The sequence below is a fragment of the Tetranychus urticae genome, chromosome 2 (genome assembly GCF_039701765.1).
Source record: "Tetranychus urticae isolate SD_2017Ah chromosome 2, NJAU_TeUrti_SD_1.0, whole genome shotgun sequence".
Taxonomy (NCBI): Eukaryota; Metazoa; Arthropoda; class Arachnida; order Trombidiformes; family Tetranychidae; genus Tetranychus; species Tetranychus urticae.
This window is the reverse complement of record NC_142959.1, coordinates 25,787,726-26,067,628: the sequence shown is the minus strand read 5'-3', so window position 1 is coordinate 26,067,628 and position 279,903 is coordinate 25,787,726. Positions and strand designations below refer to the sequence as shown.

General features: G+C 32.2%; 41 protein-coding genes and 10 long non-coding RNA genes across 73 annotated transcripts in view; 26 read left to right on the top strand and 25 right to left on the bottom strand.

Annotated features, from left to right (window-relative positions):
- LOC107360597 (F-box-like/WD repeat-containing protein TBL1X) overlaps positions 1-1,285 on the top strand; it is a 2,665-nt gene extending 1,380 nt beyond the window's left edge. Inside the window, exons 2-3 of the mRNA XM_015927288.3 lie at positions 1-745; positions 822-1,285. The exon at positions 1-745 is cut by the window's left edge and continues 445 nt beyond it. Of these exons, the coding sequence (XP_015782774.2) occupies positions 1-745; positions 822-848 (772 nt within the window). The 3' untranslated portion in view covers positions 849-1,285. The remainder of the gene's footprint in view (positions 746-821) is intronic.
- A 471-nt stretch (positions 1,286-1,756) lies between these two features.
- On the top strand, positions 1,757-3,280 carry LOC107370713 (uncharacterized). Its single transcript, XR_001570688.3, has 3 exons — positions 1,757-1,922; positions 1,996-2,410; positions 2,592-3,280. It is a non-coding gene; the product is annotated as an uncharacterized LOC107370713 (long non-coding RNA).
- A 250-nt stretch (positions 3,281-3,530) lies between these two features.
- Positions 3,531-5,289, top strand: Uch-L5 (ubiquitin carboxy-terminal hydrolase L5). The gene is made up of 4 exons (XM_015938683.3): positions 3,531-3,749; positions 3,989-4,052; positions 4,121-4,805; positions 4,887-5,289. Exons 1-4 carry the CDS (start codon positions 3,677-3,679, stop codon positions 5,034-5,036), a joined length of 972 nt encoding a protein of 323 aa, XP_015794169.1. The 5' UTR covers positions 3,531-3,676; the 3' UTR covers positions 5,037-5,289.
- A 246-nt stretch (positions 5,290-5,535) lies between these two features.
- LOC107360719 (SH2 domain-containing protein 3C) lies at positions 5,536-8,488 on the bottom strand. The gene is made up of 3 exons (XM_015927437.3): positions 8,239-8,488; positions 6,501-8,165; positions 5,536-6,415 (listed from the first exon to the last, which is right to left on the bottom strand). Exons 2-3 carry the CDS (start codon positions 8,076-8,078, stop codon positions 6,119-6,121), a joined length of 1,875 nt encoding a protein of 624 aa, XP_015782923.1. The 5' UTR covers positions 8,079-8,165; positions 8,239-8,488; the 3' UTR covers positions 5,536-6,118.
- Positions 8,489-16,496: 8,008 nt separating this feature from the next.
- Tango9 (transport and golgi organization 9) lies at positions 16,497-20,874 on the top strand. Its single transcript, XM_015927076.3, has 3 exons — positions 16,497-16,950; positions 18,014-18,756; positions 19,867-20,874. Exons 1-3 carry the CDS (start codon positions 16,874-16,876, stop codon positions 20,184-20,186), a joined length of 1,140 nt encoding a protein of 379 aa, XP_015782562.1. The 5' UTR covers positions 16,497-16,873; the 3' UTR covers positions 20,187-20,874.
- Positions 20,875-21,292: 418 nt separating this feature from the next.
- On the bottom strand, positions 21,293-22,290 carry LOC107360423 (cuticle protein 14). The gene has a single exon (XM_089268045.1). It carries the CDS (start codon positions 22,288-22,290, stop codon positions 21,763-21,765), a length of 528 nt encoding a protein of 175 aa, XP_089124171.1. The 3' UTR covers positions 21,293-21,762.
- Positions 21,293-25,203, bottom strand: LOC107360421 (methyltransferase like 3). The gene is made up of 3 exons (XM_015927075.3): positions 24,850-25,203; positions 22,785-24,583; positions 21,293-22,605 (listed from the first exon to the last, which is right to left on the bottom strand). Exon 2 carries the CDS (start codon positions 24,390-24,392, stop codon positions 22,863-22,865), a length of 1,530 nt encoding a protein of 509 aa, XP_015782561.2. The 5' UTR covers positions 24,393-24,583; positions 24,850-25,203; the 3' UTR covers positions 21,293-22,605; positions 22,785-22,862.
- A 291-nt stretch (positions 25,204-25,494) lies between these two features.
- On the top strand, positions 25,495-32,364 carry LOC107360420 (C2 domain-containing protein 5). Of its 4 annotated transcripts, none has more exons than XM_015927074.3 (10): positions 25,495-25,680; positions 25,747-25,897; positions 25,966-26,537; positions 26,731-26,910; positions 28,325-28,781; positions 29,581-29,804; positions 29,903-30,431; positions 30,538-30,666; positions 30,783-31,886; positions 31,951-32,364. In XM_015927074.3, exons 2-10 carry the CDS (start codon positions 25,808-25,810, stop codon positions 32,029-32,031), a joined length of 3,366 nt encoding a protein of 1,121 aa, XP_015782560.2. In that variant the 5' UTR covers positions 25,495-25,680; positions 25,747-25,807; the 3' UTR covers positions 32,032-32,364. The 4 variants fall into 4 exon arrangements, with proteins under 4 accessions (XP_015782560.2, XP_089124169.1, XP_089124170.1 ...); XM_089268043.1 differs by having other exon boundaries at positions 27,464-28,781; XM_089268044.1 differs by having other exon boundaries at positions 25,495-25,897.
- A 238-nt stretch (positions 32,365-32,602) lies between these two features.
- LOC107360831 (small ribosomal subunit protein mS39) lies at positions 32,603-35,513 on the top strand. Its single transcript, XM_015927557.3, has 9 exons — positions 32,603-32,716; positions 32,879-32,981; positions 33,053-33,098; positions 33,163-34,099; positions 34,174-34,309; positions 34,386-34,730; positions 34,803-34,925; positions 35,005-35,163; positions 35,240-35,513. The coding sequence occupies exons 1-9, from the start codon at positions 32,686-32,688 to the stop codon at positions 35,394-35,396; spliced, it is 2,037 nt and encodes a 678-aa protein (XP_015783043.2). The 5' UTR covers positions 32,603-32,685; the 3' UTR covers positions 35,397-35,513.
- Positions 35,514-35,699: 186 nt separating this feature from the next.
- LOC107360883 (ATP synthase F(0) complex subunit g, mitochondrial) lies at positions 35,700-36,317 on the top strand. Its single transcript, XM_015927605.3, has 2 exons — positions 35,700-35,814; positions 35,975-36,317. Exons 1-2 carry the CDS (start codon positions 35,784-35,786, stop codon positions 36,241-36,243), a joined length of 300 nt encoding a protein of 99 aa, XP_015783091.1. The 5' UTR covers positions 35,700-35,783; the 3' UTR covers positions 36,244-36,317.
- Positions 36,318-40,336: 4,019 nt separating this feature from the next.
- LOC107360900 (uncharacterized) lies at positions 40,337-42,819 on the bottom strand. Its single transcript, XR_016198988.1, has 3 exons — positions 42,413-42,819; positions 41,651-41,917; positions 40,337-41,529 (listed from the first exon to the last, which is right to left on the bottom strand). It is a non-coding gene; the product is annotated as an uncharacterized LOC107360900 (long non-coding RNA).
- A 1,384-nt stretch (positions 42,820-44,203) lies between these two features.
- Positions 44,204-45,473, top strand: LOC107360287 (uncharacterized). Its single transcript, XR_001568272.3, has 3 exons — positions 44,204-44,481; positions 44,589-44,646; positions 44,777-45,473. It is a non-coding gene; the product is annotated as an uncharacterized LOC107360287 (long non-coding RNA).
- A 3,180-nt stretch (positions 45,474-48,653) lies between these two features.
- On the bottom strand, positions 48,654-53,151 carry Tsp (Thrombospondin). The gene is made up of 9 exons (XM_015927088.3): positions 52,955-53,151; positions 52,433-52,863; positions 52,059-52,379; positions 51,927-51,984; positions 51,561-51,847; positions 51,237-51,476; positions 51,068-51,172; positions 50,534-50,641; positions 48,654-50,251 (listed from the first exon to the last, which is right to left on the bottom strand). Exons 1-9 carry the CDS (start codon positions 53,025-53,027, stop codon positions 48,803-48,805), a joined length of 3,072 nt encoding a protein of 1,023 aa, XP_015782574.2. The 5' UTR covers positions 53,028-53,151; the 3' UTR covers positions 48,654-48,802.
- Positions 53,152-53,459: 308 nt separating this feature from the next.
- LOC107360435 (uncharacterized) lies at positions 53,460-73,715 on the bottom strand. 6 transcript variants are annotated; one of them, XM_015927093.3, is made up of 4 exons: positions 73,316-73,715; positions 69,296-69,341; positions 56,826-57,073; positions 53,460-55,209 (listed from the first exon to the last, which is right to left on the bottom strand). In XM_015927093.3, exons 1-4 carry the CDS (start codon positions 73,496-73,498, stop codon positions 54,073-54,075), a joined length of 1,614 nt encoding a protein of 537 aa, XP_015782579.2. In that variant the 5' UTR covers positions 73,499-73,715; the 3' UTR covers positions 53,460-54,072. The 6 variants fall into 6 exon arrangements, with proteins under 6 accessions (XP_015782579.2, XP_089124165.1, XP_015782578.2 ...); XM_089268039.1 differs by having other exon boundaries at positions 56,829-57,073; XM_015927092.3 differs by lacking the exons at positions 69,296-69,341; positions 73,316-73,715 and adding an exon at positions 58,182-58,689.
- Positions 57,746-59,129, top strand: LOC149094218 (uncharacterized). Its single transcript, XR_016198986.1, has 3 exons — positions 57,746-57,979; positions 58,132-58,810; positions 58,879-59,129. It is a non-coding gene; the product is annotated as an uncharacterized LOC149094218 (long non-coding RNA).
- Positions 64,832-68,262, top strand: LOC149094217 (uncharacterized). Its single transcript, XR_016198987.1, has 3 exons — positions 64,832-65,631; positions 65,746-67,000; positions 67,112-68,262. It is a non-coding gene; the product is annotated as an uncharacterized LOC149094217 (long non-coding RNA).
- LOC107360434 (ubiquitin carboxyl-terminal hydrolase 48) lies at positions 73,625-93,448 on the bottom strand. Its single transcript, XM_015927089.3, has 13 exons — positions 93,175-93,448; positions 92,914-93,085; positions 91,989-92,365; positions 91,416-91,524; positions 85,950-86,733; positions 82,683-82,795; positions 81,876-82,020; positions 79,687-79,847; positions 79,177-79,344; positions 77,184-77,309; positions 75,539-75,593; positions 75,348-75,374; positions 73,625-74,389 (listed from the first exon to the last, which is right to left on the bottom strand). The coding sequence occupies exons 1-13, from the start codon at positions 93,312-93,314 to the stop codon at positions 74,367-74,369; spliced, it is 2,400 nt and encodes a 799-aa protein (XP_015782575.2). The 5' UTR covers positions 93,315-93,448; the 3' UTR covers positions 73,625-74,366.
- Positions 93,449-102,971: 9,523 nt separating this feature from the next.
- On the top strand, positions 102,972-127,916 carry Obsc (Obscurin). The gene is made up of 32 exons (XM_089268037.1): positions 102,972-103,429; positions 104,178-105,061; positions 107,156-107,268; positions 109,278-109,448; positions 109,705-110,041; positions 110,115-110,207; positions 110,267-110,431; positions 111,224-111,364; positions 111,454-111,607; positions 111,680-111,949; positions 112,838-112,897; positions 113,113-113,349; positions 113,511-113,670; positions 113,978-114,153; positions 114,460-115,335; positions 115,415-117,994; positions 118,119-119,015; positions 119,089-119,965; positions 120,044-120,169; positions 120,249-120,424; positions 120,556-120,984; positions 121,090-121,220; positions 121,280-121,439; positions 121,521-121,805; positions 121,872-122,314; positions 122,393-122,872; positions 122,955-123,169; positions 124,233-124,377; positions 125,336-126,797; positions 126,870-127,095; positions 127,185-127,369; positions 127,446-127,916. Exons 1-31 carry the CDS (start codon positions 103,369-103,371, stop codon positions 127,366-127,368), a joined length of 12,714 nt encoding a protein of 4,237 aa, XP_089124163.1. The 5' UTR covers positions 102,972-103,368; the 3' UTR covers position 127,369; positions 127,446-127,916.
- On the bottom strand, positions 107,274-108,586 carry LOC107360372 (uncharacterized). The gene is made up of 2 exons (XM_015927011.3): positions 108,419-108,586; positions 107,274-108,347 (listed from the first exon to the last, which is right to left on the bottom strand). The coding sequence occupies exons 1-2, from the start codon at positions 108,522-108,524 to the stop codon at positions 107,413-107,415; spliced, it is 1,041 nt and encodes a 346-aa protein (XP_015782497.2). The 5' UTR covers positions 108,525-108,586; the 3' UTR covers positions 107,274-107,412.
- Positions 127,917-128,353: 437 nt separating the features above from the next.
- Positions 128,354-130,005, top strand: LOC107360373 (motile sperm domain-containing protein 2). Its single transcript, XM_015927012.3, has one exon. It carries the CDS (start codon positions 128,995-128,997, stop codon positions 129,871-129,873), a length of 879 nt encoding a protein of 292 aa, XP_015782498.2. The 5' UTR covers positions 128,354-128,994; the 3' UTR covers positions 129,874-130,005.
- Positions 130,006-130,875: 870 nt separating this feature from the next.
- coro (protein coronin) lies at positions 130,876-133,418 on the top strand. The gene has a single exon (XM_015927010.3). The coding sequence runs from the start codon at positions 131,437-131,439 to the stop codon at positions 132,913-132,915; it is 1,479 nt and encodes a 492-aa protein (XP_015782496.1). The 5' UTR covers positions 130,876-131,436; the 3' UTR covers positions 132,916-133,418.
- A 6,686-nt stretch (positions 133,419-140,104) lies between these two features.
- Positions 140,105-140,946, bottom strand: LOC107360276 (uncharacterized). The gene is made up of 2 exons (XM_015926900.3): positions 140,789-140,946; positions 140,105-140,649 (listed from the first exon to the last, which is right to left on the bottom strand). Exons 1-2 carry the CDS (start codon positions 140,895-140,897, stop codon positions 140,210-140,212), a joined length of 549 nt encoding a protein of 182 aa, XP_015782386.2. The 5' UTR covers positions 140,898-140,946; the 3' UTR covers positions 140,105-140,209.
- A 637-nt stretch (positions 140,947-141,583) lies between these two features.
- LOC107360650 (vacuolar protein sorting-associated protein 33A) lies at positions 141,584-144,001 on the top strand. The gene is made up of 3 exons (XM_015927354.3): positions 141,584-141,772; positions 141,865-143,521; positions 143,626-144,001. The coding sequence occupies exons 1-3, from the start codon at positions 141,677-141,679 to the stop codon at positions 143,724-143,726; spliced, it is 1,854 nt and encodes a 617-aa protein (XP_015782840.1). The 5' UTR covers positions 141,584-141,676; the 3' UTR covers positions 143,727-144,001.
- Positions 144,002-144,076: 75 nt separating this feature from the next.
- Positions 144,077-146,033, bottom strand: Taldo (transaldolase). Its single transcript, XM_015927355.3, has 2 exons — positions 145,802-146,033; positions 144,077-145,311 (listed from the first exon to the last, which is right to left on the bottom strand). Exon 2 carries the CDS (start codon positions 145,300-145,302, stop codon positions 144,334-144,336), a length of 969 nt encoding a protein of 322 aa, XP_015782841.2. The 5' UTR covers positions 145,303-145,311; positions 145,802-146,033; the 3' UTR covers positions 144,077-144,333.
- Positions 146,034-146,512: 479 nt separating this feature from the next.
- Positions 146,513-147,979, bottom strand: LOC107360774 (uncharacterized). Its single transcript, XM_015927496.3, has 3 exons — positions 147,749-147,979; positions 147,404-147,678; positions 146,513-147,311 (listed from the first exon to the last, which is right to left on the bottom strand). The coding sequence occupies exons 1-3, from the start codon at positions 147,793-147,795 to the stop codon at positions 146,719-146,721; spliced, it is 915 nt and encodes a 304-aa protein (XP_015782982.1). The 5' UTR covers positions 147,796-147,979; the 3' UTR covers positions 146,513-146,718.
- A 69-nt stretch (positions 147,980-148,048) lies between these two features.
- On the top strand, positions 148,049-149,625 carry LOC107360773 (CCA tRNA nucleotidyltransferase 1, mitochondrial). The gene has a single exon (XM_015927495.3). The coding sequence runs from the start codon at positions 148,184-148,186 to the stop codon at positions 149,501-149,503; it is 1,320 nt and encodes a 439-aa protein (XP_015782981.2). The 5' UTR covers positions 148,049-148,183; the 3' UTR covers positions 149,504-149,625.
- Positions 149,626-150,866: 1,241 nt separating this feature from the next.
- Positions 150,867-152,862, top strand: LOC107360806 (myeloid leukemia factor). Its single transcript, XM_015927527.3, has 3 exons — positions 150,867-150,995; positions 151,215-151,486; positions 151,975-152,862. Exons 1-3 carry the CDS (start codon positions 150,955-150,957, stop codon positions 152,574-152,576), a joined length of 915 nt encoding a protein of 304 aa, XP_015783013.2. The 5' UTR covers positions 150,867-150,954; the 3' UTR covers positions 152,577-152,862.
- A 1,294-nt stretch (positions 152,863-154,156) lies between these two features.
- On the top strand, positions 154,157-155,317 carry LOC149094216 (uncharacterized). Its single transcript, XM_089268034.1, has one exon. It carries the CDS (start codon positions 154,419-154,421, stop codon positions 155,103-155,105), a length of 687 nt encoding a protein of 228 aa, XP_089124160.1. The 5' UTR covers positions 154,157-154,418; the 3' UTR covers positions 155,106-155,317.
- Positions 155,318-155,847: 530 nt separating this feature from the next.
- On the bottom strand, positions 155,848-164,410 carry LOC107360636 (epithelial sodium channel subunit gamma-like). 4 transcript variants are annotated; one of them, XM_015927331.3, is made up of 9 exons: positions 163,631-164,410; positions 162,280-162,899; positions 161,755-161,879; positions 158,445-158,831; positions 157,945-158,023; positions 157,558-157,609; positions 156,634-156,677; positions 156,467-156,539; positions 155,848-156,377 (listed from the first exon to the last, which is right to left on the bottom strand). In XM_015927331.3, exons 1-9 carry the CDS (start codon positions 164,408-164,410, stop codon positions 156,180-156,182), a joined length of 2,358 nt encoding a protein of 785 aa, XP_015782817.2. In that variant the 3' UTR covers positions 155,848-156,179. The 4 variants fall into 4 exon arrangements, 3 of the variants coding, with proteins under 3 accessions (XP_015782817.2, XP_089124154.1, XP_089124153.1); XR_016198979.1 differs by lacking the exon at positions 155,848-156,377 and adding an exon at positions 157,291-157,460; XM_089268028.1 differs by lacking the exons at positions 155,848-156,377; positions 156,467-156,539 and having other exon boundaries at positions 157,967-158,023.
- LOC149094215 (uncharacterized) lies at positions 159,226-162,391 on the top strand. The gene is made up of 3 exons (XR_016198983.1): positions 159,226-159,368; positions 160,267-160,863; positions 162,254-162,391. It is a non-coding gene; the product is annotated as an uncharacterized LOC149094215 (long non-coding RNA).
- Positions 163,727-164,949, top strand: LOC149094214 (uncharacterized). The gene is made up of 2 exons (XR_016198985.1): positions 163,727-163,868; positions 163,936-164,949. It is a non-coding gene; the product is annotated as an uncharacterized LOC149094214 (long non-coding RNA).
- Positions 164,950-169,857: 4,908 nt separating this feature from the next.
- LOC107360760 (large ribosomal subunit protein eL19) lies at positions 169,858-170,816 on the bottom strand. Its single transcript, XM_015927482.3, has 2 exons — positions 170,740-170,816; positions 169,858-170,465 (listed from the first exon to the last, which is right to left on the bottom strand). The coding sequence occupies exons 1-2, from the start codon at positions 170,742-170,744 to the stop codon at positions 169,907-169,909; spliced, it is 564 nt and encodes a 187-aa protein (XP_015782968.2). The 5' UTR covers positions 170,745-170,816; the 3' UTR covers positions 169,858-169,906.
- Positions 170,817-171,344: 528 nt separating this feature from the next.
- On the top strand, positions 171,345-172,374 carry LOC107360559 (large ribosomal subunit protein eL19). Its single transcript, XM_015927239.3, has 2 exons — positions 171,345-171,421; positions 171,696-172,374. The coding sequence occupies exons 1-2, from the start codon at positions 171,417-171,419 to the stop codon at positions 172,252-172,254; spliced, it is 564 nt and encodes a 187-aa protein (XP_015782725.2). The 5' UTR covers positions 171,345-171,416; the 3' UTR covers positions 172,255-172,374.
- Positions 172,375-172,480: 106 nt separating this feature from the next.
- On the bottom strand, positions 172,481-182,322 carry LOC107360558 (aquaporin-9-like). The gene is made up of 5 exons (XM_015927238.3): positions 180,049-182,322; positions 179,551-179,671; positions 179,161-179,411; positions 174,209-174,423; positions 172,481-172,925 (listed from the first exon to the last, which is right to left on the bottom strand). Exons 1-5 carry the CDS (start codon positions 180,145-180,147, stop codon positions 172,724-172,726), a joined length of 888 nt encoding a protein of 295 aa, XP_015782724.1. The 5' UTR covers positions 180,148-182,322; the 3' UTR covers positions 172,481-172,723.
- On the top strand, positions 176,656-179,936 carry LOC107360560 (uncharacterized). 2 transcript variants are annotated; one of them, XR_016198982.1, is made up of 5 exons: positions 176,656-176,942; positions 177,292-177,372; positions 177,514-178,208; positions 178,473-179,008; positions 179,085-179,936. It is a non-coding gene; the product is annotated as an uncharacterized LOC107360560 (long non-coding RNA). The 2 variants fall into 2 exon arrangements; XR_016198981.1 differs by lacking the exon at positions 177,292-177,372 and having other exon boundaries at positions 176,676-176,942.
- Positions 182,323-182,981: 659 nt separating the features above from the next.
- Positions 182,982-185,651, bottom strand: LOC107360664 (G1/S-specific cyclin-D2). The gene is made up of 4 exons (XM_015927368.3): positions 185,167-185,651; positions 184,800-185,015; positions 184,125-184,287; positions 182,982-183,587 (listed from the first exon to the last, which is right to left on the bottom strand). The coding sequence occupies exons 1-4, from the start codon at positions 185,380-185,382 to the stop codon at positions 183,394-183,396; spliced, it is 789 nt and encodes a 262-aa protein (XP_015782854.1). The 5' UTR covers positions 185,383-185,651; the 3' UTR covers positions 182,982-183,393.
- Positions 185,652-186,337: 686 nt separating this feature from the next.
- LOC107360663 (WD repeat-containing protein 55 homolog) lies at positions 186,338-189,192 on the bottom strand. Its single transcript, XM_015927367.3, has 3 exons — positions 189,016-189,192; positions 188,165-188,563; positions 186,338-186,909 (listed from the first exon to the last, which is right to left on the bottom strand). The coding sequence occupies exons 1-3, from the start codon at positions 189,132-189,134 to the stop codon at positions 186,441-186,443; spliced, it is 987 nt and encodes a 328-aa protein (XP_015782853.2). The 5' UTR covers positions 189,135-189,192; the 3' UTR covers positions 186,338-186,440.
- A 128-nt stretch (positions 189,193-189,320) lies between these two features.
- LOC107360673 (uncharacterized) lies at positions 189,321-216,009 on the top strand. 4 transcript variants are annotated; one of them, XM_089268033.1, is made up of 8 exons: positions 189,487-189,616; positions 205,319-205,423; positions 213,824-215,033; positions 215,113-215,222; positions 215,276-215,347; positions 215,496-215,582; positions 215,666-215,790; positions 215,904-216,009. In XM_089268033.1, exons 5-7 carry the CDS (start codon positions 215,282-215,284, stop codon positions 215,723-215,725), a joined length of 213 nt encoding a protein of 70 aa, XP_089124159.1. In that variant the 5' UTR covers positions 189,487-189,616; positions 205,319-205,423; positions 213,824-215,033; positions 215,113-215,222; positions 215,276-215,281; the 3' UTR covers positions 215,726-215,790; positions 215,904-216,009. The 4 variants fall into 4 exon arrangements, with proteins under 4 accessions (XP_015782866.2, XP_089124159.1, XP_089124158.1 ...); XM_015927380.3 differs by lacking the exons at positions 205,319-205,423; positions 215,904-216,009 and having other exon boundaries at positions 189,321-189,616; positions 213,824-215,222; positions 215,666-215,860; XM_089268032.1 differs by lacking the exons at positions 189,487-189,616; positions 205,319-205,423 and having other exon boundaries at positions 213,899-215,222; positions 215,924-216,009.
- Positions 215,831-216,385, bottom strand: LOC149094213 (putative NADH dehydrogenase [ubiquinone] 1 alpha subcomplex subunit 12). Its single transcript, XM_089268035.1, has 2 exons — positions 216,167-216,385; positions 215,831-216,093 (listed from the first exon to the last, which is right to left on the bottom strand). The coding sequence occupies exons 1-2, from the start codon at positions 216,307-216,309 to the stop codon at positions 216,015-216,017; spliced, it is 222 nt and encodes a 73-aa protein (XP_089124161.1). The 5' UTR covers positions 216,310-216,385; the 3' UTR covers positions 215,831-216,014.
- A 722-nt stretch (positions 216,386-217,107) lies between these two features.
- Positions 217,108-218,133, bottom strand: LOC107360674 (ribosome production factor 2 homolog). Its single transcript, XM_015927383.3, has 4 exons — positions 217,982-218,133; positions 217,769-217,901; positions 217,666-217,709; positions 217,108-217,609 (listed from the first exon to the last, which is right to left on the bottom strand). Exons 1-4 carry the CDS (start codon positions 217,993-217,995, stop codon positions 217,210-217,212), a joined length of 591 nt encoding a protein of 196 aa, XP_015782869.2. The 5' UTR covers positions 217,996-218,133; the 3' UTR covers positions 217,108-217,209.
- Positions 218,134-220,911: 2,778 nt separating this feature from the next.
- LOC107360676 (putative NADH dehydrogenase [ubiquinone] 1 alpha subcomplex subunit 12) lies at positions 220,912-221,869 on the bottom strand. Its single transcript, XM_015927385.3, has 3 exons — positions 221,666-221,869; positions 221,296-221,577; positions 220,912-221,222 (listed from the first exon to the last, which is right to left on the bottom strand). The coding sequence occupies exons 1-3, from the start codon at positions 221,770-221,772 to the stop codon at positions 221,156-221,158; spliced, it is 456 nt and encodes a 151-aa protein (XP_015782871.1). The 5' UTR covers positions 221,773-221,869; the 3' UTR covers positions 220,912-221,155.
- Positions 221,870-222,030: 161 nt separating this feature from the next.
- snRNP-U1-C (small ribonucleoprotein particle U1 subunit C) lies at positions 222,031-222,723 on the bottom strand. Its single transcript, XM_015927165.3, has 2 exons — positions 222,510-222,723; positions 222,031-222,330 (listed from the first exon to the last, which is right to left on the bottom strand). Exons 1-2 carry the CDS (start codon positions 222,667-222,669, stop codon positions 222,134-222,136), a joined length of 357 nt encoding a protein of 118 aa, XP_015782651.1. The 5' UTR covers positions 222,670-222,723; the 3' UTR covers positions 222,031-222,133.
- A 381-nt stretch (positions 222,724-223,104) lies between these two features.
- LOC107360493 (ribosome production factor 2 homolog) lies at positions 223,105-224,392 on the bottom strand. The gene is made up of 4 exons (XM_015927163.3): positions 224,299-224,392; positions 224,097-224,229; positions 223,994-224,037; positions 223,105-223,937 (listed from the first exon to the last, which is right to left on the bottom strand). The coding sequence occupies exons 1-4, from the start codon at positions 224,310-224,312 to the stop codon at positions 223,256-223,258; spliced, it is 873 nt and encodes a 290-aa protein (XP_015782649.2). The 5' UTR covers positions 224,313-224,392; the 3' UTR covers positions 223,105-223,255.
- Positions 224,393-224,500: 108 nt separating this feature from the next.
- On the bottom strand, positions 224,501-225,396 carry LOC149094212 (uncharacterized). Its single transcript, XR_016198984.1, has 2 exons — positions 225,012-225,396; positions 224,501-224,908 (listed from the first exon to the last, which is right to left on the bottom strand). It is a non-coding gene; the product is annotated as an uncharacterized LOC149094212 (long non-coding RNA).
- Positions 225,397-225,558: 162 nt separating this feature from the next.
- On the top strand, positions 225,559-242,590 carry LOC107360490 (A disintegrin and metalloproteinase with thrombospondin motifs 15). 2 transcript variants are annotated; one of them, XM_089268026.1, is made up of 11 exons: positions 225,559-226,650; positions 226,981-227,379; positions 227,459-227,552; positions 238,565-238,758; positions 238,957-239,040; positions 239,290-239,543; positions 239,664-239,816; positions 239,911-240,564; positions 240,679-240,857; positions 240,955-241,847; positions 242,008-242,590. In XM_089268026.1, exons 1-11 carry the CDS (start codon positions 226,120-226,122, stop codon positions 242,170-242,172), a joined length of 3,600 nt encoding a protein of 1,199 aa, XP_089124152.1. In that variant the 5' UTR covers positions 225,559-226,119; the 3' UTR covers positions 242,173-242,590. The 2 variants fall into 2 exon arrangements, with proteins under 2 accessions (XP_089124152.1, XP_015782648.2); XM_015927162.3 differs by lacking the exons at positions 225,559-226,650; positions 226,981-227,379; positions 227,459-227,552 and adding exons at positions 232,532-233,612; positions 233,682-234,026; positions 234,102-234,195.
- Positions 242,565-243,553, bottom strand: LOC107360495 (uncharacterized). The gene is made up of 2 exons (XM_015927166.3): positions 243,116-243,553; positions 242,565-242,932 (listed from the first exon to the last, which is right to left on the bottom strand). Exons 1-2 carry the CDS (start codon positions 243,363-243,365, stop codon positions 242,835-242,837), a joined length of 348 nt encoding a protein of 115 aa, XP_015782652.2. The 5' UTR covers positions 243,366-243,553; the 3' UTR covers positions 242,565-242,834.
- An 890-nt stretch (positions 243,554-244,443) lies between these two features.
- Positions 244,444-250,218, bottom strand: LOC107360791 (carboxypeptidase D). Of its 3 annotated transcripts, none has more exons than XM_089268030.1 (10): positions 249,798-250,218; positions 249,658-249,729; positions 249,226-249,295; positions 248,679-248,955; positions 248,517-248,614; positions 248,247-248,419; positions 247,980-248,167; positions 247,715-247,900; positions 245,029-245,420; positions 244,444-244,952 (listed from the first exon to the last, which is right to left on the bottom strand). In XM_089268030.1, the coding sequence occupies exons 4-10, from the start codon at positions 248,878-248,880 to the stop codon at positions 244,770-244,772; spliced, it is 1,422 nt and encodes a 473-aa protein (XP_089124156.1). In that variant the 5' UTR covers positions 248,881-248,955; positions 249,226-249,295; positions 249,658-249,729; positions 249,798-250,218; the 3' UTR covers positions 244,444-244,769. The 3 variants fall into 3 exon arrangements, with proteins under 3 accessions (XP_089124156.1, XP_089124155.1, XP_025016335.2); XM_089268029.1 differs by having other exon boundaries at positions 249,641-249,729; positions 249,798-250,211; XM_025160567.2 differs by lacking the exons at positions 249,658-249,729; positions 249,798-250,218 and having other exon boundaries at positions 249,226-249,386.
- A 1,069-nt stretch (positions 250,219-251,287) lies between these two features.
- Positions 251,288-252,627, top strand: Xpac (DNA repair protein complementing XP-A cells homolog Xpac). The gene is made up of 2 exons (XM_015927607.3): positions 251,288-251,710; positions 251,862-252,627. Exons 1-2 carry the CDS (start codon positions 251,532-251,534, stop codon positions 252,295-252,297), a joined length of 615 nt encoding a protein of 204 aa, XP_015783093.2. The 5' UTR covers positions 251,288-251,531; the 3' UTR covers positions 252,298-252,627.
- Positions 252,628-253,296: 669 nt separating this feature from the next.
- LOC107360627 (transmembrane and coiled-coil domains protein 1) lies at positions 253,297-259,316 on the top strand. Of its 4 annotated transcripts, XR_016198980.1 has the most exons (6): positions 253,297-253,559; positions 253,804-254,810; positions 255,651-255,991; positions 256,392-256,718; positions 256,863-258,150; positions 258,767-259,316. XR_016198980.1 is itself a non-coding variant. In XM_015927319.3 (4 exons), exons 1-4 carry the CDS (start codon positions 253,475-253,477, stop codon positions 256,543-256,545), a joined length of 1,587 nt encoding a protein of 528 aa, XP_015782805.1. In that variant the 5' UTR covers positions 253,297-253,474; the 3' UTR covers positions 256,546-259,316. The 4 variants fall into 4 exon arrangements, 1 of the variants encoding a protein (XP_015782805.1); XR_001568340.3 differs by having other exon boundaries at positions 256,863-259,316; XR_003081999.2 differs by having other exon boundaries at positions 256,392-258,150.
- Positions 259,317-264,954: 5,638 nt separating this feature from the next.
- Positions 264,955-272,363, bottom strand: LOC107360575 (1-phosphatidylinositol 4,5-bisphosphate phosphodiesterase epsilon-1-like). The gene is made up of 3 exons (XM_015927260.3): positions 267,588-272,363; positions 267,323-267,481; positions 264,955-267,206 (listed from the first exon to the last, which is right to left on the bottom strand). The coding sequence occupies exons 1-3, from the start codon at positions 272,361-272,363 to the stop codon at positions 265,491-265,493; spliced, it is 6,651 nt and encodes a 2,216-aa protein (XP_015782746.2). The 3' UTR covers positions 264,955-265,490.
- Positions 270,819-274,228, top strand: LOC149094211 (uncharacterized). 2 transcript variants are annotated; one of them, XR_016199200.1, is made up of 5 exons: positions 270,819-270,959; positions 271,017-271,805; positions 272,027-273,290; positions 273,424-273,601; positions 273,741-274,228. It is a non-coding gene; the product is annotated as an uncharacterized LOC149094211 (long non-coding RNA). The 2 variants fall into 2 exon arrangements; XR_016199199.1 differs by having other exon boundaries at positions 273,399-273,601; positions 273,741-274,050.
- Positions 274,229-279,903: the final 5,675 nt, after the last annotated feature.

Genomic DNA, 279,903 nt, shown 5'->3' with positions numbered 1-279,903 from the left:
CCGAATATGGAATGTTGAGAATCAACTAGTTCATGAGCTAAATGGTCACAGGGCACCCGTTTTGTCTGTCAAGTGGAATGAGAAAGGAAGTTACCTTTTAACAGCTAGTGAGGATAAAACAACTATTGTTTGGAGTGCTACGACTGGTAAAGCCGTTCAATATTACAAATGTCATACTAAATCAGTATTAGAAATAGATTGGAGATCAAATTCATCATTTGCTTCTTGCTCCTCCGATAAAACCATTCAGATACTAAAAGTAGGAGAGCCTTACCCTACTAAAACATTCAAGGGTCATACAGAGGACGTAAATTCGATAAAATGGGATCCTCATAAAACTTTTTTGGCTTCTTGTTCAGACGATCAGACAGTAAAAATTTGGACAACTAAACAACCAAGCTTTGTTAAAAATTTTCGTGGGCATGAGGCTTCAATTTTCACCGTGAAATGGTCACCTACTACAGCTAACATAGCCAGTGGCTCTTTCGATCACACTGTCCGTTTATGGGAACTTGAAAGAGGGTTGTGTTTACATACTTTACATAAACACACCGAGCCTATTTATTCAATTGCATTCTCTCCTGATGGTAAACTTATAGCATCAGGAGCACACGACAGTCATGTATATATATGGTGTACTAACAGTGGTCAATTAGTTAATTCTTTTGAAGCAACTGATGGAGTTTTCGAAGTGTGCTGGAATAAAAGCGGTGATAAACTTGGAGTAGCAGAAAGTCGTGGAAATGTAAGTTTTTATATTATCTTTTATATTATCTTTAGTTCTCTTCAATTTATTTTCCCTGTTTTTATATCTTCATCAGGTTTACGTATTGGATATGCGAAGATGATGACAAGAATAATCCTTTTTTTCATTTTAGATCATCTTATTAGCTTCTGTGATAATTTGCTCAACAATTGTGTTTTTATTTAAGCCAAAGAGTTCAATCTTGCAATATTCTATATCAATAATTTGTATTAACGGAAAAAAATGTAAAATCTTAATCTGGTTGTCAGCACAGCTATCAAAACAATCTTCAAATTTTAAATGCTCATTCTTTTTGCACAACTTTTCAATTGTAAACAATATTTTTAATCGCTTTTTCAGCGCGGTTATTAAATTTTCTGTACGCATAAAACCAGTCATCATTCAAAGAGCATCATCCATACACAACAATGTAAATTCTTAAATATTATTTAAATAATTTTTCTACTTTTATTAATATACAAAATCCAAAGCAATTTGTAATATTTTATAACGACATTAAAACGAAATTACATCAATTTACATTTTTTTTTCTTTGATAAGTTCAACAATCAATTATCTGAAAATATCATTTCTAAAGGTGTATCTGATTTCGAGCCTATCTCATAGCTCGTAGGAATATCCTCAGATTTTCCAAGATTTAAATTTAAATTTACGTGCAATTTGAAGTGATTTTTAACACATCAAAACGATAACGGCACTCAAATAATTTACACTCGTCTCTTGCTTTCAAAAAGAATAGATTCACTGATGCTGAAATCATCGTCGAGTTGGAATACGAATATAAATAAGTCTATCATATGTAACTATCAACTTAAAACTATTATATTTCTAACCTTATCAAGCTGATACAATTTGCACGCTGAATTCAGCGTATAATTAATTTTTTTCTGTAATCTTTTAATTTTTAACGCATTTTGAATTTAGCAGACTTAAAAAATTTGTTGAATTGTTCCTCAATAGGTGGCTCTTTGCAATGTTTTGAAATAAAAATTGAAAGTTTCAAAATGAAGTTAAAATTTCTTGAGAATTTTTCCGAACTTATAAAAAAATTAACTAAATCTGTGTTTCATTAATCTTACTATTCAACCAATTAAGTAACTTTTATTTTTCGTACTTATGATTACTATGCTGGTTGATTATCTTTTAACAACTAATGGTAAGTAATTTGTTTTTGCAATATATTGTATTATTATTGTTAATATTCTAATCATGATTTTTCGTCTTCTTAGCTTTTTACTCAACAGATCAAGAATCAAAGTCACGAGTGTCGCTTTAAATGTACTTAAGTAGCTTTCTTTATACCATAAGTTACAAGATCAAATGCTACTAAAAATCATTATCGAATACATTTGATGCTCAAATGAGCAGTATTTTATCACAGCCACAACCAAAAATTGTTGACAATGACCTGATAACCTTTAAACTGTGCCTGTGCACCTGTTCAAACTTGCTCAATTTCAGCTGATTATTTCATCATCCAATGATCTGAATTCAGACTAATGCAGACAGCAGACTGTCTGCATTATTCTTGTTAGCTAATTTCAGACACCAAAAATGATTCAACTTGGAGCAAGCTGCTTGATATTAAGCACTCCGATCTCGAATTTTCATAATACCTGTCATTTGTCATTTTCGGATTATTACGTAAGTTAACCATTATTATAATTTTATGCAATTTTGAACAACTACCGTTCCTCATTTCCATATTAAAAGCATTATGGAAGTGATTTAAAGTTGTCCTAAAACAATAAAATTCACTTCACTTTCAGTATATTAAGTTTGTCAGCTGAAATTTTATGAATTTTAACATCTTCCTTCTTTTCAGGTTATCAGTGGATAAATAATGGCGATTATTAGGCAGAAAAAGTCAGCATGTACAATGCACTGAACAAATGTAATAACCGTCTCTGGTCAAATTAACAAACAAAAGGACTGCTTTCAACTCAATTTGGGAAGATTTTCATATTCATCTGCAGACAACGAAAATAAAATTCAATCCAAAGCATTACAATCTAAATCTTGATGGGAATCAAAAATCAAACTGTTCTTTGCACAAAAAAGTTCTATATGTTTTCAACGAACCTTTCATATTGATGGTTTTGCAATTAACAAACAGTCTCGCAGTTCAAAAATTTTTGACTTAAAGTTATATTTGTCCATTACAGTATAATAAAGAAGATCGTTAACAATTGACGTAGATTAAAATAAAATAAAGTTAAATATTTCAAGTGCAAACGGTCAACATGACAAACTGCTTCACAACCACAAAAAAATAATAGTGATTGACTCGAAAGAATACCAGACATTTCGATTCATATTTCGGTAGTTGAGTCATTTAGTCAATGTAGAGTTCACAATCAACTTTGATCAGATAGCTTAATTAGTAAGCTTGTTCATACCCATTGATGCTTTGGCTCCAATATTTGATCATGGCTGTGACTAGACTTTTTTTCAAACAAATTTTGTACAAAAGCGCATTTAGCATTTTAATAAAAAATAGCTTTATCTTATTCACATTAAGTCGATATTAATTTTACTAAACGGGCAAAACTGGGAACATAAAATTTTAGAAAATTATTAAGGAGATAATAATATAAAAATTTATTGATTTATTTCTGATGGAAAAAGATTTATAACAATTTATTTTTAGTTAAATCAGTTTTTAAATTACAATTTGTAAACATTCAGTTTTCTAGTTAAACGATAGATCGGTTTCTTCCGATATATTGCTGCTTAGCTCTTTTTTCCGAGATTAGTAATCACTTTTGATGAAAATTTTGCTCAGAAAATTATCTTATTGTTTCCTTAGCTTTTTAAATTGTTATTGATTGATCTAACCATCAATCTAAATTATAATTCTTTTCAGTCTTCCTTATTGAATGATCTGTTCTTCAATTTAACAATTTCATCATGGCATCTGCAGGAGATTGGTGTCTAATTGAAAGTGATCCAGGAGTTTTCACTGAACTAATAAGAAGCTTTGGTAAGTTAAATGCGACCCTTTCTTTGTTTAATCTTAAAAATTATTTCTGTAGAATGATCCTAAAATTTGAATGTTCACTCCATCCGAATTTGGAAATGTTTATTCTTAGCTTACTTCTATTTGTGTTTCATTTGGTTCTTTAACTCTAGATTTTTACCAACTGAACTCCACGCTGATTTGTAATTTCTGTTTGAATTTGAATGTTTGTTTTCATTAACTTATCTTATCTGTCATTTCAGGTGTTACCGGTATCCAAGTCGAAGAATTATGGAGTTTAAATGAGGATAATTTCGAACCACTCAAGTAATTAAAACATTAGTAGTAATATTTCTTCATGCAGATTACTGATACTATATCATTTATATTTACAGACCTATTCATGGACTTATTTTCTTATTTAAATGGTTACCTGGAGAGGAGCCTTCTGGTAGCATTGTACGAGACTCTAGATTGGAAAAAATGTTCTTTGCTAAACAAGTTATCAACAATGCATGTGCTACACAAGCTATTTTGAGTGTTCTACTAAATTGCAGTCACTCAGATGTTAGTCTGGGAGAAACTCTATCTGAATTTCGTGAGTTCAGCTCTTCATTCGATCCTGCTATGAAAGGACTTGCCTTAAGCAACTGTGACAAAATTCGGGAAGTTCATAATTCATTTGCTCGTCAACAAATGTTTGAATTTGACTTTAAATCATCATCAAAAGATGAAGATGTTTTTCACTTTGTGGCATATATACCATTTGAAGGAAGGCTGTATGAACTTGATGGTTTAAAAGATGGCCCAATCGATTTAGGTGTTATCCCTGAAGGATCTGAATGGACTGATGTTGCTAAACCTGTGATTGAAAAGCGAATTCAAAAGTATAGTGAGGGCGAGATACATTTCAATTTACTCGCACTTATTAGTGATCGAAAGATGCTTTATGATCGTCAACTGGAAGATCTTCATAAGCAGTTAGCGGAACCCAATGCTGATTCTGATACAATAAATATTAAAATTAGTCAGCTTAAGATACAAATTGAAGAGGAAGAAGTGAAAATGAGACGTTATAAGGTGATTATAATTTTTTGTTATTTATTTGTTCCACGCTTACGTTTTCTAATTTGAATATTTTTTTCTTGCTCATCATTGTAGATTGAAAACATCCGTCGAAAGCACAACTATTTGCCATTGATTGTTGAAGTACTAAAAGCTTTGGCTCAAGAAGGAAAATTAAGTAATCTAGTTACTAAAGCTAAAGAAAAAAGTAGTGCTACAAAGAAAATTAAAGAGGAAGCTAAATAAAGTTCTTCTGGATTTCTTTTTAAGAAATTTCGAGTTTGGAATTACAATTTTCTTTAAAATTTTGCAGTTTCTTCTGTTGGTTATCAACAATTTCTTGTAAACAATTGCTAATTTAAATGTTCAAAATTGCATTCATTAGTTTAAATTGTCCCTAAATGATTCCATCATGATGATGAATGGTTGCAAAAGAGATTCTTAAATTTTTTACTATGCAAAAGTTCATAAAAACTATTAATAGTATATTTGAATTTAATCGCTTGTTTTATAAATCATTCAATTTCTTGAACGTAATTCAGGAGTTTATAAACATTTTGATGAACAAATCGTCATAACGTCATTATAATAATACATTACTTACTTTAAAAATGCCTATTTATAATAGGCATCCGCGGAAGCATCAACAGGAACCAATAGATTAGAAGGTTCAGAAAAATCGTATTGATTCCGAAGTTTAAGATTTTCACAATTTATTCAATAATTCTAGTATGTGCGCATTTAATTATTTTAATAATGAATCATTTTATTGCTTGAGTTTAATGCAGAACATCTAGGAAACAAAACGTCGACTAGAAAAGAAAACTTGCGAAAAAAATTTTAGCTTGTAGCTATAATTACCATTTAAACTAATATTTATTTATAGTTATAATAGTAAACAATTGAGAATGGAAAATGTCAGTACTTTTCAATTTTCTCAGCATAAAAGATTGATTAAAATTTAGAGAAATTCGTGAAAAATGTCCAAGACAATAAGAAATGGATAGTTTAAATTACATGACTAACAAAACGAGTTACACTTAAATTAATGCAATAAAATATTGATAATAAACTTGTACAAATGCATTAAAAAGAGCATGGCTCTGAATTGATCTCAATTTTAGTAAAATCTGCTTAATATGTATAATTTAGCAGTAGGCAGTATTTTGATTATAAAACTTGTACTAGTTGAACAGTTAAAACATTGATTAGTCGATTATTCGTTGCGAATCTCTAAAAGCTCTTTGTCTATAAGTTATTTTGGATGCAGTGCCAATTTAAGTAGATAACGCAACTATGCGTTATTGTTTCTGCGGATTGTACTAGAGCTAATCAAATTCACATTTTTGAGATAAAAGATTCAATAATTGGTCAAATTTATCATAACGTTGAGTTGCATCAACATTGGATCCTTTGGTTCCCCACAAGAAACGCCGATGAAATTCGGTTCGAAACATGTCTACTAATAAATCTTCTAAGACAACGTCTTCGTACAAAATTTTGCGATTCCTTTTGAATAAAGAACATTGTGAAACAATTTGTCTACAATAGTCGAGGTGAAAATAAATTGTTTCAAGACCATAATCGGTGCCAATCTTTTCCACTTCCAGATCAAGGGACAAATTCTGTAAATTAGTAAACAAAAAAGGTAGCATTCAAACCATGGAGTAAAATTGAAAAATTCAGGCTTTAAGTTTTTTTGCAACTCACCTTAAAAGCATCTAGTGAATCAATTGAATTGGGTTCACCAGATTTAAGTAAAGATGAGTAACGGTGAATTATTTCAACGGAAGGCCAAATGTAAGGGAAGGTTGTATTTGGAGCAATTGGTTCTTTACATTCATTCATCCCTTTTAAAACAGGCTTCATTTTTGATTCAAAAGTGACAGCGCTTTGAGTATGTAATTGTCTTAACGCTAACCAAGTTCGCTTCAAACGGACAATCATAGGTAACAACAACGTTCGCATGATTATGGCAAAAGTCATTAGGTTACCTAGTCCAGTTTTACATTCGAAACCAATTTGTATCCATTTATCTAGGATGGCTGCTCGTTCCCTTTCAGACTGGCAAGTTAACACAGAAGTTGCTATAAAATATTGGAAACATTTGATTCTATCTAAAAAATCCTGCCTATATTTATCACCTTGGGGCAGAATAAGTAATTCAAGGCCAGATTTAACACCCATTCCAAGGTCACATGAATCTTCAACATGGTAGATAAACTCAAGATCAGATTGAGTAACATGATTTGCCAGTAAACGAGCTCCAGTATCAAGAAGTGTACTTCTGATCTTATTCATGGCACTACCATCTAACGGTTTATTATTTTTTGGTAATAAATAAGTATGAAAGTTGATTGGATTAATTCGTGAAGATGAATAATTTGCTGAAATGATGTAAGATGAATAATCCTCTTTACTACCAGCTGATCGACTATCAGAGTAATCGGAGAAATAAGCAAAATCCTCAGATTCTCGTTTTCTCATGTAATCTTGGTAGACTTCGGCATTGGCATAGACGGGTTCGTTTTTAGATATTTCACGTTCTTGACTGATTGTTGGACCATTTTGCAAACTTGGTTGATTCAATCTATCAGAATATGTCATCACTGACGGTGTAATTGAGCCTGATCTATTGGAAAAGGTTGAGGAAGATGATGATAATGTAGAGATAGAAGATGACGATAGAAACCCAGGGATTGATCTCATTATGGGTTTTTGATACCTGTTAAGGGATTCAATTGATGAACGTGAATCACTTCGAATAGGTAGTCGAGAATCAAGAGTCAGAGATGATAATTGTGCGATAGTTGACATAGTCAGCTGGTCTTCCATTGGTTGATCAATACTTTGGGTTCCTTGAGAGTCATTACTAAGAGGCACTGTTCGAGCAACTGGTATTGAAATGAGAGCTCCAGATGATAATGAAATAGGTTTACGATTACAAACGCTAAATGTTATTAATCCAGATACAGTGTCAAATGGTTCATCTTCAAAAGAGTATTGGATTCTATCTGGGAAACCGACAGCAAAAGGAGGAAGTACTTGTCGATTGATCACAAAATGAAAAATTGATCCATTCCAGCGACAAGTCAAAACATATTCACCCTGTTTGGTAGATGAATCACGAACTAGAAAGGAACCTTCATCAATGACCAAAGACTCAGCTGTGTCCCTTTCAATATTACCATGGTACCAAGCATGAGATCGAAGATCACTTGAATCAAGACTTAATTCCCATTCGAGAAGAGCTTTTGATGCATCTTTGTCAAGTTTATTGCTAAACATTGCGAGAATAGCAGTTCCTTCCAATTTTATTAAAATTCACTTCAAATAGATTCTACGGGAAAATATTTCATTAGATCGACACAGCTCCTGAAAATAAAACAATGTTCAACAAAAATGAGTAAAATATTAAATAAAAAAACAATTGAATGAGCTAAATTACCTGAAACCAAATCGAAAATTTCACGAAAATTGATAAAACTGGTGTTAAAAAATAACAAAGATGATGTGACTTTACTCCACGAGGATATTGGCAAGATGATAAAGATCATTCTTGCCCAAATGCTTCTGACTCCATAGATGGTTTTTAACCTTTCAAATTATCTGATTAACCATCAGTTGATTAGATCAGTGGTGTTGATCAATGTCCACAAACAGAAGAAGACAATCTTTACTCCTAATGTTTACCAATCGTACATCGATTATCGAAATAGTATAAACATCGATAAATCATATATATTTTGTCCAACTTTTAAATATTTTGTTTTCACAATTAACTATTTGAAAAAATAATGCCTTTACGCTGTTGAATTCACAACTTAAACTTAAGAGGAAATCAATTTAAGGTCACACTCGTTGACATACAGAGTCAGTAAATCATTGTAAACTTACCATTTGCCTTATGAATGTGATAGTAACATCATTCTCAGGCAAGGCATAAGATCATCGCAGCTTTCATTATTATTTGAGATCTAAGCTATCATTTAAGCTCTGAGTAAATAAATTGAAAGGTTAAACTATCGCCATATTTATAATATTTGCAATATATAAAGTCAATACAATTTTGGGTTGATACTAAAAAGACACAATACAATTGTCACATTATGCACAAATTGACACAAAAAATGGCTAAAAATTAATTTCTTTCAAATTTTGACTTTATTGTTTTGTAGGGACATGAAAACTGAGTCCACTAATGCTTTGAAAAAATTTGTCTGATCGCTAGTTTTCGAGAAAATCGAGGTCAAAGTTGAAACTTCGATCGCCTTTTGTGCAACTATGGAAGCAGATTTTTTAATGAAATTCATTTAGCAGATGTAACTTTTGATGGGCAACCAGAAAATGCACACATTTTGAGAAATAAAATTTTCTATTTTCTTAACAACAGATAAGTTCGATCTTTAGTTAACACGACCGCATTCTATAACCGTAATAATTAGAGAGCTGAAATTTATGATTGGTCAATAAAAATCGTCGGTACACTTCATGGATTGAATAATTTCTTCAATTCATCAACAGCTCTCTTGATTTAGCCCATTTACCGAAAAAGTTTGAACCTCAATATTTCGAGAATGGCATCGGCTACAACCATCATTCTTCGACCAAACTTTAGATTGCACTATTGAATATAACATAGCAAACCTACAAAACTTAAGGATTAGTCTATTATTTACCGTTAATATCATAGATCCTAGATAAAGACAAAAACCTTTTTCAATTCATTCCAACCATTAACCCAATTATCATATTTATACACAAATGGCAAAAACGGTTAAAAATAAATCTCTTAAAATTTTTTCCTCTGTTGGTTTGTAGAGACATAAAAACTGCGTCCATTTGTGCGATTGTAAAATTTGTCTGACCGATAGTTTTCGAGAAAATCGAGGTTAAAGTTAAAACTTCGATCGCCTTTTGTAAAATGAACATGAAATTCATTTTTCTGATGTAACTTTGCAAAACCAACAAAAAATGCACTTATTTTGTGAATTAAAAATCTCTATTTTCTTTGAAAGAGATCACTTCGATTTTGACCAATTGATCAACAGTTCTCTCGATTTCGACCATTTACCTTAAAACTTTGAACATCAATATTTCGTGAATGCAAATCTTTAACACATAAGAATTTGTGTGTAAGAAAACATTTAACTTCATAAATCAAGCTAAAATCTGACAAAAGTAGTAAAACAATACTAAAACTTATTTTGTAGGATTCTGTAATAATAGGACCTTGCAGGAATAATTTAAAATTTGATTATATTATTGCCCATAATGCAAACTATTATTCGGTCGAAGAATAATGGACGTAGGTTAACCCCTATATCAACAGAAAACATGTTTGGAATCGTTAACTCTTATGGTCACAGAAAACAATCGGTTCAACTGAAAAGCTCAATTACCCATTTTATTTTGAACAAAAAGTTTTAATTAGCGAAATAAGTACGTTTTGTAGTTGCTCATCTAACAATACATCAGTGCAATAAGTATCGGGAAAATACATGCTTCCATTATTGTACAAAAGGTGATCGAAGTTTCAACTTTCAATTCGATTTTCTCCAAAATTATCGATCAGAGACATCTTGAAATCGCATAAATGGCTTCAGTTCTGATCTCCCTACAAACGGACACAGGCTTAATTCGCGAGAAATCAATTTTTATCCGTTTTTCGCCCAATTTGTCTTTCAGTATTTGTGTAAACCATCAAACTTTATAAAGTAAGCTCAAACCTCAAATCTTTCTCATTTATGAACAAGTTTACACAAATGCTGAAATACAAATGGGAATAAGAGGGTAAAAATTGATTTCTTTCAAATTTAGGCTCTGGCTGTTTGTAGCCACATAAAAACGGAATCCATTTGTACGATTTATAAGTTTCTCTGATCAATGGCTTTCGAGAAAATCAAGGTCAAAGTTTAAACTTCGATTGCCTTTTGTGCAATAATGGAAGCAGATATTTTTATGATACTTGTTTTGGTGATGTATCTTTTAATGGCCAACCAAAAAATGTACTTATTTTGAGAAATAAAACTCTCGGTTCAAAATAAAACAGATAAGTTCGGTTTTTCTTTAAGGCGACTTTATTCTATGACGGAAAGTTTTAGCGAGTTCAAACATGTTATTGGTCGATAAAAGTTGTTGATACATATCATGGGTCGAATAACTTTTTCAATTATTCAACAGTTCTCTTAATATTGGCCATTTACCCAAAAACTTTAAATATCAATATTTCGAGAATGGCATCACCTACGTCCATTAATCTTTGACCAAACAATAGACTGCATTATGGGCTATAATATAATGTGGCTGAGTAGCGAAGAAATACGAGCTAATTCATCTAATAATGAATACTCTTCGAAAGATTTCTTCAGTATAACATTTGTGTTTGAGAAACCACTTAACTTTATTAATGAAGCTCAAATGGTCTAACATAAGTAAAACAATGTTACAACTTATTGTATTTTGTAAGATCTTTCGGTGACAGGAATCTTTTAGGAGTCATCTAATGCTTGAGTATATTATAGCTCATAATGCAGTTTATGTTTGGTCAAAGAATGAAGGATGTAGGTGATGCCATTCTCGAAATATTGATGTACAAAGTTTTTAGGTAAATGGCAGATATCACGAGAACTATTGTTAATTTGGAAAAGTTATTGCACCCATGATGTATACCAATAATTTTTATCGACCAATAACATGTTTCAGCTCGCTGAGACTTTTGGTCATTGAATGCTGTCGCTGTAAAGAAAAATCGCACTGATCTGTTTTATTTTGAACCGAGAGTTTTATTTCCCAAAATAAGCACATTTCATGGTAGACCATCAAAATATACATCAATGCAATGAAGTTTCATGAAAATATCTGCTTCCATTATTGTACAAAAGGCAATCGAAGTTTAAACTTTGACCTTGATTTTCTCGAAAGCCATTGATCAGAGAAACTTATAAATCGCACAAATGGGTTCTGTTCTTATGTGGCTACGAATAATCAGAGTCTAAATTTGAAATAAATCAATTTTTACCCTTTTATTCCCATTTGTATTTCAGCATTTGTGTAAACTTGTTCATAAATGAGAAAGATTTGAGGTTTGAGCTTACTTCATAAAGTTTAATGGTTTACACAAATACTGAAAGACAAATTGAGCGCAAAACGGATAGAAATGGATTTCTCGCAAATTTAACCTGTGTCCGTTTGCAGGGTTTGCTATCTGAATCCATGAGTGCGATTCAAAAGTTTCTCTCATCGACAGTTTTCGAGGAAATCGAACTCAAAGTTATAACTTCGATTGCCTTTTGTGCAATAATGGCAGCAGATTTTTTCATTAAACTTCATTTTTGTAATGTAATTTTTGATGGACAACCAGAAAATGCACATATTTCAAGAAGTAAAACTTTCGTTTCGAAATGAAACGGATAAGTGCGATTTTCAGTTAAACCGACTTCTTTCTATGACCGTAAAAGTTAGCGATTCGAAACATATTTTCTGTCGATAAAAGCTGTTGGTAAACATCATGACTCGAATACTTCTTTCAGTTTACCAACATCTCTCTCGATATTGGCCATTTACCTAAAAACTTTGAACATCAATATTTTGAGAATGGCATCATCTATGTCCATTATTCTTCCGTCAAACAATAGACTACATCATGGGCTGTAATATAATCAAATATTAAATTATTCCTAAAAGATTCCTATCATTAAAAGACCCTACAAATATGTTTTAGCATTGCTTTACTTCAATTGTCAGATTTTAGCTTGTTTTATCAAGTTAAATGTTTTCCTACACACAAATCTTATGTGTTAGAAGGATTTGCATTATAAAATGAATCAGCTCGGATTTTATACGATATTTAGTCATATTATTTCATAGTCCATTATGCAATCTAATGTCTGGTCAATGAATAATGGACGTAGGTTATGCCATTCTCGAAATATTAAGTTTCAAACTTTTTGGGTAAATGGCCAATATCGAGAGAATTGTTGATAAATTGAAAAAAAAATTCCATCTATGATATGTACCAATAAGTTTCATTTACAGATTATGAGTTTTAGCTCGCTGAGACGCTCATTGAATGCAGTCGTCAAAGTTTTTAGGTAAATGGTCAAAATCAAGAGAACCGTTAATGAATCGAAAAAAGTTTTCAAACCATAATCAACAATTTTTATTGACTGATATAAGGTTTCAGCTTTCTAAAACTTACGGTCATAAAATGCAGTCGGTTCAACTAAAAATCGAACTTCACTGTTTTAAACAAAAAAGAAATTTTTCATTCACAAAATAAGTGGCAAATCAATTTTTACCCGTTTTTGCTCATTTGCGTCAATTTGAGAATTAAGTGGCAATAGTGTTGATTGTTTCTTTTGAGTAACAACCGTTCTCAATCCTTCTGTTGTGTATGAATTGAAAAAAGTTTTGTCGTTTTCTAAGGTATGACTGGTAAAGTTTGACCATAATTTTTACAATCTTTCATGGCGGCTCAACGAGTCGACAGATTTGCACAAAATCAGACTTAATTTAACGGAAATTTTCTTGGCTTCCATTTGATATGCGTTTTAATCAGTTTTAACTCTCTATTTGTCCAGTATGGGTCTTAGTGATAGTGATAGTCCTAAATTAATATTTTTTTTTGTCAGCGACCGCACAGGGTAAAGTTTTTACGAATGATTAGAGCAATTGCAGCATAGTGATACCAACTCGAGGTCAGTCTACAGGGTTGGTGTAAGGGTCGGAAATCAAAAAACTGTAATAACTTCAATAAATGAGACCGTGAACCGACGTAGATGACACAACAAAGTTTTGAGCGTTTTAACGACTAAAGGAAGGACTAAACGGCTATCAACGATAATTGGCGGTCGCTGACAGCAAAATTCGACATTTCCTTGCCCTATTGCCAGGAATAATTAAAAAAGTCTGGTATTGAGGCCTGCGAAAAAATTCTAACACCCAAATCATGTACGCTTTACTGTCAAACTTTACCAGTCATACCTTAGGATCTTGTTTCAGTGTTTGATTCGGTATTAATGCCGCATAAAAATACTATTAACGATGCATTATGGACTAAACTTTTAGTTTCCTAAACTTGGATTTATTTTTTGCAGTTTAGGATTAGAAAATCAGAATTAAAAGAAAACTTAATCAACTAATTTCATGTCTTTTTCATAGACTATGTGCGCTGTCAAAGCTTTTTCGAGGGCTATTGAATAGTATCTGATGGTGTTACATGATTAACTAGTAGATTACAGGTTTCAACAATATTGCAAAGACAAAACTGTCTGGAAATATTAACTATGAGCCAAAATTTTGGTAAAATAAGTTACGATACTGCACATGATGAAATAAAATCTCCCAGACTGATTTTTAGACAAAAATCAATGTCTGCAACAAATTCAATTGTTACATCAACAAGTTATTTCTTTTTCTCACTTGCAACGTATTTTTTTAAAGATCATCAACAACTGAATCAGATACAACAATTGCACCAGTTATGTTTCTTGATGAATCAGATGAAACCGATCATGCTTACAATATCTTCAAGATCATTCAAGGCTTATCTTTTCAACAAGAAAATGCATGTAAATAAGAAGAAATGAGTTTTATTATTGCAGATCCACGAGATTTACTCCAATTTAGGAAGCCAATTTAGTGTTGCTTTTGTAAACAGAATGATAACAATTTCAACTGTGAAAACCAATTAAAATCACGATTAAACTACCAAACCTTGAACACATAATACTGTGATTTATTAATTGTGAGCCAAACAGCAAAACATGTTATCAACTGAGACACCATGAGGTTTATTTTGCCAACAAAAAACCAATCTATTAAAAGCTTAATATTTTGTTTTTGCTTTATCATTATGTCTAGGTAAGCGTTAAAGATTGAAAGGTTTTATTGGAATCGTCTCCTAATGATGATTAACTGCTTCAAAATCAGGGAAGACTCAGATATATTGAAGATGATTCAAGACTGGAAAAGTTGATTAAGTGTTAAACAGCTAACAGCTACAATTTCAATATTATATCAAGTCGTCTAAAGAACGTGAAATCTCATTGTTTGCAATCTTATGATATAAATACTTTACACTCAAGACTAATCAACAAGTTCACACTCAGCAAACTTGTTGATTGATTTTATTCTTTGAAACAATCAAATTTCTAAATTCTTACTAAATTCATTTCATTAAATTAAATCAGTGCTAAATGCGAGGCAATACAAAAAACAAAAAACAACTGCACTGGAATGTATATTTCACATTTACTTTCAATGAGCCCAGCCCGTGGCTTTCATTCAGATATTATTATCACAGTTGTATTAAATTAAAATACGTAAAACAGCTAATAGTGATTATCAGATTGTCGAGTTTAAAGTACGATTAATTTGATTGAAAGATAAACAATCCTAATTGAACTACTTTGCTACACAGTCCAACAGGCAGATAGGCATTTTGGTTTGAAGTAACATTTTAACCTATCAAAATTATGATCACAATTGATTGATTAGTTACACATTTGTGGTTTTATAATCAACCTAAATGGAGTTTCAAGTTAAAAAATAATTAACCAAAAAGGTTCAACAATTTACTAAACCTTAACATTTGGTTAAATTGAGCAAGGCTTGCTTTCAAGATTACCCATTTTATTTCTGGTTTTTGGGTTCACGGAAAGTGAAAACTGGTTAATCTCAACACTTAAATCCGTATAGCAGTTTAGTACGGAAAATATGTTCCCATTTTAATAAGGATTGAATCAGCAATGATTAATACTTTAATAAAAAAAGTGTTGATTGTTACAATTTAACCAATCTTTAAAAGTAACTACCTTGAAAGATTTGATCATTTGATTTGCCTTTTTTTGCTGGGCTAAGGAAATATCATTTTGTATTGTGTCAAATAATTAACTTGTTAATGCTTGACGGTCTGATATTAATTTGTTTAATCAGCATTAATCTAATTGGGTTTCGTCAAGTTATCAATTGACAACCTTTAACAGACTCTCATCTTAATCAAACATCCATACACATCCTTACCTGCCTTATTAACCCTCTAACCTAATCACTATGAAAGGTCTCCTAGAATCTCATGATTAACAGCAATTTAAGTCTACCCAATTAATCACTGATATTAACAATCAAAACGCCCATTACACATATTTAGATGATTCCTATCTCTGTGACTATCACCAGCTGATTAATCAAATTGAATCCACATGAAGCACAATTTTAAAGTTGAACCAGAAAATTTTAGGTTTATTTGTCAGATCTGTTCAAAACAAGAGTACCGGTTCATCAAGATACAACAATATACATGAAAATTTAAATAATTAATGAAATTTGCTAATTATAAACACAAGACAACTAGTAATTAGTAAAAAGATATCTTTATTTACATGAATCTGGTCAAACTTACACTTAGGGCGTTTATGTACAAGTTTACCGCATCGGTATATCGATATCTCTATCAGTATCTGTATCTTAACTCTAGGTTTTTTATTTCCATTTGATTGATCCAGTTAAATATCCGATTGTTGTTTCTAATTAATTTATATCAATCAATATCAACCAGTTTAAATGTAGTTTTTGAAACAACCAACTATCTAAGGATCAGATCATCCAGCTTTCATCATCTCTCACTTTGTGGCTCTTTGTTTTCCTCTCCTCTCCCTAAACAAGTCTCTCTCTCTTAACATCACTTTAAGTTAAAACATTTTGTTCTCTGGTAACATCATTTTTATCCAACAACCACGCTGTATAAATGAACTTGTCATCATCATCACCATTAATATTACTATCATCATCATCTTTAATTTTCACATTAGTTACACCAATAGTTGAAAAAATAATTGTAAATCATAGTTTATTCTTGTAATAGACATTTTAGTGAAGCTGACGGATAATATGTGTGTACATATGTAAAGTGTTTCTCCAACAACTTTCTGCTGCTGTTTCCTTTCACTTTTGCTTTGCTTTCTTTATCTTTTTCCCTGTTGTTCAACAGTATTTTTGTTTTACTTTTTAATTTAAATCTGTTCCTGCAAGCCATTTTTGTAATTAGTTGAGTATCACAAGGTGATTCAATTGTTAACACAATGGCGTTCACTGCATATCAAACTTTTCTAGCAGTGGTTATGGTTGTCACTGGTTCACTAAATACTCTTGCAACAAAGTAAGTTGAACAAAAAAAAGTCAATCTTCTACTTTTGGATTCAGGTTTACTCTTGTGTGTTTTGTGTGCCTTTTTCAAAGCCAAATGGCAAAATTATTGCAAACTTGGCTATTATAAATGAACCTTTTTCCTTTACATGTCCTGATCATGAATAATGAACGCCCACAGAATTTATTGCTAATAGTGTCAACTAATCATCATTAATAATCAAGCTACAAGTTTAAAGGAAAAGAAATGTGTTTACCTTTCAACTATTTCACTAATAGCTTCGATATAATTGTGATAATTTGCATTTTAAACTGTTACACATTTCAACAATAAAATTAGCTCAATGACTCTTAGTACTACCAAGCATGATACTAATGAACACACAACAGATGCATTAGTGGTTTGATAATATGGTGTGAGTTTAGATCAGTAATAAACTGATGATGTGGATTCGTTTTGTAGACATTTTTTCACCAAACTTGAAGCTGTAATAACATTTATGATCAATTTTGCAATTGAAATTATTTTCTCAATCAGTTAATCTGAAAATTAATCTGACACTGAAAACGATTCAATAATTTCCGGGCAATGAAAGCAAACATTCAATTAGTCGTCTACTAGATGTTGAAACCATATAGTTGAGAGTATCGCTTATGGACACTTGAAAATTACATGGTATAATAAGACCAATTGTGAGCTAAGAATTGAGTAAATGATAATGATTGAAATGATAATGGCTATAAGAAAAAGAGAAAAATGCAAAAAAAAGTCTTGAGAGGTTTTCGAGCTGTCGGGGTTAAAGAGGACTGAACCACTTGAAATGACTTCATGAGATAAACAGACATTGTTGAGACTCATATTTCATCAATTATGTTGACTTTAGTGAAGAAGTGAAAACTTTCACTGCAATTAACTGAGGCCTACTATTACAGCATGAAAAATAAACAGACGATAAAGAGCAAAAGTTCAAGATATGGAGAAGATAGATTTGAAGAAACGTTTCATTGCAAAATATTGCGATATGTTACACATTACATTATCTTAACTAATATACATTTTTTTTATTTTATCTTAGATGGGCTGATCGAAGTCATTCGCCTGGTCGAGATGGAGTTGACCGTGAATTTAACCATCCATATGTCCAAGCACTGGGAATGTTTCTCGGTGAACTTAGTTGTCTTCTTGGGTTTAAAATTCTTTACGTTTATTATACACGAAAGGATTACACCGAAGACCAATTGCCTCCGTCGATATCTGGAAACCGTAATTTTAGGAGATCCGTTTTTGCTTTACCTGCGTTATGTGATCTACTCGCTACTTCCACTATGTATGTTGGACTCAATTTAACGTACGCCTCGAGTTTCCAAATGTTGAGAGGTTCTTTAATAATTTTCACTGCCATCATGTCAGTCGTCTTTCTCAAGCGTAAACTCAAGCCCTATGAATACCTTGGTATTGCTTTTGTCATCTCTGGATTGACCATTGTTGGTGTTTCTGATATGCTTTCCTCTGGTACCTCTACAAAAAACACGGATCACATTATTATCGGTGATGTTCTCATCATTTTGGCTCAAATTGTTACCGCAGCTCAAATGGTGTTGGAGGAAAAATTTGTCAACTCTCAGCGTGTTTCACCTCTCCAGGTTGTTGGTTGGGAAGGTTTCTTTGGATTCACAACTATGGCCGTCTTATTAGTACCAATGTATTTCATTAAAGTTGGAAATGGTGTCTTTAATAACCCTGAAGGACAAATTGAAGATGCTATTGATGCCTGGTATCAAATTAAAAACAATTGGCAAGTTGCTTGTGGTTTCTCAGGTAATTATCATTTTGGTAACCAGAAAAAAACCAATTTTTGCATACGAGTTAACCAAATAATTCCTACCGATTTCATGTTTGATAAGCTTGATACAACAGCCATAAGATAATTTATCAAACTTGATAATTGAGTTTGTTCATTGATCGATCTGATTCTCAATTCAGACTCAACTCAATTTATGATTTGTTTTGATAACTGAAGCAGCTATAAAAAGACTCACTATTTCCTGGTTATTTTCAAATAACAATATGATACCAATTTTTACCTTTACTGTTTTTACAAGCCAATAGTTGCCATGAACTCGAAAAGATTCTCAACAATTAATTTAAATTTCACTAGAATTGCTTGATTGTTTGCACGTGAAGCAGCCTCATGGTTTTCACATGTTTCAATTAATCAACGAGCGGGTAAAGAAACTCAATTCTATAGCTTTAACTTTCCATTCAATTGAGCGATGAGCAATCCATGAACGATTATTTTTTTTCTGTTAAAGTCATTAAAGGAATCTTTCCATTTACCTTTGTTGGATTGAAGATTAAATTATAGTTTTTTTCAGCAAATTTTCCCCTTCTATTATTGAGCTTGATTTCACCAAAAGAAGTTGATTTATGTTAGAAAAATTAGTGGCTATTAATATTAACTTTGATCATAACTCTCTAATAGCCTAATGGTTGCTATTTGCAACTACATAAGAATCAATTAGATTAGATTAAATGGCAACTAAAAGTTCCCCTTCAACATCTTATGGCTAGACTTAATTTATTACTATTAAAGGGCAATCCGCTCAGTTCGATCGAAACAGACGGGAAAATGTAACGTAATTAAACAACTTTACTGATAAAACATTAAATATCAGGTCACTTAGATTAGGAAAATTAATCTTGGTGAATTGATATTAGCAAATGTTAAATATATTAAATAATTTGCCATTTATCTATCTAAACAAAGTAAATCGCACATCTCTCATGACATCAGGAAATTTGAGTAACGAGAATTGAAAATGATAAAATGTCTAAGATCAATGATTAGTTAAATTGATTGAATGGGAGTTAATTTGTTGTCTGACAAAAATTTTAATGTTAAATTGTTTCTTCTTTTTTCTATTACAGGAACAATAATCTCAATTGCTTTTTTCAATTTTGCTGGAGTCTCCGTAACCAAACAAATCTCTGCCACAACCCGAACCGTGTTAGATTCAATTCGAACCATTGTCATTAAAATTGCTGGTGTTGCCCTTGGTTGGGAAAAGGTTGATGGAATTCAATTAGGAGGATTTGCTTTATTATTAATTGGAATGTTCTTATACAATGATGTTCTCATTCGCCCAGCTTATCTTAAATTGAGAGGTCAACGAAATCGAACCAATTATGAAGAATCAGACAAGAATAACGAGGAAAACCGAGAATACACTGAGCCAATCATGCAATGATTTCCAACAATCAAGCAACTACAGATCCATTCTCAGCATAGAAACAAATTTATTTACATTGAAAATTGGAATAGGAATTAGAGACTTGAAAAGATACAAAGAAAGAGATGAATGATGAATACAAAGGATTCCATAATTCACTGAACTTTTTAAAGAAAGCCTTACACGTGATTTAATCGCCAATTACACCATAATCATTGAATCGAATCAACATTTTTATATCTTTAAATACCCTTGAAATTGTGAATGAAAGATGACAGTTTTATTGCCATTCCCAGTTAAACGAACCTTAAATGTTTTAACTTTTTTGTCTTGTTAGATCATCCTTCTCGAATTATTTTTCATTGTTAATTGCTAAGTCCAATCATTTATGAATATTTACATTAACTAAATTAACTATTAATGAATATCATGTAATATAATATGAAGTGAGGATAAATGGACACAAATCTATGTGAGCTTGCTAAAATTGATTGCCTTGGAAGTACTCTTACAATTTAATGATTTATGCCAATTCTTACTAATCATTCATTAAGCATATCCAATCTAATCAGAAGATTTTCATTTCTTTTTTCTATCACCAAATCTGTTCAACTGAACAATAATTTTAAATGCTATATTATTAATTGTGAAACTTATGAAACATTCAAGTAAAAACACAACAAAACACTGTCATTAATTTAAATAATTTTCTCAAATATCTATTTGAATTAATTGTTGCTACGTGAGTGGACTTAGTCTAATCAAATTACTGATTGATTTTTGGTTCCGCATTTTTTCAGCATACCTTCCTTTTTCCTTAATTGTTATCCCCAATTAAGGTGATCTTTACGATATCGTATAATTTAATAACGCTGTTGAGTAATCATGTGTGTTTATTTGAGTGGAACTGTGAGTTTTAATAAATTTGATTACAATTATCTATCAATACAAAACCCATTTGCTAAATTAAATTAGAAGAGAAGCGATTAATCAAATACCAAAATTATTTTGCTATTTGCGACAACAACAAAGAGTAATATAATCTAATTTTAAGTATGATTAAACTTTTCTTTTCGATTGACAGGTTTAACTTTGTAATTTTTTTAATCAATAAATTGTCAAAATTTTTATTTCTTTTAAATAACGATGTTTTTATTAGCATTAATAAGATTTAACATTTTAAACTTCATCTATTTCTATTTTACAGTCAAAATGATTGTATTTAATTATAATTATAAATAACCCTGTTGACTTGTTTTGGATCATCGTGCTTGGCGTCAACCATGCAAAGTGAGAGCGATATTGCTGTTTAAATCTAATGAAGCAAACAACCCCAAACAGGCGAATGAGAAAATTAATATTGATGGAGAACGGAAAGTGGAAAGATGTGTCCGTTCGAGTTGATGAATGTTCACAGGTGGAGAGCGATATCCGACCATTATTTTTCCATTTTTGAGTATAATCACAATCTCGATTAGCTTTCTTTGGGATAGGTTTAGAGGGAGAAGGATGATGATGATGGTGAGGAGCAAGACTGGGAAAAGTGAAAGGGTAAGAAGGAAGAGAGGGATGAAAGGAAAGTCAATTAATCAATTTAATGTTTAACCCATCCATCGTGTTTGGCTTCGGGTTTCCATGAGTCCTTTTGTTTCCATGAATCATGACCTTGTTCATGGTGAGGTACATGGCTTTGGTGTTCATATCCACCTTCCCAGGAACCTTCATGGTGACCTCCCTTGTGTCCTGAGGGAACATGGGTGTGACTGTGTCCATGAGGGTCAGCACCGTTGTAAATAGCATCAGCAGAGTCAACTGAGCCAACTGAGGGTTCGTTAGAGTCAAGCTTTACTCGGAAACCGCTTTTGTCAGCAACATAGTTGACAGTTCGCTGTCTACCATCGGCAAGTTTAAGTCCGTATGAACCGTGAACGTTTCCCCAGCCATCACCAGATTCTTCCCGGTAGTTAGCTGAACCCCATGGGTCGTTGATGTGGTAACCGAAATCATACTTTCCACTGGTATCTTGATGGCGATGGATTGTACTGTGTCCACCATCAGCGTGGTTGTTAGCACTAGCAATGGCAACGATGGCAAATAAAGCGATGGCAATGAATGATTTCATGATGAAATTGGTTGTTATTGTTGTTTTGATTTTTTACAAAATAATGTTAAAACTGTTTTTTTGTTGTTGTTGCTTTGACTGTTGATGTCGATTGAATGATGATTTTCGAAAGTTTTACTTCGTCTTTTATAGTTGACAAAAAAGACGCAAAATTGACTTTAAAATAAACATCGAGGGAGCTACCAGAATGGGTGAGATTATGAAAACGGTAGTGATGAAAAATGCGTGCTGATATTGTTGTAAAATTAACCCGAAGAGGCGTTAGCTTAGCCAAAATGTCTCCTCTAATAAGTGTAGTAATCACTTCGTTGAAACCTGTAAGTAATATTCAAATGAACACAATTATTAGCAATTAAGTTGTATAAGTTAGTACGAGAAAGATTAAGAAAGATTTAGAAATAAAGATAAATTAAGAGAGAAATAAGCGGTAGAGAGAGATAAAAGTGGCAAGAAAAAAATGTATCGAAATGATAACTTTAAAGTTCATTATTTACATTTTCATTCGAAATCAGCATATAAATTGGAAAACGTTCTTTGTCGCTGGTGAGCACCAAAGCTCAATACTCTTTAATTTATCTATTTATTTTATCACTTAAAGATTTTTTAAGCTCAGACACCCGATTAGGATAACGAACAGCGAAAGCAGTTAACAATTGTTCTTCATGTAAACAGACCCCAGGTAATTGATTACCAAGGGTAATCCAATTTGGTTGTAAGTTATGAGTACGACCGAAAAGTTCAATCTTCTTAGTTCCTGGAGAAAGTCGTTCAATTATACCATAAATTTCATCCGGCTTGTGACTAGTAGCTCGCACTTCTGCCACAATAACATCACAATCTAATTCACGGTTTAGATTTTCAGGTTCTCCTTTAACCCCAACTAAACAGTGTTCTTTACCGTGATTTAACCAATGTCCAGTTCGTCCAGTTCGAATAATTCTCTGTAGTTGATTAGTTTTAACCCAAATGATTTCATCACACCTTTCATAACCCCAAAGTTCAAGACATTCTCGGCCCAATTCCATGGCTCGTCCAGTCACCCAAAGGAACAGAAGTCCTTTGTCTTGTAAGCAAGGGATGTTCAGCTGTCTCATCTCTTCATCAGACATTGTTCCGTAAGGTAGATCCATGTGAATATCCCATGGAGGATCTGCCATAATGACATCAAATTTACCCAAAATCGATACGTCAAATGTTCTGAGATCACATTGAATCCATTGAGGATTTCGCAATGCATTGTTAAATCGTCGATCGGTTGCAATTTCTTCTTTACGCTCTTTTTTATTTCTAACAGTTCCTAAATCAACTTCATAGTGAACGTATTTACAGCTATCCATGTGAAAACAGGTATTCAGAAAAGAGCAATCGCCCAGAGATTCGTCGGTATGTTTTTGAATGATTTTTTTGAAATGAAGCTTGTCACAGGTTTGAGCAGAGGTAACTCTTTTGCAATCTTCTCTGGTTCCATGGGGACAAAATTCTTGAACTTGTCCACCTCCAACTGATTGAAATTTTTCTATCACCCATTTATCTTTGGCAGTTGGTTTACTGAGTAGATCTAGAATCTCTTTACTCATCTTTTTGTCTTCTCTTTCTTTAATAGACGATAATGATAACAAACTTTCCAAGTTTACTACCTCTTCAGTGTTAGACGTTTCTTCAGCTTTTACACGCTTTCTCCCGGAAGAATCACTTATCATAGGATCAGCTGAAGATCCAGAATTTGAAGCGGCTGAGTTGATTGTAGCATTGGTATTAGGTGCACTCGTAGTCGTACTGGTAATAGTACTGGTTGTGCTACCACTGCCACTAGGAAAACCTGTTTCATCGTTGGCATTGACTCCGAGGCAAGAGTATTTTCGCTTCATGGTTGAGGTTTTGAAGACTCTCATTTTAACTATACTAAGCTTGCTTAAAGTACCAATAGACAAAGGTTTGTCACATTTTGGACATTTGATAGACTCTGTGACACATTTTTCAGCACACTTGGAGCAGTAAATGCATCCACAATTATTCTTAACCGGATTTTCTGCTATCTTTTCACACAGAGGGCATATATAACTGAGTGTACCAGAATCATCATTTGCATTTTCTTTATCCATATTTTCTTATGCTTGCAATATTCCAGTATTTAATGCATATATTTCTGAGGTCTATTTACTCCAATTGTTTATGTGGTAAAGTTGATGACAGTGATGGCGATGATGATTGTGATAGTGGTAGAAATAAATATATGTTGATTGTGTCAAAAGGCGAAAGTTGATGGTTGGTGATGATTAAACATAAAGTAGAACTGGAATAAAACAAAAGAGACCAAGTAAGATACTGTAGAAAAAAGGTATTTAACGGTTTTATTGGCATAATAATGAAAATGAGCATTTACTAATTACATGTTTTAAACCTTATTAGTGAGCTAATTAGTTGAAATTTCGATAAAAAGCGTTTAGAAACCAACTTAAATACCGGAAAGAAAAGGCTCAATTCTCAAGATTACACTAACAAAACGCACAGCAACTGAATAGCTAAATACTTCAGTATTAAGACAAATATTCAACTTACCAATAGAAATATTCACAAAATTAAACAGCATAATTTGTGGCCCACTTGATAAAACAAGTTAATCTTTAAGATTAACCAAAAAGGAGCCCAATTAGGTATGACAAACTGTTTATATCGAGATAAAGCTACACTGAATGCATAAGCCTGATCCACATTGAAGACTATGAGTCACTTAGAGGTATGGAGTAACATAGGGTTAAGAGAGATAATGGAACATAGAAATTGAACAAATAAGGTGTCAAATTACATGATGGTTTTAAAAGGATTAAATTCAAAGCATAAGCAGTAGTAATTAATTAATTTGTTGATTTAAATTAAAGAGAAGTGAGCGGCAGAACACAAGTTGTTTAGGTTACCACATGAGATAAAAGACACTGTCTACACATGTGAAGATATCCTTGCAACTTGTTTTCTGAGAGACTCTCCATTAGTTTTGAGAAGGAGAACAACATAAGACGAAGGATGAAAGATGAAGTAATGATGCTTTTGTAAATTATTTTCAATCTTTGATTGCATTGGAACAATCATCTTCACATTATTATACTCATAATCATCATATCCATCAAAATCTCAAGTAACTGCAATTTAATCACTGTGATTCTATGATAGCCACCATGACAACAATTCTCTCAAAGCTCACCAGACTAAAATTAATTTTAATTTGACTGCCAAAATTGATTGACTAACGTGAAAAATTGTACTCATTGAATATTTGTTTACATTTTTTTAATTCTACTCTTCTTTTGTTCCTGCTCAACTCAACTCAATTAGGAAACAAATGTAAAAGATAGCCAAACGGAAACCCCTTTTCTAATGCTCAACCATCTAATGGTAAACATCTAATGGTGATCACTATTGGTATCTATCATCTTCTATTTCCATTGTTGTTATCTATAGAGTATGGCTGTTAACTGATTCTTTGACTTAATTGGCTTCACTGTCAACAATTTAATAAACAATGCCGGGTAAAGTTAAAGTGCGAATCATAGCAGGTCGTAACCTACCTGTTATGGATAAATCATCAGATACCTCGGATGCTTTCGTTGAGGTAAATATAGCATAGCTTTAGCCTTTTTCGGTTGTTATTTACTCCTTTGTTTCCTATTCTGATTCCAGGTCAAACTGGGGAATACAACGTACAAGACAGAGGTTTATCGTCACTCATTAAACCCTTGTTGGAACTCAGATTGCTTCAGATTCGAAGTTGACGATGAAGAACTTCAAGATGAACCACTGCAAATTCGCATAATGGATTATGATACATACTCTGCCAATGATGCCATTGGTAAGGTCTATATTGATTTGAATCCATTGCTTCATAAAGACTCAGTTCATGCAATGTGGGGCTGGTTTCCAATCTATGACACTATGCACGGTATTCGTGGGGAAGTTCATTGTGCGGTTAAAGTAGATCTTTTCTCGGATTCCAATCGTTATCGTCAATCATCTTGTGGGGTTCGCTTCTTCTACTCTCCTGGTGTACCCCATGGCTATGTTTGCTCAGCAATTCTTGGATTTGTTGAAGAATTGGTTGTTAATGACGATCCAGAATACCAATGGATTGACAAAATTCGTACACCAAGAGCCAGTAATGAAGCAAGGCAAACTCTTTTCTCTAAGTTATCTGGTGAGGTAAAAAGAAAAATTGGACTCAAAGCTCTTGAACTTGGTGGTAACTCAGTTGTTGGGTAATAATGCTTTTATTTCATTACTTTTGGTTCATTTTCTATTATTTAGAAATAATTCATCATCCACTATAATTATCTATTCTTTAGTCACGAAATAAGATAAATCATGCACATGTTTTCATTTTAAATCGATTGCAAATTTAATGAAAGGTTCATCATTTAAACTCTTACTTTTTACTTTTTTCTCTACCAGATATCAACAATATTTTGACCTTGAAGGCGAATCTGGCATCGTTGTCAGAGGAATTGGAACTGCTGTTGTTTTGTCCAAGGTTGATAATAATGCCGTATTACGACATGGACCGCACGGACGGAATTCTCATCTTGGTTTACCAACCCAAGCACAAACTCAATCATCAGCTTTAAACGAAGAGTATGCATAGATATTTCAATTATATAATAGCTTATGCTTTTATTTCATCTTAATCAAGTTTACTTTCGATATGCATCTTGATTTTCATGCAAAATTACTTTGATTATTTCCTTCATTTCTTTTCTCTATTCTTTCTTGGTTCTTTCTTATTTCATTGAGACTGTTTATTTTCAATTTGTTTTATTTTTATAATCGAATCCATTTCGCTCGCTTTTTGCTTTTAAATGATTTCTTGTCAATCTTTACCTTTTATCTGATTCTTGGATATTTCTTTCGTTCTTCTATCTATCCTCTCCCTTTATCTCTCTTTCTCTCTTTCTCTTTCCGCATTTGCTTTGCTATATTATATCTCTTTTGGTATCTTCTTGTCATTTCATTGTGATATCTTCCGTACGGTGCCATATCCGTTTGCCGGCTCCTCGTCGAAATCATTAATTAAATCACTTACTGCACTGAAACCCGCTTCCAATGTAATTGTGTCTGGCGTCTATTTGTTTCTCGCTTCCAATCTCTCTCTTTTCGCTTCTTAATTTTCTTAATACTGCTTATGAAGATCTTGTGAACCTACCGTGTCATCTCATCTCACTAGTAGCAAAACTCACCAAGACTCATTATCTGGAACTTGTTTATCTTGTGATTTCTCATTACGATTGACCTCTTCCCTTCAAATCCCATTCATCCCGATTGCATTCCTGTCAGACATTGAAATACCCTTTTATCCTAATCCATATTCCTACCCACTTGCTTCATCTCCATCATCTCAACAACCTTCCCGCTCTTCATCGCCTGTTTTCATTTTCACTTCTTCACCTAAACTATGTAATTGGTTTTGCAAATTGACCCGAGTCAATAAGAGTGGAGGTGGAAAAGGTGAAAGTGGAAACACCGGTGGAAGCATTAAAAAATGCTCTACTCCAACCCCTTCTTTAACAAATATCAGCACATCAGGTGGGTCAGTAAAAATTCCCAAATTACGGATAGGTTTATCGAAAGATGCTGAAACTGATGTTTTATCAGAGAAACGGCAGCGTCATTCATCTTCCTCTCGATCATTTTTACCCCCAAGTAAGCCAACTTTAAAACGAGTTGCTTCTCAACCAACAACTCCATCAAATTTCCACTTATCCACTAACCAATTAGCCACAACACCCTCCATTATATTACCTGCATCCTCCTCTAGTGATAGATATTTCACCTTCGAATCAACCCATCCTCTTGTATCACCTTCTCCACTAACTTCGCTTGCAACAACTAACATTGCTGCTACATCTTCTTCAAATGTCAATCATCCTTCCCGCTGGCTTTCATCGCACTGTAATGATTTTGAGGATTTAATTGAAATCGTAGATAAATTACCATCACCATCACTATTCTACTCAACTTCCTCATCTCATCAATTTTCAATATCACCCAGGTTACCATCATCTCTACCATCTTCCAATGCACCAGTGACCACCCCGATGATTAATCAGACAAACCATGGCTCGTCTATTAACATAATAACCAACAGCTATGCTACAATCCCTGGCGGTTATGCACCTAACACCAATAATGCCACTAAGGATTCAATGCCCGTACCCAAGTCCTTTTCACCTTCCTCTTCAGTTAATATTGTCAACTCGGATAACCAGCATTATCAACAAAACAATAACAATGAAGTTGAGCACATAGCTGGTGCTACCAATAACTCATCAACATTGGTAAACAATAAATATGGATCACCAAGCAAAGGACAATTCGGACGAGGGTCTTCTGATCCTGATCTCTCGACAACTCCAACCAAACCGAGTAGTAGTCATAGTAGTACTTGTGGTAGTATCGGTAAACCCAATATTAAATTCATGATTTCTCCGGAAAATCTTCATCTTCTTGTAAGTAATACCTAAATTGTTTCAAGCTTGCTTCATATTAGATCAAATTTTGTAACTTTATATGCATCAACAAAAAATAACTGTATTTTAGCTGTCAAACTCAAAACTGAAATGCTATACTTTGAGGTTCAAAAGCATCTAGTAATAAATGTAACCTAAAAATAGATAGAGTTCATTAGAGTTTACAAGTTTTTTTGCTCTTACTTAAATCTTGTAAATTAACTGTTCATTTAAGGTATTAATCATTTCTGATTCATTCCCTTTTATTAATAATTTGAATAATATTTTCAAACTTAAGATTATTTACTTTGGCTTATGTGTTTGTATGAACCAGGTTTTTGTTTCTTTTAATTGCTAAAACAATTTAAACCAGAAGAATTGGAGACTTAAAAAAGATTTTAAGCAATGCTTACGATAGTTATAAGAAATCGTTGGGACTTTTCGCTATTCAACCTAACCATTAACTATTGAGAATTGACGACTAATCAAAGATCAGAGAAAGCAAACAATAAGATTTGCTTGATAAACAGCTGTAATGCTCGTAATGTATCTAATTTTTTTTGTATAAATACAGGTTGTAACCTTAAAAGGTTGAACTTCCACGGCTTGTCTTTGAAAGGTGTATTAGAAGCATCAGTTTACATCTCAAAATAGATTTCAAAAGTTTTTCAGTTTTAGTTACAGCATTTGTTATGCAATTGAATCTAAAAATTCACTTGGCAACGTTGAATAAAACAATTGAACAATATATGATGAACAATGATAAATTTAACTGTAAATTTTTGATTGTTTTTTACAGGAATATCCATTTATTACTATGCGACAATTTCCTCCTGGATTCATTGCTAACATTGGTGGTACAGTTTCATCTCGCTCAGTCAAATTACTAGATCACATAAACTGTCCTGAGGATCCAGAGACTCGAGATGCTTGGTGGATGGAATTGAGAAAAGAGATTAGAAGTCACTGCCGAAGTTTGACTTGTAATGCAGTTTTAGGCTACTCGGAAGCAACTTATATTTGGTTTGTTAATCATTGTATTTATAATAGTATTTGATTATTTTTTGTGGATTTCTCTCGAAAATATAATTTAACTTTGTTCTCTGTTTTCCTGGTTACAGTGATAATGTTGTCATACTATCAGCAAGTGGAACAGCTGTTGTTTTATCTCGTGGTGGTGATCATGCCCAATTTATCAATTCGAATCGAAGTTCCACTCAGGATAAAGCGGGAAAAATTGACCCTGAAAACAACTCATCATCAACTAATCAATCCACAGGAACTTCAACAACAGCACCTACATCAACATCTTCAGCGACTCTTTCAGCCAATAAAGGAGAAGCAAACAAATCAACACGAAATCATTCAACTTCAGACTATCAACAATCACCTTCATTGCCACCATCTTTATCATCATCACCAAATTGTAGTATTTGTCACATACCTTACCCTGAATCAAGTGTACCGTTTCATTCATCTTTGTTAAATTGTAGAATTTGTAAGAAAGCCAAAGTTTCGGATGTTCTGTTCATGACTATTGAACCTCCAAATAACATCCCCATTGTGGGCCGAGGTTGTCTAATCCAAGCTCGAGTTTGCCGTAATAAGCGAGATAGTAAAGGGGAACAATGTGCCAAAGAGCTCAGTGATGTAAATAATCAGGCGACTTTTTCTTTTTTAATTAATTGAATCTCTTTTATTTTTTTGGATCCTTTACAATGATTAATAATTCATTTCTTTGTCTTTTGTCTTTCAGAGTCTTCCTTTTCTTGAGCATGAATTACATCGACAACTTTTAAGTAAAGTTAAAGTTAAAGGGATGAATGCAATATTCGGTCTAAAAGTACAAATATCATTTGGAGAGAACATGCTAATTGCTTTGGCTGTAAGTTTAATAATTTTTTCTTGTATCGCAATTAGGTTGACATTGAGCTCATTTCCAAAGTAATATATCATCTCTGACTTTTCTTTCATCCTTCTTCTTTTTCTCTTGATTTACAGACTGGAACTGCTGCTTATGTAGGTGCCTTACCTCCTCCCGATCCTCCACAAATATCATCTGGTAAAGGAGTGAAAACTACTGATTTGAACGCTATCCAGAAGTTAATTTTAGAAAGTATGTCCAGAAATCGTGAACATTATGGTTTAACAGACATTCCAGTAGAGGAACGTGAACCTTCGGAAGGAGAAGAAGAGCGAAACGGAACAAAAGCTTCAGACAGCGATAATGAAGCAGAATATGTTGACAATTATTTGAAAAAAGTTAAAGATCCGGTTCTTGATCAAGTTTTGGGAAGTAAAGATGGCTGTGTTGTCTTGGAGGTTGATGATACTGAAGATGCAGACATAATATCGCTGATGATTGACTCTGATGTACCCAAAGGATATGAGATTTGTAATACTGAAACTATGCCCGGTCTATCTGGCTGTTTTTCCGGCGTTTTACAAACCTTTGCTCAAGTTCATAGAGTCAAGCTGATAGCTATTAAACAATTTGGTCAACAGTTTGATTGGATAATCCAAGGACTTTTTGTAAAACTCCGTCGCCTTGTACCTTGTTGCCTGACTGATATTAAATTTCACGTTGATTTACCTGAACAAGATTTAGTACAAGTTACTGTTCTTGGTAGTGCTATTGGAATTGTCGGATCATCCTCTCTTGGTCCCATTGGAAAAGGAAACCTTTACTTACCTGCGTCATCAACATATCGAAGACGACGAACTCTTTCTGCAAATGATAGCTGTGATGAATTGTTATTCACAATGGATGAAGATCATGGTCCAAATCCAGATGAAATTGATGATATGAAAAAGGAAAATTTTATTCCTTCTGAAACAATATCTGAATCAAATGGAATTGAATTAACACCATTAAGTTATGTTCCTGGGTCTCATATTCAAAAATATTTAGGAAATTTAGATTTCTTTTTTATTCGTGAAACCACTAGTATTCGTGAAAGCGGCGGTCTTAACGGTTTTATTCATAGTTTTCTAAGCGAAGTATTTGCCATTGTTCGAGCTCATGTGGCAAGTCTAAGTGGTAACGCCATGGTTTCTCTTCATCTAACCCAATGTGTCCTCGTTCACAATCCGCACAAGAATCAGGTTTGTCTTCAACTTTGTGTAATTGCTATCAAATTGCTAACGGTTTTCTTTATTTTTCTATCAGGCCCAATGTTTAATTAATATTGCTGGAGACGTTGTTTCAATACAAAATTGCTCAACTAAACCAATTCCAGTAGGTCGATAGTAAACCATATGGATTAAAAAACTAACCAACGACTTTCAAACTATTTTAATCTTACACCAATCTTTGTAATTAAAAAACACTGTAAAGTTGAGAAGAAATGTTGATCTTAACTTAAAACAATATTAGCTAGTCGCATCGTTATAAATGAAGCTTTAAATGCAAATCTTTAATGGATGAAAAATATAGCCTTTACTCTGGGTAACAGACATTCTGAAAATATTATGTACTATGAATTTTCTTGCTGATAAAGTATGCAGATTACGAACAACACAAATACCAAATGTAACTAGGAATTAAATCATTAAATAATTAAATTGTTTATTAATTTGTTCATTGTTTAAGTTTTATCTTGATTTTAATCCTCTTAAAAACTTTTCTTGTATGCAGTTGCCTGAATGTAGCAATTTAAAATCAACTTTTGATATATTAAACAAAATTCTCGTGCCATTAACCAACAATTAGACCAAGTTTTAATCACAATTTAGGTAAAAACACTGCTTAATGACATGTCGATGGCTAATTTACTACTGCCCTCTATTGAGAGTTTGAGAAATCTGAATAAAAATAATATATTCAGCATGATGTTGACCTTTTCTCTGTAGTTAACTAATTGTAGTTTTAGTTTATTTGATTCAAATTGTTGCAATTGCTAGGATGAGTAAACTTGTTACTAAAATACCTCTATGTAAGTATAATACAAATATATTTTCTATATCAAGCAAAAGCTACAAAAGCTACTTATCTAAACAGATCCATGTTTTGATTTTAAAATCAATGCTTTCTGTTATTTTTAAGTTTAATGCATTACTCTGAAGCTAATTATTTATTTTATTTTTTCAAAAAATAGTGGTCAATCAGACTAAGCCGGTTGTTAATGTTGGTTTCAATCGTTTTATGCACCATGAAAAAGGCGAGTTGACTCAAATTAAAATACCAAAGCGAATACCGAGGTGAGTTCCTGAGGAAACTTGTGAGGATAATTGTTTTCAAAATTTTAACCTAATTGATTCATTTTTTCAAGGGATAAAACCGATATTCTGAAGGCACTTTCATCTACTGTTGGAACAGTTAGTATTATTTACTTTTCATCTTGTCGGTCTCATATTAATTCTATTTTTCTCTTGCTATTAGGATCCAACAGCTGCTCATTTTAAATTTATAGATGATCCATATTTGATACCAAATAATAGATACCACAAATTAGTCTATAGTCTATCAAAAGAATCTGGTCGTAAAGCAGCGAAATATTTTATGAAAGAATTCCCTCAATTTTTCATCCGGGATGAAGCTGAACCTAAAGTTGAAGCATTTCACTTCAAAGAATTGTATGACGAATCAATGGACTTGAACGAAGAGGATTTACTAACAGCCATAAAAAATCATCAAATCGACAATGCAATAACAGCATTTAAAGTTATCAAAGCTGCAGGAAATACAATAACTGATGCTACAAAAATAAGTCTACTTGAAATTGTTTGTTTTTTCAATAGTCTTGAAGCCCCAGATACAGATTTACGAGAAAAATTTGTTTCAGAAAGACCTGCAGACTCGATATGGGTTTCAGATTTTGCTTTTGAAGTTTTTGATTCGTTGTCAGTTAAAGATGGTAGAGCTTATAGTGTAATGATCGCTGGTCTTTGCAAACATTCAGCAATTGAAAGAGCTTTACAGCTTCATGATGCTGTTAAAGAGAATAATTTATCTCTCACTGTTGAGGGCTACAATGCTTTAATTCTTGCTGCTATTCGTGGTCAATCGTTTGAAAATAGATGGTCAATAATCACGCAAGTAATCAGCGAAATGAATAGCCATAAAATCCCACCCAATCTTGAAACTTTTGCTAATATTTTCGAAATCCTTGCACGATGCAAATCTACTGGTGAAGTTCGAGATAAGGCTAGAGGACTAATGGCAGAAATGAAGCGCTGTAACATCGAACCAAGTTTAAGTGTTTATAATAATTTACTAAGAATTTTCGCTAATGGAAATAATGCCCGTCCAAGAATAATAGAAGAAATCCTGAATGAACTGGGAAACAAAAAGCTTTCTATGCGCCACGAAAAGGATGGTAATTATAAAAACTTTATTGATAGCAAAATAAGTCAATTTTAAAAACTAAAGATTCTATCTTTCTTTCCACAGACTTTTTCTTCTCAAATGCCATGTCAATTTGCAATTCATTGTCCGATATTCAGCTTGCTTATAAATTACATTCATTGGTTTCATCTCATCAAAATTATTTGCTACTTGGTTCAACGGAGTTTGAATTCCGTTATTAGTAAGTGTTGTAAATATTTCTTTTAACATAACTTTGTTTACAAATTTGATTTCTAAAATAATTTTTCTATTCTTAGCAATAATCTATTCAAGCTTATAGTAAAGAGTGAATCAATCGATAAAACTATGGAAGCCTACTATAAATTTGTTCCTAATATTTATGTGCCCGATTCCTCAACCTTCATTGAGCTCATTGAAGCAATTGAACTATATCAAGCTGATCGTTACATACCTCAAATTTGCTCCGATTTTCTTCTTCTTGAATATTACATAGCACCGGAAAATATCACCAAATTTTTGAATATTCTTTCAAGAAAAGAGTACCCGAAAGAAATCCAAGAACACGTGAATAATACCGTGCTTGACATAATGCGTGTCATCCAGAGTAAAGCAAGCCAAAAGAATGCATCAGAACTAGCCAAGTAACTATCAATCTAAAAGTTTTTAAAAATCAGTTTTACTTTATTATATCTTGTTCAATATTTTCTTTTCAGTTTTGACGTGACCATATTTGATAATAGCTTGAAAATCTTATCAAATAACAAAGATTTAAACAAGATTAGGAATGTCTTGAGTCTGCTTAGACAATTGAAAAATTCAATTAATGGACCATTATCGTGAGTATTCCTATCATTTTAGTGTGTTTTTAAGCTAATGTTCAATTTAATTCAATTTATTTAATGCATATATTTTTAGACTCCAAACTATGAGGAATCTGGTTGATATGGCTATTGAACTCGAAAGTGGAAAAGACATTGTTGAAATAGTGAAAACTACTGTTGCCTTCGATGATGTTTCAGTTCTATCAAGAGTAGTTCATTTGTGCAAGAAGAACAATGCTTCACAAAATTTGCTGTAAGTTATTTCCCTGTCTCCATTTGATTGTTTTCGTTTTTAATTTATTCATTTATGTATCTCATTTGTTTTTCAGTGACCGTTTGGAAGAGATCATAACCAAGAATGGAATTGTTTTGCAAGACTATTCCGAGGAAAGTTCAGAAAGCTCCGAAAGCTCCGATAGCTCTGATAGCTCAAGTGAGAGCTCAGATGATGATAAAGCTCAAAGTGGAAAGTCGACAGAAAAATAATCATGATTGAATTGCAATCTTTAAAAATTAGAAGCTTTTTGTAAAAATTGTAGAGTTTATTAACAAAATAATTTAAAACTAAGTGTTCATTATAAAATAAAAATTCATAAAAATTAATACTTTTCGTACTTTAATTTCAAGTCTTTTAAGCTTCATAGCTTAATTGAGAAATCATTATTATCATTGCTTCGATTTAAATAAATATTTAATTTCAACTTTTCTGTTCTTGAAAATTGAAAATTCAATTTTCGAGCCTGCTCATCAGATACTGCCCTCTATTGAGCAAAAGAAAGCTCAAGTAAAAAAATACTACATCAGTTGACCTTCTCAAAGTTGCTGGTTGATTGTAATTTTTGATTGATTGTTTTAATTGTTTCATTTCTAAAGATGAGCAAACTTGCTGCTAAAATACCTCAATGTAAGTAGATTGAAACTAATTATAACCCATTGATTTTAATCAAATAATACCTCAATATATTTATGTGATGATTTGCAAACCAGCATTTCTATTTTTCTATCTTCTTATGAGCTTTCAGTGATGGTTTTGGTTTTCTAATATTTTCTTTTCTTAATTACAGTGGTCAACCAGGCTAAGCCTGTTGTCAATGCTAATCTCAATCGTTTCATGCACTATGCTAAGGTTGAATTGGCACCTCCTCACCCAGGAGAAATCCCTCAAATATTCAGAGATGCTGGAAAACTGATCAAAGGAGCTGCCACTGGAAGATGGGCTCGAGTTACTGTTAGAGAAGGATTAGTCAATGCTATTATCACAGCTGAAGTTATTTGTTGGTTTTTCGTAGGTGAAATCATTGGAAAACGATCCCTTATTGGATACAAAGTTTAATTTGTCAATTCAAGGATATGTAAAAGTGTATTCCATAGCTAAGTAATAAATCTACTTTAGAGATATCGTTAAAACATGGTCTTCTTCTTCTTCATACCACTCGGTTATACAGATCTGTCTAAATTCGTACATCGCTCCTGCAAAATTCCTTTATCTTTTCATAATTCAAGAAAAGAATTCTTCTCATTCGAGAGAATGATTAATTTTTTAATCTAATTACGAGATATTGTCTTTTTCTTCATACCACTCGTGAAACCGTCAACAATAGCTCTCCATTCAAAAATAATGTGTTATCCACTTGGGTCTAAATGAGCATTGAATGTCAAAAGATGGTCAAAAATTCAATTTTTAATTTCATCGATGTTTTCACTGGAACCTTATTTTAACTTTTGTTAAATGGACCTAGTACTAAATTTAAAATTCTGATCTTCCCTGAAACTGGCTGAGTTTTGAATTTTCCTAGCTCAATAGCTTTTCCTATTTCCCAACGCGAATGAACATTGAACTTATTTAAAGTTTTTGATTTAAAAATCTTAACATGCGGCTTGACCCACTTTGCAATTTATTCACAATATTTCTTTCTTCCGTCTCTATTGAATAGCTATTGAAAATGAGGTAAGGTCCTAGTTATGGGGACACTGGCGTGGCTTCAATAGGCATTTAAATTTTCCTCCAATCTAGTTGAATCTTGGGTTTCTGGTGAATCGACGATGTTTCCAATTTAATAATTATGATGTTAATTTTAAACACTCTAAAGGATTGATAAAATTAATACTATGATTAACACTGCTGTGAAACTAGCCAATTTGTTATAACCTCTCCACTGGTCATAATTATTAAATTGGAAACATCATCGATTCACCAGGAAACTAAGATTCAACCAGATTGGATGAAAATTTAAATGCCTATTGAAGCCACGCCAGTGTCCCCATAACTAGGACCTTACCGAAAATGATTTATTATGTTCAGAAAACCGAGTTAACCTTTTTTTCAAAATAACTGTTGTTTTAAGCAACAACTTAAATCCCTTTATTTTTGTTGCTCATGCAACTCCTTTCTTTCATAGGTCTTAACCTCCGAGGGAATGCCAGATTGATATTATCATTGATTAGCCTCATTACCCCCAAGTTTGTCTAAGATGCAAACAATAGACTCGTTTTTTATCAATTTATGTTAAAGAATAAAAATGTAATCAATTATCATGATTTTTTTTATAATTCTAGTAACTTTGACAAGGATGCAGTTAAAGTTAATAAAGAACCAAACATATACAAAGACAGTAAATTGACAAGATATTATGAGCCAAACGAACCTGACTGATAAAATTGAATGCTGAAAATCGACAAGATCTATTTTTAAAGACGAAAATGACAACGCCAAAGACTATGCTAATTGAAAAGAACAAGATGAAAAGAAAACATGGAATAATGGTAATGATTACAACGATGGTGATGATGGCGATGATGGAAATGAAGATGAGGATGGCGATGGTGATGATAATGATAGATCTGTGTCGTGAATGCAATGGAAAAAAGCTGATGATGAGGTGGAGAAGAAAAGAATGTAGAAATGATAATCGAGATGATAAAGAAAGGGAGAGAGACATAAGGAAAAGTGGATAAAGAAGGAGAAAGCCGACAAGAAGATCAATTGGAAGGCGAAAAAGGAGAGAAATCAAATGGAGGTTTGGTGAAGTTGGAATCACAAGAAATCAGAAGTAATCAGGATAAGAAAAAGGAAAGCAAAAGGAAGCTGATATAAAAGATGATGAGGGAAAAGGAGAAAAAAGGCAAAAAGCAACTGGAAAAGAAAGTAAACTCAGGGTAACGAGCATAGAGGAAGAAGCAAGTCAAAAAAAATAAAAGATGTGTTTATACTCTTTGGTTGTAAAGCAAAAGCAAGCAACTTGACTGTGATTCCCTAATCAATACACATACATCCACATCCACACACACACACATACACACACAGTTGTACACAGTTCGTATGAAACATCGACTATGTCATCAATCATTGTCAAATACTGGCAACAAGGGAGAGGCCAGAGGAGAAAGTCTCTCTTTTACGTTGCCTTTCTTTTCTCGATCTCACTCTTATCTTCTTTTCAAAAATGACTCTTTCATATTCCAGTGAAGAAGACAAGATGATGGTGATGATGATGAAGACGAAATCACAGGGATAAGGAGGAACAATTTGGAGGTGCAAAAAAAATTATAAGAACCAAAAGATGCATCTTTACATTCAACATTGATACTTAATTCGATTCTTTGGATCTTTTTTGTCCCATAACCCATCATTTCTATTCTTTTCTGATCCATTGGACAAAAAGTTATCATCTTCAAGATAATCATCCTCACCAGCATCATCTTATTCATCTTCATCTTCTTCTCCTAAAATCTTCTGTAACTTCCTTCTCAACATTTGGAAACATCAACCATGTTGTTTATTGGACATTATTCTTGATCATTCATCGGATATCCAACAAATTAGTTGCTCTCAATTGTTCAATCCATTCCTATCAATCTATTCACATCATCATTCATCTATTGCTTGTAACCATTTTCATACTCATATCTGATTTATATCGTCAGTTGAAAACCAAGAATAATTGTCACTCAAAACGTTACAGACCAATTACTTGAACTGATTACCTATGATGTATTAAGCATGGCGCTAATTGGTGGGTAATGTGTTAGAAAAGATTTTAATGTCTTAAAATATTAGTCTGATCATTGTAAATTCAGCGTTAATCAAGCTTCAATTAGCGGATAAGCAAATTCTGCTAGTGTCAAATGATCATTACGATGTCAATGAATAAATCAAGTTAACAATGTGTAACTTAACCCATCTCATTAATCTTTTGTGGTTTAATTATTTTTTTATTCTCGGATCCTCAGATGCTCCTTTAATTGGTAAACCTTAATCAAATCCTGATCATGTAAGCTTAATTTATAAAAGTTGATCGTTTTGCCTCCATTCACAAACATAAATATTACATAAAAATAATGGATACAAGACACAGTAAATGGGAAACCCCATTGGGCTCATCAATCTAATTGGGTAAATTTAGTTAACCCAGAGTTTAGGTAAAGCACCAAAAGGATGAGGATGATGATGATGATCAAGTAACATGTTGTTTTTGTATCAAGGAAAAGATGAGACAAGGTGATTTAAAGCGTTAATCAAGGTGAAAGGAAGATGAAGTAATAAGATGAATACAAAAACACACACAAAAAAACGACTAACTCAAGATTCCTGTATACTTACACGCTAAATAAAGATCAACATGGAAGATGGAAAATCATTGTAAATTCCATAATGAAGAGAGAGACAAAGAGATGATCAAAAAATGATGATGAAGATAAAGTTTGGCATAATATTATAACCACAAATTAAAGATGATCATCATTGGGTGGGTTAAGTTGCAAATAATAATTGTTATGTTGTATTGTTTAATCTTAGACCCACCAAGACACAGAGGCTCATGCTAATCCAACTTCCTCCCTCCACTCATCATTCATAATCATCTTCATATCACACAACTCAATTTCAATCCAAAGGGAGGTTAACATTTGCTTTTTCATGATTATCTTTCATCCTTTTGTCATTCAAGATCAATAGTTGATCACTTCTGAAGCTGAGCAAATATTTTTCACCATTTTTTTTGCGCGCCTCATTTTTAATCTCTTCATTAGTAACATTATTGTTATATATTAGCTCATCATCAGTCTTATTCATTATTAATCACTCTTTAATCCGAAAACATTCACATGAAAAAAAAAATAATTAAAACATTGAAGCTTTAATATTTGATAAGCAATCAGAAAATGTTTCAAGTGAAATCTGTTGCTTTGAAAAGCCTAATCTTTCAATGGAAACAATCCATCAATTGATTCACATTTTATACCAACAATATTTAGTTTTATTCAATATTAATCTTTTAATTTTTCCAATGGTTGATTAAATTGATTTTAAATGGATTGTGGACATTAATTATCCTGAATAATCAAGTCAAGTAATGAGCTAATTATTTTCAGTTCATTCAATTTGCGCGCTTTGTCTTTCATTCCTTATGTAATAATAGGTTCAATTGTAATTGACTTGAGTCATTTGCTGTTGTTTATTTCAAATTAAATTTTCAATTAACTTCTCAATCAAAAGTGTGACCTGATTTGCACTTTTACCTGATTAAAGTCATTACTGAGTTTATTTTTTTCATTTGTTTCAAAGGTAACAACGTTTTTTTATATATGAGACGCTGATTATATGATTAGTGATTGAGTTAGTTTGATTTTTTTCTGTACTTTACTCATAAACACCATCTAATTGTGACTGATTAGAAACAACGTCTTCTCATTCAATTCTTGGGATTGATTGAAGATGAGCAAGATTCAGTAGAAGTTCCTTTTATCTCTCTCTGAATCCTCATCATTTCCATTCTTCATTTGGTTTTTTTTGCATCCAACATTTGTGTAAATAAACCATTAGCTCGAATCAAGTTAATTTCAACTTTTTGTTCACCTTTTGTTTACAAGTTAACACATTTGATTTGACAAAATTTGGATCCAGCCTTAATCTGTGATTTAAGTGAAATCAGGTTTAACTTGAGTGGGTTCCGTCTTAATCTGGTTCATTGGCTTGATCTTGAAAGCTGTTTTTGATAACTGTTTGATGCTCCATGTTAAATATTGCAATAGCCAAATACAAAAATGAAAGCTAATTCTTAAATTATTTGCAAATGATTAATAATTTCCTGTCTGCTAATTAGCCTTTAAATTGCCTTCAAATTGTCAACTCGTTTGATGTTAATCAGTTAAACTGTTTAAGCCATTAGCCTCGTCAGCTGTCCAAAGGTCTGCAAATGATTCAAAGTAAACCAACAGCAAAAAATTCTGTAGATTTACCACATTTTCGCCTTTCAACAAGATTCTCATTGATTAAGTGTTGACGAATACATTAACCAATTGGTAAAATCATTTGAATGTAATACCAAAGACATGTTGAATTGATTAAGACTTGAATAAGACTTGAAAAGGAAGAGAGAAGTAGATGATGATGATGATGATGATGCTAAGACAGATTTAAATCAGAAGAGATCAAATGACATTTACAATTGATCTTCAATCGATCATATGAAAAGTCAAAGTTTTCCTTGAAGCAAATTTCAAGTCAAATCAGGACCAATTCATCGTAATGTACATCCCTTGACAATTTTTCAGCTTCAGTTTTTTTCCGTCTTCTGTATTCAAGTTTAACTCAAACAAGAATCAAAACCAATCCATGTAACTGAAATAGAGGGAAAAAACAAGTAAACAAAACGTCTAAAGTGACAAAACCAAGTCAAACCACAAATCTAATCCAAAATCTTATTCTCTCTGACATTCACTCAAATTTAAACTAATGTTACCAATCATTCGTTGATTCAACTGGTTCATGATATTCCAAAAAAACTCCAATCTTGATCATTTATAAAACCATTGTACATGAGCCAGAAGACAGAGAAGCTTGAATAATGGGTTATATTGGGTTTTATCGATTTATATCGGGTTAATTTCCATTCAGTTGGACAAGATTTCCATGTTGAGGTGCAAATTCCGAGTAATTATCTTTTCCAGCCTCCTTATAGTTACCAAAGTTGATCAAATGATTATTGATAATTATGATGGTGATTAGTCTGTTGATAATAAGTTTATAAAAATGAGTTAGATGGTTGAAGAAGCAAAAGTATTATACCCTGAAACAGAAACATTGGTTATTTGAAAATCAATCGGAATTGCACGGAAAATTAAGCTTGTGATGGATGAAGTAGAGTATAAGTGATTTCTTTCAAGAAACATGGTGGGTGGGTGAAGATAAGGGTGGATAAAAGAAAGGGAAAGAATGAGAAAAGATGAAGATAATGATGAAAAAGTTTTCGAGAAAGTCTAGTTGTTGTTTGTGTTGTTGCTCTGATTATTAAGTAAAAGTTGAGATTTTTAGTAGGGAAAAGCATCCTTTTTAGTTATATTTTGTTATTTATTTTTTTCTTCTTCATCCTCATCATCATCATCATCATATTTGGTCCTTTTTTGATGCTTGTGATATTTTCGATGATTTAGTTTATTTCATCTTGAAAAACTCCAAATGGTTATGATAAAAGTGATCGATGAGGATTAAATGTTAACTTAACTTGAGATCTTTTAGAGGATCCTTTTTTGTTAAGTAAAAAAAGATTGGTGATATTTAATATTTGTAAGGTTTACTTGATCCAAGGGATGTAACAATTTGCTGCTCTTTACAGATCCACATAATAAATGTACACATAAATAAACACGGAGATAGAACCGTAAATACACTGAAGATCCGTGCATAAGCAGGTAAATGTAGAGATGTAGATACACAAGACGCGTCTAGAGCCGATTAAAGGTTGATCTCAGCTTTTTGTCATCAGGTTTGATTGACCTGACACCGTAAGGTGATAACAAAGTGCACATAGGTGAAGGTCATAAAGAGTGTAAGTGTAAAAGAAAGGATACTTGGAATTAATAGAGTAGAAATAAATTGTCTAGAAAGTGAAAAGGCTTTATAATTTTTGATACAAAATTCAACAACAACAGCAAATCGTCTTGTAGTTACTGTTGCTTACCAATGTAGCGCATAAATTGGCGCGCTGATTGAATACAGATTAAATGTTGTTCATAGATGATTGATATCCTAGAAACTTTCCCTTTTCAAACATAATAGATGACTTACAATACAGATGGACTGCTTTTTAAACAGATAATTACTTTTAATTCATATTTAATCGATTTTACAATGAAAATATCGTCAAGAATAGGAACCTAATGTACCTAACAGTCTTCACCTTGTATCATATTTCTGATCAACCTGAATAACATCCATTACTAGATTTTTCCTAAGACTACTTTCATCACTATTATTGCCAGATTGTAATAGCTGAAAGGTTAACAAGTTGTGATTCAGGGACAATTCAGTTTGAACAATTATTTAGATTAAAATGTTTTCTCATCCAATCCTGATTTTTGATCTGATTTAGCTTTCGTTTTGATTTTGATGTTGACTGTGGAGTTAACTCTTGAAGCGACTTTTTTACTAATAATTATAACCTTTTTCACTGACATTATTTATTGTGTGATAACCTATCAACATTTAACACTTCTTGTATCTTATGACTCTTAACTATCAGTTAATTCAATCTATTCTGTTCAATTTGATTCAAGTTAATCATTCTTGCGTTTAAAAATAGACTGAAATAAGTGTAAGAAACACTTTTGAATGGATTTGTTCAGCATTTCTAGAGTAAAATTTACTCAAGCGAATCTATTTCCCACAATGAAGATGAAGGTGATGATTATGATGAGAGTAATAATAGTGAAGACTTTAAATAGCAGAATATCTTGACTTTGGTTCAAGACTGACCATTCAGATGTTAGTCAACGAAGACGGATTGAAATATTGGGTGGTGAACAGACTTGGCTGGTCATTTGAAACCACTTGAAGAGGACAGTTTTGTCAAATGAAATGGAGAAGAAAGAATGTCCAATATTTGTAATTTCTTTTGGATGTAATTATGTAAAATATGTATTTCTTGTAATGATTTTTGATAATTTTGTGAACATGCTGAGTGAAACATTTATTTCAGGATTGACCCTTGTATAGCTCAGTGACTTTAGGAACCCCCTGGTTAACCTTCCACACTAAGTTTGGTTAACTGAGTACAATATACAGAGTTACAGTAAATTACAAAAAATTTACATATTTTCACTTTATATTTATGCTAAACATTATCATTCTTTATTCTGTTTCATTTCGACTTTCAATTTTCATTATATCACCTTTAAACAGCTCCAACGTTTAGTTTGTTCAAGCCAGGAAGGATCAATAGGTTCCGTGTTCCAATCATATCCTCATTGAAGAGCCATGTTTGATCAGAATATATCAGAGGAACCTTGAATGAAAACAAGTCTAATAAATCAAAGCAATTTAATATTCATATTTATTCATCTTTTTATTGATGGTTAACAATATCTTTATGTAATGATTTGTAAAGAGCGCGATAAACCGTTCAATGGCGGTTAACAAGGGGTGAAACAAAACATTAAGATTCTCTTTTGGTTTGTGCAAGTAGTCGCTTTGTATTGTGGACATTATACTAATATTTGGAGTAAATTAAATATTTTAATTTGGTTTTGTGTTTAATTTACCTTTGTATAGCTTCAAGAATCAAATAATCTAAAGGTAAGTTTAGCGGTAAGACTTGGATAAAAGAAATGAAAAGGTTAAAAAAAGTGTTAATGCATATTAATGTATAGTCTGGTGTTTATCCTATTATTTTTACTCAACAGACAAGGATCATGAGGAAACAAAGAAAAGCATTGCTCAGAGGAAAATAACTATTCATAGGTAAGCTATTCAAAAATAATTTGCATAAGTGATTGATATCACATACCCAGAGACATTGAGTTTTTTTCATTTCACTAATTTTTGTCTTGTTTTCTTTCTTTTCTTTCTTACACATATCCCTATATCTTAGGAACACGTTTTTTCAATCACCATTTAACTTTTATAACTGGGTCAAATGATCGATCGCTCAAATGAAGTTAAAGTCAAGACAAGTTGGATCAATGGAAGTGCACCTCATGGTTAATCTCAAGTATTTTCAATGGAGTTAAGTTAAAGGCTATTAAACACCATTGCAAGCTATTTACACCATTCGGTGCAGTGTAAATAAAACACAAGACAACGCTGGATTGACCCTGTTTATTGTTATGCTACATTTTAAAGCCAATTTCAATGTAATGGTATTTCATGGTGGCGATAAATAATTTATCTGGTAATGAAAAACCGAAAGCAGTGTTCAAGTTAATTTCTGGACTCATAACGTTTAACATTGACCTGATAATATTTACATGTTACATGATGGATATACAAATACATGGATGAGCATATTGATTGATGTAATTTTCCTGACCTCTTGTATTTACTACTGGATGGGTGTACTTTGATACTTGACCAGAGGCTTTTTGTTGATAAATAATAGTCGGATAAACCTGTGAGTGATCTGATCTTACAAACAACAATCAGATCTTTTTCACGATGTTTCATGACTTACAGGTATAACAGGTTTTTATGATACACAATGGCAACGTAAAGGTCTGAATTGACTTACAACCGGAGTGCGTATTAATTTACTCATGGTATTAATAAATATAAAAGATTGACTTGTTGAACTTGAAGGAGCAAATGATTAATAACTTGGCCATCGGAAAAGTATCATTATGACCATTATATGGTTGTTAACAGAATGAAAAATGATTATTGGTTAAAGTGAGAAGATGATTTACACTTGACAAAGTATTTCATGGGATTCATCATCAATCAAACAATCAACTAAGTAGACAGTTAACTTATCAAGATAATTAAATGATCAAAGGATAAATAATGATTAGAAAACAATTTGATTGTTGATAAATTGATGACTTGTGTGAAACAAATTGCTGCTTCTGAGTTAAACCAAGAAAAAAAGGCAACACTTTCAAGGGAAAAGTATCTAATTACAGCTGGTCAACAGTTTTGATCTTAAACAATAGCTTGACTTGAGATTATTAAAGATTTGTAAAGTGAAAAGAGACAAAAAATCAAATTCAAATGTGTTAATAATTTGATTGAAGTTAATTTGTTTTTGATTAACTGTTTGATCATACAATTTTTTGCACCAACTTTTACCTCAACCCAAATCTATTGCTTTATTAGTATGTCAAATTCACACCAAATGGTTAATCATCAGCAATCTTGATCATCAAACTATATGGTTCAATAGACTTTAATTGAAATCCAAATTGGAATTAAATTGAAATAAAATTGTAATCCAAGGTAAGAAGAAGTGAAAAAAGGACGTAAAATTCAATCTCATCCAACCTAATATTTAACTGAATTAACCTGTAGCAGTGTATTATCAAAACAATTGAGTTTATCAGAATATAGATCAACTAATCCGATAATCAAATGAAAAAAGTTAAATCACAGTTCTTTGACATTAGATAATGAACAAACTTGATTAACTCACGGCGGACAATAAAAATAGTAGAGAAAGGTTAAAATGATTAAGCCTTTTTTATTTGTAAATCAACAGCCAACCTTACCAGTTAAGTGATTAAAAAATTGACAAATTACTTACAATTTGAACTGAATCAATTTGCAATCAACAATTGACAATTTTGGAACAAGAAAGGCTAAAAAAGGAGTCGAAACTTGGCCTGAAATGAAGGTAAACATTGAAAAGTAAAACCAATTTTTGGTCATTTTTCCTATTTCAGGCCTAACCGTTAAAGGCTGATTACAAGAGCAAGTAATTAACTCGTAATAATCAATAGATTATCCGATAGTTGGTTAACAATGGCAGTGAATAGGACAATGAAAAGATTGAGTCCAAAAGGATATTTCCTCTTCATTTTCATCTCAATCATCATCAGTTGAATTCATTTTTTTCCTCCTTACTCTTGTTATTTTCAATACTTTTCACCTTCATCATCACCATAATCATCTTCATGATGATGAACCAAATAATTTGCTCTTATATTATCTGTTTCTTAACTTTTCAGCAACAAGCAAAAAGACTCCCAATGATGATGAAAAAAAAGGTTTCCTTCTTTATCATCATCATCATCATCATCATCATCCATTCCTTTACCTTTTTTTGGATCGCCTTAATTGATGGTAAAAGGTAATCCATCAATTGAATGACAATCAAATAACACTGACAACATCATCATTATCATCTTGATCACCATCAACAACTACAACACAATCGTGCCTTCATTCAAACAGACCTCCGAGTTTCATCATTAACCTCACCTCCCAGTAGACTCTCCTTATTACCTTTGAATGATGATGATGATAACGATGATCAAAATCGTACTAATCAAGGCTCATTACTATTATTATTTCATTTGCATTTGATTCAATATATGAATAGATATCAGTTTCTCACTTTTACTTTACACTAAACCAAAAATGATATTCAGGCCTAACATCAAAGCCTCATTTGTTGACTGGCCAGATCAGCTTCCTTTAAGATTTGATAATAATTATGATGAATATTAGACTAAAATGATATTTCATTCAACAACAGTAAACTTATCATGTAACCTGAAGCATGGAGATTGGAAGATCGTGCGAAGATTACCTTTAACCATCTTTCTAGCTGACTGACCAAAACAAATAAAACATATCATCATTTCTGATCATGAAGAAGATGGAAGGAAAATGAAGAAAGAACAATTGTCTACAATGTAAGACTATTTGGACCATAGATTGTAAATAATGTTAATCATGTTTATCATGACTTGGCTCAGTGAATCTTCCATCCATGGGAATCAGTTTCACTTTGCTTTCTATATGATATTGCGCATCATTGAACCACCTCTGAGATCTTCTTTATCACCATCTCCTTATCGTCATCTTCATCTTCCTCCTACTCTCTGTCGTCATCATCGTCAGCATCATCTTCATCGCTTTCATCAACATCTTTTCCTTCTTTATCCTTTTCATTCTCAACTTAATGTTACCTTTCAATTGTACGGCAAAAAAAAACGACAACATCAAGAAGATCCTTTTTTTCCTCTTCCTTGCCTCTTTGCTTTCTTATTTTTCTTCTTCTTCTCAACATGATGATGATAATGATGATGATTGCTTTTAAGATACAATCATCATTTTCTATAGGTCTGTATTTATCCATGACAAATGTTGGATCTGTTCATAATCATAATCAGGGAACAATCGAACCTGACTTTACCCATTAAAAACGCATTTTTGTCAAATTGTTTTCATTTCAAAATTGACTAGCATTTCCTTGCTTGTATCACCCAATAGGTTATCGGATCATTTAACAGCTTTTTGTTTACCATTAGTTGTTGGTTAGTTTTGGTCATTAAAAGTAATTGTTGCACTATTTAGAGGTTAATTTATTGTTACAATCGTTTTCATTCACCTGACTCTTGTTTTTAAGGCCTTTAATCAGTATCTTCATTAAGTACCTTAATCTACTTGAATTGTATTGTCTTTCAAAGTTACAGCTACTTTAAAAGTCAATGTGATTTTTACACATGGTTTATAAGATTGATCATCTTGAATAATTTAACTTAATCATTGTGTTCTTTTGACTCTTACTCATTACACTAATTTGAAGTTGATTAATGTACAATTTTTATTAAAACAAAGATTAACTTTATTCCCGTGATTACAATCTAACCTTAAATTGAACTCAAGTCTTTAGGGTCTAATCTCTCAGCATTAAAGTCAGGTTAATATTTTTAGTTAACAATTACATGGTTAACTAGAACAGAAGTGAAGCTTGAAACACGAAATAACATCAATTGACTGTCAACATCTTAATCATTAGGAAAAATTAATTTCATTATGGAATAGTAATAATATTTTTAATAACACAGTTAAAGGGCCAATAAAAGATACAATGTAAATTGTTAATAACACCATCTAATAATAACTTTTGCATGGTTTGAATTTAATTTCACTATTAATAAGAGTTTATAGTCATGAATTACATTGGGATTAAATTTGATTCCTCATCATCATCATCATCGTCGTCGTCGGCGTCATTGTTGTTATTAATATTATCAGTTGACCAAACTCTACCACCGATCATCTTCATATCAGTTGGTTTGGTGAGATCGACAGAGACCATGTCTTTTGTCCTTTTAGGCAGTTGATTGTAAACCATTAAGGGGACTTGATCATTGCACCGATAAACCAAATCTGACCAAATTATTTTTTCTTGGGAGAAACAAAAAACACCTAATCGACCTCCTTTCAAACTGTCATCAAATAAATTTCCTGAATCTGCGACTAGTAAGTCTCCTTCATAAATCCTCAATCTGATGAGGCCAATTTTAGGTCGATGAATGAGAGACCATCGATAAGCTGTTTGCTCTTTCCAACCAACATTTCGCGGATCTTTCCACAATAAAGTTACCTGATTGGTGGTATTGCCAGTGTGCCACAATGAGTTTCGGAGTATTTTACCAGGACCAGTCGAGGAATGAACTAGTTTCAATTGGATTCCCGGTGAGGCAACAGCTCGGAAAGGCGTTGGTCTCCAATAAGTTTGAGCTGATTTTTTCCACATGACGGTATAAAAATTACGATTATCTTGGTAGCTAAAAATAAAGCCAATGTAATCGTCGTCAATGTTGGCCTCAACAAACATGGTTCCTTCAAAGTCTACTCCAGCAAATGCATGGTAGCCCACAGCTAAACCTGGATCAGAGTTGAGAGTTTGAACAATTTCAGCTCCTTGAGAATAAACAACCCAATGAGGATCAATCTGTGAATCACCTTCTGGATCTAATGGAATTGTTGCAAAAGATCGAAAATCTGTGACATAGATAAATTTGTTGTCTGGACAAACATCATCTGAATCAGGTATACCATCGCCGTCAGTGTCATTACGACAAGCATCCCCAACACCTGATCCTGGTATTGAATCACGTTGATCAGGATTGTACACTAATGGACAATTGTCTAATGAATTAGGCAATCCATCACCATCAATATCATTGTCACATATGTCCCCTAAACCATCCCTATCAGTGTCTAATTGGTCAGCATTTGAGATGGTTCTACAATTGTCTCGATTATCTTGAATCCCATCGGAGTCAATGTCTGATGTTGATTCACATGCATTACCAACCAGATCTCTATCATCATCTGATTGATCAGGATTGTGTAGATTAGGGCAGTTATCGCATGCATCACCATGACCATCACCGTCTCTATCTGATTGATCTGGGTTATGGACTGTTGGACAGTTATCAGCTAATCCAGTTATACCATCATTGTCAATATCATCGTCACAAACGTCACCCAATCCATCTAAATCTGAATCAAGTTGATTAGGATTTGATGCTGCTGGACAATTGTCACAAACGTCGCCGAAACTATCATTATCCAAATCTTTTTGATCTGGATTACCTTTAAGTGGACAATTATCCTTGAGGACAAAAAATGAATTTAAACATAAACAAGTTTCTCAATTGAAAACTCACACTTCAATTGTAAAGCCAGTCAATAGTAATTAATTCAACTTTAATTTGTGAGCTAAATATTAAATTAATAATAATTATATATTAGAGTCTAAATAAAACTGATTAAAAGAGCATAAATTATGGTAAAAAAGTTGAATTTAAAAACCAAATTGTATGTAAAAAAAACTTGAACTGGCTTGAATTGATAAAAAAACATCAAACGGTTAGATTAAATTTAGTCAACTTACAAGTTTGTTAATTACTCCGTCATTATCAGCATCTCCATCACATATATCACCTTTACCATCTGAATCGGCATCTTCTTGTCCATTATTAGGTATCAAAGGACAGTTATCCTGAAAAATTAATGAGAAAAAAAAACAATTTTTGTTACAGTCGTTACTCTCATATCACTATCCTAAATGTTTCATTGTCATAGTTACTAGCGCGACAGCTTTTTTTGCAAGATTTTCACGAAATTGAATTTAAATTATCAAAGTTTGGTTAATTTGATTATTAATCAAGGCCAAACTTAGTTAAAAAATCACAAAATGAATTAAGAATTGACATTTTGATAATAACGACTGCATTAAAAAAATCAAAACAACTGATATCTATTAAAATATCAACTAGTATCAGTATCTATCGGATTGGATAAAATAATAGATTCATTACTCATGGTTTTAACCAAAGAGTAAACTCTTTGGTTTTAACGCTAATCAATAAAATCTTAATTTTTCATAAACAGTATAATGGTCAATGATTAAGGTTAAAGAAGTTACCTGTTTACACCTTGTTGATTCACAAGGAAGCTTAATATCGGGCCAGCCATCCATGTCAGTATCGATACCGCAGTTATGACCATCTCCAGCCCATCCTGGTTCACACTGTTTCCATTTTAATTATGATAAATTACTTGATGATATTACCGTTTATCAGGCAATCACTTACCCTGCAAGAATATTTAGCCTCTGATCTGACTTTGTAACAAAAGGCATTTGAATGGCACGATGTAACTCCATCAGGACAAGTTTTTATGGACTCTGGAAAACAGCCTACAGACTGATTACCCTTAAAGCCTGGTAAACACTCGCCACAAATAACGCGATTTGCGGTCAAATAAATACAACGGGAATTAGGCTTACAGCCTCCATTTGAACCATTTTCACAAGGATTTACTATTGAACAGATCTAACGTGGTATAACGTGGTTGTGGTAATTACAATTTATAATAAATCATATTTGATTTACTAATCTTCATGTGAGTCTAATTACCTGTTTATTTTTGCGAGCAAAATCAATTCCAACCCCTTTAGCTGGATAACCTGGACGACCATTTGGACAAGGCCCACAAACATAGCCTGGCAATTGATTAGTACAATCAACACCAATTGCACAAGGACTGGCCAAAGCACACTCATCAATATCCTCACATTCAACACCATTGCCAGTAAAACCAGCAGGACAAGGACCACATTGGTAACCTCGAGGTGAGCTTGGCAAATCATTACAGTTAACTCCTGGGAAACAAGGATTATCCTTACAAGACCTTTTCTTGTCATCTAAAGTGTTAATTGTGTATTGATAAAATTTGTCAAAATAAGTTCACTCATCAATCAAGCTTTTGACTTTAAATTTTACCTGAACGACAAAGTGCACATTGCTCTAGACGTTGCCTTAAAGCTTTAGTTTCTTGAGTCTGTACAACGAAAGTTATTTACAATAGACGAGATTGAATAATAAGCAAAAAATTGGCTTTTATGTTTGATTTACCTGTTGATCAATGGATACAATTGCATCTTTTACAGTTTTATCCAATTGAATCAGAGTTTTGGTTAAAATGGCAAGGCCTCGATTGAAGGATGTCGTTGCTGTTGTTGATGTTGTAGCTGAAGATGAAGCTAATCTACATGTTGATGAACCTGATTCAATTGTCAAATCATCTGACCCGAAACAAGGTAATTTGGTTGAAGGAAGGCTCCGAGCAACAACATAGTAAGGTGATGCAGAAGCAGTTGGACAAGATTCACGATCCAAGACAGTAAATAGATCAATTCCTTTGTCAACTACAACTCTAACCTTTATCTCCTTCTCCTGAGTAAATCAACAATTAATACAAATAATTTGAAACTAAAAAAGCAACTTACCAAAGTGATTTGATTTTCCCCTGGAACAATATTATCAAATGGATTGATATTCAGTTCAATAAATCCAAAAGATTGACAGTCAACAAAGACCCAAGCCTTTAGTTTATCCTGATCCTTGTAACCTCTAGTTTCCAGTTGATCAAAGTAAATCAAAACCAATCTATGGTTTGATGTTCGATTAACAATTGGAACCGACAATTTCCAAGCATGTTGACTAATTGTTGGATAACCGGGACTCTTAATCGTTATCTTGAAGCTTGAATTGGCACGATCCAAACTAAAATCAATTACTTGTTCACCGTTTTGTAGTTGAAACAGATTTTGATTTTCAACCGATTTCAACTTCCATGCTGCAGGAGATCTAACATTTTTCAATGAGATTGAAAAATTATCTCTTGTATTGAATATCTTTTCAAATTGCTTTAAAAGATCTATTAATAAGAACCGTAATTGTAATCATTGAGATCATTGAAAAACATTAAACTCAGGACATTAATAGAAACTTGATTGGGATAAACTTACTTTCATCTTTAACTAATGTTGCCTTTACTAAGGTTGATGCAAGTAAAATTTTGAACAGTATTAAGATAATCATGATATAATTCACATTGAATGAGACAAATTGAATAATAAACAATTTTCAATTCACATTCCAATTTGAATGAGTGGCCTGACAAGTTAATTATTTTACCAGACCGAGTCATAATTAATCGTCAACTCTGTGAGTGGCAAAAAAACCCTTTCAAACATATGGTAAACTTAATTTCTGGTTTAACAGTTTACTATTTAACCATATTTCTATGTGTTTTTGATCTTCTGATTTATCCTCGTTTTTAGTTTTTCTGGTAATGAGTTTAACAAATCATTTGAGCCCATTAAATCACCAATTTAAAGCCAATAATATGGTTAATGGTTGAGTTTATATGATTTAGTAATTCAATGAAAATGAAGAGTTAACCTGATTGAGACTGTAAATGTTGATTTGACTTGGTGGGGATGCATATGATAATGGACAATGTATTGAAAGTAAATTGTTTAATTTGCATTTATTAGCAATAAATATTCAATCAGCCAGCAAATATTGAACATTAAGATGATGATTTAGTTGATGATGAGACAGGTTAAGGAGATGATTATATCAGTCTATTAAATGACGATGATAACTCGCAAATTAATGAAAATGATGTTCAAGAGATATTTCAATTTGTTGTAATACAGTTTGTAATGCTTGAGTCAAGCTAAGGAAAGATTCATTACAGGCTGACAAGCTTAACATATTAGCAATTAACACTAAATGAATGATGAGGGTGAAATTTTTAATTAGCAAACTAATAAAGAGATGAAAAAATTACAATCAACTACTTTGATTGACTCTTAATTAGATCCAATGTAGTATTGAAAACTATTTTTTTGAAAATAAACAAGTTGGGATGAAAAGAAAGCAAAGAAAACAATATTAGTAAAGATAGAAATTACATGAAGAGAGAAAGAAAGAGAAGAGAAGAAGAGAAGAGAGAGAGTGAAGATAATGATGAGGACTAAGATTTAACAGTGACAATTAAGATGATCACTTTAAGGACTTGTTTTGTTTATGAGTGTTATATTATTTTAAATGAAGAAACACAATGGATGCGTTCAGTTCATTTGGATATCAGGGAAGTACATATTGGGTGATGAATGTTCATTTCCTTGTCATAAAATGATTTATCTTTCAAAATCCTATGCTCTTGAGCTATCGATGCCGCACTATTGGGCATGGATGCATAATTACGGATCTGGTGTAATGCAATCAATTGATTAGGGAATGAGCTATAACCACTTGATTTTGCTTCCATGGATGATTTAATGTCCATACCATGAACTGGTCCAGAACCAGGTTTGGCAAAACCAAAGGTGTCATAAGGGAAGTAAGCTGCTGCTACAGCATTTTGATTATTATTATTTGAATTATTATTACTATTATTAGTGGAATTATTATTGGTACTATTGTTATTATTGTTATTGGCAGATGACGTTGAATGCCATCCGTAGTGACTTTCAGGAGCGCCACCATTACCAGGAGATCTTCCAATGAGACCAGCGGCCGCTGCTGCTGCTGCTGCGGCTGCGGCTGATGAAGGGACTGATGCTGCTGCGGATACAGGGACTGATGTTGCGGCTGATACGGGGACTGATGATGCGCCTGATGAAGGGACTGATGATGAAGTTGCTGAAGGGCCACCAGCAGCAACCGGTGAGGTTGAAGAGGATGAGGTTGATGAAGATCCGGATGAACGTTTTTCGGGACGATCAGCGTGTTTCTGCATGTGCTTGGCTAAATAAGTTTCTTGAGTATAACTTTTACCACAAAAATGACAAATATGCGTTTTCAGGTGTTTCGATTCTTTGTGTTTAGGTATGTGATCAAGAAGGGCTGCCTCATCGGTAAAACATTTATAACATGAGTTACATTTATAGGGTTTATCCGTTTGATGACATCGCGAATGAGATTGTAAATTTGAAAGCTGGGAAAATGCTTTGTTACAACCGGTGTGACGACATTTATAAGGTTTATCACCGGTATGAGTTCGAATATGTTGTTGAAGATGAGATAATTGGGTAAACTTTCGTTGACACATTTCACATCGATAAGGTTTAATGCCAAGATGGATTCGCGTGTGTTGTGAGAGGTATGATGAGTTTGCAAATGATTTGGAGCACTGGGAACATTTGTACGGTTTAGGTTCTCTCATATGTATTTGAGTGTGAAGCTGCATATCTGCTTTGGATCCGAATACCTGTTGAAAATAAAATATCTTTGTTACAACAATAGTGCTAGTTATTTATTTTGTGCAAAGGTTAAAATTGTTAAACTATTTGCTGAGAAACAAGTGTTCAAAAATTCAAATCCTATAGTGAACCTATCAAAGTAAGAGACTTTGTGGAAAGGATAATTGTATCATTACGATTCATTCAACTGATTGTGGGTAACCATTCAAGTGCTGTTAGGACAATGCTCCATGTAAATAAGGTAGTTGTGATTGTTGATGTAAAATGATGAAAGGTAGGAAAGGAAATGATGTAAGGAAAAGAAGAAGATGGAAGTGAAAAAAAACAAGAAAATAAGATAATTTAAATAATAAGCCTATCGAGGGAGTTGATTCTAATTGACGAATGATGATGATAATAGTGACAAATGATAATGATAATGATAATGGTAATGATAATGATGATTATTATCAAGTGAATGGTGAATCTTTAACGACATTAACCTGTTTAACATAAACAAATTTTTGTGGACAAGGTTACATCGACATCAGTCATCCATACCTTTGCATTCATTCAAGGGAAGGAGAAAGTTAAATAGCTTAAAATGACAACCTTGACCCTATACAAAGTCAACATATCTTATCCACTTCCGAAGATGTATTACTTTTCATCATCATCATCATCATCAAAAGCAGTATTTCCCTTTTCATTCACTACTTCAGTCATTCATTTTACCTTTCAAATTTAGTCTTTATATTTTTTATGTTGAGTTTAAAAATGATTGTTGAAGTTTTAGGAGTGTACAGTGTTGACCATCAGAGTGGTAAACTTTACTGTTTTTATCGTTGATCTATTTTGGTTAATTGGTATATTCAGTCGAGATGATTTACTCACATTTCATTCTTAACTTTTTTTACAACAGTCATGTTCATTCACACAAACTTACAATTTATCATCACAGGTTGTCAAGTGAAATACTCAGAAACTTAAAAGATTAGCCTGACAGTTGTCACCACTAAAGTGACCAAAGATAGGGAAACGTCATTCATAAACAGTTTTAGATAAAATCGTAAAGATAAATTGTACCGCAAAAAAATATTTAAACAATAATAATCAAGTCTGTCATCTGAAGTAAGCTTGTTTCCCAGCGAAATGAAAAATTACAGAAGGTAAAAAGTTGACCAAATGGTCAAATTGACTACTCATTAGTGAGATTCACAATTTTACGCATTACACCTCTCTTGATCAAGATAATTTGACCACTAGAGAACAATTTACTTTTGTTTTATATTTTTTTTCTTAGCAATCAGCTTCCGCTTACACGGGATACGAAAAGTAGAATAAGAAAACAAGATAAAGGTTTAAATTGTCAGACTCATTTCCTTGATGAAAACAATTATAAAAAAATTTCTCGTAGAGTGATATTCAATACTATCAAAGATCTAATTTTAGATTTATTGTTGCGTTAACTTTTCTGAACTTTCTCACTCCTTGAGATTCATTTAATCTTGTGAGAGTTTAAAATGGCGAGTGTAAAGGTTAAATATTATTTTGATCATTGATAAAGAATCTTATTCTTGGATGAGTGGAAATCGGAAGGGCGAGAAAAAAAAATAATTTAAGATATAGCGGATAAAATAACTTCTACCTGAGGACACATTTTGCACTGATACTTCCGACCTGTACCGTTGGTTGTGGGGTTATTGGGCATAGAGGTTTTCACCGGCTGAGGTACTACCAAGACAGACTGATGGGGTGGACCAGAGGTTGGACTTGAGTTGGCTACACTTCGATTTCCGTAGAGACTATGGTGTATTGTGGGTGATGTATCCAGTCCACTTGAACCTGATCGACTTTCTTCCACACTGTTGGGACCTGAATATGTTTGGTAATCTTGATTGGAAATGGAAAGATAAATCGATAAAAGGAGAATGAAATCATCGTTGTTAGATTGATGCTGGTTCAATGGTTGGTATGGTAAACAAACTACTAGGCAGTGAAAAAGTCATTCAGAAAGATTGATAAAAAACGTTGAGAAAATGAAATTATTGCAGTATTAAAATGGTAAACACTTGTTATAGTCAGTTAAATTAAACAATATTGTACACAAGAATCAAAATAAAAAGTAAATCAATTAAAAAATCAACTGTGAAATAAGTAAACACAGAAAATAACAAACAAAATGTATATAAAAAAGCAAAGGAAAAAGGAGGGAAAGATGTACAGTAAAGTGTTCACATTTGATCATGAAGTAATCAGATGAGGTATTGTTATCTCAAGCTGAATAAAGAACACACACTATTCAATAGTTGAGTTAACTTATAGTGGAAGGTAAAACAATAATAAAATCAGTTCAATTATCAGCAGTAGATTTAAATGAACATTGCAAAATCCATAGATGACAATCCAACAGATTGTGAAGGATAAAAAAAGATGGTTACATAACCAGATGAGAGCAAGCAGTTCGATAAATCGATATCAAACTTTCGATTTATCGAAACTCGTAAAAAACTCTATTCAATAAAAAGCAGAATCACTGATAAAAAATGCTTAATCTATTTTAATCCTTATTTCTTACAACTAATTAACCAATTGACAATTAAAGCCTTTGAATTTAATTGTGTCAAACAAATTCAATTATTTCAAGTCAAAAGATGACTCTGAAGAGTAACTATGTAACTAGACTTGGATTGGATCTTGAGTCATCATTCAACATTTACTGTTCATTATTTTGCTTTATAATTTCAATTTGTTTTTTCCCAATTTATAAATCTATTTTGGTTAAGATTTTTTTTAATGGTAAGATCCGTTTCTATCTACCTTTTACACTCTATTAATCAACTCAAGTTTTCGTATTTGAAATTATTTTTTTGGCTCTTCACATTCAAACTTTTTGTCCATTTACTTTCTCATTGTTTTCCCTCTTTTTCATTCTCGCACTTGGTTTTTAGGTAACACATTTTTTTTGGACAAATTCATCAAATGTTATTACCAATCTTACCATCGTTGCTATTGCCCAAAGATTTGAACTTGGGTTGGTGGAGAAAGTTTTTCAATTTAAACAGTGATATCACAGGAGTAGCTGCACTGGAATGATTGGCATTATTATTAGAGTGGACTGTTGATAGACTGTTAATTGAGGGTGATGACAGTGCCATAGAGGCTGCAACTCTATCATGGTTGATTCCATTGTCATAATGATGTGGATTATGGTGATGATGATTATTGTGATGATGACCATTGGATTGCCCATTTACATTCGAGTTATTACCATTGCTGCTGTTATTATTATTACTATTATTTTCATTATTGTTGCTGTTGTTGCCATTATTTGTGTTATTGTTATTTACTGAGTTATTATTGACTGAACAATGATGATTGGCTGAAGAATGACTTGTTGATGGAACTGGTAAACCAATTGAGCCAAATAAATTGATTGAGGAATCAGGTTCATGAGATACACTAAGAGAACCGTCTTTCATAAAGTCCATCATGATTTCATGAAGCATTCAAGATTCAATTTCGATTGCAATAAAAGTATATAAGGAAGTGGAGATAGAAAAAATTGATGAAAATGACAGCAATGGAATACAATGTTGCTTCCTATTAATTAAGTATTTGAATAATTAAGTAAGTATATACGATCCACGGGATTACTCAAATAGCAATTTAATCAGTTGACTTTTTTTTATCCACAGCCCAAATGGTTAACCGATGAGGATTAGATGTTAACAACAATCATGGAATCAAATGAAAACCAAGAAAATTGCGAATTAAGATCACAAGATCATGGGAACAAAACGACAATCCAATTGGTAATTCAATGGAATCAAAGTTACTTCAAAATTCATCGATGGACAGATACACTTTTAAAAATGGTAAACACTGTATAAATTATCATGATGTTACTCAATTAGATACTTTGTTATTACACTAGTTTTGGGTTTGATATTTTTGGTGAATGTAATGGCGTATTTTTACACTGTTTTTGTTATTGTTGATGATGAAGATGGTGAAATATATTAGGATCTAGAAAACAAAAGATGAGGATCACGATTCAGATAATAGTTACTAATGAGATTCTCTGAGAAGTAGAAAAAAACGAGTTCAACTTTTTTTGCAACCTAAAAAATCATTTACACACAAATCGAAATCTAAAAGTAACATAGTGAAAAAAATGATGAATTTTCTTTGTTTCTTTGTAACCCTTTCTCTAGCCTATCTGCATCTTCCTCTTTCTCTCGTTTCTCCTTCTTTCTCCTCCACTCTCTTTTTGCCTTTTCTTTGATTTCTTTCCTTCTCTGTCTTACTAACTCTCAACCATTTTTGTTGGACCCTCAAAATTGAATAGAAATAAGCTCCGCCTTGTAAGAATATAGATTTCCTATAGGCTGAAGGAGAGATGGATGAAGAGTGAAAGAGAAGAGAGAAGAGTAAGAGGAAGAAAGATGAAGAAAGACAGAGAGAAAGGGAGAGAAGTTTAAGTTAGAGGAAAATTGGTTGGAAGGATGAAGGAAGAAAAAGTAAATGGAAAAAGCGAATTGTGTAAAAGAATGAGATTTTTTTTCAAAAAAAGAAAGGGTTAATGAAAAAGATGGAGGCTGATGATGATGAGGAGGAAGATTGAAACTATGGATACATCAAGTTGTACTCTACTCTTTGTAGCTTTACAATGAAACCTAAAAATTAATCAGCCTTGGGCAATTAAGATGAAGAAAGAGAATCAAAATTATGAAAATTGATTGAGACAAAAGTGCATCAAGCAAATGAGAAAGAAAGAGAAATGAAAAATGAAATTGAAGCAAGAAGAAAGCAAAGGAAGAAGATGAGGATGAAGAAAAAAACTGGGGATGAAAAAGGATGTTAATGAAAAAAATATGAAAATAAAAATGGCTGATGTTAAAAAATGAAAGCGATGGTTGAACAAGAATAGTGAAAAATCAAGTGAATACTCATTGAGTTTGAATACAATGTGGACCCTAAGAAACCATTGATAACATAAGATGATGTAAAAATATATATCATAAGACTAACATAAGGAGGTATGAAAAGGGTTAAAGAGATTAGTGAAATGTTGGTTGAGTGTAAAAAAAAGAGTTAAACTGAAAAGAAAGTAGTAAAACCGGATGATGAAAATGATGAATTCAATTGAATACTGAATGGCCTTTGATGAAAAAACCTCTGTTATGTAATACAATCAGGATCAATAGGGAGTTAAGGGTTGGGTTGCAAGAGGTAAAGGGTTGATGTCTTAACGCGGTTCACCTTTCAACTCCTTGCCCTTGCCCTTGACAATCAAAAAGGTAAAAAAGGAGAGGGAGAAAGAAGGAAGAAAGAACAGTTAGGTTAAAAGGAAGATAAGAAGGAAACGAAAGAGTTAAGAAAGAGAGAGAGAGAAGGAGAGAGTAAATTGAAAAAAGGAAATTCAAGAAAATGTATTTATAAAAAAAAAGGTTGATTGAATCTAATTCAAGGTATATTATGATGATTGAAAACGCTAAATGATTTTAACCCTTTTTCCATATCAATTCAATGGTTTGCTGTGTCATTTAATAGATCGACAGATATATTAAATTAAATATAGTAACGGTAGTTTGATACCTGGGGCAGTGGGTCTAACATATTGGGTTAGAGAGACAAAGATTTCAAGACAACAACAACAACATCCTTAAATCCTTTCAGACTTTTTTTACCTTTTCTTCTGTGGCTGTTTTTTTTGATGTGATTCCCTCTTTTTTATATGTGAAATCACATCATATGTTATCCTACTAACCCTTTCAATGTTGCAAAAAAAGTACCAAGCCAAACCTTTTTTTTCATTCTTACTCTCTTCTTTTAAAACAAATCAACTTACCTGGATCATCTCGGATGAAAGTCCATCACTATGGTAATCAGGATGGAAATGAACACAACACAGTTTTTGATGGAAGGATGAAACAAACGCAAAAAAGGTAACTAGTTTAACTTATTTCTGTTTTCTTATTAAATCCAGTGATTAACCGAGCTTCTTTAAACTTTATTTTAGGACAAAATGATGGCGGGCAAGATGAAGACTTAGATACTGCGAGATCAATAGATCAAGGCGGAGCCTCTTTCGATTCAATTTTAAGGGTCCAACAAAAATGGTTGAGAGTTAGTTAGTAAGACAGAGAAAGTGGAGAAATCAAAGAAAAGGCAAAAAGAGAGTGTGAGGGAAAGAAGGAGAAACGAGAGAAAGAGGAAGATGCAGATAGGCTAGAGAAAGGGTTACAAAGAAACAAAGAAAATTCATTATTTTTTCACTGTTACTTTTACATTTCGATTTGTGTGTAAACGATTTTTTAGGTTTGCAAACAAAAGTCAACTCGTTTTTTCTACTTCTCAGAGAATCTCATTAGTAACTATTATCTGAATCGTGATCCTCATCTTTTGTCTTCTAGATCGTAATATATTTCACCTTCTTCATCATCAACAATAACAAAAACAGTGTAAAAATACGCCATTACATTCACCAAAACCAGTGTAATAACAAAGTATCTAATTGAGTAACATCATGATACAGTGTTTACCATTTTGAAAAGTGTATCTGTCCATCGATCAATTGTGAACGTTGAATTAACATTTGGATTGTCTTTTCTCATGATCTTGTGGTCTTTAGTTTCGCTTTTTCTTGGTTCTCATTCGATTCCATGATTGTTGTTAACATCTAATCATCATCGGTTAACCATTTGGACTGTGGATGCGAAAAGGTCAACTAATTGCTGTTTAAATAATCCTGTGGATCGCATACACTTACTTAATTAATTGGTAGCAACATTGTTTTCCACTGCTGTCATTTTCATCTTATCTACCCTTCCTTATTGAATCACTTGGGTTTTATACATTTATTGGAATCGCGATTGAAAACATTTGATTGGATCTTGAATGCTTCATGAAATCATGATGGACTTTATGAAAGACGGTTCTCTCAGTGTATCTCATGAACCTGATTCCTCAATCAATTTATTTGGCTCAATTGGTTTACCAGTTCCATCAACAAGTCATTCCTCAGCCAATCATCATTGTTCAGTCAATAATGACTCACGAGGGAAGTACCCGAGGTCATCCGAATAAAATTTAATAATTTTATCAGAAACCAATTAGGTTTTATGAGTGTTTAATTGTCTCGAAATCTCCCGGGTAGCAAATTAAAGATTAACGAGAAAAACGGAATTAAAATTCAATTTTTTACATGTAAAGTATGGTAAAGAGCATACAAAATAAAATGAAAGAAACAAAAAGCCTCATCGCAATGGGTTCATATTATTGCTTTCACATTGATCTATGCATAGCGATAGACAATAAATGGCGCTTTTCGACCCTTCTGTCCATTTGCTACTCAAAAGAAGACGAACTATATTGTTTTTCAATAAGACGAATTCAATGACACACTAATCATTGAAATCGGTTCGGATGACCTCGGGTACCCCCCTTGTCAGTAAATAACAATAACACAAATAATGGCAACAACAGCAGCAATAATGAAAATAATAGTAATAATAATAACCGTAGCAATGGTAATAACTCGAATGTAAATGGGCAATCCAATGGTCATCATCACAATAATCATCATCATCATAATCCACATCATTATGACAATGGAATCAACCATGATAGAGTTGCAGCCTCTATGGCACTGTCATCACCTTCAATTAACAGTCTATCAACGGTCCACTCCAAATCATGTGTACAACTTCAATACGCTAGTAGCCAGTCTTAAGTTAACAAAAAAGGTCCAGATTTAAGATAATTTTTAGGTGTCGCCATCTTAAGCATATACAATTTTCAGAGACACTTAACAATATAAACTATGCAAAATTAAATTTATATACCGAAGCTAGTCGATGGATGATCAAGTCACTGGCTTGAAGGTGAATAAGTGACTGGCTGCGACTGAGCTTGTACAGTCGGCACAGCCAAATTCAACTATTTCGACTGGCTAGCCAATCAAATTTATCAATATCAATAGTCTTGATAATCTTCATAAAATCTAGTCAAAATGAAATATTTCAACCGTTCATAGCTTTAGAACGAGTTAAGTTGCAGAAATGAAACGTATACTATTAGAGAATGGTAAATCAGTTCTCAGGAAAAAAAACATTAATTGTAGTTCTATCAAGAGTAATTCTGATCAAGGACAGGGTGTCTCAGAATACAGTTTAGTGATTCAAAATTTAAATTTCTTCACTCTTTCTAGTTTTCAACCCTTTCACATATCTAAACACACCGATACTCCGTTTTAGTGGAAAATTTTTGTCTGACCAAATGATTCCAGTCAACTCGTTCTGTTGTCAATCGACTCACTGAGTGACTTGAAACTGACTTCGGTATCTAATTAAATTCGAAAGGTACTTTAATTTCTTGTTAGATGGCGACTAAGAATAAAATCTGCGATTCTGTTAACTTAACCCTGACTACTAGTGTATATTTAACTGTTTACTTGATAGTTGAAGATAAACCGGTTACTATGGCTAAACCTTTTATCGTTACTTTGAAAAGTAATTATTTAACATCAAGTGCATTCTGTTATTCACACTTTGATTGCGTGAAACTCGTGCTGATATTAAATAATTAACATAAACGATGAATGAGAAAAATGTTGATATTGAGTTTTCATGACCCCATTGAAAAAATAGGAGTTACAATCAAATTACAATTGATTGTGTGAATTGATTAAGGTTGTTTCAATCCCGAAGAGTAGAAGTGAAAATTGAAAATTTTAGGTAAACAATTGAACCTAAATCAAAATGTAACAACCTTAAGCTTTTCAATCATGATGAGTTATCATTATTATTTGTCAATATAAGATAATCTAAGATGAGGCAAAATCAAGTTTATCCGATAATTCATAAAACAGGCAAATTCTCATTCTTTTAGTGTTGATTTGTATATTTGTATGAAGATGTTGAGAAAAGATTCACAAGTTATGAGCTTAAGTCAATTATTAATTATCAATATTTCAAATCAAATATTGAATCAGGTACATCAATACCAAGCTGAATCAAATAGCTGTTATAAATTAATCAGTTCAACTTGATTACTTGTCTTATTTAATCAAGGTTGACTGGTGGTTAAACATTTATTAAATATAAAATCATGAGAAAGATAAATTATGTTTCATTTCAAGTTACAAATAACCAACAATCTAAACATAATCATCTACAAATCAATACAAATATCAGGTTATGAGGAGAAATAATTTCAAACTATTGTTACCAGTTAATTGTGAACAAATGAACCATTTTCTGGTACAAAATTAAATTATCTGGCGGATTCAATTAATAAGTGAAACGCAAAAAGGGTTTACTCTGTTGGTCAACCTTGAAAGGTTCTTTCATGATGACGATGATACTGTTGATCATCAACATCATGAGGATGGAAGCCTGATCATCAACCACACCTCAAAGCTTAAAAAATTGAGAAGTGATAATCAAGGAAATGATCATAAATCAAGTTAAATGAAACAGGGTTTACACTTAAAAATACCGAGTCTAAACCAGTTGATCATTTCCTTGATTTCTCTCTCTCTCTCTCTCTCTCTTCATCTTCATCACCATCATCTTATGCTTTTCATCGTCTTGTTTACTTTAAATACTTTTCTTACCTTTTCTCTTCTTCTCTCAATATTCCCAGGTAATATAACATTGGACTCCCGTTTATTATCATTACATTGGCAATTTCAATTTTCATTCAATTCTATCACTCAACCTGACTGTGTTCACCCTGTTTCAACATTTCAACTTCATTATCATACTGTGAGATGAAACAAAAAGACTCTATTCAACAGTTGGATGATGAGAAAAGATGATAATGAAGAATCAGTAAAACGGATAAAACAATGGAAAGTAATGACGCTTACAATGCAAATTAACATTTTACCTTTTTTTTTGCATTCACTTGTTGGTGGTGGCACTAATTTGCAAGAAACAAAATGACAATCATTATGATGAATTCACCTTGCAAATTCCAATAATGGCATGAAATGCTGTTTTGTATCTATCAACTATCATGCGACGTTTGGGCAACACTTTCTTTGAGCAAACATACAAAATGCGATGTTGCCGTTTAAACACTGGTTAATACAATTAACGTTTAAATCAAGAGTTGTACCTGAGGCTAGAAAGCAATGGCTTGCCAAAAGGCTATCGCACATTAGTTGTCATGGACATACAATCCCGTTTAGTCCCATATTTTCATGGTGTTAATGATGGTAATCAAGAGATGAGAAGAGACTAAATTGTAATATAAAATTTCACGTGATAATTGGTCCTCATTAACGAGAAACAGAGTTTACCTCTTTTTACAATGAGAATTCAATCATAAATGGAGTTGTAGAAAATCAAGTTTCATGAAATGAAGTTGAACAAGAGCAAAGAAGAAGAAAAAGAAGAAGAAGAGAAGATGAAATAAAGTTTATGATACAGAAACGCAATGTAAGTATAAAGAATCAAATATTCAGTTTGACATTACAAATCTCGATAATCATGACAAATTGTCATTAACTAATGCTTATTTTTATTTTATTTCAATTTTTGACTTGTTTCTAGCAAAGGCAACAAAAATTTCAAGAGGATATAAAACATAAATAGGAAAAAAGTGAGACAAAACTACAGGAAGACTAAGGTTGGTGATTAAGATGAAGATGAGGTGACTGCATTTCATGCAATTGGAACAAATAACAAAATCAAAATGATTAAATAAATGCAGTCTAGCAAAGGGGTCAGTAAATTGAAATTTTCCAAAAAAGCTCAACATTTGGTTTAAATTTAATTTTACTGAAGACACACAAATATGGGACGATTGCCAGTAAAGGACAGTGAAAACAAAGGAAATTGTCAAAGCAAGTTAATTCGGTTTCTAGGACTTTTCATGTTCAGTAATTGCCATTATATCAGAAGTCCAAATCTAACCAGAGTCCAAAGAAAGAGGATGGAAGATGCAACTCAAAGGAAAATGAGAAAAATCGGAAAATGGCGGACAAATGAAGAAGATGGAGAAAAGTTTTTCCAAAATCATTGAAGCAATGGAGAAGCATTTTTTGCCAATATCTACCTTTGTTTCATTTCAAAGTTAGCCTTAAAGTAACTTCCTTTAGAAGAGATGATCAAGAAAAAAGGAGGTGGTAAAGATGGTGGTGGTGGAGGAGTAAGAGTAGGAGTTGTAGGAGGAGGAGGAGGATAAGTCAAAAGCGTACCAAAAAAGCGTTTCTTTGGGAAAGTCCAAGAGGATGATGGAAAGTGATAGTTTTGATATGACCAAGGTGTAAAAAGGAATCCAAAATTAACCTTATATTAGGAGTTGATTATGGCTACCAGAGGCTATTTACAGTGTGGGATCTTTCAAAAGCATAGAGCTGAGATGAAGGATGATATGAGTATGTTTGGATTGTTGATGAAAAACGGCGAAATGTTGAGGCAAAATATACGATCCGTGACGTTAAAGTAATAACAGGTTAGGAAAAGCCTTTTGTGTATCATTTTTCATTCGTGTCCCTCAATACTCAACTCAAGCTTCTATACGAATCACAAATACACACACAAACACACACAACTAAAAGAAAGGAAAAAAAACAATCAACGTTTTCAACAATCTTATGATATTTAACAAAAGGTTAGATATGATAGCTCAAGATGAGGATCATGATGGTGGTGGTGACGGTAAAGGAGGAGTTACAATGACAGCAACAAGTTACACTCAACGATCGTTGATACATTGGCAAAAATATTTTCTTATCCATATAAACACACTTTCCCTTTTTTCCTTTGTAACTTTACCTGAAAAGCGTAACATATAAAAAAGAAGGTAAATCTTGGTGTTTCTAATTCTTTCACCTTGCATCATTTTCATCATATTATCACCATTTTAAGTAAATATCTCGCCTTCTAATGCGTATTTTCCCTTCTCTCCCCACAGATTAAAGACTATCATTATCATTAAGTGAAAGTGAGATGCCGTTGCGGTTATTATTATCAAGACACCGGTTTAAAAACAACCTTGTGGAACGGATAAGAAACGGGAGAAACTACGTTCTTTCTTCAACTGTCCTGGCCTTACAAAGATAATAAAAAGTAAAGTCTACAGGGAAAAGCCAAGGATAGGAAACACCATTATATTTTTACATTACATTTATATAATAATGATAATGATAATAATAGCATCAACTTACCTAGTTCAGTTCATCATTTAAAAGATCATTTATTTAATTTAGTTTTCAGTGGATTGTATGTTAGAGGAAAGTGTAGAATCTTTCACTTTTTTTTCACCTTAACTCAACTCATTCAATTATTCTTGAACAACCAACAAGATCATTTTTTTACTTGACTCTCACCTTTACAAGCCTCTGAAGAAGTAGAGAGGAAAAACATTTCACCTTAAATCACCTTCTAATTGAGTTGAATTGAGTATAGTTATGGTTAAAAGAGTTCATGATTGTTAATGAATGAAAAATTGTCCCAAAGATATTACTATAACAACCAGCCAATTACAGGCTAAACTATCATTATCATTTCCATTATTTTTAAACTTCCACTGGATGATTAAGAATCATCAAATTATCATTATTATTATTATTATTTACACTTGTTTATTGGTGCTTATTTGGTGGCGAGAGTACAACTTGATTTAAACTGGTAAAGAAATGGTTTATGAGGCCCTCTTCAGATCATTATTATTATCAGATCATTTGAATTAAGGTTTTCTGAATGTCTGACAACAAATGTCTTCAATTGAATTGCTCCTTTTTTCCGCTAATTTTCAACCTTTTCAATCATAATCTTTGAATATCAATTTATCAACTTGAACTTGAAACTCTGCTACTGATTCAATTGATTTTCCAGCTTCAACGTCCAAATTAACTAACTTGATCAACGTCCTACATGATTAAATATGTTACAAGTTTAAAGAAAAGGGTATTTTTAAAATCCTTTTAATCAACTTCTAATCAAATGGTGAGGTTCAACCTTTTGAAATGCGTTAATTATTATTAGCTGAGTTTATTTTCAATCTGAAATCAAAATAAATTTAAGATGTCAACAAGCAAAAGAGTTTTCTGATTAATACAAAATTTATACATAAATTGTCAATGTCATTGGAAGCAAATTGAATTTACAACTTAACAAATCAAATAATTGATTAAATCAGAAGCAACTTGAAAAGCTGATGGACAAGTGCATGATATAAATGAGTGTTTAGGAAACAAGAAATTTTAATGATAACTGATGATTTAAATACGGTAAAAATGGGTAAATGAAATATGAATAACGACAAGTAGACAATGAAGTTAAATTGAAAATGAAAAGACAATGTAACATCAGAAAACAGTGAAAGTATTGTAAAAAGTTGAGGTTAACAATGGATCAAACAGCCTTTCATTATTTGGTTTGTTGATTGTAACAATTTAAATGAAATAATCATCAAAAGGAATCATGGAAACGATGTTAGAAGGTCAATTCACTTGGCTTAAGATGAAAGAAGAAGATCACTTTTTCACTTTTCACCATCATTCTAGGTGTGTGTGTTGTTTCATGCCAAAAAGATGTTGTTTGTTGAATAAGTGATACTCAAATCACCACAATAATCAACATTAAAACCATCAAAAGCTCAACAGTAGATGATAATTTAATGTTTACCTGATAATAACAATGATGAAAACCTTTTTTAAATACAAAAGCGATGAAAGGCAGGCAAAGTCAATTGAAAAACGACATTCAAACCTCTTTTTTGAGTGTATTTTTATACGTTATGTATTATGATCAAAAATATCATTTCATTGTGATTCACTCAATTCAAGACAATTAGATGAACAATCGAGATTCACCTTTGCCATTATAAGTTGAAAGTGTCAACTCTCAACAATTAACTCTCATTGTATGGGTTTTCATGCTTTGTTTGAATCCAAACGTTAATCCATTTTCAAAGATTTTATAAGAAGATTCGTTTTTTTGTTTTAACCCGTTTCATTGTTGTGATTAAAGTTGATCACAATCACAATATAAATATAGATTTTGGATATTTTTACAATCAAATTGATTGAAACCTTTTCACTTTCCCATAACCAAACAAAGATTTTGTTATGAATTGAATGTAATGTTGACTTACCTTTATTTATTGAATTATGCTGATTATCCTGTGAATTCATTTGTTTCTGGTTAAAGAAGGCAAGAAAATGATAATTAGATCAATTACAATTGAAATTTGGTTAAAGATGAAATCAAGTAAACTTTGCATTTATGTGATAGAAAAGGCATTTTGGAATAAATCTTCAAGGTTTCCTTTCATTTATAATGTAATTAACTGTTTTCCTATTGAATTAATCAACCTCGTTTTTTATCTTATATTGTAGTTGATTGTGTCTATTGAATGAGCTTTTAATTGTTGAATACAATTTGAAAAAGCAAGGTTAATTTCATGGTTACATTAGCTTAACAAGGTAAACCGAAATGACAATTGTTCAAATGAAACAACAAATCTTGCCAAATGAAAACCTGATTTTTGTTTCAACTTTTTTACAGGCAACAATAAAATTTCTCAAAATTGAAACCTTTTACAAATAAACATGATTAAACGACAATTAAAAGATGATCATTCAAAACATTTGGAAAACAATTAAACAAAATAAAACCAAGTAATCAAATTAAAGTGAAAGTTACAATTTTTATCCAAATCATCAAAAGGCAATAAAGAAACAAGTTTTCCCTCAATATTAAAGAAATGCAGAAACATAAGAATTCAAAATTATCGCTAATTATTGGTTAAATAACGCCATAAATGCAATAATTTTTACTCATTTAGATTATATTTTATTGTATCACGACATGGAAAAATCAGGCCACAAAATTATTGAAACGAAAAATCCCAGCGAATGAATTCATAAAAAGAAAATCCATTTTTCTCAATTTCCTTCTGAACTTTGCTTTTGATTTTTGTCTCAGCACTAAATATCAATCAATGTATCTGAGAATTGACGTCAAAATAATTAACTAACTGTTGAAAACTATCCAGAAGAATTGGATTTCCAAAGGAATCGCAGTTCAATCATTTGCAGGGCAATTGCAATGCTTTCGTCAATCTTCTCTCAATATGTTTTCCTATCATGAAATGAAAATGACTTTCAGTGAATCGTGTTTAATAAACCTTAAAAAGCTGATTTTTTCAGTTCAAAATTTTCTTTCAGTTTTTTCTCATATTTTTTGAATCAACCGAGATTAAATTTTCAATGAAATTCCTATGGAATCCTGATTTGTAACTTTACCAAAATTCAGTTTTTGTAACTTGGCTCATTGCTTGCAAATTGTATTGAATTATTGAATTTATCGATATTTGCTTTTCAAAGGTTTTTATGAGGTGAAAAAGCATGCACTAATCACTTTCGTTGTATCCTCACAGGTTAAGGGGTTCAATTGATGATCAATCAATACTTAAACAATCAATGTTAATAGACTTTGTTAATGATAGAAACATAAGTGGCACGTTTTAATAACTGTTAAGTTGCTAGTTAAGCTTAAATGTTTAAACATAATCAGTTGAATGACCAAGAATTAAATCCAAATGTATTGATTATGCATTCAATTGGGTGTAAAAAAGTGCAACCATAAATTGATAGGTTCATTGTAACAGTTATATAAAAAGCCGAGTAAATCTTGAAGGTAAACAAAAAAGTTAACATTGAAATGGAAAAGTTACGATTTAGTAAATCAAGTTAAATCAATAAACATAATGTCAATGAACAGGACAAAAATTATCATAATTATAATCAAATCACCAGTAAACTGACTAATATTTATATACCAAAAAAACCAAGACTAAAGTATTAAAAACATCAATAACAGTCAATCCAGTAGCCGATTAAGTCAACCTTGTAAGGCAAAAAAAGTAACATCTGAATGCAAGGCGTAAGAGGCGACTCATGTAAGATTTCAGCCAATTTCAGATTCATGATCATCGGGATTAAATATGGTTATTCGAGGAATCCCTGATCAAGATTAACTAAATCAACTAAACTGACCATTGAGTGTGACTAAACATAAGATTATGACAGTTAAAGATGCAAATCAAAATGCTTTTTCACCCCTTTTTGCCTCATCATATTTTCATGGCAATTTCAAAGCGATCATGATTCCATGTTTGGAAAATGTTGAATCAATTATTTCTCTTTTTCTTTGTTTCGCATTTTGATTAACTCTTTTTTTTGGCTATACAAATCAATGAGCTTGGCTTACAATTTATCTTGATTAGTGAATAGAAAAAGTGAGAAAAAAATTGTTTAATCATTTTTCTGGTGCATCATTAAGATTGTTAACATTGTTTCAACTCAATTCTTTCCTCATCAATCCTTAATTCATCTCATCAATATATAATTGTAATGGTTAATTTGAACATCATTAAACAATGTAATTTAAGGTTAAATGGTTCATGAACAAACAATTTTGTTAACCTTTGCTGTTAACTTACAGCCAACCAGAAAGAAAAGGCTTAAGATTTCGTCTTGAAAATCACTTAAAATCACAGTCTACCAACAATTAAGGGAAAACATTTTAATCAATATTTCTGCTAATTCCAATCTGATTGGACATTCATCATCTAAATGATCCCAAGTGAATTTAATCAACATTAATGTAATCAACTGTTAAATATAGCAGAATGTAATGTTGTCTCGTAAAATGGAATCTCAATTATGCTTTTGTATACATTGACAAGGTAACAAAGCGCCATTGGAGGAAAAATTTGGGTAAAAATGTCGAGATTAGGTAAACTCTTGAATTAACTTGTAATTTAATCATCTAATTAGTCTATTAATGTATCATATTTAAATGATTAGTAGTCAAAATTAGTAGGATTAGTTGTTAAGACAAGGGGAAAAGCAGGCAAATCTAATCAGACTTTTTTTCTTCCTTCCTTTTACCATTTCTTACCTAAAAGATATAATCAATTAAACTAATTTGCTATCTAATTTAGATTTTCAATTTGTAATCAAAATTTTGTCTCGCTATCTAAATCTTCAGGTTAATCTTGGGCTAATCTTGAATTTAGTCTTGAAATTTTTGTCTTTTAATCGCAACATTTGTAAATGTTAATCAAAGTTGGCTGAAACAAAAACTAATTGGTTAATGATTGTCCATAAATTACGGGAATGTTGTTAATCAACAATTTGAAAGGTTAAATTAATGTTAATAGTGTTTCAAATGACAATCACAAGTGATTGAAATTAGGCCAAGTAAATAGATGTTAAAGGTAAATCATCAAACTTATTGTATTGTAAATAGATAGTTGTAAAACCCTGGGAACCACAAAGATTTAAACCTCACAAAAAAAACGTTTAAAGTCAGTAAAGATGAGAAGAAGATGAAGAAGAGTCGGAAGATTTTTGTATTTTGTTGTTGATCACAGACACCATTTTGGGTTGTTAAAGGATACAATTTGAAAGTGAATTGTTGATGAAAGGCTTTTTCACATTTTTTGGTTAAAAGATAAACATCGCGACTAATGAAACGATTATGTGTTGTTGTGTTAACAAACGTTGTGTGTGTGTGTTTGACCTTTACAATGTACAATCTTCATTCATCCTGTCTCAATGACTAAGATGCGTCTATTATTGTCGCAAAAAGATGCGTCAAATTGGGGTTAAAAAAGAGGTTAAAGGTGATTTAATACTCGGAGTTTTTTCTGCATCCTTTTTACACGTCTCTTCATACTTCTTTCTGGTAAAAGTGTTTAAAAGGTAAAGACAAATTGGCCATTAAAAAGGACACTGACGAGTTACAAAGGAAAGGATCTGTTGACAATTTAAACTGTAATACATTAACGGTTCAACACAATGTAAAAGGTTACATTTGGCTATTCATTGAGTTGAATGAAAACGAGGTTAAACGGGAAAAGGTAAAGGTTAAGGCAAAGGATTTTAAAGATGGGTTAACATGAAAAGTGTTGCCCCGTTCAAGGCGACGTCTAAGATATCATTTTAAACGGTCTTTGGTAAGGTCTTGGGTGATGTTTAGGCAGAGTGATGGGTAAAGGGTCTGAAGCAGTTGAGTTTCATTGAATGCAAAGTTTACTGATTTGTTTCATGGTGTTGATCAAGTGACACGATCGACCATTTTGCACTTTTCAGTGGATACTTACTGGTAAGTAGATTGATAGAGATGGTGCTTTAATCATATCCCATAAAGCCATGGATGGATTAATTTGGTAATCCCGATAATTAGAGTATTTAACATGCTGTTGATAACCATCTAGGTTTTGAATGTAACCATGAGATTCATAAGAGTTACCGACAGTTGCTCCGTAAGTTTCATAGTTATCCATGGTTAAGTTAAGTTAGTTGTTGTGATTAAACAACGATTAAACAAAGATAAACAACGGTGAACAAAGGTAAACAAAGGTAAACAATTTACACCGATTTCATGATAAATGAACTTGATAAACTTGTTATATATTATATTATATATATATATTTATACGTTTTTAAAGGATACACTGAAACAAACAAAATGTGTATTAGTAGTGGCTTTAATAGTGTATCATGCAAACATACAAGTTGCATGATACACAACACATCAAGTGAGTTAGTGAGTAGAGAGAGGGAGAAAGAGAGAGGATGATAAGGGAAGAGAGGGGAAAAGGAAAGAAAGAGATTAAGAAACAAGATGAATGTAAGAGAAGAAAGAAAAGAAAGGGAAAAGAGAGGAAATTTTGAGCCCTTTAAACCACTCCTATTTGTGATTGGCTGGATGTGTAAGTATTTTATGCGCGCTTGCTCAGTCACTTGAGCTGGGACACTTGACGGGATGATGATGATGATGGTGTTGCTGGTGAATGCGATGGTGTTTTTGGTGCGGATTCCCTTCGAACGGTTATTCGCTGAGTAAAGTTAACTTGATGTTGTTGATGTTTTTTTAGCCTTTTAAGTTTTTTTTTGTGTTTCGTTTTTTGCCTTCTCCAGGTTTTTGTCCTTTTGTATTATACTTTAAATTGATTCAACGTCAGGCCAAAAATGAAAGTGATGTCGAGTTGGACTTTAAATAAGTAGCGATAAAAAAGTATAACAAGTTTAACATTAGTGGCTAATTGTTTGTTCAAATTAACAATAATCAACATCGATTCGATTCTTCATCATCTTCGTCTTTTCCATTTCCTTCTTGTCTCTCATTTTAATTGTTGCTCAGCAATTTCATCAATATTTTTGCAGTTGAGTTCCTAAAGAAAATGAAATAAAACCACAAAATTAGCGATTCAGTGAGAAGATTCAAATGATAAATTAAAATCAAATTGTCGCACCAAACGAGAATGAATCGAGTTTTACTTATAGCTCTAAAATTTGACTAAAAAAGTCGAGTTTTTAATTGCGAGTCTTTGGGAAATGAATTGATTGCTAAGATGATGCTTATTAACTGTCAGAATCAATGTGTAAGGAAATGATGATTTAAATTAAAAAGGTTGATGAGGCAATGGAAGACGAAAAAAATGTCAACATTGTAATGTGTAAAAAGTTAACTGTATCGTTGTTTGGTAACACAAAGGTTAGTATGTGATGAGGTGAAATGATGCTGATGATGTTGGATGATTAGAAAAAAAGAGTTTGATGAATATATGTAAGATGAAAGAAAGAGAATGAAGATGAGGATGAAAAGGGAAGAAAAAAAGGTGAGAGAAAAACAAAAACAAGGCAAACAAGAGTACAAAAAAGATAGACTTATAAACATCGGTAAAAAAAGTGTAACAAGGAAAAGTTGTAAGTGTTATATCAATGGCAAGTTGAAGATGAAAATGTTAATATAAATAAGTAAGAGTGAAAAAAGTTTCATCTAGTGTTTTAAATAGAAGTGAAAAAGTTCATTTTATCAAGATTCATCAGAGTATTGTTGTATATACCTTTTGATGTTCAAATGTTAATCTAATTTATTCTGATTATTATATTGATGTTTTCACTGAAACAAGGTAAACTTTTTTAAACTTCAACTACTAATTACCATTAAAATATAGTTGAGTAGCATTAATGTAATTTACAAATCAAAATGTTTTTTGCTTTTAAAGTAAATTTTGAATAGTTTTTTGCTTCACTGACAAACTGAACGGGTTAAAGGTAGCAACAGTTTGATCATAATTTTGATGACATTTCAATTGTTTCAATGGAAACAATCAAATTGAATCTTACCCTTGAATCCAGTTTCAGGAACAGGATCTGAAAAATGAATGAATAAAATGAATGATTAAAAATGGTTAAATTAAGATGATCAGTTAACTATAATTTTTAACCTCAATTTTGAGATTAAAAAAATGGTTTGAAATTCAATATTTCGATCTCATCAGTTGATTTAGTTGATTTGATTAATTCAGTTAATTTACCTTTGATATAATCTTCTTCCAAAAATGATGGATCAATACAACTTGGTTCATCAACCTGTTAATAAATAATGGTTACAGTTAATTAATTGAAGGATTTGGCAAATTTGATTGAAATGATGAGCTTTGCAAGTTTCAAGTTAAACATACAAATGTTAAGATTGTAAATGAAAGTGATTTTTTGGTCAATTGTTTGGGACATAAAACTACTTTGAACAACAATTGAGGAGAAAAGTTGATTAATTTTGGTTTAATCAATAGCATTCATGGTGACTGTACTTGCAATTAGGAAATGAGGAAAACATTGAGTTTTACCAAAATTATTTGATATGACATAATCATTAACGATATCAATATGTTACACTTTAATTACAGAGAGTAATCATCATGAAAGGGTTAATCAGAAGTGAGGAAAAAAAGGTGAAAGGCAAAAAAAGCATGATTTTTCTCATAAGAAAGGGATAAATAAGATGAATTAGTGAAAGGAAATTGAATTGTAAATGAAAGTGTTGAACAATATGTTGTCAATTGTGCGAGTATTGAAAAGTGTAATGATTAATTACATTGATTAATGATGATTAACACGAAAAGTGAATGGTGAAAGACAATTGAATGACGAGGGGAAAAAAGGCGAACCAAGAGAAAGAGCAAGTTTTGTGATGAAAATTGAAATAAATGGCGAAAATGTGTTGCCCTTTTGATGTTCAATGATAATCAGTGAACTAGGAAAGTCAATAATCAATGTAAAGGGTTAACTAGTTGCCTGAAGTGCCGTCCGTGAGATTTTACTTCATGTTTACAGGTAACCAGTACATAAGGTATTAAAATGTTATATAACTGTGAGTGTGTGAAAGGGTTAAGAATAGTATTTTTTTTCTAGGAAATCTTTTTTTTATGGTAAAGTCAGTGAAATATAATTTTGATGATGCGATGAAGAAAAAGGTAATAAAAAGATTTCAAGGTTAAGGTAAGATGCTGGTAGTCATTAGTTGCTCAAAGGGTAAGGTTAAGTTGAGGGTTGTTATGGGTGCAACGGAAGGTGAAGGGTGAAGGGTAACCCTGGAAGGGTTGCAAGTTGAAAGAAACTGTTTAAAGTGAAAGTTTCAAGTTTACAGGTAAAAGGCTAAAGAGAGAAGAAGGTAAGAAATGAATGAAAGCAAGCCTATATGAATAAACATAAAAAATGCTTTCAAATGGTTTGTCTGTGCAAAAAATTAAATCAAATGTAAGAAGAAGATGAAAGCGTTGAGGTGAAGGGCAAGGTAAAAAGGTTATGATAGGAAGACAGATGCGTGTTTTGTTACATAACCATATGTTATTATTGCCATTGCTTTGATCAAGTCAATTGATGATGCAAAGTAATGATTAAAAGGGTTGACAGGTTAAGATTGACCATAAAGGTGAGGTTAGTGAAAAGACAAAAAAAATGTTTCCCAGAAAATTGAGATTCATTGGTTTTTTTGCTCTTCATCAACTTCTTGATGCAACTGTTGTTCAGGTAAAACAATGGAATCATTGATATCTTTTGAGTTGATAATTACATGAAGACGGTTGAAAATTGTTGTTATTATTATGTAAAGTGGTTCATTGGTTTTATGAGGTTTGCTTGATTGAGCTCATCATTTTCAACTCATGGTTTATGACTTACCTTTAAATAAATTAGGCAATTGGGAACCACTTTGAGTTCACCGAGAGTCCGTTCATTTCCTTGTAAAGGCACTTCATCAAGAAATAATTCCTGATCAAAAGGAGCAACCTTAAACTCATGCATAATCTGTAAGAGATGAAAGGATTGAAAAATTAGTGAAAGTCTTTTTTTTGCATCTTCTGGTTGAAACAATTAGTTATTATTGTTGGCTTTTATTTGATGATTTGTATTGCCGGTTAATTGTTACATGTTAAAATGTTGATTCAAAAGGCTTTTGTGAAAGTGATTCTTATGAAAAGAGACAAAAACAGTGAATCAAAATGGAAACATTTTTAAACTGTTTTAAAGCAAAGTTTTGATGGGATTCCAATTGCAATTAAGTGAACAAAACAATCAAAGGTTAATCAACTTGTACAATCAAGAGCATGATTGTTTTAATTGTTGAGAGTTGCAAGTGATGGTGATCAGGTTCATTTTGATGTTGATTGTGATCATTGATCTGAAATTTGGGTTTCATCAGTTTCATCAAATGAAACAATTTTCATCAACAAACTTTACGTTATCATCAAGTTTAAATGGGAAAAACAAACAAATAACCAAACTGATCAATAATTAACGGTAACAAACAATTAAACAATTTCAAAAGGTAAACAATACCTTTTTAATTTGACCTTTGTTTACCTTCGATTCGCAAGTTGAACAATTGAAACTAAACTTTTCCCAATCAATCGAGATAAAATTCACACAAAATTCAATCGCAAAAATGTTCAACTTCATTGTAATAAAGTTGATTTCATGAAATAAACGAAACAAAAAAGAAGTAAACTTTTCCAATAACTTTCACATTCATCTGTGAATCAGTTCATTTAATAATGAAACTTCATTTAAATTACATCATCAATCTGATTAATATTCAAATTCAATGCTAAAACTATAAATTCAGATCTAAATCAAATCAAAATGATTTAAACAAAAGCAATTATCGAAAGATGGACAAACCAAAGAGCTTTAATTGTCAAAACAGAAACCTGAAACCGTTTATGATTTATACATTGATTGGAATCAGATATTTTAATAGTTAATTGAATTAACTTTCACTTTGATTGTGATTGGATCATCATTATCTTAATCATCTTGTCCAACATTATTTTAACACCCGAAATGGGTGCCACAAGTGGAAGATGATGACAAGGAAATTGTGATAAATGAAGATCGAGGGAGAAGTAAAAAGTTAAACACAAATTTTTGGTACATTTTATGATTCTTTTTTTCCTATTCACTTGACTATTTAACTTCCTTAACCAAATGGTTAATCAAGATAATTAACCATAAAATGAGATTAATAACAAGTGAAATAACAGTTTCTTACTCATACCTAATTCAGAAGTAGCTCATTAAGGATGAAGGATGCTCAACATCATTATCATCCTTCTGGTCCTGTGTATCCATTTTTATTTGTATCTTGATATGAGAAAAAAAGTCACAAAATTGTGGACACACGGATGATGATGATAAGAGGGAAGATGAAGATGAAACAAGAACTGGATATTTGAAACATTATAAGGTGTGAAAAGTGAAGAAGCTACAAAAGCTAATATAACATGTTTAAGTGTGTATCAATCAAAATACAAGATGCATTAGGTGATGATAATAAATGATGTTGGATGAATGATGAAAAAAAGGGAAAGACCATTTTTCAATTGAATTAAAACATTGAGAAAGGTTGAGATTCAATTTGAGTAATCATTCTTGCTATCACCATGAGATATTATCATGTAACTATTCAGTAAACCTAATTGAATACATAATATATAAAGAAATGAAATGTTAACAAATGAATGTAAAGCGCAAAAAAAGGTTAACATAATTAGCCAAACATTAGGTGTTAATAACATGTTTACTGTAATGTATTGTTAAAGGCTTTTGTGTTTAGTATAATCGGTTGACCACAAAAAGGAAAGGTTAATTGTTGGATTAATGTTGATTGAATTACCTCAATTTTAAGTGAAAGTAAGGTTTGCATTGAAGAGACGGTAAATTCACGTTCATCTCGATATTTTCTTATCCTTGAGCTTCGCCTAGGGGCTTTACCTTGAGCAGAAAGACTTTGAATAGACTGAGATTCACTTCCAGGCTGACTTTTCATCTTTTTACGAGTTGTCTGAAAATAATGATAAAAAAAACATAAATAATAACCATATTAATGATAATTATGAATAAATGAAATTAGACATTTATGCATTTAGATTTTCAAGGTACAGGTTTCAACTTCCGACAACCTGTTTAAATATTAAATTAAGGGAAAGGAGTAACTCAATGGTTTGTTTTAAACCATTTTACATTTACAATGAATGCAAATCAAGTGAAAATTAAGGTGTTATTAGTGTAATCAGGTTTAAGTTAGTCTTCGGTTTTTAATTAGATTATGTTAATGTGTTTTAAAGGTTGATTTGGTTGAGTTTCATTGTGATTTCAATTGTAACCTTTCTGGTTAATTACTTACACCGAGGAATGATGAATCACAGCTATCATCGTCGGCATCGGGTTCTTGTTGGTCATCTGTTTTTTTCTGAATCTTTCTTATATAGATTTTCTCATCTTTGAAATTTAACATTTTATCCATTTCCTTTTCAACTAGTTGATCAAAACAGGGTTCACAGGGATCTGAATGATGGATGAGAGAGATGATTGGAAAAGATTGAAAAAGATGTAAAAGAAGTGATGAAAAACAGGGAAGAGAGACAAAGTCATTTTTGGGTGAAAACGAGGAGAGAGAAAAAAAGGGTTTTTGGGGTAAGAAAATGATGATTATGAAGATGATGAATAAGGAGTTACAGGGAAATGGATGAAGGATGATTTAGGTATCATCATGAAGACAGCCACAAATGAGAGATTCATGTCTTGAAAAATACTGAACTAAGTTGTGATAAGTGAGAAGAAAATTGATGTTCAAAGAAATTAAGTGTCGCCATAATTTAAAATCTATAATTCACCAGGGATGATGAAGATTGTTTTTTTTTGTGTTCATCTTCTTGTTCATCGTTTTTTAGACTCTGCTTTATCCATTGTCTATCCTCATCACAAAGAGTCATCAACATGATACACAAAATAGTATTTACATAGACAAGATAATACACAATGAAGAGAGGGAAAGATTACAGGTTTGACCCGCGGGATGATAAGATGATGTTCAATTTGAAAGGGATGATGTGGTGATGATGAACAGGCAAGTGAACATAAAAAGAGTGATGAGAAGATGATTATAAAAAAGAGGAGGAAAAGTGTAATCGTATTGGAACGGGTAAAGATGAGCAAGAAAAGATGGAAATTAATTTTTGTGGATTTTCTGGATTTACTTATAAAAGGATAATGAAAATTTGTATTTAATGTAAACCATTGAAAAATGATTATTTAAATACTTGTAATGACAATAAAATTAAATTAACCATTTAACATTGGTAAATGATTTAACTTTGCCTGTAAACCCAATTATATAATAATAGCGATACTTGAACTGAATTGTTGATTGAAACTGTTCAAGTTAAATGGATTAGCAATTGAGTGTTGTTAATGTCTTTGGTCATCGATAACTGTTGACCAAAGGAAGGAAATGTTTTCAAGTTTGTCTTCTTCTTCTTGTTGTGACTTTCAACAAAAGAGATTAAGAAAAATTTTCATCTATTATTTGGTAACTAAAAAGTATCAATGGAAGCAGGGAAAGAGGATGATGAGGATGAGGATGGCAATGATGATGATGATGAGTTTGAAAAATTTTCTTATGAGATGGCTCATCAAAATGCCATTAGCGAGAGCATCACAGGCAAAATGTATCTTCTTTTGGTATCTTTTCACCATCTCTTGAGAAGGAGGAAGAAATGAAGGAAAAAGTAAATGATGATGGAAAAGGTGTAATCCCTTGAATACAAGTTATTACCTCGTACTGAAAGTTAAGATATTTATTTGTTTCAATCATTGAAACTCTTTTTTTTAATATACATTTATCTGAATAAGCTTGGAATAAAGTTGAATATTAAGAAGGTTAAAGAAAAAGCAATGAAAATTCAATATCTTGAGAGACTGTGAATGTTAACGATTAATGTCAATGGAAACAAATGTTGTGTGTGTTTGCGCTTGTTAATGATAATTTTGCTACTCACTAACTAATGCAATTTATTGGTGCAAACATTGACAATTGTAAATTTGACTGTTAATCGCTTTTTTGTACCTAATTTTCACTGACCCTGTAAAATGTACCCTGAATGAGTAAAAGTGAAAGGTAAAGTTTACTTGTGAGTTTACCTGAGGCTTGTGACTTTGCTTTTTTTATGCACATTTTGTGAATATGTTTGCAACATTTTGTTACAAACAAGGCTCCTTCAAGGGGTAATTAAGCGTGAGCAGAGGGCGAAAGATGATGATGATGATGGAAGAGGGAAAATAGATGAATAAGAAAAAAAGGTAAGAAGAAAAAAAAACGAAGTGATGATGATGAAGGAAGACAGAGAAAGTGTGTTGTGAATGGTTAAAGAAATGCAAAGCTATGTAAATAGTGAAAAAATATGGGAGAAACAAACAAGCAAAGTTAACCGAAAAAAAAATGTGGATTGATAATGAAGAATAAAAATGATGATAGAAATGATGGAAATGATGATGGAGATGATGATAGATATAATGAGGAAGGTGGAGACTTGCCTGAGGTACTTTTTGAATCACTATTTGACCAGTCTTGAAGCCAATTCTTGTTTATACATTCAAATGGTTCATCTTTAATAATCAGTTTCTTGTAAATAGATAACATTTCCTCTTGTTTTTCCCTGTTCTGGGCTAACCGTTGTTCCTGGAAGGTAAAATGATAACAATTAGATGATAGATTAGTGATGATGATGAGCATGAAAAAAATGGCAACAAAAGTGAACAAAAAAAGGTTTATCAATAAAGTATCAAAAGAGACAGAATGGGTGATTGTAAAGTTGTAGTCTTTTGATAGTCATGATGACCATGTTGACGGTGATGATAGTTATTCAGGGAAAGTAACAAAAAATGAATCTGATGAATATGAGGAAAAATTGACAGAGTGAAACTGAAAGATGGCGAGTAAAAATATTGATGGCTGCAAGATTTGAATGTTTCATCAAAAAGGTTATCATCAAAATTCTGGTCATTGGTTGGCATTATTATCAGTGTGTGGCCTTCAATATGAATGTAATTATGTCTTAACAAAATCCAGTCTTAAAAATGTAATTCAAAGTAACTATTTTTTTTTCCTGCGATGCATTTAGCTTTTCATTGTATGTTTCCAGTTTGTTTCAATCTTTTCAGGATTTACTTTCAATTTTTTGCCTTCTTCTTCTTCTTGTTTGCTGATTGCTTGTCTTTGCTTCAATAATGATAACTTGATCGCAGTCTTTAGGCCAACATCACCGTCAACAACATCTAATCATGTTGAAATGAATGAAACTCATTGATAACCAGATAATAATCAAGGTAATCGAAACCTACCCTTTCCTTCCTTTTGATTTCGAGGTGGTCTTCAAATATACTATTTTCTTCCACCACAATGGTTTGTAAATATTCCGGAATATCCCATTGAACTGAACTATCTGAAGGTAATTCTGTGAAAAAGAAGTTAATTTTTAGTAAACAAATATAATGCACTTGAATTATCGCTTATTTGAACAAACAAGCAATTTCAAGTTATGAAAATTGTTGCAAATGATAAGCATTTATTAGAGATATTTTCACCCTAACAAGGTTAACTGATTAATTGGCGATATTTGCTCACAAAGTGTTATGAATTTAAATGGGAAATTGAGTTTTATTAATCAAGTGAGAAATAGTTTTAAATGTAATTTTTCAATCACATTTGATGAAACTTTAGATAAGACGAGAACAACAAAAGAAAAGTAATTATCAGTTGGCTAAGTATATTTTTTTCTGATTCTTTTTCTCCCTGAAAGTGATGATGGATTTTGAAATAATATTAGGTTAGTTTTGTTGAATAAAGGCCAAAAAATAATTTTCACTTTTAAAGTTACAATGAATGTAGTGAGTTTTTTTGGTGAAATAACAAAAAGATGCAGCTAATGATGAAAATGAATGCTTTAAACTCATTGAAAATTGTCATTGTTGCTATTTAAATGGTTAAAATATCACAAATATGAGATATCATTCAACAAGAATCAACATTATTGTGACTGAAATGATGTCTTTACAAATGTTTAACAATCATAATGATAGCATGATTAACATCAATAAGACATTAACAGTTAAGAAATTGTAAATCTTTCAATTTTGTCCTTAAAAGACTGATGACTAAAATTCAACAGGCGGGTTAACAATTGCAAGTTCATTAAAGTACCAAAGAACTTGAAATTTTAAGATTTCTTCAGATTGAAATTTATAACTACAGTAAGCGATTCGGCTTTAAGGTGAAAATGCTAAGAGTTGACTAAATCATTGTTTGCACATCAATGGTCAGGTGAAAAGTGCGTTTGAGTAATTAGGGTTGAATGGACGAGAAGGAGATAAAGGATTGGAAAGATGAAAGGTGAGCAAGATGAAGGATCATTTTGGGTGCAGTAATCAATTGATCATCGATTGATCATCATGAATGAAAAGTATATTTTGTAGTGTACATTTGCACAGAGAGTCAACAGTTATTGGATTGATTGAGCGCAAAAAAAGTGTCACAATGAAAGAAACAACTTGTTTGTCATTTTTTTATATTATTTCACTTTTATGAAGATAAATTGACTTTAAAGGATAACTTGTGAATCTCACTTTCAATCTTTGAGTGACTGAAGGATGTTGATGACGAGTTGAAAAACATATTTATAGTGTTGAAATGATGAAAAAAATACTGGCTACCATTGGCACTACTGTTTAATGATAAAACCTTTTATATACAAAAAAAGGTTTAAAAGTGGTGAAAGAAGAGATTAAAGTAAAACTTGGATAACCTTTAATCGTAAGCATATTATTTGCTAAGAAAAATATCATTGAATAATCATTTTCAGGGTGAAATAACTTTTTTTGTTTACCATCAACATTATGGTTGAAAACAAATTGTGAATGGTTCAAGAATAGATTAAGAGTGAATCAATGAGTTTTGGATTGGGTTAAGATACCTTAAGACAAGAGATAAAACTGGGAATCTTGGCGAAATAATTTTGCACTAATTGTCAACCTGATTAAACTCAAGCAATTTAACTGTAATATAAACCTAGGTTAGGTTGAAAAAAAAGATAATTAGTTCAACATTGAGTTGAAAAAATGGTTAAGCTTAGGTATTGAGGTATAAAATGAAGATGCAGATGGAGACGATCAAGATGAGAATGATTATGATGATGGAGTGAAGATAATGCAGAGAAAGTTGTGAAGGCGCAGACCTCCTAAGTAGATAACTTATTGGGTAAATTTTGTTATTCAAGGTTCTTTATCTTCATCAGATGAAGGTCTCAGAAGGAGGGTTACCCTGGTTTCTTCCGGGAATCTTAAATACGATTCAGCCTTTAATATCAATTTGCCCTGAGTGTTATGGTAAATCTTTAAGTAGCTGTGGGAATCGGGCGTACACTTATTAAGTATAATGATAATAATAATGGTTACAATAAGGTAAGACTCAATGTTAATAATATTATTAGCAACAAAACTGATTCTGGGTATTCAGTGGAATCTATTTTACGATTCCTTTCATGTACCATTTACCATATTCATTACCTGTAACCCCTGTTGGACGCATTTGGACAAAGTTCACAAAAAGGTTATCGAAAGGTTACAGATTTGGTTAATCTGATCAGCTATTGATAGTAATTTTAAAATATTTATTGTTAGGATTGACAAAGGATTGACTTTACTCAATGTTTTTTTAGACTCAAAATGGATTTGCATTTAACATTATCAATGTTTACTTTTTGTTTTATGCAAAGAGAAGACTTTTTTTACTTTATTTTATTATAATCATCAATATCATCAATATCACTATTCAACTGATTTTTGGTGTTAGCAAAAAAAGTTGCTCAAAACAGATTCTTGACTAATTTCATGACTAAATAAGTCTCTAGGAGGTTCCTAATAAACTGTCAAAATAATGTGATAACCTGATCTTTTGAAGATCGCACTGGAAAAGGGAAAAAATGTTATAATCCATTTCTTTCCTGTTAACAAGTCTGTCTTTCATCTTGCTCTCTTCATTTACTATCCCTTTCATCGTCATCATCATCATCCTCGTCATCTTGCTAATAATCTCTTCTTTCTGGATCAATATGATGGATAATTCTTAAAGATCATGATGTAAGATAAATTAGGCAAGTGTAAATTAGCATATTCATCGATCTATGTAAAGCTGTTAATAATGTAAAATTGATTCTCCTTTTTTTATACTTTTTTATCGCATGAAATTGGGTGAAAACAAAATTGATTGTAACAGGTAAAGTCTGATGTTTTTTTTGTCCAAAAATCTATCATCTTCACTGCATTTGCTGAGTTGAAATGAGAAAATATTTTTTCCTTCCAGTCTATGAAAGCAACTTTTGATATTCACAACAATAATAGTCAATCAGTGAATAGCTGTAAATAGATTGGTAAATTAAATTGCATCAAATTAAAAAATTAGACTTGAAAAGAAGATGCTTTTTTTGCTGTTTCTCACTTTCAAATCTTTTTTAACCCAAAACAAGTAAAGTCTGAAAATTTGTGTAAATTCAACCAAATTAACGATAATGATTATCATGATTAAACTTGAAGAAGAAAGAGATTTCTGCTCACTTTTGTCATCAAGTACTGCATTTTTATAGACCAACATGTACGGCACCGATGAACCTTTACTGAATTTTGATATTTCTTTATCCGTCGATTTACTTGACGTTGTTGTGGTTGTTGTAGTTGCTGTAGCTGTTGTTGTTACTGGTGCTGGTTCTGGTGCTATTGTAACAGTTGGTGTTGATAGGGATTGAGATGAGGATGAAGTGGATGGTGAGAGTAAATTTGTTGATGAATTTTCAGCTAAAGGAGTTCCTATGGAGGGTAAACTTGATGATGTCGCTGATGATACTAAGGTTGACGATGATGAAGGAGACGATGAAGAGGATGATGAAGATGATGTGGTTGTTGTCGTTGTTGTCGTTGTTGTGGTCGTGCCTGTCGAGGTTTCCTTTGACCCATCTGCACATAGTTCAATTAAATTTCCTTCAGTTTTCTCAACAAATTCATCGTCAAATTTATACCAATCTCCAGTTTCTCGATCTTTAATGTGAGTCATGTAATGACCCGAGTGTGCTGATTGTCCTCTATGAACCAGAACGGCACATAAATGGTACTCTGTGCAACCAGTTACAGTTTCTTGAAAATATTTTCTCATGTCCAGGGTAAGAGGAAAATTAATTGATGAATTGAGCTTCCGTCTACAGTTTTTCTGGCGATCATAGATAAACCGGAGAAGTTGAAGATTGAGGTAAGGCGGACATTTTCGCAGCCTAATGGTTCTGATCACGTTCTGCTTGCTTTCACAGGTATTACAATAGTATTGGTTACTTCCTTCCAAGATTTCAGGCTTTCAGGTAAAAATGGTGAAAAAAGATGAAGAGAAAAAATTGAAAGGCAGAAAGAAAAGAAAGAGAAACAATAAATTAATGTTAGCCAAGAAAAGAGTGACGAAATAAACAGAACGGTTTCTTGATTTTTCATTTCAGATAAAAAACAATTCTTTAAAACAACTACAATCATCATGAGATTCATCATCGTTCTGAAGAGGTTCATTGCAAGTAAAAAAGCGACAATAATAAATGAAAATATGAACCAGAAAACCAGAGATTTTTTCACTTTTTGAAGAACGAATTAAAGTCTTAAATCATTAAAATCATTGATCAGGTTTTGAGCAAATTGTGATAAATTCATTACAAAATGTGTTACTAACATTTTGATATTAATGCTCTTTGGTCAGTTGACATGTTTTGGTCGAGAAATGGATAAAATCAACAGAATGGCCATTGAACCATTTGAAGGGTTTAATGATAATCTGTTTACTATCAATGTTGTTAAATTGTTGAAAAGAGTTTAGCTTTAAAATTGAGTTGCCAAAAACATTCAAGTTTATCATAAGTTAAATTACTTTTGATTGCTGGGTTTACTGGAAAAAGTTAAAATGTTTACAGAAATTAAGAAGATGATTAAATAAGATTCTGTATTGTATAAGATTATGTTGACCTGATCTGGTTATTGAGTAAAGGTAATGAGACTTTTTTTGCCTGTTGCTTGATTTGTGCAATTAAATTTAACCAGCAAAAGGAAAGAGAGAGAAAGGGCAGCAATTAATCAGTACAATGATTACAATCAAATGAGCAAAAATGAGTTCTACAAATTTTGCAATGAAAAAGTTGAGCAAAAGAGAAAAGATTATCAATTATAATGAAATAATGGTGATAATAAGATGTTGACCATTAGATTGTGAAAGTGTCATTCATTGAGTTCATTTTATTATTAAATTGTTGATTAAAAAAGAGAAATCATAATTTAGATTGAGAAAGTTTTCAATGAAATTTCAGTGCAACTTCATTCAACTGAATCTCAATTTTCAACTGAAAATCCGTTTTTTCACCTAAAATATATTTTAGACTCACATCACACTGACACATAACATACATCATAACTATGATTATCAGTTGACAATTTATTAATCGTCAATTGATTTTATATAATTGACTCAATTCAACTGTAATCTAAAGTTAGATGATATAAACACATCTTTCATTAATGATTTGCGAACCTGAAAAACATATTATTATCAAAAAAGGTGATGAAGGCAGCAAAAAAAGTTAAACCAACAACTGAATCATAATTTTTTACACACTTCGTCTCTTCACCTTTTCATGAAGATAATCATAAAAGCAATGAAATTTCATCAGAAGGTAAGACGAAAAAAAGTGTTAAATGAAAAGTTTGTGATTGAGAATGATAATTGAACAAAAAATGAATTAAGATGAAGTGAACAATAATATGAAATGAAATGAAAAAGGTGAGCAACAATGGGACTTAAAGACATCAAGTATAATCATAAGATTGGGTGGACATTTAATCGGTACAATAATTCAATAAATTAAATGTAATCAGAAAAGATGAGATTGAAAAGGAAACAGAAACATGGTCATATCTGGAACAAATCATCATACGAATGTGAATGTTAATCTTCACTTTCCTAAAATTTATCTTCTTCATCTTCATCAGTTATTATCTTCATTGGCCCTTCTTCCCACTGATCTAACCTTCAAGAACAATGTTCATCGACGATTCTATTGTTTACCAGATTCCCACGATTCAGATTGAAGGGGCAACATTCATGAATATAAATGATCAAGATGATGATGACCTTTGATTTGTTGTGTTTTAATGGTCATTAGATGTAAATATTCAAATGCTAATTGTTTCCCTTTTCAAGGTAACAATGTTTACCAATGAAAAAATCAATCAATTTGGTTAATCATTTTCATTTTAAATCAATGGATTAATTGGTTCATTTTGATGAAGCATCACTTTAACCCAAATTGTTAGGAGGAGACATTTTTACATTTGTTTTTGCTTTTCAAATCAAAAATAATTGTAATCAGTTTGTTAGTTAAGTCGTTAGTTTAACTCAGCATGCAGCATTTGTGAATCTTTTTTTTTACATGTGTATTTTCAATTGCATTTGACGTTAATTTTTACTCACTTTGCATTGCAATCAACAACTTTGTTCATCATCTAATACGTTAACCAAACAAGGTTTTGGTTAACATTTTCAGTTGTCCTGCTGTTAATAAAGTATATACAGTTAGAAGTTATTATTCAAAGTTGTACACCTTATTATGTATTCAGTGGCAAGGATAAGGTGATATCAAAGTAATTATAAGATGATCCATCTACTATTCAACAGTTTCTAGATAATCATCTTTCGTTAATTTATGATCAACATGATTAAAGATGATTATAATGAGTAGAGATGATAATGATACAGAATAGGAATTGCATTTGGTCAACAAATTGAGGCTTTTAATTCATCTTAAGAGATGAAAAGTAGAAAATAATTTCTAACTGTATTTCAATTATAAAATTGAATTATGAACATGAAAATTTTAACCAGATTTTAAATGTGATTAAAAAATGGTTGAATGTTAATAAGAGATAATCAAGTAATTTCTGGTAATTTCAAGATTGATCATGGTCGATAAAAGTGTTCATTGATGGTAAAGATTTTCAAATGTTTATAATTATTGATGGATTGAAGTTTGATATTAACGCAAGAAAAATTGATAACTTGAAAATAATCGTAAAGCAAAATGGGCGAAAGTTATCAAAATAAAATGATTAAAGTATGTTCTGGAGGTTTGATTTGTATCAATTTTTAATTTAATAACTGTCTAATAAAGTGATGAAATTAACCGGAATTTCTTGTAAATTGCAATTGAAAAAGAGTCAGAACGTGTTGTTTACTCTAAATGGATTGTACTGATGATGAGGTTTGATTATGATTTTTGATTAAGACTATGATGAAGCTAATGATGAGCAAGTTGATGATAGACTAGAAAGGGTTAAGCAATTGACATAGAGAGGCAAGAGTCAAGTGAATGATGCGTTTACAACGATTTTCAGTGTCGATAGCAGTTGAAAGATTGAAATGGTGCAATAAGGCGAAAAGATTCATCAAAATAAGGTGTCATTTACAGTTGAAGAAGATCATCCTTCTTCCTTGATTACCTTAAGGGCATGATTAAATCTGATATTGAATTCTTGAGGCTTCTCTTGTAATCTTCACTGAATCTGTCTCCTTGATTAACCTCCTAATTCCTTGTGTAAAGTGCCTAGCAACCATTATCCAAAATGTGAATTAGTTGAGTTTCTTTAGGTTAAGTGTTTCTTAATTTTTTTGCTTCTTCTTTTTCCATCATTTTGTTCATCCTGATTATTGAAGATGACTGATCAAATAGATACATGAGGATGAAAATTATATCAAGGACTACTGAATAAAATCTGTCCTTAATTGCTGAATCGGCTAAATGTCGTTCAATTTAATTTTTCTGGAAAAGAGTGGACAAAAATCTTGATTAAATTGTGACTATTTGGATGTTATTTTGTTAAGTAAATACTGTTGTAAAGCAATAACACAAATGTTTGCTGATTGTCATGGTTTGGATTACAAGTGGAAATTTTATCAATCAAATTTTCAGTAATGTTTCAAGTTGAAAATGAACCTTTTCAGGTTAATCAAGGTTTACTTATTTTTTTATCAACTATGGAGTTTAGTATATAAATCATCAGAAACTTGTGATAGATTGTTTCAAATTTTGGCAACTTTGATGTTAATTAATCAAACTAAACTAGAGCTTGAGCGACAATTTCAAACATGACAAGATTTCTGTTAAAAGTTAAGCTGAAAGATTGAGCAATTATGATCAGATTGCAATTGAAATTTACAATTAATCGGTTGTTGAGTGTGAAAGATTAACACTGACATTTAGAGGATGATAAACCATTACAGCAAATAATTATTAACCTTTTACTGGATGAAATTCAAACAAAAGACTCATCAGAACGTGAAATTTTGCTCAAATGAAACAAAAAAAGATTTGAATGTAAAATGGTGGAAATGACAAAAAAAACACTGAAAACATGTTATACCGACTTGAACACTGTTAGATTAACTATTCCAAATAATGGTTCATTTCATTCAACCTTAACAATTAACAAAAAGGTAATAAAAAAATCGATGAAAATCTATTCAATCAGTCTTTGTAAATTATGTGATTGAGTTAAGCTTGAAATTGAGACTCAAGACAACATAGAATTATCCTGATTTTCGGAAGTGAAAGGTCATGGATAACCGATGATAGTTAAACAATACAATTTGAGATTGGATTTCATGGCAAACTAAAATTTCCATAGCAATGCAGTATTATGAAGGCATCATTATTTCAACTGGATGAAAAATCGAAAAGATTCGTAAAGAATAACCTTAGTCGCTTTTATCATCTGGCATGAGACGAAATGACAATCAGATTCCTTGAATAAAAATTTGATTTCATCAACTGTTATTCAATCGTGTCGCATTGAGACTGTTTAGGGAACACAAATTTTGAAAAAGCTGACTTGTTTGGAATATCCATGAACGATGATTGGTCTTGGGTTAAACCGTTTGCTTGATGATTGTAAGTGTTAAAGTTGAAAGACTGAGTCAAATAATTAATTAAAAATCCAGCTATTTACCGAAAAAAATTCATCTAGACATTGATGAATATCTTTATGTCCTTTTATGTTAAGACTTAGTTCATAAAACTTTGATGATGAGGTGGTTTCCGTTCCGCAATTGCTACATCTGTGAAATAATGAGAAAAAATCATTAGCTAAAGCAAGAATTGAAATTAAATTGGCATAAATTATCATGATTATAAATACATAGTTGAAGACTGATGTTTAATGAAAATTTCAAGGAATAGACTAAAAGAGATTGAAAGCTATGGATCAAAGCAAATTATCGCATAGATATAATTTCGAGCAGAATTTGCGAGAGTTTGAATTTGATCAGATCCATTTAATGGGTAGCAATTATCGATAGAATAAAATTTATAAGGTGAGGTGAATGCTCTTAGAATTTGAAATCCATAAACTATTCTTGACAATATTTATGGAAACTGAAGGCAAGAAAATCTTCAAAAATGGTACCCAGAGTAGAAATAGAGTTCAACACTGGATTTCTTTGAAATTTTGTAGAATGTCCAAGTTTTGCCTTAGATTCATTAAAAATAATAGTCCAACACTGTATCTACGACCGGTACAGACCTTGTGACATATTCGTATTCTCCGCAGCATTGGGTTTGGACAATATTTTTCACTTTGACGTCCTTTTGAGTGGAGAGATCTTCTTCAAGTAGGGTTAAGAAAAGTTTACTAAATTCTTGGGCATCCTGTTGCTGTGACACATCAAGTTGCAGGCTATTTATAAATTGGGTTGGATCAACATAACGCCGGGCGCTAAATTGCAATCGGGCAAATATTAACTGTAACTGTCCAATGGGGGAAACAGGACTGAATTGTACACCCGAGGCGAGATCAGTAAGTGAAACTGCTCTATTCAATTGAGCAGATATTTCTTTTTCATCGTCTTCTGGTTTCCATTTGTAGATGGCTTCTCTTAAAAACGGATTGTGATACCAAATCTGTAAGATAGAAAAAAATTGGGTGAGAATCAAATAAACTATTGAATATTGATCATTTGACAAAGGAGAAACAAAATCACATGTTCAAGCCATGATGCGAAATATGAAAATAAAACAGAGTTGTCAAGATATTAGGTGAATAGCAAGATTCTAGGTAGCATTAAATTTAAGTAACTATTTCACTCTTAGACGAATCTAATTGAGACTACTATACATCACGCGCTAAAAGCTAATTATATGAAGCTTTTATAAACATCTTTGTCACAAATCTAACATCAACTATGAGTTGGAGAGAGGGTCTTGAGACTCCGGTAAATTTAGTTTGGAACCATTCAAGCTTCAGATCTAGATTGAGATGAGATTATCAGATATTCCGATAAATTTCTGAAATATCAAGATAAGCTTGTAATAAGATTGAGCCTTAGTAATTATCTGAGATGGAATAGCTCGAATCTGTTTTAGTAAAACAACTAAAATATAAACACTGGTGATGAAGCCGTCTCTGTGTCAAATTGTCATCATCTCGATGTAAAATAAAGTAGATGTACCTGTAAAAGGCTATTAACATAACAAGTAGCTCCAAGATTCTTTAAGCCAGCAAAGGACCCTGGTTCTCTCCTTTCTTCATCCTCTAAATTAATATTAGAGGCTTCCTTATTAATGGATGGACGATTCTCTGTCAAACCACTTATACATTTTGGGTTATTGTTGCAATTTCGCCTAAGAAAAAAGATATAAAATAGATTTCAGATAAAATTGTAAGGGTAAAAGTGAATAATTTTTTACACAAAAGCGATTAATTAACTTACTTGCAAAAATTAGGTTTAACAGAACATGATTTAAGTCTTAGTTGATATGCTTTCAAAATATGATCCCAAGTGATTGAATTTACATCCACCGTGGCAGCCCAATCGACTGTAGCTTTCTCATTTGTTTCAGATCTTGGCATATTATTGATACACTTAAATTAATAAACAATACACAAATTTAAAATAAAATAATTAAAAGACTAAAAAAACAGATAGACAGAATTAATAACATTTGGATTTGATTGACTTGGATCATTCAAATTAAGCTAAAGATGTCAGCCCCTTACATTTATCCAATAACAAAATAGCCCGCCTTTTTCAATTCGCTTTAAATCCATATGACTGTCAGGTTTTCGATATCGTTTGTTTTCTTTCGCTATCTCTGTTTTTTTCACATCTAGAACTTAAATTTACCTTTCAAAAGCTTTAATTTGGATATTTTTTCATCATCGACTTCTCAATTCAACTAACTCATGTGCTCAACAGGAGATAAATCCACTAACATTCACCAAAATTCAATCTGTGAATCGCACTTATAAATTGAACTGAAAGTTACTGATTCCTATGTTTATCTGCAATCATCTGTATTATGTTTTCAATGCCACCTTACATCATAACTCAATCTCTAATTCTTGATAGATTAACCTCTAATTTTCCTTGTTATTCTTTAAATCAAACTCTATTTTTCTATCAACCGAGAAGCTTCTCCTCCAATCCCTTCAAACAGTTAAACATAGACATTTGGCATCCAAAATTAACCATTGTCCAGTGTGATTATGATTTGCTGGAAACTCCACCAAGAGATACAAAGCACAGAAGGGCAATTAAATATTAAATGACAAATAAATCAAGCAATTTACAGCTAATTATTGACCTTCCTAGCTGGCTGAGATATAAAGTAAAACATGAAAATTAATATCAGCCGGTCATCTAAGGGATCAACCTTTTCCACCTCATCGTCACCCATTTTGGTCACTTTTCTCATCAAATTATTCCCATCTTTCCCCATATTTATCGTATTGTCCACCATTTTCAAATATGATCAGTATGAACTTCTCGGTTATCAAAAGCTAAGCTTCAGTAATGAAAAAATATGCGTAAAGTGCCTTTAAAAAGGAGCCGGTGGTGGAAATGTGGTGGCGGTGGAAGAGCCGGTCATCTAACTCTCGTAGAGTTTTCAATTACAATTTCTATTTATATTTTATGTTCTGAGGTACAAAAAGATAACGAATGAACTCTTGAATACTGTTAAATGTCTAATTGAAATGAGTTGACTACCAGTTTTCACCAGTCAATTGAATGCGTTACCAAAATATTGTTTCAATTTGTAAACAAACAGAGTAACAATAACCAGCTAAAGCTAAATCATGCCTTTTTAATTTAGCTGAAATGTAACTGTTTGTTTGTTTAACTTTGGTTATTGAACCCTCGGTTTACTCAGTCTTCATCAATTGGATATATTTCCCTGAAAATACTTTCAAATAAGCAAATTTACAAGTTGCTCCAACATCAGCAGTTATTATTTCCAGTTTATATAATATTTTTGTAGTTAACAGATTTCTTTACCAATTATAATTACATAATAGCAAATGTTCAGTCCTTGATGCAGTTGAACATCCTGAACTTGAATCAAATGTTAATGATATTTACACCACTACCAAGGCAGCCATTAGTCCAAGATCGATCCATAATCGAGTCCATTAGTGCTATTTAAACGTTTCTCCAACCGAAGGCTTTCGAGAAGTGCTCAAAATTGAAACAATTTATGTTCAATTATGTAAACAGATTTTCTGCTGAAACTTATGCAAATTTTGATGAGGTGTTTTCTAAAAAGCCACAATTAACACAAATTTACACAATCGGAACAAAAATAGGTGAAAATTGATTTCTTTCAAATTAAAACTAAACTGGTTTCTAGGGACATAAAAATTGATTCCATTATTGCGATAAAAACTTTCCAAGATGGACATATTTGGAGAGAAAAGAGCCAAAGTTAGAAACTTCGATCTCATTTTGTACAATAATGGAAGCAGGTTTTTTCATGATATTCATTTATGTGATGTAAACTTCGATGGTCAACCATAAAATGTACTTATTTTAGGAAATAAAACTTTCTTTTCAAAAAAATTTCGATAAGTGCGATTTTTCTTTAAAGCGACTGCATTCAATGACCGAATGTGTTAGCGAAGGGAAACTCATAATCTGTAAATAAAACTTGTTGGTATACATCATGGGTGCAATAACTTTTTCAATTTATCAATAGTTCTCTCGATATGGGCCATTCCTTTAAAAAGTTTGAAACTTAATATTTCGAGAATGGCATAACCTACGTCCACTATTCTTTGACTAAACATTACATTTTGTTACAGTCTACCATATAACTAAATTTGAGATCATTTAAAAAATTACAGAAAAAGTTATAATAATTGATTACTTAGGTTGTAGATTAGAAACTCGATTAACAAATGTAAAGAGTTAGTTGCGGTGCGTTGAAAGAATGTTCATTACTGAATGATTAGTTCAGATTTCATTCAGTATTAAGGGCTATAATATTATAACCTATAATATAACCCATTGTTTGGTCAAAGAATGATGGACATAGGCGATGCCATTCTCGAAATATTGATGTACAAAGTTTTCAGGTAAATGGCAAATATCACGAGAGCTATTGTTAATTTGGAAAAGTTATTGCACCCATGATGTATACCAATAAGTTTTATCGACCAATAACATGTTTCAGCTCGCTGAGACTTTTGGTCATTGAATGCTGTCGCTTTAAAGAAAAATCGAACTGATCTGTTTTATTTTGAACCGAGAGTTTTATTTCCCAAAATAAGCACATTTCATGGTAGATCATCAAAATATACAACAGTGCAATGAAGTTTCATGAAAATATCTGCTTCCATTATTGTACAAAAGACAATCGAAGTTTCAACTTTAAACTTGATTTTCTGAAGCCATTGATCGGAGAAACTTTTGAATCGCACTAATGGGTTCTGTTCTTATGTGGCTACAAATAACCAAAGTCTAAATTTGAAATAAATCGACTTTTTCCCTTTTATTTCCATTAGTATTTCAGAATTTGTGTAAACTTGTGCATAAAGGAGAAAGAATTAAGATTTGAGCTTACTTTGTAAAGTTTATTGGTTTACACAAATACTGAAAGACAAATTGAGATCAAAACGGATAAAAATTAATTTCTCACAAATTTAACCTGCTTACGTTTGCAGGGACATGCTAACTGCATCCATTTGTGCAATTCAAAAGTTTCTCTGATTGACAGTTTTCGAGAAAATCGAACTCAAAGTTATAACTTCGATTGCCTTTTGTGCAACAATGGCAGCAGATTTTTTCATGAAAATTCATTTTTGTAATGTAATTTTTGATGGACAACCAGAAAATGCATTTATTTCAAGAAGTAAAACTTTCGCTTCGAAATAAAACGGATAAGTTCGATTTTCAGTTAAATCGACTTCTTTCTATGACCGTAAAAGTTAGCTATTCGAAACATATTTTCTGTCGATAAAAGCTGTTGGCAAACATCATGACTTGAATACTTCTTTCAGTTTATCAACATCTCTCTCGATATTGGCCATTTACCTAAAAACTTTGACCATCAATATTTCGAGAATGGCATCATCTCCATCATGTCCATGATTCTTTTGTCAAACAATAGACTACATTATGGGCTGTAATATAATCAAATATTAAATTATTCCTAAAAGATTCCTGTCATTAAAAGATCCTACAAAATAAGTTTTAGCACTGTTTTACCCATTTGTCAGCTTTTAGCTTGTTTTATCAAGTTAAATGTTTTCCTACACACAAATCTTATGTGTTAGAAGGATTAGCATTATAAAATGAATCAGCTCTGATTTTATACGATATCATGTCATACTATTTCATAGTCCATTATGCAATCTAATGTCTGGTCAAAGAATAATGGACGTAGGTTATGCCATTCTCGAAATATTAAGTTTCAAACTTTTTAGGTAAATGGCCAATATCGAGAGAACTATTGATAAATTGTAAAAGTTAATGCACCTATGATATGTACCAACAAATTTTATTTACAGATCCTGAGTTTCATCATTCAGTAATGAACATTCTTTCAACGCACCGCAACTAACTCTTTACATTTGTTAATCGAGTTTCTAATCTACAACCTAAGTAATCAATTATTATAACTTTTTCTGTAATTTTTTAAATGATCTCAAATTTAGTTATATGGTAGACTGTAACAAAATGTAATGTTTAGTCAAAGAATAGTGGACGTAGGTTATGCCATTCTCGAAATATTAAGTTTCAAACTTTTTAAAGGAATGGCCCATATCGAGAGAACTATTGATAAATTGAAAAAGTTATTGCACCCATGATGTATACCAACAAGTTTTATTTACAGATTATGAGTTTCCCTTCGCTAACACTTTCGGTCATTGGATGCAGTCACTTTAAAGAAAAATCGCACTTATCGATTTTATTTTGAACCGAAAGTTGTATTGGCTAAAATAAGTAAATTTTATGGTTGACCATCGAAGTTTACATCACCAAAATGAATATCATGAGAAAAACTGCTTCCATTATTGCACAAAAGGCAATCGAAGTTTCTAACTTTGAACTCGTTTCTCCCGAAAACTGTCCATCTTAGAAACTTATAAATCGCGATAATGGACTCAGTTTTTATGTCCTTAGAAATCAGTAGAGTCTAAATTTGAATGAAATCATTTTTGGTCCGTTTATGTTTCGTTTGTGTAAATTTGTTTCAATTGTGGCTTTTTAGTAGCAGCCCATCAAAACTTACATAAGTTAGATGACTTTCATCAAAATATCTGTTTACATAATTGAACATGCGGCGAGTGATGTTTCAATTTTGACCACTTCTCGAAAGCCTTCGGTTGGATAAACGTTTAAATAACACTTATGGACTCGTTTTTTATGCTTCATAATTTATACTTTACTCATTAATCAACTGCAAAACTGTTGCTAATTTCCTAGTCAAATAATCAAATAAGGTCAGTCATCATTCTCGTGTTTGATTCGATGAGCCCACCAAGTCACAACTCCTAACTCGAAAGTCAAAGCACTGCTAATTTATACAGTGTTCAAGCTCCTGTAAGATTTGCAGTTGCATAAATGATATTCAAAATTGAAACTTGGATTATATAAGTATCACGAGTTATCGAGCATAACAAATCCGTTATTTCCATCCTAAGAGTCAATCTGTCAATCTCTTTGAGATTTATCACTTTACTGAATACATTTTTACCTTTTTCTAGTTTCTTGTGGCTTAATTTACTCAGAATAATGAGTTTTGGATACAAAGGCAATGCTTTGTATTTCATATTGTATTTCATTGTTATTCTGAATAATTGATGCAGTGGTGATAAAGCAATTAGCGTTCATCAACACAACTCTTGCTCAGAAAGAAAGTGTTTAAAACGAGCAAATAGTTTGAAATACTGTTTTAATATAGCCACTGATTATTCAGTTTGATTAAGATTGAATGGTGTTCCAGCAAACGCGAACCTGTCTTAAGCCAAACTGGTAGGGTTAATTGTTATATCAACCTTTTGTGTTCATTGTTACTTTAAGTGATTATACAAGAATGTCTCATGAATTTCATAACTCATTTTCATGTTAATGTTTCCATTTTACTCGAAACTCTCGTTCTCATCTTAGCTGTTTGCTCATTCGGATTTATCACTGCTCATGGAATCACCAAAAGAAAAGAAAGAGATTTGATTAAGATCTATTAGCTTTTTGCAAAGCTTGATTTTTGGCTGCTTGGATGGTAATCAAATTTTGCCTCTTTGAGGCTTTGGAAACAAATTAAAGTATAAATTGTTGAGTGTTTCTGGATAGACCAAGAAGGAAAGACTCAGTTATACCAGGAAGACATACAGGAATAAAAGACCAACGAAAGATGATGATGATGAAGACAAAGTGGATAAAGTAATTTTACGATGATTTAACAAGGAATGTACTATCATCCAGACACATCGCTTTGGATAAAGATACACTTTGCTTATCAAGCATCTTTGGTCTGTGTGTTGGCAATATCAATGAACCAAGTTGATCAAGATGACGCTTTTGTTCATCGTGAAACCGCCTGACAAGTTCGGAGTTGATTTCGATATTCCTCAGTCTGCTGTCAAAACAGTTAAAGGTATTGAAATGTAAATAAACAAATCCAATCTCATTCTCAGGTTAAAATGTTACAAAATATTCTCAAGATAGTACAGTTGTTACTAAAAAGACATAATTAACACAATCATTACATTTATGCTAAATTTATACAAATACAAGCTTGTACTGCAAGAAAAATGGCCAACAACGGGTAAAAATTGCTTTCTGTCAAATTATGACTCTGTTGGTTTGTGGAGAGATGAAAACTAAGTCCACTCATGCAATTTGAAAATTTCTCTGATCAATAGTTTTCGAGAAAATAGGGTTCAAAGTTGAAACTTCGATCGCGTTTTGTGCAAGAATGGAAGCAGATTATTTCTTGCTACTTATTTTGGTGATGTAATTTTTGAAGTGCAACCATAAAATGCACGAAATTTACGAAGTAAAACTGTCATTTCGAAATAAAACAGATCAGTTCGATTTTCAGTTAAAGCGACCGCATTCTGTATTTGTGTAAGTTAGAGAGCTGAAAATTATTATCTGTCACTGAAAGTTGCCGATACACAAAATGGTTTGAGTACTTTTCTCAATTTATCAACAGTTCTCTTAATATTGGCCATTTACCTAAAAAGTTTGAAACTAAATATTTCGAGAATGGCATAACCCATGTCCATTATTCTTTGACCAGACATTAGATTGCTTTATGGGCTATAATAAAATATGAATGAATATCGAATAAAATCGAATCTGATTCAATTAATATCGAAAATCCTTCTTGCACATAAGGTTTGTGTTAAAAAAAGTATTTTATTTATAAACCAAGCTAAAATCTGGTAACATAAATGTTAATAATAAACAACACTACAACTTTTTTGTATGATCTTTTAATGATAGTAATCTTTTCGGAACAATTCAATATTTGATTATATTACAGACCATAATGTAGTCTATTGTTTGACGGAAGAATACTAGACGCAGGTGATGTCATTCTCGAAATATTGATGGTCAAAGTTTTTAGGTAAATGGCCAAAATCAAGAGAGATGTTGGTAAACTGAAAGAGGTATTCGAGTCATGATGTTTGCCAACAGCTTTTATCCACAGAAAATATGTTTCGCATAGCTAACATTGACGGTCATAGAAAGAAGTCGGTTTAACTGAAAATCGCACTTATCCGTTTTATTACGAAACTAAAGTTTCTTTTCTTGAAATAAGTGCATTTTCTGGTTGTTCATAAAAAATTACATTACAAAAATGAAGTTTCATGAAAAAATCTGCTGCCATTGTTGCACAAATCAGTTATAACTTCGAGTTAGATTTTCTCGAAAACTGTCAATCGAAGAAACTTTTAAATCGCACACATGGATGCAGTTAGACTGTCCCAGCAATCGAACACAGGTTAAATTTGTAAGGAATCCATTTTTATCCGTTTTGCGTTCAATTTGTCTTTCAGTTTTTGTGTAAACCATTTAACTTTATAAAGTAAGCTCAAATCTCAATTCTTTCTCATTTATGCACAAGTTTACACAAATACTGAAATACAAATGGGAATAAAAGGTTAAAAATTGATTTCTTTTAAATTTAGACTTTGGTTGTTTGTAGCCACATAAAAACGGAACCCATTTGTGCGATTTAAAAGTTTCTCTGATCAATGGCATTCGAAAAAATCAAGATCAAAGGTCAAACTTCGATTGTCTTTTGTACAATAATGGAAGCAGTCTTTTTCATGTTACTCATATTTGTGATATATATTTTGATGTTTAACCATAAAATGCCGTTATTTTAGGAAATAAAACTCTCGGTTCGTAATAAAACAGATCAGTTCGATTTCTCTTTAAAGCGACCGCATTCTGTAACCATGTTTTAAGAAGAGCTGAAACTTAGCTTCTGTCGCTAAAAGTTGTCGATAAACATTATGGATTGATTATTTTTTTCAATTAATCAGCAGTTCTCTTAAAATTGGCCGTTTATCTAATAACTTTGAACATGAATATTTCGCGAATGGCATTACCTACGTCCATCATTCTTCGACCAAAGATAGATTGCTTTATGTGTTATAATATATTCAAATATTAAATTATTCCTAAAAGATTGCCATTGTTTAATGATCACACAAAATAAATTTTAGCATTTTTTACTTCTGTTAGATTTGAGCTTGATTTATCAAGTTAAATGTTTTCTTAAACATAGATCTTATACATTAGAAGGATTTTCATCATAAAATGAATCAGATTGGCTTTTATTCGATATTCAGTCATATTATTTTATAGCTTATATTACAATCTAGTGTTCGGTCAAAGAATAATGGACGTAGGTAATCCCATTCTCGAAATATTTAGTCTCAAACATTTTAGGTGAATGGTCAATATTAAGAGAACTATTGATAAATTGAAAAATTTATTCAACGCATTTTGTGTACCAATAACTTTTATCGATCAATTACATGTTTCAGCTCGCTAGTTCTTGCAATTACAGAATGCGGTCGCTTTATCTGAAAATCGTTCTGATCTGTTTTACAGAAAACAGAAAAATTTATTTCTCCGTATAAGTACGTTTTGTGGTTAGTCACCTAACAATACATCAGTGCAATAAATATTATGAAAATATCTGCTTCCATTATTGTACAAAAGGCGATCGAAGTTTCAACTTTGAATTCGATTTTCTCGAAAACTATCGATCAGAGACATCTTCAAATCGCATGAATGGCTTCAATTCTCATGTCCCTACAAACTAACAGAATCTAAATTGCAAAGAAATCCATTTTTACCCGTTTATTCCCATTTGTGCATAATGCGTCTTTTTAGTAACAACCATTTCTACTTATTTATTGACAAGTTTATGCATGAAACTCTCGCCATGTTATTTCAATTCTGGACGATTCTAGAATAGATTTCGTAGCTTTTTGATCTCATAGCGATTCGACTAACACTGATACTAATGATTCTGATAAAAACACTGGGAATGACCAGAAAATAATTAGAGTAAAAAGGCTAAAGTAAAAGGTAAAATGGAGTAAAATGAAGTCAGTAATGATAGCAAGTGTAAAGCAAAGATACAAGACAACTGTTTGGCTCTAACAGAGTTGACGATGAGGATGATGGTAGTGGAGAAGATGATGAAGATAGTGATGATGAAAAGTATTCCAATGTTAAGAGCATAGAGTAAAATATTTGTCACCGCGAAATTGTACCAAATTTAACGAAGCTCACTCTCAAAATAGTTATTCGTCTTTCTCCTCTTCTCTCTTCTCTTTTTAGCATATCTTCCTCTCTCTCTCTCTCAACAAAAGATACGTGTTACGTGAAGAGAGTGCGTTTAACATTATCATTTCATAGGCATCTTGGTGGTTTGTTTTTTAATGTTTGGGTTGTTACGCAGCATCTAAACAACAGCTTTATTAACCAACCTTCTTGCAATCTTGTTAACCAAAGTTTCAGCCTTTCACTTCCATAAACAGCATCTCATGTAGACGCAAGTTACCCACCTCATCTTCATCATCATCAGCCTCTTTGGATCTTTATCATCATTTTCCTTCATCATCATCGGTAAACTTGGAATCCTCTGTCTGTTCATCTGTGTAAGTTGAATAGAGTGAAAACATCCAAATCTTTTCATGTTATTTTCAATGTTTACCAGAAAATAGTTAAAGCACCAGATTTTATTTTTTATTTATTTTTAGTTAATCAACAACAATCTAATGATGCTCATTGAAAGTCTACCTTGCTAGTATCAATCATCTTCAACATCATCATCTCCATCAAATAATTGATAATTGTTTTATAATTTTAACCTTTTTTTGTTTTTTGCGCGATTTTCCATCTTCGACTCAAGCATCTACTCTAAACAACTTACTGATATTCAAGGATAATTAAACGCCTTTATCTCATCAACAAGTTCTAGTCAATTTGATAACTTTAGCCTGTTATATAATATTTAATGTTTAGTGTCAAATCGGTTAATAATCTGTGATTTACTTCATCCGTCATTTGGTAGTGACCATCATTTCATTCAAGCTACAAACCCAAACATGTCACAATAGGATTATCCAACCAGGATTATTACCTTAAACCATGTCCTATTCACGGTCATCTTATCGAGCCACTTCTACATCTTATCGGTTATCGAGTGAAGGTAAAGTCCATTTTACAATACTAATAGAGTTATTCGGGAAGCTTGATCAATACGCTTCTCTTGTAGGAATTGCTCTCAGTTTTTTGTCATTTTTGGATGAAAATAAATTTTAAAAGAGGTTGATTTATTGATTGAAAGTGAAGCTTTGAATTTGATTCATTGGGGAAAATATTGTTTTTCATTCAATCGAGTTGACGTCGAGTGAAACCCAATAAAATTGGTGATATTTAGGTATATATTTAATGTTGATAAGCCTAATTGATAACAAGTGTTCGGTTTTATTAGCAATAACAAAATTTTTGGCTTAGCTTTCAAGGACTTGAAATGATTTTAAAACTAACCTAGTTTATGATTTCCGAAAATACAATTTGACTTAATGATCAGAGAAATGATAACTTGCTTCTCACATACTTAATATATTTGATATTTAAGAGAAATGTTTAACCATCTGTATCAATTGTTGACATTTGTTTACTAAATCAACCTTTTTTTTGCAATGAAAGTTTCATTTTCAATAATTTGGTTGAATGGTTAAATAAAACAATAGATGGCTGTACTTAGGGTTGCAATCTTTTATCTGGCTTTTTTAGGGGGAAAGATTATTTAAAATTAAAATAACGTTAAAATTATTGAAAAGGTTAATCTATTGAGGAAATATTTTTCGTTTGATTTTGAGACAAATTCCACGTTTTTATTCTTGTTGCCTGATTTCGTTCTTTTAATTATAATTCTTGTTTTATCTTTGCAGGTGGAAGTGGTGGTGGTGATGAAGGCTTTACAAGCTCTTATAAATCCACTTCTCGAACAGGGACAGGAACAGGAGCTGCATCTGGATCTCGTTTGACTCGCTTAGATTCTGATGATGTTGGCCTTTCATCGACTCGTCGAAATATTCGACCCAGAGAAGATTCATTCGAGTCAACTGCATCTTCTCGAATCTCTGGTCGTTTATATGATCGTAAAGACTCTAATGATGAATTTTCTGCCTCCAAACGAATCTCTAGTCGTGCTGGTAGCCGATCAGAGGAATCAGGTGGATATACAAGGAAATACTCTCGAGGTTTAAGTGGTGACCTCGATGTTGGCGCAGGTGAATCATACTTGTCCACACGGAAAACTTCAAGATCACATGGAATCGAAGATAGCTCAAGTGATTTTGTCATTTCTAAAAAATCTGCCCGTGACTACGGTGAAGAAAGTTCAACTACAACACGTAAATATTCTAGTCGTATTTATGCTTTAGACGATGATCTTGACATTGGTGGTGGAGCTATGTCCACAACTGCTTCTAGATCTACTCGTTTATCAACATCTCGAATGTCAGAAGATGAAAACTATGGTATAACTAAACGTGGCTTCAGTCGATTAGGTTCAACTGATGATGATGGTCTTACCAGTGGATTAACAGTTGGTGGATCAAGGTTCAAAAGATCAGAAAGTCAAGAGTCATCATCTTTACTTAATCGCCAATCATCTAATGTTTCAGAAGATGGAAGTTTCAAATCTAGTAGCCTTAAACGGTCTCTGGACAAAGTAGATTCATACAAATCGTACAAAATATCAGCTACAGATGAAGATAGACCGGTATCACCAAATTTAAGGTTGAAATCACGATCATCGACCATCAATGAGGTAAACTTAATTACTTGTTGATCATGATAATTTGCCTTGTTTTTGAAACACAGCCACTGGTGTTTTCCTGGTTATTTTAATTAGCCTGTGAGGGAGCAAACTAAAAACAAAACTAGCAAGTAAAATGACGCCATTAGTGCAAATGCGTATGACAATCATTATGTTTCAAATTGCATTCATACTTGAGAATAGAAACGAGAAAAAATAGAGAATGATGAAGATGGAAAGAAGAAGAAGATAAAATGAGCTAAGGAAGAAACATAGAGAGGCTTAAGTCTTGTTGAGTGAATGGTGGGTAAGAACTCATTTTTAACTGTTTGCTATGTTGGGCTAATTTGCGTTAAAAATAGTCTTCCAACGTAAACTTTTCCCAACCTTTTAATACTTCGAATAAGATTCTCTTTTGTAATTCCTTTGTTATTCTCATCTTTCCCAGGTTATCAGCCATAAAGTCTTTTCATCTTCCTCATATCTTAACCTCTACATTTACCTAAATTGTACAATTGATGCAAGCCTGAATAATTACTAGAGGTCATTTTTCGGTGACACAGCATGAGGTGTAATTTATAATTGTCCAATAAGCTCTTCATACAAAATTTGATCTCATTTTTGTGTGAAAAAAAGATCAAATTCTTGGCAGTTTTACTGAAAAAGAAACCAAAAAAACATGAAATTAGTCATTTCTTTTCGTATTTATCTTACAAGAATTAGATTATTAGTGCAAGTTTGCGAACGATTCACTTCAAATCTTAACTAAGACAGGTCTGTTTATTTTCCCCATCAGCCTTTTTCTTCTCAATTCTGAATCCAGTGTTTTCCTGTCTCTTTTATCTCTGCTCCCTGAACACTCTTCAGAAAGTAAAAAATTTTCAATACTAATATTAATACATGTAATATTTTCAAGTCAAACTTTTCATGGTGTCTCCATGTTTGCCTATCGTTCCTCCTTCAATCCCTCAACATCATTTTTAGTGTCTTTCTCACTTCATTTTTTGATTTCATACTTGGCATCAATTAGGTTAAGGTTCTTTGGGTAAAAAGCATATTCAAAGCTTCACGATAATTCTAATTCAAATCCTTTTGCTCAATCTGTTAAACCAAAGACGAAAATCTTGAACAAATTGAATTATAAATATCCAAAGGCAAATATGCATAACTTCATCATAAATTAATGCTTGCTTCTCATTTCTTTCAATCTTCCCTTGAATGAATACCTTTGAATTTAATTTCAGAAAATTTCGTAAGCTCAGGTCAGATGTTGGCAAAGGTTTCATCTTTTTGAATTCAAGTTTTTTTTAAATTTTCGTACTTCAGGAACCCAATTTTATTGAATTTACCGACCTTCACAGCGTAACTTGAAACGCAACAAGTGAAGTTGCATTGAGCACTAAAATATTTCTGGTTTAATTTAGTAGAGAAATAATTTTAGGTAAATTCAAGGGTTAATTAAATTGTAAATAACCTTGATATACATCCAAATAATTTGAGGTTTATCAAGCATCACCGGTTGAATCAAATCATAATCAAAATAATGAAAGATGTTATAATTTTTACCTTTTTTACTTGCTTTTAAGCCAATCTTTGCGAGTCTAGTCTGTCAATTACAATCAACACCTCTAACATTTACGAAATCAATTTTAACACTTAGTTAAAACAATTGCTAGAGTAAGCATGTCAACGAACTTGAGAATAGTTCAATGAAACATTTATGGGCAACCTCGAAGGAAGTATAATATTGCATGAAAATTGATGCCAATTCTTAGCAGCCAATTAACATTGACAATCAGGAAGAGTAAGTTAAAAAGGATAGATTGCTGAATCATTTAAATTGTAACTTTTGTAAACCAATTGAGTGATTAACATGTATTGGTAAATATGTTTGAATTGAATTAACAAGATGCCGTAAACAATCTATTACATGTTAAAAATATACATGTACAGTCAATTAAAAACCACGTTAATAACCCTCTACATTGACATATATTTCATGGAAGGAAAATGAATATCAGTAACCTTGCAAATTGCTCTGAATAAGCAAAATAGTGTCGTTTTTTAGGTACAATTTATTAACAATTTATTGGTCTATTCTTATAGGAAAATGTTTACGTTGCTGTATTGGATTACAGTCCACCTAAATCGGCTCAAGATGAGATTGAATTGAAGGAGGGTCAAGAAGTTATCGTCTTAAATAAGGATAAACCCCACAAGTAAGTTTCTAGTGTTTATCAAATATATTTATTATAATTCTTTTGAATTGATACAATTTTTTTCTTTCAATTCACAATCATCAACTGAGAGTTACAATTGTAAATTTAATATAAATTGATTGGATATGTTGCGTTCGATTTTCTTTATAAAAAATTGTTCACTTTTCCTGGCGATGTTTTTTTCACGTTATGGTGAACTCCGAGAGCTTTGGCAAGTTCAGAATGAAACTCGAATTGTGGTTCCTCGATTTCTCTCTCATTTCCGTGTATTTCTGGAATGTAAACGGGTTGTGGCATGTAATCATAATCTTGACGAGCTTTCCTAAAATCACCGTGACTTGCCGTCAAATTGGCCAAAGCTTCGAGTAGAGAGGCAGGAGGTGTTGGAGCTGGTTTTTGAGTTGTAGTTGGTACTTGTGTAGTAGTTGGCAATTGGGTGGTTTTTTCCACTATTTTTGGTGCTTTGGTTACTCTCTGGGTTGGCATCTCTGGAATGGATCCGATTGTGCTACTTGATTCAATAGATTCTGTCTTGTTTTCATGAACTCGTGGTTTTCTTGGTTGGCGGACCGTATTCACTGATTCAACAGCCAGTGTTGTTTCCTCGGATTTCATGGTTGTGACTTGAGGATCTATTGTTATTTCCCTAATTTCATCGTCAAGTGTTTCTGGTTTCAAGGTAGTAATTGGCTGCGTACTTGGATACCAAGTGTTAGTAATCAGTTTAATGGTCCTCAAAGTTGTGGGGATTGATGACATAGTTGTGATTTCTGCTGGTGAATCATTAACGAGCGTCACTTCATCTTCAACAGTGGAAGATAAATTCCTTAACTCAACATTGTGGTCTACAATTTCTTCGTCTGGTAAAGCACTGGCGTTATGAAAGTTATCCAATGGATCGATTTCTGAAGGATTAAGACGAATTTCATCCGTATCGTTGAAAGCATTTGTTTCATTGTCAAATACTGGAATATCCGAATCAATTAATGGTAGAGGATCAGATAATGATGACACTAGTTCAGATGTTCCATTATTTCTAGAAGAACCAGACCTTAACCATGCCAATGTTGTAGAAGGTCCTAAAATTCAAAATTGAAGACTCGTTAATATTTTCCAATTGAAGTTAATAAGCAATTTTAATATTTCTTACCTTTCATTATCCAAGTTACTGGGGTCATCAATGTATCCATTAGTGAAGCCTGGGATCCAGAAAGTAGGACACAAAGCACGAAAATTGAGACTGAGACTTTCATCATGGAAGAAAAATTGAGATATAATGGCACTATGAAAGATTTGAACTTTACTTCACTAGGAGTTGGTCATGAATGAGATGTGGCTGACGATGGACAAAGCTTTTAAACTTCAACCTGGACCCATAGGAATGAACCACATAATCTTATTATGTTAAGCCTCAGGCTAAAACTCTCCCGGCTTTAATGGTTTCAAACTTGCTGGACAAGACCAACATGGATCGAATTGACCCTAAGTCTCTTTTTTTCTTAAAGGTCTTTTATTTTTCTCAAAACTTGACCCTAAATGGAAAGCGATAAAATTTGTTATTTCAAAGTAATTGCGAAATTCAACCAATTCCTGGACTCATACAATAAATTAACCGACTTGGACCCTGCAATCAATACTTTTAACGAGCTTAAACACGAACGGACCAATCGGCTGTTTTTCCATGATATTTACAAAGAAATATCATGCGCATTTCTCATATTTAACGCAATTTTAAATCCATTTTTCAAACCTCAGACCAACGGATTATCCACCTTCATTTTGTTACATTCTTTGTAGGATTATTGTTGAATCCATCATCTTTTGAAAATTTAAATAGCAGAAAAACTTAAATGTCAATGAGAAAAATCAGGATAGAGATTGTTGGAGCATTTAATATGTATTATATTTTCATTTGATTGAAACTCTCAGTTTATTGATGATCTTTTTTTTATTTCATTATGGACCATTTTACATATAAAACTAATTTATTTTTTCTTATTTTCTTCTAGATGGAAAGTCCAAACAAAGCCATGTAAACAGAATCGTATTTCTGAAGAAGGGTTTGTTCCTTCTTGTTATTTGGAACAAAAAACTCCGTATGATCCAAGTCAACCCGTTATTGACGATGAACCTTTGGAAGAAGTTGATCCTAAAATTGAAGAAGCCAAAAGGAAAAGAAAGTAATGATTGACAATGTTTATTCAAATTTTCTTGACATTCTAGTTGCTTTAATATTCATAATATTTAGCTTCAACCACTAAAAATATTTGATTCTATTAATAATACAATTTATAAACTAATTCAAATTTAATTCTATTTTAATTCTAACTAACTTCCTCCTCTTCATTATCGTCTTTTTTTGTTAATGACCTTGTTTCTATTTTAAAATATTGACTTATTTTCAACCCTTTTCATCTCTCTTCTCTGAAATTTAAGGAATGTGTTGAAGGAATTAGTCGAGACTGAAGAAGATTTCAATCGTGATATGCAATTCATTGCAAATACCTATCTTAAACACATGGACAGTTCAATTATGCCGAAGGAATTGAGAGATCAAAAAAGTCAACTATTCGGTTGTTTCAAGGAAATTGCTGATTTTCATAATGATGTTCTCATGAAGGGAATTCAATACTATGCCGCTGAAGATCCATCCAAAGTGGGCAACACTTTCCTTCGATTGGAGAGAGATTTTGACCAACACGTTCGCTACTGTCAAGATTTGAACACTGCTCAAACTTTACTAGAATCTGGTCCTCTTAAAGATTATTTTGATGTACGTAAAGCGTTTACCTGTCTTAAGAAATAATTAATTATTTTAATCTAATTAACCGATTCAACCATTACAGAACTATAGCAGCAAAATTAAGGATGATAAACGTCTGGCCGATCATCTTAAATTACCAGTCCAGCGGATAAATGACTACCAATTATTACTTAAGGTAATTTAAAATCACTGGTCTTGGATTGCATTTTGATTTATTTTTCTCTGTCTTTTTAGGAATTGATTAAATATTCAAGTAGATTAGGTGAAGACAGTGGTGATCTCTGTAAAGCTCTTGAATTAATGCAAGTTATACCTCAACGAGGAACTGATCTCCAATTTATCAACAATATGATTGGTTACAAAGGCAATCTTCATAAATCTGGTCGTCTCCTGAAACATGTATTGCGAGCAAAATTAAGTTACAATTTCACCTTATTCTCCTAATCGGACTATTTGTAGGACAATTTACACATTTTATTCTCGCCAAAAGCTAGCAATGCGCTGATATCCGATTCAGCTATTAAAATAGCTTCTTTAGATTATTCCAACACAATCAATCTTCAACCAATATAATCCATTAACGCAGTTTTCGCTTAAAAATTGCTTATTCGCAGACTCACCATCACTCATTACAATTACGTCGGACTACAATTGAAATGGCATCAAATTTTCATTGTTCAGTTTGTCTCTAACTTTTCATCCGGTTTTGAACTTAAACCTCTTTTAATATTACCTTAAATTCATTCTCACCCTTTCCTGAAATTTAAGATTTGTTTTAGATTTTCTTTTTTCCTTTGTGTGACATTCGTTAATCATAGTCTGTTTGGTTTTGCACTCTTTTTTTCTTACCATTGTTGTTATTTGACAGTTTAATTGTCCTTGATTTATCATGATTTGTGTCGATAATCATGCCAATTCCAATTTAATTTCGGCGTAATTGTGATAAGCAATCAATCCTTGAAGAGTATCAATCTACAAATAGTCCGGTTTTTATTCACCTCAATCCTGATTCCTATCTTTATCCCTCCCTGTAAAGCAATTAATTTGTTATAATTCAATAACCAATGCTATTAAATCCCTAATTTAAACTCCTCTAAAACACCTAAAACCCATTCTATAATCCAATTCAGAGTAAATCAGTGTATCGTCTATACTTTTATCCACCCAACCTAACCTACTCAACGTAAACAGGACTGGTTTCAAGTCATCCAAAGTGAAACTACCGATCCAGTTGAAAGATACGTATTCTTATTTACTCGTCAATTAATAGTGACTGATGTCGTTAATTTAGCCAAAGATCGTCAAGGATACATTGTCAAAAGCATAACAAAGGTACCAGATTTTACAAAAATTTTGAACTGAATTATATCAACATTTTACAATTTAATCAATTCATTTTACAAAATTATCTTTTTTCTTAGTTGGAGGATATAAACTTTGAAGATGTTGATGATCTCACCTTAAATGTTCAACATAAGGACCCAGGAGTCAAAGGTTTTCCATTTAAACTGCAAGCCAAAACACCAGAAATCATTAAATCGTGGAAACAAGAAATCCAAGATGTTCGAAAATTAAGTACGTTAGATTAACAAGTTTCTCATCTAGCTGTTTAAATTGTTGGATTAACATTAAATTTTATCTATTTAGCTATTGAAGAGTTAGCTGATATACCAGAACCTGAGATAACAGAGGTAACTGATGTTGAAGATCTTAAGGTTGATGATATTTCAGTCAAAGGTACCGCAACCTCACCAGAACCCTCAAGTGAAGTTTCAACCATTCGACAATTAAGTGAATCTGTAGCAACTAGTGATATTGACACTAAACTTGGCGTAGCTGAAGATTTACACACAAACGATGGAAGTAATACAGTTATAACGGAAAGCCTTCGATCAGGATCAATCACCGATATTGAAGGTACATAGAAGCTTCAACATTTTCACCTTAGAAAACAAAATCCCATTTAGAGTACTTTTGCAACCAAATACTAATTTCTAATAGTACTCTTCTCACAACCTTTTAAAAACATTATCCTCCTCATCAACCATTTTAAATCTTTGAATCCCAAGAAATTTTGTAAATGAACCTGATACCGATCCAGCAACCTCTTTTATGGCCGTTTTTGAACCTGTTGGTATAAACCAAAGTACAGTTTAATGTTTGTTTATCAACTAACCCAAAGACTAAACTGATAAGTGAATCTCCTGCTTGAATATAACTAACGCTGAAATATTTTATGAACTCTTTAACGGTAAGATTAACTGATAACAATTGCATGATATTTCAGTGCATGGCTTAAACTAGTGGATAACAAAACCAAATTATGACCAAATTAAGAAGAAACAATAAAAATTGGAAATTGGCAAAACAAATGGCTTCGAGTACTTAAGGCCTAGTCTAGTAGCTATTAACTATCGCAGTTTTAGTAATGGAAAAAATATGCGCTCAGATATTATTCCGCTTTCATTATCGCTCCTATTGATCAAATCCATTATCCAGTGCTACATTTAGCAGCGAAGCAAATTATCAGATTTTTAACAATCAAGACTTGAAAGTTAACAAGAATCATCAAGTGCAAACCTTTTTAAAGTTGACATGATAATTTCATCTCATTTCCCATGCGAAACCTCAAAATTAAAGTTGATAAATCAAATAGGCAATCATATGTAAGATCGCGGTCATAATTGGGTTTTCCGTTATCCATTCTCTTCTCTCTTCTTTCCTCCCAAATTCCTATGGCTATCTTCATCTCTTCAATTGTAGAGTTTGCTTCTGCTTCAGAGGATGATTCTTTATATTTCTCAGCTTGTGATTTAGACGCCAAGCCAGTCTTCCGACAGCCTCTAAAGCCGGTCACCCAAAACGGTTAGTTTATTATTTTTTTGCTTTCAAAGTTTCAATAAATGTTCATAAACTGTTTCACCTTTATCTTTTTTATCATTTGCTTGTTTTATTATATTGGCTGATATTGTGATATTTTCATGTTGTCTCGACTTCAAATTCAATTGCTTGTACACATATTATCTCTACCTGCTTGATTCAATGATGGCGCTATTATAACCATTTGTGATGACCATTAGTTGGAGAGAAGGCTGTTCTCGAATGTCAAGTTAAATCGGCTTTACCATTGAATGTTACCTGGTTAAAAGATAATGCAAGATTAAAAGAATCGGAAAATGTTCAGAGTATAGCCTACAGTGATAAGTTTATTTTAACCATTGATGGAGTTACCAATGAAGATTCTGGTCTTTACACTGTCATTGCTTCCAATGAAAAGGGTAAAACGTCATCAAGTGCTGCTTTAAATGTTAAACAAGGTTAGCATGGGTAAACGATACAATATTTATACTACCAACTGATAGTTTAAATTGTAGCAATTAGATGGAAAATATTATTTTATAATATTTAACCAAAACCAAATTTTACTGGACTTTTGTTTCATTCATTTCATATTTCAATTTTCTGATGTTGATCTTAGATCCATTGAAACCAGACTCTAGGCCAACTACTCCTGGAGGCTCAGTTTTACCTCACCCACCGAAGTTCAAGGTTAAACTCGCGGACACCGAGTTATTAGAAGGAACGACAGTTCGATTTGAGATGATTGTTCGAGGAATGCCTCTTCCACAGGTTACATTGTAAGGCAATCAGAATTAGTAGATTACTAAACAAAACTATCTCAATAACAATAGACATCAGTCTTTACCATTAGTTTTATTTCCTCACTAAAACATAGATTATAAATAACTAATTTAATCAAATCATAATTTAGACTCTCTTTTAACAATTTAGATCCTTTAACATTAGCTAATAACAATTGTCTTAATAACCCATTTAGTCCATTTTATCAATTTACATTGCTTTTTCTCTTCTGTTTCTTTCTATTTTCAATTCATATTTTCATTCGTTTACTTCGCCAATCAACAATTACTATTAAAATGTTAGTTTTAAAGATGAAAAACCTCTTGAAACAAATGATCGTGTCAGAATAATTTATGAAAACAAAGAAGTTTTTGAATTATTTATCGACCACGTTAAGCCTGAAGACGCTGGTTTGTATAAAGCATTTGCCATCAATAGCCTTGGTGAAGACTCGACCAGTGGAAGAGTTACAATTTCAAGTAGGTACTTTATTAGGAAACAATTAACCTTGTTTAATAACAATTAACTTTCCTTAATAATTGCCTAATTCTGTTACTTGTCTGTTTAATTATTAAGTTTATCATTATTTTCACTACTAGAAATAATATCAAATTGTTTCTTGTATTATCATTCTGGTCCCAATCGTTTCCATCAAAGTGTAACCTTGAACTTATTTAAAGATTCTTTATCTGAATTAACTGAACATTTCCTAAAATTTTGATTTTGTTTTACTGTTTTTCGCATATGATTTTATCGACTAATTTTGAATTTCTTTCTTCATCTAGAACACAAAGACGTTTTCAAAGGATTGGAAGATGATCATTCCCTGGCTGAACCAGAAAGTGATGTTTCTCGAGCTGACTCGCGACCTAGAACACCGGCTTTCCGTTGGTTTAAAGATGGCCAAGAGTTTGAGGCTAGTGAAAGGTTTCAATGTACATTTGATGATGAAGAAGACACAATTGCCCTTATCTTTCAACATGTTACACCTGATGATGCTGGATTGTACACTTGTGTTGCTAGTACTTCGAGTGGTAAAATTTCGTGCTCTGCTGAACTTTCTGTTCAAGGTGAAGTGCGTAAGTTGCTTCGTGAACCAGAAAAACCGGCGATAAAAGTTCCGTTATCTGATGTTGAAGTAAACGAAGGAGCATCTGCCATGTTGGAAGCCAAAATTACTGGCTATCCTAAGCCAAAAATTACCTGGATGAAAGATGATGTTGAAATTAAAATTGATGAAAGGTACAAATTTTTGTATGAAGATGAAGAAAGTTATACCTTAGTTATTAAAGGAGTAAGGCGTGATGATGCCTCTAAATACCGTCTTAAAGCATCCAATGATCTTGGTGAAGTTGAAACACAAGGCTTATTAACAGTCAACAGTGCTCCAAAGGTTAAACGGGAACTAAAAGATCAAGCTGTCATGGCTGATGTACCAATGAAACTTGATGTTGTTGTTGAAGGTACTCCAGCTCCTGTTGCTAAATGGCTTAAAGATGGTCAACCAATTAAAGCTGATGATCGAATTAAAATGATTGATCAAGAAGAATCACACTCTTTGGTTATTACCCCAGTAAAACTTGAAGATGCTGGTAATTATACTTGCGTTGTCTCCAATTCTTGTGGCCAACAAACAACACAATCGGTTGTAACAGTTAATTGTGAGTTTAATTCATTCATTTCTGTTTGAATTCCGTTCTCTAATCGACTCAATCATCACTTTTCTTTTCTTTTTTCCAGCACCACCTAAATTTCAACTCGGTTTGAAAGATACTGAAGCGAAAGAGGGAGATACAATTGAATTTAAAGCTAAGATACTCGGTAATCCAGAACCAGAGGTTACGCTATTGAAAGATGGTAAAAAATTGGATCGTCAAATTTCGATTGAAAAAGAGAGTGAAGTTTATCGTTTCAAAATTAGACAAGCAACACTTGAAGATTCTGGCGTTTATCGCTGTGTTGCTAGTAATCAATATGGACAAGAGACGAGTGAGGGTTCACTCACTATCGTTAAAAAACCAACCTTTGATAAAAGATTAGAGGATGTTGAGTGTAAAGAAGGAGACACTAATATTGATCTGAAAGTAAAAATAAGTGGCAGTCCAAGGCCTAAAATTCGTTGGCTTTTCGAAGAAGAAGAGATTAGTCGATCTTCCAAACGAACTGAGATCATTGAAGAAGAAGAGGGTGTCTTTATTTTGAGGATAAAAGAAGCTTCCCTCGAAACTGCTGGTAAATACACTATAATTGCTACTAATAGTGAAGGTGAAGTTCGAAGCAGTGGTATCGTGGATGTTAAAAAAGACGATACTAAATCTACACAGAAACCCAGTTTTGGACAGAAACTGAAGGATTTAGAGGCTTTGGAGACCGACCTTGACGTTACCTTTAAAGCTTCTATCAATGAACCAGATAAAACAAAAGTAACGTCTATTCGATGGTACCTTGACGATATCGAGATAACTGAATCTGATCGTAGATTTAAAATAGTTTCCGATGAACCTATTGGAACATATCGGCTTATTATTAAAAGACCTGACGAATCTATAGAAGGGCGCTACAAATTGACTGTTGAAAATCCTTATGGTTATGATGAAACGAGTGCTTCTTTCACCATTTTAAGGGAACCCAAATTTTTAAAGAAATTACGAGATAAAGATATCGATGTTAATGACAAATTAACTTTAACGGTGAAAGTTGATGGTGTTCCTGAGCCCAAATTGACATGGTTCAAGGATGACCAAGAAGTTACCAAAATCTCTGACAAAGTAGTTCTCGGTAAAATTGACGATGCTTACAGTTTGGTCATTGATTCAGCTCAATCAGTCGATGAAGGCGTCTACAAATGTACAGCTGTAAATAAAGTTGGCCAAGATTCAACATCAGCACGGATCACAATTTTAAGTCCGCCTCAATTTACTAAAGGATTGAGTGATACTTCAGCTTCTGTTGGAGGTGATTTAATCCTTGAAGTTCAAGTAACTGGCGCAGATAAAGTTGAATGGTATAAAGATGGTTTGAAAATGTGTGAAGCTACTCCTGAAGCTGATGGTATCACTTATAAATTGCCGTTGAAACCAGTTAAAATGGATGATGCTGGAGACTACAAAGCTGTCGCCAGAAATGCTTTTGGTCGAGTTGACTCTGGAACTGGTCATCTAACTGTTATTGGAGAAACCAGAGAAGCTCCTAAGTTCATTAAACCGTTAGCTGATGCCACAGTTGACGCTGGATGCGATGTTACATTCACAGTTAAAGTTGTCGGCTCACCAAAACCTAAAATTACTTGGTTAATTAATGACAAAGAAATTTCAAAATCTGAACGAATAGTATCCAAAGAGTTAGATGATAACACTTATACTCTTACAATTAAAGATGCCCAGTTAGGTGATCAAGCAGTTTATTCTGTTTCTGCTGTAAATGATTCTGGTGAAGCTCAAGATCAAGCTTCGTTAGCTGTCAAAGTTGCGGTTGAAAAGCCCAAAATCGCTGGATTAAAAGATATCGAAGTTGAGCGTGGATCAAGTGCAACTTTATCCTGTACCATTACTGGTAGTCCTAAGCCAGAAGTAACTTGGTTTAAAGATAATAAACAATTAAGTTCAAATGATGAATTTGAAATTGTTACTGATTCTGATACAAAATACAGTATCGTTGTCAAGAAGGCTTCTGAAACAACTCAAGGTACTTACATAGTTAAGGCTAAAAATAGCGCTGGTTCAAGTGAAGCAGACGTCAAGTTGACTATCATTGCAGAACCTCCAAAGTTTATCAAAAAGTTGTCAGATTGTTCTGGCTCACTTGGATCAGAGATAACATTGGAAGCTGAAGTTACGGGATTTCCACATCCTGTTGTTTCATGGTTGAAAAATGGGTCTGAGTTGATTGAATCAGCTGAAGCATTTGTTGCTCAAATTGGTACCTTAAATAAATTGTCTCTCAAAGGCCTAAAAAATTCTGATGAAGGTACATATACATGTAAAGCTGAAAATAAGGCGGGTGAAGCAAGCTCATCCGCAAAGGTAACCATTGATAAAGTGAATTTAGTCAAAGGATTGCCTGACAATTTAAATGCAAAGGAAGGTGAAACATTGAAATTAGAAGCCAAGTTGTCTGGTAAACCTGAAAGTCAACCAATCAAATGGTTAAAAGATGGCAAAGAAATTCCTTCTGATGGAAGATTCCAAACTAAAGTACTTCCTGATGGAACTGTAACATTAACTATTAATGATGCTCGTCCTGAAGACAGTGGAGTATATCAATTAGTTGCCGGTGAAGGACCAAATGAAATCAACTCTCAAAGTAAAGTCGCAGTCACTCGTAAGTAATCTATTTGAATTGCAATTATTTTCTAATCCATCTTTATCAAAATTGAAAATTTTTCTGTAATTTCTTTGCTTTATTTTGTTTAATTTTATTTAATATTGAATTTTTTCTTATTTAGCCACAGAAATTAAAAAACCAGATATTGAACCTAAATTCATTGAAGATCTTCACGATGCTCGAACCAAAGAAGGATCACCTCTTAAAATGGAAGCCAAAGTCAGTGGAAATCCTAAACCAGAAATTACCTGGTTTAAAGATGAGGAACCCATTTCTCCTAGTCCACATTACGGTTTCATCAGTGAACCTGATGGAACTATTGGATTGATGATTGATCACTGTACTTTAGATGATTCTGGTGATTACAAGGCCGTTGCCGCAAACAGTGCAGGAGAATCAACAACTTCAGCACGAATAACTGTTGAAAAGCCATCAAGCAAGCCTAGCTTTAGCGGTGAATTAATACCTGTCGAAATAGTTGAAGGTCAACCTCTAATTTTGAACGCAAAGGTAGATGGACATCCAGCACCAAGTGTTAAATGGTTGAAAGATGGGGAAGAGATAAAACCCGATTCCCGAATTTCTCTAACACAAAATCCTGACGGAACAGTCACTCTAGCAATAAATAAAGCCTCACCTGATGACGAGGGTAAATATACTGTTGCTGCTGCCAATGATGAGGGTCGAGTAAGATCAAGTGCCCCAGTAACCGTTCGTCGTTTATCTCGCTCTCTTTCTAAACCATCATTTGATGAGCCTCTTAAGCCAACTACTCTAAAATCTGGTGAACCAGCAACGATTTCAGTAGCTGTTTCTGGTGAACCAACGCCAGAAGTAAAATGGTTAAAGGATGGTCAAGAAATCGAACCAGATGGAAGACATCATTTTGTGGAGAAACCTCCCAATACAAAGAGTTTGATTATTGATGATGTTAAACCTGAAGATGCTGGAAATTATTCAGTTGTCGCTGGAAATAATCAAGGAGAAGATAAAACTTCAGCACCCATCAAAGTTAACCGTAAGTACTTTCGTGATTATAAATCTCTATCCATTTTTTTCACTCAACTTTTTTTAATTCTTCTATCAACCAGAATCTCCACGATTTGTTAAACCTTTGGATGGAAGTATTGAAGCCGTTGACGGATTTCCGATTAAATTAGAAGTAAAAACCGAGGGTGAACCAAAACCTGAATTAACTTGGTTTAAAGATGGAAAATCTATTATTCCAGACGGTGATCGTCTTCGAATAATCAATGAACCCGATGGTGTTTCATCTCTGATAATTGCTAAAACATTACCCAGTGATAAAGGGCACTATTCGTGTTCTGCGACCAATCCTCTTGGCTCAAATAAAACGGAAGGTGATGTAGATGTGAGTCCAATTAAGAAAAGTGATGAAGCTGAATCAATGCCTCGTTTAATTAAAAGCTTGTCCGATTGTGAAGCTGATGAGGGCAAATCAATGAAATTTGAAGCCATTGTTGACGGTAATCCAATTACTGAAATAAAATGGTTCCGTAATGGTGAACCATTAATCTCAGGGTCTAATGTTGTTCCCTACTTTGATGGTAAACATGTTGGTCTGGAAATAAGAAATTGTGGTCCACTTGATCAAGGTGAATATGAAGTTAAAATAATCAACCGATTAGGACAAGTTTCCTCTAAAAGCCAAGGGATAGTTAAATCTCGAGGTCCGCCCAAATTTACTCAGAAACTATCTGATTCAACATTTGGTACAAAATCACCAATATCTCTTAGTTGTCGGGTTACTGGCAATCCCGAACCTGATATTTCATGGTATCTCAATGGTAACCTAATTGAGCCTGGATTGAAATATCAAATGAAAAGAGATTCAGGACTATTAAATTTAACTATAAACAATCCGTCAGCAAGTGACGCTGGTGTTATTGAATGCCGAGCAAATAATCTTTTGGGTTCTGATTCAACTCGCTGCTCAATTAAAATTAGGTAAAAAGGAGTTTTTCAATTTCTATCCTTTTTGATTATCACATTTGTATTTTAAATTTATCATCATTGTTTTTTCAGTGATCGATCGTCTAAAGAAGAACCAGCAGCATTTATCAAGCGATTCAATGATTATGAATGCGTTGAAGGACAAAGTGCCAAATTCACAGCATGTATTGTGGGTAATCCTAAGCCAGAACTTAAATGGTGAGTTGAAGAAATAATCTAATTTTTCATGTCTTGTTTTGTAAATTTTTTGTTATTAATGTTCGATAATTCATTACAGGTTCAAGGATGGAATTGATTTTGAACCCACTTCTCGACATTTAATTGACGTTGAATCCAATGGAATTGTTAGACTAACAATTAGAAATATTGAGCCCAGTGATGTTGGAGAGTACAAATTGTTTATTTCTAATTCTCACGGCAATGACTCTTCTTCAGCTAAACTTTCGCTTGATAGTAAGTTTTCAATTCTCATTTCTATTATCAATTCATTCTATTCCCTATTCTATTCTAAGTCTTTTATGGTAATCAATAATTTTTTAGAATGAGATCTTAATTAAATTGAGCTTTTCGTTACTTTTTTCTAGACATGGATAAAAAGTATCGTCGTCGTAGCATGGATGTTGGTAAAGAGTTAAGTAAACGAAGCGGACTTCCATCAGCATTACTAGACAAGCCAAGAATTCTTAGAATGTGGGATACTGGAATATCACTTGGATGGAAACCAGCTATTCCTTCTTATTCAGGAATTCCAGTAACATATACTCTTGATTGGTGTAAACATCCTTACAATGATTCTGACTGGAAGCCATATCGAACTGGAATGCGTGATAACCGCTGCGATATACCATGTTTGGAACCTGGTCAAGATTATAGTTTCCGAGTACGAGTTGAAAATAAACATGGAATCTCTGATCCATCTCCAGTTCTTACTGCTTTCAGAAGCAAATTATTGACTCCTCATGATGCTAAACCCAAAGATTACGAGATTGAAAGGCCACCGATGGATAAAACTGGTATGTCACTGGTTAAATCTCAAATTTTTTGTGCATTCAATCAAGTAAACCCAAAAAAACCTAATAGAATTTTCAATTGTTGCAATTTTTATCATTCTTTATTAGCTTGTCCTCCTCGTTGGTTGAGAAAAGAGGATGAAGAAATGTATGGTATTCGTGGTCGTCCAGTTACCATTGAATTTTGGGTTTATGGTTACCCAGAACCTGAAATAAAATGGTTCTTTAATGATATTGAGGTAAGTGTTCATTACCATTGTTTGAAACTGTTTATTAACATTTCTTTTTTTGTAAAAAGATTCAAATTGGTTCGGGTAATTATGATGTTATGAAAGATCGGAATGGAAAGGTTTGTTTATTCATTAATCGAATGACAGAAAGAGCAGTTGGTACTTATTCTTGTCACGCAAAGAATGAACATGGCGATGCTTGGAAGAAAATTAAATTATTAGAAGCAGGTAAAGTTTGTTTTTACCTTATTACGACTTCAATTTCAAAAAATTTCCTTTAATTAATTTTTTAATTGTTTATTATTGTAGAGCCACCATCATTCACTTTGAGGCTTAAAGAGACAACAGGAATGGCATATAAATCAATTAGATTGGAATGCAAAGTTACAGGATTACCTATGCCAACACTTAAGTGGTTCAAAGATTGGTTACCAATTTCTGATTCTGATCGAACGAAAATTCTATGGGAAGATTCTGAAAATAAATCAACTATGTTCATAAGTTCTGCCATTTCACGAGATGCTGGTCTGTATTCAGTCACGGCGACCAACATTGTTGGCTCGGCATCATGTTCAGCTAATTTAGCGATTGAAGGTAAACGTAAACTTATATTACATTTCACTCAGCTTGGAATTAACTAATCATTTTTTTACAAAACAGACGATGAAATCATATTCAATTGGGCCAATTATATACCAAGAGTCATTCGGCCTCGAAAGAAAGCACTGGAAGATTATTATGATCTCGGTGATGAACTTGGTCGGGGAACTCAAGGAGTTACTTATCATGCAGTTGAAAGAGCCAGTGGCAACAATTATGCCATCAAAATGATGCATGGTAAAGAGGATGTGAAACCTTTCATGGATCGAGAATTGGATATGATGAATCAATTTTTCCATCCAAGATTAATTCGTCTCTGGGACGCTTTTGATCACAAAGAATCTTTAGCTTTAATCACTGATTTATGTGGAGGAGGTGAACTTCTTGAAGCAATTGTTGGAAGAGGTTCCTTAACAGAGAAAGAAGTAGCCAATTATATCCGTCAAGTTTTAGAGGGATTAAACCATATGCATGGTCGCGATATCGGACATTTTGGATTAACGGTATAGAATCAGTATTATAGTCAAAATCTCAATCATTTTCTTTACAATCTTTTTTTAATTGTTGTTTACTTTTTAAAGATCGGTGACATATTGTTAGAACGAATTGGAGGAGAAGATTTAAAGGTTGGAGATTTCAGTCTATCTCGTCGTCTTATACCTGGTAAATCGTACATCCTTGAATATGGACATCCAGAATTTGTTGCTCCTGAGATTGTAAATAAACAACCAATATCTCTAGCTGCTGACCTTTGGAGTGTCGGTGTTTTAACTTATATCCTTTTAACCGGTATATCACCATTTTTGGGTGATAATGATCGTGAAACTTTGAGTCGATTGAAAGAGGGTAAAATAAGCTTCTCTCATGAGGCCTTCATCCATGTTTCAGAAGATGCCAAAGACTTCCTCTCTAAATTGTTAATTATTGATCCAACCAAAAGAATGGATGTGAAGAAAGCTCTTGAACATCGATGGATCTCCGGAGACTCAATTAAACACCGAGAAGATAAATTGCCTTGTATAGAAAGTTTGTCAGATTATCTTAAAAGATGGCGAAGCTGGGTTAGTATATGCCTCCAAATTTTCAATTTTGTCATCTTTTTTGCTTCGACTGTAACTTTTTTTTCTTCTTTTCCATTTATAGTACAAAAATGCTTCATGTCGAAAATATTTCCGCCGTAATCCACTCGAGTACTGCTTCACTCATCCAAGTAAAATGATTTACCCTCCTAATGAACCTTACAAGCAACCAGAGACTCCAACTATTGAACACAAACCTAAATTCAAGCCAGGCGAAGTTGATGACTCAGTTTCACCTAGACCTGGTTATGAATCAGCAAACTTTACATCTGAAAGCCAGTAAGTGTTAACCAATAGATAAACCAGGTTAAATGTTCATACGATTGAATAAATAACTTCATTGCGATTTTTGATTAGCCTTAATTTAGAAAAAAATATCTCGATCATTTCATTTTACCAATTAAAGTGATCATCTTCTAATCATCTCGTTTGGGAAAATACAGTGTGATAAGATTGCCACGTAGCCGCTTCTACCTAATTTAAATTCTAACTATTTTATAACTATATTAATTAACAGGTTGTAATTGATATTTGATCATATCATTTAATAGCCGAGACAGAGAGAACCTTCAATCAAAACAAAATTCAATCAAAAGCTATACGTTTAAAATGACACGATAATTACAAACTTATGTTTGAATCCAATCCTACAGCTAACAATAACATTCCTTTTATTGAGCTCAATTTAAACGTAACAACTTGATTAACCTTAAACATTCACTTTCTGTTGATTAACCAATCGTACAATTAATACAATGGTTCACAAATTGCCAATCAAGGAAACGAAAGTCATTCAATACGGGATTAACATTAGATATAGCTAAATATTACATATACATTCAACTGACAGGAAAATTGACAATCCATTTAGTCATTATCCAAAACTTGATTTGCTCAAAAGATTGAATTTTGATATGCCAATTACTGGTAAATTGATTAAAAAATAATTAGTTTAATAAGCGTTATAAACAAAAAGTATTACAAATTATCAATTACAACGCAAACCAAAATATTATTATATTGAATTAACCAACAATTATATCTTCTTCGATATTTTAGTCAAAAAATTAAGGAGAGTCTAAAAACCAAATAATGTATAATCAATAAAATATTAGCTTGTAAACATTAAATATAAATTAAAGCAATGAATACATTAAATAACCCGAAATCTTGATAATCACATTCCCAGTCGAGTATTTTCAACATAAATTTAACTTGCGATGAAGTTGTCCTTTGAATCGTATCCATTTAATCATTAAATTGTTGCTCCGTGCAATTATTGTCACTCTGTATTTCACACATTTTGTCTCTTTTCTTTGTCTCTCCACAATCAACCATAAAGATATCAATCTGGACCAGATACATATTTATTACCTCATCGTGATGTCGATTTCCCACTTCGTATTCGAGAATACCTTCGAGTTGGTGCAAGTCGAAGTCCAAGTTTGGCAAATAACCTTCGTTCAGCCCATTGGGGTGACACCAATGTAAGATACAAGTGTTTCCTATTAACTGGTTTCCGTTACTTGCTTCGTAGAGAAACCTTTTTATGCCTTTCCTTCATCTGTTCCCTGGCTCTTTTAATGTTAATTGTGTGCGAAGTATTGATTAACCTCGAAACCCAATCACAACCACCATCACAGTGTATTGCTGAGTTTGTAATTCCCCGTTGATTGTGATTAGCTAAAATTACGCCCAACAATTAGCAATTTTCGCTGTCAGAGTACAATTGTTTGTTTGTCTACCGTTCACGAATTAGATTCACAGCACCATTCAACAAGACAAACAAATTTGATTTTAGTCAATTATTCTTAAACACTTAAATAAACCATCCAATTTTAATCACAATCAAGGTATCATTGCGATTTTAAATCACCATTAGTTGAATCTTATAAACTGTATAATTTTATTTTTCATTGTTTAAATTGTCTCTCTGTAGTTGATTAGTTACCGTCCTATCATTATAAATTGTCAAATCATTATTTTAGATTATTATTTCGATGTTAAATTTAATTTCTAGTTTTTATCGATCAAATAAAAGTTTATTTATGTAAATTTTTATTCTGTTTATTCTCGCGTCAATCTTTGGACATTTTAACAATTAGGCAATTTTTTGGTTTTTAATACAAAAAATTGCGTATAAATCCATTGGAATCGTTATGGTTATGTTCATGAAACATGGTTAATCAACTTCGCAAACAATCAGCACAATTTGCTTATCTTTTTGACCTTGAAATTATTCAAATTAGATTTAGATCATTAACTGACCTTGAACCTTTCTAATTACTCTATTAATTATATCCATTAACCCTTGCCAATAACTAAAAATTAACTGTGTGCACTAAATGTTTTGTAGTCAACGCTGCTTACCTTAATATCCCGCTTTTTCTTCGGGACCCGGTTTTTTCTTCTTTCTCTTTCTTCGAATTTTCGAAATGGTTTTAGCTTGGAATTGGTCAACGTCCTTCTCCTCAGGTTGCTGTCCGTGAAAGGCGTAAATTTGTTGAAGTAATGGACGAAGAAATTGAAGACGAACGCAAAGGACTGGACACTCGAACCGTTCCAATGAGATTGCAACATGAGATAGGAACTCATAGTTATGCTTATGGACAAGTACACCAGTTGAAGCAAGAAGCCGCTCTACATTTAGGCCGAGATGTTTCACTGAGAATGACTCCTCCATTTTTCCGTGAAAAGATAAAAGATGTTGTAGTTACTGAGGGCTCAATCGGTTTATTCAGTTGTTTTGCTGTCGGTGAACCAAAGCCTACTTACACTTGGTTCCGTAATGATGGTATTATGATTGAATCACATCGAATCAGTGTGAAACAGCTTTCATCAGGCCGAGTAGAGTTGACTATTAATCCTGTTCATGCCTATGATGTTGGTTGCTACAAAGTTGTTGCTCGAAATGAACACGGTGCAGTCTTTTGCAGAGCACGACTGCGAATCGGAACACCACCCGAAAAACCTGATCCTCCCGAAGTACGAGATACATCGTCAACTGAAGCCTATTTGGTTTGGTCTCAACCTAAAGGACTGGGAAATTCGTGGATTACGTGTTATTCACTAGAATACTCGAAACATACAAGTAATGAATGGAACCTGTTGGGCGACAAGTTATCTCAAGAGTTTTATCTTGTCAGAGACTTGGATCCTGGAACCAACTATGTTTTTAGAGTTAAAGCTAAAAACAAGTTTGGTTGGTCCGAGATTTCAAATGAATCTGAGCCTGCAACAACAGCACCTAGTGGATCGGATGTTCGTATTTCAATACCTCGAAGTTTCAAGGAAAAAATGTTGATTGGTGAGGTTGGTGAAGCTAAATGGGAAGAGCCCATTGCTCCAGATCTCGATTATTCACGCGAAAAAGCACCAATTGAAATGAAACAAGGCGTTGAATATAATTCACTGTATCATACTTCATCTGATATAATTGCAAGAGGTCACTTCTCGGCCATTATAAAAGGTGCTTGTAAAGAGAGCGAAAAACCATTGGCTTTGAAGATCTGCCTGGTTGAAAATCAAGCTTCCTCTGGCATTATGAACGAGTATGAAATGTTAAAATCACTTTGTCATGAAAGAATAGTCAACCTTCACTCAGCTACCTGTGGGTCTGATCTCATCGCTTTGGGAATGGAAAGACTTTCTGGTGTCGATGTACTCACTTATTTGTCCCAATCAACAGTCTACAGTGAAGATTGTGTCACCCGAATCATTCAACAAGTCCTCGATGGCATTGAATATCTTCATTTCCGAGGAATTTGTATTCTTGAATTACAGCCGGATAATGTAGTCTTGATTAATAATCGTTTCCCAAATGTTAAGCTAATTGACTTTGCCAATGTACGTCATGTTCCTCCAAATGGCACCAAAGTCACAATTAAAGGATCACCCGAATATTTAGGTAAATTCAGGAGTTTATTGTACTTTTATCTCAATCACTAATATCTGTTATTTTGCTTCTTTCTGCTTTTAGCTCCAGAGATAATAAAACGCGAAGAAGTGTCAACAGCAACGGACATTTGGTGTGTTGGTATATTAGCTTATATCTTACTGAGCGGAGCATCGCCTTTCAAAGGAGAAACAGAAGAGGAAACGATTGAAAATGTTTCATATGTTAGATATCATTTTGATCATTTGTATAAAGAGGTTACCCAAGAAGCAATTCGATTCCTTATGTTAGTCTTTAAACGATCTCCAACGTAAGTATTTTACTGATTGCTACACAAACTGTTAGATCATTTATTATATATTAAAATGATTATTAACTTGATATTTTTATTTTAACCAGAAAACGACCTACCATTGAAGAATGTTCAGACCATAAATGGTTGATGCCAAATGAATATGCAGTCAGAAAACGTGAATCAACTCTTTTCTCATCCAACAAATTGGCTCAGTTTACGGAAAACTTTCACTCAGATAAATCATGTTCGACTCCTGATAAATTGCTCAAAATGTTGGGTCTCTCATAAGGTAATGAAATTTTGAAAACCAAACTCGATTTTTGTCAATAATTAATGTTTTCCGTTTCTTCTGATTTTCTCATTAGATAACCATTTTCAGTAAAGTTTGGCTAAAAGATGAAGCAAGTTTGCGGTACCCATCATTGTACCTGCTATTTGTGGGCGAAGGATTTTAATCACAAAAATCAATCATCAATAATGTAGCAGGAAAAACTCAGGAACCAAAATATTGTTGGCGCCCTTGTTAACAATTGTCATGTTTTGTTTTTCATGTTGTTTTTTTCTCGGAATCTGTAAAGCTTGAAAAAAATGTTCAGTCTTTTTACCAAAAGCAACCAAAATCTTAATGTTTCTCGGTTTTCCTTTTGTTTTTTTGTTCACTTACAAGTTATTTTTGCAAACTTTTTGCGTGCAAATAATCCATTCTGTCTGAACAATTAACAGTGCTCATTGTGATCTGCCCCTAAAATTAAAATCAAATTGACAGACAAATTGTAAACTAACAAAAGGACAAATGAAAATCAAATTGCAATATAAGCAAATAATCTTCACCTTTACTTATTCTGTTTCATTCCCGATGTTGACAAATTGTCACCAAATGATCCGGCTTATAATTATCATCCAAGTCTCTATTAAAATGTAGATTTCAAAGACAACCGATGAACTAAATTAAAGTAACCAATTCAAATAAACAATTTACACTAGCAATTTAAATTGAGACACCAGTCAACAATCAAGAAAGCTTTTAAGATTGTTTATGTCGATTTAAATGATTTAGAATGTTATGAAAAAAAATTCTCGTGACAATCAAGGACAATGTCATCTACCTTGATTTAAAATGACATCATTTAAATTCTGGTAATAATCTTTGCGGTAATTAGTATCATTATGGATCACAACCACAATTGGCTTCATCGCTACACGAATTTGCGTGATTAATGTTGGCTTACCTCTTCTCATTCATTCATTACGTCTCAAATTATAACTTAATTAGCTGGTCCAGTCAAGTTGGAGGAGTTGAAGAGTTGAAAGAGGATTGCCAAAAGATTGAAAGTTAATTTAGAGGAGGCTCAATATAATAAGCTTAACTCTATTTGAATTCCCAAAATTCAAGTTCATTATCATCTAAATAGCCTCAAGTTAAAGCTTTCACTTTTCAAAATTAGATCGTTCTAGATCAATTCAGGCCAAGATTTTAACAATTTTTTTGTTGTTAGTTCACCACCAGTTCTTGTTGAAACATCAATTTCTCACTATTTCCAACCGCTCTACCTATTTTTATAAACAGTGACTATCCATATCTTTACCCAACTCTAATTCAATCAAGTTTGAATTGAAAAAAAATAAATTTCCAGATAAACCTGAAGGAGAATAAGCTTAGGAATTTTCCAATTCCTGTTTAACCTAAGGGAAAATTTATTCAAATAGATCTCGTTGATTTGGGAAACCAAGAAAAACACATTTCTTGTTTTGTTTTTCATCGCCTTGACCACTTGTTTTGTACATTTGATCTTCATTTTTACGTTCATTTCAAAACTTGTGACTCTCGACTCAACTTGACTAATCTAAATTGTGTGCTACTACAATCATCAACCCATTGTTGCTCATTGCATCTGATTTTTTCATTTCATCAAAATGAGATTCAGAAAGTTTATCAAAGTAGAACCTGAATCAATTGTAAAAGTACGTGAAGCTGTTTTAGCTGCTCATGAATCAGATAAGGAATCGTTTGATGACAATGATATCAAGAAAATGGTTTCTTCCGACTGGACGTGTTTTCGTTTTTTGGCCTTTGTTAATGGTGATGTTGACGGTGCTACAAACGCTTTAATCGATTCACTTAAATGGAGGAAGAGTAAAAATTTCAACTCATTTACAACTCACTATCCATATCCAGACTTGTTTTTCCGCATGGGAACTGTGTTCACCTATGAACCTGATAAATGGGGCCATCAAACACTCTATGTAAGGGTTAAATATTTACGTAAAATTGGTGAGCTTAAACCTCTTCTCAGTGATTTGGTTGATTACATTTTATGGAAAACTGATGAAGCTTCAGGTGAATCTGGTTGGATTTTGATTATGGACTTTGATGGAGCTGGTTTAGTCAATGCTGACATAGACACTCTCAGTAAAATGATATCAACACTTAAAACTCATTTTCCATGTGGATTGGATTTCATTCTGGTTGTGGATTTACCCTGGATTTTAAAAGGTTTCTGGGCTTTGGTTAAAACCTGGGTTGGCTCATCAGATAGTTTGATTAAATTTGTTTCGCGAAAAAGTATTTCTGATTATTTTGAACCTTCAAATGTTCCTGATTTTATGGGTGGAAACTGTAAATTGCCTTATTGTGGTGATCATGTCGTTAAATCACTGGGAATCTCTGATAAATGTCCTGATTTGTTCTCGTATTGCCATGATACTCTTAAATTGTCTGATCGTCGTTGCTCTGAAATAGAGTCTATTTATCAACCGTATTTAGATCAATCAATGCAAAAAATAATTGAATAAATGAGTAACCATTTCTCATTATCAATTCACCATCTAAACGTTCATTAATTAAATCAGTTAGATTGTTCTTGATCTTGTACCCTCATTAATAAAAACCCTGACACTCAAAAATTGTCAAATTGTATTCCTTAAGCCAAAGTTAATTCATTGATTGATGAAAGTTTAATGTTTTTTAATGCTTATTTTTAAACGAAACCTTGACTTGATTAGCTTCTGTCAGTTCACAATTCAATTGATTCTCTGCGTAAAAACCTTTTTTTTCATTCTTTTCCGTAAACTTAATCAAATAAGTGAAACAATTTAAGCAATCCAAGCAATATTAAGTTAACATAACCTTGTCTAACAAGTAAACAAAGCAGATATCAAATGAATAATAGGTTATAAATAAACTCTTTTATTCGCTTTGCTAATTGTCAATAGCTTTGAATTGTTAAAAGATTGATACAAGAACGGTGAAATATTCACAACACAGAGTTTTAATCAGGAAGATGAATATAATTGAAGTAATTGTAGTACAGTAATTGTAATTGTTAAGAGAGGAAGAGAGGACAGTGTTTATCAATTGAGATTAGAGCTGAGATGGTTGAGTATAACCAAAGGAGGGCAGAAAAAGATCGAGTACTAGATCGATCTTGTGCTCGATATTTTAATGTCTTTAACTCCGAAGATCGAGCTTGAGTCATCTATCCTGTTCTCTCTAGTATAACCAGTAACCATCAAATTCCACCCCCATGGTTAACCAAGTAATCGGTGGTTACTGAGGCAGCTCAATGCCATCTGATTATAAATAGGATAACTTCATAAGGAGTAAAATTGTTGAAATAGATGAGCGCCTCTAGTGATAGATCAAATAACTTTCATCATAACAAACTCGGCATCGATAAGATGACAGGATCCGCGATTTTCAAGCTCGATCTTGGGTCGAAACCAATTAAAAGATCGAGCATAAGATGGGCTGAGAATGATAAGATCGATCTTTTATTTTTTGATTTCCCATGCAACTGTTGACTCAAATGATTGAATGAAAACCAGAATCATCAAAAATCTTTCAATTTTTGAGTTAATTTTGTACTTTTTAGGCCGACAATCTTTCTCGAGTGCTCGAATCTGTAAAAATTCAAGCTGAATAAGATCGAGGGTTCATTTTCGCAGCTCTCAAGATCGATCTATCGAGTAGTCGATCTTTTTCTGCCCTCTTTAACATCGATTCCTCTTTCTCTTGCTCTTTCTAAAATGATACGGTTACCATTAACCGGTTACTCGTTTTACTAACCGGTTAGTGGTAACCATCTCAGGTCTAGAGAGCGGTATTATTCCCGAACTAGGCGAAGTAAGCACAATAAAAGTAGATTTTGTGTATGAATGAAAGGCTCTTTATGCTCTTTCATCTCTTCTTTTTTCATCTCTTCCATTGCTCCCTTCTCTCTTCAATCCTCCATTTCATATTATTTTCATAATTTTTACCCATCGGTACATTTTTCAGTGTTTGATATTGACTCTTCAGTCAAAGTGAATTTCCTCCCCTTCTCTATTTTTCTCTCTTTATTTTTTCTTGTGTAAGACATGTCTTTCCGTATTGTCCGGCGTTCCAAGTTCCGACATGTCTATGGACAAGCTTTGAAACGAGAACAGTGCTATGATAATATAAGGATTACCAAAAATTCATGGGATTCACTTTTCTGTGCGGTTAATCCAAAGTTTATAGCAATTGTCATCGAAGCTGCTGGTGGAGGAGCTTTCCTGGTTTTGCCATTGAGTAAAACTGGGCGTGTTGATGTGAATTCGCCTCTCGTTTCAGGCCACAAAGGCACAGTTTTGGACATTGCTTGGTGTCCTTTTAATGACAATGTAATTGCTAGTGGATCAGAAGATTGCATTGTCAGAGTTTGGCATATTCCTGATGGTGGTCTCACAAAATCTCTAACAGAACCTATTGTTGAATTGGTTGGACACCAAAGGAGAGTAGGTCTTGTTTCATGGCACCCGACAGCCAACAATGTTCTTCTCTCAGCTGGTGCTGATTGTCGTATAATCATATGGAATGTTGGAACCGGAGAAATTTTATCATCAATTGATCATCCTGATCTTATTTTCCATTGTTCATGGAGTTGGGATGGAAGTCGATTATGTACAACTTGTAAAGATAAAAAAATACGAATCTATGATCCTAGAACAGGAGAAATGGAGCAAGAAGCTGATGGTCACGAAGGTGCTAAACCTCAAAGAGCAATGTACTTAAAAAACAATCTTATTTTCACCACCGGATTTTCAAGAATGAGTGAACGACAATATTCTTTGAGAAGTGAATCCGCCCTCGGTGAACCAATTGTACTCGAAGTTCTGGACACAAGTAACGGAGTTCTTTTCCCAATCTACGATCCGGATATCAATATGGTTTATTTATGCGCCAAAGGTGATAGCAATATAAGATATTTTGAGATAACCGAAGAACCACCATTTGTCCATTACATAAGCACCTATCAGTCCACGGAACCTCAACGAGGTGTCGGCTCAATGCCTAAACGAGGTTGTGATATTTTAAATTGTGAAATTGCCAGATTTTATAAACTACACTCAAAAGGATTTGTAGAAGTCATTAGCTTCACAGTGCCTCGGAAATCGGATCTTTTCCAAGGAGACATTTTCCCTGATACTCAAGCTGCAGAGCCAGCCATGACGGCAGAAGAATGGATTAGCGGGGTTGACAGAGAACCTATTCTGATGTCCCTAAAAGACGGAATAACTCAACCTAAAAAAGCAGAATTTAAAGCTCCTCCAAAGAAGCCCAATATTCTGGATAAAAATCCGGCAAAGAAAATTACACCATCAGGTTCCAAAGAGGCAACACCTTCACCGCCTGGATCTCCGTTACCTGCTAATGCTAATCGATTAGAAGAGTTAATGAGCGAATTAAAAAAGATGAAAACTGTTATTCTCAAACATGAAGTCAGAATCCGTGATCTTGAGGAAAAATTTTCAGTTGACGCAAATGCCAATAATATTGCCAACAATGGCGAAACTTTGCTCCCTGATGAAGTCTAGAAGGAAGATTTATCGAAGAAAGCTCAACCTCCACCAAGATCTTCACATCTGAGTACCTAAAAATAGACTCTATTGCTCTCGCTCTCTATCCTCCTCCCTCTCCATCTTTCTCTGTCATATCTATTCTCATCATATCTGCTCTGAAAAAAACAAGAAAGCTAAGGAAAAAAGCCAAGGAAATGACACAAAATGTCACAATTTGACCGGTTTACTCATCGTTTTTAATTATTAATTATTAGTCTGACTCTTGATTGATTTTACCACTATTGTAACCTGTGATCGTTTATTTTATTTCTGATGATAATGATAGTAAAACAACAAAAATAACACAAATCGTAATATTAAATATAATAATGATATTCATTATAAATGAAACTGAACTATGCTATAATAGACTCAAGGCAAAACAAAAGCACAAATCCAAAGCCAGTGTAAACCTTCCAAGTCAATTTTCAATGGTCATTCACAAATAAATATGAATAAACACTCAATTTTTTCAATAATCTCCGACTAATCTACCAATTCATTTTTCTGTGACAATATTTCACTTATACTGAACACTTACACTTCTGATTCTTCTTTCTTTTGACTCGACATGATAATTAGACAATCTGGGTTTGATTTACGCTAATAGTTCATCCAAACTCGAATCTATTCCATATTCACTAATGAGTCTTTCATCAAGTTTATGTTTAATCTGTTTAAAGTTTTAAATCTCAGACTAAGCTTGATTTGGCTAATATTAGATACTTCTTGTATAATAAATGATTACATAGAAGGTTGACTGTTAAGTCTATTAAAGATTATTGAAGCCTAACTATGTATATTTAATAATATCATTGCGGTAAATTTACCTGCTCTAAGCCTCGAGGTTAAAGCAGAAAGTGAGGTTAAAAATAAATCATCTTTGCGGCTGTAAAGGCTTAAAAGATTAACAACTTTGTAAGTTAAACAGCTTGTAAAACTAACTAAATTTGGTTCTGTGGTTAATAAATCTAGTAATCTATTGGTGACTCTAAAAGACTCTAGTAATTGAGACGGGATAGACTAAAATAATCTACTGATTTAAACTCAGTTAATTCACCTAATTGTTTAAAATATATAATAGTATCTAGTCTCGCATGGTAGACCCAAAAGCTGAATCAAATAAAATTGAAATTATGCAAACTTGTCAATTAACTTATATGGAGTTAAAATTAACAGGCTATAAAATAAGTTAATTTGATATTTATAATAGCTGAATTATCAAGTGAAATTGATAATCAAGCTGGAAATGATTAAAAAAGGCGGATTACTAGGTTATCATAATTTAGTTGAAATGAAACACTTTTCAAGCCAGGATGTGCAAAGTTCATTGTAAACGATAAGATAAACCATTTTAAATTCAAGCCAAATTAGGTTTGATATTTTGTGAATCCTATGAATAAGTAAAAGTCAAGTTGATTATGATTTCATTGATCTGATTTGCGCTTCAATGTTTCAACTCGATATTTAGAAGAGTTTTTATCGTCAAATCATCATGATTATAATTTATATTTGGTAAAGAAATAGTTTAAGTCAATGACTGTAAGTTGATTCTTGCAATGAGTGTTAGTGATTTGACAATTCAAAGCCTTTTCTTTTTCTTTTGGGATTGAGTTGAAATTGGCCAAATCCTGATATTAATATTGGACATTTACTGAGGTACGGTTAAACATCGAATAGAAATATTGTCAGATGTTATTCATTGATTCATGTATTTGATTAAAGGTTTCATCAGATATTCGATGTGCAGTTGACTTTCAATTGAAAAACACTGAAATATTTGTAGGAATGAAATAAAGGAGTAGAAATGTTTTGGGTCGCAATCCGTTGTTACTTGTTTACCTTGTCTCGATACATTAACATTAACCATTAACTTGAAATGGTAATTGATTATCAAATCAAACAAAAATATGTGAGATAATCATGATAAGTATAAATAATGTTTCATAAAGATGATGAGATGGTGAATAATAATATAATTATGTTATTTGTTGTTGTTTTTTTGCTTCCCGTCAGGACAATTATGGAAGTGGAAGCGACACAAAATGGTAGGATTTCCGATAGGTGTTCACCTGATTGTAGTTGAATAAAATCATTATCATGAAAACGGAAAGAACTATGAATCTTGCCTGGAAAGATAGTAATGGTGATGATTATGATATTAATAGTTGGCATCAGGAGATTTGCAGGCGAGTCATATGAAATAATGGTTGACTAAAATTATTGAAAACTTGAGGATCGCAATCAACAAGTCATCGAAAAATCATTAACTTATGCATTTGTAAATTAAATCGATTATAAATCAAATATTGAATCCATTCTTTAATACATTAGTATATTTTACTTGCAATGATTTCAAAACATTATTAACCAGATCATTAATTGCTAACCAGGATTTAAGGTTAACCATTTTCAATTGAAAGCCAAATTGGGTTTGATATTTTGTGAGTCCTTTAACCAGAGTAAAGATGATTATGGCTTCATTGATCTGAGTTTTGAGTTAATGGTTTGTTTGCCAGTAAATCAGTAAACGCGATATTTGAAATATTGATTATGAATTTTTTATCGTCAAATCATCATGATTGGAGTTTATGTTTGTTGAAGGAAAAGGTCTAAATCATTGACTGGAGACAACACAAAGCTAGGAGGCTTTAGGTTTAACCGAAGAGAAATGTATTATTGAATTAAAATTGAAACATTTATGAGAATGAGCAAATATTGGTTGAAATGGTTTGAAACCACTTATACTTATTACATTGTCACAATTGTATCATTTTTAATAACATTAACCATTTGCTTAAAATGCTTGTGGTTTAAATGTTATGGCTAATAAAATCAGACAAATAATCATGATAGACGTGAATAATGGTTTTAAAAAATGGGTGAATGAAAAGATAATTATGAAAATAAAACTTTGGGTTTCCGATAGGTGTTCAACTGATTGTAATTAACTCAAACATAATCATGAAAAGGAAGAGTAAGATGAATCTTGCAGAAATTATTATGAAGACGATTATGATATTATTGTTGTCATAAGAAAATTTGAAGGCGAGTGATTAAATGAATAATTGATTCATCAATGGTTTTTTCATCACGCAATGAGTCTTCTTCAATAGCGTAATTACTTTTATTGAAAATGGCTATCAATATATACCATGAATATGGTCTTTAGCAAGTCTTTTTAATAGAGTTGGAAATTATCCATCGGAATAAAATAATAACAATTTGTTAGACAGTTAGGAACGAAGTAGGAAAGGAATCAAGAATTGACTGGACTTATAAGATCAGAGAGCAGCTTATAAGAAGAAACAGAAACGCTTGGATTGAAATTGATTGATGAGAAATGCAATAGTCTTTAATTCCTGTAATTATGGCTACTGTTTGTTCACAGTTGTCTAAATTCAAATAATAACTGTTGATTACCAATTGATTAGACATGCATCACAGTTATCACATGAAACAAGGAAATTACTGAAATCCATTATCATCATCAACTGTGAGTTATCCAGATTCTTTGTTATGTTTGTATATGTGGTGTATGTGATCCTTGATCAATCACAATTCACGATTATCCTCATCAGCATCACGTTCAATTAACTTGAACCAAGTAACTAAATTTATTAGTAACTAATGTTTACAAGGAAATGTACGGTAAATAAATGTCAACAATTAAAGGGCAATATCCTCTGGAATATCCATTGCAACTGCTAATGTAAATCATTTTCTTAAACAGCTTCTCCATTAACTCATAAGTTAAATTGACTAATTGTTATAGTTTGAATCAAACTCAATAAATGATGGTAAAAATCATTTGAACGGAGATTAGCCATTTCTGTAAACATCAATTCAACCGATGACACAAATGGGTAAAAACGGGTAAAAATTGATTTCTTTCAAATTTAGACTCTGATGGTTTTTAGAGACATAAGAACTGAGTCAATTATTGCGATTCAAAAGTTTCTCTGATCTACAGCTTTCGAGAAAATCGAGTTTGAAGCTGAAACTTCGATCGCTTTCTGTACAATAATGGAAACCTATTTTTCCATGAAACTCGTTAAACTGATGTAACCTTTGATAATCAACCAGAAAATGTACTTATTTTGAGAAATGCATTTTTCTGTTTCTTTAAAACAGATCAAGTTCGATTTTCAGTTAAACCGGCCGTTTTCTGTGACCGCAAGAGTTAGCAAGCTGAAACTTACTATTCGTCAATAAAAATTGTTGGTACACATCATGGAATGAATAATATTTTGAACTTTATAATAGTTCTCTTGATTTTGACCATTTACCTAAAAAACTTTGAACATCAATATTTTGTGAATGGCATCATTCTTTGATCAAACATTAGATTATACTATGGGTTATAATATGATATGACTGAATAAAATCTGACCTAATTCATATAATAATGAATATCCCTCTAACGCATAAGATTTGTGTTGATAAACCTTTTAACTGCATAAATGAAGCTCAAATCGTGTAACATAAGTAAAACAATGCTACAACTTTTTTTAGGATCTTTGGCTAGTAGAGATCTTTTAAGAATGATTTTTTAATTGATTATTTTATAGCCCATAATGCAATCTACTGTTTGGTCAAAGAATAATGGACGTATGTTATGCCATTCTCGAAATATTGATGTAAAAATTTTTTAGATAAATGGCCAATATTAAGAAAACTATCGGTAAATTGAAGAAGTTATTCGATCCATGCCGTTCACCAACAAATTTAAGCGACAAATTACAAGTTTCACTTCTCTAACTCTAACCGTCAAAGAATGCAGTCGCTTTAAATTAAAATCGTACTGATTTATTGTGAAAAGCACACAAATAACACAATTGTCTCATTTATGCACAAGTTTACACAAATACTGAAAGACAAATGGGCAAAAACGGGTAAAAATTGATTTCTTGCAAACTTAGACTCTAGATTTAGATGTTAGTTTATAGAGACATAAAAGCTGAGTTCATTTGTGTCATTTAAATGTCTCTCTGATCGATAATTTTCAAGAAAATGGAGGTCAAAGTTGAAACTTCGATTGCCTTTTGTGCAATAATGGAAGCAGATATTTTCATGATATTCATTTCGGTAAGGTAACTTTTGATGGCCAACCATAAAATGTCTTTATTTTGGTAAATAAAACTTTCGGTTCAAAATAAAACAGATTAGTTCGATTTTTCTTTAAAGTGACTTTATTCTATGACCGAAAGTGTTAGCGAGCTGAAACATGTTATTGGTCGATAAAAATCGTCGACACACATCATGGGTTGAATAACTTTTTCAATTTATCAACCGTTCTCTTAATATTGACCATTTACCTAAAAAGTTTGAACATCAATATTTCGAGAACGGAATCATCTAAGTCCATCATTCTTTGATCAAACAATAGATTGCATTATGAGTTATAATATACCAGCACTTAATACTGACTAAAATCTGAAATATTCATCCAATAATGAATATTCTTTCAACACACCGTAGCTAACTCTTTACCTTTGTTGATCAAGTTTCAAATCTGACAACTCAAGTAATGAATTGTCATAACTTTTTCTGTAGTTTCTTGAATGATCTCAAATTCAGCCTTATGATAGACTGTAACAAAATGTAATGTTTGGTCAAAAAATGATGGATGTAAGTGATATCGTTCTCGAAATATTGAGGTTCAAAGTTTTTAAGTAAATGAGACAATATTAAGAGAACTATCGGTAAATTGAAAAATTTATTCTATCCATAATGTAGTGCAACAATTTCCCTATAAGAATGACAAGTTTCAGCTCGCTAACACTTTTGGTCTTAGAATAAAGTCGCTCTAAAGAAAAATCGAACTGATCTGTTTTATTTTGAACCGAAAGTTTTATTTACCAAAATAAAGACATTTTATGGTTGGCCATCAAAAGTTACCTTACCGAAATGAATATCATGAAAAAACATGCTTCCATTATTGCACAAAAGGCGTTCGAAGTTTCAACTTTGGCCTCGATTTTCTCGAAAACTATCTATCGGATGAATTATTTAATGCCACCAATAGATTCAGTTTAAATGTCCCTACAAATTCACCAAGTTTCAACTCTTTAATGAATTGTTTGAGCCTTTGGCAGCATTCTGTGCCTTTGCATTTACAGATTTAACCAGAAAATTGGTTTATTTACCAACAAATGGGTTGAGATGAGTTTGTTTTGTTGAATAACATGTTGCTCGTATATTTACAACCCCAGAAATCATGACTCAAATGCATTAATGAAAATTTATCGAATTGATTTGACTTATTAGTTAGTATAGAATTAAATTTGTGCAAGAATGATGATTGTGGGTGATGCCATTCTCGAAATATTGAGTCTCAAATTTCTAAGTCCAATGACCAAAATCAGGAAAACTGTTGAAAAATTCAAAAAAGTATTCAATCTATGATTTGAGCATAGCGTTTTTATGGACAAGTTTCAAGTTTCAGCTTGCTAACTCTTACGGTCGCAGAAAGTGATCGGTTTGACTGAAAATCGGGCTAATCTATTTTACAGAAAAAGTTAAGTTCTATTTCTCAAAATAAGACTATTTTCTGGTTGATCATCAATATTTACATCAGTGAAATGCAGTTTCATGAAAAAATCTGCTTCCATTATTGTACAAAAAGCGATCGAGGTTTCAACTTTGACCTCGATTATCTCGAAAACTATTGATCAGACAAAATTTTAAATCGCAATAATTGACTCAGTTCTCAAGTCCCTACAAGCCAACAGAGTCTAAATCGCAAGAATTTAATTTTTACCCATTTTTGCCCATTTTTGTCACTTGTGTCTAAATGTTACAATCATGTTAATTGTGTCTTTTTATTAACAACCACACAAGATGGCAGGATTTTAATCAAAGTTAAATTACTGAAACCTAACCCTGACACTCAAAAATTGTCAAATAAAATTGTATTCCTTCAGCCAAAGTTAATTCATTGATTGATGAAAGTTTAATGTTTTTTAATGCTTATTTTTAAACGAAACCTTGACTTGATTAGCTTCTGTCAGTTCACAATTCAATTGATTCTCTGCGTAAAAACCGTTTTTTTTCATTCTTTTCCGTAAACTTAATCAAATAAGTGAAACAATTCAAGCAATCCAAGCAATATTAAGTTAACATAACCTTGTCTAACAAGTAAACAAAGCAGATATCAAATGAATAATAGGTTATAAATAAACTCCTTTATTCGCTAATTGTCAATAGCTTTGAGTTGTTCAAAAATAAAATCAAGAATTGATGAAATTACAACAATACAGAGTTTTAATCATGAAGATAGAATGCGATTTGATTTAATCGTCAAGAGAGGGCAGCGTTTATCAATTGAGATTTTCCAGACACTTGGTGATTTAGGTTCACCGTTAGCCCAATATTCAACCCAATGTTGACAGTTACATTTTAGTAAATTATAATATACTGGTTTGTTTTTGAACATCATTAAACTTTCTCGAGATGTGTTGACAGCGCCGGTTCGCCCCAAGGAACCAGGACCTTCATTGAAACACCAAGACTCTTGATTTCGCGATACATATTTATCCCGAGTATCCTCTACAATGTAACCTCTGCTCTGTCGTTTATTGGCAACAATATGTATCATACTGTTTGGTCCAGTTGCCAAAAGGTTATGGTATGGAAGCAAAAAGTAGTGTCGACAACTAATCATGTCACCGGCCTCCATTTTAAGATCTCCGATGTATGTTAAACATTCTAAAGATAGCAAATTAGATCGTTAATTGTCAGTTAATAAGTTACTGGATACTCTTCTCTCTCTCTCTTGTTATCTTTATTAAATTTACCAGCACAAACACAATACTGGCGACTACGAAAATATAATAATTGAACTTACTTTTAAAGATACACTTTTGTCTTGGCTTGCTCAGTGATAATGGGAAACAATTAGAAATGATTACCAAACAAATCAACAATGTGCATAAATCGTTTTGTTTTGGAAACATTTTCAGATTTTCTGGTCAAAATTTGATGCCTGTTACAAGGTTGAAGACTGTGAATTATGTGATCTTGAAACATGGAAAAGTAAATTGCTTAGATTAATCAAACTATTATCTAAGTCTCTAGCATTCAATTGGATGAAAAAGGAGCTGATTTAGCCTCAATTACACATATTATCAGCTATAAGAAATTTTGAGCTCAAGTGCTCATTTTATTTACTCATCTTTTATCTGGTACCAATTCCTTACTTGGAACTATGAAATTAAAAACTGCCATTTTCATGAGTTTATTTGATACAGGGTCTAAGTTAATTCAGGTGGCTCTTGATTTATACAGTCAATTGCTGTCAAACTAAATGATAGCTTTAATATCTTATTTCAATATTTTCTTATTGAGATTATGATCTTAATTTTTACGCGTAAGCTTCTGACTTTGCATAAAATGAGTCAATTTAACTTATTAATCAACGTGAAAGAAATTATCGACAAGCAGTGATATTAAACCACATGATTGTTGGTTTATAAATTGTAGACAATTTAGTATTAAAAACCTCAAGTTGATTATGGTAATCATTTAAAATTTTGAAATCTAAATTTTCTGCTTAGAGTTATTCAAATAAATGCGCCAAATATGTGCAGTTAGTAACCTGCTTAGTTTGTTTGATACATCAAAATAAACATCAATGTTTTGCTTTCAATCTCTTTATTGTTAAATAGTTTAATGTTAAAGTTAATTATTATTTTAGTTAATACTTTATTACTTATGTTTTTTTAAAGCACTTATCATGGAATATTTATCGAATCGTTTGAATATCTCAATATTAAAAGAGGTTGCTCGCAATGAACTAAGGACGTATTTGCAGCAATTCAAGGGAACTAAAGTAAGAAACTCATTTCATCTATCTCATTTAATTGCTTTTTAAAGGGTGTAATTATTATTAATATATATTTTTGCATTACAATTTTACAATAGGCCATTATTTGGGATGACAAATTACTTTCTAGTATAGAGCTTGTCGCTGATTTTACTTTCCTAAAGCAATGCGGTGTAACCAAGATGCGGCATCTAAGATCTGAAAAGCTACCACAAATCGAAGCTGATTACTTGATCTATTTCCTTCGTTCTAAAGCATCTTTAATGAAAATTGTTGCTGATAATTTACAGGGTGAAACTCGTGAAACGTTTAACAAAGAGATTCATATACTTTTAATGCCTTACAAGAGTTGGCTTTGCGAAAAGAAACTCCAGGATTATGGAATTTTACCATTGATAACTAGTATTAATGAATATCCAATAGAAATACTTCCACTGGACACTGATGTCATTTCTATGCAGCTGGTCGATTGTTGTAAGGAGCTTCTGATTGAAAAGGACCATTCTTGTTTATTACATGTTGCCCGTGCTATCATGACAATTCAATCATTGTTCGGTATTATTGGAAATGTGTATGGACAAGGTCCTTGGTCTCAAAGAGTCTTTGATTTGATGACCAAGTTAAGTAAAGAAATGTCGCTTAAAGAGTCTCAAGTGGTTCCACAGATTCACAGTCTCCTATTAATTGATAGATCTGTTGATTTTGTTACACCTTTAATGAGCCAAATGACCTTCGAAGGGCTGCTTGACGAAATATTTGGTATAAACAATGGAATTATCAAAATTCCATCTGATAAACTTAATAAAACCAATGAAAGTGGATCTATTCGAACCAATACCGCTGATGGTGTTGACCCTCCTACTGAGGTTAAATTATTCCGTTTAAACTCGACTGATCTTATTTACAGTAAAATAAGAGATAAAACTTTTTACGATGTAGGACCAATCATTAGAGACAATACGAAAAAGTTGTCCGTCTTAATCGATGAGAGGCATGAGGCAAAAAGTGTCCCAGAGATGCAGTTGTTCATGAAAAAACTTCCTTCCCTTCAAGCTGTTAAAAACAGTTTAATAAATCAAACATCTATTGCTGAAATTGTCAAAACTGTGGTGGATACTGAAGAGTTTAATCAAACTGTTGAAGCGGAACAATTGTTTGTTAATGGTGTTGATACCGATAAGGTAAATACTTATATCGAGGATTGTATTGCAAGGCAAGAACCTTTAACTAAGATACTTCGATTGATCTCTCTCCAATCTCTAACCAATAATGGCCTTAAAAACAAAAATTTCGAGTATTATGTTCGTGAAATCCTTCAAACATATCGGTACAAACATTTGGTTACTTTAAACAATTTAGAAAAAGCTGGACTTATAAAACAAAAGACCAGCTATCTCGTCAAAAGCTACAATATATTAAGGAAAACATTCCGACTTACCAAAGAGAAAAGTTCTGGTCCTGATTCTGATATAACCTACGTTTATAGTGGATACGCTCCACTTTCTGTTCGACTTGTTGAATTCATGATCTATCCTGGATGGAGGGCAATTCCTGAAGCCTTAAAATTGCTCCCAGAGCCAACAATTGAAACTAAACAAATCATTCCAACTGGACTTCGAAAGGGAAACACCAGTGATTCACCCGTTTCGGTTCCAACTCCATCCGCAGAACCAAAAGTGGTGCTTGTTTTTTTCATCGGTGGTGTTACTTTTGCCGAAATATCTGCACTTCGTTTGCTATCACAAAGAGCTGACTGTGAGTTAAGATTTTTATTTCATTATATTGTCAAAACTATAATTGCTAAATTTCTAGAAGCTGTGATCTTAATTACAATCTGTTTTTTCATTCTTTATATGCAGTAAATGTTGAATTCTTAATCGCCACAACACACATCATCAATGGAAAAACATTCATAGATTCTCTTGGAGAAAATTTCGATAAAAAGCCATCCTGTGTATGAGATGAATATTTTGTTAATTGGTTTAATTCTGTTGAATATTTTTTATAATCGATTAAAATTTAATCATTTTTTAAGCGTTGAAGATGATTGTCATAATCCTAAGAAAACCTCTGCACTTTTCAAATTTAGTTATTGCTTTACTCAAGCTAACAATTATTGATGATTAAGTACAAAAAAATTCACGAGACATTTGTTACATCCTTAACAAAATTGACGTAAAAATGTTATATCCATTAAACGATTAGATTCATGCAAGAATGAATTTTATGATTCAACTAACGTTTGCTATTTGTTTTGTTACAACCCATTCAACGTAAGCTTCAAACAATCGAGCAACAATTTTAAAAAAATTAGGAACTTATTAAATTTAATTTTATTGTTAAGTTAATAAGTAAAAACCATTTTACCGCTACATAATTGATTAAAAAACAATTGTAAATCAATTTCTTTTGAAATATTCAAGTAATCTTGATAACATTGAAAAAATAAATGTCATCTGTGGGATCAAGTTGGGAATTCCTGGTTGTTATACCTACACAGTGTTAAACAGAAAGTATTATCGTTAAAAATATTCATGGTTGATCAATTAATTAGACAACTGTTTGAATTAAGCTTTAGCAAGTCGTTCTTTAATGTCGTTCTCAAGCTTGATGACATCAGCTGAAAACTTTTCAATTCCTTCTTTCAGCTTTTCATCAGCCATTGGATCAGCCTTAAGCGCAGCATGGAAAGATTTTTCATCATAATTAGATTCACTATTGTCGTCTGGTAATTGCTTGGCCTTTTCAGGACTCAAAACTCTTTCCAATGGAACATCCTTTTCATTAGATAATTCAGCTAATAATGATGGTGAGATTGTCAACAAATCACATCCAGCTAGACACTTGATTTCACTGACGTTTCTGAAGGAAGCTCCCATAACAACTGTTTTATATCCATGTTTCTTATAATAGTTGTAAATTCGGGTAACACTTTTGACTCCGGGATCTTCGAATGGATCTTCATAAACCTTTTTGCCTGTCTTGGCGACCCACCAATCATAAATTCGACCAACAAAAGGTGAAATCAGGGTGACACCAGCTTCAGCACAAGCCACTGCTTGAGCAAAGTTGAACAACAAAGTCATGTTGCAATGAATTCCTTCTTTCTCCAATTCTCGAGCAGCCTCAACTCCTTCCCAAGTAGTGGCCAGTTTTATCAATATCCTATCACGGCTGATTCCATTAGCTTCATACAGCTTGATCAATTCATGAGCTTTCTTGATGGAACCTTCTTTATCGTAACTGAGCCTGGCGTCGACCTCAGTTGATACTCTACCTGGAATAATTTTAAGAATTTCCATACCAAACGCAACACAAAGGTAATTCATTGCTGCGGTCACATCTGAACCATTACTTTTACCATACTCGATAGCTTTATCAATTATACTTGAATACTGAGGTAACTTGGCTGCGGCCAAAATCAATGAAGGGTTAGTTGTTGCATCTGTTGGTTTATACTCCTTCATCGACTCGAAATCTCCAGTATCGGCAACAACAGTTGTATACTGTCTCAATTGTTCCAAAGTGTTAGCCATGATTAATATCTATGAAGAGTGAAACAATATTAGATATTTCAAATTAGCAGAGCACTGAATATAAGTAACTATAGGGCAAGGTGAACGTTGAAAGTTGATTATGTTAGATTTGGGTAACTGTGAAAAATTGGTGAGCTTCAAATCAAATTGAAATCAACTCAACACGTCAAGCTTCACAATTGATCAAATCTCTAATGTTGTAAAGATATATATAGTTGACAACAGGAAGCAACAACAACAACAACCGATTTCCAAACGATTGTTTTCAAACGAAAAACAGTTTTAAATTTATGCACAATAAAACAGCTGATAATTGAGATTATAATCAAACAAGGACATCATCTAATTAAGAAATTGGGATCAAGCTTTTGAGTAGTCGTCAAGTTCAATGAGAAAACAATTGTATTAAATTGTATTTCCAGTCAAGGGTAAAGTTGAAAGAATTGGTGTCTATCGTTTGTCAAAAATAGATACAATGTGTTTTTAAATTGGTACTTACTTTGCTTAATTTATTTTTTTGGTAGCAGCCAATATAAATTTGCAATAGACGAAAAATAATGAGGAAATAACACCCAGTAAAAAGTACTTTTTCCCTATTCAATATGAACAAGTAATAGAGCTGGAATTCACGGAAACAGGGTGAACAAATGACGTTGATTAAACTTGTAGTAAGAAGATCAGCAAAGAAACTATACACTGACGGAAGATTTTCAACTCTGCTTGCTCTTAACAAGACTTAATGAAGACCTGCTATAAATCACATGCAGATAAATCTTTTACAACTTCTATTATCCAATATTACCTCCCCTGACTGTTGCTTGAGTTATCCTTTTATGATAATTGTCAGTGTCTAAATTATTGATAATTTCAAGGTTATCATTATACAGCTGTAATAACATGGAGCTAATAGATGTAATACTTGCAAATTTGTTTCTAGAAAGATATTGAAATGTAATAAGAAATATGAGATATCAATAATAGATCTCGAAGGATAATAATCTTCGATTCGCATTTCTTCTCTAGACTGTGTCAATGATGATCTTTTTATGAGTTGATTGTTTAAACAAAAGCAAATTAAAAATTAATTGAATATTTCGATATAAATGAATGATCGTGAAATTAAATTGTACAATACTATTCATCAGTTGATTTCAAGTTACACCAGCTTTAAATAACCGCATTTTTTCAAAAGGAATAAAATATCGCCAAATTTAGTTCAATTAATGTTATATTTATAATTGTATACACATTCCAGAAGTGGTTGATTTATGTGCAAAGAACAAATATGCTGAAAGAGGCTAGTTAGCGTAAAAATGAACAGACAGGTGATTGATTGTATACATATAAATTGATTATAATGAAAAGATCAACGAAAATCGCAAATAAAAAACGTCAAATAGGAAGACAATTCTTCTTTCACAAGTCCATCATTTCATTTGAATCCATAATACAGGCATCTACCACATCGACATCGACTTCCAGTGGTTCATAATTTTGTTTTGGTGTGATGATTTTATCCGTCTTTTCTTTCTCTTCCTCCTCATCTTTTTTATATACATTTAGTGGAGGGGGAAGCAGTCCAATAGGGGGTTGCCAAAGTACGACAGATTTGGTGGCTTTGTTTAATTCGTCTTGGAAAAGTCTTTCAATACGGTCATTACGAGCAGAAAGCGCTTCTTTAATCTCATCAGAAAGTACAATGGTAGACTTGTTGGAGACTTCATAATCAGTTTCCAATTCATCGTCTTCCTCTACCTTAGTTGGAGAGCTTGGACTTACTGGTTCAGAATTACTGATACTCATTTGATTAAACTTAGCTGTAACTTTATCCTCACTAATATATTGCTTAGTAGGCGGTTGTCCAATAATTTCATCGTCATCATCGGAACTGTTACGACGTTTTAAATGAAGATTAGAAGTACAAGTTCCGGTTCCTGATGAAAGCTTATTTAAAAGCTCCCATTCTGTCGCTGTTTGTGAAGTGCAAGGATCAGGAGCGCAAATTTCATCTGAACAAAATGCAAGAAAAAATAACATGGAATGAGAATCAAGAAAAGTAAAATTTACTAAAAAATGAACCAGATTTAGAAGTCACACTTACTGAAAACAGATGGTCCGGCTGTGAATCTCATCACAAAAGGTTGAGGTGATAAAGGATTCAAATTGGCAGGGTTTGGTTGGATTTGTGATTGAGCCCAGGGCATATTGGTAGGCACAGTGTGGGACCAGAAGTTATTAAAGTTGTCCATCATGTTATTTACAGTATTTATATTGGGTGAACCAGTAGAAACACCAGCTCCGAGAGGATTGAAATTGAGATTATAATTAGGACTGTATCCAAGAGAATTGATTATACTGGCTGGTGATCTATAATCACTGAAATATTAAAAACGATGAGTTAATAATGAGAATCCAATTACAAATTAGTAAAAGCAAAAATTCTTACCTTGATGATAAATTAATTTGTCTGTCTGAATTTGGCATAAACATCATTTCTTCCAAGTCTGATAAATCTACATTAAAAGTAAGGGAGACACAAGCAAGGTTTCAAGACTGTATTGAATGGTCAATACTAGGAAATAGTGGACAGCGATTTAAGAAACGAGCAAAAAACAATAGCAATTAATTCAATAAACAATAAGATGAAATAATAAACATGAACGATTCAGCTTCAACATCAAAACTCAAATGAGAGTGGTGTCCTCTATAGATATTTCTAGAAACTTCTCACTCTTGGTCATGTGACCTAGTTTCACATTGTTTACAATTTGTTGAAACATGCTTTTATAGTAAATATTGTTAGACTATAATGTTGATTGAAATGGTTTAAAAAGTTAATTTTCATTTTTTTGTTGATTTCGATTCACTCAATATTGGCTTTATGAGGCCAATCACCAGCATTTTACACGCAATTAGTTTAGTTAAACTGTGCCCAAAGTTTTACAGTGCAATGGCAAAACAAACAGTAAAAGAGGATATCTTAAATATGCCGGAGCTTAAATTACTCTCTGATCTATTTAGTCAGCGTGGTTATCTCTTAAGATTAGCTGGTGGTGCAGTTCGGGATATCTTATTGAATATACAGCCAAATGATTACGATTTAGCTTCAGATGCTACTCCAGACAAAATGATTGAGATATTATCTAATAAAGAAAATATTAGATTGATAACTACTCCATCAGGAGAAAGACATGGAACTGTTGCTGCTTTGATTAATGGATCTAAAATGTTTGAAATTACTACTTTAAGAATTGACAAGATAACCGATGGAAGACATGCTGAAGTCGAGTTTATTCAAGATTGGAAGCTTGATGCGTTGCGACGTGATTTTACTATAAATTCAATTTTTATGGAATTAGATGGATCGATTATCGATTATTTTAATGGTCAGAAAGACTTATCTGACGGAGTTATTCGATTTGTTGGTAATCCAGTGGAAAGAATTAAGGAAGACTATCTCAGAATTATGAGATATTTTCGGTTTTATTCTAGGTTTGGTCACCAGGATCATGAAAAAGAAACAGTTAAAGCTTTGGCGGATAATATTGATGGACTGTCATCAATAAGTGGTGAACGAATATGGTCTGAAATGAAGAAAACGCTCGTTCAACGTAATTGTGATAAAGTTATTCCCTTGTTATTTGATATTAACGTTGCATCTTACATGGGATTTTATACCGAAACAAAACCTATGGATTTGGAAGAATTTTTTAAAGTACATAAAAATGTCTGGTCAATGTCAACCTCTTTTGAGCCGATAACTCTGTTTTCCAGTTTAATCAGGTCACCAGAGGAACAAGTTAGTTTAATTTCTCGCTTAAAGATGTCTAATTTTGAAAAAGAGACTAGTTTTCATATAATCACCAACAGAAATGACGAATACAATCTCAGTTTACACAATTTGAAAAAACAGCTGGTACTAACTTCAAAATCAAACCAAAAAGTATACCATCGTTATATCCTTGAATTACTTAAGTATAAAGGATTGCAAGAAATTTATAATGATTTAGCTGATTGGAATATTCCTACATTTCCATTGCGAGGCGATAAAATCGGACCGAAAATGAAGAGGCGCCAATTGATAAGTCAAGTTATGTCAGAGCTTAAAAGTATTTGGGCTGACAATCAATTCGAGATGACGGAACAGGAGTTAATCAATGAGATGAATAGATTGATTGAAAAATACAATTCTATCAACTAGAAGTTGACAGCTGGCAGTTTTACATAGACTCGCTGTCACCCTCAAAATGTTTAATCCTTTCATGTTTTTCAGATCAAATTTGACTCATAGTTCAAAAAGATTATTAAATTATTTTGTTCAGAGGTTATTTTTGATTATTTTGCCGTAAAAAGATGCATTGAATTATGGTGGGAATAACAACATCAACACGATAACTCAACATAGTAATTCAATACTGTTCATGTTTATCAATTATTAACTTTTACATTTCATTTATGAATACCATTTCCTATCCTATGCATAAGTCAGATCAAGTTTTATTGAACTCAAGCCTTTGACCATGATTAACATTTTCAAACCAATAATTCGATTACCTTGAAATATTATTATTTACCGATTATCTTACTAGAAACCAATTTCAAAACCTTTTATTATTAAGAGATTATCAAAATAATAACTTGAAACAACTCAAAATGCATTAGCTTACATTGAAAGCTTTCCTATTATGTTTATTTTGCAAAAAGGTAAGAGGTTAGGTTGGGTTAGGCTTTCCTATTATGCAAAGAGGTAAGATACATTCGAAAGTTCATTCGCTGCAATATTTATTTCTGGGTTATGAATTCAGAGTCTTACATATGCGAATATTAATATAAATAAATTGCTTGACTTTTACTGTCATTTTTTATGGCACAAAGATCAGATTTCCTCAGGTTGAGGTAAACAATTTAATTTTTAATACATTGTGTGTGTTTAAAGGGAGGTTTGATGAAGCTTTCAGTTCTGTCTAGTGATCAAACGATGATCCCACCTTTGAACGCTTCTGTAAGTTAGATCATCGTAAATTATTTAAATAAATTGAGTAATTCAAGCAAATTGAACTTGTTCTTTAAACAGTTGGAATCACTTTTCTCTTACTCTTAACTATCAATTGGCACTTTCTGCAGATCATGATAATTTGCGATTGATTTTATTTTGAATTCTTTATCTTTCTGAAATCAAGCAGACTAGATGCAAATTAGGTGAAACTGTATTTTTTCATTTTACTTGTAAATTCTGAACAATTAGATCGCGTGTTATATCATAAAACAAGCTTTTGTTTTTTTTACCTACATTTGGTTTCTGTTATAATATGAATGCAAAACGGCACTTGAGTCACGGATGTTGATAACCTGTGTTTGTTCAGAAATGAATTTCATCACTTACCTCGAGGTAACCTTTGAGAATTTGTTAATTTATTTCGTTGATTCTAGATTAATCACGAAAATTCGTGTTCAATTTTTTCTAATGCTTTTATTTATCGAAAGATGTCACTAACAAGTTTTGTTAAACCTTGCTAGCTTGTGATAGCTTTAAGCCTAACAAGAAATCTTATTGTTGTTGTTCTCAAGATTAGATTTGATTTGTAATTGTTTCTCTTTAATATCTTTCAATTTTATTTATCGCAACTGACCTTTATTTAACTTTACGTGAAAATGGCTTTAATGGGATTTGGTGATTTCAACGATATGTTTGGGTAAGTGGCGAACCATTGAATTAACTATTGATTATGGCTTGAGATGTGCTTCCCTGTTTCAAGCTTTGATTCAAAATTGAGCTTTTTCTTTGTTGACTTGACTTGACTCGAAAAAGATAGCACCTTTGGACTGATCTCTGTTTAATTTATCAATGTTTTCTCATTGATGTTTCTCTCTTTCTGACCTTGGACGGCCTTGCTTTATATTACATTCATCAGACATGTTGATAGAATGATGAACAATATTATGAGGAATATGTTTAATCCAATGCCTGATCCATTTGGTATGATGGATACAATGATGCCTGGCCTGACAAATATTGCTACTTTTCCTAATATGACTCAAGGTGGCTCATATTTTTCTTCATCTGTGATGCATATAAGCAATGATGGCTCAGGTAGACCTCAGGTTTATCAAGCTACTCAATCAGCTAGGTATGGTCCAGATGGTGTTAAGGAAACTCAAGAAACAGTCAGAGATTCTGCTTCTGGTAAGTCATTTTTTTACTCTATTTTTGTCTTAAATCTTCATCTCTTCAAGGGATACTTCTCAGAGCTTCTAAGTATCTAGTTAGCATATAAACATAATCATCTATATTTATAATTTAAGGATAAATTTTATGTTTCACAGCTACAGATCTTACTGATTTTTCCAGAAAATCGATATGGTAATTAGAAACTTGAAGCCTCACAATCTCCATAGTAACGCGTTTCAACAATTTCAAATTGCAGACAAAATTTGTTTTGCTATTTAATGTAAATTTTTCAATTTTTAATTGATAAATCAACAATTTATTACCTTCAACTCCAGCTCGAAGGCTAAATCTAAGACTGTCTCCTTGTTTATACAACTTTACTGCTGTATTTGACTCACAAATCAGTTTATCTTTTCGACTATCTTATGGCACATTTTTCATCACGTATTAAATCTCTTGTTCTTTTTAAATTAACTCTTTCTTGTTTCTTTCTTTCCTCTTAGGCTTACAAAAAATGGCTATTGGTCATCACATTAATGATCGAGGACATGTTATGGAGAAGAGTAAGAACTGGTACACGGGAGAGGAAGAAGAGAAAGACGAATTCATTAATCTTGATGAAGAAGAAGGTCAAGCATTTGAAGATGAATGGAAAACTCGAATGGGATCTGCATATGCACAACGTCGAGGTTATCATGCTGATCGAGCTTTAACTTCAAGTCAGGGTTCAGCTCCTCTTGCTATTACTGCTGGACCATCTACATCAGGAGAATCCAGTAGCTCACATTATTATCCTCAACAGCAACATCAAAGCCGACACTTGCATGGTGTTCAGCTTCCTCATCAACACCACCACCACCACCACCAGCGGACCAATAATCATCACCAATATCGAGGTGAAATGAATGCAACAAATTCCAGATGTGATCCTGACATTGAGATAATTAGTGCTCCAAGTCGAGTTCAACATCACCATCAATCTGCTGCTGGTTCATCTCCTCAAACTTCCAATCGACACAGAGTCTCTGCTAAACAACGAAGTAAAAAAGATAAAAAACCATACAAAAGGTCAAGTAACAAAAACAACAATGAGCAACAGCACTAGTTTCATTGAAAAAAAGAAAATATTAAATCTCAAGATTGTAAACAGAACCTGAATTGATCGGGATGGCTCTTTTAGTTTGGGTATTCGTAAAAAAGTGTTTCCAATCAAAGCGCTTCGTCTTATTGACGTAAAAAAGTGAAATTTGAGGCTTATCGTTCTCAATTTGACATACACACCGGTTGTTCAAACTTGGTAACATCATTCTACTTTATCAATTGTCTTTTCCTCTTTCTCTTATCTTGATTTTCTTCGGTATTTAAAAAATAAAATCTTATGTCTCAACAAATATCTTCACTTCATTTTTGTCAATGGTACTGATGTAGTTTGGTAGTCAAACAAAATTTTACATAAAATAAAACCGACAAATATTTCTAACAAAGTAAAATAGCGCTCATGCAATTGAATGCTTTTAATTAACAGCGTGCAACTGAAAAACCACGAATCTAGTAGAATAAATAACAAAACCTATTGACACGAAAACAAATCAATGACATAAATAGTCAATGAACAATTTATTACTCGAGAAATGTATTATGTGAAATAAAAGAGAAAAAAATTTAGAGATGTTATCGTTTTAAATGCTTTCTTTAATTTTCAGAATAATTTTCAGTCGTTTCTCTCAAAGAATCAAATTTTCTAAAAAAAAGATGACCATTCAAATAAACTCCTGTCTAATAAATTGAGGATGATGATAGTGAGGAGGTTGATGATAATTTTTGTTGAGACTAAAAATCACAGGGTTTGAAATAAAAATCTTAAAAAAGTCATTGGTCAATCATTAAAGGTTGTTTGCGATTGCATCCTTGGCCAGTGTCATAAAATCTTTTTCTCCGGATTCTTTCCAATATTTTGCAATTAATTCCAAATTTGGACAGTCTGATGGACATTGTAGGTTACCAGAACTCATTACATTTACCAATATGTTAGCAAATTTATCATCAGCAGATCTTGTTGAGGTTGTGGTTTGACTTAAATAACGGGCCAAAGTAGGATAATCACGAGCAACCTGGACACCTGCTTGACAGGCAATCGTTTCTTTACATAGATCATTATTGATCCCAAGAATTGTTAGCATAGTGTCAAATAGTGGCTGTAATTCGGATGCTTGGTTAATCCTTTGGACAACACCGCCGGGTGCTAATTCACGAGCTGCGAGGGAAAGTGTAGGACCTACAAGGTATGATGTGACACCAAAGAGCGCCATTGATCTTTGAAGAGCATCAGCAAGTCCAGGAACTGGACTGGTTATTGCTCGAACCATGATGGGGAAAAATAAATCAGCTATTTCTTTTTGGTTGATCAGATTATCCTTAATTTGTTGCACAAAAGGTGAACTCTCAACGAATTGAATTAAGGCATTAGTGGGTTCATTTCTCATCTCCAAATCGTAGACCGGCTCATTTGGACGTTGAACTGATAGGGTTAAACAGCAGAAAAAAATTGATGTGATCAAAACTAATTTCATGTTTTGGCAATTATAATGAGTGAAGTACACTAGAACAATTAGATATCACTTTATAAATGGCACTTAATTAAAATAAAAATGCTTTTATATAAAAAATTAACATGCACTTTAACTGTGAAGAAGCAACATTTGATCTCATCATTCTTATTTTTCATTGGACAAGCCAGCTGTGAATAAAAAAGAATGAAGCTTACGCTAATCTTTTTTTTAAATTTTATTTCTAGAAATATTGTCGTTGTATTGTCATTGAAATGACGTAGCAGTTAAATTGCATGTTAATTTTTTTGTATAAAAGCATTTTTTATTTTAATTAAGTGCCATTTATAAAGTGATATCTAATTGTTCTAGTGTACTTCACTCATTATAATTGCCAAAACATGAAATTAGTTTTGATCACATCAATTTTTTTCTGCTGTTTAACCCTATCAGTTCAACGTCCAAATGAGCCGGTCTACGATTTGGAGATGAGAAATGAACCCACTAATGCCTTAATTCAATTCGTTGAGAGTTCACCTTTTGTGCAACAAATTAAGGATAATCTGATCAACCAAAAAGAAATAGCTGATTTATTTTTCCCCATCATGGTTCGAGCAATAACCAGTCCAGTTCCTGGACTTGCTGATGCTCTTCAAAGATCAATGGCGCTCTTTGGTGTCACATCATACCTTGTAGGTCCTACACTTTCCCTCGCAGCTCGTGAATTAGCACCCGGCGGTGTTGTCCAAAGGATTAACCAAGCATCCGAATTACAGCCACTATTTGACACTATGCTAACAATTCTTGGGATCAATAATGATCTATGTAAAGAAACGATTGCCTGTCAAGCAGGTGTCCAGGTTGCTCGTGATTATCCTACTTTGGCCCGTTATTTAAGTCAAACCACAACCTCAACAAGATCTGCTGATGATAAATTTGCTAACATATTGGTAAATGTAATGAGTTCTGGTAACCTACAATGTCCATCAGACTGTCCAAATTTGGAATTAATTGCAAAATATTGGAAAGAATCCGGAGAAAAAGATTTTATGACACTGGCCAAGGATGCAATCGCAAACAACCTTTAATGATTGACCAATGACTTTTTTAAGATTTTTATTTCAAACCCTGTGATTTTTAGTCTCAACAAAAATTATCATCAACCTCCTCACTATCATCATCCTCAATTTATTAGACAGGAGTTTATTTGAATGGTCATCTTTTTTTTAGAAAATTTGATTCTTTGAGAGAAACGACTGAAAATTATTCTGAAAATTAAAGAAAGCATTTAAAACGATAACATCTCTAAATTTTTTTCTCTTTTATTTCACATAATACATTTCTCGAGTAATAAATTGTTCATTGACTATTTATGTCATTGATTTGTTTTCGTGTCAATAGGTTTTGTTATTTATTCTACTAGATTCGTGGTTTTTCAGTTGCACGCTGTTAATTAAAAGCATTCAATTGCATGAGCGCTATTTTACTTTGTTAGAAATATTTGTCGGTTTTATTTTATGTAAAATTTTGTTTGACTACCAAACTACATCAGTACCATTGACAAAAAATGCAGTGAAGATATTGTAAAACGATAACATCTCTAATTTTTTTCTTTCATTTTACATCATAAATTTCTCGAGTAATTTCTCTGGTCATTATACATTGCCTGACTATTTATTAATATCTCATTGATTTGTTTTCGTTTCAAAAAGTTACAATCTTAAATCTATTAGATTTTGTTTTGTTTAGTTGCAGTCTGTTAACTATCATGCAATTATTAATATTACTATTGAATACATCAAATGCATAAATTATTATTTTACTTTATGATTATGTTAGAAATAATTTTCGGTTTTATTTCATTGAAAATTTTGGACAACTAAACTACATCAGCACCATTGATAATAAATGAAGTGAAGATATTGGTTGAGACGTAAGATCTTATTTTTGGTTATGTTGAACTCGACTTGGAGCACTAATTATCTCAATATCTGGAATTCATTTCCGAATGGTGATGATTATTGGTCCGTTGGTGTTGGTGGCAATGATCAGGAAACCTAACGCCATGCAAGTGTTGGCTTTGACGTTGCTGTTGAGGATAGTAAGCTACTGGATTCTCCTGATGTAGATGAAAAATTTGACAAAATCTCTAATTTTTTCTTTCATTTCAACTCTTGTCTTCTTTTATATTGTAATGTGGCCATTATTGTTTGAACAATCGTCTTGAAGCGAAGTCTTTTCCTTGTGCATGAATACCAGATCCGCCGAGCAATGACTTCAAATACTTCGAATAATGATAAAAATGAAAATCCAACATACATTCCCATGAAACCTCCAAGACTACTCAATAATTTAGCTGTCTATAAGATAAAAAGAAAACGATCAAAATTAAAACATGATAAAAATCAATCAAATGACACTCAACGAGTATATAAATAAAAAAACTCACAGTCCAAGCTCCTTGTTGGGCGACCTCTTGCATGGTCATTGTTTGAAAATAGACGACCACTTTAGCCAAATTTCTGATCAAAAGACAAAATAAAATATAAAAGACTTGATTAAACCAACAATTTTAGTGGATAAAGATGCGAATTAGTAATCAGTTGATAAACTCACTGGAAATTAAGTCCCTTAGATCCACGATCAAATGAAACTCGATCCTGAATAGCAAAGAAAACATGGAAAATTTTTGTATTATATTTATAATCATTAGATTAAAAGAGTTTATCATCAACATTCGCTAATTTATCAAACTAAGCTAATTTAATTACTTAATCAAGTCTGGGAATCAGCGAAAGTGTCCCATTTTATAGAGCAAATGAAATTTGAATCATTTTACCATTTAATTCAATCAGTTATTGATTTTTTTTACTCTAATGTTGTTAGTCTCATTTGTCAACAACTACTAAAGTTAACACTATTTTTTTGTTTTAATAATGTAATAACTCATTCAATTGAAACGTGCATTGTTATTCAAAATGTTTCTTTTGTGAATATTAATCATGAACAACCATGAATTTGAGATGAATTTAGCTTTGGGATTGAAATATACAAACTGGGAAGCAAATTAGTGAACAAAGGTAACCTTTGAGATGTTTATTATCATGAGAAACGGAAATTATCTTTCACCGTTTGTAGGCGGTTTAAATTGAGATATTTTTAACAATTCAACCCGCTATTGACTAAATTTAATGATTAAACACTGACAACAAGTTAACACCATTAACTGGTAATGATCATCAAAAGTTCAAGTAATACAATGATTATCATTACCAGAAAATTTACTTGTATTGTTTAAAACTCATTCCCACTAAAGGGTAAACTCATTCCCATGAAAGGTCCTCAATAATATTGTTTAAACATCAATTTAATCCTGTCAACTTGGATGATTGCTGTAATTTGCTTGAGTATCCAGTATTGTAATTGAGCTTGATATTGGTACACTAAATTGTTGGATATAAATGTAAATATAAATGTATATTGATTATTGATTGTAATAATATCTAAGGGATAACATGAAATGTACATTTTATACTTTACCTCTCTTGTGGGCCATTTAGCAAGTGATACAGTTTTTTCATATTGAGTTACCCTAAATTGGCAGAAAAAGATGAGCAATTTATGAATACATACAAAGTTATTACCATCATGTAATTATTAATTGTAATATTAATAAGCAAGCAAAACAATAAACATTTCATTTTCGGTTTGTTTTAAATGAAAACAATATTAACGTTATGTGTGTAGGTTTGCATCAATTGTTACCATTGTATTGAAACGTTTTACAGTGAAAATGGTTCCTATTTGATCAATTTCTCATCTTGTATTCATTTTTATGGGTTCACGTTAACATTGTTGTTCACAAACAATGGTTACTATAATAATAAACTATAATAAAGCCACTGATAGTAACAATTATTTACTCACTGGCATCTTGGTGGACACATACAGTTATCAATTTTAGACTCAGGCCTTAACATCACCTCTTCAACGCATTTACGGGTATCTGATGGACAATAAAACAAAAAGGTTTTTATTAATAAACAATTTTAGATCAATTTGGGTTCATTTCAGTGTTTCATTGTGATTAGAATCATCATTAGCTTGTCAGATTTGTGCTTTCGCCTGCTTTATAATGTTATCTGGTACTGTGTTTGCTTGTTTCGTATAATCATTGTTTTCTCGGTAAATTATGATCCTTTTTGTTTCTAAATGCCAAATAAGCTCGACTAATTGTTGTAAATATAAATATAAAGGGAAGATATTCAAGATTAGACCAATTGGGGTTTGAAGGTTTAAATTTCAAAGTGTATAATCCATTAAATGGATTCCCAGTTGGGCTTGTTTGCCTATTAATCTGCATTATACCTTTTACGCATTTAAATATGAATCACAATTAGGAACCAGTTGATTTAATGATTACTTACTCTTCCTTCGAGTATCACAAATCCGTAAATTTGTATCGTTTAATTCAAATTGATTGAGGAAAGCTGACTGACATCGACATCTCATCTGGATTGTCTTCTGTAGGCAGATTTTGAGGCAGGCTTGTTGAGAATAGGTTGAATTACGGGTTAAACTTGCTGTCAATCCTTCCGGCCAGTGGTCAATACAGTGTTCAGGATATGGTGAGGGCAATCTAGTGATACGAAGCATTTTCAGTCCAATGTAATTAGCTCTTTCTGGTCCTACAAAGATAGCTTCACTGGCAGATATGCCCAACTCGTCTGGTGAATGAACCATAACCAGAGCACCAACTTGAGCCGTCCCAGGTAGATATTCATTGGTCTCCAAATTTAGCACCAATTCCAATCCTAATTAACCAATATTAACCATTATTTGAATTGAATTTAACAAATCTTTGATCAATTCACGCTTTTTTTATATACACCACATGATTAATATCCAAGTAGAATGTTTTTTGCTTGACTTTTTGTAAATTAAACTTTTCGCCCACAAAAAAAAGGAAAACACTGTACTCTGTTGAACTTGATTAATGACTATTTTCAATCAAATCAATAAAATAAACGTTAATCAAGATTTACCCAATTTCAATAAGAACAACAACATTTGTTTACATTTTCAACTCTGATTAACGTAATCCTAACCGTTAACTTAGGGTTAGCTACTCACATGACTAGCAACCAAACACATGGTTACTCTTTGATGGTCACCATAAATCTTGATCAAGTGCATTTCATTAATTTACAATTGTGAATAGTTTTTTTTGTGTAAATCAGTGAATACGTTCATGATTTATTTTAATTAAACATATTGATTAGAGAATGTTAACTTTCATGTCAATACAATAACTCGATACAAACAAGATTTGTTTCTTTCTTTTTCAAAACGTAAGTACCTTTCTTTGTTCCGTATCTTACTTTTTTTACGTTATAAACTCTCTGCTTGCCTACAATTTAGTTTCACTTTGATTTTAACCTATTTTGAAAGGTTAAAATTAGGATATCTAATTAAAAACAATCTGATCTCTGAATTTAACCTAAATCTATCTAATGTTAAACTAATGATCCATCGTAATGTTTAATTATTCATTTAATTTTAGTATTTTGTCTCTTCCATCTAACATGTAAACCCATTTAACCTGCCAATGTTTTCCACTCTTCTCTCCTTTTTTTTACCCAAAGGGTTTCCCAATAGATTACAAAATTAACATGTTTATAAATTATAATAACATGCTGATTACACCGTAATGACCAAATAATTGTGCTCTTATTAATGATAACAATAACATAGCTTCAAGTTAACATTTATTCAAATGAACAATAATGGAAAACAATAATTAAAAATTACTGCCAATCTAATGCTTAAAATCTAGGCCTAACACAACAACTTGCCTGGTGAAAAAACCAGCAAAGGTTGTATTGAGTTGACTTATTCAATCAATAATTTAAGTTAGATATTAAACATTTATGAAATATTCAGAATAAATGTCAATATATCACTTTATGATTTTAAATATAAAGTTATCAAATGATTAAATTTAATGTGCTTGACAGTAAAAGTGCAGATATCTTCATTTGATTTTGTACACCAATAATACATTTTGAATATCATTTTTTTTGTTCTCCAGTTCAGTTGGTAATGAAATTTACCTTACAAATGTTTCTGAATGGATGGAGAAAGCCTTTCAAGTCACTTTTTATATTAACCAATGCTTTCATCTTTTCAATTACTACTAAATTGCTTTTCCTTTACTAAAAGTATCTGTTGCTTTCTTAAATATTATAGATGAAACGATATAAGTTTGGATTGATAATCAGATATCATCACATCACGGAACTTTATTTTATTATTTCTACTCTCAATTTTCATTGTTAACCCTGTTTGGAGATGATTTGAATTACCAAGAAGCCATGCTCAAAGCCAAGTCAAACTCAAGTCAGCCCAATGAAACAATGGTCACAATTTTGGCAACGGAATGAGACTCCAATTGAATGGATGGCAATTACAACGGAAACCCATTTATAGTGTCTAACGGTGGTGATTGCATGGGAAAGTGATGAATACATTATGAAAGAAATGGATTTCATCTTCATGTTAATCAACAATATTGGATGGAGGAAACCATTGGTCGACTGTGGGTCAATTAAGCTAAATTATTTTCCATCACCATTGTAATGTTACAAATCATCCAGACGGAATCAAGGGACTAAAAGTTTGAATAACATGACAATGCTTTAACGGAATCCATCTCTCTCATTGAATATGGCTTGATATGTTGTTAAAGAATGAGTTTAATACCTTTCTTGTTCATTTCTTTTTTTTCATCATTTTTGCCATTCTCTCTCATCTCTTTGTTACAATGACAATCTAAATTGTTATAAGGTAAAGGTTATTTTGGTCAATCTTTTTGTTCCCAACGAGAGTATAAGATAGCATGATGGTGTAATCATGCAATATACTTGTTTCCTAGAAGATGTAAAAGCAAAAAATCTGTTTTTTATTCTCTTAACCCCAGAATCAAATCAATTGTTATAACATTATGATTGTATAAAACTGGTGAAATTCAGAAAGGAATCAATTTTTTTACTATTCCTCTCTGTTGAGAGTAATTTTAAATATGAGTTGCACTCAATAGAATGCTGAACATTTTCGATGTCAACTTCAAGTCAAATATCATGATGATAGTAATAATAATAATCATAAAATGTAATAACATTTATGATAAAAGCGTCTCTTAAGACCAATCAAAAATATATCAATGTTGTTATACAAATGGTAACATTGAAAACAAAAGGATTGCGATAAATACATTAATATTACTGAATCTCTCATGTCCCAACATGATTTGTCAAGCACACACATTACAAACATTAATCAGCTAATTAATTTAATTGCTGTTGACGAAATTCACTAATCAAAATTTATCCAACTTCATCAAAGGCCTCAACCAGTTACTAGTTTCAACCTCTATATAAACCTTTAGGCATTCAATGTATTTTTTTTGCCCAAACCTGACTGTCAATGAGATTGTAATTGTAATCATTAAGTAATGATTTTGATTATTTACAAATTGATTTACTTAATGGTGATAAATTTCCTGTGGAAAAATGCGACCAAAAATAACCTTTTCTTATAATTTAATGATCTTTTTAAACGGGAAACATTTTTATATGTTGAACGCCTGAAAGGAAAACACAGAGATCTCACATCATGCAACATATTAATCAGTTGATTGTTAGGTTGACTACTTAATGATAATGGTTTCAAACTTACCATGATCAACTCCAGCTAGACTTGTTTCCTCTTGTTTAGCTTGCTTGTTACGTTTACCATCCCATGTTTTAGATTTAAAAGTGAAACAATTACCTTCCGTTGGAGTAAATTCAGAATGAAAGCTTCTGTGTAATTGATATGGTGATGTTGACGAGGACAATTTATAAGAGCAAATAAATTAGCATTATAACCTTTTTTGATTGCTTATTTACTCAACAACAACAACAAAAAATCAACATTAAGTCAGTCATTTTATAGTATTGATTATTTTCACTTCATATTTACCCGAGTGATCGGGTTTTATTGAAATAAATCAAAATGTAAATATATGTTTATTATATTTAACTTGCCAAATCAATCCTACAACGTCCTTAACCTGTATCAACCTATGATTGACATGATTACATGTTTACCTTATCAGCTATTTTTCATCAACCTAAAAACCTGATTCAATTTTTTGGCAATTTTCATCAACACTGATCTCCTTTCAATTTACTAGGATAAACATGGAAACAATCAACTTACTTTATGTGTGTACAATTTGTTGATTTGATTGTACACCGAAGAATCATCTGTTCAAATTGGTGGCCGAGCTGGACAGTCGTCTTTTTGTCCTTATTGGCCATAACCGCCAACCAAGTGGTCAAATTTTCCTGCAACTCTTTCTCCTCTCGTTCAGTCAATTCAATTTCATCTGCCATCAGATTCGGATCATAGGCTGGTGTTGTGGTTCGTTGGTTTGGTGGTGTTGGAGGCTTTGATCCAGTCAAGTTTGCTCCTGTTGAAGGCCTTGAATTGCCACTGTTGCCCGTACTGCCACTTCCACTTCCCCCGCCACGATTACGCCAGGCTTGTCGTTTACTTCTTGGTGGCAATGGACTACCCGAACTGCCGGGTCCATTTGGTCCACCTGCTCCAATATTTGAAGTGTTTCCTGCGCCAGAATTACCACTAAAAGTCGCACTGTTGCCAATGTTATTTCCACCTACATTGAGTGGTCCTCCACCGATTTTAGTTGTAGTTGGATGGGTTGAAGTCTGACTACGTAGATCGGGAATGGCGGATGAAGAAAATCCTTCAATAGCTTCATCATCGGGTTTCTTTTCACCAATGTCATTGATGTCTTCAATTGAAGAATTGCCTTTCTGTCGAATTGGTCAGAAAACAGAAATTACATCTTTTTTATTTTCTAGAAATATAAAGAAATCAAATAACTTTCTTCTATTTATCAACTTCAACTGCTTTTTCCTCCTTTATTTGACTTACATTGATCAATATTTATTGTTGTCTTTTATACTGTCTAAATTATTAATAACTCTTAAGGAAAGTCTTGGTCTTTATTGAATGGTTATTAGTTTTTATGTCAGTAATCAAGTCAATTGTAAATCAAAATGATGTAAAGCAAAGTTAAAAAGGAAAATATTGCTAATTGAATTTGGAATGAAAAAATAAGTCAACCTGGGAGTGGATAATTTTTATTTTACCAGATTATTTGAGCGATACTGGGAATAGTAAGGAAATATGGATAATTATACGTTCTGTTCAACATTGAAATTATTTACAACTTTGATGGCTTCTAAATCAACATACTAACTAATTTCATTTTATAGAATAGTTGAATTTTTGATTGAATTATGTCATCTAAAATGTACACCTAAATGCTTTAATTGCCAAGAAAATGTAACTTGTATAACTGTTAAAACAATCGTACGACTCATGGAGTGGGGATCAGCTGTGTGAGGGAGCTGTGTTTTAAGCTTCATTTAAAGTGGATTGGTTTTTTCATAATTGTGATTTATAAGTGATATTTTTTGTTAACTTGTTGTATTAAATCTTTTTAGTGGTTAACTAGTCACTGATTATTTAATTAACTTACCGAGTTAAGAGCAGTTGCAACGGTTCCACATAGTTTTTCCTGTAGTTCAACAGGCATGGAGAAGTTAAATGTGCTATTACAAAGAGCACTGAATCTAACTATATTTAGATTGCAAACTGTTACTGCTGGAAATGGTAATTTACGACTTTCACGGAGACGAACATCAACAGTAACTGGATAATTGTAAAATTCAGACAAAAGCTGATGGATATCACGGAGAGCAAGGAAACCAAGCAGGGTAAATACAACGAACCAAACAATCTTTCGTAGATAAGAATCAGAATGACAAATCTCTCTTAAACCAGGAACCGAGGAGTCCGAGAAGAGTACCGTTAAATCATTTGGACGATTTGGACCTGAATCACGGTAAATGATGACCGGTGAAGCTGCGCCTGTTTGAAATAGACTTGGTAAGGGCAGATGGGAAGGTGAACGGAATGAAGAGAGAGGAGGTTGTCCTGTGCCTCTAGAAGAGCGACGGTGAAGATCTGGTGATGGATGGGAAGGTTGGTTAGACTGGTAGGATGGGAAAACATGGCCAAAAGTCAGTCCAGTTGATGGTCGGTGAGGATTAACATTGGCTCCTATTCCTTTCGATGACAGATATGTCTTGCCGTAATTAAATTTGTTACCATTGGAACCATGGATAATACCATTACAATACCAGGGAAGATCGGTGGTTGTAAAGTTAATATGGTCCGTTGAATAAATTGATTTGCACTCTTCTGGTGTTATGGGAGCGTTTTTGCGTTTCATACGACGACGAGCAGTTAAAGGCATTGTCTTATGTTTCTTGGTCTCAATTGTCTATTCATGAGACAAAAGAATTGCTAACTGAATGATCATTGACGATTGGAATTGATTTTCACTCAGTCATCAAATTGATTCATTTCATCATTCATCAATCTGTATGTTTCTCAATCTTCAAACCAACCGACCAACCATTCTGATTATCATCCAATTGATTGTTTGCATGCTTAACTCTGATTCTTATTCACTTAACCTGTTTGACCATCTGGACAAATTGTTAATATTAATATCATCATCTACTATTAACATCTAAATCAAGTTGATCTTTATGGGGTCAACATAATAACAATCCATTATGCATTAACCACTCCATTTATGCTTCCAGTTGAACTAACCTTATTCAATAAGTTAACCTTTCCTCATCTCATTTAATGTATAATTTAAATCCCAACCGTTTCAACTCCCAACACATAATCAAATTAACAACCATGGCGTAAATTATGTCAAATTAAGCTCACCTTTTGATTTAAATTTGTATTAAAATCAACTCTTTGATTATTTTAAGCAAATAGCAGCTTCTTTTTTGTCTATATGTTTACCGTTACCATTGGTATGAATCTAATTTGTTTACATTGACAAACAACTGGGAATGGTTTTGATAATGACGATAATGTTTAACTCAAATTGTTTAAAATGAAAAACAATTAAATATATTCAATCGTATTTGATTGCATAAAAGCCAAGACACTTTCAAATGGGAAACAAACAATATACTAGACAAAGATCAATCACTAAATTAAACTGTCAACTTGATATTTAACTTTACCCAATCTAATTGAGATTCACTGTAAAAGGATATCAGAATCATTAAAATTGATCAATGATCCTTTTCTTTACCTCAAACAATTTAATGAATCAAAGCTCAGCTAAAGATGAAACTAAATTGTATATTTACTTATCAAGTGTCAAATAATCAAAATACACAATAAACCCAATGACCAAATCGAGAATTACTCCAAAAATGTAACCTTTCAACCTTTCCAATTTTACTTCATTTCAGTCAATCGATTGTTCATTAATCACCGATCCAAGTTGCATCAATCATCGTTCAATCACAATTTATCAACCAACAGGACAAACTTGAATGTCGCGCCATAACAAAGGTTAATAACAAAGAGTAGCTCTTTGATTATTAATAAGCCTTAAAAGTGAAAGTTCATAACAAAAGATAGCTCTAAATGTGTAGGCCTAACGATTAATTGTAACCATTTATGTTTAATTCATGAGCAAAGTCAAGTGTAAAATCAAATTGATTATTAATCGAGAAAGTATAATCTTTTAATTGTGCCTTTGTGTTACTAAATCAATGGTTTAATTTTATTAAAAGAAGGCTTAAATGAGATTTCTTGCTTCAATGTAATGCATCTTTTCACTGTTAACTCATCTTTACTGTCAATTCTCTTCTTCTTCCATCATCACAACCGTCAACTTCACCATAACCATCTTCATCTTCATCATTATCATCAATAATGAAGCCCACATCATTAACATTATCTACATAATCAGTGAAAAATCCAATTACAGTTGTTAAATTAAGTACCTAGAATGTCTTGTTGTTTAGTCAATCTGATTAGGTAAAATCACTGTACCATGCAAAGCAAGATAAAATATCCACAGATTTACCTTTGGTTTTTTATTAATTAACCCAATGGACACACCAAACAAAGTTAAATTAAACCACAACAATGTTAACAATTAAACTATGAAAAGGAAAGTTATTAATAACAACAATGTAATGATACTGTCATTGTATCATATCTGGAATAGTTGATTGACATTTGTCTCACATTTACCTTTGTCATTTGCTTCGGAGCCCTTTTTTTTAATTAAATCAACCCAACTTACAATACTATTACTAATCAATCAATTCACAACTAAACTGAAAGCTAATTTTGTTGACAGAATTAAACATTAACGATATTATCATAAATCTATTATCAGTCCATGAATCTCGTCTATTTTGTGTTTCCAGTGACCTTTTTTGCAATAACTTACCATTAACGTTCAACAGTCCCATAAAAATACATCTAACTGTTTCCAAATAAAGGTTTTAATTGTGAAAACAAATGAGCTTTCAGTTTAGCCATTAATTTATATTTATGTATATTAACAAACCAAATTTCATTACACTTTATCATCAATGTTTCATGTAATCATCATAATAACCATCAAAATGAACAAGTAAAACAATTGATAATGCACAACTAATGGTAATGATGAAGTGAAGAGTCATTTTCGCCTAATTGTGATTAATTTACATTTCTCGTTCAATTTCAATCAAACCAACTCTAAAAACTAAATTTAGATTCAGAGACAAAAATATTATTACAATGTTCATTTAACCATTCATATCAAAATCATATTGTCCATTGCTTAATGCTAATTGGGATTTGATTGGAATAGCTTGACAAATTATAATCATTGTAATCATTCATTATCAAGTATCAGATTTAGGAGTAATTTAAGTTTCTTAGACTTGATTGTTGGAGTTAACTAGTAATTTTCATCAATAAACTCTGCAATTAAAAGTCAACTGATCAGCTTTTTGATGAACAGTTAATGAAGAGTGGAAACAATTTCAATTAATTTCAAACAGCTTTTTAATGAACAAAAAGAAGATGATTTAAGAGCTAAAATAACAATTAATTGTGCTGTAACTAATAATAAGGTGTCAATTAACAGTCAATCAAGAAATCTTTAATGATAAATGTTCATCATAACCAATTTACAATTTGATTTGATTTCACTTTGTCAGAGACTAAAATGTTAATGTCCAAACTGATAGTCATAATAATGAGTGAATGATGATTTGTGGTGTTGAATTATTTCAAGTTAAATGGTCAAAAGATGAAAATTACTAAATATTTGATCATTTGATTGGTTTAATATTGACTAAATCTCTATTAACTTGATGGTTGAGTTGAGCTAAATTTGATAATGTTTGGACTGATTTATCGTTAACATTATTTTCATTATTATCATTTTTACGGTGATTAACATCAGCTAAAGATTGTATTGAAAAGGAAGATGGAAGTTGATGTTGATGATGATGAACATTATGATATTGATTGTTTAAAATAGAGTTATCTAAAATTAAATGAGTTGGACCTTTACGTGAAGCTGCTCCATATGATTGTTGATTTTGGTATATAATGGGATGTTGATTAAAATGCTGATTTAGATGTTGATTTAGGTGTTGATTGAGATTTTGATTGTTAATCTGGTTTGGTTGAGTTTCACTTTTAACCGGCAACAGTAATGATCCTTGAAGAGTGTTCATTAATAAATCGGGTTGACCAATGTGAAACCAATTTGGTATCATTGGGTTGATTGGGTTTGAAGAGGATTCATGGTTAAAGTGTTTGAAAAGGTCAACAATTGAGATAGCCTTTGGAGGCTCAGATTTTGCAAGTTGATAAACAGATTCAACAAAATAAGGTGAAGATGATTTCAATGGTTGAGATGGCGATGGTGAAGGTAAAACAATTTCATGTTGTTTTACCTCTTGAAGGTGATTATGTTTATGGTGATGTTGATAGGGAAATTGGTGATTACTTGATGATCGGATTTCAGCTAGATAATCTGAAAGTGCATCATTGCCTGTTGATAGATGATCCGGTAAATGGTCAAAACTGGGTTGATAATCGTTCTCTTGTTCACTGTTAACTTGGCCGTTGATAGTCATTGAATGATCACCTTGCTCATCATCAAAATAAACTGGATCCATTGGAACCTCATTCGGTATATCATCATTGAAGTCAAAATAATGACCAATGTAATCCATTTCACCATTATTATTAGGCAAAATATAATTACTCTTATCATTTGAATTGTAATTGATCTCTTTAGGGTTGCTTTTGCTATTTGTTTCGGTTTTGGTGTTGGTTGCGAGGTTTTTAATGTTACCGTTTTCCTGGTTCAGGTTTAGGTTAAGATTGTCATCTATTTCATTGGATCTACTGCCTCTGGGAAATGAAAGATCATCAAAATCACCATAATAGCTCATTGGTAAGGCTAAAGGTTTGTCGAGAATGGAAAGGTCAATTGATAACAGTTTTGGTAACGGTAATTCAAGAGGTTTTGGGTTTGTTTGGTGTTGTTTATAAGCTGTTAAAGATGAGCCCAGCAGATGATTTTGACCATTGTTGATCTTTGAAAGGTCGAGTTCAAAACGTTTTAAAAATCGCGGAATATTGGATGGAAGAGAATGTAATTTAATTGCTGAATGAGGGGTTAAAATGGGCAATGATGAATATGAATTGTAATGCTGTTGTTGATTGTTGACTGAAGGTTCACTAGATGAGATTAAAGCTGATATTAATGGAGGTGATGATGGTGATGATGACGAAGGGGAAGATGAAGGTGAAGGTGAAGATGGAGATGCCGATGAATAGTTTTCACTTGATACAAATGAAATTAAACAAGTAGTTATCAATACATCAATGAAAATTATCTTCATTTTTTCAGATTTTCTTGCAATTTTCACCTTCTTTTTGTCAATTTGTGTCAATCTTTGCGCAATCTTAGTCATTGATCATTAAATAAAAATGACCTATCATGAAGTTTATCATAAAATTAATCATGAATGACGATGGTTCAAGTTTATTGCAATAACTTCACTCCATTCCAATTGAAAGTTAATACAAACACAAAAGTAAAGTTTCTTTAACAAACAGTTTTCAATTGTAACGGTCACATTTGAATTTTAAATTGACAATTAGGCTTTATTATTTAAGAAATACTGATTTATGTTTACTGTTTCATTCAACATTGTTGATCAGTGAGTTTGGTCAACTGTTGAAATATTTCTGAGTGAGTTTTGCTTGTTTAACGTAAGGTTAATTCAAAGTTAAGAGTTAAGTTTGTTGAACATGGAAATCGTTATGAACTTTGATTCTGTTACTCTGTTGACGCCTATGAATCTTTATACACAGACTCATGAAATTTTCTCTCTTTTCCTTTTCATCTTTTCTGCCTCCCTTATCTTCTATACTTATCCTATTGAAAGTGTAGTGTAGGTTTGAGATAAGCTGAATGAACTGAATTTTATCTTGAAAACACAGTCAATCTAATTCACCTTGTCAGGCATTAAATTGACAAGTGTTACAAAATCCTGCGAAATCCGTAAAAATCAAATAACTTGTGGGTATTTCAAATAATTAATATTCAACAAATAAGATTAATGCTATAAGAAACATCGTGATTCGTTCCGAATTGAAAATAATTTTTATAGTACTCGATATTATTTGCTGTTTACGAAGAAAAAATTATACTGTTGGATGACAATAAGTTCAAATTTTCACTGAATAGTCAAGTCCGATTGCTTGCTAATAGAGTTGAAATGTTGTAAAAAATAAGATTTTTGCATTAACAGGTGTAACTAGATAGAAGTTTAAAAGAATAAAACAAGAATGTAATTCACCGGTATATAGTTACATTAACTTTATTACATTCATCAAAAGAATTTTACTGGGTATATTGTTCTTGTTTCTTTTGTTGTAATCTCTCTTCCCGTCTCCTTCTAGCTTCCTTGGCTCGTACTCTTCTGGCTTCAGCGGCATCGGCAAGTTGCTTGCTTCGTAACTTCTCAGCCTTCATCTTGTGAATGGTTTCCATCAAAACTCTCTTGTTTTTAAATACATTACCCTTAGCTTTACGGTATAATGTATGGTAAAGATGAGAATCTATCTTCTTATTAGTTCGATATTTTTTCAATAAACGTCTAAGAACTCTCATCCTACGAATCCATAAAACCTTTGTTGGCATACGAGCATTGGCTGTACCCTTTCTTTTACCGGGACCGGTGTGTCGACCCTTCCTTCTTGCTTCAGTATTTGCTCGTACTCTAGCTCTAGAATGGACAGCAATTGGTTTCCTAATAATTAAACCATCTTTAATCAATTTACGGATGTGGGCTCTTGAATTAGCATTTCCAAGTTCACTTGATTCATTAGGATCCAACCAAACTTTATGGATACCACATTTCAGCACTTTGGCTGCAAGTCTCTTTTGGAGTCGAAGAGAACTATTAAATCATCAGCCAAGAGTAATAGACCAATGGAAAACATGTAAAAGGACAAAAAAGAAAAATGACCAATTATTAGACAGTGATTCAGTATGTTAAATAAAACAATAAAATTAAATTATGAAAATCATGTGAAAAATATCAGAAAAAATACAGCAGCCATTGGAGTTTGGTTTCATTACGTTTCAAACGGTAATTCCAATTAATCATCATATAACATGATAAAAGTGTAGAACTAGGTAAAATTTACAAATTAAATAATAATTTAACTTACCTCATGGTTACAAAAGGGCCAAACTAACAATCAAAATAACTTAACAAAATTAATTTTTGGTTAAAAACAACCAACACATTCGGTTTGTCGAATGAAGCTTCCTTTTCCGGACGCAGTATCCAAGCAACAGCCAAATATAATAAAATCTGAAGCGCTATCTTCAAAATTCTTTCAATAATCTTTCCATTCTTTTTTCCTTTAAAAGTCAAAGTTTATAATTGATGAAGATTAATAAAATGAACTCATTGTTTTAATTAATTGCGAAAACAGGATTTCGAATGCAGAAACATATGAGAATCTCTAATTCAATGAGATTTCAGTAAAATACGTTTACAATTTCCATCGTTCTAGTAAATTTTATATCATAAATAATAATAATCATGAGTATGGCTGTTGAATAACCGATCTCGTGGTATTATCAATACGATAATGAATCTTATTTTGGTTTTTTTTCTTACAATTAGACATTAAAATCAATTTAAAAACTAAAAACCGAAATGATTTAAGTAAAAAAAGAATTTAAATGTAGCGCTTTAGATTTTATTAAATTTGGCTGTTGCTTGGATACAGCGCCCGGAAAAGGAAGCTTCATTTTTTTACATTTCGTGTTGGTTGTTTTTAACCAAAAATTAATTTTGTTAAGTTATTTTGATTGTTAGTTTGGCCCTTTTGTAACCATGAGGTAAGTTAAATTATTATTTAATTTGTAAATTTTACCAAGCTCTACACTTTTATCATGTTATATGATGATTAATTGGAATTACCGTTTGAAACGTAATGAAACCAAACTCCAATGGCTGCTGTATTTTTTCTGATATTTTTCACATGATTGTTATAATTCAATTTGATTGTTCTTTTTAACATGTTGAATCACTCTCTAATAATTGGTCATTTTTCTTTTTTGTCCTTTTACATGTTTTCCATTGGTCTATTACTCTTGGCTGATGATTTAATAGTTCTCTTCGACTCCAAAAGAGACTTGCAGCCAAAGTGCTGAAATGTGGTATCCATAAAGTTTGGTTGGATCCTAATGAATCAAGTGAACTTGGAAATGCTAATTCAAGAGCCCATATCCGTAAATTGATTAAAGATGGTTTAATTATTAGGAAACCAATTGCTGTCCACTCTAGAGCAAGAGTACGAGCTAATACTGAAGCAAGAAGGAAGGGTCGACATACCGGTCCCGGTAAAAGAAAGGGTACAGCTAATGCTCGTATGCCAACAAAGGTTTTATGGATTCGTAGGATGAGAGTTCTTAGACGTTTATTGAAAAAATATCGAACTAATAAGAAGATAGATTCTCATCTTTATCATACATTATACCGTAAAGCTAAGGGTAATGTATTTAAAAACAAAAGAGTTTTGATGGAAACCATTCACAAGATGAAGGCTGAGAAGTTACGAAGCAAGCAACTTGCCGATGCCGCTGAAGCCAGAAGAGTACGAGCCAAGGAAGCTAGAAGGAGACGGGAAGAGAGATTACAACAAAAGAAACAAGAACAATACAGCCAGTAAACTTCTTATGATGAATGTAATAAAGTCTAATTTAACTTGCATTTGTTACCATCAGCGTATACTTCAATTAACTTTAATATACGTTATAGTAAATTAACGCAAGTCGTTATTTGATTTGAATGGTTGCTTTTACTTATTATTTGACTTTCGAATGTTGGATTTCTATTTAGTGCCCTTGTCCACTTTTTGATTCTACTACATCCGTAAACAAATCATCAGCAAAGTTATTAGAAAGTGTTTTTTTTATTTAAATGATACGTGTATAATACAATTAATCTTGTGAGCTTATAATAATGATGAAAGAGTTAAATATGGAGGTTTCTTCCATACAACTCTGGATGAATCAGTTAGAGGTGACAACGGGTCATGATGTTGGTGTAATTGGTTATAGAACCTTAATTGGTTCACTGTTCTTAAGTTTGCTGGCTCCATTCGAGGTTGGTTAATTGTTGGCCTCCGTCCCATTCCGCTAAATAGGATGCACGCGATTCGGTGTTTTACCGTTGAAAAAATAATCCATATTGGCACTCAGTTTAGCTCCAGTTGAAGGTCTCTCAAACATTTCATCAGGCCAATGGTTTTCAATGAACAAACGATACGTCCAAGAACCCAAAACTCCACCTAAACAGCATCCAAGTAAAGGAACCCAATAGTCGCCCATTTTGTCGAAGCTGTTAATAGCAATAGACCATAAAATTAGTCAACATTTTGATTCACCAAAATTAGATTGGCAATGGAAATGCTCAAATTAAATTAATAAACCAAGTGCATTACTTTCTCATGGGTTTACTGTTATAATTACCAAGAGTAACCTTTCACCTCCTTATCTGGGTTTGAAATATATTGACAATTATAGCCTGATTAGTTACACAGCAAACTTGCCCTCCAGTTCATTGGAATGAATTATTCATAGTGATTCTTAATAAGCCCTGATCCTAATCATCATAATTTAACGATTTTTGTTAAATTTATGTTTCAAAGTTATCAGCATTTATTGATTATTCCAAATTTCTAATTATCTTGCAAAAATCTCACAATAATAAAACACTTCAAACCCATGCATTAGCCAGCATTGATATTTTTCAAATGATTTGCATAAAGCATTCAGAATCAAAGAAAGCTCTGTTAACTATTTCATTAGACCATTTCGATAGAAACATTCAGACAACATAATCAAAAGACAGTGTAAATCAATTGAAACTTGTCAATCAATAACTTAAATATGAGACTAAAATTTTTCTCAACATTGAACAAATCAATCAAATGTAATTTGCATATTTGCAAAACACACTTCAAGGTTAAAATTATCATAGAAATAAAGCTTTTAAACAAATTTCTCTGAACTTTATATCATTACAAGTATATATTCATATTATCAATTAACCTAACATTTAAAAGTTGTAATATTGTTCCACTAATCAATCAAATAAGATTAAGTGCAAAAAGCCAAGTTTAAGCCAAGTCAATTTAAAATTAACAAGCGCAATTCAAATCATAGGGAGGAAAAAATTCACTCATCAAAAGGTATACAGGTCTTGGTCAAATCGATATTAAAATTTCAACCAATTTCAAAGTCAATCGATAAAATCAATGAATTGATTTCACCCTATCTGAACTTAATATTAGACATTGTGTAAAAACCAATCGACAAAATAACGATTCAGTCAAATTAAATTACAATATTACGTTATCTTAAAATTTAAATTTCATCTGTAACCAGACATAATATTTGACTTGTAACCAGATGGAAAACAGTTGTCGATTATTTTATAACATGAACTTGTACTGAATCTATTATAACTTGATGAACTGAATCAAAGCTTGACAATGAAAGATATTAATAGCCAAATGAAGGCCTAATCACTGGTGGCCAGTCTTTCATTAGAATCTTTGAGTCCTTGAGATTGGCCCTAACTGGGAGTGTTTAAGCCTCTAAATTGTATCAGCCATTTACCTAAACACATCATGTCCAATGATCCAGGCCAGAAATCTCGGTGACAATTCCATAGCTGGATTGATTTGCTCCGCAGCATTATAACCAAAGGCAAATAACAATAAAGTTAAATCAGCCACTCCAATAACCAATGGAACCAGGCCCTTTGAACATGACATATTACGATCATCTGTGATTGCATTGATAATCAAGAGGAAAAATGCACAGCAAACAGTCTGAAAGAAATAAAGAAATCAAATTAAAATTAAATCAATAATATTTGAGTTGACAGGATTGTATGAGTACAAAAATAAAGGTTAAGTTAAGACAATTAGCAGAAAATGAGAGTTACCCAGATTCACCTTTTGATTGCAAATAGAAATGAAATGATCATCTGATACTTGGACACAATTACGCTAACTACATCAGCTCAAGGTTTTACAATCAATCTATTATGATTAAATAGCAACTTTACATATGTTAACATGTAAGTCCATCGAGTTTCCGTTCTGGAAGCTAAATCAGTGAAGCATAACAATTTAATCATCGCTATCATTATAATCAAATCCTTTCCCTTTACCAGATTTTATAATAAAGTTAATAGTTTAACAACTTGATACCCTTTTAATTAAAATTGCCCTTTAAGGCATTTTCAATCAAAAATTTGTACACTTTTGTGAATGAAAAATGAATAGGAAAGCGGAGTGAAAGTGAAACTTTTGAATGAAAAATAAACCTCGAAAAGGAAGGAAATCAAATCAAAGTTAAGGCCAAATAGTAAATAGTAATCATTAATCAATCAACATTAACCATTCCCACGGTCCATCAATATTAATCAACTAATAAGAGGTGATTAAAAACAATAGCATTGATTGAAAAAAAATCAACAGCCAATATTGCAACAAAACACCAGAAAAAAAGGTTAACACAAGAAATGCTGGTCAAGTTTTGGGTTAACATTTTTAACCCATAAATTTTGTTGTACTTTGTTAGGCCGATAGGCAAATCTAAATCATGATTGGTCATTGACTTGATCATAATTTAGCCAACTGTTTGGATTTGTTTAAGGCCTAACAGGCTGCAAAACAAACAGGTAAATAGGGAAAGTGTATGATAAAAATGTTTAACATATTGATATATGTGTTACAAGGTTATCTGGGTTGGCAAAAAAACAGGAAGCATCGTTAAAATGATGATGATGGTTGTGAGGATGAAGATGAAGAAGTTAAAGATATAAATATAAATTACATTTTAAAGTCAAGAAGATAATATATATTTTGATGCTTCTTTATCTTCTTACACTGAGTATGCGATGATAACATATAATTGAACAATTTAAATTGTTCCAAGATCGGGGTAAAATATTTTCTCTGCTTTTTTTATACCTTATTTTTTTTTCTTAAACATTTCTTGCCTTTTCGTATTGGGCTTGGTGTTGTTTATGTTATATGTATATTTATGTACATATACATAGTATAATACACTCGATACCTGTTAGTGTATCTGTATAAGTGTACACATACCTTGGTGTATATACCTTGTGTTCAGTGAAGCGAGAAAACGTCTTAAAGATCATGAGAAAGATGCTTTAAATTCATCTTCATCATCATACTTACTTAGTTACTTAAACTTACTGATTATTATGATGACCATTAGTTAGATGAAGGTAGAAAAAATAAGGTAAATTTAAGGCCTTAAAGTTACACGTTAACATGGTTTCAGGCAATTTAAATTGTAGTGTCACTCTCATCAGCTTGGTAACAAATATTTTCACTTATAAACAAACCGACCTATCCGTTTTTGTTTAACCATTAATACAGATACTCATAACGACTGAAGGTTTAACATTTTTCCTCTTTATCCAATATAATCAAAGCATCAAGGTAAAATGATGAGTATGTTGATGGTGATGGTGATAATGGTGATGATACGCAAGAGATAAATTAATAGGCAGGTTCAAGAGTCTGGTAAGAACAGTTCAACAGCTATTTATACGATGAAAAGTGAAAAAAGACTGGAAACATCATAATAATGAAATGGTCAACAGTGATTAACCAGTTTAACAATCAACAATTTATAAATCTAATGCTTAAATAAATAACAAGTTAAATGCAATAATAATTTAACACTAGGCAAGTTGATCAATTATTTGCATTGAAATAAAAAATTGAAAATTTTCAGTCATGTGTAGCCGTTAACATGCTTTTTATGTTATCCCGCTTATTTTATGCTAAATCTTTGGCGGACATTCAAAAATTGGGTTACCTTTGATTTATTATATCAATTAGAGTCAATTTGACTTTTAAATTGTTTATAGATATTTAAACAATTAAACTTATAAAATGACAAGTTAATATATTGAAGTTAAATGTAATAATTTAAGCAAAGTAAAAGGCAGCCAGATTAGGTTAGCAAATCGGCTGAGCTTTGGCTGAAGTAGAGAGAGCGTCATCAGTTTTATTTTTTTATTAGTGACTTCAGTAGCCACCAAATGAAATAGCCATAGGGACATGATAACTATGTGATAGTAAAAATAAAATATCTTATTGATTGCAACAATTTAAGCCTTGAGGCAGTTTCTCAGGCTCTTTATGATATTTTTTTCTTGTTCACCAGTTTCAAAAAGAAAAGGCCTAAGATTCCATTCATAAAAAGTGTTTCTTCTTTTGCTTTTACCAAAGATTGGTCTCCTCCTTTTTTCATTTTCATCCTTCTCATCATCTTTACATTCCTTCTGTGTACAATGTAAACCCAGGTAAGTAAACAAATGAATGAAATAACTTAGGAGCCAAACAAAATAACTATAAAAACTTGGCATCTTAAACATGTTACAAAGATGCAAAGGAACACTTGAATTAAAACGGTAATTTATTTTGATATTTGGCTTCTTCTGGTTATGCTAATTCCTTATTTTTCATCATCACCGTCCATTGTAATCAATAAGTAAGTGTGAATAATTTGTATACTCAAGTGTCCAGCTCTTGAAAAATTTGAAACAATTTAACATTGCAGTTGAAATGCAGCCTGCAAAAAATACCGCATTGAAGCTGAATAATATTATTCTAATCTTATTACTAAATGATCACCTTACTAAATGATACAAGTTGGAGATGATAAAATTTTCAATTATCAGGTATATTGGGTTGAAAGGGTATAATGAAAATCCTAATGGGTTGCATGAAAAGGTAAGGCAAACAAGCTAACCAGTGTGTCAATTGGCGTATCTTTTTCGGTCATTGTTTATAATTTGCTGTTGAAGCTTGAAGCTGAATAGAGAAATAAATAAATAGTGATGAATAATATGATATTTTTTGTTTAATTTCCAGGTCAAAGAATTGAACAGCACGAAGAAAATACAAGAACGGCAACAAAAAAAGGAGAAACTGAAAAGACGAGATGAAAGATGGAACTGTTTAAAGTACTATGTTTAAAGAGTCATTTGAAGGCCTATTACAGGGTTAACCTGGTCAATTCTGGAATCAAAGGGTAACTTAGTTGTTGTGTTTAAATTGGACAACAACAATGACATTGAAAGGATGAAAAGGAAAAGGAAAACTGCAGAGAAAAGGGAAAAATCAGGACTTTGAATACATTTTTAAAAGCAAAATGAGACCGACAAAGACCAGTAACTTCAGTCCAGTGAAGAGGAGGATCAAGAGGTGGACAGGGCGAGAGAGAGATGAAGAAAGATGATGATGATGATGATTTAAGGAAAGGATTAGCTGATTGTGAGGGCCGAGTTGTGGGCTTGGTTCTTTGTGTTCAACAAACCTTGCACTACTTACCTAACCAATCGTTGGTTGATCACAAAACAAGCTTATTTGACAATAAATGTTCAATAATATGATGATGATGAAGACAACGATGACGACGGCGATAAGGATGATGATGAGGAATGAATCTTTTGCCTGCTTCTTAAGCATTACTATTTGGACAAAGTTACAGTCAACAACCATGGTGTTGGTCAACAGTTTTGTATGGAAAAAAAGGTCAATTGAAAGGGTAACCTTGTGACCTCCTGGTGAGTATCTACACTGTGGTCACTTTCACAAAATTTATCAAAAATGAGGAACTAAAGAAACGGTTAAACCATTCTTTATTCATCTTCTTATGTCTACCTTTTTTTGGCTTTAAGGCTTAACAAGGCTTTTTTTGCCTTGATAATTTTTAGTCTTTGCATTGACCGTTGAGTACACACACACTAATAAATATATACTTTCAATATAAATGACCTTTCACCCTTTTTTTACCTTTGTTTTTTTATATTTTTCCAACTATTGACCAGGTCAAGCCATTATAACCTCGTTCCACTTGAAGATGTGGTCGGAATCTTTGGAAATGCTCAAAAACCTTTCAACTTAACTTCTTAGCTTCATGTAAATGCATTGCATTACAATGATACTTTTTTTGTTGTCTATTGGCTTTTTGGATTCAATATTTTTTGTGTATTTTTTTCCCTACACAAAGATTCAGATTCTTTCTTTGAGAAACTGAATTCTTATCAGCCTATCATTATTGAAATAGGTCTAGGTTAAGGTTGATGTTTGTCAACAAAAATGTGTTTACAATGTTTACTATTTAAGCAATTGTTGATTACGTTTTTTTTGTTGTTGTCTCATTTGCTTGCTCAACTGTTGTTACCATTATTTCATTATTTGGCCAACCTTTTGTTACTTTGATCAACAATGAAATGACCAATTGTAATTTACAGATTAACACTCAATAGGTTAAATGGTTAGTGAAATAAAGGATTAAATTGGTATTGTGAGATTGAAAATTTGAATAAATCTAGGATTAGCTCAGAAGGTGACCATATTTCAGGTAATTTGCTTGTTGTTTACATCTTTTTATGTCTCTTTGTTTCTGTTTGTAATTTACTTTATCTATTTATTTTCAGGTTGTTTTATAAAATATTACCCTAAAATTATAAACTTAAATGGATAAGTTGAAAGGCTAATAATTAATAGTCTTACCTGATCAATAAATTTGGTATAATTGTTCACAGGACTTGTCGATACTCCCACAAATATACTGGACGTCAAATTTTGAGCTTCAGGATTGTCCCGTGTAAATTTAGAAATGGCTTCAAAGTAAACCAAATAAGTAAGGGCTGAACCAGCAAAGGCACCAACAAATTGACCGATGATATAATGAGGAACCTTGGACCAAGATAATTTACCAACTGAGGCAAGACCCAAAGTTACCGTTGGATTGACATGACCGCCTTTTAACGCAATTTATATTTTATAACAAATAATGCATAAATTAATCAAATGGACATCATTACCATAGACTGTTTTAAACTGATTACAATAATATCAACACAGAATATATAATATATATTATAATAATGAAAGGTATACCTGATACACCACCACAAACGTATATTGCTGATGTTAGCGCAAGGCCCCAAACCCAAGGTGTTAATAATGGTGATGAGATATTTTTAAGGAATAAATTTGCATTCACAGAAAAGCCTAAGCCCTAATTGTAGGTGTATAATTAAATTAAAAAGAGGGATAAAAAATTGGATAAAAATGACATGTAAATGATAATGATTTCACATGTAAACAAGTGTCCTCAGACCTGAAAAAATTTACAGTCTCAATCCTAAAGAGTGTTAACCTTTCATTGTACACTCAATTAGAGAAATATGCAAGTTGATTCGATTATAATTAACTGATTCACCCAATATTTACTAATAAAATATGCATTGATACAACAGTTGGGTTCAGCTGTAAATTGCAAATGTAAATCTGACATCTATCTTGATTTTACTACAAACTGCTGAGATTACTTCAACAGACTGAATTTTGTTTGCTAGCAATCGTTTTGATTACAATTAATAAATTGCTACTTACGCCTAAAACAACTGTACCAAGAAATTCAGCCAACAATTCACGGAAAGATTCACTATGGATTTGTAATCCAGTCATATGTATGGACAGTTCACCATCCATTTTGGTTTTGTTTTAAGTATATTTAAACTGAGCAATTCACTTGATTTATATCACTTTAGGTGATTGATTTTATCACTAGGTTAACCATAAATTGAATGAAACTGTTATTAATACAAAAGCATAATTTTGCTCCAGAAAATACTTTATAACGAAGAGACTGGGTTGAGGAAAATTATTTGATGATAAATGTCTTCTTAATTGGCAATGTAATGATTTAAATTAACAAATTATTTTGTATCACTAGCGTGACAGGATATGTATTGATTGTTGAGGAATAATTTGAGTCGGAACTTCGTAAACAATTGAATTATTGATATGAAATACTGAAAATGGCGTTTCAAACAGTAACCAAGATGGAAACTGAATCAATGATATAAATTAAGAGACAATTTACTATCAAATGTACAAAATAAATTAACTGTTTTGTACTGAAAGGATAATGTGTCAATACAATCACAGTGCTATGTGATTGAGAATGCCCAAAAACAGTGATCGTATCGACCCAATTGATGATGATAATGTACAAGTTTAAACTGTTTATAGTTGTCAAGTTAAGGGAAAAAACATATTTCTTATAATCATCATTAATACAAATCATTAAAATACAAATCATTAATATAAATTGTTAATAGCAGTGAAAGTTGCTTTAAAATTTTACAGACTTTGATTTACTTTCTCTTCAACTCATCATTTTGGGCCTTTGTTACTTGGAAAGCTATGAAATTAGAATGGATTGTCCAAAATCGATTATAATTACCCAAAAAACGAGTTGAACTAAATTAAGAAAATTACTTAATGCAATCATGGTGAAAGTGTAAGTGCTGTGGGTCTTGCTTTTTTGTCTTTTGAGAGTGACTTGAATCGATCCAGATTTACATCTAGACATAGTAAGGAAACAATCTTTTGGTTAGTTATTTTCAGGTCAAAGATGAATTTGTATACAATCGATCGTTTAATTTTGATAACAACAGTAAACCAACAGAATGGGTCGCGGACTGTTAATCACTCATTTGGATGAAAACAAGGGAAATCTGTGTACGATGATATATAAATATGAAAAATTTTGTAGAGCATATGATACAGAACATTTGAAGAATTGATTTTGAGTTGAACGTGTTGAGGAAATCCAATTTTGTCTGCAAGATTTGACAGAACACACAAAATAATTGATGATCAATATACATGTATTGCATATACAGATGGATATGAAAAAAAGGATAGATTTAATGATAGCAGATAGAAATTTAAATATTTTTCCTCCTCTTTGCTTTCTTTAAACTAGAATTAACATAATGTAAAATCAAGGAGATGATAGTGATAAGGAGAACGGTGCGGTTTCAGGATCTATAGAGCACATAGGTACATTTGATTCGGAATCCTCAAATATGTCATCTTGATTGTCGTTAAACAATTTTTTCTTGTTCTTTGTCTTAATTGAACTATATGGGGTAGTTGATGAAGCGGATGATAATCGTGCAGTACGAGATGCACTGCGTGTCGGTGGAGGTGTACAAGGTTGATATGGAGTAGACCGATTACCAGGCGGTAATCGAGTAAATGGTGTCAGAAAAGAGCCTTGACCGTCTCCTGGAGTAAGGTTTAACCTACAAAAAGCTGGAGATGGTAAAATTTCTAACTGTTCGAAAAATTGTTCATTTTCTCGTTCTAAAGAGGAATCCAGTAGATTGGTTAGTTCACCGTTGAATTGCTCATCTAAAGATATATCACATGGATTTAGTATGGCTATCTGATCAATAGACCAGTTAAATTCTTGAGTATGCCATTCCTCCGAACAATCGGCGTCAACCCTGGAAATACCTGGACTCGGACAACCAACGGTCCCACAAATTGTTGGTGAACAGGTACGGGGTATACTTTTGATAAACTCTTTGAAGGCTGCTTTACGGGCTTCTTTATCATCTGACTTTCCATCTATTATCGGAGTAGTAGCAACAGGTTCATTGTTTCCCTCACACATGGATTCAATGGGTTGAGGTTCCTGGCTTTTCTGTGGCTCGCTATCACCACTCATGATGTTTAATTGGAACAACAGCAACCAGTGAGAAAATGAGACACGAAAATCAATCAATTGTTATTGTTCAACACTATTATTTAATTATAATTAAAGGAGCAAGTTTGGTGTTGACTGTCAGCCTACAATTTGGAGCAGTCTCAAGGCGACTTTATTTAAACAACAGAGGGAGCCACATCACGAAGTTGCTTTGCTTGTTTTGTGATTCATTTCAGTCTTTCAATGAATCCTCAAGGAGGACAGATGATAAATTTTTAAATTATCATCTGTCCTCAGCAGATTGTTCAAATAGTTATTAAATTATTTTGTGTCAATTAAAACAATCTGTTCCGCATAATTGAATATTAATTCACTTTTTAACCCAGTTATATATGTTTAATTGTTACTTGCATTCCAATAACATTCACCACCAGCCTTATGGACAAAAGTAATGTTGATGTTAACTTTAGCAAGATAATTACTGTGATGAAACTAATACGTACATATTTTTCGTTCTAATTATTATACTCTATCAACAACTTTTTGTATCAAATTGAGCCTCTTTTCTTGAACTTATCAAGAAAAATGGCCATGTATCCTTGGAAATGTTTGATAATTGAAGTGAACAGCTACTAGTACTCGAGGTAATTAAAAAAAAAGAGGTTCCTCAGCATCCGATCGGAAATTTGGCTCTTTTACTCTAGGCAATGTTATTTACACTGATTGAAACAATCTAAATTTACAATTACTGATATCAGGCGGAAGACTTTAATTGGACTGCAATATTTCAGCATTTTTATGAAAGAAAGTACATGTTAACGAGTTATTTATTTGGCTGTATTTATTTTTTATTATTTCACAATTTTAAAGCACAATTTTATTTCACATTTTATTTATTTCATATTTTTTTATTTCACACCATGAATCAATACTGAGGACTCTGAAGATGAGAGTGGTTTGTTTCATAGTTTTACTGATAATAGCAATCAAACAGGCAGATAACAGAAGTAGTTAAGAATGTGAAAAACGAAAGAAATTGTTTCTTTTCTTTCGTTCGGGTAATCTTTGTCTGTCTTTTTGGTTCATCAACAAGAATCCAAATAACGGTCGAAACTTAACAATAGACGTTCGCTGGAATAGAAGCTCGAAACACACAAGCGTATCCAGATAGATTTACATCTTTTGAATGCACATTATTTTAATAAATCGAGTATTCTTAATGTGATTCAAACAATTTACTGAGCTTTCAGAACCTCTTCAATGGTTCTACGGATCTCCAGCAGATCAGTACTCTCAAGGTTGGTTAATTTACAGAGTGTGGCGAGCAAATCTTTGGTTGATTGCGAATTGTTCCTGGTCAAACCAAGAATGGCAGTGGCAATGCATGAGGCAGCAACGGAAGAAGGTGGTAACATAGAGAAACGAAAATCTGAGAATAAAAATAAAAATCATTTTAGTAAACAGAAATATTGATGGACGATCTTCAACCATGAGCTGAAAATTTTGTGTTAAAAATCGATTCATATTAGTCGATTTTTAGGGGACCATCTTTTTTCCGCAACATCAACCACTTTATCCACCACTTTTCAAAGGACATTTCACCATTTTTTCAATCACTTTCCTCAAATTATCCATCACCCAAATGCACCAAATCCACCAAGTTGTTCACTATATTTTGGAACTCGACTCTTCACAATTGAGAAGTTCATATTGACAACATCCGAAAAGTGGTGCACACTTTGATTTAATTTGGGTGTTGGAAGGTATGACGAGAAGTGATTGAAATGTAATGGACAATGTTGTTGAGACCAATCTCTACAAAAAGTGAGATGGTTTGGTGAATATGGTTGATTTGTTGATTTGGTGGACAATATGGTAGAAGGATGTTTGGAAAAGAGGTTGAAAAATTGGAGGAAAAAAGCTGGTCCCGTTCTTGTTGCATTATCACAGGTTTAGTTGTATTTACCTGTGGCACATAGTGCGATAAAAGTTTGTGCGTGTTTTTTTATCGTCATCAATTTATCCTTTCCTTTGGTAGGTAATCGGCGAAGAATCAGATTGAGAAAATCATTGGGAGTAACAGCACTTGTATCCCATTTTAAATGACTCAAAACTAGAAGTTCCCAATTCTGGTAGAAAGAAGAAATACAAAGAAACAGAAAGAAATATAAATCCTCTTGTAATCACATTTGAAATATTATTTGGTTACGAGCAATTGAAAATTAGGATGAATAATAAACAATTAAAATTTGAAACAGTGTAACATAGTAATACATTTTGATACGATTAACCCAAAACAATAGGAAAAAATAGGAGCCTCTTCTCAACCGTGTTTAAACCCAATAAATAGCAAATGTTTAAGCCAAATGCAATACAAGCTGTTAGTAAAAATTATATTATAATATTTCCGTTAGTAAGCCCCGCCAATTAACCCAAATTAAAATGATAATTCAAGTGTCTGGACAATATGTAATAACTAATCCAAAGGCGAAAATGGTACTCGTTTGATATTAAACATCAGAAGTTGTATCAGAAGAAGAAGAAGTACATCTGTTGCGCTAAGCGGTTTCTTTTGGTGTTTTGTTTTACAGAGAGATAGAGAGCTTGAAAGGATCAGGTGGATTGTTTATAGTTGACTTACCGATAATTGATCCCTGGTAATTGAATAATCAGAATAAAGGATGAGCCGATTTACACGGAGAGGCTCAATTTGTTTAACTTTGGATGAAAGGAATAATGACACAGCTCCCAACAACTGTAATTGACTTTTTCGGATTCGGACTTGGGATAGGAATCGATCCATAATGTTCATTGCTAAAGGGAAAACATCCTTTTCACATCTTTCCTCTTCACAGACCTATTTAAGGAGGAAGAGAGAGAGAGACAATTTTGCAAACATGTTATTACAATTGTAACAATTTACAACAGTGATTAAGATTATCAACCTCTCATGTCTCTTCTTCTTCCATCATCTTTTGCATCATCATCATCATCATCATCGTCCTCACCTCAAGCATCCAATTGGCAACTAACTCTCTCATGTAAACATCAAGATCCGTTTGCAAACATTTGAAGTACGATGTTTTGATAACATAACGATTCTGGGTAAGAAGTAGATTCTGAAGAACACGTTCATCATCATGGATCACAGGATCATGAATTGTGATACATTTTTTGGATAATAAATTACTTGTGTCACAATTTTCACTACACACTAAGTCCATTTTTGGCACGGCAAAAAAAGAAATGTTTTTTTGTGTGTTTATATGTTTATAATACAAAATAACATAACATTAGTTGTTTACAATTGTTTTTGTTGGGGTAAAAACAAAAAAAAAGAGTTGAGGTGTTTTGTAGAAAAGATAAGAAAAGGTAAAATAATGTTACAAAATGTGATTATGTAAATATGTAGAAGAAATGTTTCAATCCTATTAATGTGTTGTTGCTTTTGATTGTTTACAGGTTTACATGTGTTGTTGTTGTCTTGGAAGGAAGGAATGAGAATCTAAAAGACGATCTTAACAAGTCAGGTCTTATAAAGGTTATCCATTACTCTCTGCCTCTCTCTTTCTCTCTCTCTTTTTCCCTCAGTCTTTCTATCTTGCCGCTTTCTCTTTCTCTTTATCTCTCAAAATCCTCCTTCTTTCTCTTTCCTTCACTCTCTTTTTTAGCCAGTCTACCTCCTCCTCCAATCTATCTTTCTTTATTCCCTCTCTTTATGTTTCTTTCTTTCTCCAAATCCTCCAAATCTTAACCACCCTTTGAAAAGGAACAACTTTTCACTAAAATCACTTTCTTTCCTCTTTCTCCTCTCTTTTTAGGCCCTAATTTAACACCTGAATTTACGAATCAAACTGAATCTGGTAACCACCATCAGGTAACACTGATGATCTGCAAAAGAGACTCATTTGTTTCATAACTTGTAACTGATAAATGGCAATCAAAAAAGCAGACAGCAAAGACAGGTAAGAATGTTAAGAACGAAAGAAAAGGAAAGAAAGAAAAATACTTGTTTCTTTACTTTTTTTCGCCTTTTTTTCTCTTTGTCTTTCAAGAATGCTCATTTTGGTCCATTTAAAAGATTTCAAATATGCAACGGTCAAAACTTGACAACAGACTTTCCCTGGTAACAGTTCGCAAACATACAAGTTTTTTTCAAATGATTTCTGACCAAAAAGATACATCTTTTGAATGCACATTTTAATCAATGAGTATTCTTAATGTGATTCAAAAAATTAATGCAATTTGGATCTCAATTTTTTCTCTATATTTTTGCTCTTCATCATAATTCAGAGAAAAAATTTGACGACGATGTTGAAGGTTTTTCTGGTTCTTTTTGCTCTTCAAATTGGTGCAAATGGATAGTTGAATGATCAGTCGATGCAATAACATTGGTATTCTTGTTTACGGTTAAACTTTCGATTCCAGTTTGATGATCACCAGCCGTTGCAATTACTTTATTTGGCAGTACTGTGAGTAGACGCAAATAACCATCAGAACAGCCTAAAACAACATATTTATCTTCGGCAATCAGTTCCATGGAATCAATTGTATTACCAGCCATTTTGCGTGAAGGAAGGCGAGTTTTAATGGGAAATCGGTCACTTATGTTGCCCCACTGACCAATATTGAATATATTAATTGCACTATCTTCAGCTCCAACCAACACTTTGCCCCGATGTTCATAATAGCGTACACATTGGAATCCAGCATCAAATAGTTCAGATTGTGGTTCCTCCATGCGTCTTGATCTGGTTTTGGTTATTTTATTGCCACAAATTAAACGCCATAATTTTTCCAGGAGATAATGATTTCACATGGTGCAGACAAGCGTATAAAGAGATATGGATAAAAACAAAAAGAAGCAAAAAATGAAACAAAAATGAGAAGACAGTTAATTAATAAGTCCCAATTTTTATCAGGCAGCCAACATGATTAAGATTCTTGTCTACTAATCAAACAGTTAATTTGATGATTACTTAGTGATTCTTAAAGAAACATGCAGACTCATTGAAACTCTCTCAGGACCGCCAATGAATTACGATTGTTATTCTTGCTTCAACCTTTGGGATCATCTCCATGTGTGGCTTTATCACCCTCAAATCATGATAAAAATGATCATTGATCAATGATCAACAATCATCATCATGATCATCATGATCATCATCAGGCAGCAGAATCATTATTATAAACATAATCATCATCACCAACCAAAGAAGAAAGAAAACTAGGAACTGAAGACAACTCTTAAGGTTATTCTTCCTTATTCTTGCCCGGGGCAGCTATCTTTCTCGCTCTCTCTCACTGAACAATAAGACCAAAGCCCAATAGTTCTTAACAATTCTCATAATGGATGTTTCTCACTTAGTTGATAAATTTTGGCTAGATAGATATCTATGACGTCCCTCCGTGACAAAATTTATGATTCAAAAACCCGTTGATCCGCTTTTTTTGCTAAATGCTTTTTACTTTCCAAAGGAACTTGTTGAGCTTTTTTAAACCTCCAAACTTACAATTAGTGGGCCAATGTATTACTCTTTTCCCTTCTTTCTCTTTCCTCGTTCTCTTCTTCTTTTGTTGTTGTAATGTGCATATGGAGTAAAACTATTTAGGTTTCAAAGAATTGATGATGATCCTCATGGAAGTCAACAACAGAAAGATCAACAAGTTTATTGCTAACTGAAAACCTATCATTAAAAATATATATGTATATATGGTAACCAGAAACTGGAATGCCAGTCGATTCTTTTGTAGAAATCCCTGCCGACCGGAAATCTTTCAATGAACTCCACCAATTCTGTAGTCTGTTTTTTTTCTTGACTTGCAATAAATTTGGACCTGATTATCATTCTAATTGATCACTTTTTGCAAATGGTAAAACAATAATTATCATTAAAATGCTATGTTATCACTTTAAAAAAAACAACAAAAACCTGAATTACATTACGGATTGTTCAGAAAAGATGAAAAGATTGGATTTGATTGCTAAATAAATCTGGTTATTACCTTATGTTAAAAGCAGTTAAAGTACCTTCGCCACTTGATGCAACTACTATCTTTCTTTGTGAATCAATGTCCAAATCACTGATGTGATCTTCACATTGTTTCAGATCCATGAAGGTTCCTCGGTCAACTCGATAATCCCATGCTCGGAATCGTCCTTCATCATCACCAGCACAAACTAACCAATGGTCAATTACCAAGAGAGAAAAGATTTTACTTCGAGGTTCATCGGGTTTAATTTTACGGATTACTTTGCCAGTATTGAAATCAGTTACCTTCAAAGTTTTGGCAGCAGTGATTATGTTATGATCGTCAGTGAATGCTATCTTTCTAATGGGCGAACCACTGTGATGATCGTTGAGTTCAACGGCAATCGGATTAGTGTTATTATCTGTGTCCAAACTGCACAAAGATTAGGAAGTAAGAACAAAATATCAACAGAAAGAGAAGAGAAAAGAATATGAGAAATCATAAAGACAAAAGAAAAAACTCAGAGGAAAAAAAATGATAAATAGAAACAATCTCAAGTGATAATCATATTAAAGGTGAACGATAAAAAAAGACAGATAAAGGTAAAAATACTCGGAAAAAAAGTGAAAAAAGAGAGGAAAATGACTTTTTTTTCCTAGCTTGTTAACCATTATTTACTAAGAACAATCCAGGAAGTGTGATATAATAATAATGAATTTAATCAACATCAGGAAAAAACGAATGCATTTCCATTACAACTTCTTGTGATAGGCACAGACAAAGACATGGAGATGGGGTGCCCCATAAGGTCAAAGGACCATCAAGTTGCAATAAAAATACGGTAAAAATAAGTGTAAAAAAAGTGTAATCAAGTGTTAACTTACATAAAAAGATCACCTGAAACAGTTGCACAGACAAGTATATTTGATTTTGTTGGATGAAATTTACTATCAAATATAACATCAGCCAGAGGTATTTGCTTAATTTTGGTTAACCAACCCATGACTATAATTACCGCAACTTAGGAGACAGATTCACAATAAATATGTAAAAATAACTGATCAAAAAATTAAATTACAATAGATAAAAATCATAAATAAATAAAATCTCAACAAAAAAAATCATATGTTGATACAACACGTTGTTTGCATCAGAGCCGCCTGGTGTTGAATTGACGAGTTATTTTGCAAATTCTTTCATTTTTTAATGACAAAATATTTCAAATTTTATTTACTTTTCAATCTAATGATAATTTTTTCTCAAATTTGAGATTAAATTCAGTTGAACTGGAAGTAACTTTATGTCAGTGAAAATACAACATCCATTCAACCTGTTTAATCTACAGTCTACCATCAGCTGGTTTAGTTGTATAACGGTCTTCACCTAACCTTTTGATTATATCTGATGATTGGTGTAATTTTGTTAATCTTTCACCAACAGCCATCAAAATAGGATTTATAATGGTTCTCGGAATTACTTAACAACGTAAGTAACAATACATTTACATGAGCTAATTAATAAAATAGTTTTCAGATGAATGAGATTATGATTTGTTTAACCTGACAAAGGTCTTGATAGGAAACCACAGACATTCATCATAAAGCTTCATATGTCACTTTGCTACAGATTTTACTATTGATTAAATGATACAGATAAAAGATATTCCGATCAATTGGTTAACCCTTCATTTCTTTCAAATTTCCAGTTTACTCTCATTCATCATACAATGTCATTAGATGTTAACCTTGCTTTGTTAAATTAATTATCGCTACATCAACAACAAACTTAGCCACTAATTTAGGTTTGTGCTTTTTGCGCTTTCTATGTCAAAGGAGGAAAAAAAAGAGAAGTGATTTTTGTTCCAATTTTTAACCAATTCTCTGTGTTTGTCTGTTTCCAAGGGCCATTCAATTTTAGGTAATTATCTGGGTTCAAGTTAACAATATCTATTTACTCTCAAATAGTAATGACTATAACAATATTTGATATGATTTGACTGTAACAATATGAGAGAAAAGAAAGGAAAAAAAACTTGTAGAGAGAATAGAATAGAAATGTTTAAATTATTCATTTCTTCTTATCTTGACCAAGACATTTCTTGTTATATTATCGATTAGTTAAATTCAGTTAATCCTCTTTCTCTTCTCTCTTCTTCTCTCTCTCTCCTCCTTAAAAAACCTCAAGAACATCAAGAAATGTAAACAGTTTCTTGAGTCTTTGTGTCTTTACAAGTTAAGACGAAGGCGAAGAGAAATGGTCTTGGAAACTCTTTTATCTCTCCTGAACATTTCAACGGTCTTATCCGTTCTCTCTACTTCTCCCTCTCTCTCAGTCTCTCTCACTCCAGTCTTTTTGTCCTTAAAAATTTAAAAAGAAAAAGTTGACCAGGTAACCCTTTAAACGGACCAACAAAAGAAGCTCAAACTCGAGATGAAGTTTTCTTACAAGAAATCAGCCCAAAAAAAAGAAACTTTTCTTTCCTTTTAACCTTTCCTTTTCTTCTTCTTGCAACCTTCCAAAGTGTATTTATATATATTTTTGTCAACAAATTTAACAACAAATCAACCGCTATTAACACAACTTGTCATCTGATCACTTGATTAACGACAGCTACAATCAACTAACCAATCATATACATTTGTATAATTCAGTTTTTCCATCATGGGAAATTGTTTACTATTATTGAATGATAAGCCTTTGACACACAAAAGTGTCTCCTTTTTAAGTTAAAAATGCAGTTTGTTTTGAAGCACAGGTAAGTTCATTCAAGAATGAACACACAATCAGATAAAGTTTTAAAATATTTTTTCAAAAGAAAAGGTTGAAAATTTTTATTTACCTTATGATAATTAATAGGGAATTGTATTGAGTAAAGAATAGAGGAATAACTTAGAAATGAATTATTACACAGTTTGTAAGATGAAACTTTTCAAATTATGTTTTCCTTTGGAAGGCAACAAACAATTTGAACAATTTAAAAACTGTTGTCCCTTTCAACGTGTTGAACAGTTGCAAATGTGCGAAGTCACGTCTAGCTTCGCCAATTAGTTGGGCTCAACTTTTGCAGTTCAATTAATTAGCTCAATTATTCCAACGAAAAATTCAAACATTTTCGGTTAGTTGGTCGTCCTTTCAGATCATCAACATTTTAAATGATTTCATTTTGGCTTCAATGTGATTGATTAGTCTTCATTTGTACCATCAGTCAGTTCAAGTCACTTTCAACAATCATGATTACCAAACCAAGTGTGAATTTCTCGGAAAAATTATTCCAATTCTCATTTTCCATTTGCTATCAAAACATTACTTTTGCATGAAAAGCAATTGAAAATTTTATGACATTTAAATTTCTGAACATCTGAACTTCCCAGTCAATTCATTGCAAATTTATGCAGAAATGATAATTATAACATTATTGTTATTATTAAGATATTTTATTACAATTTTATCAAAGTGCAATATTTGAAGTCAAAGATCAGAGTTGCTAAAGCAATGCTTGAAACGCTCAGGATTAATGCGAATCAAGAAAAGCTAAAGATAACAATTAGTCAACTTTAGAAGTAATTTTTGTTACATTTCGAGCACAATTATCGGTAAAATTACCTGTGAATCCTTTTTTAAGAAAAGTGTTTTGTTCAAGTGTTGGCGCAAATGAGAAGAGATTTGAAAGATGAAATTGTTGATTATTTGTTGAAATAATCAATTGATTCTAGTGACAACCTGTGAAAAAAGCAATATTTACAATTAAATTGTTGTTTGAACAAAACACACTTTTCTCTGTATTTTAACAAACAAAGTGACCAGAACGATATGTGATTTAGACTGACCTGTAAACATAAATCTTGTTCCGCGCAAAGCAACAAAAAAAATGTTAACAATTACATTGAAGCAATTGAATTTGAAAATTTCTTTATCGGTCAAGTTGAAACACTTACACATTACTACATAATGACATTTTTTGACCAAATTTTACGTAAACATTGACCATAACGATAATCAGTTGAAAGTAAATAAGAACGACATAAAAAAGTATCTAAAAGTTAATCAATGAATCGCCTCATAAATTAAATTGAAACTTGGATTAACTCAACAATTTTCCTTCACTTGTAACCATATATTTGGACTCTTTTTTTTTGTCAAATCTGTGTGCTTATAACCAAAGAAACAAACGGAAGTGCTTATCAATATTTCCCATTCAGTTGATTATCGGTTGCCGTTTGTAAGCAAAAACTGTATTCAAATTGAAAAGGCTAATTAGAAACGGGAAATAATTATGTTCAATTGCTGGTTCAATGCTAAAAGGGATGTTCAGTTGGTGGCTTCAACTGTTTCTGTCATGTTGATACAATTTGGTCAACATTTTGATTTGCAAAAGCGACTCTAGATTTTTTTTGTAATGTTTAATGTTACCGAAAAATCGCAAAAGATATTTATAATGTGTGCAAAATTGAAATTTAACGCTAATAATGAAAAGGTTTCACTGATCGTTTGGGTAACAACACATTGACCACAAGCACTTTGCCACAATCAAACTTGTCATTTACACCTAATCTTAATGACTTTTCTGTACCAAACACCATTAACACGTATCAAGCAACATCATCATTTGCACACATTTTGTTCACTCTAACAATGTTTAAGGTTTAATCATTTGGTTAATAGTTTATATGCCAGGGTTAATTAGTTACACTTTTACCTTTTTTACACTTTTTCTGTTCATTTTCATTGGTCATCATTATTATTTCACATCTATAATTGACATTGAATTGAACACTTGAAGTAGTTAACAATGTTGCACATTACCATAATTTGTATACACTTGACCCTCTCTCTGTGGTTACAAAGGAAAATAGTTTTTTCTGCAAAATTTTTACCTTTGACCGTCAGCGAAACAAAAAACGAAGCAAAATAAGTGATTGAACAAGGAAACATAATCAAAGATGAAGATGATGCAGATAATGACGATAACCTTAAGAAGGTGAAATTATCTTCTTCTCAAAACTGAATCAAGATTCACCAAACAATAAAGGCTTAAGGACCAGGGTCAGTGAATACGGGTCACACCATAATTTGAGTCTAACCTTCACTGTTAATTTTACTCATCACTGTCAAATAGTTGTTTTTTTCTTACCTTTACCTCTACCTTTCCTGCTATATAATTATTGTCCACTGTATCTCTTTCAAATTCACTGTAATCATTTTTACTTTGTTAAACAATTCATACTTTAATTTACAATTTAGTTAACTTTCTCACAATCTTTTCCAAATAATGATTCAACAAACGCGAAAACACATCAACAACAACGCCAAAAGTATAAGGTATCAATGCATTAAAAATGAGTATACGAGGTAAAAAAAAAGGTTTGGTTAAATGTATCATTAAATGTTTACTATGTAAGGGTTTCCCTAACTTTCATTTATTTATTTATCCTCATCCTTATTAACATCCTACATCATCATAATCATCATTATCACTCGGTCTTTGCTTTGCTCCTTTTTCATTATTTTTGTTTCACTTGACATTTAAAGTTAAACATATAAGAGGATAACTTAACCTACTATTTTCAATGTTTACTATTTTTTGTCTTCAACTAACTGTAATATCAAACATTATCAGCAATTAACTTGATCATAACAGTTAAAGGACAAGCTTTATTGTCAAATGCTTGTTACAATGTTATTAAAGGGATGCAAACATTATTATGTTACTCCGATTGCTGTCAAATTTACTTTTCTTGCCTTTCAATTAATAATTTACAATTAACAGTGATTCGTTGTACAATTGATAACCGTTTGAAAAGGATGAGGTCAATATAAGGCAACGACCTTTGGATTAGCCACTTGAATCAAATGATGAAAAACTTGAAGACGATGTTTATGATGATCCAACATGATCAGAATCTCATCTCTGTTGATCTTTTTAATAAATCTCATGTTCGAGCTTTTTTGTTGCTAATTATTTTTCATTTGTTATCGATGATAAAAACAAAACTCTGAAAATTGAAGCCCCATTCAAAGGCGGAACAATTAACTTACATTCTCTTCATCATTTCTCCTTTGCATCATCGATAATTTAGCTTATTGAGTTCATTGATTTGCGTTCTTAATTGTAGCAATTAAATGGCAAATACCTTTTGCCTGAGTTTCCACAAGATATACAACAATCATCGACACTCAATCATATCTGTCATAGTCTTTACCTTTTCATTTGCTTTGTGAAATGTTTAATCATGTTTTTTTTCATGTTTGAACCCCTAACTGTGCACAGTTTGTTGTAACAACACTATTTGTCTTTGCTGTTTTAAATGATTGAGGAACCTCATAAATTCATTAGATTGAACAAAATTAAACTAAATTTTGTTATATTATTACAACTCAAACAATCAAAGCAAAACTAAAAGTAAAATTGAAATGCCAAATGAAAAAACTGAAATGATTAACCTTTTAATTGTGATTAGTGTTAATCGTACAGGAAGTTTATCATTCACATTTATTGCATGATTAGTTAAACATGGTTACACTGATTTGAAATAACCTTGTCAAGGTGAAGAACCAAAAAACTGGAAAAAATCAAATTTCAATCTTTTTTTCATTCACTATCATGATTAATATATACTTGATGTTAACATTGAAACATTGTTGCGATTGTCATCTGACTTTATCCTCATCTGATTCATCCTCAAATTGATTATCAATGTAACTCAATTACCATTTTTTAGTTAACAACCTTTAGCCCAGTTAACCTTTTACCTGATTGGATCAACTCGCCAACTAACCAAAAGATAATTAAACCTAACCTTTAAAGCAATAATTCACATTGTTGAACCAACAGTCAATATTTAACTAATACATGTCAGGTTAGGTTTGGTTCGGTATCTCTGAACCAGGATAACAGAGATTGTAAATGTAACTAAGGGCAAAATGCAAACAATTAATCACTCTGATAAAAATCGAAGCTCAACTTTGCAATTATTTCACAATTAAACACCAAAATTGTATTAATTGCATTTCTTTTTCTTCTCTCAAATGAATTATCACCAAAAAACACATGATAACATTTAATGTATGGTTAACATCATTATCATCATTCCAATGTTGACAAGTTATTCAAATCTTGATACAACAAAGAGTTGACAAACCTTTTTTTGCGAAACTTAAAATATCATTGAAACGACTCTAATGGCATTTTTGAAACGCTGAGCGCAAATTTTTGTTGGTAAACAAAACAAAGTTTCAGGTTCAAGTTTTACCTCATTATTTAAAGCTGATTTGCAATTAAATGAACACAAAGATGTTAAAAGATGTGAAAGTTATCATCAGATGATTGAAACCATTTTGATACTTGTGTTTGGCTAATCAATCAATTGGCTATTGTTATGCTTTGACCGTTGCTATTTGGACTTCGTTAATGGGCCAAAATGAGCTTCTTGAAAGACAAAGAGACAGAGAGGAAAAAAGAGAGGAAAAAGAGAAAGAGAAAAGGGGAAAAAGTTGAAAAAAGTATTTCTTTCTTTTTCCTTCTTCTTCAAGACATTCTTATCTGTCTACTTTGTCTGTCTTTTGTGGATCTTCCATGAGTTAATCCCACTCTTATCTTCCCAAGAAAGCGGCGTCCTAATTGAAACTGCTTTTTTCTTAAGAATAAGAGAAGATGAAAAGAAGATGAAAAGATGAGAAGAAAGGAAAGAAAGAGAAGAAATTAAATTTGATTCTTGCAAAAAATTAACTAAGTAAACTAATGATCCATTGAAAGAAGCAAAGTTTCTTAAAACATTTTTCAATGGATCATTTGTTTCTCATATTGTGTTGCTATTTAACCCTATGAGATGTTTAAACATGTTAACCAATGTTCATTTTGGCAACAATAAAAGTTTACTTTTTTCTTGCTTTGCTCAGGCAACTCAAACTAATGGTTGCTATTCAGATTAACCTTAATCCATTTCATCTCATTTCATCTTTTATCACCTATTTTCACAATCAGAAGCAATCATCAAAATCATCGCCAGTTTCATCTTAATCATGATCAATCTGATTCTTGCTCAATTTTTGTGTCTCTTCTTTCAACATTTACAATCGATATTCTTGTTAACTCAATGAATTTCTTCAGTTTCTTCATTTTCTTTTTTACTTTTTCTTCTTTTCTTTTACACTTAACTTTATAATGATAACCTTGAGATGTACACGAAGGTGATGAGGATGATCAGGATGATGATTATCATTCTCATTATCATTTAACCATTTCTCTTATTTGACCTGTCTTTAAGTATTTAATTTATAGTTAAATTGTAGCAATTAAAAAATCTTATCGCACCGAGTCAGCAACTAGTTAATCCGGTAAATTCAACGTAATTATCAATAACCTTTCAGTCTTTGGAAACATAATGATAATCATTTATATTCAAATAAAATATTACAATTCATTTGGATTCTTGCAAAATGCTGATAACGAAAAAATTGTCTTTTATTTTGTTGCACTTTCACTTGAAGTTCACCAAAATACATTTCAACGTAATTGTGTCAACATTCAAATGTTAGTACATTTAATGTTAACTTTAAGGAAAACATTTTCACCTCAATCATTTAATTTGCAGAACGATGATTAAGATGATAAAGGTGAAGATGAATGAATGAAGTTAGGCAAGTAAAAAAGGAAAGATGAAAGTGAGTAATGATGAGGATCAAGTTGATGAAGCTGATGATGAAGTCGATGATGAAGATGAAGATGATGATAAAGAGGGCTTGGAATGTTGTTAAGAATGTTGACAACATCCTCTTTACCTTTTCTTGATCAACATTAATTAATATAAATTGTGTTAGAGAATGAAAATGAGGATGAAAATGAAGATGAAACTGGATTCCATTAAATGTTTAACTGTTTGTTTCCAGGTAAATGATAAAATAAAAGTCTTGTTTATTTGTCATTTTTAAAGCTCTCAATGAAGGTTACCTTTAGTTGAAAGAAAGAGTTAAAGTTAAAGGTTAGTTAAAGGATAAGTGAAAAGACTGGTTACATGGAGAGTTTAATCAATATCAATCTGAATTACTGAGTGTTACTTGAATGAAACTTGCTTTACTTGTTTACATTCAATATGATACATTGATCAATGAAAACAAAAATAAACTTTTCTCTTTTTATTTCCCAATCACATCAAATAATCAATTTTAATTCGCCTGGTTTATCTGAAGGTTGAACAACTTCGAGTTGAATGTTGCAAATATCAGAATATCCAGAATTGCTTGGATTTTAAAATAAGTCTTGAAGCTCTTCTTCACCACATTGTAAAATGTAATCTGGAGATTTTAATTGTATCAAATTAAAGAAGGTAAAACAGTTTTACCAAATCAAAATGTAACAAGTTAATTAATATTAAAACTGTGCTTTTATAAAGGGTGTAACACTTAACAGCCTGCAAATTTTGAAGATAAGAATTAAAATTGAGCTAACCTTTATCATAAAATTTGTTGATATTGATGAAGATGAACACAGATAATGAAGCCCCAGAGACAGGAAACCAAGACCAATTGGTCATTGGTCATCGATATCAACAAATTTTATGATAAAGGTAAGCTCAATTTTATTCTTATCTTCTAAATTTGCAGGCTGTTAAGTGTTACACCCTTTATAAAGGACAAGAAGATATTTATCGATGATAATGGTAATTACAGGGTGCTAAGCGAACTAGGTATGAATTTTAAATAGTAAAGGTTGATTCAAATGATTTCAGATCATTTTCCCTTCAAAATACTAATTGAAAATACAGAACTTGATATTTCTGATTTCATTGCTTTAAAGTTACTTTTGAATGCTGAAACTTGTTGACACACCTTTGTCATCACAATGGTAGTCGAAGCGATGATTGCATTCTGTCATTATCATCTTCCAAAATTATTAGTTGCATTTGTTTCATTGGAATGTTGGATTCCTGTTTTGCATCAAAAAACTTGTCTGAAAATATTGCATTTATTCGTATTTAAATGACATTTAAAATAAATTGCTACATTTATTTGTTTCAAAGTTTAAGTGATCAACAAAAGTGATTGAAATGATTGTAGTAATTGAGTTGATTGAGATGAATGAAACTAAATTATTGATGCGCCATTAAACTCCTCCCTTTGGTCTCACAAAAAGTGATTGGACCACCTTAAAGGTAGATAATCGTTTTCATTCATAAAATTATATTCACCATTTTTGACTAATAATATTGTTCAATTTGATGTTCAGTTCGCCATTGAAATTGATATTTTGTTTCATTATTTTTGCTCACCAAAAAATGAAAAGTAAAAATTTGTTCAAGTAATTATAATATTTTAACCTTTTCAACACTTGTTATGAATTTATGTAAAAGTGTATGTAAAAGCTGCATGAGTTTTGCATACAAAATGATTAACCACACACACAGATATACAAATAAATGAACAAATATTAATATTGAACAACCGAAGGAGGTAAAAGTAAATTAGAAACAAAAAAACAAAAATCAACTTTTACCTTTATTTATTGATAAATATTAAACTCATCAAGTTTGACATTCAATTCAAGGAAATGATTCCTTTTTTTCTTGTTGATTGTCTTGTTTTTTTAAGCTAATAGGAGTTGGAAGATGATGAGAATGGAGAGGATGATGAAGATGAAGATGATGATGAGAATGGCGAGAATGATGAAAATGACGAGAATGAAGATGATGTATAAACATGCCACTCAAGAGTAAAAAGTAAACTTATTATACAAAGTTAAAGGTGAAATGAAAAGAAATGAAATTTGCTTAAGAAAAACATTCAATTCTAATGTATTAATACAATCATCTTATTATAATCATACATTGCTTTTGACACTCTACTGATAACTGTTGAACCCAAATTAAAATACCAATTGATTGCAACTATTTTTTGTTTGAAACGGCGAAAAGATGAAAATATAAATGAAAATGATGATGATAATGATGATAATGAAGATGATGTGAGATGATGCAGAAGTAAAGAGAAAATAAAAGGGAAGAAGAAGGAAAAGAAAGAAGAAGAAGAAAGAAGAAGAAAAGTAAGAAGAAGAAAGAAAGAAAAGAAAGAGATGATAAATAAAGGTAGAGTGGCTTTACTTTGATAATGAAAAAAGTGGCCCATTTTTTGATTGGCTCTTCAACATATTTTCACAAGTCTTTTTTAGTGAAACTGTTGACCAGGTAAGAAGCTTCCGAAGCTGCCCACTATGGGGTCTCTCCTGTTCAATTTAAAGCTCAACCTCATCATTTCTTAACTGATAACCATCTCTTTGTGACTCTTTTCATTTCATTTCATATTGGATCGTGATTTGTAACGCCTTTGTGAACACCTATCGATATATAATGTTGACCGATATTTCTCATCTTTCTTCTTCTTCTTCATCATCATCAGCATCGTCCTCTCTATCGTCTTCTTCATCAGCCCCATCATTATCATTACTATCTTCATCATCTTCTCTGTTAATTTTGACTAGTTTCTAATTAATTTCATTACAATCATCTTTTCCCTGTTAACATCACATATCAACTTTACATGGACTCTCTTCAAATGCTCAAATAAAACACCGTTAAAATATCAAGATGATTATGATGATAATGATTAAGATGATGATGATTAAGTAAAAAAGAAAGGTAACTTGAAATATTCCAATAGCCAATCCCTTTTTTTGCAAACGATCTGAGAAAATAAACTCCTCTCTTTGTAATAATAGTGCCTCTCATCATCATCATTATCATCATCTTAATGTTTCTTTTTATTCATCAACATTATCATCATCATCATCATCATCATCTTCTTCTTCTTCTTCTCCCGCTTCTTCTCTTTCTTTCTCTTCTCTCTCGCTCTTTACTCAATCATCAACTTGCGCTGCTACTTATCAAGCCTCTGTTATTTACTAGTTTTATTTTACTTACAGTATTTGATATTATTTTTTGGGGTGAAAAATGATGATAATAACATTGTTATTTTTCAAAGCAAACCCCAGATTCATCTTCATCGTTATAAATTGTCCTCCTTCTTCCTCCTCCTCCTATCAACCTGAACTGTTAACCAAACACCTACACAATCAATTGAGTAATTAAGTATTGATGGTCATCATTATGATAATTGAAAGACCACCTTCTATGGTCATATTGAACCAGTTAAACCATTGTTATTTACTTGAATAGACTTTTAAATCATCATAAATAGCATTATTTACTTTTACTATTATCATTATTCCCAATTATTACCGACTTTTACTGAAAATTTGCTTTAACTATTTAATATTAAACTAAAATAGTTATTTGCTTTTATCACGTCCCATTTCATTATCTTTGTCCTTGTTTGTTATCTTGAGCTTCTTCCTCATCTCTGCTCATCATCGTAGTTATTATTATCATGATAATCATTATTTGGCTTTACCTGTTTTCACACTGTCCTGTTAAATTGAAGGTAAAAAATGAGGCAATAAAAAGTTAAAGCAAAAAGACTGAGAAAAAGAGACTCAATTGAAAGGCTAAAAGAAAGTTATTGAGTCAAAATGCACGCGATGAAATGACCTTTCAAAGGAAAAAAGAAGAGCAAAAAAATGAGCTTTAAATTTTGGCCTTTTGTGTAAAATGTATAACTGAACGGACAAACTAAACTAGTTGACCAAATTAGTTAAACTTGCTGTTGTTGTTTCAGCGCTGACAATAACTTTAATACGATCGATTGATGAGACCGACTTCATCTTAAATATCCTTGACTACTTTGTGAGTCAACAAAAGGAGCAAATTTTAAAGCAGCAAAAGTATCAACAAGCATCATCACAACAACGGCACAATAAGCAGTTAATTGATTATTAGCTTTCCCAGACTACTTGAGTACTTTTGCTTCTTTGCAGAGCAAACCCAGTGTCTTCATCCTCATCCTCATCTTTACCTCTGTTTCCAATGAAAACAAGAAAAACATGTAAATATTACATAGAAAACTGAGTTTCTTTCATTCTTAAATTACAGTCAAATGACGATCAAGAGGATAAATAACTTGACAATGCCTGAAGCAAATGAAGAAGGTCAGTTGAAGGCTTCTTGTTCAGATTGACTAAAATAATTTCATTTGAATCTTTAATTGTTATCAAAGTAAACGAAAGGATTGATTATTTGTTGCAATTACCATTTGATTAGACACTCAACTATTGTCAAATGGTTTAATAATTTCCCTTTTAACTGGATTAACTTGTCGTTCAATTGTAAGCAAATAATCAATGAACAGCAAAAGAAGTAAAAAAAGGTATTGAAGGATAAAAAGAAGAAGAGAAACTCAACTTGGAACAAATCAGATTTTCTTAAGAATATCTTAATCATATGCTTATCAAGTTGTCTTCCTTTGCTTTCATCTTGTTTGAAATGAAAAAAAAGCTCAGAAGTTAAGAATCAGATTGATTGAGATGGTGCTCATGATAGTTAATGTATAAACATTTAATGATAATCATGATAATAATTTAGTTACATTGATACTAAATTGTTTGTTTATTTGCTCTGCTTATCCTTTGATGTTGCGTGTTTAATATCAAGGTGCCAATGAGATCGACAAATTTTGCCAATTCAAGCAAAAGTAGTAAATATATCAACTAATAAAATAACATTTCCTATCCTCAACTTAGATTGTCATCAACAACAAGGTAAATAATGGAGTAACATTATCGCAAAAATGGAGACAAATTAGTCTCATAACCCGTTCCTAACTGAATGTTAATATTACTTTCTCTTTCTCAAGTGTAATCTGATTGTAAATTGATTGTGTAACTATCAAGAAAACCCCTTTTCACTATCAACAGAATTTCAATTTTTCCATCAAAACCAACAAGTTAACAACACACATTGAAAGCTGAGAATTGAATGAATCAGGAATTGCATTTTTCCTCAAATAAAAGTTACTTTTTGTTCCCATTTTTACTCAAAATTATCGGGAAAAGTTAAATGCAAAAATATTTGAGTTTCAGTTGAAAACTTTCAGCTTATTCTCAATGTTTTCACTTGATGTGCTTTAACGTCAACAGACATTTTTTTACGCCAATTTTGGCTCGTTTTGTGTTAATTGCATAATTTCAGTCAACAATTTGCTTAACTGATTAACCTAATTAACTTTGTGCAATAAATTGAAATGATTAGCAATATTGGCAGTTTGTTTCCCTTCAAATGAGCTTCCCAGAAATGCAGACTGACCAAAAAGAAGAGAGTTTAACAGAACCAGACAAAGTTAAAGTTGAGCAGAAAAGTGAAAGAAGAGAAGATGAAAAGATGAAGAAAAGATGAAGGAAAGGCGGGAATGAATGAAAGAAGAAAAAAGAAGAAAGAAATATCTGAAAGAATAAAGAACGAGAAAGAAATGGAATTGTTTGTTTGCGCTCAAAAGTAACAACAAAAATGAGCCTCAAGTCGCCATCAATTTGCGAATCAAAATTACTACTTGCAATTGCGAAGCAAACACTTGTTTAACTTTCATTTATCAACCTGAAAAGATGTCATCCATTGAACTAATTTGCAATAAAAATCGCCAATCTCTGAATTCCTATTATCGCAGCATCGATCAACCTCAACAATTCAACTCATTTCGTCCATTAATCTCTTTAAAACTGAATCAGTTCATTGCAATAAAACGCCATTTCTTACTGAACAAATATTTCCATCATTTCAAGATAAAACAAAAGATCATTTCACCATAAAAAGCAAACATTTTCATTATCTTTAGTCAAATGATTTACCATTTCATTGAATTTTTCTGAATAGCAAATGAAAGCGTCTCAAAATAACCTCAAGAATGTGCAAGTTTTGTGTCTTGCCGACTTTGCTTTGCAAATGCAATACAACAACAGTTTTTGTTGAATAAAGTTTAGCTGGGAAAAATGTTGACCTTTGAATAAAATGCGCCAAAACTGTTAACAGAAAGCATGAAATTGGCGCGCGCGCGTCTATCAAATGCGTGTTGATGTTTTTGTATCAATCTTATTGGTCCAAAGCCATGAACCTATAAAACTATCTGATAATAATAATAACATTAATAATGTTAATAATATTAAGTACAATAATAAATAACAAGTTCTTATAGGTAAACCAGTTTTCCTTGTTTACCTTGTTTTATTAATTTCAAGCGTAAAGGCAGAAAAATGTTGACTTTGCACTAATTTGGATTCACTTTTGGTGAGCCTTTAATTCCCATTAATAGTGGCACATTAAATTACATTTAATTACATTCAAATCTCTTAAATATTGAACATGAAAAAATATCAGTAGCAAAATTGAAATGCATTTTCATTTTTAATATAAACTTGGATAAAGATGATTTCATGATTTCAATTGTTGGCTAAATTGGCTTCACTTTAATTTACAATTGCAATCTAGTTTGAGCAATAATCTTTACCTAATTATCATCAGTTGCATTCCCTTGTTAAGGTAACTTGAGAAAGGAGCAAAAACAGTTGCTAAAACTGGTTTTGTGTGTGTTCACTTGAAATGTTTCAAATAATTGAAATTTTTCATCATCACTAACAAGTTTGTTAACGTTTAATTACAACAATTTAGCCTTCATCCTATTGCCCTATATATGGCGCTATTTACACCCTAAAGGCACCTTCACCTTTGTTTCACCGATCCTCATGATGAACCAATTATTTCAATGAAAACATTGTTAACTCTCATCAAACTGATCAACCATAATAATACACAAGCTAAATCAATATTATCATTTCATCTAATTTCATAACGTGATTAATTATTTTGCTAAACATTGATCGTTAACCCAGGCAACAGCAATCAGCTAACAAGAATGTCAAATGATAGCAAAGGAAAACTGAACAATAATGTTTTTTAACCAACAATAATCATTTCACGAACTGAATAAGAATCGCATTTTCAATTTAAATGCAAAAGTTCATCAATCAACTAGCAAAAATCAGTTCAATTAAATATTGATTTTCAAGTTTCCAGTTCGAAACTAATTAAAGGTTAGTGTGAGGCTATTAAACATTAATGGTCACATTTGCTCATCCAAACAATTAATCATTAAACTCAATAATCATATTCAATATAATTTATCAAATCTCTGGTTCCAAGTAATTACAACCTTGATTTTTGCATTTCAAAGCAAAGATTAGACTTTCATTTTGTCCCTTGTAATATCAATAACAAACCCACAATTAAATGTTTATTAAACGATGCTGAAAAAGTGTCCAAAAACTGAAGTTTCGGACAATTAAACAAATTTAAATAATTTCAAGTTTAAACAAAGGTCAAGATGAGTTTTAAATTATTAAATGAAAGCAACAAATCAAAGTCTTTGAAGCGAATCTTATGAAAAGTTGATCTTAATTTACCTTTAATATCTTATAATTATTAACTTGATCATTACAATGTCCATATAATTGATGTAATTGTCCATCAATAATAAACACTCCTTTAGATGCAAAATAAGCCCAAAAAAAGGCTTCCAATCACATTTAATCTAAACTTTGATATGCTTTAGGACATGGAAGTTTACTTGACCGTGAAATGGATTCCTCAATAATCTTGAAATTAATCTTGTTTCCTCCTGCACTCATGATTTCCGGTTTACCTGATTCTGCTTGAAACAAAACAAGTCTCGAAACAAGTTAACCTTTTTCGCGCCTTTATCCATCCTTAGCAACAAATATCACATTCTTGTACTTCATCATCAACATCATCTTAACCCTTTCTCTTGAAAATTCATCTTTTTTTTTATTCATTAACTTTTCCTTATCCTGTACATGTGACAACGGATGCAATCAAACGGATAAGGAAACACTTGATTTTTCATGATTGGAAGAAGAAAATTATAAAAGGAAAACTTTCGGGATTTCACTTTTCATGTTGATTCCATTTCTCACTGAAACCTGAGCAAATATTTTAATTTTATTGTCTTTTCTATTAATATTATTGAAGAAAGTTTCATTATTGATTCAATAATTATTATCAGAAGCGATAACAATTGAGATTAATATGAATTGAGACGGAAAATTGGTGAAAAAAAGAACCAATTATCACTGTAATTAGACTTAATCTTGACTCAATTAAACTGATAATCATGAAGTATTTCTTAATAATAAAGAAACATGAAAATGAACAAGTAAAAATATCAACATTATTCTTTGATCTCACAGAGTCTTGAGACTGAAAATATTTTCCTTTCTTTACCTCTCTTTTTTTCTAGGTTATCAGAGTTATCATGAAACAGTATTATTGCATATTGGTTAATCCAAAAGACTTGGGATAACAAAAAATGCAAACCTAAGGTAATTTGATTGGAGCCATTAAGGTAAGTGTGCGTTTATGCGTTTTTTGTTCAATGTTGTCACACAACACTGTTATTCAGTTGTCAAGTTTAACTACTGATTGGTTAAGATGAAGATCAGGAATCAATCGACTTTGTTTCCTGAAATATGTTAATGTTAATAAGTGTGAGACATGATAACACTTGTAGTTGGAGAATGAAAAAATTTCAATGGAAAATGAGGAAAGACGAGAAGATGTTGATGATGAAAGAAGACGAGAAGATGATCCGTTTTATCGGCGCCAGAGCACCTCTTAACATGATTTGAACATCGTTACATGTTGATCAACATCTTCATACTGATACACCAAGAATCAAACATTATATAACAATATGGTTTCTGGCTTTGCAAACCGACAGTTGAAACTCATTAGGTAAATCATCACTTCCTTGATCATCATCTTAACCCTCATCTTCATCTTGATCTTTCATACCTCAGTTTATCAGAACGATGAAGCAAAAATTAAACCTCTCATTCCATAACAAACTCAAGTTTCACCAAACATTGCAATTGTCAAACTGTTACACTTTTAGAGTCGATAAATTTTTTCATTTCAATGAAAAAAAATTAGTTTTAATTATTTCAAAGTTTATGTGAAAATTAAACTCAAATTAAGGTAAAATGATTTCAATTGATGATAAAAGGTAATAAACATTGAGTTATTAATGTTCACTGAACGTTCATTAATTGAAATGATTTATTTGTTCAATATTATTTAACACTTCTTTACCTCTCATCTTCACAAGATGATCATGTTCATGGAATGGGTATTTCTAGATGTCAGTTGCTTTCTTTTCATGAAACTTTTCTCATTCATTGGATAAAATTATTTAGAGATGCAATTGAATCCTCTTCATGAAATCACTTCACTTCTTTGTTTCTTCCCGATTTATCATTATTATTATTTATATTTTTCATTTGTTTGATTTGCTCCAGTAAAAAAGTTTAATCAAACTCTTCTAACTTTCATTTGTTATCGCACAAACAACTTCCAAGTAATCTAATAATATTTGATAAAATAGTTTCTATTTCTCTTTACTAAACCATTGAGAACCGATTCCGATTCAAACTCGAACCAATTTCCTTCAGTCCTCAGACTGTTATCAAATTGTGCCGTTTCTTGATCGATATCATTGATCCATTTCAAGATTCGAAGTCAAAGGTTTTAAAATTGATGTAGACTTGATTTTGTCTTCACTTGTTATCGCAATCGATACAAGTGATTCTGATGTTATTCACAGCATTAAAAGTATGCTTAATCTTATTATTATTTTATAAGTTAATTAACTTGATAATCCTTTTATAATTGGCTCTGATTGCAAATGTAATTAAGTTTGTTGTTAACAACCTTTTCAATTATAATCATGATTGTTTTCATCTGTGTGGTGGTAATCATCTGATTGTCATCTTGCAATTTAAGATATTTGGATGAGACAAAAAAGACTTGTGACAATCACATTTCACTTTGATATTTATAATGAACTTGTTGATCTGGCTATTTTGTGACAATTGAAATGAAAGTTCAGGGATAAGATTCATTACATGAGCAAATTATTTCTTATTTGAGAATTTTATTTCCTGTAAAACTTATACTCAATTGGTTGAGAGTTGATTCTTGATTGTGTATCAAGAGCATCATTTAATATCATTTGTAACAAGATAATGGTAGAGCCATCTTTAGACTATTTGATTGATTATTGCCAATTCAGAGTCTTGAAGTAAAATATTTTCACAATTAATGTTAACATGATTTATTGAATCAGCATATTGAGTTCATTTAGAAACCTCTAATTAATTTGACTTGTGCTTGATTACAATTAAGTGGAGTACATTGACTTTAATTTTGTTTCTTTAATAATGATTAGAAATATTTTAAGGTGAGACTTTTGTCAACATTCAATTGAAGATGATCATTAAAGGGTTCAATTTAAAAGGTAAAGTAACTTTAAATCAATTGCTTTTAAGGCTTTTTTGAGGCCCAATCTTTAGTTTCATTAAAATCAATGCAATCATTGACTGTCATTCATTGTATAATCATTGTTGAAGTTATAAAATTCATTTCTGCATTTGCAAGTAATTTTATGTGCAAATGCAAGGAATGAATGAAGATGAAGATTATCATGCATTTCATGAATGTATGATTGAATTAACTGGAAATTTATCGCTAATTTTGATTCGCTTTCTCAAGATGTAACAATCAAGTTTAAGTAAATTAACACATCGTTATTAGATCAATTATGTTTACCACAAAAGGGAAGGTGGCGAAGAAGGTGAAGATTAAAATAAAAATGCTGATGAAAAGGTGGAAAGCAAATTATATGTATGAAGAGCAAGAAGGAGGACAATTTATAACGATGAAGATGAATCTGGGTTTTGCTTTGAAAAATAACAATGTTATTATCATCATTTTTCACCCCAAAAAATAATATCAAATACTGTAAGTCAAATAAAACTAGTAAATAACAGAGGCTTGATAAGTAGCAACGAAGTTGATGATTGAGTAAAGAGAGAGAGAGAGAAGAGAAAGAAAGAGAAGAAGCGGGAGAAGAAGAAGAAGAAGAAGATGATGATGATGATAATGTTGATGAATAAAAAGAAACATTAAGATGATGATAATGATGATGATGAGAGGCACTATTATTACAAAGAGAGGAGTTTATTTTCTCAGATCGTTTGCAAAAAAAGGGATTGGCTATTGGAATATTTCAAGTTACCTTTCTTTTTTACTTAATCATCATCATCTTAATCATTATCATCATAATCATCTTGATATTTTAACGGTGTTTTATTTGAGCATTTGAAGAGAGTCCATGTAAAGTTGATATGTGATGTTAACAGGGAAAAGATGATTGTAATGAAATTAATTAGAAACTAGTCAAAATTAACAGAGAAGATGATGAAGATAGTAATGATAATGATGGGGCTGATGAAGAAGACGATAGAGAGGACGATGCTGATGATGATGAAGAAGAAGAAGAAAGATGAGAAATATCGGTCAACATTATATATCGATAGGTGTTCACAAAGGCGTTACAAATCACGATCCAATATGAAATGAAATGAAAAGAGTCACAAAGAGATGGTTATCAGTTAAGAAATGATGAGGTTGAGCTTTAAATTGAACAGGAGAGACCCCATAGTGGGCAGCTTCGGAAGCTTCTTACCTGGTCAACAGTTTCACTAAAAAAGACTTGTGAAAATATGTTGAAGAGCCAATCAAAAAATGGGCCACTTTTTTCATTATCAAAGTAAAGCCACTCTACCTTTATTTATCATCTCTTTCTTTTCTTACTTTTCTTCTTCTTCTTACTTTTCTTCATCTTTCTTCTTCTTCTTTCTTTTCCTTCTTCTTCCCTTTTATTTTCTCTTTACTTCTGCATCATCTCACATCATCTTCATTATCATCATTATCATCATCATTTTCATTTATATTTTCATCTTTTCGCCGTTTCAAACAAAAAATAGTTGCAATCAATTGGTATTTTAATTTGGGTTCAACAGTTATCAGTAGAGTGTCAAAAGCAATGTATGATTATAATAAGATGATTGTATTAATACATTAGAATTGAATGTTTTTCTTAAGCAAATTTCATTTCTTTTCATTTCACCTTTAACTTTGTATAATAAGTTTACTTTTTACTCTTGAGTGGCATGTTTATACATCATCTTCATTCTCATCATTTTCATCATTCTCTCCATTCTCATCATCATCTTCATCATCATCTTCCAACTCCTATTAGCTTAAAAAAACAAGACAATCAACAAGAAAAAAAGGAATCATTTCCTTGAATTGAATGTCAAACTTGATGAGTTTAATATTTATCAATAAATAAAGGTAAAAGTTGATTTTTGTTTTTTTGTTTCTAATTTACTTTTACCTCCTTCGGTTGTTCAATATTAATATTTGTTCATTTATTTGTATATCTGTGTGTGTGGTTAATCATTTTGTATGCAAAACTCATGCAGCTTTTACATACACTTTTACATAAATTCATAACAAGTGTTGAAAAGGTTAAAGTAATTACTTGAACAAATTTTACCTTTTATTTTTTGTTCAAAAAAATTATGAAACAAAATATCAATTTCAATGTCGAACTGAACATCAAATTGAACAATATTATTAGTCAAAAATGGTGAATATAATTTTATGAATGAAAACGATTATCTACCTTTAAGGTGGTCCAATCACTTTTTGTGAGACCAAAGGGAGGAGTTTAATGGCGCATCAATAATTTAGTTTCATTCATCTCAATCAACTCAATTACTACAATCATTTCAATCACTTTTGTTGATCACTTAAACTGCTTAAACTTTGAAACAAATGAATGTAGCAATTTATTTTAAATGTCATTTAAATACGAATAAATGCAATATTTTCAGACAAGTTTCGTTCAGTTGTCAATCATCAGCTTCGACTGATTTCATTGTGATGTCAAAGGTGTGTCAACAAGTTTCAAATGATACAGGAAAGTTCATTGAATAATGCTCGAACATTTTGCTAAAGAATTTCGATACTTAATTGTTTCATTGATTGTCATCAATCTCATGATGATTAGCATCTTTGCTAATGATTTTGGTTTCACTTAATTTTGGTTGATAACAATGTAATTTAGCAATTAATCAATAATTTAATTTTAATTGAAAATGATTAGACAAATTTCATGGGAATCAAGTATTTGAAGAGCATCATTAAGAAAAATATGATTAAAACAATGAATCAAATTAAAGTTGAGGTTAAGGTTGGTTAAACACCTTAAATAATAAATTAATGAAAAAAATGATTCAAGTATAAATTCAATATAGAATCAAGATAAATTGAATTAAAGTAAATAACAGACAAAATTAATTTGATTGTGATGAAGATACGAAAAGGAAAAATTATAATTACCTTTTATAATAATCATAATGAATTAATTGTAACGCATGGTTAATTGTGACCTTTAATCCTTTGCTTTTTAAACTTTCACTTTAACTTTGATAAATTCAATGTAAAAATGTTTCGATGCATACATTGGATGGCAAATGATTGTTTAGTTGATGAGAAAAGTTTATTTTTGTTTTCATTGATCAATGTATCATATTGAATGTAAACAAGTAAAGCAAGTTTCATTCAAGTAACACTCAGCAATTCAGATTGATATTGATTAAACTCTCCATGTAACCAGTCTTTTCACTTATCCTTTAACTAACCTTTAACTTTAACTCTTTCTTTCAACTAAAGGTAACCTTCATTGAGAGCTTTAAAAATGACAAATAAACAAGACTTTTATTTTATCATTTACCTGGAAACAAACAGTTAAACATTTAATGGAATCCAGTTTCATCTTCATTTTCATCTTCTCCTCATTTTCATCCTGTAACACAATTTATATTAATTAATGTTGATCAAGAAAAGGTAAAGAGGATGTTGTCAACATTCTTAACAACATTCCAAACCCTCTTTATCATCATCTTCATCTTCATCATCGACTTCATCATCAGCTTCATCAACTTGATCCTCATCATTACTCACTTTCATCTTTCCTTTTTTACTTGCCTAACTTCATTCATTCATCTTCATCTTTATCATCTTAATCATCGTTCTGCAAATTAAATGATTGAGGTGAAAATGTTTTCCTTAAAGTTAACATTAAATGTACTAACATTTGAATGTTGACACAATTACGTTGAAATGTATTTTGGTGAACTTCAAGTGAAAGTGCAACAAAATAAAAGACAATTTTTTCGTTATCAGCATTTTGCAAGAATCCAAATGAATTGTAATATTTTATTTGAATGGAAATGATTATCATTATGTTTCCAAAGACTGAAAGGTTATTGATAATTACGTTGAATTTACCGGATTAACTAGTTGCTGACTCGGTGCGATAAGATTTTTTAATTGCTACAATTTAACTATAAATTAAATACTTAAAGACAGGTCAAATAAGAGAAATGGTTAAATGATAATGAGAATGATAATCATCATCCTGATCATCCTCATCACCTTCGTGTACATCTCAAGGTTATCATTATAAAGTTAAGTGTAAAAGAAAAGAAAAAAAAGAGAAAAAAAGAAAATGAAGAAACTGAAGAAATTCATTGAGTTAACAAGAATATCGAATGTAAATGTTAAAAGAAGAGACACAAAAATTGAGCAAGAATCTGATTGATCATGATTAAGATGAAACTGGCGATGATTTTGGTGATTGCTTCTGATTGTGAAAATAGGTGATAAAAGATGAAATGAGATGAAATGGATTAAGGTTAATCTGAATAGCAACCATTAGGTTGAGTTGCCTGAGCAAAGCAAGAAAAAAGTAAACTTTTATTGTTGCCAAAATGAACATTGGTTAACATGTTTAAACATCTCATAGGGTTAAATAGCAACACAATATGAGAAACAAATGATCCATTGAAAGAAGTTGCAAGTTTCATCTTTCAAAGGAAAAAAAGCAGCAAAAAAAAACAAAATCCCGAAGCCACTTCAGAGTTTCTTTGCCTTGTTTCATGCTGCTTCGGCCGTCGCCCGTTTATTATACCTTCAAAATTCACTTTTGCTCTGAAAATTCACACCAAACATTTTTCTCGTTTTTTAAGCCCAAAAAAAAGCAAAGTGATTAAAAGGCAACATCATCAACATACACAAAACAGTAAAGCCTTAACATTGAAAAAACCTAGAAATAAGTAAACTTTGATTTTTTTTCAAGATAATTTCACTAGAAGGATGAACAGTATAATAGATGATGATGATGATTATGATGATGATGAGGGAGAAGAAGAAGATAAAAAGAAAGAGTAAAGAAAGCAAAAAAGCCCTTTGACCTTATGGGAATGAATTAGTTGGTTTAACAAGGAATTCACTCTCTTCTCTCTGTCTAACTTTTCTTGTGTGTTACTCTTTCGACTTGTTTTTTGACCCAACACACATATAAATAAGGAACCAAAATTGGAGGCAATAATAACACATAAAGAGCCCAAAAATGGAGCCAAAAAAATGGTTCCTATGTAGACAGACGAATCGGCCGAATGTAGTTTACCCGTGGCGACAATGTTATTCCTCCCTTTAAAACTATCGCTTCTTTCAACTTCATCATGTCAATAATTATAATAATGATGATAATATTTCTTGTGAAAAACTAAAAGATTGGATTCTTTTTACCAAATTTTGTTCTTTACTTTGTAATCATTGACATTTTTTGTAACAACACTCATTGTTGCCTGTTTTGCGTTACTTTAGCTGTTGTTGGTGTCGTTGATGGTGACAATGGTGATGATAATGTGGAGGAGGATGAGAGACAAGGAATCACTATTTTGTTGCTTTTTACCCTTGTTGACATCTCAACCACCTTCACAATCAACATACTAATTAAGCATTTTCAAAGTGAAAACGATCATAATGATGAGTTAAATTGTAGACCACCATAATTGCTCATAATTAACTTGCCCATTTCCTTATTATCAGCAATATTTGATTCTTGACTTTTCAACATTTTACTACAAAATCAAACTAATTATCATCATGAATGACTTCCATTGTCATCTTTATTTACAATTTTATGATAATTTTATTTGTTTTATCAAGCATTTCTGTCTAAATATCATGAATCAATACAGTGTACCAAATTGAGTTTCAATATCTTTTGCTCATATTCATTTTAATCAATTTAAATTTGATAAAATTAACACTTGCCTGCGCAAAAGATATAAAGTTGGTGCAAAACTCAATTTGAGTGACTGTAATTCAGTTAAAATGAAACATTATCACTTCAGGGGCAATCCGATCAAAACAATTAATGAAATAAAAATTTCAATTAGATTAAAAACTGATAAGAAGTTAATCTAATTTTCACAAAAATTTAATCTCAATAATGTCCATAGGGAAAAAATTTTTAATTGACGACAGGCGCATGACCTAAATGTTGTTAAATTGGTTGATCGGATCTTTGTAAATTAGTGACGTCACAAATTATTGAAATTTTATCTAATCTTATCTTTACAAACATTTTTAGTCTAATTTTTAACTACATTTCTTGTTGATCGGATTGCCCCTCAATTGAAGACATTTACATTGATTATACAATGATTGTATTGATTTTAATGAAACTAAATAAAAAGATTGGGCCTCAAAAAAGCCTTAAAAGCAATTGATTTAAAGTTACTTTACCTTTTAAAGTGAACCCTTTAATGATCATCTTCAATTGAATGTTGACAAAGTCTCACCTTAAAATATTTCTAATCATTATTAAAGAAACTAAAATTAAAGTCAATACTTTGATTGTTAATTGTGATCAAGACACAAGTTAAAATCTTATTAATCTGCTGATGATTGAAAATAAGCCAGTTTAAACATATACATAATGTATTTAACTAACAGTTGACAGTTTTCACCTTTATCATTTCAGATGGATTCATTGATTTTACCGCAAACTGGATGGTTCAAAGCAGCGAGTTGCACTTGGTATTAACATGGATATTACCTGATAATTTTAGCTATTAATCATTTATGTCAATTGATTTCGGAGCTTTTCTTCATCAATTAATTAGATCAACTCATGCAATGTTTATTGATTTCAAGCTAAATTGCAAATTGGCCATGTGCACCTAAAAAGGCTCAAAGTGATTAAGAAGATGAAAGTTGAAATTAAATCACACTCTAACATGAACCACACTCATATCATAATGTTTACCGAATTGTACAATAAGTCAAATGTTGATCCCGATATACAAGATGTAACATCAAAGCAAACATTCAAGTTAAAAATGATTCGAGTTTACAATTATTTACTTTCAACTGTGAAAAGCAAAAAAAGACAACCAAAGGATCATTTTTACGGAGTAAAATATGTTAGTTATCTCGATAAAATGATTGTTAAATGTCACTTTCTTAACCAAGGTTTAACCACGGAGAGACGACCGATGAAACAAATGATTCTCTATGAAATCAGTCTGTTTATAATCAATTTATTTACAGTCGTCCGATTGTTGCTGGTACTTTTTTGGGACGAAAAATCGCCTGTTTACAGTCAACTGGTGCTTTACCTAGGCGAGGGATACATTGGACTACCTAATCGCAAACTAGTGTTGACCCTGTTTTTACTCGCTCAAAGCTGCTTTTGGCTCATCAAATTAACATCCCTTTGGTGTGAGTTGACCAACAACATGAAGATTCTCGATGAATTAGCAGTCGTCAGAAAATCTGGTTTTGATTCTGATGCACTTAAATTAAGAAATGAAGATTGTAAAAGATTCCAGAAAATCTCAATCGTCATTCTTGGCAACATAAAGGCTATCATCATTATATTATGTTTTTCCGTCTCAAGTATTCATATTTTTTTTCAACAATCTTGCTGGCATTTCTTGAACGGACTCACAGCCAAAACGTTAACCTTTATTTGGTCCATTTTCATCGTAACCATGATTTGTATGCACACTACAGTCGCACTGATTGGCACTGCTTTACTTTTATTTGGGTTTAGTTATGTTAAATTTCGCCATGACTCGATCACCTCTAACTTGAAGCTCTTGAGCAAATTTCCAGTTTGTCCAGTGGCCATTTTACAACGAACCATTTATGATCACATCGATATTTATAACCTTTTTGACCTTTGCAATGTATTTTCACGTCCAATTTTGTTTGTAATGTACGTTCCGTTTACCTTGTTTGCTGATTTGACCTTCTTCTTTGTGACAGTTCACGGAGTCGATAGTAAATTTGTTTCCTATGTAGCAACAGTAATTATCAGTATAGCTGTTGCTGGGTTTGCTTTATCCACTTATTTAATTGGTAACATTCATTCAAAGGTAAATTCAGCTAGACGATTGTTCGTGATACTAATTAAGCTTTCTCGTTTCAGTCTTCAATGGCCAGTAAACAATTGCATAAGCTAATCCTTCATGCTCCATTCAATGTGCGAGTTAACCTTAAGGTAAGTTGAAAAAGCATTTGTATTTTTGTTGTTTACCAATGGATTGTTCAGCATGAGCTTGTTTAGTTATTAATCATTATTGATGAGTGAATTAATAATTTGATACTCAACTTACCTTATATTTAACTTTTACTTATCATTTATCAAGGCTTTATTTTTATTGGAAAGAATCTTGGAAACTCCGGTTGGAATAAGTAGTTACAATTCAGTGGTTACAAAAGAGCATGTTGTTACTGTATGTATTGAAATTAACTAACATGTAAGATTAATTAATACATTTTTGGATTTTTCTTCTTCTTCTTCTGCCTTTTTTAACAGTATTTATTGGAGAATGCATCAAATCTTATGCTGTTCACTTGTAATTTCCGCAGGGTTTAATTGATTCAATGATAAAACTTGATCAATGAAATTTAAAGTCACCAGATTAAGTTGACTTTAGCTTTGTAAGTTACAAGTTTGCTTCATTTGTCAATAGAAAAGCTATTTCCAATAAATAATATTTAATGCTTAAAACGACCTCATTTCTGACAAATCTTACAATCTTTCTTTAAACCAGTATTTTCTTTATTTGCAAAGGTATTGCAATTAAAACTGCAAATCTTTTGTCTGAAAAATACCCGGGAAGGTAACCTGTGGGTTGGTATGGCGTTATTAGAGACACCTCTTCCTAAAAATTGGCACCACGATTACCACCAATTACTACTCTTCCTCCTGGAGGATTCCAAGAACCGATCTTGGTTTTGGTTCTATAATAAAAAAATAAAAACAGACAATACTGAGAATAGCAAAAAGGATTTCTAAATATCTCCGCACACTTACGTGGAGTAAGGAGTGTAAGCCTGGTCTGAACCAGTCAAATTCTGTTTATGATCTTGTAGCCATTTGTATTCAACTCTAGGTTCTTCTATCGGTGTTTTATCAGTATTATGGACCATCCAGTTATGCCATTCAGGAGGAATCATTGATGCATCGTAATCAAGATTACATTTTTCATTGTATATAACCCATCGATCAGCTTGAAGGGTAGAGTTACCCAAGATAAATTTAATTTCATTTTGCTTTGGATCAAGATAAAGTATTCAAATACTTAAAGATCCTTACTTTTCATTTTGTAATTTTTCATAAATCCCTTTCTCTTTTTGTTTGTAAAATTGTCAATGGAGACACAGTTTCCTTTCTTTCCTTTCTTCATTTGTCTTCCTTTTTTCTTTAGGTTTCAAAACCTTTCATTTCCTTCCGTTAACAGTAGTATATATTGAGACAATTTTGCCCTTTTGATTTATGTTCATTTTACTGTTTAATCTATGATTTCATTACTGTTTAAATTACTTATTAATCAAGTTCTGATTACTCCTGGTATTGGAATACCAAATTGGTTTAATCCTGTCCTGCTCTTGAATTAATAAAGTTTTCTAAATTTCTAGTTTGTAAGTGAAAGTATTCAAATACTTATTACTCAATGTGTTTCAACTATTAGTTTGCTATAAACCGCGATAGTTCATTGTTTGTACCAGTCTTTGGTTTGACCTTAATTAGCTATTTCTAGCTGTGTGGTAAAAGTATTCAAATACTTGTGTTTGGACTTGTTGGTCAGCTTAAATAAGCTAAGCTCTCGTGCTGTTAATCTTGTGCAACAAAAATACAAAAAACTCGAGGGAAAAGTGTACATGAATTCATTACATCGGTAATTTCATAATTTATTAATGTAATAATACAAAATTTGATGGGTGAAAGTATGCATAAATCGGGGTCACTCTGAGAAACCCCATGCGCCCCCGGTTTTAACCGAAGGGAAATCACCCCAAAAATCCTTCAAGGTGTACCGCTCTAAGCTGCTGAGAAGGATGAGGTTGATTTCTTTTTTAAAAAAAGTCAATTCTTGGGGCCATTTCTTCCAATTCTACCTTCGAATATTTTGTTCCTGTTGGTGAAAGACGAACTTTGTAACATCTGAAAAGAATTTTGCTTTCATGTGCCACCACTTGAATAACATGCTCAACTCCCGATAACTTTAAGCCTTCTAATTTACAGCCGACGAAAAAATCGATTAAAAAATTTCGAATTTTGAATTCAGCCATTGGTTTATAGTTCTCAATACCAAGCTCAAACATGTCCAATACGTTATTATCAAATGTTCTGCCCATTACAATGTTATTAGCTCGTTTCTTCGAATGTGATCCGACAACAAAAAGTGGACACATATATTTCTTAGCCAAGAATTCCACTGGAGAGACATCTTCAAAGGGGAGAATGAATTTATTTCTAGAATAAAGAAGTCAATTAGTAAGCTGAAATCCCAGATATACTTTATTACTTACCCATGTTTATTGCGGAAAACAGTGAAAGGTTTTTTAAGCGTACACTAAGAATAAAATGAAAGATTAGACCATGGAAAAGCTAATGATTGTTAAAAATACTTACAATGTCTTTCATAACATCAGTGGTGAACTGGTTAATTGTGGATGATCTTAGAAACACACAATTCTTTGGACCTTCAATAACTTTGGGTTCTTTTTGGAGTAATTTCCTTTTACCCCGAGCAGTTTTAGTTTTACTACAGAGAAAAGAAAACCAATAATTAAACATACAGTCACCTTTAATAAATCATGAGATGAAATATAAATCCATACTTACATTACTTTATCCATATTTAATTTGATTCAACTGCAATTAATAAGTTAAAATACAACAATCAAACAATTAAAACCGAAGATGTTGATGTTTACACTAAGCACTCAATAAACAAACGTGGTTATGGGGGGTAAGCCCTATAACCACGTTTGGTATAAATGGTAAGCCCTATAACCGCCCTATAGCCCTATGATAAGATTCTAATCCTTGGATATGTACAGGGTGTAAAGAAAGTTTTGGCAAGTAAGCTCAGCCCACTTCATTGCGCAGAGATCCTTTTTGGTTTCTCTATGTGAGTCAAACCATTATTTTTAAAAAAACCGCTCTCTCATACGCAAACTTTTGAGTCCCGCCTTACCAAAACTTTCTTTACACCCTGTAGTAGACTTTTATTTGGCTTAAGAGTACGGCGCGTCTGTTTAAACTCTATGGAATAGTGTCAAAAACTTGATTATTTAGGTCAAGATTTGAGACTTTGTGGATTTGTAGGTTAACTTAACCTCTATCCACTGGACTATCCTAAACTATTTTAAATAGATGTTTAGCTCATCGTTATTCTTGTTAAGCTTTTTCAAGCAAGCTTAGTGTTTGAATTACACAAGAGATGGCGTTGAAATTCGCATTTGTACAAATAGTCAAAAAGCCTATTCGTACAAAAAACTTGTACGAATAGGCCTTTCCGTTATGGGGAACAAGCTTTACAGGGTGTAACTAAAGTTCGTGTAGGAGGCAAAAAAATATTTCCCCCTGCGTAGAAACCAATTTTAATTTGCTTTAATTTCTCGATTGAGAAACTGATTCCCTCTCTTAAGCCCTCCTACCTACACGAACTTTAGTTACACCCTGTAAACCATGTGAATGGTTATCGATATATCGATATGAGTTTTTTCAATGAATTGACATTTCATTCAAGTTTGAATTTTATAAAAAATTTAATTAAAAGCTTTTTTAATTATCTTGAAACAGTAATTAGACCATTTTAAAGTATTTCTAGATAAAATCCATCAAAGGTTCGAAATACAAAAAGTGAACAATGCATCTATTGATGAATACAGATTTTAATCAATATAATCAATTGTCATCAATCTCATGATGATTAGCATCTTTGCTAATGATTTTGGTTTAACTTAATTTTGGTTGATAACAATGTAATTTAGCAATTAATCAATAATTTAATTTTAATTGAAAATGATTAGACAAATTTCATGGGAATCAAGTATTTGAAGAGCATCATTAAGAAAAATATGACTAAATCAATGAATCAAATTAAAGTTGAGGTTAAGGTTGGTTAAACACCTTAAATAATAAATTAATGAAAAAAATGATTCAAGTGAAAATTCAATATAGAATCAAGATAAATTGAATTAAAGTAAATAACAGACAAAATTAATTTGATTGTGATGAAGATACGAAAAGGAAAAATTATAATTACCTTTTATAATAATCATAATGAATTAATTGTAACGCATGGTTAATTGTGACCTTTAATCCTTTGCTTTTTAAACTTTCACTTTAACTTTGATAAATTCAATGTAAAAATGTTTCGATGCATACATTGGATGGCAAATGATTGTTAGTTGATGAGAAAAGTTTATTTTTGTTTTCATTGATCAATGTATCATATTGAATGTAAACAAGTAAAGCAAGTTTCATTCAAGTAACACTCAGTAATTCAGATTCTTATTGATTAAACTCTCCATGTAACCAGTCTTTTCACTTATCCTTTAACTAACCTTTAACTTTAACTCTTTCTTTCAACTAAAGGTAACCTTCATTGAGAGCTTTAAAAATGACAAATAAACAAGACTTTTATTTTATCATTTACCTGGAAACAAACAGTTAAACATTTAATGGAATCCAGTTTCATCTTCATTTTCATCCTCATTTTCATCCTCTAACACAATTTATATTAATTAATGTTGATCAAGAAAAGGTGCAGAGGATGTTGTCAACATTCTTAACAACATTCCAAACCCTCTTTATCATCATCTTCATCTTCATCATTGACTTCATAATCAGCTTCATCAACTTGATCCTCATCATTACTCACTTTCATCTTTCCTTTTTTACTTGCCTAACTTCATTCATTCATCTTCATCTTTATCATCTTAATCATCGTTCTGCAAATTAAATGATTGAGGTGAAAATGTTTTCCTTGAAATTAACATTAAATGTACTAACATTTGAATGTTGACACAATTACGTTGAAATGTATTTTGGTGAACTTCAAGTGAAAGTGCAACAAAATAAAAGACAATTTTTTCGTTATCAGCATTTTGCAAGAATCCAAATGAATTGTAATATTTTATTTGAATAGAAATGATTATCATTATGTTTCCAAAGACTGAAAGGTTATTGATAATTACGTTGAATTTACCGGATTAACTAGTTGCTGACTCGGTGCGATAAGATTTTTTAATTGCTACAATTTAACTATAAATTAAATACTTAAAGACAGGTCAAATAAGAGAAATGGTTAAATGATAATGAGAATGATAATCATCCTGATCATCCTCATCAACTTTGATTTTTTTTCAAGATAATTTCACTAGAAGGATGAACAGTATAATAGATGATGATGATGATTATGATGATGATGATGATGAGGGAGAAGAAGAAGATAAAAAGAAAGAGTAAAGAAAGCAAAAAAGCCCTTCGACCTTATGGGAATGAATTAGTTGGTTTAACAAGGAATTCACTCTCTTCTCTCTGTCTAACTTTTCTTGTGTGTTACTCTTTCGACTTGTTTTTTTGACCCAACACACATATAAATAAGGAACCAAAATTGGAGGCAATAATAACACATAAAGAGCCCAAAAATGGAGCCAAAAAAAATGGTTCCTATGTAGACAGACGAATCGGCCGAATGTAGTTTACCCGTGGCGACAATGTTATTCCTCATCGTGTCAATAATTATAATAATGATGATAATATTTCTTGTGAAAGCTAAAAGATTGGATTCTTTTACTAAATTTTGTTCTTTACTTTGTAATCATTGACATTTTTGTAACAACACTCATTGTTGCCTGTTTTGCGTTACTTTAGCTGTTGTTGGTGTCGTTGATGGTGACAATGGTGATGATAATGTGGAGGAGGATGAGAGACAAGGAATCACTATTTTGTTCCTTTTTACCCTTGTTGACATCTCAACCACCTTCACAATCAACATAATGGGCTTCATTTGTTTGGACCAATTACTACTCTTCCTCCTGGAGGATTCCAAGAACCGATCTTGGTTTTGGTTCTATAATAAAAAAATAAAAACAGACAATACTGAGAATAGCAAAAAGGATTTCTAAATATCTCCGCACACTTACGTGGAGTAAGGAGTGTAAGCCTGGTCTGAACCAGTCAAATTCTGTTTATGATCTTGTAGCCATTTGTATTCAACTCTAGGTTCTTCTATCGGTGTTTTATCAGTATTATGGACCATCCAGTTATGCCATTCAGGAGGAATCATTGATGCATCGTAATCAAGATTACATTTTTCATTGTATATAACCCATCGATCAGCTAAATAAAAATAATATCTGTTTTCATAATATTTGTTTCCATATTTATCCGTTCCAACACATTTACCCCATTTAACTGTTGCATGTCTGAAATAGAATTGAAAAATTTTCGCAATCATTGTTGATAAGTCATAATGAAAGTAATAACTCAGACTCAATTTATCGTTTTACTTACCTATGCCAATTCCATAGCGTACCAAAAAGTCCATTTGTTTTAATGAGTTCTCGAGCACTGATCATCTTATCAACACCAAACCATTTAGCAAGCCTACTTGTCTGCATTTTGAGGCAAAAAATTGAATGAAAACAGCCGACTAGTAATTACAATAAAATAATTGATCAATTAACCTCAACCAGTAAAGCTATATTGACAATGTCATCAACAAAAAACCTTAAGTTAATATTTCTCCGTGAGATGACGCTGTCTAAATAGAGAAAAAAATCACGTTTCAATTGTAAAATTCGTAATTTCCCCTTCTAGTTACTCTAGATGGCAGCATAACAAAAATACAAAAAACTCGAGGGAAAAGTGTACATGAATTCATTACATCGGTAATTTATTAATGTAATAATACAAAATTTTGTCTCTCTATCAAAATGACAGGAGATGGATGAAAGTATTTAGTGATAAACATTATTTTGCTTAACGCATTGGAGGTCTCAATGTTGGTGGTAGCATAGGAGGAGGAATGCCCATTGGTGGAGGAACCATCAATGATGGCGGTGGAACCAGAGGATTGAATGCGGCCGCAGCATTTGGAGTAACTGTCGATGTTGGAGTAGTAGGTATTACTGGAGCCGATGGCTTGGTAGCAATCTTTTGGGCCGTAAACGCAGCCGCTGGAAATTAAAAGAAAAGATAAGATAAGATTAGGATTCTTTTTCGATAAAAGATCGATTCAATAAAGTTTAAGCGATCAATGCTTGATTCGCAGCATCCAAATCTATATGCAGCTATTGGTAATCTAATTGAGAGAACAAAAAATCAAGAACAGGAACAAGAACAAGAATAGACTTACTTGTAGCATCAATTAAACTTTGGGCTCGTTCTTCCATCCATTTTTGATAATAAAATTTAACATTCTCTTTGTGCTTACGACCACTACAATGAGTTTTGCGAACCGAAGGAGAATCGTGAGTTAGATAGGTGTCACAATAATCACAATAATATTTAGGCATGATGTAGACAATCTGAAGTAAAATTTGTGAAGTATATGACAATTCACACGTCCGGCAACTGAATCAAAACAAACCTGCATATGATCCAGAAGCATTATTTATACGCCATCTAGCGGTGACGAGGCCTCTATATTTTGATTATGAATCGAATGGTTTAGACCATTAAAATAAAACATTGGCCATTACAATAAGAAATACATGTAATAAGATTAACACTTAATGTAATAATATTCAGCTTAGATAGAAACCTCGAGTTTAATTCGCATAACTGCTCATGACAGTGGTTTAATAATACCCATTCCATAAGTTTTACTTCAGCTTAGAAGATTAATTTTATTTTAAACAAAATAACTTAAAGGGTGTTCAATGTAATTACTTCATGCAAGAAAGATAAATAGAGTAACATTTTACCTTTCATCCTTTACCTTTGTTATTTTGATCGGACTTATCATGTTTTTGATTGTGATTATCAAAATTTAAGCTCCGCCAGTTTGGAAGTAATTACATTGAACACCCTTTACAATACAAGCGGGTTCAAAAACCCGAAATCGAACATGGGAAGTCATATTAAGCAATTTTATATCACTTAAGAGGTTGCAGCTGTCTTTTTTAAACCCTTCATCTTTCTAGTTTGTAATCCTGAGTAATCTTGTCGAGTCATATGGATTCTTCCAAATGTTGTTCCAAGTTTAGATTTCTTGATGTTTTTGACCTTCTTGATTCTGACCTCTGCAGGTTTTTTGAGAGATTTTTTCAATAAATCATCTGAAGCCAGTTTAGATCGCCGTAAACTAAAGTCAATTCTTGGTCCCATTTCTTCCAATTCTAACTTTGAATATTTTGTTCCTGTTGGTGAAAGACGAACTTTGTAACATCTGAAAAGAATTTTGCTTTCATGTGCCACCACTTGAATAACATGCTCAACTCCCGATAACCTTAACCCGTCTAATTTACAGCCGACGAAAAAATCGATTAAAAAATTTCGGAATCTTTTAAATTCTTCTTGCTCATCAAACTGTTCTCCTCCAAAAATAAGTAGAGGTTTGCTACCAATAGCAATTTTTGGAATTTTGAACTCAGCCATTGGTTTATAGTTTTCAATACCAAGCTCAAACATGTCCAATACTTGGTTATCAAATGTTCTGCCCATTACAATGTTATTAGCTCGTTTCTTTGAATGTGATCCAACAACAAAAAGTGGACACTCATATTTTTTACACAAGAATTCCACTGGAGAGACATCTTCAAAGGGGAGAATGAATTTATTTCTACAATAAAGAAGTCAATTAGTAAGCTGAAATCTCAGGTATACTTGGTTACTTACCCATGTTTATTGCGGAAAACAGTGAAAGGTTTTTTAAGCGTACACTAAAAAGAAAATGAAAAATTAGACCATGGAAAAGCTGATGATTGTTAAAAATACTTACAATGTCTTTCATAACATCAGTGGTGAACTGGTTAATTGTGGATGATCTTAGAAACACACAATTCTTTGGACCTTCAATAACTTTGGGTTCCCTTTGGAGTAACTTCCTTTTACCCCGAGCAGTTTTGGGTTTACTACAGAAAAAAGGAATACCAATAATTAAACATAGAGTCACCTGAAATGAAATATAAATCACTACTTACATTACTTTATCCATATTTAGTTTGATTCAACTATAATTAATAAGTTAAAATAAAACAATCAAACAATTAAAACAGAAGATCTGAATGTTTACAATAAGCATTCAATAAACAAACGTGGTTATGGGGAACAAGCTTTAAACCATGTGACTAGTTATCGATATATCGATATGAGTTTTTTCAATGAATTGACATTTCATTCAAGTTTGAATTTTATAAAAAATTTAATTAAAAGCTTTTTTAATTATCTTAAAACTATAATTACACCATTTTAAAGTATTTCTAGATAAAATCCATCAAAGGTTCGAAATACAAAAAGTGAACAATGCATCTATTGATGAATACAGATTTTAATCAATTTATTAATTTAAGCTGCCGATGAGTGATTGAAAAATATCAATTAAAACCAACAGCTGCTGCAACTTAATTGGTGTCAAGTTATAATAGAGCAAGGTTGTAATTTCCTTTGAAAGAAAATAATTGACAATTGTTGAAAGGTGTAAACAAGTAGAGGTGATAGCTCAAAGGTGGGTCAATGTTTAAACTTTTCAGCCAAAAAAAACGAGTGAAAGAAAAGTCCAAATGAATGTGTAACCGGTAAAAAGGTGAGTTTCTAAAGTCGGAGACAGCAGGAGAAAAGGTTAAAGACAGAGAGAGAAAAAATTTGTTGAAAAGATGAGGAAGAGAAACAACGAGTATAGCCTCAAGATATGCACCTGTGTAAGGCGATTGATTGAACAGCAACGACAAAGGTAACAGGTAACCAGTTGTACTTCATCATTAGACCATAAGACACAATTTTCAACTGGATAATCACTTTTAATCAACATCACACACAAAGTGAACAACTGTGAACATCATCGCTAGATAGAACGTAATTTTCTCTATCTTGGACTGCTGTTCAATTTTTCCATATTTTTATTTTCCATCATTTTCGTTCGATGTGGAATGGTGTAGATTAAATTAGGAGCCAAAGAGTAAAGTAAAAATTCACTTTCTAATATCCAAAAGAAGCAGAAACAAATGGATTAACCAACGAATGAAAATCAAAAGAGATAAAATTAAAGGATAAATAAAGCAAAGTAACTTATCCTACTCTTTGTAAAGTAGACAAAGGTTCATTTTATTCACCAATCAGTGACTTTGAAAACAAAAGACAAAAAGATGGCCACATTGATAATCAGATAAGAAGAAAACTGAGACTGACAGTTATTCAAGCTTGATGATAAAAATGTGAAAAATAGCCGTTGATATAAAATTGATCGTTGTTCCATTCATTTAACACTATTAGTAACGTTTTAACCAAACAACTAATTACCTTATCCTTAAACCCTTTTAGGTTATACTTTTAACAGACTATCAAAGATATCAAATATTTTGTCTCAAAAACTTTCTCACGCATTTTTATCAATTATTTAAGTATTTCTTTCAACTCATTTCTGCTGTTTTGTTATCCAACTTTTTTGTCTCTACTTTTTGTCTCAACAAAAATCACTATTTCAGTAAGCACTAGAAAAGTCTTATTTTTACTGTCTTCTTTTTTTCCTCTGTCTGTTGTAAGCGCCAAAAAACGACTTCGATCTTTCTTTACTCTCTCCTACTCTCTCTATATCTCTCTCCCTCCATTCTCTCTTCTGACATGCTTCAAATTTTCTCTGTCTTTCCATGCTGAATCTTGTTTTTCATTAGAGAAACTTAACTTGCTTTGTTGATCATAGATGAACAGTAAACACTTTTTTTTGTTAATTTAATCTAACTTACAATCCTGTCTTTTCATTGATATATTTATATCATCTTGTGTATTTTTCGTAATCGTAATAATCAATGAACTTCATAGACTGGGTACGTCATATTTTCCTATTATCATTTGTACTCTCAAATATTTTGGGTCAAATTGAGTCTTCAAATTATGATAACCTAAGACAATTGAGTGTTAAAAAATCATCTTTACCGACATCATCATCTCTTAGATCAAATTCACCATCAAATGTCTCTTCAACCCTATTGAGGCTTAAAACATCATCATTTCCATTATTTTTATCACCATCATCTAAACCATCTGCAACTAATCACTGTCAATTTGGAGGCAAAACATATGAACCAGATGATAAATGGAAACCCAATTTAGGATCACCTTTTGGACTTTTACCTTGTGTCTTGTGTCAATGTGTTACCTTGCAGAAAAAGAGTCGAACTGTATCCAGAGTTCGCTGTCGGAATATTGTTTCACATTGTCCTAAACCCAATTGTTCTGAGCCCGTTTTATTACCTGGTAGATGTTGTAAAATTTGTCCAGACACCGAATCAGACGAGTTTGAAGATGATCTCGCGCCACTTATGAACATAGACGTTGAGGTAAGAAGATATTTATTTGATCGTGAAAAAGATTGATTAGGATAGATAATTAGACAATAATAGTATTATGCCAACAAATGTTTTCTATTTATTGCTAGTTTATTAATTTAATTGACTCTACTGTAATTGTAACATTTATTAATCAGTTTATTGCATATCATATATTGAGTTCAATATTAAGCTTGGTTTGACATAATATTGATTCTTTCATATTTACAGACGAGCAATAAAATTATCCATCCAATTTATTATAATTGACAATGAGCATAAACCGTTTAAATATCAAATAACATTTACTAATTTATTTTCCTCTCTTGCCGTTTCAAATAGTCCTTGTGCGAATCATGGCGGACTGTCCCAAAAATCTACAGAAAATTTATGAAGAAAAATCGAATTTGTGCAAACGGAACATCAGCTGCAGCCCCGGTATCACCAACATCTACACCCATGCAAACTCCATCATCTACTGAATCAACACCTACTACAGTCAGGATAACTCCAAGTACCATCTCTTTGCCCCCAACACTTAAAACCGATCAATTTGTAGCCGATGAGCAAACTAACAGTCTCCAATCCAATCAAGAATCGGGTATATTCGTTAGTGAAAATTTTTATGGAGCGGCTTATCCAAGTTCAAAACATCGTAAATGTTTGTATAACAATAAAATGTTTGATGATGGATCAGTATGGAAATCATCCAAAGATACATGTAAAATGTGCTCATGTCAGGTATTTAATTTTATCCCTTTTTCTCTTGATTATCACCTTGATTTACTGAAATGCTCATATTTTTTCTCTCTTACTACAGAAAGGTCAAATAAAATGTGACACAATTGTTTGTCCAGTTCCAAACTGTCTCAATCCAATAACAACAAGTGGAGATTGCTGTCCTTCGTGTTTAGGTGAGTTTCAAAGCAACAAGCAATCGACTTCAATAATTCAAAGCAACCCAAAATGTTTAGACTGGTGTTAGTCTTTTATCAATCTTGATAAATTATGAAAAACAATTAAAGTGGAAATCAAGTAAACCAAAAAAACTCATCCAAACCTATCATGTATTACTAAAGAGTGCACCATTGAATCTTTATACTGACTAGCAAACTACTATTGCTAATTAAGCCTCTGACTGTGTCTCACAGAAGGAGGTCAATACAATTCAGAGAGTGTTCTAAGTCCACATCTCATGATACTCATCGTTATAATATTGAACTTCTTGAAGCTATTTTTTCCTCTTCGTATTTCTCAAAAATCTTGGTAATGAAATTTCATGTTTCCTAATCAGCGTTTTACACTCTCATGTATGATTACTTTGCAGTTTTGCCATACGCTCTATTATACGTTTGTAAGCGGCGCATTACAAAGTCAAAAGCCAGAATATGTGTCTAATTATTTTTCATTTTCTACAATTTAGACCAGTACAAAACTACAAAAATCTTACCACTTAGGCACCTTTCTTTGTCAGACATTTCTGATGATTTTCGATTCTTTTAGAGATGAAAAAACCTATCAAAATTATGATTGTAAACCACATTTACTATCTGTTTTGCTTACATTCAAAATAATCAATTACTCATAATTTATTATTGGCCAGATTACTTTCATCTTTGAAAAACATCCATTGAAATACTAAGTTATTGCTTACCAAAAGCTACAATTTTGAAAAGCATATACAAAAATGAGCGCAATTGGCAAGTTTCCTTGTAAAGATATACTTTGAAATGCCCTTTAGTTAACCTTTTTTGACCGTATATCATCACAAAATCTACGAGAGGGTGAATTTTATTTTATTTTACCTTCAACTCTATCATCAAGTTTACTTCTTTGGAGCAATTTAAAGTTACAATAGATTGTCAACTAGTTCAATTTTACATTGCGATTCAAATACTATTGTATACATAGGTTTTATTCACAACTTGATTCTCTGTTAATGCAGTTTTTTCCACTTTTCTGTTGATAGTAATTTTGGTTTTTCTGTGAGTTACACTTTAAATTTTTATCAATTTATTTTGGTAAAAAAGGGTTGTAATAATTGCCCATGAACTTGAACTGAAATAAAATGGCGTGAGGGTGAGATAGTGAGTGGTGAGGGTTGAGATGGAGAGAGAAAGTGAATAAGCAATGATTAGAAATAATTTTTGGTGCCAAAGTTATGGAGGTTAAGATGTCGAAAATGAAGAGGAAAAAATGATGTCGAGAACAAGTTGGCAGAGTAAAGTAAATTTGAAGCTTGAAAAGCTCAAGATGAAATGAGATAAACAAGCAAACACACAAAAAAATACAGAGAATCATCTCTCCAATCTAATTGTTGACGTATGAATACATTATTTACACGTTAACAAATTAAGAACAATTGTGTATACAAATGATTCCAACATTATCAATCCAGCAGTTGAAATTGAAATTGAAATTTAAAACAAGCTCTTTCCCTTAAATTTTTGATTTGTTTGATTTGCTATTCAATGAGCATTTGTAAACAATTGTTTTTTTGCTATGTAATAAGTCTCTTCACTAGTTATTTATATACCACAATTTAAAGCAATTATTTCATTCAATCACAATTTTCATTTGACTTTTTTAACTGTATTTTTTTGACAGAACGAGATTTCACTGTTAATGGTACATTGGATAACCAGGCTCAAGGATGCTTCTTTGATGGTGATCAAAAGTTTCACTTAGCCGGCAGTCAATGGCATCCATATATACCACCATTTGGTTTTGATAGATGCAGTGTTTGTACTTGTCTGGTAAACAATTTTTCACTCAAAATCAATTATAGTTGACTTGATCATTGTGTACTCACCACAATCAAAAAACGTTTTATCAATCTTTGAGTTTTACCACAAGTCACTCAATTGTTTGTCCTGTGAACACACATTGAAGTTCAATGAAGCTTATTCAAGGTATAAAATCAATTTCAACAAAGCTTTTGACACCAAATCAAACCTATTATCGATGCTGATAATCTCACAAGTAATGAACTAACTTGACTATATGTTAATAATATCAGCTAACCACATAAAGTGCAGCTTGCAGAAAGCTCATTCATCATTTAATTTACCAAATTGAATTATTATCTTTATTCAATCCTTTACTTTCACTCTATTAATCAATCTGTTTGTTCATCTATCTTATGATTCAGGTTTAAAAATTTGGCAATCAACCGTAAAGCTGGTTTAATATTGGTGTAAATATTTAGCAGTTAGAGCTTTTCGTCACTCGATATTTGTCGTAAATCAAAATCACCTTAGTAAAATTCAAGTTCATGGATAGACTCAATAATATTACTAGTTAACAAGAACAAAATATTTTTATTGCATATGCAACATAACCTCATATTCAGATTCAAACATAAAATCAATGAATTGGTAATTGCTGATGAGTAATAAAATTCAATGATCTCTGTTTCACATTTATCGTAAAGTTGATGCATGAGTGTGGTTGAATTTTGTAAAGCATTGACATCTTAACTTGACAAGTGTTATTTAATCACTTGAATGAGTTTGGAAAGCTTTTAACAATGCTTGTCAGTTTTTTGTTTATTTGCTTCAATTTGGTCAAATAATTGAGTGGCGCTATATCTTGATTGTGGCGAATTCAATTAACAGGTTTAAAGTTGAATTTGAACGCATGATCTTTTCTGACAACTTCATTTGAAATCTCTTATCATTTTGACATTTTCTTCCTGACTGGTTTATACAACTTCTGTTTTGTCCTTTTTCATTTCAGCCTGAAACTCTCACCATAACATGTAAACAAAGTATCACTTGTCCAGCCCTTACCTGTTCACCTGAAGAAGCTTACCGTGAAAATGCTTCAGATTGCTGTAAAAAATGTCCCAGTAAGTTTGTTTTTCCTTATTTGTTTCAATCATTATTTATAAATTGGCTTCACACTGTTGAACATTTTCATCCCTATCAATCTAATCACTGTTTATTCCTGTCCGCTTCAAAATTTACAGATATAATTCAAGTAAAATCAATCGATGCTGGGGATGAACTTAGTGATCAATCCTTAGGACCTCGAGTAAAAAGTGCAAATGAACTTGTTTTGGCTGGAGGTAAGAAAAATCCAAACAGATCTATTTACGAAAGATAATACTTTTCAGCAAGTGGAAGATGATATTTTCTGTTTGATGTTTCAACCTCTTATTCATTTACATATTAATTTATTTCAACTCTTTCTAATCAATTTTTTTCCATTACCGTTAGGTTGCATCTTCAATGAAAGGGTTTATCCAAATGGAGATGAATGGCATCCTTATGTTGCACCTTTTGGAGAGATGCGTTGTGTCAAGTGTCACTGTAAAGTAAGCGGTTGATGAACTTTATTTCCATCCTTTCCATCAATTCTTATTTTATCTTTAACCATCTTGTTCCATATCAATCTTCCTATCATCTCTGCTTAACTTCCATAACTATAAATAGCTCTTATTTTCGCTGAAGCTAACTCTTTTCTGTTATTTCTCATTTATTTCTTCATATTTTTTTCATGCTTAACCCAATCACTTTGCAACCTGATCAACAACGTATATACTTACGTTTTAACAACTTTGCGGGATCATGATTACAACACGCATTTTGACTTGGAAAAAACGCCGTTTAATTATAAATTCTGATAATTAGAACAAAACAATCAAATGTGGTCGGATTAAATGCCCATCAGTGACATGCAGTAAACCAATCATCCCCGAGGATCGCTGTTGCCCAGTTTGTAGTGATGACTGATTCATGTTGGTTCTAAATAATGGATAAGAACGCTTTTCAACGGGTCAAACCAAAACTAAAGTGATATAAGCGCAATTAATTTAAAGTACCAAATGAATCGGAGATAATGAGAAACAGTCAAAAAACAAACTATCGATTCAACGCAATTTACAAGTTACAAGGCATTAATGATAATTTTTTTCTTCATTCACGCCATCTTATCTCGCACATTTAAATTGCCCTCTTTTGTTAATTAATTTGGCCTGAAAAGGATCATAGATTAACACAGGTAGCAGGGGAACAGTTTTTCAGCTCGAACCGAAAACTGAACAAGAATACAAGATAACGATTACAATTCTCTATTACATATGAGAAAATTGCAATTGAATTGATACTTTAATTTAAATTTGGAGATTAAATCATCTTTCTTGTGTCGTTAATCGACAGGCAATATTCCTGTTGATTGTGATATAATGCGAAAGCTAAAATTGATTACTCAGAAAGTACACAAACAAATGTTAATATACCGTTGAAACAATGAACTTCAAGTCTAATTGATAATAATTTATTATTATATCTCATTCATTCTGGTAAAATTGTCGCAAGCGAAAAAAACAATACCTTGTCATTTGTAAATCTTATTGTAAAATTAATATTTGATTATTCGATCAATTTTTATTTCCATCTACTTCGCCATTAATTTAAATTCTATAAAATTACTCAAATATTGTCATCTGTTTTGATATCTAAATATCAAGTTACATTTTCTTTTTTCTCTTTCCAATTTGTATTATTTCCAAATTCCATTTAAGATTCATCGAATGTTTCCTTTTTCATGGAAATCAAAAATTGTAAAACTCCATCCAAATTGTATCAATAGTCCAACTTGAAATCTAATAAATCCATCAAATGCGTAATGCAACAGCTAAATTGTTTCCACTGTTTTGTTCATCAAACAAAAAGGATCTTGACCGAAATGATGGCAACTGACCAAAGTCTTGATTTATCGTCTCTTGTCAGTTATTTCAAGCTCAGCCAGAAAAATGAGTTTAAAATTCAATGAAATACAGAGATGCGCTCATCTAAATAGATTCAATCGACTACTTGACCCAATAATTGTGTTAATTTTTCACTGATTAACCAATCAATTGAGTCACAATAGATGGCGCCTGGTAATTAATTGAACAGTTGAAAACTAAAATTAGATTTCAATTAGAAAAGTTGATCTCAACATTTCTCTCTCTTTTCATCTCTCTCTCTCTCTCTCTCTCTCTCTGCAGCTTTCCTCTTGAACTTTCTATCTCATTCATTTTGATAATACAGTTAAACAGCGTTAACCTTTTTTTCTTAGTTTTTTTATCAATTTTTTTGTAAAATTTGCCCAATTTTTCACTTTGTTTTTCACTGACAATGATTTAATTAGTTTATCATGGTAATGGAATACATTTTAATCTTAAATCTCATGATTATCTTGATTGTAAACAGCCTCATCTGTAACCAAATCTATTGATTTTTGTTCTTTTTTTGCATAAATTGCTTCTTATCAATTTGTTTATCTTTCTGTCTCTATCTCTTTCTTTTTCTCTTACCCATCATCTGACCAGACTGTTCCTGTATCAATAATTTAATGTTGCTATGTGACTATTAACATCAACTCGAAGAGTAAAGGAAGTGTGTATTTTTTGTAAGTGTGTGTAAAGTGTGTATTTTTCATCATCGTAATAATCAATGAACTTCAAAGACTGGGTACGCTATATTTTCCTATTATCATTTGTACTCTCAAATATTTTGGGTCAAATTGAGTCTTCAAATTATGATAACCTAAGACAATTGAGTGTTAAAAAATCATCTTTACCGACATCATCATCTCTTAGATCAAATTCACCATCAAATGTCTCTTCAACCCTATTGAGGCTTAAAACATCATCATTTCCATTATTTTTATCACCATCATCTAAACCATCTGCAACTAATCACTGTCAATTTGGAGGCAAAACATATGAACCAGATGATAAATGGAAACCCAATTTAGGATCACCTTTTGGACTTTTACCTTGTGTCTTGTGTCAATGTGTTACCTTGCAGAAAAAGAGTCGAACTGTATCCAGAGTTCGATGTCGGAATATTGTTTCACATTGTCCTAAACCCAATTGTTCTGAGCCCGTTTTATTACCTGGTAGATGTTGTAAAATTTGTCCAGACACCGAATCAGACGAGTTTGAAGATGATCTCGCGCCACTTATGAACATAGACGTTGAGGTAAGACAATTTTTATAATTTGGTCACGACAGACTATTATTCAATGATTCATATTTCTGTTCTAAATAGTCAATATGCGAATCATGGTTGACGGTCCCAAAAATTATGAAAAAATTTCTAAAATCAAATAAAATCTGTTCAAACAATGCATCAAACATTTCAACACCAACATCCACTATAACCAGGATTACTCCAAGTACCAGCACTTTACCTCCAACAGTTAAAGATAATCAAATTATTATTGATGAGTACACTGACACTTTTCAATCAAATCAAGAATCGAATATTGGAAACTCTAATGGAACTACCTATCCAAGTTCAAAACATCGTAAATGTTTGTATAACAATAAAATGTTTGATGATGGATCAGTATGGAAATCATCCAAAGATACATGTAAAATGTGCTCATGTCAGGTATTTAATTTTATCTTTTTTTCTCTTGATTGTCCCCTTGAGTTACTGAAATACTAACAGTTTTTTCCTCTACAGAAAGGTCAGATAAAATGTGACACAATTGTTTGCCCAGTTCCAAACTGTCTCAATCCAATAACAACAAGTGGAGATTGCTGTCCTTCGTGTTTAGGTGAGTTTTTTCTTGTCATCAAAGCAACAAGTAATCGCCTCTCATCATACAAAACAACCCAAAATGTACAGACTGGTGTTAGTCTTTCATCAATCTGGATAAATTATGAAAAACAATTAAAAAGGGAATCAAGTAAACCAAAAAACCCATCCAAACCTATCATGTATTACTAAAGAGTGCACCATTGAATCTTTATACTGACTAGCAAACTACTATTGCTAATTAAGCCTCTGACTGTGTCTCACAGAAGGAGGTCAATACAATTCAGAGAGTGTTCTAAGTCCACATCTCATGATACTCATCGTTATAATATTGAACTTCTTGAAGCTATTTTTTCCTCTTCGTATTTCTCAAAAATCTTGGTAATGAAATTTCATGTTTCCTAATCAGCGTTTTACACTTCTATGTTAACAAACAGCGAAAGTTGAAATCACTGGTTGATTATACACAACAAATTCAATAATCCTGATCTTGAACCTCAAAGATGATATCTTAGCCCATACCTTTAGTCCAGTAAATATCCAAAAAAACGTGAAAAATTGTTGCCTAAACAAGCAAAAAATTTAAACCTTTATAAGCTTAAATTAAAGTGAAAGCAAGTTGAGGTAACAAGCATAAGTCAAACAATTGATTATATCATTGACTGGTTAGCTCTATTATCATCACAATTTACATTAGGATCTTTATTCAATTATAACAATGGTTAAGGATGTTATTAAGCTGACTTTCATAACGAGTTTAAAAATTTTCAACAGCCAAGCAAGGATAAAGAACGATGATGATAAATTTAATGGTAATGTTGGTGAAGATGATGAATAAGATGAAGATTGAAATGTTGAACCAGGCTAAAAACCTAAATCCTTGTGAAGGTATTATTTGAGGTTTTGAATATTGTAAGTTCAGTAAATTATGTTTATCTATTGATATACAATCATGCCACTTTGGTTGAACCAGTTCTTGGGAGACAATGGTTTCCAATAAGCAAGAAATGTTACTTACAACACCTCTGTGCTAATAGGACCAACTCCAAAAAGTGATAGTTCCTAAAAAGAAGCAGATGTTATTTTTCTTTGAGTATTTTCAGTGAAAATGCATCGTATAGCTGATTAGGCGGTCAAAAAATTAATCAAGAATTGGATTCTCAATTAAATGGACAAAAATCGTCCAAATTTATAATTTGAATATCAATACAGTTCTTTGCATCCTGATACAGCAAACGAAGAAATGATTGGAAATTAGTGGAAAACATTTGCTTCTAATTAGAAAACATATTCTCCTTTTTAGGAACTTATTACTTTTTGGAGTTGGTCCTATTAGCACAGGTGTTAAAAGTAACATTTGTTGCTTATTGGAAACCATTGTCTCCTATTTAAAAACTGGTTCAACCCAAGAGGAATCATCATTTATATGTTTGTTTTGTTGATGTTAGAAGACGGAAAAATGTTGACTAAAGCAACATTTTTCATCTTGTTTCAACTGTAATTTCATCTTGCTCCTCATTTTACACCATTTGAGCTGTTGAGCTTGGATTAGACCAACTTTTCACCAAAGAATTAGTCCTTTTTAGGTTGGATTAGGCTCTTCCTTGGAAACCTTAACCATTAAAACAGGAATTTAACAAATGGGTAAAACTAATGGCTACCAGAGTAAAAAGACACTAATTTTTCAACACCTAAATTAGATTAACCCAAGAAAATACCATAATCTTATTGATCAGTTACCATTGTAATCAGAGTAAATAAGTTTTCTTACTATTTCATTGTAATTGACAATTTGTTGGTAAAAAATTAACTAATCAACTTACCAAAAACAGATTGAAATTAAAGGGTGTTAAGGTTAGTAAGGTTCAAGCAATCACTTACCCAAATGTCGATAAGGAGATAAAGATGATAAAATGAAATTGTCTCATCGTCTTCGTCTTCATCAAACATCTTTGCCATTTTCATTTTTATCAATTTTTTATTTGCTATCAATTTACTAACCTTAACACCCTTTAATTGGTAATTTCACTTTTTTTTGTAAAAAAATTAAAATCCATTGAAAATTTACATTTTGGGTTGAAAGGGTAAAAATGTTTCTTTTTTTCTTTGATTTATAATTATTTTTACTTTTTGCCCAATCAAATGTGTATTGCATTGAAATGTTTAATTATGATTAATTATCGTTATTATCCATTGATTAACTTTCTGGTTAAACTTAGTTGAAAGCTTATTTTCTGAAACTCTTCTTCTTGCATCTAAATTATGTTTGAAAAAGTGTTCAGTTGATCATGATGATTAGACTGAATAAGTGCATTCAGGTTATTTATCTTTTGATAAAATTAAAATCTGTTTAGCCTTGACTGTCTACCTAATTTACCAGTTGAGCTCAACTTGAATCGCATGATAATCTGTCTACTGAACAGTAAATAATTTTAGCATGCAAAGAGGAACAAGAAACAGATAAATCTAAGTGAATATGAACATTAAAAGATAATATGGAAATGAATAAGAAAAAAAGTGTTGAAAGAGTCAACAATCAGATGAATTAGCAATCTAAATGAGAGAAACAAGAGAAAGCCAGTTAATTGTTAAACTTGAATTTAAATTAGCAAATTACTGTTTTTTTCAATTTACCAAATTTTGGTCAAAATTTGAAACCAGACCATTTGGTATTGACTTGTTGAGATTGAAATTTTTTGCCTGATTTATATCTTCTATATACATTGTATTACAATGTATTTCAACTGTTTCAGTTTGTTAATTTTTATTTCAGTTTATTTAAAGTAACCCAATGAATTGGTGAAAAGTTGAGACCAAATAATGATTTAATTAGATGTTGATTAAACTGAATTGCTTGGAAGAGGAAAGTAAAAAAGATTGAGAAAAAAAGGTTCAAAGTTTGTATTTTTGAAAAAGCCTTTTCTGCTCTGCTTTTAACTACTCAATTTGTGTTTACATTTGTTTGGGTGATTATGATGAGGTTGATGATGAAGATAAAGATGATGATGATGGAGCTTCTTCAGCCAATTATCTATGGGCTGTAAGCCATTGCACTTTAGTTACAATCGACAATAAGCAGATGAGAATTAAAATAAACATCAGCAATCAACATTGATTGTTATCCTGATCTCATTTCACGTAAACTTACAGAGTTAAATTGTTATAATATTTACAATCTACTGTCAACACTTACAACACAGACAACAATGAACCCTAAAATTGACTCAAGTCTTGATTGACTTTTTTTTTATAATTTTGATTGATTCCATTTTTTATTTGGTAAAAAATTGGGTTAAAATTTGACAACACACAAATTGATTGGTTTATGATCAATATTGTGTTTATTTTCAGGTTAAAATTATAAATACAAAAAATGTCATTTGAACGAAAAGGTGATTTTGCTTTGTTTGATTGTAAATTATTCAAGGTAAAATGGGTTTGCAATTTTGTCTCAACAATTGAAATAATTTTATCAACCTCTTTGCTTAATTTTATAATGCAAGTCAAGTTTACATGAAGTTCATTGTCATTTTGGTTAACAATGAATTTCTCTGTGAATACCAGGAAAAATACCATGAGACATGAATGTGATAAAAATCTCTTTTTATCATTTCATGCCAAAATATTTGCATCATTAAACAGTTTCCCAAACTGGTGATGTTGAGCCAAAAAAGAAGTTTAAAAACGTAACTTTTTTTTTCATTCCTTGAAATGTTCACTTGAAGTAATTCAAGATAATCAGTAACATTTTTAAAGAAATTATCACACAATTATCTCACAGCAATCTAACTGTAATCTAATAATAATCTGATAATATTTTGATAATCTTGCATCAATCTTAATCAAGACAGATTCAACTTTTTTTTTCTTCTTGAAACGGTTTCACAAAATTTGTTTGATTTCAAAAGATTCTGATAGATTGATTGATATAAAGTTAATTGAATTCGTGATTCCATTACAATTAGCTGTTTGTTAACAGAAGAGATGAAAAACACTTTTCCATTGATTAAACATTCACCAAAAAAAATCACAAAGTCAATCATAAACAATTGATAAGATGAAATGTATTCAATTTTAATCTCAATAAATAATGAAATGATCCATTAATGATTAGTTAGGAAATTGTATTAAACTGTAAAATGATTGATGGTTACAAGTTTGCTGCCTTTCATCACTAACCAATGGTCAAACAATTAGATTACGTTTGATTTATGAAACTCTTGACTAGTTGATGAAAAATTGTTCATTGTTTTGCCTTGAAAGTTAATCTAGTTTGTAAAGCCATTCATTAAACAATCAACAAATCACGAGCTTAATCAACATTTCAAGGCGTAATCAATTCAACAATTTACCTTTAAATCACTATAATTACATTTTCACATTACTAGGTCAACCCATTGGTGTAGATATATTTCAATCTTCATCTTCATCAGAATATCGTTATTCAAACCTCAAATGGGGACGCTCAAAAAGATCCTATTCTCATGAGAGGTATCTTGAAGTTATGGTGGCTGCTGATCATTCAATGCAAGAATATCATGGAGAAAATCTTCATCATTACATACTCACACTTATGGCTACCGTAAGTTGGTTAAGATTGTCAAGCAAAGAAGGCAAATATGATATAAATAACCCTTCAGACTCTAGAAAAACAATTGAGTAAAGCAATAAAATGCGACCAATTAATTCAATTGTATTAGCCTTGCTTTTTTCATTCTCAACAATTTTCCCTCCATTTTCATTATGAATCTTTTTTCTTGTCTCTCACTTTGCCTTCAAGGTTTCCAAGGTTTACAGTGATGCTAGTATTGGCAATCATTTGCGTATCTCAGTTGTTGATGTTAAAATGATCCACCGAAGAGAGGTAAACAAAAGTTAATTAACTGTTGATTAACATTAATCTTGAAGCTTGTTCAAAGAAATCAGCCGATTAATCCTTTTCCTAGTCTGTATGTCAAATTTAGTTGCTAACGGTGCTTTCAATCTTCATCATTTACAAACATGACAAAAAGACTAATTGAATCTGATTTCTGACTTTTTTTTACCTTTATTTAACGTCCATCAAAATTCAAGGCTACCTGATAATCCTTTTCTTTGTGATTTTCTTTTACAGTTCACATTAACGGATCATTCGCTTACATCAACTTTACAACAGTTTTGCCGATGGCAAAGACTTCGAAACACTGGTCCAAGCTATGATTGCTCTATTCTCTTAACTCGTCATAACCTTTGTCAGGGTCACAATAGTTGTGATGCCTTGGGTCTAGCTAGGTCAAGTACTGTATGTAATACAAATCTTAGCTGTGCCATCATTGAAGATAATGGAATGTCAGCTGCCTTTACCATCGCTCATGAAATTGGTCATATGTAAGCTGTCTGAGTTTTTTTCAGTTCAAATCAATAACTTGATTTTTTTCACAGCTAAGTGTTCAATATTTATCATGTTTCCTGCTTTTTATCTCTTTTTCTAATATTTTTCCTGTATAGTCTTGGATTACCTCACGATGATGACAGCAAATGTTTAGAATTTTCCAGGAACCGACAACCCGAGCGGAAAGTTATGGCTCGTTTACTCGACAATCGTAGTCATCCCTGGAGCTGGTCAAACTGTTCCCGACATTTTCTTACTGAATTTTTTGAGTAAGTTTAGTACCGTTTGAATTTTTCAATTTAAAATGCATAAATCTTTTGTTCACCTTGGTTAACCTTTTTTTCTTGATTGGCATTCTTTCAGTGCAGGTTATGGCTCGTGTTTACTTAACAAACCTCCAGTTAACCTGTTAGATCGCCATTTCGTACACTCTGTGAATGGAATATCTGATGAACGAATCTCAATAGTTTCTCCTTCCAATGCATCTATTACATCATCATATTTATCATCTTCGTCATCGTCACCGTCCTTGTCTTCGTCCTCGTTGTCGCTATCTTCAACATCACCATCATCGTCATCTTCAAAATCATCCTTGTCCTCGTCTGCATTATCTTCATCTTCATTATTTTCAGCACGACCATCTTCCTCATTACCATTCTTATCATCATCACAATCTTGGTCACGTACACAGATGCCTACCATTTACGGTCGTCATGCACAATGTGAACTGGTTTTTGGTCCAGACGCTTCTGCTTGTCCTTATGAAGAATCTTGTCGCGTTTTATGGTGTGACATACCTGGTCACGGGTGCCGTACTCAACACATGCCATGGGCTGATTTTACACCTTGTGGTAGACATGTTTTACAACAGTGTTATCAAGGATCATGTGTCTGGATTAATGCAACAGAAAGAACTCCTAAGGATGGTGGTTGGGGACCATGGAGTAGCTTTTCAGAATGCTCAAGATCTTGTGGAGGAGGAGTACAACGAGCAACACGAGAATGTGACAATCCAAGGTAAAATTTGCTGGAATCAAAATTTATAATTTTATTACCTTTATTTTTTATTGCATATTTTTATTTATTGATATATTCAATCTTTAATCATGTTTTTTTGTTTATTTACTTTAGACCTAGTTATGGAGGTAAATATTGTATCGGTGAGAGAATAACATACCGTTCGTGCAATAATCACCTTTGCCCAGAAGGTAGTGGAGATTTTCGAGCTAGTCAATGTGCTGAATTCAATAATCTTACTCTTGGAATCAAAGAACTTGGCAGGGACGTTGAATGGGTTCCTAAATATAATGGTAGTGCACCTATTAGATACAAAACTAAAGTCACATTGTTTTAGCATTTATTAGTACAATCTCTAAAATGCTTGTTTCATTTTATTTCATTTTCTAGTTGCTGAAAAAGATCGTTGTAAATTATTCTGTACAGCCAAACAAACGGGAATCTTTTCTATGTTAAAACGAAAGGTAATCGACGGAACACCTTGCAGTCTTGAAACGAATGATATTTGTGTTAACGGAAAATGTATGCCTGCAGGCTGTGACCATATTCTTAAAAGTGACAAAAAACTTGACTTTTGCGGTGTCTGTGGTGGAGATAACTCGACATGTCAAGAAGTTGTCGGTTCGCTTAACCATGTCCAAGTTCATCATGGCTATAATTCTCTAGTGATTATACCAAAAGGTGCTGCCAATATTGAGGTTGTTCAACACAATTCATCATTGAGGGATCATCATTATTTAGCACTTAAAGCCGCTGATGGAAGCTACCTAATCAATGGAGGTAAGGTTGTCTCACTTGAAAGGAGGGTGATTCCTTACGCGGGAACTGTTATCGAATATTCAGGATCAAATCAAACAATGGAACGAATTAATGCTTCCAAGCCAATCAATGAACCATTATTTATTGAAGTATTATCTGGAGGTGATTATTCACTTCCCGAGATAAGATATCGATACTCGTCAGCTAAACCAAATGTTACACGATTGTCAAATATGGTTAAACCTTGCACCAATTGCACAAAATATGCTTGGCGTACTTCTGATTGGGGATTGTGTTCCCGACCTTGTGGCTTTGGTATTCAAAAGCGTTCAGTCATTTGTTTAAAGAAAAACAAAGATGCAAATCATTTTTTGTATGATAAAAAGCATCGACGTAACTTAGGTAAAAAGTATCAATCACTTAAAAACAAATGTGACCCGAAAAAAAGGCCTCACCATTGGCAAAGATGTTTTCTTGGCGATTGTAACGGAGGTCCAAGATGGAGAACAGAACCATGGGGACAAGTAAGATTTTACTCTTAATTTCCAGTCAGACATCGCCAATCAATCAAAGATCACTTGTAACTTGATCATGTTTTGAAAATATCCATTGAATAAATATTCCCAATCAATGCAATTAAAATTTTTTCAATCTCTAATAATTTTTCTGTTTTTTATTTTCTAGTGTTCAGCAGATTGTGGACTTGGTAAACAACGACGCTCAGTACCTTGTACTGACGGTAAAAGTGGAAAACGGATCAACAGACGATTTTGTGATGCCAATTATCGACCTCAACGCAGGAGAAAATGTTTCCTCAGATCATGTCAACCAATGTATGGTACATTATGATTAAAGAAACAATTGTTGATGAACACTTGAGTGTCTCTGAGACTGACAAATGCACTTTTTTTTATCTCCAAATTTGTCAAATTGACATTCTTTTAATTTCAAAACAAATTAGATTCATGCAATTATTAACCATCGATCTCAAGTTTAAATTGTTTGCCAACATTTAGTTGTAAAAAGCTTTTCATCTACAAGCATTTATTAATATATTTCTCAAAACCAGAAAATGTCATTTATTTATATTCAATTGATATTCACAATCTGAGATGTCAATAAATAATAGAAATAACTTTTACAATTTAAACAATTGAATTTGATACAATTTGTGAGGATAAAATTGCAATAAATTTCCTCTAATCAAGATTGTTATTGTAATAAATATGATTCGATTCGGATCCAATAAATTTACTTTATTGTCAAATTTACTTTTACATTATCTATTTAATCCATAAAGATGTTCAATAATTGGATTAACAATGAAACATTGATGCTCATAGATATTAATGTGATTGAATAATGTAATTTGGGAATTAATTTATACCAATTCAGCCTTTCTCCGGCTTTTTATTAACATCTAACATGAAGAAATGCGAAAAACAAATGAAAATCTATGATAAATCTGAACATGAAAAACCAAAATGATGCTCCAAATTGAATTGTAATCTTTATTTTCCTCCTTTCTGCATCTTTTCCCGAAGATCACCATAATTAGGTAAATTGCTTCGGTAATGAAGGATATAGTCAGGTAAATCAACTCCCATTGCTAAGGAAAGATTTAAAGGACAAAAGATGATCAAACTTAGTAAATCAAATTACAAATCATGGAGAAGAGTCTAAATCTTTATTGAAGCACTTAATTAGCGCAATTTAAACAATTCTCTAATTTTGCCTCATTCAATAATGAAACAATTGATAAAGCATTCAAGTTGAAAATTTAATCACTTACCAGCTCTTTTAATGGCCTTAGACGCGAGTATCTCTTCAATGGTTAACGGATCAAACAAAGTTTGTGGTAAAATATCAAATGATCGTTTATGTCGAACCATTTGATTGTAATTAGCATTTTGGTTAGGTGTTAAATAATTACGGCCATCAACAAGGTTAATTGAAAACATGAGAAGAAGGATTACTTTCACAATTACAATTAGTTGAGCCACTGATTTACACGGGGAAGATGGAAAGAAGGTTGAATTCATTTTGACTGGTTAACAATGAAACAAAAATATAAATCAAAGGATTCAAGCAGCGATCTTAAATAGCGGTTAAGATAAACTATCTCGATCAAATTCAACGCAATTCTGTTAATTGTTTCAATTTTATCTCTTATTTTGTTCAATATCTCATTGTAAGTCTACAACCTAAGCTCCACTAGTTACAGTCGCAAGTGCAAAATTGTGATTCCTAGAGATTTAAATTCAAGTCAATGTTCATTGTCCAGGTGTTAGATATTTACAGCTAATTGTACTTTAAATCTATAAGATTTTGGGCGGAGAAATGATCAGAATCGTCTCAGATAGATTCTGGTATAGAAAGGTAGTTTGATCTAGAGTAAACCTTTTGTTTAATCAATTCATCATTCAGGCGTAATTGTTGTCTCTTATTGTGTTTAAAGGTTAATTGACTTTTTGTCAAAGTCTTTAATTAGATGAACAAGTTAATTAGTGAGTGTTGATCAGATTAATTGCCATTTTAAATGTAAATTTGTTTCAAAGACTTAATCAGTGACGTTATTTGAATGTAAATGTATTAATATGGCGAAGACTTTTCTTTCTCAGTTTAAAATCGATTCTTAATGATTACAATCATCTTAATCAATTTTACCTTTAAACATCTTTTAAAATAATTTTCTTGGAAGACCTTTTCCTTCCCTTTGGTGTAGATGATAATTGCGTTGGTAAACCCAAAATACTAAATCAATCTAAATCGTCCTCACTTTGGCAATGGCAAAGGTTATAATCATTCTTGTTCTGTTTCCGTAAACTTTGATTATCTCTAGAGATTTGGTGAAATATATAACCGGAAGATGAGCATGTAATATAATCAATAAAATCCATTAACAATATTGAATCTGTTTCGGTGAAAAATAATTTGTTTTCAGGTTCTTTTGAAACAAAAACAATCATTTGTGGGTTACATTTTTCCTATTAATATCACAGCTACCTTCAACTCTCAGCGGTTTGGCTTTTCAATACATTACTATGTTTTTGAAATAGTTTAAGATGATAAATTATCAACTGTCAATATTGTCAATAAATTTTACCCAAAATACAATTAAATAGATCAAAAATTTGTCGTTGTTTGATTTATTAAATTTGTAAATCAAGTAAATTTGATTTCTTTAGTTGTCTAATTTTACATTATTATTTACAAAAGTAAAGATCACATTTCAAGAGGAAGATATTGCTATTGAGAACATTTTTGTTAATTTTTTAACTGCTAATGATCAATTTGTTATGGAATTGGAAAAATATTTTAAGTTAAGATGGTCATAGAAGGGTTTCAAGGGTCAAGCTTTTTCAATTTGAGTCATGAAGGTGGCATGAAATAGGAACAGATTGGAAAAAATTGAAGTATTTTGTTGATTAATTTATGCCTAATTGTTATCCCCAGTTATTCATCCACCGATTAAATCTAGTATAAATGGTTTCTTTATGGATTACTGATGGTGATCCAACATATGGAAAGGGTTGATCCGGGAAAAATAATGTTTCATTTTGAGGTGATAAATGGTGATGTCCGTATGATGAAGATGAAGGCATCAACGATGAAACAATTCCTTTTCTCTGTAAAAATAGAAAAAATAGAAAAAAATTAGCAACAAACGATTGGTTATTTCGATGGAAATAAAGAGTTACTTACAAATTCATTTGAGTTTAATTGTAAATAAATTTCAGTAATTTCACCATCAGCAACTGAAAATGTTTTACTTAATGGCTCAAAGCCTTCAGCTTTAACCTCAACGGTATAAGTTCCAGGTAACAATATCCTCCATATTTCACCTTTATCTGAGCTTTTAAATGAAATGTTACGACCTTTAATCATTAGAATAGCTTTTGGAATTGGATTTCCGTTCATGTCATGAACTAAACCACGAACTCCTCGATGAGCTTCACCCATATACGTTAATAATGCTTGCTTATTGTCAAACCAAAATTGAGACAGTTCATGGCTATAAGGATATTTACAACACGATAACTCCAATGTTAATTCCATGCACCCTTCCCAGATATAATTGTAATCTTGCATTCCTCCTGTTGAAACAATCAAGAAAGAAAAATTTGATTAGTTAATTGCCAATATAATAAAAATATAAGCTGATTACCAGTTTCAATAAAGCACTCAGTGCACACTAAAACGTGATTACAAGTCAACATTAACAAAAATGTCAATTTCAATTCAATCTCAATTTATAATTTTCTGTAAAATGTTAACAGCATGAGCCGAAGATTACGTTTTTACAAGTTACAAAATCAGACAATTGATTGATACTTATTAATTCTTGTGGTCAATACAAGTCTGAAAGGCCTGAAAAATGAACATTAATGAGTATTTTTTACCCAAAAAACGATGAGATGATAAAGGATTGGTATAATCCTTTGTTATTTGTGATTCAAGGTTAGGTTTTGAAACTAATGAACTCAACGCCAAGCCCTTTTATAATTAATTCATATTAATTCAATGGCCTTTAATCAGGTAAGTTTCAATGAACTTAAGACAGTGAAAAAAATCAAGTTTAATAAAAGTAGAACTAGAATTGCAAAGTTAACTGAGAAACAATTCTTAGAAAAAATTGTGAGTTTTATCATGAAAAATCTGACAGATTTCGTAAGGTTTATTACTAGACTATAATCATAACTTGATCTTTCGGATAAAGCTTTTCATTGAAGCATTTGGCAGAGGAAAAAAAGGATCAAAATTAGACTTAAGACAATCAATAGAAGGTTGAAGGTAAAATCAATGACCATTCATTACTGGACTATAATTAGCTATCAATCAATTTATGATATTTTGAAGGAAAAATATTTATCCAGATGATAAAATGAAGAGTCAAGTGTTTAAAAGGATTTCTTTTGTTGACCACAAATAGAATGTGAATAGACAATAAGAGCAAAACCTCTTTGAATATAATAATAGCACTAAGTTAAGGTAAGAAATAGATGAGAAAAAAAGAGATTAAGGTGAAATTCAGGTGAGATTTAGCGATGCATTTCAATGATTTCTGTTTCTTTTAGTAAACAGATGAATATAATGTTTAATAACAATCAATCTTTTCACTTTCACAAAATGCATTATTTATGTTTGGTATATTTCAAAGCAGAATCTGACCTTTTTTTGGTATATTATTTTCAGTGCCATTTATACCATTTTATTAGTATTGTGTTGCTTGCTGCTCTGATGATTTATAATTCAGAAGCTTTATAACTTATCAACATCTTTCTCATCTTCATTCAGTTACAAACTGTCATCAGGTAAGCTTAGTGATTAACTTGGCAAGAAGGTCAACAAAAAGTTGCGCCCTTTGATTGGAAAATATAATAAGACCGAGAATTGATTGTTAACATACTAATAAACAATTTTAGATTTTGAATAAACACTTAAATGCTATACAATTGTTAGTCTTCTGCAATAAATAACAAGATTAATCAAGAATCTTAGCTATTAAAAGCAGGTCAAGTGATTGGTTGACCTCTTTTTTTGGTAATGAAGTAGCAACAATGATGAAGTTTAGCCATCAAATGATAATATTTTTTTCTGGTAAAATTAGTTAAACAAGTTAAAAATTGGAAATATAATTGTCTAATTGAATGGTTTAAAGTAACTTTTTTCAAGATTGGATTCACGTTTTAAGATAATGAGTTAGCTTCAAGATTGACTGATGAAAAATGTCAGAACAAGTTCACATTTAAGGTGTGAATACCTAATTGATTGGGATAGATTCAGTTCATATTTTAGATTGCTTGTTGCAAAATAAATTAACAATAGAAAGTTGAAGTGTCCTTCTTGAATCAAAAATTCAAAAAATCAGATTAAAATCATCAATAAGAGTCCTTTGTTAGGTTTGGGACAGAATTATTGCTAAATATCAAAATGAATAATCTTGAAATGTTTCCCAACATCAACAGAGTCAACCAACTAATTCAGATTTATCAATTTTTCATTCAGGTTTCTTCTAACAACCATTTAAATAGAAGTTTCAAGCTCAATTCAGGAAAACGGAAACGGTAAAATGTTGGCTCAACCAAAAAAGAAGTGACAAAAAGTGCTTTAAAAAATGGTTAAAATTCATTTCTTTGCCTGATAAGAGAAAATATTAGACAGAAATGGTTTAATTAGTTAGCTTAGTAGACTAGTTGAAGAAAAAGTTCCCATAAAATTGCAAATTGAGTTTGATTAGAAATGAAAAATAAACTATGTTTCTCACAAAAATTAGCTTAGCGTGAAGCTTAAACAATTCGTACTTTTCTTCAACACTAAACATGTCGAGAGCAATGTCTGCATTAACAAACGACATAATCTCGTTATTGGTACCGTGAATTGTACTCACCAGCAAGTGGATACCAATGAGCTCCATTGGTAGTACCATTAGGGAATCCATTGGTTCCTCCAGGTCCAGGACATGGTTTACCAAGATGCATAGTTCGGTGGTTAAATGAGTATATTTTGGCAAGATGAAGGAAAACATCATCATCAGGAGACGGTGAGTTTCGAGCTGCTTTTAGAGATCCTAAGACTGGATTAAAAAAACAAGAATTTAATATCGGTGGACACCTTTTATCTTGGAGCTAATTTTGGTTTGATGATCGACTCACTTCCTTGAGGGTAATTGTCAAATGGATAACTTGCAACTAAAGCACCTCCATGTAAATTGGCTGATAAAACAAATGGAGTTTTCCGAATCCATTCTTGGATGGCTTGTGTTTCTGGCTCAATCGGTGCATCACTTGTCGTAAAGTAATCAGGGAAATTTCGATTAAGATCACGACCATGAGCATTCCCTCTATTCATTGTGAAAATATTAAAAAAGTTAGTAATGGGCATAAGAAAAAAGGCAAAATTTTTCATTGTACTCTTCTTACCTTCCAGTGCTACCATGGCATTGGCCTTCTTTAGACATTTCAAAACCATCGGGATTCATCGAGGGCATAATATGAATTTTTGTATTGTCGATGAGGTATCTTACATAGCGATCAGACTCGTAGTTGGTAAGTAAGTGTAAGATTAAATGGAGAAGCATTTCACGACCGACAGCCTGGTAATAGAAATTGTAAGGTTTGGGTTAAAAGTAATTCAAAGTAGTATTTCATGGAAAAGTTGATGATTATAACAAAGTTGGAGATGACATTTACCTCGTTACCATGCATATTTCCCACATATTTAACATTTGGCTTCATCAAGACATCTGAGTTGACATCTTTACTAATCAACATGACCCAAAGCTCTCGACCTAAAGATGAAGAAAAAGTTTCCTTTTATAACTTAAAAAATTGTACAAATCTCATACAACTTACCTTGGACAGATTTCCCTATTGAATAGAGTGATGTGAGATGTGGATAGCTTCGGTGAATATCATTGAGAATTGATGTCATTTCATTATAGTTGTGATAATTGAAGTCAATGGTGGGCTGACCACGTACATAATTAATGGCTGCTAAATAAATAATGAGGATGACACAAAAAAATGAAGAGAAACAAAGAACAGAGAGCTTCATGATGGAAAGGTAATCCGACTGGTTTGGTAAAGTTGTCGTTGGTTTTCGGTGTATCAAAAGGTGATCAACAATTCACTAGAAAATTAATAAACAAGGTAAATAAAAAGAGCAAAAAAACTGAGATTAATATATTTGAATGCTTTTAGACAATGATTTATCTGCAATAAAATGACGAGAACGACATGATTGAAATCAAACAAAAGCAACATTTGAAGGTGACAGAATAAGCAGCATTAAACACAAACAGACATTAAACTGATTAGAGCATTAACAAAGTGGGGAAATTTCAAAAATTAGTCGATATACTTGAGAAAAGGTAACAATTTAAATAATAGTTTAATTTACCTAAAACACGGCGTTAGTTGATTAACATTATGGATAACAGCACTTCATCATGTAATTGTAAAAATTTAACCTAAAGGAGAGGGAACATAAACCGTTGAAAGAACAAGATGAAAACAGAAAGAAATTTGACTTGATGCAGCAGAAAAGAGGAGCTGAGAGCCCGACTGGTTCTAATTAATTGACTTGCAAGGCAACTTTATGTATACAGGTAACTGTTCAGGTGATAGAGAAATGGGAGAAAAGTGAGCAACAATAAGACGCTGAGAAGCAATAAATAAGGAGGGGGAGAAGGAGAGAGAGAGAGACAGAAAAAGGTTAGTGCCAAAATTTAGATCAAGTTTTTTTATCTTCACATAAAGACAAGATCGTCGATTCATGAAGTGGGTCCAATAGAGAGAAACATTTACGGATTTACCAGAGTTGACCCCTCACCATCATCATCATAACCACCATTATCTTGTTTTTCTTGTTACTATCCCTTGCGGGGATTCGTTTCCGTAAACGCTGAAAAAAAGAAGAAAAAAGATATTGTCATAAGGTCAACATTCAAATATTTAAGCTTCTTTACTTGCCTATTATGCCCATGTTGTTAAAACGCTGTCTTTTTACAAGATTACAAAGTTTTGAGATACAATAAGTTGAAATCACCAGGATCTATTATAACCCACAAAAACAGATTGAACACCATGAACACCGATGAAAGACACAATAAACTTTCATGATTGTAAAGATGAGTTTTGAAGTCAAAGTCCAAGATTGATTAATTTAAGAAACTGTAAAAACTGATGAAAACTAATAGCAAAATATACAAATATCAGACTTATGTTTAATGGCGCAATAAATGAATTGAAGAGTTACAAAACAATCTCTTTGTTCGCCAAAAATTAAGAGCCAGATTCAAATGCGAAATCAACAAGTTAAAGAGTTGGATTGGTGTTAACTGGTGAAGATACACAAACAATAAAGCTCTAACAAAATTGGGTACACATCAAAATTACAAAATTGTTTCTGATTAACCCAAAATTGTTAAAAACAGTCTATTTTAGATTAATCATGGTGATTTGACACTTGAAATACAAAACTTCTGACGACCGCATGTGGCTCGATCTACTGTTAATGACTTTCATGCCATTAATGTTATGTTGATAATATTCAATGTTTTAATGATTTTTTAGATGAAATATTTTTGTAAATATGCTCAAATTATCGTCAAAAATTGAAACTTAATTTCATCTTGTAACCAATTTGTCAAGAGAAGCTCTCTTCAAGTAAACATTCATCACAATCGGAACCATCTTTTGTCCATTTGAAGATTTATTGACTTTATAGTTTATGTTTATGAAATTTCCAGTGAAATGATTGCTATTTCTCAATGGGAAATTTGCCTAAATTGGCTTTATTTTAGAGGTCTTAACAATTAGATAATTGTAGACAATGTGATTGCATATTCAATTGATTCAAGGCTACTCGATTTATTTGACTTTTTCAAATCAATCGAGATCAACAACAATCTGATTTATTAATTTGAGTGCTAATATTGACTGAAACGTTGATCAAAGGCATGGAAATGTTTTACTTCATACGGCCTTCCCGATTCAGTTGACGGTGACAATTAAAATCTCACAATAATTGATTTCGAAAAGAATCAACAAATAATTGAGTAATTCAAAGCAAAATTCTGTTCTTTCCTCAAGGCTCATGCTTCTACTTATAAACAATTAAATGATTATTTCTACTTTCTCTTGATTTAAGTCAACTGTTTTTATCATTAAAGAGCCAAGATAAACCATCGATCAAGATAATCAATCTAATCAAGGATTCATATTATCGATTGAACAATGTGAGTTATTTAACCATTTTAATCCAATTCATGTCTAATATTCATTTGTTGAACAAATAACTCTGAATCTCATGGTAGGATAAAAATATTTTAATAACAATTGTAAGTTTTTTTTCTTGCATAGATGCAAAATAGATTACTAGATGGAGTCCATCTCGCTTTGATATTAAAAGGTTTTTTGTATCAGCTGATTTTCAAACTTTTTGTTTCTTAAGTTTCTCTTTTTTGAAATATTGCTGTTATAATTTTGTTAATCTGATTAATCATTAAATCTTCTGAAATTTTCTTTAATTTATTGTATTGTGTTCACTTGTCTTGGGTTCGTGACTGATTGAGCCATCAAGGTGATAATCACCAATATTTTGTCACTATTGAAAATCAAATGACTCTGATTATTTATTAATCCCTCTCCATTGAGTTTAAATCATTTGCAATCGTCAACTATCATTTGTTTATAATTACAACGATGTCAACCTCTTTTAAGTCCTTGACAATACCGAATCAGGGGACGAGTACAACTTCTAATACATCTACAACTGCCACTAAACCAAGTACAAGTGTATCAACCTGTACTGAATGTAAAAAGAAGTTCATTGAATCGTTTTTAAAGACAAATTTTGATTACAATGTTTGCAATGCATGCAGGTGAGATGAAAATATTTAATGACAGTCATGATTTCGCATTTAATCTGGCATCTATGCCTCGTCATTTTGTTGACTGTCTCTCAATAATTTGAGAAACATATGCTATACTTTATTTGACTAATTTTTAAAATACAATTCTTTTTTTAATCAGAGATCCTAAGGATAAACATAGTTTGATCACTCGAACAGAGGCTAAAAATGAATATCTTCTTAAAGACTGTGATCTGGATAAAAGAGAACCACCATTGCGTTTCATTGCCAAAAAAAATCCTAATCCTTTGGCTCGTGGTGATATGAGACTGTATCTTCACATTCAAGTGGAGGAAAGAGCATTAGAGGTTTGGGAATCTGAGGAAGCCTTGATTGCTGAGAAGGAAAAAAGAAGTGGCAAGAGAAAGGATAGACAAAAGAAGGACTATGACAAAAAAATGAAGACTTTAAGGATGGAAGTCAGAAGTAGTCTATACAAGAGGAAACCATCGGCTCACATTCACGAATATGGAGAGGAGAAATACATAGAGTCCGAAGATATGTACGAGAAAACCTGTAAAACGTGTGACCATGTGGTATCATATGAGAAAATGTAAAATTATTATGTCAAGTGTTCAAAAATGACTGCAATTTGGTAATGACAATGATAAAATGCATTTTTCACTTGATGTCTTCGAATGAATATTTCAACTAACTTTCTTCACATCATTTTGGTCATCTAAATACTATGCATGTCTAGCATACTCATCTAACTCCAAAGAAACCATCATGAAACTCACTCTCTACTTAAACGTTACATCGTCTATTTTAATTTCATCGTATTCATAACACTTTTTTGTAAAATGTTGTCTTTTCCAAACTTTACCGGCTGCTAAAGCATTTATTGAAATGCTTTATGCTATTAAAATGTTGTTTTAATTCTCAGAGCTGAAAATCAATATGTATTTCAATTGTTGACGATGTAGTTGATAAAAAAGGCTAGATATTTCAGGCATTTAGCTTTTTATGGCCCTCTATTTTATTAGCATCAGACTTTTATACAATTTACTTTGATTTTGAACTTCCATTCGTAAAAACTGTCTTAAGTGCAATATGATTCAAAGCTCGTTTTACTTTCCTAACTTAAACTCATTCTTCGATTTCAAGAATTGGAGTGAAAAAATGTAACAATGTCCTGTAAAGCTGAAAATATTTGAAATGAATTCAGTACAAGTTAATTACCAATGACTAACTGTATTGCAAACATGAAGAGAAACCGTTTCACTGAAAATTTGCAGTGAGTAATGCTGTCTACTAAAGAAATAAAACTGATTGAGTAACTTTTTATTGATGATTAAATTTATGAATGAAAATCTTTGTCAGATAAATCAAGCGATAAAAAGAAATAGTAATCATTTTAATTACAAGATTATTAAAAAAGCTCATTTCATTACAATGATTCGGTATTCCATTCATGTTTGCATCATTCTCTTTTCAAAACTGGCTCTTTTTCAACTATGATGGGGAAATTGACTCAAATCATCAACGCGTTTGCGTGTAGTTTAGCTTGGATTTTTTGTTAATTCTGATGCATCGTGATCTTTTTAATTGTAACAACAATGTTATATGGTCTATAATTCAATATGGTTTATTTGTTTCATAAATAAGGCAATTCATAATTTTAAACACCTAACCTGTGCTACTCCTAGGATATTGTATACATTGCTTCTATCAACTGTTTATGTCGATGTTTAAACCAGTCAATTTTGTTACATCAGTCGGATTACTCATTGAATGATCGTCGTAGTTACCACTTTATGGAATATAATGTGTGAATCTGGGAGGGATGAACGGGGATTCGTTTGTGGTGCTGTTGAAGGTAAGCCGACCGACTATCCATTGTGCTAACTGCGAAACCATAGATCCACCCTGACAATCACCTGTTTAGCTTGCTATCTTTTTTTCCTCACTCTTGCTTAACCAAAAAAAGAGTCAGGCAAAAATACTTGCTGCTAAATATTTAAATAAGGATAAATATTGTTTTATTAGCCTTTTCTTATTCCTTTTCCTTGTAAATTTGAAAATTTTACCTACTGATTGTTTTTGATTTTACTGTCTTCTAGACTCAAGTTCAAGAGATGATTTGGATGCTCTTTTGCCCACATCATCGGACTGCAATAAGATCAAGGCTGCCATTGAACATTATCAAGCTAAAATCATGAGGACCAAAGAAGCAATAAAAGCTGAACAGACCTCGCGAGATGAGAATGTCAATGAGTATCTTAAATTGGCTGCTAATGCTGATAAAGTTCAAACTCAACGTATTAAGAGTATGTTTGAAAAGAAGAATCAGAAATCTGCTCATACGATAGCCCAACTACAAAAGAAATTGGATTCTTATCTAAAAAGGATTCGTGATATTGAAAATTATGGTATTCAAGCTCTACACCAGCATAGTCGATCTAAAGCAATGTTAACTAATGTTGGCCATGGGCTTAAAGGTGTAGGAACTAATATAAAAGAAGGTATTTCTGGTCTTTCGGAAGGTGTCATTGGTAGCATAAAGTCTTTCTCGTCGCCAAACACTCATCATTCCTCGGGTGATAATTTCAATTCAAAACCCAAAGACTCTTTCAAAAATAAAATTGGGAGTGCAGACAATATCAACTCAGCAGATAACTCAATTAATGATAGCTCAACAATGAATGAAAGTGAAAGTAATGAAGGTAAAGAGGCCCAATCCAAGTCATCAGGTGTTCACAATCAAGGTGGCTCAGTATTTTACACTCACAGCCATACACACAGCCATAGTACTAAACATACGTCAGATGAAAGTTCAAGTATATCTTCTGTATCAGATAATATTGGTGCTATAGCCGGTTTAGTTACTTCTGGAGCGTCCTCTGCAAGTCCAGCTAAACAACTTTACCGAACTTTTGACAGCCAACTTGTCAGTCAGAGTGGTTCCTCACATAACATTCACGACCTGGAAACAATACTTTCTCAATTGCGAGATCGTGAAGGTGATTGTCAACGATTAGCTGAGGAAATAGAAGCAGTCAAAACATCACTTCACGCCGAATATAGTTTAATCAATCAAAGTTTACAAGAAGAGAGATACAAATCTGAGGTTAGTGTCACTTAAAATCAAAGGCCAATATAATTTAATCACACAACCCATGTCAATTTTATCAGGAATCTTTGATTCTTCATTTTTGTTGAAAACTATCTAGTTTCGCATCCCTTTCTTACTACACTGTCTCTTTAAAATTGGTTTGTCTTCGTTCATTAAGCTATCTTAATTTACTCTAATCTCAAGTTTGTTTCTTCAATTCTCGGTTTACTTACTAATATCGCTATAGTCGGTCATCATGATCGGTTGAATAAACATTGCAATTATATCCTAAACTAATTATAAGATCATGCAAACCTTTCTCACGTCACTTGTTACTGATGATCCAGGAAAAAAATTGATATACACAATTATAGATATTTATTTCAACGCCAGATTCTAATACATTCAACTATTCTTTTCTCTTGATTAACATACCTTGTATACAAGTAATATCATGATGCACTTAATCATCATTTGAATGACGAATGACCTCGCTTTGTCTATGATGATTAAAATATCCAGTTAAACAAGATATCATCATGATTCGAGGTTACTTTCTTTTCTCTTATTTTTCGAGATTGCCGTTCCTTTAAGCGCATTTACGATTAACGAATTGAATAGATTAGAATAAGAGAAGAAAGAATGCTTGAATGAATCACTTGAAATATGCGACTTTCCCTACTGAATCCTGTTTTGTCTTCTAGTTTAATTTACTCCTTTATCCTTATCATCACCAACATCATGATAATTGTTTTGATTCCATTTACTTATCCATCTAATGCTTAAACCTCTTTTTTTTGTTTTATTTATTTCTATTTCTTTCCAATGTTTCCATCTAATGTCATCTTTAAACAGCGTCTCGAAGAGCAAATGAATGATCTGATAGAGCTGCATCAAAATGAAATTGAAAACCTCAAGCAAAACATAGGTGATATGGAAGAGAAAGTTCAGTACCAAAGCGAAGAAAGGTTGCGAGACATTTATGAAATGTTGGAAAGCTGTCAAACACGAATATCTCGAATGGAACACCAACAACACCAACATCTCCAACAATTAGTTAATCTTGATTCTTTGGAAAATTCGAATGCTCGTGCACTGGTTCTTAAATTAATTAATGTTCTTTTAACTATACTCCAAGTGGTTCTCTTATTGGTTGCCACTGTAGCTAATATTGTGACACCTTTTCTCAAAACAAGGTACGATTATATTGAAACTGGTATTGCCATTTTAAATGACTCAATTTTCAATCAATCGGGTGAAACTGCTATTTATCGTTTTATGTTAACAGTTTGGTTAGAGTTAATTTTCTTAAACATTAGACAATTATTGCAGTTGACTTTCAGTTATGTTATGCCACAAACTATTAGGCTTGAAGTTAAATTTTACTCAGCTTCACTTAAAACTCCATCATCGTGATATAATCGTATTAACTAATTTTTTCGCTCAGTTTTTAACTCAAAGTATAATTTAAAACACTAATTCGCTAGATTGACTTTTTTGGTGTCAATAAAATTCACTTTACCAAACTGTTATCATTAGCCCGCCTTACATCTACTTGATTATTAATGCTTTCAATTTTTGTTACCGACTCTTTAGGATCCGTTTTTTGACAACAATTTTTATTCTGGTCATCGTAATGATGTTCGTTCGACAAAAAGCTGAATTTGTATTATGGTTTCAAACACGAATCATCAAACGATTTCCGATTATATTGAAATTACTGCCTGAAGAGGTGATTAATGTTGGATAAAAATAATAAGGCAAATTAAAGTCATGATGTTGATGGGACAACAACACATCATCGGTAACTTCATGTAGAACAAAATTCAGCCTGTGCGATCAAATATTTCAAGAAAATGAAACAAGGCAAATCTCAAAGCAATTGACAAAAACAAAATAGATTATCATGGAAAGGAGGAAGCTGTACGGATTACCCAAATCTTCATATTCTTCTATTGCAAACAACTTAATCTTTCTTACCTTTCATTTCTCTAATTTTCATCCTTTCTCTTCATTCTTTTTCTACTTTTTCCCCTTTTCTTTCTTTATCTGATTGCTGTTCATTAGTCAAAGATTTTTTTTCTATCACCATCAAATGAGGACAAAGCATTCTATGAATCAAAGATTGATGAGCAATTTTTTTCAACAACACACAATATCTGAATGCCTGCTAATATCAACAGTAGTTTAATTTATAATCGACATCATTCTATTCATCAGCTGATTAATGGCTGCCATGATCTATGTAACTAGTTACCAGGAGGTAACAAACAAATGGGTAAATAATAGCTGATCAATTGGAAAGATATTATTACTGGTTTTTGACAAATTGGCATGTTAATGAACGAGGAAAAAAAATGCAACGATATGATCAGATGAAGTTTTAAAACTTCAAATAATGGAAAAATAAAACAGCAACAACTTCGGGTGATGCTCATCTGTTTGCTCCATTCACGGTTCCTTGGATGAGGGACAGCACAACCAAATGCAAAAGATAAAGAGAGACAACAGCAAGTCATCACAAAAAAATGTTTTGACATCATCAGTGTTCCAGAAAAATTATTTATAAATATACTCATCATTGTTTCTCCAACAACTCTTTTTTTTGGACAAAAAAGTTAGATTTCTTCTAAACAAAAGAACTCCATGTTCTCGTACCTGTAAAATTGTGACTCAAGAGTCATCAGCATTTTGGGATAAACTGTGATAGATGATCTCTCCGATACTTATATGCTCTCATCCTCTACTTCTTTACTCTACACACTCATCTTTATCATTATCCTCTTTCATGTTCCCTTCCTTTGCCTACTTTCAATTTCTCCCCTTTTTCAACAGATTCAACATCGCATACCTCTTTTTATATACACAACATACACGAATAATCTCTATACAATCACGTTTATATTCTCACCTTGTCAACCTTTCTCTCAACTTGTTACACTACGCATAACTCACACATGCATTTTGGATCATTTTTCTCGCCATTGTCTTTCCATCCAGTCCTCAATTCATAATCGTGTTCCCATAAGTCGAGTCTTGGTTGAATGAAAATTTTGGAAATGGTTTTACCAATGGCAATTGGGACAAAAACGAATTGATCAAAGTGTGGAAAGCAAATACGCCAAAACCTGATTTTATGGTTTCTAATGAAATTTTTTCAGCCTTTAATACGATTACAATCGAAAAGAAGATCTGATGAAAAGCATTTGCAATGGTTTGAAACCATGATGATCTTACTCAGGGCGATGAAGGAAAGAAATACAAATGATAAATTGAAAGAACAAAGATAGAGACATGTAAAAGGAAGACAGAGGAAACACCTTACATCAAAGCTACCACCATCAGATATCAACAAGTAATTCCGCTGAAATTTGAATAAACTCTTTTCTATAAATCAAGTATCAATTGGGAAAATTTAAGGAAAATGATCTACTCTGACAGTTACAGTGGATAATTCAAAGGATAATGCCCTTTATTTGTTGGCATTTTTTTCCTTTCTGTGTTCACCAAACATTTCCTTGTAAACATTAGCTTAGTTGCTTGGTTGCAGTTGATTCAACATAATGCTGATGATGATAATCGTGAATTGTGATTGATCAAGAATCACATGCAACTCATATACGAACACTACAAAGAATTAGGGTAACAATCACTAGATTATGATGATGATGATGATGATGGATTTCATTAATTTCCTTGTTTCATATGATGACTTTGATGCATATCTAATCAAATCGATGTGTAAACAACGGTTATTATTTGCATCTAGACAATCGCAAACAACCAGTAGCCACAATCGCAGGAATTAAGGACTATTGGATCTCTCATCGCTTGGAATAATTCTGATTCAATTGCTTATATTTTCCCTCTTAGCTGCTTCTTTTTACCTAGTCAATTTTTGATTACTTTTCCTACTCCTTATTTTGCTGTCTTACAGACTGCTTATTGATTATTATTATTATTTTATCCAGATGAATCATTTCCAATGTTGAAAAGAAAATGGAAAGCTAAGATTGAAAAATTTACAGCCATCAAGACAACAAACATAATCATGGTATAACCTTAATAGTTGGATCATCTTAATTCAAGTAAATTATTACGCGATGGCAAAAGAATCAACCATTATTTTTATATCACTCGCCTTTAAATTTGCTGATGACAACTATTAATATCATAATCATCACCATTAATATCTTTCCAGGCAAGATTCATAGTACTTTCCGTTTTCATGATAATGATTTTATTTAATTACAATCAGTTGAACACCTATCGGAAATCCTACCGTTTTATTTCCATAATTGTCCTGATGGAAAGCAAAAAAACAACAAATAACATAATTATATTATTATTATCCATCTCATCATCTTTGTAAATCATTATTTATACTTATCATGATTATCTCACATATTTTTGTTTGATTTGATAATCAATTACCATTTTAACCATTAGCATTTCAAGTAAATGGTTAATGTTAATGAATTGAGACAAGGTAAACAAGTAAAAACGGATTGCGACCCAAAACTTTTCTAATGCTTTATTTCATTCCAATGTTTTTCAATTAAAAGTCAACTGCACAATTAATATCTGATAAAACCTTTAATCAACATTAGTATTTACCAATTTTAACACCAATCTCAACAGAAAAAGAAAGGCTTTGAATTGTTAAACCGCTAAAATTTATTGTAAGAATCAACTTACAGTCATCACTCAAACTTTTTATTTACCAAATATAAATTATTATATAATCATGATGATTTGACGATAAAAACTCTTTCAAATATCGAGTTAACTAATTTATGAACAAAGCATTGACGCGTAAATCAGATCAATGAAATCATAATCAACTTGACTTTTATTTATTCATAGGATTCACAAAATATCAAACCTAATTTGGCTTGAATTTAAAATAGTTTATCTTATCGTCTACAATTAATGAACTTTGCCCATCCTGACGTGAAAAGTGTTTCATTCATGTGAAATTTCCAGACAACTCACCGTCAACACGTCAACGAATTCATTTTTTCAATTCAATTTCGCGTATTTGGAATATGTGTGAAAAATTACACTATTTCGTTGTATTAAAACACGAAAATCGTAATGATGATCAATAATCATCCTGGCTTTCTATTGAGAATTTTCGTTAATTTAAAATTGAATATCTTTATCCAAGAATTTTTCTGAATAATGGTTGAAAAGATCCAATAGGGATGAATTTCCTCTTTTGCATTTTGAACAGCCCAGTCACCCAGTGTTTTTGTAATAGGTGTGTAGTCACCGTAATTTCAGTTTCAGTGAAGAATTTTTCCTCATTCACAAAACATGCAGGAGGGATAATTGCAATAAAATTTTGAATCTTCTTGCTTGATGCTTGAGATAGCATCTTTAAATTGTCGATAAGTAACATTTTTTGCGACCCAATTCAGGAATTACAAACTTCTCATTTTTCGCATTGTGATAACAGGATACGGCAATCCTGCGAAAAAGAGAAAAAGGTTAGTTCGAAAAGTTTATCTTTGTAAAGGGTGTAAAGAAAGTTTTGGCAAGTAAGCTCAGCCCACTTCATTGCGCAGAGATCCTTTTTGGTTTGTCTATGTGAGTCAAAACATTATTTTCACAAAAAAGCGCTCTTTCATACGCAACATTTGAGTCTGTCCTCCGCGAGTTGATTCCACCTCTGACATTAAATAACTTGCTAACCTTTATCAAGTGGAACTGTTGAATAAGGCTCATTCATTCCTTACATAGTCGTAAAGGTTTGTGTTAGTTTCAATGTTAATCAAGAGAAACTCACATATTACTATTCCTATTCAATCTAATTTCACCTTTTATTCCCTAAATACCTTTCTTTTCAAGCAACCTTCGCGCACAGGTAGATTTGGCATGTAAGCTTCTCATTGATCTGTGGACTGGGGCTAGACTCATCGCAAATCTTTGAGGAGCGCCAGTGGTTGGACTGATCAACAAACTGCGTTGCCTTTAAACTCTACTATGTGAACCTAACGAAGAGTGTGGTCTTTTCCTGGCTTGCCTCACTTCTGCCGTCGTGTCGATTTTCTCTGTCCTCTGATAGCCAATGTGCCAACGAGCCTCTTTTTTTTAAGCATAATACACTTCGATTTTCGGATCTTTATGGAGTGTGAGAAAGCAAAAAGCATGCATTTCAGAATCCGATCTCCGTGGCAGTATGTGGTGTAAAGTCTAGGAAGAGAAAATAAATTCATTCAAAATCCAAATGGAGATGATATAAGAGAACCCTGTACACAAACTTGTCGATGTCACGCAAGCCAATCCTTATTAGAACTATAAATGTAAACTTACTTTTTCATCTGCTTAATTTCCTTGGAAAATTCCTTGGAACGCTGAAAGAAGAATGAAGTGATATGCAAAAGTTTTGTTAAAAGGGAAATAACTAGACTGAACTAATTGTTCTGACTGTAAATTCTAAGTCGTGCTCAGAAAGAGAAAAATTGATAGAAAAGATTTAATGATTTTAATCGTGTTTTCATTGCAAAACGTATCTTTTACTTGATGTGTTTTTGTGTCTTTCACTGATCACATAGCCATACAAGTAAAAATATAGATGAATGAGTGTGTTTCGCAAGAAAGTCTGTATTTTTACTGGGGTTTTGTGTCTTTCACTGATCACATAGCATACAAGTAAAAATATAGATGAATGAGTGTGTTTCGCACGAAAGTCTGTATTTTCACTGGGGTTTTGTGTCTTTCACTGATCACATAGCATACAAGTAAAAATATGGATAAATGCGTGTATTTCAGATATTCGAATACAAGTATTCGAATATCTGAAATACTCGAGTAATATTCTATTCGAATTAAAAATATTCGAGTAATTGAGTATTCGAATACTCACTATCAGCTCTAAGCAGGATACGGCAATCCTGCGAAAGGTAGAAAAAGGTTAGGTTATTTCGAAAAGTTTATCTTATTATACATGTATTATCCCATCCATGTGTGATGTTGAATAAATAATAAGTGATATCATGGCAACCGTTTTTTCATGTCATATATTTAAGCTAACAAGTGCATAAAAATTGAAAAAAAAATTCGTTCTAATTGTTATTACAAAAAATATCAATAAAAATAAGTTATAATTTGCTGGCCTAACAGTTCAATAGTAGAAGAAAAGGTTCCCATTATTTCTCATCAGGATGTAAAAGAAATCAAATTTGAAACGCTTTTCCTGTTGATTCCACCTCTGACATTAAATATCTTGCTAACGTTTATCAAGTGGAACTGTTGAATAAGGCTCATTCATTGCTTACATAGTCGTAAAGGTTTGTGTTAATAGTCAATGTTAATCAAGAGAAACTCACATATTACTATTCCTATTCAATCTAATTTCACCTTTTATTCCCTAAATACCTTTCTTTTCAAACAACCTCAGCGGAGACCAGATTTGACATGTGATGTTCGCATTGATATGTGAACTGGAGCTAGACTCATCGCAAATCTTTGAGGAGACCAGTCGTTGGACTAGTTGATATAATTCGCCGCCCTTAAACTCTACTGTGTGCAGCTAACGAAAAGTGGAGTCTTTTCCTAGCTCGCTACACTATCACCCGCGTGTCGCTTTTCTTTTCGAAAGTCTCTACAACTGTGTCTGATCACGCAGCCATAAAAGTAATAATATGAATATACACGTGTTATGTGAGATATGTTCTCTGCCAGTTACTGTGCATTTGTGTCTCGCGCTAATCCCTTAACCATTTAACTAAATATATGGATAAACGCAACATGCTATTCGCGAGAAACTCTTTTCAACGGAATTGTTTTTTTGTGTCTTTCACTGATCACTTAACTATACAAGTAATGCTTTGGATATAGACGTGTTATGTGCGATAAAGTCTCTGCTATGTTACTGTGTTTTTGTGTCTCGCACTAATCCCTTAACCAATCAAGTGCATATATTGATAAACCCGTGTTACTCGCAAGAAATTCTTGTGTCTTCAACTGATCACTCACCTACAGGGTGTAGCTAAAGTTCGTGTAGGAGGCAGAAAAATATTTTCATCTGCGTAGAAACCAATTTTAATTTTCTTTTATTTCTCAATCAAGAAACTGATTTCATCTCTTAAGCCCTCCTACCTACACGAACTTTCGCTACACCCTGTATATAAGTAATCCTATGGACATACGCGTGTTATTTGCGATGACGTCTCTGCCACGTTACTGTGTTTTTGTGCCTTTCACTGATCACTTAACCACAAAAGTAAATATATGGATGATTGTGTGTTTTCTGGGTGAAAGCACACGTGCAACTAAACGTGCAAAGAAACTTGCAACTCCTATCCCATACAAGTAATAATATGGAAATAGTATGTTGCTTGCAATATAGTCTATACAACGTTACTGTGTTTTTGAGACTTTCACTGATCACTTACCAATACAAATAATAATATGGATCAATTTGTGTTTTCCGGGTGAAAATCTCACCAATTTTTTTAGTTTTTTGCGTATTGCGCACTCCCTAAACCATATAACAAAAAATATGAATAAACGAGCGATGCCACCGCAAAAGTCTCTGCAACTTTTGTGTGTTTTTGTGTCTTTCGCTGATCACTTAACCATACAAGCAAAAATGTGGATAATCGCATGATTTCCGCACAAAAGTTTCTGCATGTTTACTGTGTTTCTGTGTCTTTCACTGTTCCTTTAACCATACATGTATTAATATGGATAACCGCGGTTTTCCCACCCAGAAGACGTTGTATGTTTACTGTGTTTTTGTGTCTTTCACTGATCACTCAACTATGTAAGTGCAAATATGAATAACCGCGGTTTTCCCACCCGCAAGACTCTGTATGTTTACTGTGTTTTTGTGTCTTTCACTGATTACTCAACTGTGTAAGTAAAAATATGGATAACCGCGGTTTTCCCACCCAAAGACTCTGTATTATTACTGTTTTTTGTGTCTTTCACTGTTCCCTTAACTACTCAAGTAAAACATGGATAACCGCGGGTTTTCCGCGCAAAAGACTCTGCATGTTTACTGTGTTTTTGTGTCTTCAACTGGTCCCCTAAAAATATGGATAAATGCGTGTCAACCACTTTTCTTTATGTGTGTCTCACCATTGCGGTAATGTAGGTCCAATGTACGAAGAATATTATTCTAAAATTCCCATGGCAGCAAACAAGTGTGGCTGCTATTTGTTGGTTCCTGCAGGAAATTATAGAGATGGTCAGAAGCTAATACATTGTACCCAATTTCTACAACAGTTAAGCTCTCATGACTTCGCAAATTAACCCGGAGAAATAAAATTTTTAATGGCTCAATAACCGCTTGTACCCTTGGAGATTCGTACTATTATAAAAACAAAACCTTGAAACGTGAATCAAGCGATTTAAAAATTTCCATGTAGTTGTTTATGGTAACATTATTTTTACGTTGCAGATGATAAAAAACTCATTGTTAAATGCCCGAAATCATGCAATCAATCTGCATCACTGTGTTTTCTTTTTTTGAATTTATAGCAGCCATTACACTACAGAGTGGATAGAAAGTTTCTGGTGTGAGGGCGGAGATGAAAATGCGTAAGAAAAGGACGTTAAAACTGTACTAATGTTAGCAAGTCAACAATAAAATTATGTCTGATGCGCAGATAAAAGGCGTCTGTCCTCACAACAGAAACTTTCTATCCACTCTGTAGTAGTCAGGGTCTAGTTGAGAAAATCTGAGTTCAACCAATAGTCGCCATCTAACAAGAAATACTAGTAAAAGTACCTTTAAGATCGAATTTATTTTTTAGATTTTTATTGTTCAGTGTCTCTCAAAACTGTAAATGCTGGCGACACCTTAAAATTAACTTAACCCTGACTACTAGTGTAATTGTGAATGTATCGATTTGTCCAGACATTTCGACGAATTATGCATCAGAATTGTTTCAAATGATGTAAAACCCTTGGAACATTTAGGACATGCAAGAAAGGACGAAAGCTTGGAAGCTTCATCTAAAACATCTAGAGTCATCGGATTTTCACCAGTAAATCATTTCAAAGGTTTAAGGAAACGCCAGAAAGACAATATAGCATAATTTTCGAGTAAATTATAGTTCATGATTCTCATGACTTTATTGGCGAAATCGGAAGAACCAATCTTTTGCATTTGATAACTTTAAATGATTAAATAAAACAGTTCAAATTGTTGAATTTAAATTATTTAATTGATTTTACAGAAATAAACATTATGAAATAGAAGTATAAGATTATCTGACAACGAAGTGATTTTAAAAGCTAACTTGTCTCTTCATAACAGGTCAAATTTGATCAACTATCATGATCGGCAATAGTACATACATTTAGCATGTAAAAATGCTTGTATAACCAGAAGCTTACAATCAGCAGTTTTTTAGATTGTGTTTACAATTATATATATTTATGTATTATTATAACAGTAAATGAATGTGATTAAATTAAAATTAGCTGGCTGTAGTTTTGGTGACATTATAAATGAATCAATAGTAATAATAAGAGCAGTAATAAGATGAGTTACAATAATAATGAGATCATTATAAAAAGAGAGATTTTTGAATAGTATTGAGAGGTAAGATGTGAAAAGTGACTCTTAATTTCAATGGTGATTCAATAAAAATGTTATCATTGTTATATAAAATGCTGTAATTTGTTTCTTTGTTTTGTTTTTTATATCAATTTCAATTACAATCAGGCAAGTGATTATCACTCTTTTGATGCTCTCCAGGTTTTTAACCATTTCCAGGATAAACGAGATAAACGATTAAATGATAGGCCACTGAAATGATTATCATTTTCTCCTAAACTGGTAAAATTGAAACCTTCGGTAGCTGGTTCAGATCCATGACGGTTTCTGAATGATTTTGTTTCAACTGATAGCGAAGCTCGCTTTTTATCATCAGTTTTACATGGACTTTCATTTACCATTGAATTTAACGTTCGAGGTTCAGTAAGATGAACCGATGTTGGGTTGATGTTAGGCATAATGACAGAATCTGTGCGACACAAATAATTGGAATGGTGAGATTCATGTGACCCCTCGCGAGGTCCAGTTAACTCGACAATGTTTTCATTGTTTTCACATGAGACCAAGACTCCAGCACTGCCAGTGATTCCTCCACCACTTTCAGGTTCAGGGATTGAAGATTCACGAGAAACTCGAGAGAGGCGATTAAGTTTTCTTAATGATCCAGTTGCTGCTCGTTTTAAACGGTTAAAGGTTTTGGATGATTTAGTACTTAAATCTGGACTTGATTTGGCATCAGCTTTGGAAGACGAGGAAGCAATCAAGCTAACGTCGTCTGCTTTGGCTAAACGAAACAACCCTTTACCCTTCCAAGCGGCTTGAGCACGGTAAACATTTTCAGTGTCATGTAAGACTCGACGGAAAACAGTTATGGGCGACTCTTTTGCTTTACTTTTACCACTACCACTAGTCAAGTTTACTTCGCCTTCAACCTCAATCTCTTCGACTAGAAGGAAATTACGAGGATTCTCTTTGCGCCTCGCTTTGATCAAAGCTTGACCAATTATATCCTGAGCTGTACCAGTGATTGGCGCCTTAAGAATAGCATAAGGTTGATCTTCTGAAACATTGTAAACACAAACGAGAAAGTAATCAATCTCTTCACCCCAGGATCCACTCAGCTCTTCCGAATCTTGACGACGCAGACGCTCCATTTGAGCTTTAATGGTGTTAAACCAGGCTCTTGAACTGGGATCGTTGGCAATCTTTTTTATCACAAACCTTCCACGACCATTCCAATGAGATTGAGCTTCCAAGGGACGTTCTGATGGGTCCAATATACGTTGGTTGGTGGTAGATGAACGATCAAGGAAAGGTCCTTTCTTGTCCCAACCTTTAGCCACTTCTTCGATGAGAACATAATCAGATACCGCTTCATTGGATTTGTTGGCTTTGGTCAGGGCTTGGGCAATAACTTCACTAGTTGTTGATTCCTGTGTTATTTTAAGAATGGTTGAGGGTTCTTCAGGCATGACTCCATGGACAACAAGGAAAAACATGCGGCGGCGAACAGGCATTGAGGTTAAACCCAAGCTTGGAGTTTCACATGGTGCATTTCCATCGACTCGATCAAAACCTTCATTACAACCAATGGATGTGGTTTTGGTCAAATTTGTGGTATAAGAGGATGTTTTACAAGGAGTACTTCGGGAAGGATCAAAATCGCCTAAATTAAATGCAGATGTAGTCGAGCCAATTTCAACACCCTCTTCTTGAGATGACGAGTTAATGAATAATGTGGACAGTGGAAGGGGTTGATTTTGTGGACTTTGAAGTCGTAAATGACGGTAACCAGGTTTTAAAGATTTAACAGGAACAACTCGATGAGATGCAAGATGATTAGTTCCCAAATCAATCACAGCAAAGCGGATAAACGCGAGATCAGTAAATACAATCTGAATAAGTAAATTTTTTGAATTAAATTTAGATTAGTTATTTAAATTTAAGTTGACTATTGATATTAATAAACATGGCTTTCACAAATATAGCTAGATTTAGTATAAATACTTACTCTAAATACAAATGTATTGTTCCAAATAGGATTCAATGAGTTTCTTTGAACCAGTTTGGTTCGTTGTTTGGCACAATCAACTGGTAATCCAATAATTTCAACTTCAACTTGTGGACTTCCGTTATTAACATCGGGACAAACATATTGACCAGATATTATCTGAATTTGAAAAGATTGTTAAAATTAATTTCAGCAACTTCATAGTTTGACTGATTAATGCATCTGAATAACATATCACAAACAAATAAAAAGGTCTAAATCTAACCTGAATTGTTAAATCAATGGCATAAAGACCATCAAACTCTTTTTCCCAAGGATTAAACCGATCAAAGGCCATATGATTTCGATCCCTCATGACAGACGGCTTTAAAACATAACCAGTTCGACCATTTTGTTCAAACATTGCCTTATAAATTGCAAGTGCAGTATCTTCAGTTTGATAGTTGAGAGCAACCATTTGAATTCCAAAAGCCCAAAATATAACGGGATTGAAATTTGATGAATCAATTCTCATTCCAGCTGGATAGCTACGCATTAATTGGTATTCAGTGTGATGAATTAAAGTTAATGGATGCTTTCTGCACAATTTTTTGGCTGTGTGTTCATTCAGCGAGGCAACCTGATAACATGCTTTGGGTGAATAAGGCTGTCTATGTGCATTATAACCAGAGCTTGAAGATGTACATGTTGAGGCAATTGTCGTTGAACAGTTGGCAGAAGCCGTTGTTGATGTTCCTAATCCAGATGAAGGTGGCGGTCCGTATGAAGCGGCTGTCAAAGCATTATTACTTGTACTTGTTGTTGCCTGATTAACGGGTGAAGTGGCTGATAGAGATGGCGAGGTTGTTGATAGAGGAAGATTGATTGTGTAAGTTGATAAGGATTCTGGACCTGTCGAGCTAGTTGCTGTTAGAGAGGGTGAGGCAATATGAGATGCTGATGGCGATCCTGAGAAGCCAGAAGAAATTCCAGTTGATAATATATTTGTCTTTTTGCTGGTCCCTTTTTTACTCGAAGCCTCTTTCAATGTAGAGGTTGGACTAGAATTACCCGTATCAGTTGAAAATCCGCGAAATTTGATGGCCTGACAGTAGATGACTAGATCAGATAGTTCAGGAGCAACCTGACTGTCAGATTTACGAACAGCTTTATGGCCAGAGGTTGAAGAACAAGAGGAAACTTTATTGACAACCATTGAAGATGTATTCAATGAGGTAACCTCCGGTTGACCAGAAATATTGCAAGTTGGTGCTGAGGTACTCAAGTTGTCAAGATTTTCACTCTGTTCCGAATATCGATTGGCTAAAATAGATCGATTGGAAAATTTAGCTTCATTTGATGAGCCTCCACCTTCCTGAGAAGAAGACGATTCCGTTCTTAGAGCAACTCCTTTTGGAGAGGGAACATAAGTTGATCCAGTGACTGATTCTAATCCCACATTGGTAACATTACCACCAGCTGGACCATTTGTTGGAGCCGAATTTCCTCCTCCTCCACTTGCACTGGCATCATCATCATCATCTTCATCATCGTAATCATCTTCATCTTCATTCAGAGATCCAGTTGATGCTGTTGAAATAAGGCTATTTGTGCGAAACATGAACTTGGATCTTGAAAATGGTTTAGTTTTCACACTTGATGGGGCAACTGATGGAGGTATTGAACTTGTAGCACTTTTGAGTTTCTTGTTTTTTATCAAAATACGACCTCGAAGTTGATTAGGTGAGGGAAGATGAGGTTCATCGGAAAAATCGGATTCAAAGAGAAAACGGGTAATCAATTTGTCACCAAAAACTTCAACAAAAGTGGCTGCCATGATTACCTGTTGAGGCAAGGAGCAATGATTTTCCAAGGAAAGTATCACAGGAAATGATGAGGTTACAAAGGCAGATTCATTTATAGCTTCAACAACTTTTCGGAATGGAATTTTAGATGTCAATGTATGCCCATGATAAATCACTGGAGATCCATTTTCACCATCATAACAGTCAAGTTCAACGCATCGACAACCAGTTAGTAAAACTTGTGAGTAAAGATCAACTGACGATTCGCCTTTCAACTGATGACCAGTCAAGTAGGTATTATGAGAGGTAGCAATGTAATAATGAGAAAGAGGTTCATCCATATCATCTGGATCATAAGTTGACAGCTCGGGTGTAAAAGCATAATTAATTTTATCCATCAGGTAACAAGCAAAACCTTCAAACGAAAGACAATTTTTGGCCCGTAAACTTGAATCTGGTTCGTGTCGAGCAATGAGACGTTTAACCTCGTCAAAGGGTCGATTCTCATTCTGATATGTTCGTAAAAAACTTTGAAAATCTTCAATGGTCATTAAAAGTGTTCTCATTGTATCCACACCAGCACAATTAGCGACAATGGAAGCTGAAGCAATGGCGTCATAAATTTTGCTCCGTTGAACATCGTCCAATTCATTGTCAAAAGGGGTAAAATTACGGGTTAACAATCCAATGATTCGTTTACTGTAACCATCAGTTTGCCTTTCCAAGTTGATTGGATCTTCTGTTTCCTCAACAGCCGAGTGAATGTCCGTTTTAGAGGCCAAATCTTCAAAAATGTCTTTAATATCCTTTCTTGATCGAATCAAGAATGCTCTGTATAATTGCATAAATTCAATAAAATTCATTTTCGAGGAATGAGTTATGGAAGGTTTACATTTAATGGTTGAAGTTGAAGATGATGAAGACGGAGGCGAAGAAGAAGTTATAGGAACACCTGATGAGGAGGTTAAATTGGCATCAGCAGTTGTAACAGAGTTGGATGAAGTAAGTGTAACGGTTGCGGAGGTTGCTGCAGATGAAGAGGTAGGTACATCATCGTCGATATCATTAGTCCGAAGTGATCCATTCTCATAGCAAAGCGATTGCGGCGATCCATCCAAAATTGACTTTTCTCGAGTTAAAAGTTTTTTTAATCTTCTGTGATATGAGACTGTGGTTGATGAAAGAGTTCCAGTTGGTGATTCCCCAATCAACTGTGAATCAGGTGTTTCTTTTAAATTTTCATTGGATGAAGACGATTTAATGCTTCTCGTCGGACTAACGGATCCAGGTTGACTTGCTCGTGGCTTGTTACCATCGGTTTTAGGTGAAGCTGAACCTTTCTTTGAAGACAATGTAATTGCTCTTTTAATTGGTGTTGACAGGGTTGAAGATGGTTGATTGCTGCTCTCATAGATGGAGCTACGAGATTTGATAGGGATAACATCATCCAATTTTGATTTGCTTCGAGTAAGTACTTTAACCAGTTTACCGGTTCGCATAAATGGATTTTTACCTTCCGAAGATGTACCCTTGAATTTGCCACTTCCTGGTGAACCACTAGTGCCACTCATAAAGCTACCGGAACCATCTGAGGTAACAGAAGATTGAGATCTTAAACTGGCATTACGAACCATTGAAGTCAAACTTGGAGATGAACCATTCTTCTTCTTACGGAGTTTGGACGATGCAATACCAAAAGCGGAAGATCGTTTACTTTGACCTGATTCACTGGTTGATCCACCGACGGAAGAACCACCAACTGTTTCCAAAGCCCATTTGCGACCTCCAAAAGCTTTGATGGCTTCTGCTGGAGTGGGACCAACACAGGCGCCATTGGAGTAAAACAATTGCAGGTATTTACCCTTTAACCAGGTTACCCTTTGATCTGCTAAAGTTCGTTGAATTTCAAGTTGACCAATTAGCTGGCGTAAACCTTCGGACCAAAGGGAGGCAACCATTTTGGGCATAATAAATTGTAAAAAACGATTGTCCGAAAGATTGGCTCCATAAAGTAAACTGAAAAAACAATTGCCATCTAAAAGGGATGGTTTAAGGCCAAATCGACGGCAAACGGAGGATTGATCAATTGCAGATTGTCCAGTGAATAATTTTTTAACGAACAAAAGGTCAATATAACCTTCCTCCAGGCCATTGTAAGCAGGTTCTTTGGATTCAAATTTAACAAAAATACTGGGCACAACCATTTTGTGTATATCACAGGAAGGATTGGTATCACTTGAAGCATTGGATTGATGATAAGTGGATGTTAACAATGAAGATGAAGATGTAATTTGATTTGATGAAAATACAGTTGATGATGGTGAGGATGAAGATGATGATCCAGACGTTGTATATGATGTCGGTTTACCCAATGGTACATTGTTAGCAGGCCAAGGAGGTTTACACCAAGCCAAAAGTCCATTTGATTTTTCCAATTGAAGGTAAACACAACAAGATTTACCAGTTTCCTCTTCATAATGGATTACCGTTGTACCTCGATGCATACATTGTAATACACTTGGATCTATCCTGTTGATGGTTTCATTAATTGGCACAAAGCTGACCCCATGATCAGGTTGATAAGAGGACGGGGTACCAGGACAAGGTCCACTAGTATTAAAATAAGTGGAAGGATCGGCGTTTATCTCATAGAAGCAATCATCTTCTCGATGTTTCCTCCTAAAATCTTCATTTGGATGGTAAGTAGATGTAATAGTTAACTCTTTATTTGTCCCACTAACCCAAACATTACCCTTGTTATTACTGCTATTATTATTATTTAGGTTATTACTATTATTTAGATTATTATTGGTACTAATTGAATTATTGTTATTATTACTGACTACATTGGCATTATAGTTGAAATTATTACTATTATTGTTATTCCTAATTCTGGCACTTCTGTTTACATTATTTCCAGATTCATTTGTCGGACAAACGTCACTAGAATCCAGTAAATTGGCTTTGACTCTTTCAAACTCTACTCTATCATTGCTGCTCTCACCACCACTACTGCCCACTCCACCGCCACCACCACCACCACTGTCCAAGTCCTTTATTTTACCATTTTTACGTTTACCATTATTTTTTGACGGAGAAGCTGAATGATCTTTACAAAGGGCAAATGCGCTTGAAATTGTTGATATTACGATTGGTGTTTCGATAGCAGCTGTTGCTGTGGTTGATGCTGATGGTACAACTGAACTTGCTGGTTTCTCTATTGCTTCTGATTCTGGATTTTCTCGTGTAGCAGCCATCAATCAAAACATTACAGTTTTTGATATAAAGCTGATTGATGTTACATTAATAATGTTCACCAATCATTTGCATATCAAAAATTCTCACCATTTCTTATAAATCTATTTCAAAGCCAATGGACATGATAATCGTCACCATCAATAGTTTGCTCCTGTTTTGCACAATTTCAATCCAAAAAGAGCTCTTTAATTCCATTTTCAACTTCAATTGATGTCAGCAAATAGTTAATCAATCAATCTATTATCGATTGGACCAGATAATCTGAAGAGAATCAGAAAGAGAAGGAAAAATTGATTATAAAAGCAAAATTCATGTTCCATAACTTATAAAGGATGAAAAATAAAGAACAGCGATCAATGTCAACATAACCAGATAATGAGATACTTTGAAAATTTTTAATTTCCTCAGTTAAATATTGATTCGTGTTTAGCTATAGCTTCAATAATTGGCTCTTTGACCAAAAATGTGTACATTTACTGTCAATTTGCACGAAATCAAAAGATTCAAAATAATTGTGCAAAAACGTTTATTGCGCTTTTCCAATGTAAAACTATCCATTTAGTTTCATTTTTCATCAAATTTAAGCTCAGAGAGAAATTTCAACCCACGAAAACTCAAAATTATTCACAATTACTAAACATTTGAATGAATTTTAGATTAATTTTACAACTCACTTTAATCAACATTCAACATTGGACAGGTTCAACCTTTCCAAATAGATTTGCATTTAGCAAAATTAAATCATGAAAAATAATCCATTTCAAAGAGTCGTATTCACGATTGAATTTCACCAGATTTGTGAGTTTTGTTAGTAAAATTGATAAAATTGACTTTTCAAGTCTCCATCTTTACCTAACCTTTTAAACCCATTCAATAAACAATTGTCTGTCAGAGCAACAGCAATCCATTATAAAGCCATTCATCAGGTGTGTAAAACTACAGAATTTTTTTTCTCCTTTTTTCCATTTTCTTGATTCGTTTACCTTTTTTTATTCCATCTCATGATGATAAAACTTTTTTTTATACATTTCAAGATTCATGATAACTTTCCATTTTTAGCTCATGTGTCTACTTGAAATTGTCAACGTGAACTAAAAGCATGCAATAATACACAAACAAACACACACGAAGACAACTGTTTTTAACAAAGATATCAATTGAACTGGGAATTACGTTCCCTATCAACTTGTCTTGTTGACTGAAATAAACAAAAATGGCTTCATCAGTAGCAACAAAGGTAAAAGGCAAAACAAACCCTTTGTTATTTGTATTTACAAATTGTAATACTTTTACTTTTATCAGATCAAAGGAACCCAAAAATACAAAAAAAACACTAACATTGATTTTTATTTTCCTTTTTTTCCCTTTCATCTCAGGTCAAGCTCAAAACAAAACAAGAATAAAACCCAAATTAAATCCATTATTTAACGATGAATGAAAAATATGAAGCAAAATCTAATAATAGCGAAACGAATGTCCAGCAAAACCAAACAATCAAGTTGACCATACAAACTGTCCAAAGCAACCTTGTTCAAGATAAAAGGTTTTTCCTGCAAAACTAAAGCTTAAGATTTTACATTCAAATTGTGAATCAACTTGTAAACCAAATTGTCCAGACAACTTGAACTACTTTCAACATCAGGAACAATTTTCTGATTAGTTGATTGGAAAATTAAATTGTTTTGTTTCACACAAATTGATGTAATTTGAAAGTTGATCATTTTGAGCTTCATTTGACTCAAGTCTTGAAATTATTGTAAATTACTTTTTATACATTTGGTTAAGAAGGGCTTACATTGATGTTAATGGTGATTTGTTAGTTTGAACATAATAAAGGGAAAATGTTGATTTGTTGATTGTTATACCATCAGTTGTAATGTTATAAGACTCATTTATCAAGCTAATAAGGGCAAGTTGAACTGAATAACTCTGTGAGCTGATGATATTAATCATTTAATGCACATTTGGAAACGATTTAACAACAGTTATTAGGCAGAAATACATAAATAAATAATAGATAACATTGGAGTGTTATCACAAGATGAACACAAATACAGACCAATAACACCTTGAACAAACAGATAGATGGAGTTATAAATGTACAATTATTATTGCTCATATTACCGCATAGCATTGAAATTGTATCATGAATAATGTTGACAATAAAGTAGATGATAATGTTGATAATACACAATGTGAATACGCTCATTGAAACTGTTTTTTTTTCATCAATATCTTTTCAATGTTGAATGCGCGTCAACAGCAACAAGCCAAGGTTTGATCAATGAAAATGAATACAAAAAAAAGGCAACTTCAATGGAAACAGAAGGCAAAAAAGCAACTCGAGTAATAGTTAGTTAACAGTCCTTAATAGTATTTATTTGGATGATTAGAGGTTTAAGTGTTAACTCTAATGACGATAATTTAAGGAGTAATGCAAATTATTGATTAATTGTTTCCAATGTTACTGTTAAATGATTGGTAAAAGGTTATTCCAGTATGTTGCTTTCAATCTCAATCCTTTTCCTTTCTTCCAAAGGAGGAAGACCAAAGGAAGACTGGAAACACTGAGAATGATCTTGATGATGATGATGATGATGATGATAATTTACTTAAGGCTAATGGTAACCCTAATTGGCTCATTCAAACTAATGATACAAATGGGTAAACTGGCGGAATATTTCATCTTCAACTAACTGATTCCTTCTGAATATCGATCTCTATCTTCAATGGAACTTGTTTCTCTGAATAAACAATAAATTGCCAAATGCACACAACAGTACAGGATGGCTAAACTGGAGCCACAAAATTTGGGTCATTTGGTCTGTTGTCCTTTCAATAGCCTTTGTTCAAATTCACTGAACACAACAACTTAAACCAATTTGTAATATCCAACATTAATTATCGTCTCTTGTTTTTTTTTCACTTCCATTGTACTTTCATTGTATTTTACAAATTGACTGAAAGTTGAACACTTTGATAGCTAAAATGAATCAATCAAAATCAATACTCTAATTGAAAATTTGATCACAACTTTACCATGAACAAGTTTCACCAAAAGAAAGTCAAATTGATTTGTGACTCAATGTAACCAAATTCAATGCAAAGAAAATGCTGAATCTAAATTTTAATGAACTTTCATAGCATCTTTCAATATCCATAATCTATTATCTCTACGACTTCAATATTCATATTCACTTGCAAAACATGAACTTCTCTGAGTTTTCCTGAAATTCATTATTCGTTTTCAAATTTCCATCTTTTATTCTTCTTCTAAGGAATGAAAAATTATCAATATTTTCTCAATTTTCCTTCTTTTTTCCCCCTGAAATGAATCAACTTTTTCATTCACTTTTTTTCCCCAACTTGATAACAGTCAAATGATTTTTTTCCTTCACTAAACCGATTGGGACAAAATGAATAGCAAAACCTCAGAAATCAAAATATGATAATAATCAGGGAATCAGGGAATGAAAAAGTAAACTCTAAATGAAAATTAAATTGTCAATTCTTTACTCTTTTTCCCATTAAATGAAGAATTGAAGTCAATGAACATAAAAGGCGAAGCAATCTTTAAATTAACTTCATTGATTGTGGTTGAAAATGCAATTAATGTTATTCATTTTAAGATTGAAACTTTTGCTTTTTTCATTTTTAAGTAAATTTTTTGCTCCAATGAAAGTTTATGCAAAAATATCATTCCCTGTGTTTACATCAATATTTAATAGACATTTTGCTTACATTTACTGTTCAAATCAACAATATGAAACATTAATTTTACTCAATTACTGTTCAAGTTAAATTAACTAAACAACATGAACAATTCACTAATTTAAAGATTAACATTTCTCACTAACAGGAAAGTCTGTTTACATTAATCAAGAAACCATTAGATGTAAACCTTTAACTAATCAACAAAATAGCTCTAATGTTTATCATCAACAATTACTGCCATTTAGTGCATAATGTGTGTAAATCTATTTGTAAGATGATAATGATGAGGAGAAGGAAAAATTAACACTCAAAATCTATCAACATTTGAAGCCAATTTAACCTGATTGAGTCGAACAAAAAAAACACTGTTCATCATTTCCATGTATCATCATGTAAACTTGCTTTTTTTGCTCTTCACTTTTTACTGTTACTTTTGTTTTCTTGTTCACACTTGATCCTTTCCTCATCACCATTATTATTACCTTTCAGATTTAAGGTTGTCTTGTAAAGTTAATCACCATCTGAACCCGAAAAAGGCGTTAATCAACTTGCATTATTATCATTTTCATGGTGGAATTGAATGAGAGGAAGAAGGAACAAAAAAGAGAGAGAAACTCAGAATACATAAATCAGTTTCTTCTTCATTATTCTGTTAACAAGGAAACTGTTTCTCGCCAGGTTCTCCTGCTTCTCAAGTCATATTGATACTTTCATAATAAGGTTGATGAATTGTGCCTAAAATAATGATTGAAACTAATGAGACTTTTTGTTTCACTTGTTGTCACTAGCAAAAGGTACAGAAGGTACAAAATTAATTTCCGCCCTTTCGAGTTTCCAATTGACTTCAACGTTCAATGGTCAATATTCAGTTATTTTGCATCATATCGAGACTTGGAAATTTGTTCAACTTGAACAATATCGACTGATAAAGTCGATTACTTTGTAGAACAAAGTTTACTAGGTTCTGACAAATTGCTTTCTTTAGTGTAGACTTTTGATCAAGGGTAAGTCTGGTGTCAGCAGTAACGGCAATTCCAGCTCCAATGTTGCTAATTGCTGAGGTTATTGGATTGAGGTCTAACGGTGTCATTGAATTAAGGATTGATTGGTAATGTTAGATTTCTTGCTTGTCTACAGATACTTGAACCTTCATTCCTCTTTCCTGCTGGTTATATTCAAAGTGTTTAGACAGAAAATTGCTCGATATTTGCTATCAATGCTCTTTACCGAGTGTTGATTCAAGCGATCAAGACTTTTCCCTTGAAAAACCAGAGTGCTCCAAGAATCCAAAACCTCAAAGTTATAAAGTGACTTAACCATCAAAGTTGATTAACTCTTGAGCTTCTGATTTCAAATGATAATGGCTGTGCAATGAACGGAGTGAATTTTCAATTTATAAATCCAACTCTAATACTTCACTCATTTAGTCTAGTTAGTCCTTATTTGCTAAGTCAGTTCAACCCTCAGTTCCAGTTAGATTTAACTTTTAATTAAATCTTTATCTTTGGTTTTCATTTTGCTATCGTTCTGATTTTTCACTTCAATAAATTTATTTAAATTTGATAATTACTGCGTTACCTCGAAGCGAGATTTTATTTATTTCTGAGACTTTTGTTGTTCCCCAAGAAAGTCATTCTCATTGTGAAGAGTTGCTGTAAGATTGACACAATAATGGAGACATAAAGGGAAATAAAAGTCGCAAAGCTCAAGAAAAGTACACCAAGATTCAATTGTAAATCACTAAAGGGAATTAAAAGTGAGATGCAAACAATTGACATTTTTTTCTGGTTCGTTTTCCTTTGACATTCACTAGTGTTTACCATTATTTATTATTCATTTATAATGTTTAAATTGAATATATTTTAATACATTCAAATGTAATATTTATAAAGTGACTCTGAGTTTTAAACTTTTATACAAATGTTGACTTGAAAACAAAGCCTTAACTGATTGAACAATCAATCTTGCTTTTAACCGGATTAGATATTGTTAAATGATCGCAAATTATTGTTATAAATTGTTTTCAACATTTCCAAATCAATCATCATTACTCTCATGCATTATTCTGACGACCAATAAATATCAATTGAAATGAAGAAGCAAGTAAATTGAATAATCAAAGACAAGGATTGAGTGAAACAATTGCTCTGATAATCTGTGTCAGTTATTTGAGGTTAAAAGTCAATCAGAGAGGATTAAAAATGCTAATCAAATGAGCAATTCTTGTAAACAGATTAATATTTTATTATTCATTTTATCACTGAAAATGGTAGCACAAAGTGTTATATCAATATAATACATATGTTGAGCAATTATTCAATGTTTTACTGTTTACTTTCAACTAATCAAATAATGTTCAATTTTATGAATATTTATTCTTCTGATTATGCCTTCTAATCCAGTTTCGTGTTAAACCAATGTTTCAATTACAATAACAATGTAAATCAAGTTTCAGGGGAATCAAGAAGATTAACTAATAGCCAATTTTGAGTAAAATTTTGACGATTGAACCTTTAGTTCAAGTTTGTCCACCAAAAGAGTTGCTCTTCTCATTTGATTCAATTTAACTTTGCACTGCCAAATGAATTACTCTTAAGATTCAGATATAATTTTGAAACCGCATTTTTTGCCTTGGAATGAAAAACTCCAAAAAATGAAAAGTTCAAACACTTTTTAGTTTCAAATTCCTTCACCGTGGATGAAAAGTTCAAGTTTAAAGTGAAAAGTTGTTCTCAATTCTCGCTTAGAACTTCTTTTAAAGTCATTTTTGCATAATAATATCGATTTCATGTTTACGAAGTTTATGGAAATCGAGTTTCTTAATCGTTTGAAGAATATTTTTTACAGCTCATTACTTTTATCGTCTTCATGATCACATTGGTTTAACCCTGAAGATCAGTCAATATCTTCAGGCAAAGAGAGAAAATTAGTGGAAGAAATTCTTATTAAAGATATCTTAGCAAAAGAAAAGCAGAACTTTTCGATAAAAAGTTATTCATCAGAAGTCGATTCAATGATCTATGTTTATACGCAAGTTTGTCCAACGACTTGCTGTTCGTTGGAACGAAACTGAAGAAAAAGTTGCTCAAAATTTGTGATCTGTTTAAAGGCTTTTCATTTGAAAGGAAAAGGTTTTATTAATGCAAATATGCAATGTTTTTGAATCAGATGAAGTTTGAGCAACAATTGAAAAGATGAAAAATGAAAACATTTTTATCTCTAAAAGAATCGCAACTCTTTTCGTACAAAATAAAAGTAAACTTTATTTCTATTTATACTTTCAACTGTCAACTTTACACTAACATTGAAATTCATAGAGTTGCATGTTCTGATAATTAATCATTCCAAGAATCATGTCAACAAACCAACACTGAAATAATGATAATGTTTCATTGCATAATCCAACTTTTATTCATTCATCCAATGGCAACAAAAGCATTATAAATAGAGCTTGAATGGACCAGAAACGAGGAGAAAAGGGAAAACAAAATAAACCCAAAAACAAGAGCAAGAACTTAACTCAACTCAATGATTCTTGAAACTTTGGCTTTTCCTTCCGTTTCTTGGCTTTTCTTGCATTCGCTTCCGTTGCCTAACTCTTTTGGTCCAAAGAAGAAGAAGAAAAAGAAGAAGAAATTCAAGAAGAAAAAATTCCTTTCCTAATGCAACACACATTTGAATTGATGAAATTAATTTATTCAATATTATCTGTTGAACCTTTCCTCTTGCCAATCACATGAACCTCTAGACAGACTTTTATTAACTTATCATTCGACTATTGATATTGATTATCCAATACTATGCAATGAAAATTATGCTTTTATC

Coding starts and splice junctions, on each gene's coding strand:
- LOC107360435 (XM_015927092.3), bottom strand. CDS start 58,689: ATGCTTCATGAAATCATGATGGACTTTATGAAAGACGGTTCTCTTAGT. Junction 57,074..58,181: donor TTTGGGCAATAGCAACGATG/GTAAGATTGGTA, acceptor TTTCCAATCAAG/ATTACCAAACATATTCAGGT. Junction 55,210..56,825: donor GCAAAATGTGTCCTCAGGTA/GAAGTTATTTTA, acceptor TATTTTCAACAG/GTATTCGGATCCAAAGCAGA.
- coro (XM_015927010.3), top strand. CDS start 131,437: ATGTCTTTCCGTATTGTCCGGCGTTCCAAGTTCCGACATGTCTATGGA.
- LOC149094216 (XM_089268034.1), top strand. CDS start 154,419: ATGAAATTAGTTTTGATCACATCAATTTTTTTCTGCTGTTTAACCCTA.
- LOC107360493 (XM_015927163.3), bottom strand. Junction 224,038..224,096: donor CTGATGTTATGAAAGACATT/GTAAGTATTTTT, acceptor TTTTCTTTTTAG/TGTACGCTTAAAAAACCTTT. Junction 223,938..223,993: donor GTTTTCCGCAATAAACATGG/GTAAGTAACCAA, acceptor TCTTTATTGTAG/AAATAAATTCATTCTCCCCT.
- LOC107360650 (XM_015927354.3), top strand. CDS start 141,677: ATGGAATATTTATCGAATCGTTTGAATATCTCAATATTAAAAGAGGTT. Junction 141,773..141,864: donor AGCAATTCAAGGGAACTAAA/GTAAGAAACTCA, acceptor ATTTTACAATAG/GCCATTATTTGGGATGACAA. Junction 143,522..143,625: donor GCTATCACAAAGAGCTGACT/GTGAGTTAAGAT, acceptor CTTTATATGCAG/TAAATGTTGAATTCTTAATC.
- LOC107360423 (XM_089268045.1), bottom strand. CDS start 22,290: ATGAAATCATTCATTGCCATCGCTTTATTTGCCATCGTTGCCATTGCT.
- LOC107360495 (XM_015927166.3), bottom strand. CDS start 243,365: ATGAATTCAACCTTCTTTCCATCTTCCCCGTGTAAATCAGTGGCTCAA. Junction 242,933..243,115: donor TAAGGCCATTAAAAGAGCTG/GTAAGTGATTAA, acceptor ATCTTTCCTTAG/CAATGGGAGTTGATTTACCT.
- LOC107360791 (XM_089268030.1), bottom strand. CDS start 248,880: ATGAAGCTCTCTGTTCTTTGTTTCTCTTCATTTTTTTGTGTCATCCTC. Junction 248,420..248,516: donor GAAATATGCATGGTAACGAG/GTAAATGTCATC, acceptor TTCTATTACCAG/GCTGTCGGTCGTGAAATGCT. Junction 245,421..247,714: donor TCATTGGTATCCACTTGCTG/GTGAGTACAATT, acceptor TTGTTTCAACAG/GAGGAATGCAAGATTACAAT.
- LOC107360276 (XM_015926900.3), bottom strand. CDS start 140,897: ATGTTTCCAAAACAAAACGATTTATGCACATTGTTGATTTGTTTGGTA. Junction 140,650..140,788: donor ACAAAAGTGTATCTTTAAAA/GTAAGTTCAATT, acceptor TGCTATCTTTAG/AATGTTTAACATACATCGGA.
- LOC107360558 (XM_015927238.3), bottom strand. CDS start 180,147: ATGGATGGTGAACTGTCCATACATATGACTGGATTACAAATCCATAGT. Junction 179,672..180,048: donor TTGGTACAGTTGTTTTAGGC/GTAAGTAGCAAT, acceptor ACCTACAATTAG/GGCTTAGGCTTTTCTGTGAA. Junction 174,424..179,160: donor ATACCAAATTTATTGATCAG/GTAAGACTATTA, acceptor TATTTCTTTCAG/ACTGTTTGCTGTGCATTTTT.
- LOC107360774 (XM_015927496.3), bottom strand. CDS start 147,795: ATGATGTTTATGCCAAATTCAGACAGACAAATTAATTTATCATCAAG. Junction 147,679..147,748: donor CAAATTAATTTATCATCAAG/GTAAGAATTTTT, acceptor TTAATATTTCAG/TGATTATAGATCACCAGCCA. Junction 147,312..147,403: donor AGCCGGACCATCTGTTTTCA/GTAAGTGTGACT, acceptor CATTTTGTTCAG/ATGAAATTTGCGCTCCTGAT.
- LOC107360420 (XM_089268043.1), top strand. CDS start 25,808: ATGCCGGGTAAAGTTAAAGTGCGAATCATAGCAGGTCGTAACCTACCT. Junction 25,898..25,965: donor CCTCGGATGCTTTCGTTGAG/GTAAATATAGCA, acceptor TTCTGATTCCAG/GTCAAACTGGGGAATACAAC. Junction 29,805..29,902: donor TCGGAAGCAACTTATATTTG/GTTTGTTAATCA, acceptor TCCTGGTTACAG/TGATAATGTTGTCATACTAT.
- LOC107360719 (XM_015927437.3), bottom strand. CDS start 8,078: ATGTTTAGCAATAAACTTGACAAAGATGCATCAAAAGCTCTTCTCGAA. Junction 6,416..6,500: donor ATTCACTAGATGCTTTTAAG/GTGAGTTGCAAA, acceptor ACTAATTTACAG/AATTTGTCCCTTGATCTGGA.
- LOC107360883 (XM_015927605.3), top strand. CDS start 35,784: ATGAGCAAACTTGCTGCTAAAATACCTCAAT. Junction 35,815..35,974: donor TGCTGCTAAAATACCTCAAT/GTAAGTAGATTG, acceptor TCTTAATTACAG/TGGTCAACCAGGCTAAGCCT.
- Taldo (XM_015927355.3), bottom strand. CDS start 145,302: ATGGCTAACACTTTGGAACAATTGAGACAGTATACAACTGTTGTTGCC.
- LOC107360676 (XM_015927385.3), bottom strand. CDS start 221,772: ATGCAGACAAGTAGGCTTGCTAAATGGTTTGGTGTTGATAAGATGATC. Junction 221,578..221,665: donor ACGCTATGGAATTGGCATAG/GTAAGTAAAACG, acceptor ATTCTATTTCAG/ACATGCAACAGTTAAATGGG. Junction 221,223..221,295: donor GCTTACACTCCTTACTCCAC/GTAAGTGTGCGG, acceptor TTTTTATTATAG/AACCAAAACCAAGATCGGTT.
- LOC107360674 (XM_015927383.3), bottom strand. Junction 217,710..217,768: donor CTGATGTTATGAAAGACATT/GTAAGTATTTTT, acceptor TTTTATTCTTAG/TGTACGCTTAAAAAACCTTT. Junction 217,610..217,665: donor GTTTTCCGCAATAAACATGG/GTAAGTAATAAA, acceptor TCTTTATTCTAG/AAATAAATTCATTCTCCCCT.
- Uch-L5 (XM_015938683.3), top strand. CDS start 3,677: ATGGCATCTGCAGGAGATTGGTGTCTAATTGAAAGTGATCCAGGAGTT. Junction 3,750..3,988: donor TGAACTAATAAGAAGCTTTG/GTAAGTTAAATG, acceptor CTGTCATTTCAG/GTGTTACCGGTATCCAAGTC. Junction 4,806..4,886: donor TGAAAATGAGACGTTATAAG/GTGATTATAATT, acceptor TCATCATTGTAG/ATTGAAAACATCCGTCGAAA.
- LOC107360627 (XM_015927319.3), top strand. CDS start 253,475: ATGATCGTCGTAGTTACCACTTTATGGAATATAATGTGTGAATCTGGG. Junction 253,560..253,803: donor CGTTTGTGGTGCTGTTGAAG/GTAAGCCGACCG, acceptor ACTGTCTTCTAG/ACTCAAGTTCAAGAGATGAT. Junction 254,811..255,650: donor AAGAGAGATACAAATCTGAG/GTTAGTGTCACT, acceptor ATCTTTAAACAG/CGTCTCGAAGAGCAAATGAA.
- LOC107360636 (XM_015927331.3), bottom strand. CDS start 164,410: ATGCCTTTAACTGCTCGTCGTCGTATGAAACGCAAAAACGCTCCCATA. Junction 161,880..162,279: donor ACAAATTGTACACACATAAA/GTAAGTTGATTG, acceptor TCAATTACACAG/AAGCTTTCATTCTGAATTTA. Junction 158,024..158,444: donor TTGTGATACTCGAAGGAAGA/GTAAGTAATCAT, acceptor ATTGTCCATCAG/ATACCCGTAAATGCGTTGAA.
- LOC107360490 (XM_089268026.1), top strand. CDS start 226,120: ATGAACTTCATAGACTGGGTACGTCATATTTTCCTATTATCATTTGTA. Junction 226,651..226,980: donor TTATGAACATAGACGTTGAG/GTAAGAAGATAT, acceptor CGTTTCAAATAG/TCCTTGTGCGAATCATGGCG. Junction 239,817..239,910: donor TTTCTTACTGAATTTTTTGA/GTAAGTTTAGTA, acceptor GCATTCTTTCAG/TGCAGGTTATGGCTCGTGTT.
- LOC107360664 (XM_015927368.3), bottom strand. CDS start 185,382: ATGGACTTAGTGTGTAGTGAAAATTGTGACACAAGTAATTTATTATCC. Junction 185,016..185,166: donor TTGCCAATTGGATGCTTGAG/GTGAGGACGATG, acceptor CTCCTTAAATAG/GTCTGTGAAGAGGAAAGATG. Junction 184,288..184,799: donor TTACCAGGGATCAATTATCG/GTAAGTCAACTA, acceptor TCTTTCTACCAG/AATTGGGAACTTCTAGTTTT.
- Tsp (XM_015927088.3), bottom strand. CDS start 53,027: ATGATTATCTTAATACTGTTCAAAATTTTACTTGCATCAACCTTAGTA. Junction 51,477..51,560: donor TTGCTCGCAAAAATAAACAG/GTAATTAGACTC, acceptor ATACCACGTTAG/ATCTGTTCAATAGTAAATCC. Junction 50,642..51,067: donor AATCAACAAGGTGTAAACAG/GTAACTTCTTTA, acceptor TTAATTTTTCAG/GATAACTGTCCTTTGATACC.
- LOC107360673 (XM_089268032.1), top strand. CDS start 214,050: ATGAAAGTTGAAATTAAATCACACTCTAACATGAACCACACTCATATC. Junction 215,223..215,275: donor TTGGTAACATTCATTCAAAG/GTAAATTCAGCT, acceptor TTCTCGTTTCAG/TCTTCAATGGCCAGTAAACA. Junction 215,348..215,495: donor ATGTGCGAGTTAACCTTAAG/GTAAGTTGAAAA, acceptor TCATTTATCAAG/GCTTTATTTTTATTGGAAAG.
- LOC107360434 (XM_015927089.3), bottom strand. CDS start 93,314: ATGCCAAGATCTGAAACAAATGAGAAAGCTACAGTCGATTGGGCTGCC. Junction 82,796..85,949: donor TGCAGTACTTGATGACAAAA/GTGAGCAGAAAT, acceptor TCTTTTTCACAG/AATTACCTTCAGATAGTTCA. Junction 79,848..81,875: donor TGATTCAAAAAGTACCTCAG/GCAAGTCTCCAC, acceptor TCCATCATTCAG/ATCCCTGTGAACCCTGTTTT.
- snRNP-U1-C (XM_015927165.3), bottom strand. CDS start 222,669: ATGCCTAAATATTATTGTGATTATTGTGACACCTATCTAACTCACGAT. Junction 222,331..222,509: donor AAGTTTAATTGATGCTACAA/GTAAGTCTATTC, acceptor TTTAATTTCCAG/CGGCTGCGTTTACGGCCCAA.
- Xpac (XM_015927607.3), top strand. CDS start 251,532: ATGTCAACCTCTTTTAAGTCCTTGACAATACCGAATCAGGGGACGAGT. Junction 251,711..251,861: donor AATGTTTGCAATGCATGCAG/GTGAGATGAAAA, acceptor TTTTTTAATCAG/AGATCCTAAGGATAAACATA.
- LOC107360831 (XM_015927557.3), top strand. CDS start 32,686: ATGAGTAAACTTGTTACTAAAATACCTCTAT. Junction 33,099..33,162: donor TTTCATCTACTGTTGGAACA/GTTAGTATTATT, acceptor TCTTGCTATTAG/GATCCAACAGCTGCTCATTT. Junction 35,164..35,239: donor AATGCTTCACAAAATTTGCT/GTAAGTTATTTC, acceptor TTTGTTTTTCAG/TGACCGTTTGGAAGAGATCA.
- LOC107360663 (XM_015927367.3), bottom strand. CDS start 189,134: ATGGGTTGGTTAACCAAAATTAAGCAAATACCTCTGGCTGATGTTATA. Junction 188,564..189,015: donor GTTTCAGGTGATCTTTTTAT/GTAAGTTAACAC, acceptor ATCTTTGTGCAG/TTTGGACACAGATAATAACA. Junction 186,910..188,164: donor TTAACTGCTTTTAACATAAG/GTAATAACCAGA, acceptor AACCAAAACCAG/ATCAAGACGCATGGAGGAAC.
- LOC149094213 (XM_089268035.1), bottom strand. CDS start 216,309: ATGATTCCTCCTGAATGGCATAACTGGATGGTCCATAATACTGATAAA. Junction 216,094..216,166: donor GCTTACACTCCTTACTCCAC/GTAAGTGTGCGG, acceptor TTTTTATTATAG/AACCAAAACCAAGATCGGTT.
- LOC107360373 (XM_015927012.3), top strand. CDS start 128,995: ATGAGATTCAGAAAGTTTATCAAAGTAGAACCTGAATCAATTGTAAAA.
- Obsc (XM_089268037.1), top strand. CDS start 103,369: ATGTCCTATTCACGGTCATCTTATCGAGCCACTTCTACATCTTATCGG. Junction 107,269..109,277: donor AATAAGGATAAACCCCACAA/GTAAGTTTCTAG, acceptor ATTTTCTTCTAG/ATGGAAAGTCCAAACAAAGC. Junction 110,208..110,266: donor ACTACCAATTATTACTTAAG/GTAATTTAAAAT, acceptor CTGTCTTTTTAG/GAATTGATTAAATATTCAAG.
- LOC107360575 (XM_015927260.3), bottom strand. CDS start 272,363: ATGGCTGCTACACGAGAAAATCCAGAATCAGAAGCAATAGAGAAACCA. Junction 267,482..267,587: donor CCATTGATTTAACAATTCAG/GTTAGATTTAGA, acceptor TTTCAAATTCAG/ATAATATCTGGTCAATATGT. Junction 267,207..267,322: donor ACAATACATTTGTATTTAGA/GTAAGTATTTAT, acceptor TTACTTATTCAG/ATTGTATTTACTGATCTCGC.
- LOC107360421 (XM_015927075.3), bottom strand. CDS start 24,392: ATGGATAAAGAAAATGCAAATGATGATTCTGGTACACTCAGTTATATA.
- LOC107360372 (XM_015927011.3), bottom strand. CDS start 108,524: ATGATGAAAGTCTCAGTCTCAATTTTCGTGCTTTGTGTCCTACTTTCT. Junction 108,348..108,418: donor AGTAACTTGGATAATGAAAG/GTAAGAAATATT, acceptor TTTGAATTTTAG/GACCTTCTACAACATTGGCA.
- LOC107360806 (XM_015927527.3), top strand. CDS start 150,955: ATGGCTTTAATGGGATTTGGTGATTTCAACGATATGTTTGG. Junction 150,996..151,214: donor GATTTCAACGATATGTTTGG/GTAAGTGGCGAA, acceptor TACATTCATCAG/ACATGTTGATAGAATGATGA. Junction 151,487..151,974: donor AGTCAGAGATTCTGCTTCTG/GTAAGTCATTTT, acceptor CTTTCCTCTTAG/GCTTACAAAAAATGGCTATT.
- LOC107360773 (XM_015927495.3), top strand. CDS start 148,184: ATGAGGCCAATCACCAGCATTTTACACGCAATTAGTTTAGTTAAACTG.
- Tango9 (XM_015927076.3), top strand. CDS start 16,874: ATGGCGTTCACTGCATATCAAACTTTTCTAGCAGTGGTTATGGTTGTC. Junction 16,951..18,013: donor CTAAATACTCTTGCAACAAA/GTAAGTTGAACA, acceptor ATTTTATCTTAG/ATGGGCTGATCGAAGTCATT. Junction 18,757..19,866: donor AGTTGCTTGTGGTTTCTCAG/GTAATTATCATT, acceptor TTTCTATTACAG/GAACAATAATCTCAATTGCT.